General features: G+C 41.2%; 65 protein-coding genes and 4 non-coding genes across 69 annotated transcripts; 29 read left to right on the top strand and 40 right to left on the bottom strand.

The window, feature by feature from the left end:
• Positions 1-215: 215 nt before the first annotated feature.
• BCR41DRAFT_332690 (hypothetical protein) lies at positions 216-1,747 on the top strand. The gene is made up of 5 exons (XM_022021858.1): positions 216-401; positions 615-618; positions 1,137-1,152; positions 1,284-1,500; positions 1,590-1,747. The coding sequence occupies exons 1-5, from the start codon at positions 334-336 to the stop codon at positions 1,663-1,665; spliced, it is 381 nt and encodes a 126-aa protein (XP_021884408.1). The 5' UTR covers positions 216-333; the 3' UTR covers positions 1,666-1,747.
• Positions 1,748-1,828: 81 nt separating this feature from the next.
• Positions 1,829-3,152, top strand: BCR41DRAFT_419629 (hypothetical protein). Its single transcript, XM_022029790.1, has 3 exons — positions 1,829-2,247; positions 2,374-2,754; positions 2,931-3,152. Exons 1-3 carry the CDS (start codon positions 2,065-2,067, stop codon positions 3,117-3,119), a joined length of 753 nt encoding a protein of 250 aa, XP_021884407.1. The 5' UTR covers positions 1,829-2,064; the 3' UTR covers positions 3,120-3,152.
• A 4,144-nt stretch (positions 3,153-7,296) lies between these two features.
• BCR41DRAFT_384237 (hypothetical protein) lies at positions 7,297-8,249 on the bottom strand. The gene is made up of 3 exons (XM_022027541.1): positions 8,013-8,249; positions 7,712-7,820; positions 7,297-7,561 (listed from the first exon to the last, which is right to left on the bottom strand). The coding sequence occupies exons 1-3, from the start codon at positions 8,224-8,226 to the stop codon at positions 7,405-7,407; spliced, it is 480 nt and encodes a 159-aa protein (XP_021884406.1). The 5' UTR covers positions 8,227-8,249; the 3' UTR covers positions 7,297-7,404.
• A 553-nt stretch (positions 8,250-8,802) lies between these two features.
• BCR41DRAFT_347692 (organic solute transporter Ostalpha-domain-containing protein) lies at positions 8,803-11,711 on the bottom strand. The gene is made up of 6 exons (XM_022023141.1): positions 11,487-11,711; positions 11,315-11,349; positions 11,119-11,206; positions 10,638-11,014; positions 10,239-10,339; positions 8,803-10,096 (listed from the first exon to the last, which is right to left on the bottom strand). Exons 1-6 carry the CDS (start codon positions 11,658-11,660, stop codon positions 8,820-8,822), a joined length of 2,052 nt encoding a protein of 683 aa, XP_021884405.1. The 5' UTR covers positions 11,661-11,711; the 3' UTR covers positions 8,803-8,819.
• Positions 11,712-15,376: 3,665 nt separating this feature from the next.
• On the top strand, positions 15,377-16,288 carry BCR41DRAFT_203325 (hypothetical protein). Its single transcript, XM_022019904.1, has one exon. The coding sequence runs from the start codon at positions 15,669-15,671 to the stop codon at positions 16,134-16,136; it is 468 nt and encodes a 155-aa protein (XP_021884404.1). The 5' UTR covers positions 15,377-15,668; the 3' UTR covers positions 16,137-16,288.
• Positions 16,289-17,503: 1,215 nt separating this feature from the next.
• BCR41DRAFT_203350 (hypothetical protein) lies at positions 17,504-18,653 on the top strand. The gene has a single exon (XM_022019905.1). It carries the CDS (start codon positions 17,629-17,631, stop codon positions 18,391-18,393), a length of 765 nt encoding a protein of 254 aa, XP_021884403.1. The 5' UTR covers positions 17,504-17,628; the 3' UTR covers positions 18,394-18,653.
• A 1,592-nt stretch (positions 18,654-20,245) lies between these two features.
• Positions 20,246-20,404, top strand: BCR41DRAFT_296826 (bHLH transcription factor-like protein; the record flags this gene model as incomplete). The annotated part of the gene is made up of 1 exon (XM_022020442.1): positions 20,246-20,404. A coding segment is annotated over one exon (159 nt), but the record flags the coding sequence as incomplete, so codon positions are not given.
• A 1,431-nt stretch (positions 20,405-21,835) lies between these two features.
• Positions 21,836-26,146, bottom strand: BCR41DRAFT_393248 (Dolichyl-phosphate-mannose-protein mannosyltransferase-domain-containing protein; the record flags this gene model as incomplete). The annotated part of the gene is made up of 8 exons (XM_022028536.1): positions 21,836-22,481; positions 22,608-22,674; positions 22,827-23,231; positions 23,363-24,606; positions 24,700-24,811; positions 24,917-25,065; positions 25,226-25,381; positions 25,539-26,146. The coding sequence occupies 8 exons, from the start codon at positions 26,144-26,146 to the stop codon at positions 21,836-21,838; spliced, it is 3,387 nt and encodes a 1,128-aa protein (XP_021884401.1).
• Positions 26,147-26,625: 479 nt separating this feature from the next.
• On the bottom strand, positions 26,626-28,442 carry BCR41DRAFT_203290 (60S ribosomal protein L21-A). The gene is made up of 4 exons (XM_022019903.1): positions 28,375-28,442; positions 27,928-28,118; positions 26,898-27,193; positions 26,626-26,706 (listed from the first exon to the last, which is right to left on the bottom strand). Exons 2-4 carry the CDS (start codon positions 28,104-28,106, stop codon positions 26,696-26,698), a joined length of 486 nt encoding a protein of 161 aa, XP_021884400.1. The 5' UTR covers positions 28,107-28,118; positions 28,375-28,442; the 3' UTR covers positions 26,626-26,695.
• A 220-nt stretch (positions 28,443-28,662) lies between these two features.
• Positions 28,663-29,665, top strand: BCR41DRAFT_419625 (hypothetical protein). The gene is made up of 2 exons (XM_022029789.1): positions 28,663-28,910; positions 29,015-29,665. Exons 1-2 carry the CDS (start codon positions 28,817-28,819, stop codon positions 29,593-29,595), a joined length of 675 nt encoding a protein of 224 aa, XP_021884399.1. The 5' UTR covers positions 28,663-28,816; the 3' UTR covers positions 29,596-29,665.
• Positions 29,666-29,889: 224 nt separating this feature from the next.
• BCR41DRAFT_419624 (hypothetical protein) lies at positions 29,890-31,411 on the top strand. Its single transcript, XM_022029788.1, has 5 exons — positions 29,890-30,324; positions 30,494-30,550; positions 30,704-30,798; positions 30,937-31,074; positions 31,193-31,411. The coding sequence occupies exons 1-5, from the start codon at positions 29,958-29,960 to the stop codon at positions 31,370-31,372; spliced, it is 837 nt and encodes a 278-aa protein (XP_021884398.1). The 5' UTR covers positions 29,890-29,957; the 3' UTR covers positions 31,373-31,411.
• A 5,630-nt stretch (positions 31,412-37,041) lies between these two features.
• Positions 37,042-38,738, top strand: BCR41DRAFT_300870 (hypothetical protein; the record flags this gene model as incomplete). The annotated part of the gene is made up of 6 exons (XM_022020599.1): positions 37,042-37,267; positions 37,391-37,571; positions 37,670-37,748; positions 37,860-38,040; positions 38,137-38,216; positions 38,340-38,738. The coding sequence occupies 6 exons, from the start codon at positions 37,042-37,044 to the stop codon at positions 38,736-38,738; spliced, it is 1,146 nt and encodes a 381-aa protein (XP_021884397.1).
• A 516-nt stretch (positions 38,739-39,254) lies between these two features.
• Positions 39,255-42,424, bottom strand: BCR41DRAFT_347676 (rac gtpase). The gene is made up of 5 exons (XM_022023140.1): positions 42,168-42,424; positions 41,724-41,740; positions 41,538-41,596; positions 41,112-41,292; positions 39,255-39,660 (listed from the first exon to the last, which is right to left on the bottom strand). Exons 1-5 carry the CDS (start codon positions 42,196-42,198, stop codon positions 39,370-39,372), a joined length of 579 nt encoding a protein of 192 aa, XP_021884396.1. The 5' UTR covers positions 42,199-42,424; the 3' UTR covers positions 39,255-39,369.
• A 3,689-nt stretch (positions 42,425-46,113) lies between these two features.
• On the top strand, positions 46,114-50,373 carry BCR41DRAFT_347675 (glycogen synthase). The gene is made up of 6 exons (XM_022023139.1): positions 46,114-46,357; positions 46,488-46,861; positions 47,737-48,064; positions 48,373-48,591; positions 48,695-48,881; positions 49,077-50,373. The coding sequence occupies exons 1-6, from the start codon at positions 46,291-46,293 to the stop codon at positions 50,287-50,289; spliced, it is 2,388 nt and encodes a 795-aa protein (XP_021884395.1). The 5' UTR covers positions 46,114-46,290; the 3' UTR covers positions 50,290-50,373.
• A 66-nt stretch (positions 50,374-50,439) lies between these two features.
• Positions 50,440-51,583, bottom strand: BCR41DRAFT_300839 (Bicoid-interacting protein 3-domain-containing protein; the record flags this gene model as incomplete). Its single annotated transcript, XM_022020597.1, has 4 exons — positions 50,440-50,752; positions 50,921-51,092; positions 51,153-51,299; positions 51,460-51,583. 4 exons carry the CDS (start codon positions 51,581-51,583, stop codon positions 50,440-50,442), a joined length of 756 nt encoding a protein of 251 aa, XP_021884394.1.
• A 1,927-nt stretch (positions 51,584-53,510) lies between these two features.
• Positions 53,511-57,950, bottom strand: BCR41DRAFT_419619 (hypothetical protein). Its single transcript, XM_022029787.1, has 3 exons — positions 56,181-57,950; positions 53,858-56,049; positions 53,511-53,723 (listed from the first exon to the last, which is right to left on the bottom strand). The coding sequence occupies exons 1-3, from the start codon at positions 57,786-57,788 to the stop codon at positions 53,561-53,563; spliced, it is 3,963 nt and encodes a 1,320-aa protein (XP_021884393.1). The 5' UTR covers positions 57,789-57,950; the 3' UTR covers positions 53,511-53,560.
• A 7,283-nt stretch (positions 57,951-65,233) lies between these two features.
• BCR41DRAFT_203027 (hypothetical protein) lies at positions 65,234-66,519 on the top strand. Its single transcript, XM_022019902.1, has 2 exons — positions 65,234-66,086; positions 66,175-66,519. Exons 1-2 carry the CDS (start codon positions 65,333-65,335, stop codon positions 66,390-66,392), a joined length of 972 nt encoding a protein of 323 aa, XP_021884392.1. The 5' UTR covers positions 65,234-65,332; the 3' UTR covers positions 66,393-66,519.
• Positions 66,285-66,897, bottom strand: BCR41DRAFT_202968 (hypothetical protein). The gene is made up of 2 exons (XM_022019900.1): positions 66,817-66,897; positions 66,285-66,720 (listed from the first exon to the last, which is right to left on the bottom strand). Exon 2 carries the CDS (start codon positions 66,645-66,647, stop codon positions 66,387-66,389), a length of 261 nt encoding a protein of 86 aa, XP_021884391.1. The 5' UTR covers positions 66,648-66,720; positions 66,817-66,897; the 3' UTR covers positions 66,285-66,386.
• On the bottom strand, positions 66,818-69,818 carry BCR41DRAFT_203011 (hypothetical protein). Its single transcript, XM_022019901.1, has 4 exons — positions 69,664-69,818; positions 68,407-69,548; positions 67,163-67,263; positions 66,818-67,019 (listed from the first exon to the last, which is right to left on the bottom strand). Exons 1-4 carry the CDS (start codon positions 69,714-69,716, stop codon positions 67,008-67,010), a joined length of 1,308 nt encoding a protein of 435 aa, XP_021884390.1. The 5' UTR covers positions 69,717-69,818; the 3' UTR covers positions 66,818-67,007.
• Positions 69,819-69,921: 103 nt separating this feature from the next.
• Positions 69,922-71,497, bottom strand: BCR41DRAFT_301039 (phosphatidic acid phosphatase type 2/haloperoxidase; the record flags this gene model as incomplete). Its single annotated transcript, XM_022020606.1, has 3 exons — positions 69,922-70,704; positions 71,044-71,184; positions 71,294-71,497. The coding sequence occupies 3 exons, from the start codon at positions 71,495-71,497 to the stop codon at positions 69,922-69,924; spliced, it is 1,128 nt and encodes a 375-aa protein (XP_021884389.1).
• Positions 71,498-72,697: 1,200 nt separating this feature from the next.
• BCR41DRAFT_393235 (hypothetical protein) lies at positions 72,698-74,589 on the bottom strand (the record flags this gene model as incomplete). The annotated part of the gene is made up of 4 exons (XM_022028535.1): positions 72,698-73,586; positions 73,719-73,922; positions 74,035-74,297; positions 74,431-74,589. 4 exons carry the CDS (start codon positions 74,587-74,589, stop codon positions 72,698-72,700), a joined length of 1,515 nt encoding a protein of 504 aa, XP_021884388.1.
• A 3,130-nt stretch (positions 74,590-77,719) lies between these two features.
• Positions 77,720-77,800, bottom strand: BCR41DRAFT_t29. Its single transcript has one exon. It is a non-coding gene; the product is annotated as a tRNA-Ser (tRNA).
• A 1,415-nt stretch (positions 77,801-79,215) lies between these two features.
• Positions 79,216-81,863, bottom strand: BCR41DRAFT_347650 (hypothetical protein). Its single transcript, XM_022023138.1, has 7 exons — positions 81,575-81,863; positions 81,212-81,371; positions 80,477-80,861; positions 80,056-80,332; positions 79,923-79,955; positions 79,653-79,828; positions 79,216-79,534 (listed from the first exon to the last, which is right to left on the bottom strand). The coding sequence occupies exons 1-7, from the start codon at positions 81,750-81,752 to the stop codon at positions 79,295-79,297; spliced, it is 1,449 nt and encodes a 482-aa protein (XP_021884387.1). The 5' UTR covers positions 81,753-81,863; the 3' UTR covers positions 79,216-79,294.
• Positions 81,864-84,933: 3,070 nt separating this feature from the next.
• On the bottom strand, positions 84,934-86,001 carry BCR41DRAFT_368175 (hypothetical protein; the record flags this gene model as incomplete). Its single annotated transcript, XM_022026361.1, has 1 exon — positions 84,934-86,001. The coding sequence occupies one exon, from the start codon at positions 85,999-86,001 to the stop codon at positions 84,934-84,936; it is 1,068 nt and encodes a 355-aa protein (XP_021884386.1).
• A 159-nt stretch (positions 86,002-86,160) lies between these two features.
• On the bottom strand, positions 86,161-87,675 carry BCR41DRAFT_347648 (hypothetical protein). The gene is made up of 4 exons (XM_022023137.1): positions 87,636-87,675; positions 86,763-87,609; positions 86,554-86,736; positions 86,161-86,456 (listed from the first exon to the last, which is right to left on the bottom strand). Exons 1-4 carry the CDS (start codon positions 87,647-87,649, stop codon positions 86,187-86,189), a joined length of 1,314 nt encoding a protein of 437 aa, XP_021884385.1. The 5' UTR covers positions 87,650-87,675; the 3' UTR covers positions 86,161-86,186.
• A 1,298-nt stretch (positions 87,676-88,973) lies between these two features.
• Positions 88,974-89,491, bottom strand: BCR41DRAFT_347644 (hypothetical protein; the record flags this gene model as incomplete). The annotated part of the gene is made up of 2 exons (XM_022023136.1): positions 89,097-89,491; positions 88,974-89,073 (listed from the first exon to the last, which is right to left on the bottom strand). The coding sequence occupies exons 1-2, from the start codon at positions 89,304-89,306 to the stop codon at positions 88,975-88,977; spliced, it is 309 nt and encodes a 102-aa protein (XP_021884384.1). The 5' UTR covers positions 89,307-89,491.
• A 4,740-nt stretch (positions 89,492-94,231) lies between these two features.
• Positions 94,232-101,663, bottom strand: BCR41DRAFT_318683 (hypothetical protein; the record flags this gene model as incomplete). The annotated part of the gene is made up of 13 exons (XM_022021322.1): positions 101,644-101,663; positions 100,032-101,465; positions 99,651-99,708; positions 99,266-99,453; positions 99,033-99,134; positions 97,858-98,718; positions 97,693-97,762; positions 97,459-97,552; positions 97,176-97,360; positions 97,021-97,099; positions 96,460-96,887; positions 96,091-96,297; positions 94,232-94,575 (listed from the first exon to the last, which is right to left on the bottom strand). Coding segments are annotated over exons 2-13 (4,041 nt in total), but the record flags the coding sequence as incomplete, so codon positions are not given.
• A 2,121-nt stretch (positions 101,664-103,784) lies between these two features.
• On the top strand, positions 103,785-105,614 carry BCR41DRAFT_347638 (SWIB/MDM2 domain-containing protein). Its single transcript, XM_022023135.1, has 5 exons — positions 103,785-104,010; positions 104,291-104,436; positions 104,585-105,103; positions 105,192-105,261; positions 105,404-105,614. The coding sequence occupies exons 1-5, from the start codon at positions 103,977-103,979 to the stop codon at positions 105,526-105,528; spliced, it is 894 nt and encodes a 297-aa protein (XP_021884382.1). The 5' UTR covers positions 103,785-103,976; the 3' UTR covers positions 105,529-105,614.
• A 3,859-nt stretch (positions 105,615-109,473) lies between these two features.
• Positions 109,474-109,554, top strand: BCR41DRAFT_t36. The gene has a single exon. It is a non-coding gene; the product is annotated as a tRNA-Ser (tRNA).
• Positions 109,555-111,496: 1,942 nt separating this feature from the next.
• Positions 111,497-112,335, bottom strand: BCR41DRAFT_368170 (hypothetical protein; the record flags this gene model as incomplete). Its single annotated transcript, XM_022026360.1, has 2 exons — positions 111,497-111,606; positions 111,726-112,335. 2 exons carry the CDS (start codon positions 112,333-112,335, stop codon positions 111,497-111,499), a joined length of 720 nt encoding a protein of 239 aa, XP_021884381.1.
• Positions 112,336-113,646: 1,311 nt separating this feature from the next.
• On the bottom strand, positions 113,647-116,084 carry BCR41DRAFT_384217 (hypothetical protein; the record flags this gene model as incomplete). Its single annotated transcript, XM_022027540.1, has 6 exons — positions 113,647-113,944; positions 114,259-114,530; positions 114,836-115,087; positions 115,171-115,307; positions 115,652-115,665; positions 115,901-116,084. The coding sequence occupies 6 exons, from the start codon at positions 116,082-116,084 to the stop codon at positions 113,841-113,843; spliced, it is 963 nt and encodes a 320-aa protein (XP_021884380.1). The 3' UTR covers positions 113,647-113,840.
• Positions 116,085-116,836: 752 nt separating this feature from the next.
• On the bottom strand, positions 116,837-117,465 carry BCR41DRAFT_393228 (hypothetical protein; the record flags this gene model as incomplete). The annotated part of the gene is made up of 3 exons (XM_022028534.1): positions 116,837-116,863; positions 116,990-117,106; positions 117,199-117,465. The coding sequence occupies 3 exons, from the start codon at positions 117,463-117,465 to the stop codon at positions 116,837-116,839; spliced, it is 411 nt and encodes a 136-aa protein (XP_021884379.1).
• A 4,632-nt stretch (positions 117,466-122,097) lies between these two features.
• BCR41DRAFT_419606 (hypothetical protein) lies at positions 122,098-124,595 on the top strand. Its single transcript, XM_022029786.1, has 3 exons — positions 122,098-122,635; positions 122,747-123,873; positions 123,962-124,595. The coding sequence occupies exons 1-3, from the start codon at positions 122,298-122,300 to the stop codon at positions 124,387-124,389; spliced, it is 1,893 nt and encodes a 630-aa protein (XP_021884378.1). The 5' UTR covers positions 122,098-122,297; the 3' UTR covers positions 124,390-124,595.
• Positions 124,596-124,728: 133 nt separating this feature from the next.
• Positions 124,729-129,164, bottom strand: BCR41DRAFT_332653 (DNA mismatch repair protein MutS; the record flags this gene model as incomplete). The annotated part of the gene is made up of 17 exons (XM_022021857.1): positions 124,729-125,138; positions 125,231-125,313; positions 125,410-125,602; positions 125,685-125,796; positions 125,898-126,014; positions 126,103-126,343; positions 126,434-126,523; positions 126,602-126,698; positions 126,822-126,898; positions 127,090-127,370; positions 127,573-127,698; positions 127,792-128,036; positions 128,138-128,256; positions 128,334-128,443; positions 128,520-128,767; positions 128,864-128,944; positions 129,047-129,164. Coding segments are annotated over 17 exons (2,748 nt in total), but the record flags the coding sequence as incomplete, so codon positions are not given.
• A 1,031-nt stretch (positions 129,165-130,195) lies between these two features.
• Positions 130,196-132,646, bottom strand: BCR41DRAFT_202758 (centromere kinetochore component CENP-T-domain-containing protein). Its single transcript, XM_022019898.1, has 4 exons — positions 131,134-132,646; positions 130,923-131,039; positions 130,711-130,815; positions 130,196-130,576 (listed from the first exon to the last, which is right to left on the bottom strand). The coding sequence occupies exons 1-4, from the start codon at positions 132,243-132,245 to the stop codon at positions 130,459-130,461; spliced, it is 1,452 nt and encodes a 483-aa protein (XP_021884376.1). The 5' UTR covers positions 132,246-132,646; the 3' UTR covers positions 130,196-130,458.
• Positions 132,647-133,506: 860 nt separating this feature from the next.
• BCR41DRAFT_347624 (eukaryotic mitochondrial regulator protein-domain-containing protein) lies at positions 133,507-134,740 on the bottom strand. The gene is made up of 3 exons (XM_022023134.1): positions 134,379-134,740; positions 133,687-134,247; positions 133,507-133,597 (listed from the first exon to the last, which is right to left on the bottom strand). Exons 1-3 carry the CDS (start codon positions 134,694-134,696, stop codon positions 133,544-133,546), a joined length of 933 nt encoding a protein of 310 aa, XP_021884375.1. The 5' UTR covers positions 134,697-134,740; the 3' UTR covers positions 133,507-133,543.
• A 98-nt stretch (positions 134,741-134,838) lies between these two features.
• On the bottom strand, positions 134,839-136,014 carry BCR41DRAFT_300893 (hypothetical protein; the record flags this gene model as incomplete). The annotated part of the gene is made up of 3 exons (XM_022020601.1): positions 134,839-135,167; positions 135,254-135,475; positions 135,603-136,014. The coding sequence occupies 3 exons, from the start codon at positions 136,012-136,014 to the stop codon at positions 134,839-134,841; spliced, it is 963 nt and encodes a 320-aa protein (XP_021884374.1).
• Positions 136,015-136,303: 289 nt separating this feature from the next.
• On the top strand, positions 136,304-137,286 carry BCR41DRAFT_347621 (cyclophilin-like domain-containing protein). The gene is made up of 4 exons (XM_022023133.1): positions 136,304-136,339; positions 136,472-136,546; positions 136,665-136,826; positions 136,919-137,286. Exons 1-4 carry the CDS (start codon positions 136,337-136,339, stop codon positions 137,171-137,173), a joined length of 495 nt encoding a protein of 164 aa, XP_021884373.1. The 5' UTR covers positions 136,304-136,336; the 3' UTR covers positions 137,174-137,286.
• Positions 137,287-140,007: 2,721 nt separating this feature from the next.
• Positions 140,008-141,422, bottom strand: BCR41DRAFT_347618 (WD repeat-containing protein pop3). Its single transcript, XM_022023132.1, has 4 exons — positions 141,207-141,422; positions 141,053-141,101; positions 140,723-140,937; positions 140,008-140,618 (listed from the first exon to the last, which is right to left on the bottom strand). Exons 1-4 carry the CDS (start codon positions 141,371-141,373, stop codon positions 140,012-140,014), a joined length of 1,038 nt encoding a protein of 345 aa, XP_021884372.1. The 5' UTR covers positions 141,374-141,422; the 3' UTR covers positions 140,008-140,011.
• A 205-nt stretch (positions 141,423-141,627) lies between these two features.
• Positions 141,628-143,400, top strand: BCR41DRAFT_376836 (COP9 signalosome complex subunit 4-like protein; the record flags this gene model as incomplete). The annotated part of the gene is made up of 5 exons (XM_022027071.1): positions 141,628-141,951; positions 142,070-142,173; positions 142,330-142,596; positions 142,701-143,155; positions 143,279-143,400. 5 exons carry the CDS (start codon positions 141,628-141,630, stop codon positions 143,398-143,400), a joined length of 1,272 nt encoding a protein of 423 aa, XP_021884371.1.
• Positions 143,401-143,478: 78 nt separating this feature from the next.
• On the bottom strand, positions 143,479-145,033 carry BCR41DRAFT_202676 (hypothetical protein). The gene is made up of 4 exons (XM_022019897.1): positions 144,963-145,033; positions 144,751-144,850; positions 144,476-144,562; positions 143,479-144,383 (listed from the first exon to the last, which is right to left on the bottom strand). Exons 2-4 carry the CDS (start codon positions 144,774-144,776, stop codon positions 143,558-143,560), a joined length of 939 nt encoding a protein of 312 aa, XP_021884370.1. The 5' UTR covers positions 144,777-144,850; positions 144,963-145,033; the 3' UTR covers positions 143,479-143,557.
• Positions 145,034-146,523: 1,490 nt separating this feature from the next.
• On the bottom strand, positions 146,524-148,793 carry BCR41DRAFT_347616 (carotenoid oxygenase). The gene is made up of 5 exons (XM_022023131.1): positions 148,556-148,793; positions 148,144-148,448; positions 148,025-148,052; positions 147,717-147,928; positions 146,524-147,585 (listed from the first exon to the last, which is right to left on the bottom strand). Exons 1-5 carry the CDS (start codon positions 148,701-148,703, stop codon positions 146,626-146,628), a joined length of 1,653 nt encoding a protein of 550 aa, XP_021884369.1. The 5' UTR covers positions 148,704-148,793; the 3' UTR covers positions 146,524-146,625.
• Positions 148,794-149,276: 483 nt separating this feature from the next.
• Positions 149,277-149,504, bottom strand: BCR41DRAFT_281844 (hypothetical protein; the record flags this gene model as incomplete). Its single annotated transcript, XM_022020240.1, has 1 exon — positions 149,277-149,504. A coding segment is annotated over one exon (228 nt), but the record flags the coding sequence as incomplete, so codon positions are not given.
• A 1,024-nt stretch (positions 149,505-150,528) lies between these two features.
• On the bottom strand, positions 150,529-152,126 carry BCR41DRAFT_202637 (hypothetical protein). Its single transcript, XM_022019896.1, has 3 exons — positions 151,577-152,126; positions 150,984-151,403; positions 150,529-150,849 (listed from the first exon to the last, which is right to left on the bottom strand). The coding sequence occupies exons 1-2, from the start codon at positions 151,983-151,985 to the stop codon at positions 150,988-150,990; spliced, it is 825 nt and encodes a 274-aa protein (XP_021884367.1). The 5' UTR covers positions 151,986-152,126; the 3' UTR covers positions 150,529-150,849; positions 150,984-150,987.
• A 2,042-nt stretch (positions 152,127-154,168) lies between these two features.
• BCR41DRAFT_393218 (hypothetical protein) lies at positions 154,169-154,905 on the top strand (the record flags this gene model as incomplete). Its single annotated transcript, XM_022028533.1, has 3 exons — positions 154,169-154,394; positions 154,501-154,648; positions 154,746-154,905. The coding sequence occupies 3 exons, from the start codon at positions 154,169-154,171 to the stop codon at positions 154,903-154,905; spliced, it is 534 nt and encodes a 177-aa protein (XP_021884366.1).
• A 312-nt stretch (positions 154,906-155,217) lies between these two features.
• On the top strand, positions 155,218-156,143 carry BCR41DRAFT_393217 (hypothetical protein; the record flags this gene model as incomplete). Its single annotated transcript, XM_022028532.1, has 4 exons — positions 155,218-155,265; positions 155,349-155,457; positions 155,602-155,807; positions 156,048-156,143. The coding sequence occupies 4 exons, from the start codon at positions 155,218-155,220 to the stop codon at positions 156,141-156,143; spliced, it is 459 nt and encodes a 152-aa protein (XP_021884365.1).
• A 3,162-nt stretch (positions 156,144-159,305) lies between these two features.
• On the top strand, positions 159,306-159,377 carry BCR41DRAFT_t37. Its single transcript has one exon. It is a non-coding gene; the product is annotated as a tRNA-Cys (tRNA).
• Positions 159,378-166,009: 6,632 nt separating this feature from the next.
• On the bottom strand, positions 166,010-172,512 carry BCR41DRAFT_419599 (nucleoporin subcomplex protein binding to Pom34-domain-containing protein). Its single transcript, XM_022029785.1, has 3 exons — positions 172,279-172,512; positions 172,048-172,134; positions 166,010-171,935 (listed from the first exon to the last, which is right to left on the bottom strand). Exons 2-3 carry the CDS (start codon positions 172,059-172,061, stop codon positions 166,082-166,084), a joined length of 5,868 nt encoding a protein of 1,955 aa, XP_021884364.1. The 5' UTR covers positions 172,062-172,134; positions 172,279-172,512; the 3' UTR covers positions 166,010-166,081.
• Positions 172,513-172,592: 80 nt separating this feature from the next.
• BCR41DRAFT_202535 (hypothetical protein) lies at positions 172,593-174,559 on the top strand. Its single transcript, XM_022019895.1, has 3 exons — positions 172,593-172,771; positions 172,866-173,974; positions 174,343-174,559. The coding sequence occupies exons 1-3, from the start codon at positions 172,682-172,684 to the stop codon at positions 174,437-174,439; spliced, it is 1,296 nt and encodes a 431-aa protein (XP_021884363.1). The 5' UTR covers positions 172,593-172,681; the 3' UTR covers positions 174,440-174,559.
• Positions 174,560-174,823: 264 nt separating this feature from the next.
• Positions 174,824-181,777, bottom strand: BCR41DRAFT_393213 (ABC transporter type 1, transmembrane domain-containing protein; the record flags this gene model as incomplete). Its single annotated transcript, XM_022028531.1, has 12 exons — positions 174,824-175,089; positions 175,203-175,997; positions 176,139-176,406; positions 176,514-176,636; positions 176,760-177,127; positions 177,229-177,819; positions 177,947-178,711; positions 178,826-179,365; positions 179,458-180,191; positions 180,328-180,797; positions 181,041-181,300; positions 181,408-181,777. 12 exons carry the CDS (start codon positions 181,775-181,777, stop codon positions 174,824-174,826), a joined length of 5,550 nt encoding a protein of 1,849 aa, XP_021884362.1.
• Positions 181,778-184,189: 2,412 nt separating this feature from the next.
• On the bottom strand, positions 184,190-187,111 carry BCR41DRAFT_300823 (calponin homology domain-containing protein; the record flags this gene model as incomplete). Its single annotated transcript, XM_022020596.1, has 11 exons — positions 184,190-184,414; positions 184,553-184,765; positions 184,885-185,091; positions 185,231-185,336; positions 185,443-185,519; positions 185,605-185,835; positions 185,974-186,292; positions 186,422-186,538; positions 186,629-186,707; positions 186,800-186,935; positions 187,079-187,111. 11 exons carry the CDS (start codon positions 187,109-187,111, stop codon positions 184,190-184,192), a joined length of 1,743 nt encoding a protein of 580 aa, XP_021884361.1.
• Positions 187,112-188,218: 1,107 nt separating this feature from the next.
• On the top strand, positions 188,219-190,509 carry BCR41DRAFT_347598 (P-loop containing nucleoside triphosphate hydrolase protein). Its single transcript, XM_022023130.1, has 6 exons — positions 188,219-188,371; positions 188,579-188,619; positions 188,744-189,106; positions 189,223-189,583; positions 189,691-189,836; positions 189,944-190,509. Exons 1-6 carry the CDS (start codon positions 188,284-188,286, stop codon positions 190,343-190,345), a joined length of 1,401 nt encoding a protein of 466 aa, XP_021884360.1. The 5' UTR covers positions 188,219-188,283; the 3' UTR covers positions 190,346-190,509.
• A 2,574-nt stretch (positions 190,510-193,083) lies between these two features.
• BCR41DRAFT_414448 (putative acyltransferase) lies at positions 193,084-197,182 on the top strand (the record flags this gene model as incomplete). The annotated part of the gene is made up of 13 exons (XM_022029497.1): positions 193,084-193,119; positions 193,231-193,302; positions 193,749-193,842; positions 193,971-194,214; positions 194,333-194,760; positions 194,877-195,138; positions 195,280-195,364; positions 195,453-195,518; positions 195,625-195,740; positions 195,850-196,159; positions 196,318-196,381; positions 196,500-196,949; positions 197,067-197,182. 13 exons carry the CDS (start codon positions 193,084-193,086, stop codon positions 197,180-197,182), a joined length of 2,343 nt encoding a protein of 780 aa, XP_021884359.1.
• A 2,823-nt stretch (positions 197,183-200,005) lies between these two features.
• BCR41DRAFT_347595 (hypothetical protein) lies at positions 200,006-204,621 on the top strand. Its single transcript, XM_022023129.1, has 3 exons — positions 200,006-200,536; positions 201,382-201,519; positions 201,665-204,621. Exons 1-3 carry the CDS (start codon positions 200,207-200,209, stop codon positions 204,605-204,607), a joined length of 3,411 nt encoding a protein of 1,136 aa, XP_021884358.1. The 5' UTR covers positions 200,006-200,206; the 3' UTR covers positions 204,608-204,621.
• Positions 204,622-204,816: 195 nt separating this feature from the next.
• On the bottom strand, positions 204,817-207,064 carry BCR41DRAFT_347594 (transcription factor TFIID-domain-containing protein). Its single transcript, XM_022023128.1, has 5 exons — positions 206,582-207,064; positions 206,031-206,118; positions 205,576-205,836; positions 205,375-205,476; positions 204,817-205,237 (listed from the first exon to the last, which is right to left on the bottom strand). Exons 1-5 carry the CDS (start codon positions 206,722-206,724, stop codon positions 205,169-205,171), a joined length of 663 nt encoding a protein of 220 aa, XP_021884357.1. The 5' UTR covers positions 206,725-207,064; the 3' UTR covers positions 204,817-205,168.
• A 141-nt stretch (positions 207,065-207,205) lies between these two features.
• On the top strand, positions 207,206-207,277 carry BCR41DRAFT_t38. The gene has a single exon. It is a non-coding gene; the product is annotated as a tRNA-Arg (tRNA).
• A 179-nt stretch (positions 207,278-207,456) lies between these two features.
• BCR41DRAFT_419591 (hypothetical protein) lies at positions 207,457-208,615 on the top strand. Its single transcript, XM_022029784.1, has 2 exons — positions 207,457-207,561; positions 207,667-208,615. The coding sequence occupies exons 1-2, from the start codon at positions 207,474-207,476 to the stop codon at positions 208,446-208,448; spliced, it is 870 nt and encodes a 289-aa protein (XP_021884356.1). The 5' UTR covers positions 207,457-207,473; the 3' UTR covers positions 208,449-208,615.
• A 907-nt stretch (positions 208,616-209,522) lies between these two features.
• BCR41DRAFT_300799 (hypothetical protein) lies at positions 209,523-210,188 on the top strand (the record flags this gene model as incomplete). The annotated part of the gene is made up of 4 exons (XM_022020594.1): positions 209,523-209,640; positions 209,743-209,758; positions 209,909-209,982; positions 210,061-210,188. 4 exons carry the CDS (start codon positions 209,523-209,525, stop codon positions 210,186-210,188), a joined length of 336 nt encoding a protein of 111 aa, XP_021884355.1.
• Positions 210,189-210,456: 268 nt separating this feature from the next.
• BCR41DRAFT_202332 (hypothetical protein) lies at positions 210,457-211,835 on the top strand. Its single transcript, XM_022019894.1, has 3 exons — positions 210,457-210,464; positions 210,583-211,600; positions 211,713-211,835. The coding sequence occupies exons 2-3, from the start codon at positions 210,936-210,938 to the stop codon at positions 211,738-211,740; spliced, it is 693 nt and encodes a 230-aa protein (XP_021884354.1). The 5' UTR covers positions 210,457-210,464; positions 210,583-210,935; the 3' UTR covers positions 211,741-211,835.
• Positions 211,836-211,970: 135 nt separating this feature from the next.
• On the bottom strand, positions 211,971-215,338 carry BCR41DRAFT_384198 (asparaginase-domain-containing protein). Its single transcript, XM_022027539.1, has 5 exons — positions 215,204-215,338; positions 214,492-215,098; positions 213,830-214,065; positions 213,397-213,657; positions 211,971-213,289 (listed from the first exon to the last, which is right to left on the bottom strand). The coding sequence occupies exons 1-5, from the start codon at positions 215,295-215,297 to the stop codon at positions 212,037-212,039; spliced, it is 2,451 nt and encodes an 816-aa protein (XP_021884353.1). The 5' UTR covers positions 215,298-215,338; the 3' UTR covers positions 211,971-212,036.
• Positions 215,339-215,910: 572 nt separating this feature from the next.
• Positions 215,911-218,976, top strand: BCR41DRAFT_368147 (galactosyltransferase-domain-containing protein; the record flags this gene model as incomplete). Its single annotated transcript, XM_022026359.1, has 3 exons — positions 215,911-215,952; positions 216,093-216,961; positions 217,056-218,976. 3 exons carry the CDS (start codon positions 215,911-215,913, stop codon positions 218,974-218,976), a joined length of 2,832 nt encoding a protein of 943 aa, XP_021884352.1.
• Positions 218,977-221,039: 2,063 nt separating this feature from the next.
• On the bottom strand, positions 221,040-226,561 carry BCR41DRAFT_347588 (timeless protein-domain-containing protein). The gene is made up of 16 exons (XM_022023127.1): positions 226,376-226,561; positions 226,088-226,261; positions 225,646-225,977; positions 225,368-225,535; positions 225,144-225,269; positions 224,951-225,055; positions 224,748-224,838; positions 224,322-224,641; positions 224,171-224,215; positions 223,910-224,055; positions 223,475-223,826; positions 222,970-223,352; positions 222,713-222,830; positions 222,462-222,570; positions 222,265-222,360; positions 221,040-222,174 (listed from the first exon to the last, which is right to left on the bottom strand). The coding sequence occupies exons 1-16, from the start codon at positions 226,494-226,496 to the stop codon at positions 221,060-221,062; spliced, it is 3,801 nt and encodes a 1,266-aa protein (XP_021884351.1). The 5' UTR covers positions 226,497-226,561; the 3' UTR covers positions 221,040-221,059.
• Positions 226,562-226,650: 89 nt separating this feature from the next.
• On the bottom strand, positions 226,651-229,920 carry BCR41DRAFT_301067 (glycosyl hydrolases family 31-domain-containing protein; the record flags this gene model as incomplete). Its single annotated transcript, XM_022020608.1, has 4 exons — positions 226,651-227,317; positions 227,453-227,895; positions 228,006-229,045; positions 229,149-229,920. The coding sequence occupies 4 exons, from the start codon at positions 229,918-229,920 to the stop codon at positions 226,651-226,653; spliced, it is 2,922 nt and encodes a 973-aa protein (XP_021884350.1).
• Positions 229,921-232,391: 2,471 nt separating this feature from the next.
• BCR41DRAFT_384195 (aminotransferase class V) lies at positions 232,392-234,202 on the top strand (the record flags this gene model as incomplete). Its single annotated transcript, XM_022027538.1, has 6 exons — positions 232,392-232,439; positions 232,518-232,991; positions 233,089-233,244; positions 233,401-233,540; positions 233,664-233,950; positions 234,084-234,202. Exons 1-6 carry the CDS (start codon positions 232,409-232,411, stop codon positions 234,199-234,201), a joined length of 1,206 nt encoding a protein of 401 aa, XP_021884349.1. The 5' UTR covers positions 232,392-232,408.
• A 1,587-nt stretch (positions 234,203-235,789) lies between these two features.
• Positions 235,790-236,951, bottom strand: BCR41DRAFT_347582 (hypothetical protein). Its single transcript, XM_022023126.1, has 2 exons — positions 236,847-236,951; positions 235,790-236,741 (listed from the first exon to the last, which is right to left on the bottom strand). Exons 1-2 carry the CDS (start codon positions 236,932-236,934, stop codon positions 235,957-235,959), a joined length of 873 nt encoding a protein of 290 aa, XP_021884348.1. The 5' UTR covers positions 236,935-236,951; the 3' UTR covers positions 235,790-235,956.
• A 2,303-nt stretch (positions 236,952-239,254) lies between these two features.
• BCR41DRAFT_202143 (WD40-repeat-containing domain protein) lies at positions 239,255-244,083 on the bottom strand. The gene is made up of 17 exons (XM_022019893.1): positions 243,948-244,083; positions 243,628-243,748; positions 243,336-243,487; positions 243,111-243,222; positions 242,877-242,977; positions 242,651-242,718; positions 242,479-242,543; positions 242,253-242,362; positions 242,080-242,143; positions 241,781-241,943; positions 241,456-241,662; positions 241,167-241,301; positions 240,710-241,012; positions 240,274-240,581; positions 239,916-240,149; positions 239,607-239,756; positions 239,255-239,527 (listed from the first exon to the last, which is right to left on the bottom strand). The coding sequence occupies exons 1-17, from the start codon at positions 244,016-244,018 to the stop codon at positions 239,468-239,470; spliced, it is 2,424 nt and encodes an 807-aa protein (XP_021884347.1). The 5' UTR covers positions 244,019-244,083; the 3' UTR covers positions 239,255-239,467.
• A 141-nt stretch (positions 244,084-244,224) lies between these two features.
• BCR41DRAFT_347579 (hypothetical protein) lies at positions 244,225-248,961 on the bottom strand. The gene is made up of 5 exons (XM_022023125.1): positions 248,843-248,961; positions 248,079-248,666; positions 247,618-247,701; positions 247,043-247,255; positions 244,225-246,777 (listed from the first exon to the last, which is right to left on the bottom strand). The coding sequence occupies exons 2-5, from the start codon at positions 248,662-248,664 to the stop codon at positions 244,271-244,273; spliced, it is 3,390 nt and encodes a 1,129-aa protein (XP_021884346.1). The 5' UTR covers positions 248,665-248,666; positions 248,843-248,961; the 3' UTR covers positions 244,225-244,270.
• Positions 248,962-257,626: 8,665 nt separating this feature from the next.
• BCR41DRAFT_347575 (hypothetical protein) lies at positions 257,627-261,243 on the top strand. The gene has a single exon (XM_022023124.1). It carries the CDS (start codon positions 257,695-257,697, stop codon positions 261,061-261,063), a length of 3,369 nt encoding a protein of 1,122 aa, XP_021884345.1. The 5' UTR covers positions 257,627-257,694; the 3' UTR covers positions 261,064-261,243.
• BCR41DRAFT_202056 (hypothetical protein) lies at positions 261,178-265,431 on the bottom strand. The gene is made up of 5 exons (XM_022019892.1): positions 265,339-265,431; positions 265,080-265,268; positions 264,496-264,807; positions 263,901-264,268; positions 261,178-263,749 (listed from the first exon to the last, which is right to left on the bottom strand). The coding sequence occupies exons 2-5, from the start codon at positions 265,204-265,206 to the stop codon at positions 261,293-261,295; spliced, it is 3,264 nt and encodes a 1,087-aa protein (XP_021884344.1). The 5' UTR covers positions 265,207-265,268; positions 265,339-265,431; the 3' UTR covers positions 261,178-261,292.
• Between the last annotated feature and the right edge of the window lie 1,193 nt (positions 265,432-266,624).

Genomic DNA, 266,624 nt, shown 5'->3' with positions numbered 1-266,624 from the left:
AAAAAGTAGAGAAAAGCTAAGAAACAAACCTTAAATAGACACATTATGTCACGTGAAGTCAAAAGCTACACGCGACGCGTCTACTCTGTGGAATGTTGGTCATCTTGCCCGTGTGTGGTGAATGAGTAGAAGAGAAGAGCAAGCCACCTGTTCCTTCTCAATTAGACTACATGTACTAAAGACGGGCAAAAAAAAAAAATTCCCCAACGGAAAGGGTTTAGGAGCGAAGGAAATGTGAGCGATAAGAGTTTTTTTTTATCCTCACTTCCCCAACGTCGTTCATTCTTTTTCACTCTCCACTCCTTTCTTTCATTTCCCTTTATACATTTTATCATGGCTTCTTGGGCATCTCAGCTGGGTCAGAAGATCGCCAGCCCAGAATTTAGAAATTACTTGATGAGGTAACATTGATTTTATTCTTCATTCTTCATGATGCCTTTCCATGTAACATATCTTGATATCTTGATACCTTGATACCTTGATACCTTGATACCTTGATACCTTGATACCTTGATACCTTGGCTACTATGACTAATGATACTTTTTTCTTTTTCTTCTTCATCTTTTTTTCTTTTCTACTTATTATTATTACTTCTCTTTTATGAACTACATAGCACCGTAAGTCATTGATATACCTAATATATAAAGACAGGGAAACCCAACAAACTCTGGATATTTTTAATCAGGAAGGAAAAAAATAATTATGGATCTGTCCCTTTAAGATTTTTCTTTTTTTTTTTTTTTTTTTTTTTGTTGACGCTCGGATCTTGTTGCTGGCATTTTCACATCAGCTTGGATTGAATCATATGAAACAAATGGGATAGTCCTTTCCCACCAACAGAAGCATGGATGTTAAAATGAGGAATCAACCAGTCTTTTTCGTATCCCGGATCTTGGTGTAAGGGTGCTGAGCAAGAAAAAGAAGAAGAAAATAGGGATGGAAAAAAAAACATCCATGATCTTCGTTTTTAGTTTTTCTTTTTTTGTCATTGGGAATATAATTCAACAAAGACACGATTGTTTTTAAAAGAAGAAGAGAAGAAAACTTCAATGGGTTCTGCAATATTATTACTTTTATTATGTTAACGGTCATATCCTCTCTTCTTTACGTTTGTATTGGAAATAATGATAATTAGCATTTTTGGGGCCCTGGTAAGTTGGCTATATTTTGATCCACTCTGCAATGATTAAACGTTGGACTTGTTTACTATCCATGGATATAATCTAACAAGGACTTGTTGTAACTCCTATTTTAACTATATATACATCTGTATATTGGATAGTTGCCAACTGGGGTCTTCCTCTTGCGGCCATTTCGGATTTCAAGAAGGATCCCGAGTTGATCTCGGGCAAGATGACTGGTGCCTTGACAGTCTATTCTTTGCTCTTCATGCGTTTCGCCTGGATGGTTCAACCTCGCAACTACCTTCTCTTTGCTTGCCATGCTACCAATGAGACTGCTCAATTGATTCAAGGATACCGTTTTATTGACTATCACCAGTAAGTCTCTCTCTCTTTTTTTTTTCTGTCTCTTTATATGGGAACATTGGATCGAAATGTTAAAAAACTAAATGCTTTTTTTTAACCAGCTTTGGCGGCAAGGAGAAGCAGGTAACAGCGAAAGCCGACGAGAGCCTCAAGGTCCCTTTGGAGACTAAGGCCTAAACAATGAAGCATCAATAGCATATAAAGGGCAATCTTGATGTTGCATGTAATAAAGAAGCATTAGAAACAAACCATGCTGTGGCTTTGTCCTCTAAAAAAAAAAGAAAGAAAGAGACCTATAAAGTTAAGGCTGTTGACAAGACTGAGAATGGTGTCTTGTAATGTTTTAAGAAAGGTCTTGAAGAACGGCGTGTCCATGGAATGAGGGATTTTCTTTACTGTGCACTGCACAGTAAGCCAAGTGCTAGTCAGACCTATTTCTTTCTTTTTCTTTTTCTTTTTCTTTTTCCTTTCCATTCTTCACAGACATCGCAGAATCCCTCTCGAAGAAACAACCTTGCATTCATATTCATTACCATATTCACATCCAAATCCACATTTAGATAGCTCTTTATAACTATGGCTAGCACCACCGGTCAACCAGCTCAAGGTGGATCACAAGCGCCTCTCCAGTCTGGCTATACCTCCAATGACGAATATACGATCAAGTCTGATGTTTTAAGGAACTCTCGATTCGAGATTCTCTATATGCCTGCACGCGCTCGTGCTGAAGTGCCTCGTTTGATTCTTGAATACGTTGGTGTAAGACAATGTTCATTCGTGTGTATTTATTACTTTACCATGCATGAAAACTAAACAGTATCACTCTTTCCCCCCTCCCCCCCTTTTTTTTTTTTTTTTTTTTTTTTTTTTCATCATAAAATAAAGGCTGATTACAAAAGCATAGAACCTGTGAATTGGGCTGAAGAGAAGAAGGGCACCCCATTTGGTTTACTCCCGATTCTGACACATTACAAACCAGATGGCAAGAGCGTGAGAGTAGCAGAAGGACCAGCCTTGACGCGTTATATTGCTCGTCTGTTTAATTTATCAGGCAACAACCTTGAAGAGGAGGCCTTTTTAGATTCATGCTACCAGTGTGCGTTCGATAATGTGTTCAGCACCTTACTCATCCACATGTGGTTGAAACCGAATCCCAAGGATAAAGCTACTATTGACGCGGCATTCGCGAAACTTGCGCCGTTCTTTGATTGCTTTGAACGACTGCTGGTCCAAAATGGGTCCAATGGCTACTTGTTACATGACAAGGTACAGAAAAGAAAGAGAAAAAAAAAAAAAAAAAAAAAAAAAAAGTAAAAGCAAAAAGCAAAGGATAGAGAGAGAAAGAGAGTAAATGTACAAAAAGAGATCTATAGCATCTTGGCTTTAATGACCATGAACCAAACTTGTATTTATTACACGTCCTTTTATTTTATTTTTCCTAGACAACGTATGCTGAGTTCCCTTGGTTTGAATGGGTCGACTTTTTTTATTCCGACTTCCATGAACAAGCACCAATGATCGCTTCCGAAAGTGTTCGCCCAACAACCTATAGACTCTTTAAACGTCTCCGGTCCAATCCGCGTATCCAAGCATATATCAATGGCGGCCGTTGGAAGTATCGTCCTGCTTAAAAATAAACTAAAAAAAATAAAATAAAAACAGCCAATTTAACCAGAAAGAAGGCTTAATCTATTTGGCAACCTATACTAAATAGTAATTTTTGCCGTTATTTGGCAGCCTATTTTTGGGGGCAGCCAGCTAACTTCACACACTTGGGTAGCAATTGGGCTGCCAAATAATGAAGCTATTTGCACGGGGGTTATTATGTCAATCTTTCAGTTAAAATCCGCCTTTAATTGGTAGGCTTCCTCTAGGAAGTATTAGGATCGCATGAATACGTTGGTGCGCCTCTAACCGTTACTGTCATCGGATTGTAGCTGAATGTCACGATCAAAAAGCTTGGTGAACCTTTTTTTGTTGGTTGTCAACAAGTTCAATAGGAGCTCCTATGCTTCTCATCAACGCAGGTTTGTCCTTAGTAAACGAGATACGAGGGTTTTTACAGATAAAACAAGAAATGGAGGTCAAATAACGCTTAGGTAGGCTGTCAAGCAAACCATGAGGGTATTCCTTGACATCTGGGCTATCAATTAGATTAATCTAAAGGAAATTTGCGAACTCATCTTGTAAAAGAGATACATATATATTCGGGCAAGAAAAATAAGGCAGAAAGATATTTGCACGGGGGGACTACAGATATTTAAAAAATATAAATGGTTCTGCAAAGAAATAAGCGAAGGTGAGTCTAGAGTGAGGGAGGAGTCTGGGATTATTACTGCTGGAAGTTGCAGCGTCGTGGGAGCTGCGATACTCTATGCACGAGTAATCTGACCATTGCACTACAGGATGCAATATTATGATGGCCTAGCTAGGAAAAAAACTAGGAAAAACACTGATAAAATACTACGCTATAAAGGTTAGCAGTAACAATTAGTGGCAATAACGCACCACACATAGATGCGATAAATCTTTGGTATGAAGTTTTTAGAACGAATCTTTGTCATCTTATAGATAGATACGTAGTTACCTGGTATAAGTCTCTCTACCAGAAAATGAATCAATACTCCGTGTGGACTCCATATCTTATTCTCACTTACTTCTCTACTGCTTACTATCTACAAAATACTTTTCATGCTCTGTTCCGCTCTACAGTTACCCGAAAGACAGTGGTCAAAATGGGTTATTTCTAATTTATTTTATTTTATTTTATTTTATTTTATTTTATTTTTTTGACCCTCTGACAAACAGCTCATATTCGGCATACAAAAATACTTCACCGCGGCATAGTATAGATAAATCGTTTATAGTTCTTTATTTAGTCCGGAAAGTGTGCAATATCAGCCTGACATGGACTAAAGCCTACGTTTGAATGGGTCTATAGTATTTGTACCAAGTGCATGGCGTCCCAACCTAAAGGCAGGACTGGTATCTGTTGGTCTGCGCCATGAGTTGACCAGCAAAGCCGGTATCGCAAGTGAAGCTTAGCTCTCCATGTGAATATCCAGCATTTTGGCGGATTAAGATGCAAACGGCTCAACAGGTCACCTCGCGCCCTCAGCAGCTCTCTTCCGTCGTTGGTGGAAACCCTTGAGTACCGCTTGATTGATCGGATGCTGCTGGATTTATTGGATTTCGAATTGTTGCTTGTACTCGGAAGTCCACCCTTCAGGTCCTTTGGGTATCTTTCTAAGGCCAGCTGACCTTGCTATGGAGGATTGAACTTATGGCTTGTGTCTTAGAATAGAAATAAACACCCAACCCGGCTTCCACCCATTCTCTAATGCACGGGCCACATTTGACGGATGCTAGGACGACGTACTTTTCTATAGTATAATCGTCGCTCTAGCATCCAGTTAAATTATCTATCGGTAAGGGTCAACAAACAAACTTCTGGCTTAATTCTTGATATTTTTCTTTATTCCATGTCCCCAGATGCCTAGATATTCAAAACGCGCTGCCTTCACATATTGACACTGAATTGGCCGAACATACAGTAAATATGATCTCATTGGTCGCAGGTTGCCATCCCTTGCATGGACCGTGGGATTAAAACGACATTTATATCTTTAGAACGGAGCTGTCATCCTAGCTCCTAGTTAAACATTCTGGTGCCCTGGATGGTGATAATCGATGGGTCTTCCACAAGTGGCAAGCATCCAGATAACAAAGTATATGAGAAGGGATAATTTCCTATGCTGGCTGTCCCGGTGAAAACAATATGATTTTGGGTCTCATCATCAGACTCATCACTGGGCTCTCCACAGGACTCTTCATCATCTCCTAATATCGCCACGTTTGAATATATCACGAACGTACATTTCAAACATTGTCCCTTTGGCAATATCCTCGCCACCTACCACAAGCTTTTCTAGCACTGTATCCCAAATCCGATCTTTTAACTTCAGAATAATTTCAGATTCGACCCACATTTCAGGTGAAAGTGCTGATGGTCAGTCGTTGGTCATCTATGTAACAAACATTCACCATGGATGTTTGAAATGCACCCTTTTGCTACGAGGTTTACAAGATCCGCCGGCCTCTCGAGCTTATTGATGCCGGGTAGAGACTCATACCGATATCGGTATTAGTCAATTATAGGCAGCCTACCAATTAATAAACCTTTTGTAATTGATAGCGGACTAACCAAAAATGGCAGCGGTAAGACATCGGTATGAGCCTCTGCCATCCACTATCCCTTTGCTTACAAACCCTGCAATCGCATCCATAAGAGTACCAGATCTACCTGTGATACTCATACTTGGACGAGCTCTTTTAGAGGGTGACTCTGCTAAAAGAGATAGAATGATCAAAGTCAATATTTTTGTTCGATTGTACATTACTCTATTACAAACAATAATCAGCATCCCGGTCAAAAGCACTCACCAACCACTTCATCTTGTTTTCTTTTCTGAGCTAAGTATCAAAGCGAGTAATCAGAAAGAACGCAGAGTTAATCAAGGCACAAACCAAGTGGTGATATTATGCACATGGCCGTTTAAGATAGAAAACAAAGCTTCATCAGCTGAAAATATTAACAATCAGTCCATCAAGAGCCAAAGATATACCTCGCTGTGGTGGCTTGACAAAAACATGGATAGTTTCCTCTGGAAGTTTGGAATTAAATATCTCCCAAAGCTCCATTGACGCGGGTGCGAGAGCCTCTTTCGACACAATTTCTGACTCAACGACAGTCTTGTCTTCGTCAGGGATGGAGACCTTGTAGAGAGTTAGCTTATCTGGTGGGATATCACCAAACCTGGCAGGCAAATAGATGGCTTGCTTGAGTTCGTCGACTGAACGATCAGAAGGGATATTTACAGAAAAAGATGTTGCTTCTCCATCAACAATACATATGATACACAAGCTAAGTGGCTTGGGAGCTCGCTTGGTTTGTCGCCTCCGCGTATATGGTTTAGAGGTTTTATAAGCTTTCTCAGCAGAATCTCTTTGCACTAGGTTCTTTGGCATTGTGAATGGGTTACTGTGATGAATGTGAATGTGTTAATTGTAGAAGGGAAATTATACTGCTCCTTCCGTTGGAGAGTTCAATATGGATACAAAATATAGGGCAGAGGACAAAAGGACAAAAGGAAGAGAACTGCGGAAGTCAGTGCATGTAGTATGAACACACCTAGTAGTCACATAAGAGACCACACTCAATTTCAATCGTATTCAATCAGTTATCATAACTCTGTCAATTACAAGTCTGTTGCTTTATAGCTTAATTAACTTTTTGTAATTGATGATGACCATATCTGTTATTTTTTTCTTGCACTTGACGACCATCCTCCGGAGAGGGTCGCTAGAAAAAAATGGCGTCGGGTTTGATATCAAGGACCCCAGGGGTCACGTAGGATTTATTTAGATATTGTGTTTTTTTTTTTATTCTAGTAATGCCTCTATCATCTTTATCCATTAAGGGTGGGTCTCTCTCTATCACGGATTTGCATGGGCAGCGTACAAAATATCTTGTTTGGTTGTTTGGAATAGATTCAAAAGCGTTGTAGTGTGAATACCATATTTTCAATAAGAGGAATGGTAGATATGTAGGAAAAAGATAAAGAAGGACGGTTTGTAAAAATCGCGTTGCATTTTGATAAAGGCCTCTCTCCTTTAGTTGACCTTCTTTAATTTTAACGCGCGAATGGTTTTTTTTTTAGAAAAAAAAAAAAAAAAAAAAGCACAGCAAAGACATTTCAAACAAACAAAGCTAAAATTACATTACATAAACAATGTGATTAAGGAATAGGCTTTTTTTATTTTATTACGTTTGAGCAAATGTACAAAGTGGTAGTCTTGTTTTCCATTTAACTGCTTTTTTTTTTAATGCATCAAGTCTGTTGGATTAAGAGTTCATCAATAGTATCTTGGTCGAGCAAAGATGGATGTGAAAATGATGATGAGGGACCAGAGGAAACACATGATCATACAAGCACGAGCCCACCATCTCTCTCGTGGATCAGGCGACCTAATGAAGCACATTCCAAATAGATATCCTACCCATGTGCACAGCCTGCAAGGTATTAAAAAAAAAAAATAAAAAAAAAAATGAGTAAAATGTATCCCAAGAATGAGATAGTGCATCTTGTCATTATGGATCCCGGTTGCTTTTTTTTTTTTTTTTTTTTTTTTTTTTTTTGATGATTTGATTTGATTTCCTTACCCGAATATAAAGCAAATCATAGCGACAGGCATGCCATTTCTACGTGAATATGTATCTGGATCATCATCCACTACATAAATGACTGCGTTTGGATGATATCGATGTCCCCCTAAGTCGAAGGAAAATATATAAGGAAAAAAAAAAAAAAAAAAAAAAAAAGTCTTTAGTTTTCTTTTCCATGTTATAAATATCGTTGTTGATTCAATTTATCGATATGTGGTAGTACTGATCGTTCAGTCCACTTCCACACAACACTTTTTTTTTTTTTTTTTTTCAACAACAAAGAGAATTTGGCCAGTACCTGATGGTGGTGCTTCTGAAGGTGGTGGGTATCCACTGCCTGGAGGCACATAGGCACTACTAGGTGGTATAGGCTGTGCTTGATAATAAGGTTCTTGAGGTGCGGGTTGTGATGATGGAGCATATTGTGAAGAGGATGTGTTGGCAGCAGCATAGGAGGGCGGTGGAGGCATCATATCCTGATTACGTTCGCCATCTTGATTCTTATAACTCATTTTTTTTTTTTTTTTTTTTTTTTAAAAAAAAAAAAGTATTGATGTGAATATGTTTATTATCCGATGTGTATATTAGTATGTATGTGTGCGAATGTAGGCGTATGAGGAAGTGGAGGGGTGGAAAGAGGAGAAAGAATGTCTTGGTCGACTGAAAGAAAGTCAAAGGAGGAATGAGCAGGTGTTAGAGTGTCAATGGTGAGGAAATGATAATGTATTTTAAATGATGCACACTACGGCTTTCTTTTTTTTTTTTTTATTTCAATAGCAGGGTTCTTATCACATGAATAAGATTTTCATGATTTCATCGAGCGTCACGTTTTTCGTAGATTACAACAATGACGACTCTGCTTATTTGGTCCCAGATAAGCTATTACTATCCTCGTCATCATTTTTCTTTTTTAATTTGTAAATGCGGGAGTTCATAATCCGCTTAGAAAACAGAGTGCATGTACATACAAGGGCATTGAGCACAGACCACATCTCCCACTCTGCACGCGTAAACAAAATGCAATACATCTTGCAAATTTACTTTTTATTTTTTTTATTTTTTTGTATTTTTATTTTTTTTTTTATAGGAATGATTTAAACTGTTGTTACAAGAAAAAGAACATTGGTCCTCGATGCTCTTCTTCATCATCACCGCCATTAGGCCTATACTGATGCTGCTGCTGCTGCTGCTGTTGCTGTGGTTGATTCTGATATGACTGATAACCATAACCATATGTATCATACCCATTTCCAAAATGAAGATAGTTGTTATTGTTGCTGTTGCTGTTGTTGTTGTTGTTGTTTCTGCTACTGCTACCGATGCTGCTGCTCAGATTGTTGTTGGTTGGCATCACCCCTCTTTTCTTCTTCTCTGGCACGTACCCATTTACGTTATCCACACATCCTTCCCTCGTCGCCGTCGTTGTTGTCGCTCTAGCTGTGGCTCCTCCTTCTCCTTTATCTCCCTTAATCTTCGTGCTTCTATCTTCATCACCCGAGACAGTAGACCATCCTGTCTTTCCAAATGTTGAACCTACATATTCAGGCTCACTCATCAGTGGTCGACCTATTGTCTCGTGTCCGCCTTCCCGTAGTGAAGAATCTGCGCCGGCCAGTAACGAAGATGTCTCGCCATACCTGACATCGTTACCACCATAAGCACCACCGTAGCCGCTCTCATAACTATGCTGTCGCGCTTTCTTCTTATTCTTGCGTGCCATTTTCCTCCGATCACTTTCCTTGGACCGATGTGGGTCGTAAACATCTATCGCGGGGAAATTATAATCCCCAAACTTCAACTGTTTTGAAGCATCATACAATTCCTCCATCCCATCCTCATCCTGATCATCCAGATCAGGGAAATAAAGGCTCGGTGCTCGCTCTGAATAGCTACTTCCCAGAACCTGCTGCGTATACGAATTGGGGTTCCGTCCATAATCCGGTCGACCGCCTGGGAAAGGGAGGGAGGAGGACGATGCCTCATCATTGTATTCTCCAGCAGCGGTAGCGGTAGCTTGACGCATTGCATCTCGACTGAGCTTATCTGGGTCCGGTAACCAGTATTTGGAAGTGCCTCCGCCTGTATACCGAAGTCCTGCCATGATTCGCCCATCTCGACTCATTCCTGAAGTCGCCACGCCTTCAGAGGGCTCAAAGGTCCTATATGTGAACCTCGTCCCTTTCAAAGTCTCTAGTGAATCCTGAATTATGTCCTTAATTCCACTAGCGTCCCTAACTGCATAATATATTGGCATCCTTGCAGAATGGATATCCAGTTCCGTGTAGTCTTTGTGCGAAAACGAATACCAATGCCCTATTGCTGCAAACACCATCTCGAAACAGATCAAAAAATCTTGAATCGCCACCGCAGTATCCGCCGTAGCTATATATAAAAAAAATAAATAAAAATAAATAAAATAAAATAAAATAAAAAGATAGAAAAGGGAATATTTAATACATGTCAGCAGGTGAATATCCAAGGTAAAAATTCTTGGGATACAATTATTTATAGTATATACACTTACTGTTCCGCATAATGCCTGTGGCGATCAAGACTGAGATCGCAAACCCTTGCCAGAATGAAAAGAAAATAACGGCTTTGATGCAGAGGAATTTAGGAATAGGTCTAAAAAAGCAAAATGAAAAGAATGCATTCCAGAAAGAAAGAAAGAAAGAAAGAAAAAAAAAAAAAAAAAAAAAAAGCGGAAAAGTTGCGTTGGTGAAAAGCAGATACATCTCTCTTTTAATCAGAGGTCCATATGATCTGTAAGGATATTACATTGTGAACAGAAATTCCTTAACAGCCTTCACTATTGCTTAGCCCACATACAACATTCTTATTCTTATGTCCATGCCCATGCTCATGCCCATGCTTATTCTTATCCTTATGCTGATCCTCATCCAGGTCCTTTCATTCTCTTTACCTGAACTCTTCCAGATCATCCTGTGTAGCCACAAAGAACATGCCTAGACAGTAAAGACTCAGACAAACACTTAAATTGTAGACGAACGATACCCAAAAATATCCAGATTTGAGTGAAATTGATCCATCGTTGTAAGCTCCGTTAGATTTCAACAGCATTGTGACGGCTGCCAGGACTGGTTTTACATAAACATATTGAAGGATGCCTCGTTTGATGAATAAGAAGGTGTAGGGGTCTCCAACGTCCACGTCTCTAGACCATAGGCTGACAGGCCAAAGGTGTTTTGTATAAGGTCGTCCATGTAACATCAAGAGCAATGATCTCTCTCCTCCAAGGTAGTAGACCAATAGACTGAAGAAACAGTAAATGACAAATGCCTAGGAGAATAGAGATTAACAATGATTTTTTTTTTTTTTTTTTTTTTTTTTTTAGTTTATCAGCGCAAACGATGATGGTCTGGTATATGTAAAGAGATGGTTACCTCATAAATATCACGGAAGGCATCTACGTAGAAGGCAATATCAAGTGATACCAATGAAATCCATGAGGAGATGGCAAAAATAGGTACCCTATAAATTTATGAAATAAAAAATAATGTTTAAAATTAAACAAATTAAGATCATCTTTTTTTTTTTTTTTTTTTTTTTTTTATTGGAAAACTATTGACGAATGCATACATCCATAAAATCCTGACTACAAAGCGTTGTAGTAGCTATTATCATAAGGATATTAGAAAGAGAGCGAGGTGTTAGTAAGGATCGATGTAAATTATCCGCAATTGTTCTGAAAATAATAATAATAATAATAAAAAAGAAAAAGAAAAAGAAAAAGTAAATAATTCTTCCTTACGGGTTTTCTATAGTTTTTAAGCTGCATCCAAATAGAGGCAAGAGAGATCAATGTGGCGCTGAATGCAAAAATGCCTGCTGCCCATACGGCTGTAGATGATAATTCAGATCCAGATCCAGAGCCAGAACCTGGTCCCGTGCCATCATCACCGATGATGACGTTAGGTTGGTCCATTGTTGACAAATAAAACAAAATAGGAAAGACAGACCGACAGATGATTGACTGATACACAAAAAAAAAAAAAAAAAAAAAAACAATCTTGCTGCAAGATGCAAAAAATCCGTTCAGGAAAACAAAGCAGGTTTTTTTTTGTGACGCACTCTGTAAGGGGGTTGCAGTGGAATGTGGCGTGATGATTAGGCAAAAAAAAAAAAAAAAAAAAAAAAAAAAGGACGAATACAAGTACAATACTGGAGTAAATTAGTGGAGTGGTGTTGAAAGAAAAACAAAGGATGAAAAGAACTTGGATGCCAAACAAAAGAAAAAAGACAGAGAATAAAAATAAAATAGAAAGGCTGCAGTTGTATTGTGTAATCTGACTATCAAAGTATGAACAAGTGCTATGTAAGTGTGGAGAGACAAAGAGTAGCTGTGGAGAAGTTGTTTGTCCTTGGTTGTTAAATGACTATTGTTCTATGCTGTAATAGCTGCTGTGTTGCTGACAAAGTCCAAGTGGAGAGAGCTGCTTGTTGTAACAAAAAATGACGTGGGATACCAATTGAGTACGTTGATAAGGGAGAATGTAGGCAAGGGCACAAGAAAAAAAAAAAAAAAAAAAAAAAAAGACAAAAGAGACAAAGAAACGTCAAAGAGAGAGAGAGAGAGAGAGAGAGAGAGAGAGAGAGAGAGAGAGAGAGAGAGAGAGAGAGAGAGAGAAGAAAGGAAGCGGAGGAGAACGAAAACAACTACAACAAAGACAATAGTAATGAATGAAGAAAGAAGAATGAAGTGACAGATGGATGCAAGTACAGATGAGATGTATATACGAAGACCTTGTGAGACGAGGTCAAAGCCATCCATCATATGCACATCCCACTCTGTTTCACCCTCACTCTTACTTCTCTCTCTCTCTCTCTCTTACACATGCATTCTCTTGTAAACATCTAGATGGATAATCAGATCATGTCGGAGAGACATTTCATCAGTTGAATGTTTTTCAGAGTAATTGCTTTTTTTTTTTTTTTATTCATACATTCATTCATTCCTTTATTTTATTAGCGTTTCATTAAAGAAATTGATGCACTAGGAAATAAATAAAACATCCACTTGGGCGCTCAACACCACACGCGTCATACTTCGTCGGAACAAAGAGTAAATAAGGCTAGATCGTCTGACTGGCAGTGAGAGGATAGTCTGAAGTGTATGGCCGATATGACTGGAAAGAAGAGGAACAGTGCTGGCCAGAGGACATCAAACCCATCCACATGGCCCTCAAATGATCTTGTCGTCATTTCCTTCCTTGTGCCACAGAAACTTCGTTGATTTGTAATTGACGTCTCCCTCTGTTCTGCAAGAAGTGCCACTAATCTTTTTTTCTTTTTATAAACATCCACTCGTGATCTTATTGGTTACTTGTAGCGTGACCTATTTCTGTTGAACGTGTCTTTTTTTTTTTTTTTTTTTCGTGTTGACGTACCCTTCTCATTCCTGCCTTTTGTCTTGGTCAACCCTTGCTTCCTCTCTTCTACCCCTCTTCTTCCTTTCTAATCTTCCTTACTCTGCTCCAGCAAGGGATTGGGACAATGATTATTCGATTGACTCAATACATTCTAGGATAATACTTTATCATCAGTCTAGTACATATAAAGTAGTACCAGATGCAGACATAAAGTGTAAAAAAATAGACCGGTGTCGCTGCAGGCTTGTCTTGTCAAAGAAAAAAATATTTATGCACTTTGTCTTACGCGTATTGACGCCAACAGAGTCAACTCCTTTTTTTTTTTTTTTTTTTTCTTCTTCTTCTTCTTCTTCCAAGAAACATTACAGAAAATGAATAGCCTTGGTAAAGGGAGGGAGAGAGGGGTGAGCAAAGTTTGTGCAGTTCGGGGAAGGAAAAATGAACTCAGGAGAAGATGTACAATCTCCTACATGTACTATATTTGTCTACACACTGATCTTCAGAAAAAGGAAAAACAATAAAAAGGATACGAACTGAATGTTTTTCACTACAACTGTGGACACGGAGGGGGTTTTTTTGTGGGACCAAATTATGATTTGTGCATGTCAGGTTCATGTATGACAACAGAGATGAGGAAAGAAAAAAAAAAAAAAAAAAAAAAAAATACCCCTCACATAAATGAGGAATGCTACGGAAGAAAGTGCTTCACATTTTTGCCGAGACCAAGGAATTGAGGGGAAGCATTATCATCCAGGTAACAGATTTCTCCATGCAAGCATGGATTGGATTGGAATTTTTTTTTTTCTCGTATACAACAAAGGCAAAGTGTTTTTGTTTTTGTTTTTATTTGCAGTTTTTGCATGAAGGGTCTTTCTTTCCAATCATTTTCCTTTTATTTATCCTTCCATGCGTTTATGTTTGATTGTTAAAATCTATTCGTGTTGGCGCACACATGGTAAGGTATGCAGTACGTGAAAATGTGGGAGATTGAAGACAAAAACGTGTTCTTCAACTTGGGACACGACTGGAAAAGGCATTAGCACAGAATAAACCTTTTTTTTTTTTTTTTTTTTTTTTTTTTTTCCTTTCTTCCCGAGGCGTCGGATGCCATATGATGCAGGGCCTTTTCTTTTCAAAAGCGTAGTCGAAAACGTTTGACAACCATGTCTTTTTGGCGACTGTTACAAAGACACCTAACAGTCAAATAGAGGAACCCAGTTTAATAGATGTGATGTGTGTACTCATATCTTATTCTCACCTACTTCTATTCCCTAGTTACTACTTGTCTGTCTAAAATTTTTCACGGAGGGCAGAAGTGGCTCCATCAACCAGCTTTGTAGCTGTTTCCGCAACTTTACCAAAAACGCTTTTATCAGCGGTCAAGGAAAAGCTACAGTTCGATAATCCAGAGATCTTCAATGTAGGGAACGATGGAATCAATGTGAAGTACGCTGTCCGATATCTAGACCACAGTGCTAATTCGTTCCGAGATCTACATTTTTTGTAGGACGGGATTAAGACGATTGGCTATTTTCAGAGTATCTAGGAAACAGAAAATGCAGAAAATTATCTTGGATCAGTCTTCAGTGGTGTTAAAATTGCTGTTTATCACTCTGTCAAGCCAGAAGCAAAATATGGATTTTGACAAAATTGGAGATGCCAGCTAATATGTGATTTGATTTATGATTGATTGTAGGGGTGTGGCAAGACTCGATCAGTAGTCGAGATCCTCTGTTTACAGTGGGGTTCTATTTCAACACATCGGACAAGAACCTTGGCAGTGACGATCTCTCCATATGTAGAATCGGAGCTTTGACCGCTACTCTCACCTGTTCTACATGGAATCAGAAGACCGGAAAATCGAGGAGAGCTTACAGTCATTTATTGCGGCACAGGGCTGAGCATCAGAACTCTTCATTGGGCACAGTCTTCAGGTGATGGTGTGGAAGAAGAGGGGTCAATGACATTTTCCGTAAGTCTTTATTGATTTTTTTTTTTTTTTTTTTTTTTTTTTTGAATCTTTGAACCTTCCAACTTTTCTTTTACTAACGCAGTTATTTGGTTGGACCAGTCAAACTTCAGTTCAGTCATTTAATTGATTTTTAAAAAAAAAAAGATATGGAGCAAGAGGGACATTTAAGATTTAGTTGGTGTAACGAAGCATGGAGGCAGGGCAGAAGAGTGGCGAACAGTAGTTACAGGTAGGGGGAAAGGGAATAAGGTATAAAAAAAAAAAAGACAAATGCTTTGGACTAGGACTGAGTTAAATTGCGTGATGGTACATCTCTTTCCTTCCCAGAGCGAATCGATCCATAAAAAAAAAAAATAATTCAAGATCGAAGAGAACTAGGTGGATACTATGAAATAATCCAGCAGTGCATGGAGTATGATATTGATAATGACAAAGGCAATTATCATGGTCATGACCTTGGCATAGCATGGCATGGCATGATGGCATAACATAGCATAGCATAGTTTATAAATAACAGCTTGTGAATGATGTTCGGATGCATAGTTCGTAGACACGAGTGAGGAAAAAGGAAAAGGAAGAAAGGAAGGGCTGGATGGGAGAAGGGGGAAGCATGTGTTACCCAAAAAAGAACAAAGTCAAAGCAGACACACTTTTCCATCTGTCCTTCCATGCCCTATCTCACCTCCATTCCTCATTTGCTTCAAGATATCCTTTGTCCCTCTTTCTGTTTCGTCTTTGCTTCTCTCCCTTACCTTTCTTTACTTCTGTTGCTCTATTTCTAATCCCTTTATTTCTATCCTATTTCTATCTCTCTATTTCTATTCTTCTATTATCCTCAAGTCCCTACCCTCGCTTCTTTCTTTGTTGCAGCAGCTTAGCCCTGCTAATTCATATTTTCTCTTCCTTGTGGCAGGAACATCCCTTGATCCTCATCTCTCTTTATTTCATTTCATTTTATCCTTCCTTGTCCTTCCTTGTCCTTCTTTGTCCTTCCTTGCCCTTCCTTGCCCTTCCTTGTCCTTCCTTGTTCGTTACTTTTCTTGTTGATCTAATCAGCTGACAAAGAAGGTAAAAATGTTACGCCACCAAACATTTGCATAGAACTAAGACTCTTTCTTCTATCTCCAATCAACATCTTGTTCTCTATCTCTACCTTTTTCAAATAATGTCCATTTGTGAGAGCATGAGTCATAAAAGTTGAATGACAAAGGTGGAGTAGAGTGGGAGATATATCCACAATAGAAAGTGAAAGAGGTATCTTTTTCTTTTTCTTTTTCTTTTTATATATATTTTTACCCTGCATATTTTCGTCCACGTCCATTCATGTTCAAAAGGCGTGCACTGTGCACACCTCCATCCACATATGGAGTCGGATGTATCTCCCTACATATGGTTCTATAATGGTCCAAATGCTTTTAGAGTCCGCGGGAAGTGTCAGTTGTCATTGATGAAGGAGGGCAAAAATTGCATGCACCCCACCGAAGTAAGAAAAAGAGAGAGAGGCGAGGTGCATGGGACAAGGGGAAAGAAGAAGACAAAGCGATCGCATGGACGTCGTCATTCTTGCTCTGAACAACACACCTGTTTTTAACTTCTTGTATTTATCTTTTGTTTGTTTACAAGCTTTGCATGTATTCCTCTGTACTTGTGTGGTTTCTTGTTCTCTTTTCCCTTTTATTCCTCTCTCCTTTCACAGCTAAACTCTCTCCTGTTGTGCGTATAGGTTTGTACACACGAATGTGTATGTTTGATATCCATCTCTTCTTTCCCTTTTGTGGGTTGGCTCGATCTCTTACAGATTACGGCTACACTCTCCGATAGACTATTGTTAACCCCTTTCTAGCTGCCGATTTAATGATGAACCGACATGCTATCTGAGAAGTTCCTTGCTTATCGACCAGTTTGAGCCCTATTTTTATCTTGCTGTTTAGCCATTCATCTCCTGTTCACACATTAATCTCAAAGGCAATTGTTCCTATGCCACATTCATACCACATGTTTTACTTGCACAATCTCCTATTTTTTATTTTATTTTATTTTATTTTATTTTATTTTATTTTATTTTATTTTATTTTATTTTTTTTTGATGCTTGAACACGTCTTGATTGATACTGTTGGAATAGAGTACGTTTGTAGAACAAATCGGCTTGTTTGCTCTATTGTCCGTTACCATCCCAGTTATTCCTCCCTCTTTGTCAACGGACAAAGAGTTGTTTCGTTCTCCTTTTTTTTGTCTTCTCTACCGAGAATAGTTATGATCTGTTGCTTTCATCTTTCATTCATTCTAAGGAATCAAGGATAGTGTCTATTGATAGCAACAATTCTTGTTGTGCAAAGCGTTTTTCTTTCCTCCTTTCTCCTTTTTTTCCCAATCATTAACATCCCTTTTACTCTTTTTTTAATTTGTCCTCTCACAACACTCACAATATTCTTGGTCCACTTGTCATTCATATACACAGCCTCATATTCAGCCTACCATCTTTTTTACTAGTTTCTTGAGCCCGATTTTTCTTTTTAATACCGCGCACACGCTCGGAAGAACGCTTTGAGTCATGACCACGTCGTCGAGAACAGAGCACCATCACAGCATTCGTCCAACTTATTCTCAACAACACCTTATCCCAACGCCGTCAACGCCACTTCAGGAACCACTCGACTCACGTTATCATTTCAACAAGGCCTCACCTTCGAACATGTCCCGTAACAATAATTCTGTCAGGGACCAACACCTTTCGTCTTTGACCTACCTCTCCGAAGTATCGGAGGCTACGTCGCCAATGGCGAATGGGCGTAGTAATAATAAGAACTACAGTGCTCATTCGACTACGAGGAGGGCTAACGATCATCTTGAGATAATTGTCGATGGTTCTTTTACTCATCATCGTACTTGGGACCATGATGATGATCCGAATCCTTTGCCCACACCTGATAGTAGTCAACATTTCCCTTCCCACGATGTGCATTCGAACCTGCCCTCATTCTCGTCCAGGGCATCTACGCCACAAGGTAAAAAAATCATTGAGGACATTAAAGTTCATGTTGCGATGTGTCTGTTCTTTACATTTTACATTTTACATTTTACATTTTACATTTTACATTTTGTTTGTTGGCATGGGGAAGGAGATTTGGATCATTGGCGTGTGCATGTGTGTTTGTGTAAATATGCTGTACCACCTTTGCGACAAAAGAGAGACCGAAACAGAATAGTGAGCGCACAAACCAGACAGAATGAAGAATATGCTTTCGGTGGGCTGCGTTTTGTGTGTACGTGCGCGTGGTTCAGTGGGAGCACAGAAGAAAAAAAGAATCTGGTCTAGTGGACCAGAAGCAAAACCCAAATGAGGGTCCACAACAATGAGGAAATGGAATAGAGGAAAAGAAAAACAGTCTGAGGCGGGCGACGATGGCAAAACACGAAAAAGGGTGTCAAAGGAAATTTATGTATGCACAAGGGCAAGTGATGGTACATTCATTGTTCAACACAGGGGAGAACCTCATTCCCTTTACTCTCTTTCTTTTCTTTTCCTTTCTTTCTCTCTTTCTCTCTTTCTCTCTCTCTTCCCCATCAACCTTTCACATCTTTTTACTCACGCTCAACATTTTACCCTTTTTTTTTTTTTTTTTTTTTTTTTTTTTGCTCAATTTTGCTCTCTGTTCTCTCTTCCACACATTTTACTTTTCCTCAATCATCTCGATTCTCTCTCTCCTCATCTTTTTATTAATTCACTAAAAGACATGAAAGCCGCCAATAGTGAAGGGGACCATCACAGTGACATGGACAGACATCGAGGGTCAATGTCCATGGATCACAATGCAACAATCACTCCCACACCCTCTCCCCATGGACGTTCATCCGACTATTCTCAGGACCAGACCCCGTTCCATCCTTCTCGTCACACAAATGGCCACTCTCCTCAGCAGCAGCAAGAACGCCATTACCCATCTCAATACGGCAAGACCAACAGTACTAAACACCATCACATGCATGATCATGAGGGTCATCAGGCCTACTCACATCATTCTCACTCAGGCGCCTCTCAACCGTCTCATACGACCCCTTCACCCCCTCTTCCTTCTCCTGATGGATACCAGGGTAGACCACTGCCTCCTATCGACCCTTCGCATCCACTTCACAGCTACATGAGTAATTCGCGCCGTGGATCATTGGTAGAGCCTGATTATCATGCTGCTACTCCGGGCGGCAGCGATATGCACCACCATCGATCTTCAGTTGCCATGGATACACCCAATGGATATGGTAATGGAGGGGGAAACGAAAATCGACATGCCACCTCTTCTACTCCGTCTGCACCAGCCTCAACCTCAGAATCCCACTACCCTCAATATCCCACGCATCCATCCACCTCGCCGATACAACTCCGTCAATCTGAACATAATCTAGGCAGGCGTGAGTCGCTTCCATCGATTCATAGCAGTGCAGGCCCATTAGGGCAGCTTCTTGCACAGGAGCCTCAACGCCGCCACTCTATTGCCCATGGCGACCATATGGGTTCCTTGAAAAGAAAGACATCGGCTACACCGTTGTCCCAAGTGCACTCATCGGCTGACCACGAGCCTCCTGCGAAGCGTCGAGATTCTATTCCCGATATCGCACATCCGCATCCTCACCCACATCATCATCACCCATATCATCCACGGAGTTCGTTGTCAGCGCCTTCGAGTCCACCGAGGAGAGGATCCATTGCTGGACATCCTCCTCATCATCATGGTAATGGTAGTCAGGTTCCTACACTGAATCTTCAGCCTGCAGCCGAGATTAAATCTTCAATGCAGCCCAATGGACATTCTGCAATGATAGACCATGGTCGTCCCATGTTCCCGCTTCACCAACCCCGTCGTCCTTCACTCTTGTCAGATGTTAGCTTATCAAGACGATCCTCTGTGGCAGATGTGCACCACTATCCTTCACATTATCACCAACAGCAACAGCAGCAGCAGCAACAGCAGCAGCAGCAACAGCAGCAAATCCATCAAGACTATGATCATAATATGAACATGGACATGGAAAGGATGCATTTATCAGGGGCTCATGGCGCATCCGAACCACCTCAGCCGACACCACCTAATCATAGCTCTATTGGTAGTCATCTGTATCCAGGATATCCATCTGCCACCGGGTATCCACCCGAAAGCGTGTCACTGGCTAAAGGTGATACACCATACTCTCGATCACCTGAGCTGCGAGTTTCACACAAGCTTGCGGAACGAAAGCGGCGAAAGGAAATGAAAGAGCTGTTTGATGAGCTTCGGGACTCATTGCCCGTGGACCGTAGTCTTAAAACAAGCAAGTGGGAGATTTTGAGCAAAGGTAAAATTATGGATAGCGCATGAGATTCGAGGATATTCAGCATCATTTATCTTTAATTGAGGCTGCAGTTGATTGACGCGTTTGATATTCCCCTCTTTATTTTTCTATTTTTTATTTTTTTATTTTTTCATCATTTGCTATTTGCCATTTAGCTGTCGATTACATTTCTAGCTTGAAGACCGGTCAGGATGAGCTGTCAAAGGAGGTTGAGATGTTGCGACAAGAAGTGGCCAGGTTACAGAAGCAATGAGCCGAAAATAAGCGTTCCTCAGCTGAGTTCTTCTGCTTTCTTCTTTAATGATTACACCTTTATCTGATTTTAATTTCTTTAAATTTGATGACAAACAGCACAAACAGTTACGGTCAATAATGCCAACTTAATTACTTCCATGTACTATAACTCTTTCCCCTTTATTTCACATGATCATCTTACTATAATAATCCTTTGTTTTTTTTTTTTTTTTTTTTGTTATGTTGTTTTGAATACTCCACTGGTATTTATTGATGTTGCTTTTTTTTTTTTTTTTTTTTTTTTTTTTTTTTCTATTCTCACTACCATATCTTCCGTGCATATTATAAAGCACTCTAATAACCGACCACGCTGTAAGAAAAAAAAAAAAAAAAAAAAAAAAAAAGCCTTTTTCTGCAACGAACATCGTTTCCTCAATAATAATAATATTTATATAATAGTAATAGTAATGCTAATAAAAGACAGTTGATAAATATAATAGCATCTTTAGTGCAAAAAAAAAAAAAAAAAAAAAAAAAAAGATATTGGAAAAATAATGAAGCATGAATGATCTTTTGTTGTTGTGCTTAGTAGGCTCGAGCATGGTTGAGAAATGGGGAAGATGAGCCATGGGCTTTTCTTCTTTCTTTTTTACCTTGATCCAAAAACTGTTTATCTTTAATGATTTTTTTTTTTTTTTTTTTTTTTTGCGTTACGCGTTGTTTATTTTTGATAAACAAAACAAACAAAACTAAAGACGCGTAGGGATGGGATGTGTAGATCAAATGTTTTTATTCAGAAATAGTTTTCGAATGAACCCCCTCCCCTCCCCCCCCCCCCCTGTTGGAATAAAACTTCCTTTTTCACCTTCATCCGATTACTGCTATGACCATACTCATATCGATTTTCTATATCACCATTACTATTATTCTCTTTGTCTTATCTTTCTTGGTTCATGGTATTCAGTTCAATCTTATGTCCTTCTTGATGTTGTTGATGTTGTTGATGTTGTTATATATGCCATCACTCTTACCCTTGTACTCATAGAGCTATCAGGTTAAGATGATAGAGCCCGCAATTCTATCCTTCCTTATCTTATCTCAGGCTGTTGCTAGTGTTCTCGTTGCTGTTGCGGTTACTTCTGTTGTGGTTGCTTCTGCTGCGGTTACTTCTGTTGTGGTTGCTTCTGCTGCGGCTGCGACTACGGCTGCGGCTGCTTCTGTTGCTGGTTGTCAGAACCAGGAACTTTATCCACATGTATGGATGCCTGTTTTCCCATTTCTTTCCCTTTCAGTTTGGAAGACAAATCAGGTTTTGAATCCTGTATGGTTTGATTAGCGTCGATATTAATATTGGTTTTGACTTTTTGTTGTTGCAATGACCCCTGTTGTTTCGGTTGCAGCTTCTCCTGCTCTTGTTTCGACCTCGGGGTCTCCATAAAGATTGGATGGAATTGTTGTTGTTGGTATGGATTCGGTTTCCCCTTCTGGCGACTGAAATCTCCGAGTTGAGGTGGCCATTGAGTCGGAGTGATGAATAGGTGTTCCATTGGTAAGGATTGTTGTTTAGGAGGATAGCGGGTCTCCAGGACTGGAGGACGGTCTCGTTGGATGGAGCGGGGTAGTCGTACAGGCGGTGATGATGCCTCGACGTTACCAGTGAGTCTGTGAAGAGACGGACCACCATAGGTGAGTGGAGAATGGTTGAAGAAGGCACTGATTGTAAGGATAGAGAATGCGGCTACGAGACCAAGTCGCATAGAGGTAAAAATAGAAGGAGAAGGAGAAGGAGAAGGGGAAGGGGAAGGGGAAGGAGAAGAAGGGGTTCTGGTTCTATTACTAATAGTTCTAGAGGAAACGAACCGAGATAGAGCAGAAAAGAGTGTGCAGGAGAGAAGGATAGAAAAGTATAGAGCGGGGAAATAATGATGTATAGTAAGATGGCGATGTTCTTGATTGAGTATGGTCACATACGGGAGAAAGTGAATCGACCAGATCGCAAAAAGCATCCTAACATGGACAAGTTCACGATTCTTGAAGTCTATAGTTTTTTTTTTTTTTTTTTTTTTTTTTTTTTTTATATAAACAATAGCAATGGAGTATGAAGGAGTTGTTAGAGATCAGGCCCATAAGTAAGTATTAATCCATTTTAATGACAATTCTTTTTTTTTTTTTTTTTTTTTTTTTTTTTACCATGCATGACTCTTTGGTCCACATAGCCACGCTTCTCTCTCAGGGTGATCAAAGTCTGAACTGCCAAATAGGTAATAATGCCCAAAGCACCTGCCCACCAGACAACTGGATTTGGAACCAATGCTATCTCTTGGAATTGATGATATCCCTCCTCAGTACTAGGCAGGTGCTTTCGCCAGAGTGGTATCTTACTCTCATGACCTAAGAGTGGAGCTAATGGCCAATAACGGGGATTATCCTGGACTGAAAACGATGATGGTGATGATGGTGATGATTTGGATTCATCTGAGTATGAAGAAGTGGTCTCGAATGCTCGAGGCTTTGTCCACATTAATAGGTGCAACTCTGTCATCTTCTTGAAGAACGACAGCTTGGGATAGGAGGCAAGTTCTGTATCCATTGGCACTGTTATGAAAAGAGAGAGGAAAAACAAAAAAAAAAAAAAAAAAAAAAAAAAAAAGATTAACCCTTGAAGAAATCAAAGTGAATCGCGTCGACAAAGACTTCAAGAAATAAAAAAAAAAAAAAAAATTTACAGTAGTCATGATCATTCAAAGTGATGCGCCAGGTACTCCGCGCGTTAACCTTGGCATCCTTGACACAACCCAACACTCGTCTACCTCGACCGCCCTTTTGGGTTTCTGGCACTTCGTCATGCATCACTGATAAATAACATTTCTGTTGATGATGGCGCAACCTGAACGTAGTTTCCAAAGCCTTCACCTTGATATCAACACCCTTATCATTCGGATCCTGTTCAAACGGTGGAGCTGAAGCCGAGGCCTTGGGCATCTTAGCCCATCGCTCACTATCCACAACTTCAATGATCCACCAATCATTTGAGTCACCATCCCGATCCCCCGTTAAGCCATACGCCGACACTTCAAAGAACCGGTTCTTCTTGCCCTTTTGAGCCATTGTATTCGGTAATTTCACATTATGTGAATGGAGACATTTTCGAGTGGGGACATGCCGTAATTTGATTATATCGCCATGACGGACCTTGCGTAATCGATCTGGAATCTGAGCCATGTCGTTTAGTTTCTTCCTCTGTTGTTTTGCTTCCTGACTCTCTTCTTTCCCATTGGCTTGGACGATCTTTTGTTTAAAGGGAAGGGCGAGACTCATGATCCAACGTGTATTCGGATCTCGGTATTCATACCCGGCTACCTGTTGTTGTTTCGAGCCCCCTCTCCAAATCAGGTTGAAGGAATGGAGATAAGTTGGTGGACGAATCTCACTTCGAAGTTGAACCACTGATCCGTAGTAGACATCCTTCCAAATCGGGTCTATTAAATATTCACTCTCGTCATCATCACCGTTGCTGATATTGTTGTAATGATTGTCCTCAAGGATATGATCCATATTTCCGAGGAATGTTCCATTAGGAGGACCTTCTAATGAAGGGGAGCCCTTTTGGCGGATCAATGAATTTCGGAATGGATATGAAAGTAGGTTGAAATCATAATCGACCCGACCAGGATCTCTACCACTACCGGGCAAGAGAGAAGGTTGATTGCGTTGAAACGAGAAATGGATATGGAAAAGAAGAATGTAGATCAAAGCTGGGATAATGAAGAGAAGGAGAGCTCGAGATGTGAAATGTCGAATAAAAGATGAAAGAGTGATGAATGGAGAGAAAGCCAGTTGGGTCATCTGTTGACAGGACAAAAAGCCGATCATGACAAAGGATAAGAAGCCATTGGATTTTGTAGAGACTGTACAGGAGAGTGAGAGACCAGTAATGGAGAGCCATGTCCACCAGTGAGAACTGAATGGCCTAAACCGTTAAGAGATAAAGTGGATGAATAAGAGATATATATATATTGATATGAATAAAACAAAACAAAAGGAATGTCTCATTTTTATTTACCTGAGAGACTGTTGCTTAGTAAACATGCTCCAGGAGAGGAATGTGAGCGCAGTGAAAAACAAGAGTGGGGCGTCCAGCGTCATTAGCCGATTGTTTGCTGTCAATGCATTGTCTATTCGTCAGAGGAAGGCAAATGAAAAGAGTGCATCAATGAGGTTTGTGTAAAAGTCGATCTGAACAAAGATAAATGTTTTCTTTTTTTTTTTGTAGGGTTTACCAAAAGTAATCAAGATGGACGCGAGCACAGCAGTATAGATACTTTGGTCCATGGCTCGTACGGTCATAAAGATAATGGGTGCACACAATGCACCTAAGAGAGCCATGGCTGAACGCATGGCTACAAATGGAAGATTCTTAGGGTAGTCGCTAAGTATTTGTATTGAATTTCATCACAAAAAGTAGCAACAACCACGAAATAAAGGAAGACGAAGGTCATTAGCACTCAATCATTGTTACAGCAAGGATGAAAACGAGAAGGAAAAGAAAAAAGAAAAAAGAAAAAAAAGCAAAAAAAAAATTCACATACTCGCCAATCTCTTTGAAATCAAACGAACCGTCATAATGGCCAACTCGAGAGCTGAAGGCAGTCAAAATTAGTTTTCCAAGAGGAGGATGTCGATCAAATGCAAACTCGCCATTCAGATACGCGTTCACATATTTGCCCATATGCCCTTCGTCCATCCTAAAATGCAAATGTTAACATATGCAGTTGTATTTTTCATAACAATGTTAATTATAATTAATCTTTGATCTTTGATCTTTGAGTACTGACTGATACTTCAACAAAAAATAAATAAATAAATAAAATAAAATAAAATAAAATAAAATAAAATACTTACACAACCTCACCAGGCCTGTCAATCCGCCACAGGCGTACTACTAAAGCAAGAGCGGTCAAGAGACCTAGAGCTTTCCAATCCTGTCGATCCATAGTAGAATGAGTACATTGTGAACTCTGTGCAAGTTCCCATGAACTCTTGGCTTGTTTCTTTTCTACTTGTATCGGATCATGGTCGTCTCCTGTTGGTAAATCCTTCTGATTAAACCCTGCTTCAGAAGAATTGTTCTCATTTTTATCTTTTTTATATTGTCCTGCCACTTCATCATCCTCATCATCTTGTTTGTTATCAATTTTTGCCAAATTCGAGTAGCTATTGTCATTCTCAATGTTATCCATGCTTGTTCGTTCTTTCTGATCAGAAAGTATGTTCCCTTCTTCTTCTTCTTCTTCTTCTTCTTCTTCTTCTTGAGCTTCGAAGCTGCCTGATCCCATTGGAGATTGAGATTGAGATTGAGATTGAGGCAACGACAGTGGTTGCTGTTGAGCCAGTGTTAAAGCTATACTTGCAATCACTGTATTCTGATGATGGTTGGTATCATTAATGACTGTCTTGTCAGCATCGACCTTTGATCTGGTTCTTTTGGAAGAATTTGACTTCCTAGTCATCATCGACGTATGTTATGAATGAAAGTGTTGGCGGATATTAACTGAACAATGAAAGACGAGAGGAAGAAGGGAAAGGTAGATTGTGATTAAACTAGAAAGAGCAAAAAGATCTGATTCAACCCATTCTACCAAATGAATATTGCAAGAATGATAAACAAGGGTGGGTGTACTCCATCCATCGTTATGATCCCTTTAATATCTGATCCCATCCCTTTTCTAACAAGAGATTCCTATTCTCTTTTTCTCTCTTGCCCCCCTTTCAAATGAAAATATAAAGACAGATAATTATCTCATTCCCAATCGAGCGAATGTATAAAAATACGTGATAGAGTGCATCCTTTATGCATATCTCCCCATTTCCAGCATAAATGTTTATAACGGTATAAATGTACAATAATAATATATTAATGAGAGCAAACTGCTTGAAACAAGATTTCTTTTCTTTTCTTTTTCTTTTTTCTTTTTTCTTTTTTTTTTTTTTTTTTTTTTTTGAAGTCTTTTTATTTATTGGCATCGCTTCCGCATACAACGATTCATCCAGTCCAAGAATTAGACAAGGGCTAAGATAGAGTGAAAAGCATTGATAATAATAGTAATAATAAATAGTTAGTTATCATAGTATTCGTTTCCTCATTATTATATAAAATATCCCTTCCTTTCTTTCATTGAGCATAGATATAAAAAGAATAGAAGAGAAAAAAAAAAAAAAAAAAAAAAAGCAAATAAAATAAAAACAAAAAAAAAAACTTACTGTCATAGGGGATGGGGTTCAAGGTGGTGGGGGTGTTGTTCTTGATGGTGACGAAGCGGGCCTCACGAGGCTGGACGGGTTGTCTCTTCAAGTTAACCTTGACACCATCGGTCTTGGCCTTGAGCTTGGCAGCAGCGTTCTCCTTGACGCGACGCAAGAAGTCATCACGGCACTTGGAGTGCTTGATGTGCTCAACACGGATGTTGACGCGCTTCTCGAGGTAACGGTTGCCGACCCTCTTGTTGATGATGATGCCAACAGCGGACTTGGTCACGTTGTAGATGATACCAGTGCGACTGTTTTAGGGAAAATAAAAATAGTAAAAAGGCGTTAAAAAAACTCAATTTTAAAGCCTTGAATTCTGATATAGGTATTTGTGTCCTCTTTGTATGCTTATATTGCTGGTTTGCTGAGCATTATCGGAGATTCAAGGGGGGTCTACCACAAAAAGCACGTCGAATAATGGTTCCAGAGATAAAAAATGGAAATGAGGACGCGTTTGTTCGTACTAAAATGTCTGAGCAGGTTGGCTCCAAGTGCAAGAGGCAAAGCCCTGAGCAAAAAGATATTCATGACAATATCTTTCTCTTCAAGTCATAGCTAAAAAAAATTGTGTTGCTGCGTTTTGTCCACTGTCCGCTAATGTCTTTTTTTTCTTTTCTTTTTTTTTTTTTTGACCACGTGCTCCAGTGAGGACAAAGGGATGAAGCCAAATTGCAAAATGTTGATTTGCATCATGGTAATCAAAGTCTCTCCAGGAATCAGGGAGACAAAGTGATTTTAACAAAGAATCTCGCAGATTGCCATTCATCGGAATGAAACTGTGTGACTGGGATAAACAATAGTCCTTGCACGAAAAAAGTCTCTTAATAATATATAGCACAATTGACTGTTGCCTGTTCCTGTTGATATCGAAGTCCTTCCTCTTAAAATTAAGTATATGTTGATCCCCGGATCCTCTTAGTTTTGCTTTTTTTTTTTTTTTTTTTTTTTTTCCTTTGTTTGTTCGCTGGGTTGGAAGGTGACATACCCATGGTAGAACTTGTGGGGCATACCCTTGTGGATAGCACCGTTAGCCTTGATGTCAACAATATCGCCAACCTTGTAGGTCTTCAAGTAGGTGGTAAGCTTGATGGGCATACCATGTTCCCTGAAGTTACGGGCGAACATGTGGCGGGTGCGAGCACGGATACCATAGGAGTGAGGCATGTTGAATCAATTCTGAGATTGAAGATCCAAAGAAATAAGGAGAGAAAAAAAAAAAAAAAAAAAAAATGAAGCATAAGTTCGCCATGTCATTATGATTCTGAGAAAAATCTGATTTTGTTGATCCATGCAGGAATGAAATGATAGTCTAACAAAATCTCTGATTCACATTCAATCCATGACTATATTTGTTGCTGATCCTCTTTTCCTTTCTCGAGAATGATAGACATCCTCATGCGAAAAAAAAGCATCCCGATTAATATGCCCATACCCTAATAGGTCAAGAAAGAAAGGAGGAACCAAAATCAATCCACAGTCAAAGTTATTTTTTTACCCTATTGGTAAAATTTTTTTGGATGACCAATAAAAAAAGAGCTTTGTTGGAACCACTTCATGTGACAAGGTGGCTTACCTGTTACCCTGGTCAAACCGACCAGGATTAACTACCATATTTAGAAATCATCCTTTATTTATTTACAAAAAGTTCATTTCGCGATTTTTTTTTTGTCAATAAGAACGTTGACTTTGCTACAGCCATTGGAGATCCTTCTCTTTCTCTCAGTTTTTAGCCAGTAAGTTATTTATCACGGGACAAATTCATCACCAATCATGGATCATCCACGAGGGAACCTTCTTCATTCAACATTGTTCTACCATTGCTGTTGACATTCATGGAATGCTTTGTTCTCAGAGCTGTAGTTCTGTAATTGGACATGCCGGATGATTTCAACAAAAACAGGGAGAACTCTCTGTTGGGAGAAGGGACCGTTGTGCATTATACACTTGTCGAATTTTATACGTGCCGCAGTCGAGGAAAAAAAAAAAAAAAAAAAAAAAAAACAAAGCATAGCAACTCACTATGCTACTTTTTTATTTTTTTTTTTGATGCAATCATTACTACTATATTACAGTGCCTTCTGGAGCTCCCAAGAACTGCTCAAAGACCTATAAGGTCCCCCGTCGTCCCTTCGAGGCCGCTCGTCTCGACCAGGAGTTGAAGCTTGTCGGAGAATACGGTCTCCGCAACAAGCGTGAGATCTGGCGCATCGGTTACACTTTGTCCAACATTCGTCGTGCTGCTCGTGAGCTGTTGACTTTGGAGGACAAGGACCCCCGTCGTCTCTTCGAGGGTAACGCCTTGATTCGTCGTTTGGTCCGCATTGGTGTATTGGACGAGGACAAGATGAAGTTGGATTACGTCTTGGCCTTGAAGATTGAGGACTTCTTGGAGCGTCGCCTCCAGACCCAGGTCTTCAAGCTCGGTCTTGCCAAGTCCATCCACCACGCCCGTGTCTTGATCCGTCAGCGCCACATCCGCGTCGGCAAGCAGGTCGTCGATATCCCCTCCTTCGTCGTCCGTCTTGACTCTCAGAAGCACATCGACTTCTCTTTGACCTCTCCCTATGGTGGTGGACGTGCTGGCCGTGTCAAGAGAAAGCGTGCTGCTGCTGCCGCCAACAAGGGTGAAGATGCTGAGGAGGATGAGGAGTAAATATAATTCTCTTGATCATTTTCATAAAGCTGCTCACTTTCCCATAAATAAGCAAAATAATGTTTCGATGTAACTGCTGTAGTATAATATTTTCAATATTCATGTCTATGTGTGATTAATGGACTATGGTTGCAAAGCATTGATAAAATATTAGTGGCAAGGATGCCCTGAAAAAAAAAAAAAAAAAAAAAAAAAAGCTCTTGGTTTCAACAACACGAAAGAAGCAGTCATAAAAAAAAATTAAACAACAAACCTTGACTTTGGGTCAAAGTACTTTTTTTTTGCCTTGTTCTCCTTTTATTCATACTACAATTACGACCAATAAGAAAAACACATCAACTCCATTAATTCAGCCATTCGCCATGGGAGAGAAACTGACAAAGAAGCAAAAGAAGACCAATGAGTTTAGAGGAAAGAAAAGAAAACTAGACGAAAGTGTTGCTGATCTACCTGAAGAGGATGTTGTCCAGGGTGATAATGCCGACAGTAGTAGTAACAAAGAGGATACCAAGAATAAGAAAAAAGACAAGAGCAGCAAGGATGAATCAAAGGGGCCATCACCATCATCGACAGGAGACGACTCAACCGAAGGAATGAAGAAGAAGCGCAGGAGAGGCAAGGGAAGCAGTAAAGAGGACCCAGCGCCAGAAGCAGGCACTCAGGAAGGAGATGCGGTTACCACTTCTGTTAAGGCAGCACCCAAGAATGCAAAGTTTATTGTCTTTGTTGGTAATGTCATTTATGCGTGTTTGATCAGGAAAAGGAGCTGGCTATCTTATGACATTTCAAGAAAAAAAAAAAAAAAAAAAAAAAAAAAAAAGATACCTCGGGAGATAGTCTGGTCAAGCAACCTGCTGACATTTTTTTTTTTTTTTCTCCTCTTCAACTTTGGAAACAGGCAATCTCCCATATAATATCACCAAGGAGCAATTAGAAAAACATTTTGAGAGCTGTGGTATGTGTGCGTTGTCATGGGAATACTTTTACAATCAGGAAATCATGTTCGAATTGGATCATGGTGATAAAAATCGCTGACTTTTTTTTATTTATTTTTATTTTTTCAACGTGCTGGTACTTTCACAAACAACGATTACATAAAACTTGTTAGGCAAGGGCTTTGCGGTACGTATCCAGACAGACAAAGTCACCAAGAAGGGCAAGGGATTCGCATTCCTCGAGTTTCCTGATTCTGAGAGCATGCAGGTAAAAAAAAAAAAAAAAAAAAAGAAAAAAAAAATCATTGAATCATTGAATCAATGGGAGAGTAAATGATTGTTGTTTAGACAGAAGGCCTCAAGTTCCTTAACATGGTTGTTCTTATTTGTAATGATGATTTATTAGAAAGCATTGTTCTTTAACAAGACATTGATTAAAGAGCGACCAATTAATGTGGAGTTGACTGCAGGCGGTGGTGGAAACAAAAGTGCAAACAGGAAGAAGAAAATTGCTGAGAAGAACGAAGCTTTGAATGAAGAACGCGTAAGTTTTTTTTTTTTTTTTTTTTTTTTATTGTCTAGAAAGAACAGTGTCATGTATCATGTCTGTCTTTATACTCTATGCTCATCTGTTCTATCGAACCTACTTTTCCCATTTATAGCGCAAGGTCCACGAGAAACATATCGCGCCAGCTAAGGAAGCCAAGTCATCGTATGCTGCTGCCAATCCAGCGCCTGCACAGAAGGCTGCAGCACCTAAACCACTGAAGAAGCCGACTGATATGAGTGATGCTAATTCGATCTCTGTCGAAGGTCTTGCAGCACGTCTTCGCAGGACATAGTCAAAAGTAGCCTATAGTATTGTTTTTGTCATTTTTCATACATCTTTTTTTTTTTTTTTTTTTTTTTTTTTTCATCAATCTGGCATCAATCTGGCATCAAACATCTGCATTTTTTATCACCACAACAAAAATACCACACGCTCTTTGTCCACTTTTCTTTTCGTTTTATTATTATTATTATTATTATTATTATTATTATTATTGTTATCACGATATATTATTGATACACGCGAACAAATACACCGTTTGCCCTCTGTATCCTCAACCTTCCTGGTTTCAAAACACCTTTTCACGTGGCAGTATATCGTTCTATGGTGTGTGCATTGCTGTCGTTTGTACATTGTATGCATGCGTCTGTTATTACAATGTGGCATGCATATAACTTGCATAGATCTTTATGGCTGTATTAAAGACGTTCGATGAGAAGACACCAAAGAGGAAAAGAACATCTTTGCATGTAAATTTGAATGAGCATTGTTGTTATGCAAGACGGGAAGAAAGCAGATTACAACTCAAGTTTGAAAAATAAACATTTATTATATATATATCTATATACATGTATACATATTCATTTAGTTTGATCTTTTTCTGCCTCGAGAACGAACCAGGTCTTTTGCCCATGAAAGGATTGGAAGGAGAGGGGGGCGAAGGGCTATGAGCAGACAAACATGCCCATTGCTACACAACCCAACTTTGTGTTCTTTGTGCAACCAGCAAGTTGAAGCGGTAACTTTTTTTTTCTATCTGTATTTTAAGCACAGCTTTGTCAATGTCCTATAGGACCCATGGACAAGATGTGGGTGGACATTGAAATATTGGAAAGGGACTATCATATGTCAACTGCAAGGTAAAAGTAAAAAAGCGTGGCCTATGCACCCATGTGTACATGTGTTTGTGTTGTATTCATGTATTCATGCAGTGCACTGCCCTCCTGCCGACCTTTGGTTGTTGTTGTTTTTTTTTTTATCTTGGTTGACGGAGAATGTGTCTAACAAAAGTCTAATGTTAATAATGCCACGTTCCCGTCATTATCTATGCCAGACGACGTAAAAAAAAAAAAAAAAGGACTAGACAAAGAAAAATAAAAATAAGATAACCAAGACTATGACGGTACAATAGACAATCCCAGTCCATTTCGCCATGGACAAATGTGTGCACATAATTGGACAAGCAATAACAACAACAACAACAACAACAACAACAACAATAATAACAACAGCAACAGCAGCAGCAATCGCAACAACAACAGCAATCGCAACAACAACAACGAACGCACGCACATCAAATTTCGTAGACACACGAATGAAAAACGAGTACAAAAGAAAGAAGGAAAGAAAAGAATTAGAAGAGCGATTTGTTTAATAGATCGGACCCATTTGGGTCTGTCGTTTGGATAGAAAAAAACACACGCTGTCTGCTGTCCTCTTATTTGATCATTCCGCCCCGTCCTCCAAAAGACCCAAAAGAGCCAGAAGGGGAGGAGACAATGATTACGAAGTCGACATGAAAAGCGCACGGAATTACATCAAAAAAAATAAATGAATGTATATACACACGCAACAATGTCTTTTTTGTTTTTTAAGGCGTTTTAGTCGCAACCTCCTGTTTTCCCTTTGCTTCACCCCCTTTTCCTTCCTTCCTTCCTTCCTTCTTTCCTTCCTTCATCCTCATCGTCTCTTTTTTTTCCCCATCCTTTTTTTTTTTTTTTTTTTTTTTTTTTTTAAAAAAAACATTCCTCATTTCTTAGCATTGATTCCTTTGCTCATGTGTTTTCCCAAATTCTCAAACGCACCCTTATTTCGACTCTGTTGAATATATCCTTTTTGTATTCTGCTCCTTGTCCCTTGTTGTACACATATTGATACTTCCTTTGAAAAAATTAACGGAGCTTCCATCGATGCAACACTCTCGCGATACTCGTCCTATGTATGCCCGTAGCAGGAGCCACCACGGCCCTCTACCATCATCTCCAACGTATCTGCCCTTTTCTAGAAGTATAGAGGAATACGTACACCAGTCGGCACCAACTGAGATGATACCGACTCACCTTACAGCAGATCCTGTCACAAGGTCATGTTATAAGGATACAAGAACTGAGAAAAGAAAAGGAACAGGAACAGGAACAGGAGCAGGAGCAGGAGCAGGAACAGGAACAGGAAAAGAGCCAGAAACAAACGAAGTAGATTCAGAGGAAGAGACAATAGTTATAACGACCGAAAGAGCAGGTCCAACAAGAACAGCAGAAACAGTGACTTCATTCTCACATGGAGTCTCGATTGCAGCTGCTAACTTGTCCTCCAAAGTAGATAGCGTGACAAGATCAAACGTAGACACTGGATCATTCTCCCCATTGTCATCATCACCACTCACCCCAGTGTCTTCTCCTTTGCCAGGATCACACACAGTCAGACATTGTCGAGATAAACACTCACCTAACTCTGCTAGTGTCAATGGAATTCCATCTTCCTCGAGTCTCAATAACACATCACCAAGGAAAAAGTCCACCTCAGAAAGGCGCGACGACATTGAATTTTGGGCATCACTTTATGCTCAGCATCCGATATATACTCGACACGCAACTTCAGATCTTCCTCTCACATCCTCACCTAATCATCGCTCTCACGATCACACTTCTCAAAGCAGGGGTGGCCGGGCACCGGTCAAGATCTGGCAGGTTTTGACAAAGACTGACCTGAATCCCACTAACAACTGCAACCACCCTCAGCACCAACATCAGAATCAGTACCCCTCACACCATCGTCAGCATCAGCACCGCCAACGTGCATCCAAGGATGAGAATACATCCAATCATCACGGAGCATTCCAATTCGATCGCTTGCCTATAAAAACTCCCAGATCTTCTAGTGCCGCCTCTGCTGCTGCTCTTTCTTCAAGTGGGAGACCCTTTTCCATTGTCTTTTTCTTCACTATTGAAACGGCATCATCTTCATCCAGAATCATCTCTGATTCAAAGTCATCAAAGTCCAAGTCCAAGTCAAAGCACTCGACTTCCTCCTCTGCCTCATCCTCATCACCAACCACGCTCTGGTACCTTGAGACGGCCTTTACACGTACCAGAACAATCCATGAGCATATGGAGCTCATGGGGAACTTTGTACCGAATGGCTCTTACCCTGTGGACGGACAAGATGCTACCACACCACCTCTTTACATTTATGAAACGCAGACGCTTGACTTTGAGCAGTCAGGAGGCATGGACTCTGAAGTGGTATTGGATTTGAAACTACAGAGTCCTCAAGGGGTTGTGTACGCAGAATTTTCGTATTCATTTGTCAGGGACAAACAACATAACAGTGGGACTAGATCCGAGCTCGGAATGAATGGACAGCAGCGCCTTGGCGAAACCAGCAGGAATCGAGTCGATGCCGTCAATAGCAGGAGCACCAGATCTCAGCCCATGCAGGGCTCGCATACCACCTCATCCAGACCGTCCACACCTTTAAGGAGTCAGCTAGTCTCACCTAACGGAGCTAGTCTACAGCATGATGACATTGAGGATGAGGATGATAATGAAGACTACCAGGTTGAGAAATTAACTACAAAGGAGTCAGCAATAGATGCAGTTGTAGAAGAACCAGATGCTGGAGAACACTTTATGCAAGCTACATCACAGTTTTTTTCAAAAATGGGGTATGTTCTTTCTCATTGGCTCTTTTTTTTTTTTTTTTTTTATTTATTTTTTAACTGCGCCTGAATCACCATTATCTTTACAGGCAGTGAGTGGTATGGGATGGTAAAAGGGTGGATATTAAAAAGAGCATTCTTTACTCAATATTGATACATTTACAACCATAATTCTTGGTCTTAGATATTGGCTATACAACTCAAAGGTCGTGCAATATATTGCTCGCGATGACCGTGTCCGGACAAAGACAGCGTTCCCATCTGAAGATATATGGATGCTTGGAGAACGATATAGCTTCGATCCGCCAAAGGAAGATGACACAATACCTGCTTCGCCCATTGACTATGAGGGCAATGCTGATGATACAAAGTTCTCATCCCATTACACTAGTGCCGGCACCAATACCAGAATAAGCACCAACGATGGCATCATCGCTAACCCACCCCTACTAAGACCTGACTCAACCTCATCAGAACAGGGCAAGAGCCCACAGTCAAACTCTGTATCTTGTTTTGCGGCCGCGTCAACTCAACAACCTACAGTCGCCTCCTCCCCCACTTTTCACGAGAATCAGTGGTCTTACTCACATGTTCGATCCGCATCACCCGGGCCAGAAAACGAAGAGTTCAGCACCACAAAGTCAACCTCACCACCTACAGAGCGATCTAGAACACCTTCTATATCCACCGTCGTCCCATCTTCTAAATCTGGTTCACCTAGCAGCATCAAGTCATCCATGATGACGAGGTTTTCCAAAATGGGCCTCGAGCCTGGCAATGCTGCTATGGAGGAATATGACATTCTAGAAGATGACCAAACCGAGACTTATGCGGCACCACAGCGTGCGCAGAGCCCTCAGCCTGAGCAAGAACCACTTGTACCATCAGCTCGTAAACCGGGGCGACGCAGGATGACCATTTCAAACCTTTTTGCGCGAGATGGGAATCCTGCTGCAGCCAGTAACGGACAAGTTAATGGTGGTGCAGCCAACAACGTCTCAGCGCTTAAGGACTTGGTAGACCCTGTTAATGATGTGTCACCATTGACTCCACAGTCTAGCAGTAAGTCTATTAGTAAGAAGAAGAAGAAGAAGCTTTTAGCACCGATTGAAGGTGACTTTACTGCAGGTGCTGAATCACATCGCGGTTCGCCAATGTCCTCCACACCAACGACACCAACTACGCCCAAATCACCATCAGCAACAATGTTGTCATCCATGCAATCACATGGGTCTGTCGGAAGGGCGTCCCTAGTCTCTATACCCGAAGCGCAGGCAACGGATCATCATTCAGTTAGCAAAAATTATAGCAGAGCCACAACAATTGCCAATCCTCATCCACGTAGGCAGACTTTACAAGGAAACGCCTCGCCTAGTGTCTTGGGACATCATTCCAGTGATGAAGTGGCCTCATTAGAGCATGGACAACCCGATCCTTCAGAGGCACCGGTTACGGCGCGGGAACGCAAGCGCAAAACGAGTCGCACATTAGTTAGCAATGGAGTCGATGAAGCAGCACAGCGTGCCCACAAACCAGTCTCTCGCGAGCGTGCATCTACGTTTGCTGTGCCAGTCCAGACCTTTGAGCATGAGCATGTACCTAGGACATCGTCACCATTAAAGACGAGCTTATTCTCGAGCAAACGTCAAAATAGCATGCCAGTTGCTTCCACCGCCCCAAAATCCACACCACAGTCGGGAATAGCTTCTCCACCGCCACCGCTGCCATCCTCACCATCTCCGCCATCATCACCTGGATCCTCTTTGCGACGATCGTGGAGATCTTTGTCCTTGTCTCTTGCTTCGACTGCAAAGTCTGCACTTCCCCTAGGATTATCGTCCCCAATCCGCTCAAAGTCGCCCGGCTCAGCTTTGGATCCAAAGCATCAGCGGCATCGACAGTCGATGCACGGTACAGGACTCGGGAATGAATATGATGAAAACTACAGCTACTATGATCTTCTTAGCGGCAGTAATAGCTCGCTCATTTCATTGCCGCCCTCTACAGCCAACTATCTCTCCTTGATGCGTCCAGCGCCGGATGCTTCATTCTATAACCACTTGACGGCTAAACAAGAGGTGTTGCGACAGTTCTTGATGGATTTCCAGTCACGACTGTGGTTTACATATCGTAAAGATCTGGCAAGGATTGAACCTTCGTTTTATACATGTGATTCAGGATGGGGATGTATGATGCGCACAGGGCAAAGTCTTCTTGCACAAGCGTTTGTGCAAGTTCTCCTTGGACGCGGTACGCTTTTTCCCCTCCTAATTGTCTTGTAATAACTTTGTCCCTGAATGAATACTGCCTTATTTTACTCAATTTTTTTATTTTTATTTTTATTTTTATTTTTATTTTTATTTTTTTTATTAGAATGGAGGGCACATCTGTCGCAGACGCAATATGGTCAGAGGCGGTATACAGAAGTCTTGAATTGGTTTGTGGATGATCCTGATCGGCCTTATAGCATTCATCGGATCGCGAAAGCTGGTTTGACACTCGATAAGCGTATTGGAGAGTGGTTTGGACCTTCGACTGTTGCCCATGCCTTCAAGTAAGCAAATGCGCATGAACACAATGTGATCCCTGATTAAAACCACGTTGGAGGAATGTGTATGATAGATACTAAGACGAGGGTTCTTTTTCTTGTAGGCGACTATCACAACAGCATGAAGACTGTCCATTGTCTATTATGGTCCCGATGGATGGGTTGCTCCAAGTTTCTGGGGTGGTTCAAGCAGCTACGCATGTTAAGCAGCAGCATCAGCAGCAGCAGAGAGGTTCATTTCAGAATCAGACCAATTTGTCGCCATCATCCATATCATCAGCGACAGAGACGAAGAACCAGTTGTTGCTGGGAGGTGCTTGGAAGCCGGTTCTATTGTTGATCCCGACACGGTTTGGGTTGGATAAATTAACAGAGAAATATATCCCTAATCTGAAGCAACTGTTCCGGATGCCTCAGTTCATGGGGATCGCAGGTGGACGTCCTGGTCGATCACTCTATTTTGTTGCTTGCCAAGGTATATATATTTGGTGTTATCGTTATGAGGGTAGTATGGTGATAATTTCATTGGATGCTAATAACCATTTTTATTCCTTTATTTTGCTATTCATAGGAGATGAGCTTTTCTATTATGATCCACACTTTGTTAAGCCTCGCGCCTTATCGGAAGAACTAGGCACCTGTCCTGTTCCAGTAAGGATCATTGAAAAATATATATATATATATATATATATAGTTTTGTGGGATATGTGGTGTTTCTTTGTAGAGTCTAATTTTTTTTTTTTTTTTTTTTTTTTTTTTGGGAACTTGTTGCAGAGCTTTCATTGTTCGGTGGTGCGCTGCGTGGACATTGTAGAATTGGATCCATCGATGTTGCTAGGGTTTTTAATCCAATCTCCAGAGGATCTTGAGGATTTCATGGTGCGACTCAAGAAAGATATGGACCGCTCATACCCTCTATTGTCAGTCCAAGACGATATGGGCCTACTTGGCTCTAATGGTGTTAATGGTCAGATACGTGAGGAAAGGTACCCTGGCCAACAAACCAATCACCATCATCATTACAGGCGCTCTGAGCAGAACGAAGAGAAGAAGGAAGAGGATACGTTTTCTGTCAAGAGTTTAGATTCAGAGGAGGAAGAAGAAGAGGAATTCGAAGATGACTTTGTAGTGGCGGATGAGGAAGAGGAAGAGCATACAGGGCTTTTAGTATGAATGAAGCAAAGCAAATCAGACGCCTGATGATTGAATAAAAAGTAGAAGTATGAAATCTGTTCAGAATGCAGTTTTATTCAGAGTCCTTTGCTCCTGGTCTTTTTTTTTTTTTTTTTTTTTTTTTTTTTTCCTATCATTATAGGGCTTGTTACAGTAAAAGATTGTTCATGCCCCACTGATGCTAATATGCTAATGATTGTGTTAACGTACACACATTTATACAAATATACACAAATGCATAATGCTGATTGGCCTGATCGCAACAGTTTAACGCGTTCTGGGCCTCAACGAAAAAAAAAAAAAAAAAAAAAAAAAAAAATGGCGATTTTGCGAAGACTAAAATAGTGTACATGTACAGTGATCTCGTTTACATGTATATGTATGTATATTTATACCACGCTTTAGCTGAAATGGCCCTTTGTAAAATGGATTGAAAGGTAAGCTTGAACAAGAAAGAATGTATATTTTTCTTCTTTTCTTTTCTTTTCTTTTATTTTGAAAGAATTGACACACATACACATACACAAAAAAAAAAAAAGCATTAAAAGGTATTACATGAAAAAGTAAAAAGTTGAAAAGAAAAAGAAAAAGAAAAAGGATATACTACTACTAAAAGAAAATCCCTTTTTTGTTACAAGATCAAGCACTTCTTTGACTTCTTGGCAGGTTGGACTGGACAGAGGACTGCACGGATGGCTTCATCAAAGACATTCTTCAATCCTGATTGGGTCAGGGCTGAGCACTCGAGGTAACGGACTGCACCGATCTCCTTGGCCATCTGAAGTCCTTGGGGGTATGAGATCGGGGTCATCTTCTTCTCATTCAGTTTCTCGAGTGTGTCTTTATCATCACGCAAATCCAACTTTGTGCCCACGAGGATCGTAGGGACGTTTGGTGCATGATGTTTGATCTCGGGTGCCCACTAATTGTATACATACAAATATAAAACAAAAACAAAAACAAAAACAAAAACAAAACAAAAAAACAAACAAAAAAAAAAAAGGAGCAAAGGAGGGTAAAAAGGGTGTTTAGCTGCAGGTTCTCTTTATAAACCAGGTTTTTTTTTTTTTTTTTTTTTTCTTTTTTTTCTTATCCACGCACGCGCCACTCTTTCCCCTTCCCCCCCATCTCGATCTCCCCACTCAAAATTGCAATTGCGCGACACATTTAAAAGTCCGATTGATGTTCAAATAAAATAAAATATGAAATAAAACAAAATGTAAAATAAAATCATGGTGTGTTGTGATAATCACCAGGATCAATCTCTGCATGCATTACTACTTTTAAATCTTTTGTTTTTTTGCTGTTGCTGTTGCTGTTGCTGTTGTTGTTGTTGTTGTTGTTGTTATTGCTGTTGTTATTGTTGGTGTTGTTGTTGGTGTTGGTGTTGGTGTTGTTGCTGAAAAAGACATCCAATCAATCCTTGATCCAACAACCGAAAATGGACGAAAAATGTTGTTTTGCACCACTTTTTGTAAACGCATTGAGGATGCAGTACCATGATCAAGGGTCTTTGGAGAATGTAGTGTTCCCTTAATTTTTTTTTTTTTTTTTACTCCTTCTATCCATCTTCCAAAAAGATGAAACATCTGGAGTATAGAGCTTGTCCCATCCACACTTCCTCTCCCTTCACTCCCCTGATGTTGTATGCAAATACATGTATATATGTAATGTATATATATATATATATATATTTATTCCAGTGCTCGGCTGACAAATTTGAGAGATCAGTTATAGATCTTTCGGTAAAGGGGGACTCTGGTCTTTTTATCCGAGAGCTGAGGGAGTGAAAGTAGGGGGGGGGGGGGGGGGAAGGATACACTCTCAGAGGTTTATTTGTCCATTGTTGGGCTTTTGTTGATTGTCTGAAACGACAATGCACAATATAACGCCATGATCATATAATATATGAACCGTGTTTGCTGAACAAATAAAGAAAGCTGCAGCATAGTAGAAAAAAGTAGAAATATAACAATAATAATAAAAATAAAAAGGAAAAAAAGAAAAAGGTGGTTCTTGTTGGGGTCCACCGGTCATGGTCCACGGTCCATTATTGATTGCCCATTGTCCGCTGTCCCGTTCCTTTTTTCAGTAGAATATAAAAAAGTTGGGACCCATGTTTCGTATCCCAATTCAACGTTCTAATATCTGTGCGATTTTTTTTTTTTTTTTTTTTTTTTTTTTTCCTGTGTGTTGATGTACAAATGCTCTCCTGCATTGCATCCATAAAAATCAATCAAAAACTATCACACCGTTTCTCTTTTTTTTTTTTTTTTGTTTTGTTTTGTTTTGTTTTGTTTTGTAATAATGTATCCATAGAGTATTGAATACTATCCAGAAAATGTTGGGCCATTTCCTTTTTTTTCTTCTTACCTTGGTGCTAACGTTTTCGAATGAGGGAGGGCTGACGAGTGAGAAGCAGACGAGGAAAACATCCGTTTGGGGGTAGGACAATGGACGGAGGCGATCATAATCTTCCTGTCCGGCTGTGTCCCAGAGACCGAGGTTGATAGGTTTTCCATCGACCATCACATTGGCAGAGTAATTGTCGAATCTGGTTTAAAGAAAAAAAAGGGGGGGGGGGGGAACAGTTAGAATGTCATTGGCTGAATCAGAAAAAGAAAAAAAGAAAAAAAAAAAAAAAAAAAAAAAAAAAAAAAGCGCGCGCACTGATATCTCCGAGATTTTAAAAAAGTATTCATTCTGTCCAAAGTCAGGTCAGGTCAGGTCAAGTCAAGTCAAGTCAAGTCAAATGCTTTCCTTCCAACGAAGGGTAAAAATAGGAAAATAGAAACTTACACTGTAGGGATGTACTCGCCTGGGAAAGCATTGGTGGTGTAACTGATGAGAAGACAGGTCTAAAGGTAATATGTATATTTACAATTCTTTTTTTCCTTTAGTCCATTTGTCACTACTTCATCTGCAATACACACAGTTCTCGTTCCCTTTTTCTTTTCTTCTTCGCTTCAGATTCCTTCCATTTACCTTTCCAACAGCTCCATCTATGTAGTATTCATTCCAGAAGAAAGAAGGAGAAAAGAAAGATTAAAGATTAAAAAATAAAAATAAAATAAAAATAAAAAAAGGTTAGGAGAGCAAACAAAAACGTGGTGAAGAGATGGATGAGAGAATAGGGGTGTTAACGCACAGCTGGTTTGAGGGAAAATAATATTAAACATTTGTACCGTTACATGGCACATGAATGTAACACCATGCAAAATACACATAAACAACTCTCTTTTTAGAAAAGAAAGAAAACAAGTAGGTTCAAGTCAAGTCGATTTCATTTTGAAATGAACTTTTTTTTTTTTTTTTTTTTTTTTTTAAATGAAATGAGATGAAATGAAAATGAGATGAACATTTGGTATAAAGGTTGGAAAAGAGGTGGCGAAGGAAAAGAGAAGGATGGGGAGGGCGTTTAGATTGTACCTCCGACGACAACACATTTGATGGCCTGCATAGTGAAAGAAGTGGTATTGGAACGGATAAAATGTTTAGAGGAAAGGAAAGGAAAGGAAAGGAAAGGAACGGAAAGGAAAGGAGAGAAGGAAAGAATAAAGAAAGAAGACCAAAGGGCTTTTAAAAGAAAGAAAGAAAGCAAGAAAGCGACGAGGGTGCAAGAGAAAGATGAGAAGAAGAGTATTAGAAAGAGAGAAAGGTGAGTAGAGAAGAAGAGAAAAAAAAAGAGAGAGAGAGAGAGAGAGAGAGAGAGAGCAATGGTGGTTAAAAAAAAAAGAGAGAGAGAGAGAAAAAGGGCTTTTATCATTATTATATTTATATATACTCTATACGACATGTATGACAACGAACGCTTCTCCTCCTTTGAATTCTATTTTATCATTGACATAACGCCGTAAACCAGCATTCGAGAAAAAAAAAAAAAAAAAAAAAAAAAGGCATGACAGGAACAATAAAGCAGCTTTTTTTTTTTTTTTTTTTTTTTCCCTTTCTTTTGACAAGGATATGCAAATATGCAAACATTGCAAACCTGTAAACATGCAAACATGCACATGGCATGGCCATTGCAATGGCAACGACAATAGCAATCGCAGTAGCAATGTTTATTTATTTGTTCATTACATTATACACATTACAAGCTTTGCAATCCAGTTTCTTGATCCCCATTTGATTCCTTACCGTCATACAACTTCATCCAACGGTCAACCTAAACAAATAAATAGGCAAATGCAAATAAAGCTAATAAAAAATAAAGCGTATAAATAAATAAACAATAATAATAATATAAATAAATAAATAAATAAAAATAAGAAAAAAAAAGGGTTCATTCATTCAATGCTCCCCATGTTACATCGACATTAGACCATGACCATGATATATAAATCAACTGAAAGGAAAGGAAAGAAAGTATTTAGCTTGCTTTTCCATGGCAAGTAAAGCGGAGCAATTTATTGCAATGAAAAGACATGCGACATTCAAAAGATATTTATACATGTATACCATGTGCTAGAGAAACATCAACTTTTTTCTGAAATGATGGTTCAACATTTATAAACACGCGCTCACTTTTTTTTATTTTATTTTTAATCCTATACTAATCAATTGCCATCATCATCATCATCATCATCATCATCATCATCACCAACATCATCATTATTATTAACATTATCACCATCGCCACCATATTATCATCATATCATATATATATATATATTGTAAACTAAGCTCTTGTCCTCTTCGACTCGATTTACAAACATCTTGGTTTACTACAAGGCATATTCCGAGTCATGCAGGAAGTTATTGCTAATGATTATAATGATGATTGATAACTAATAACTGACCATTGATGGTGATGATGACGAAGATGTAGAGATGCTGTTTATTGATGATAATGACTATGTCAAATGCATAGCAAATACACATTTATATAAATATATACATATCACTATGTAATTCCTATTGCCTTATTGTTTTATTGTTTTATTGTTTTATTGTTTTATTGTTTTATTGTTTTATTGTTTTATTGTTTTATTGTTTTATTGTTTTATTGTTTTATTGTTTTATTTCTTATTTTAAAAATTTTTTTATACTTTTTTTTTTTTATATAGCTCTCATGGCTATTTTAAAGGACAAGATGAACGACTTGACAGCAGCTCATAACAGACGAGCAACAAATGGAGCATGATCTCGGTTGTGAGGACATCGCTAAACCCTTTGTCTTACTGTCAATTGTGCCTGAAGGGCCAGTGGATAAACGTGAATGGATAAGGACCAATGGTTTTTTTTTATTTTATTTTTTTTATTTGCCGATTAAATTATTTCCGATTTTTAAAAAGAGTTTTACTAAAAGTTTTAGAAACATGGGACAGCACCCCTCTTTCTCTTTCTCTTTCACTTCCATCCACTCTTTCACTCTCATTGTCTCTCTCTCTTAAGCTCAATGACCCATGCATAGACACGAGTGAAACAGTAGGTTTACAAAAAGAGTTTTATGAAATGAGCATTCATGAGAGCCGCTGTGTATCCTTGCTTCAAATCTAATGTCCATGCACTTTTCTTTTTTTTTTTTTTTTTTTTTTTTTTCCAACATAACGTTCATTCAATGGTCCTTTACCTCCTTTCCTTTCCTTTTCTCTCACTTCCCCCCCCTTTTTTTTTTGGACGTTATCAAGAGTTTTATTTTTAACAGTGCATTGACTTTTTCTACTCACTTCTACTCCAAAGCTCTCCTCGGTTTTTTCCTATTTTGGAATTCAAGCCAGTCCACCTTCCTCATCCTCCTCTCCATAAAAAGAAAAAAATTCTGCGAAACTGACAACACATGCTTGGCTCTCTAATGTACTTTTTTTTTTTTTTTTTTTTTTTTTGTAATCTCGTACAAAATTAGTCCTTGCCCTTGACTTTAAACAATGGCATTTTTTTTATTATTATTTATTTATTTTTATTTTTCTTCATTCGGTTCATCCTTTTAGTGTGAAGGATGTATATATGTCAGCAGATGTACATCGGATAGACAAGTCTTTGGCACAAAGTGAACCGAAATTATGAACAGAACATGAACATGAACATGTATAAATCCAAAAAAAAAAAAAAAAAAAAAAGAGTTTATGTACCATCCTCTAAATCTAATTCGTTCTCTCGTTCTCTTATTCTTCCAGAAAGGGTGATAAACCTACTGCCGATCCCAACTCTTACGCTTGCTCTTACTCTTACTCGCACTCGCACTCTTATTCTTGTTCTTGCTCTTATTCTTACTCTATTCTACCCTACTCTGTTAAACATTTGACGCGCACATGACTTTTGTGGCGGAGCAAAAACCTTTTTAACTTTTTTTTTTTTTTTTTTTTTTTCTACTTTTCCTTTTTTTTCTACTTTTCCTTTTTTTTCTTTCTTTCTTTCTTTCTTTCTTTCTCTTCATTCAAAGAAAAAGACCTTCCTGCTTTAATCAATCAAGAGCTAGTCTTCGTCTGTAGAAGAAAAAAGATTAAGAAAAAGAGCATAGTAGCAGAGATTAGACTGCTTTATATCGTCACGCGTAAAGGAAAGTTTTCTATTTTACTCTCTACCTAGTAAACTAGCATGCAATCATATGTGATGTGTGATGTGATATGTGTATATTTATATAAATATACATATTTGTGTGTGTCTGTGTGTAGATAAATGAATGTGAAATGAAAACGACATGTTTCTTTTTTTAGCAGCACAGCAAAGTCACCAAGGCCCAGTCGGGTTGTTTTTTTCTAGTTAGTTCTTTTGAAAGAATAAAAAAGAACGCGTCTAAATTTGAGACTAGACTTGGACTAGCGTAAATATGTATATAAAAACAGTAATATGATAATAATAAGTGATATGTATATATAGATATATATATAATAACATTGATATTAAAAATAATTATAATATGAAAAATAAAAACCACTGCGTGGTGTCATCATGAGAAAAAATGAGATGTTTTCTTCCCAACAAGTTTGGATATAAACACAATTGTAGAGAACTTTTTTTTTTTTTTTTTTTTTTTTTTTTTTACATGGAAACACGAAAACAATACTTTGAGGGGAAGGAAGTCTTACAAGTGATAATATTAATATATACATAGATATCATAGATATTTGTATGTGTGTATAGCCGATCGATTACGATTACGATTACGATTACTGTTACGCGTTTACAAGTTTATAAAGTTATAAACTGATAGCTAAAAGTGAAGGAATGCATGGGCCTCTTTGTTTGCTGCATGTCATGTGCATAGAGTTTATAGTTGTCTTGACTTGTCGTCATTGAGCAAATAACTTTATTATCTCCAACTTACTTAGATAAATATATTATACATATACTATATACTTTACAAACTAACAAACTCCGTTGAGGCTATCTAATCTAGCCTGGTTCGTCTGTCTTGGTCCAGCATTCTGACCTCTTTATCTTTTCTTTCTTTTACCTTTTTCTCCTTTTTTCTTCTCTTCCTTTTCTTTCCTCCTTCTTTGTCTTCTATCCGCATTCGTTTATTTCTTTTCTCTTCTTCCCCATTTCTCCATTTCATTCATTCATTCATTCATTTACCTCTCCAACCTTCCTTCTCACAACTTTTTGAACCATGAGCGAATTAAGAAACGTTCACAAGCCCCTCCTCTTTGAGATTGCATGGGAGGTTGCTAACAAGGGTAAAGGAACACTCACCAGTCTATAAAAAGAACCTTTTGCTTTACTCCAAAAAAAAAAAAAAAAAAAAAAAAAAAAAAAAGGAAAAAAAGAGATCTGACTGATAAACACTCGTTTTGCCATTTAAAAAAGTCGGAGGAATTTACACGGTGCTCAAATCAAAGGCACCAGTCACAAGCCATGAATATGGCGATCGTTATACAATGATCGGACCATTGTCCTACAAGACTGCCCCTCTCGAGGTCGAGACCCTGGAACCAGACACGCCCGAGCTGAGACTTACACTCGAATCAATGAAGGAACGTGGTGTCAAATTTCTTTATGGTCGTTGGTTGATTGAGGGTGCTCCCAAGGTCCTTTTGTTCGACACTGGATCGGTCTATCACAAATTGGATGAGTGGAAGGGCGATCTCTGGAACGTGGCCGGAATCCCTTCCCCACCAAATGATCATGAGACAAACGAAGCCATCTTGTTCGGTTATCTTGTTGCCTGGTTCTTGGGAGAGGTAAGTCAGAAGAAGAGGAAGAAGAAGAAGAAGAAAAAAAAAAAAAAAAAAAGGATTCATATTGAGTGATCATTGAAACCAATAAGAGCTTAAATATAGAGTGAGAGACAATGGCCGAGAATGCAAGAGGATTGACTGGATGGAGTCCTTCTATTACATCGAATGATATCTTCCCCTTTGTCTTCCTTTAACTGTATGGGCGAAAAGTTTTTTTTTTTTTTTTTTTGTGTATTTCGTGGGAAAGCACTGTTATCGGATTACAAGATTTTTCATTTTAGTTAGGTGATCACAAATCCTCATTTACATATTGCTCACCATTTTATTATCCTCACTCCACCTTGAAACTATATCCTATCCTATCTACTTCCCCCCAACCGAAAGATTGCGGGCGATAGTAACACATGGATGATAAGCAACCAACACACTGCCGGATGCAATTTACCACCTAACGCGGCTCTCCTATATCCTTTTTCTTTTTTCTTTTTTTTTTTTTTTTTTCATGCTGCTGGATTTGGGTTTTATTTTATTTTTATTTTTATTTTGTATCTGTACACATTCTTCGTGTATGACAATTGATAATGGTGATGGAGAAGAGTGAGAAAGGGTTTGTTGGGTGTGTTTGTTTTTGCATCATCACGTCAAATCGATCCTTTCTATGCCCTAAATATCAATTGAAGGGAAGAGGGGAGGATCCATGCGCACTAATTAGGTCAAGAACTTTATCCACTATCGTATATGCCCTTCGAATATTCTTACACTATGCCCAAGGAAGGATAGTCTGTGTTCTAATGCAAACTTTTTTTTTTTTTTTTTCTTCATTTCGTCTCTCTCTCTCTCTCTCTCTCTCTCTCGTATGTTATCGTATGACTGACTAGTTCGTGGCCCATGAGACAAAAGCGGCGGTGATCGCTCACTTCCATGAATGGCTCGCAGGTGTAGGTATCGCGTTATGTCGGAAGCGTCACATTGACGTCACCACCATCTTCACGACCCATGCCACCCTATTAGGTCGGTACCTCTGTGCTGGATCCGTTGATTTCTACAACAACCTGAGGAACTTTGATGTCGATCATGAAGCAGGCAAACGAGGCATCTATCACCGATACTGTATCGAACGTGCTGCTACTCATTGCTGCGATGTTTTCACCACAGTCTCACATATCACCGCCTATGAAGCCGAGCATCTATTGAAACGCAAGCCAGGTAAAAAAAAAAAAAAAAAAAAAAAGCTTATATGTCAATGCAAAAAAAAGAACCTGCATGTATGGGATGTGGGAAGGGATTAATGAGCAAGGAATATCCATCAAACAATGATTAATTGTAATCAATGCAAGGAAAACGCGATTTTTTTTTTTTTTTTTTTTAGCCTCTCTTTTCCCCTGACTGTAGTAGATTCATTTGCCATCATTTCCTCCTTTCATTTTCTCTCTCTCTCTCTCTCTTTCATGTTTGTATGTTTGTTTAATTTATTAATAGATATTTTTTTCTTTATTTTTTTATTCTCTCATTAGATGGTGTACTGCCCAACGGATTGAATGTGGTCAAGTTCTCAGCCATGCATGAGTTCCAAAACTTGCATGCAGTGTCGAAGGAACGTATCCATGACTTTGTGCGAGGACACTTCTATGGCCATTATGACTTTGATTTAGAGAACACACTGTATTTCTTTACAGCTGGTCGATATGAATACCGCAACAAGGGCATTGACATGTATATTGAATCCCTTCAGCGTAAGTTGTTTATTATTATTATTATCATTATTATCATTATTACTGTTTTTGCATGCCATACATTCATAATTATTAACAATGACATATTTATTGAAACAAATAGGTTTGAATGAAAAGCTCAAAGCCACCAACTCACCCATGACAGTGGTTGCATTCATTATCACCCCTGCAGAAACACACTCGTATACTGTCGAGGCGCTGAAGGGCCAAGCTGTGGTCAAGCAGCTTAAGGAGACTGTCCATGATATTTCTAAGCGTATGGAAAACCGTCTTTTTGAGAAGGCTTCTCGGTAAGAAAGAGAAAAAAACATCCAATATTTTTTCAGTTATTTTTGATTTACTAGACTTTGCTATGCTTTTGTATTCATCCCTCTCTCTCTCTCTCTCTTTTTTTTTTTTAATTCTTGCTACTGCTTCTGCTTTTGCTTCTGCTTCCGCTTCTGCTTCTGACTCTACATCTGTTTTTTTTTTTTTGCTTCTTTCAGTGGCGGCGATGTGGCGACGACTCAGTTCTTGACGAGCGAGGATGAAATCCTGTTGAAACGCCGTACTTTTGCTCTCAAACGCTCAACATTGCCTCCGATTGTGACCCATAACATGGCGGACGATAGCAAAGACCCGGTCTTGATTCAACTACGCCGCCTAGGCTTGTTCAACCATCCTTCTGATCGAGTCAAGATTGTGTTCCATCCCGAATTCCTCAACTCCAACAACCCATTGTTTGGATTGGATTATGAAGAATTTGTCCGAGGTTGTCATTTGGGTGTCTTTCCTTCGTATTATGAGCCTTGGGGCTATACACCTGCTGAATGTACAGTCATGGGAGTCCCTAGTATCACTACCAACCTGTCTGGCTTTGGATGCTTTATGGATGATAACATTGTCGATTCTTCAGAATATGGAATCTACATTGTCGACCGCCGGATGAAGTCGGTCGAGGAATCGATTCAACAACTTGCAGACCAAATGTTGGTCTTCTGTCAGAAATCTCGTCGTCAACGTATCAATCAACGTAACAGAACTGAACGCCTGTCAGATCTCTTGGACTGGAAGCGCATGGGACTTGAATATATCAAGGCCCGTCAACTGGCTCTCCGAAGAGCCTACCCAGACTCGTTTGATGATGATGACTTTGTCCTCTCGAACCTGGATAAGGAAACCCAACAGTTGTTGGTCAGTGAACAAGGACCAAAGAAGAAGATTCCGATCCCAAGATCTGCTCCAGGATCTCCTAGAATCCGAACACCCTTGGAAGGGGTTGACACCGAACTAACGTTTGCAAAGATGTCTGCCAGTGATAGGGAGAGGTACTTGCAGTACCGAATGGATGGACATGATGATGAGGATGATGGCTTGATCCCTTCTGAGCTGGCGGATGAATTGGATCTAGATGCTCCTTCGACCATGCAGATCAGGTTGCCACAACATTACCAGCATCGTCATCAAAAGTCATCAGGCGCCAATGGTACTAAAGATACCACGACAGAAGATAACAATGAGCATGACATGTCCACTGCACAAGGACGTGCCTTGACAGGAGTCGCTGCAGCACAACAACAATACAAGAGTTTGATGGATGGTGGTGAAAACGGACGTTACTATGGCAAGAACACGGCTCTCAACGCTGGCGCGCCTCCTTCCTCAGCTGCTAACGTCAACAACAACAGCAACAGCAATGGAAGCGGATATCGCCAATAAAAACAAAGACAAACAAATAAAGCTGTATATAGTTGTAACACACAGATTTAAATGAATAAAGGCGATTTATGCGACATCCTTTTTTATTAATTGCTAAATGGCTTTTTTTTTTTTTTTGCTATTACTATTGTTATTACTTATTTATATATTTTACTTTTTGAACAAAAAGATATCGCGGTTAAAATTGGCAGCAGCGCCGCCGGAATGGCCTAAATGGACACATTCCTTGAATCCGACCTTTGGTCCCAGCAAATATTCTTGGAACTGATCTGGCTTGAAATGAATATGTTGATAGGTCTCAAACATTTCGTCTGTGATACGTTTTCGTTTTGAATAGGTAGAGAATGCCTGTGGTTCCAACAGGAGGATTCCATCTCGAGATAGACTACGGTAGATCTTTTGGAAAAACTTTTTCAGACCTTCATCCCCATGATGCAAATGAACCCATTTTGTTAACGACAAGCTATGAAAAAGATAAGGATAAAAAAAAAATAAAAAAATAAAATAAAAACATTTGTGACAGAAAAAAATATATAATCCCTTTCTTTCTTCTTTCTTTCTTTCTTTCTTTCTTTCTTTCTTTCTTTCTTTCTTTCTTTTTTTTTTTTTTTTTTTTTTTAGACTCCCTTACCAGAGAATGACATCCCATTGCTCAGCATTTGCCTCTTGATCATTCTCCTCCGTTACCCAGTCTGCTATTCGTAGCTCGATGTTGTGGGGGAACAGAGCTTCTTGCTGAGGATTCTCTGCCTTGGGGATTGGGAGAAACCCGTGTAGCCAGTACATGGACTTTGGAAAGTAAGCTTCATATCGTATGTCCCCACCTACATTCCTGCTGTCATCGCTACCGCTAGTACTATTACTGGTATCATTATCAATATCATCTTTGGTTTGCTTGTAGACCTTTGGCGCCAGCTGTGAAAAAGTTTTGAGGACAAGGTTTTGTGCTTTTCCAATAAGGCTTGGATCAATATCAACACCCTGAATCAATCGCGGCTTGTAATGCAAAGCTGTAAAGTGAAAAAAAAAAGAAAAAAGAGACAATGCAATACCGTTTGCTATTAGTCTTTGAACTCTTTTTTTTTTTTTTTTTTTTTTTTTTTTTAATTTATAACATTCATGCCTTGAAGGTGAATAATAATTATAATAATAAAAAGTCGGTCTCCATACCAATAAATGTTGTTAAAAGAGCAGCATTGCACCCAATGTCTAGCACACGTTTGTCTCGAAACCAAATTGGGTCCAAGAATTCAAGTCGTAGATCTGTCTCTTTGGCTAGCTCTTGTATCGTCATCTCCTTTTTGCCCCCGCTTGAACGCTCGTTAACGCTCGTAGAGCCTCTAGAGCTTGAGCCGGGCGGGAATAGGAGCGATGGCATGCTCGCCCAGCGGTCATTGCGCTTATGTGGCGGCCGCTGCTCTGGCAGATGTCCTTGCTGCAGCTGATTCTCCTGCTGTTGTTGCTGCTCTTTGAACCCTCTTATTGTTTTGAATCCGGACATAAAAATAGAAGATGTCGATGCAGGTGTTTGCGCGATTGCCACTGCCGCTGTTATTGTTGTTTCTGCTTTAGGTTTAGAGCTAGAACCCTTATTTGCATAATGTTTCGCACGCTTACTATCTCTTTCGGATGTTTCTTGCTCATGAGATCGCTTTTCATAGTAGTTTGGGTAGTTGCCATAAGGATAGGCATATGTTCCTGAGTGAGAATTTGCTGGTTGAACAACAATGGGCTTTGCGTTGATCAAAGTTGTTGGATTCTTTACAGCATCAGTCCGAATAACGTGATCAGGTTGTGAAGCAGTGGCTTTAACTGATCTCGATGGCGCCATTGCTGATGATGGGGTTGTTGGTGTTGCATCGTGAGAAGAATGTATATCGATAACAGTCGTGCCATTCCGATCCGATTTTGAAGTCACCTCACTATCTTTTGCTTGGGGTACAAAGTCTGGTTGAGATCCCCATGTTTCTTCCACTTTGATACCATTGGATGATGGAGAGGATAATATGGTGAAAGCGCTTGAAGTTGCTGGATCACGTATAAACGTTCTGTGCACTCTGTTAGAATTGCTTTTGTCGTACTTGAATGTTCGCGTCCGCGATGAGGACGACAAGGCGCCATTAGCCGTATTGGCATTTGACAACGACGGGGTCATTGGGGTATAGTTCTTCATAATGTCTTTAGCACGGAAGACACTTGACCCAGAAGTAGAAGTTGTTGAGGCTTTGCTGCCGTCATGCTTGGCGCCACTGTTGTTGCCACCAATATTTTTGTTGATTGGATTCGGTTGGGTCTTTTTAACAGCAACATGGCGAGGGACAAGTCCTGAGGTGATAACCGAGCGTGATACCGCAATTGTTGACGATGGGGCAGCCATTGTTGCTGTTGTTACATTTGTGCTCGGGTTTGTCATGCTACACTGGTTATCTTCTATTTCTTCTTGTCCTTGTGTCTTTTCATTTCGTTGTTTTTTTGTCACTTGAATGTCATGCTGAGTAGAATTGTCTGAAGCTTCTTTGCGTTTTCCGATGGAATGCATTTTTCTTTCTGAATAAACAATTAGGTACTCAGTTGATTGGGAAAGAAAAAGGTGAAGTATTCAATTAGTTGGAAAAGGAAAGAGCAATGTTATTCAGTTGGTTGGAAAAAAAAAAAAAAAAAAAAAAAAAAGTAGAGAAAAGCTAAGAAACAAACCTTAAATAGACACATTATGTCACGTGAAGTCAATAGCTACACGCGACGCGTCTACTCTGTGGAATGTTGGTCATCTTGCCCGTGTGTGGTGAATGAGGTGCGCACAGTTACAATAGCATTACTCCGGAAGAGGCAGAATGAGGCAACATCATTATAGATAGCTGGATAGCTGTCTTGTACTATCCCTCCAGAGGACTATATCATCACTCTTTGTAGGGAATGGACGAGGCAACTGTCCTCTGGAGAACGATGATGACATGTCACTAAAATGAATAAAGTCTCGTACTATTTCTGACATAGAAAGGTGCTTGAAGACTCTTCGAAGTGGCGTATAATAATAATAAAAAAGAGAACAGATGACTGGGACGATGCGTTTGACTGGCTGCTGCAAGAAAGCGATTCGGAGCTGTCAGAATGAGAATGTCCTTCCAGAATACATGTACTAAAAATGACTGCAGTTTCCAAATTCTGCTTAATGACCCATCCCATCAATCAGAATATGCTATCTCCTCGAGGGATTTTATGCGAGCGAATTTATAAGCGTATATTTACATTAATGTTCAGAAGTAGATTTACATTATTTTTCACCCTCTGGTTGTGGAAGAACAGCAAAGATAATAGTGGCGGCTACGGACCAAAAAAGGCAACCTGACAATATCCAAATGGCCTGTTGGCGATGCTTCTTTCGAATCAGCGTTTCCTTGATCGCACGTGTCCGGAAGACTTGTCTGTCCACAGCTCTAATTGAAAAAAAAAAAAAAAAAAAAAAAAAAAGAAAGAGAAGAACGCCTGTAAGTGACATGCTATTTTTTCAGTTTCAGCAAACAAAGAAGAAAATACCCAGTAGTATAATATCACCTTCTAGTAAACTTACATTTTACCCAAGAGGCCCAAGACTGGTGAGAACCCTGTGTGCCCTGCGACTATACAAACTGCGCCCGGCCACCCACCTAAGATTCCTACAACCCATACCCACGGAGACTTCCAACCTCCATATCCAGGTCCGCCCAGTATGCCCAGTGCTAACAGCGATTGGATCGTTAACACAGCGGCCCATAAACCAATTCCTAGCGTCAACAGTCCATGCTGCTTGATCCGGTTATTGACATGAGTTTGATGTAATAGTCCTAGATTCTGATCCTGCACATATTTCAGAAATAGCGGGTAGTAATAATCTCGAAGTACCACTTCTGTCACAAACTGCTTGGCTGGCCCAAACAATAGCGAAAAGTTATTCTCTGTACGTGTCGACGACGAAAGTCCATTTTGTCTTTCCTGCATTTGTTGTAAGACTTGTGTATGGATTCGATGGCGACATTCAAGTGGAAGGTAGAACGGAGCCATGGTAGAAGCCGTAATAGTAGGTTGATCAATGTCTGTAGAAATAGGGTCGATTTTTGGAATCGAGTGTAACGGCAATGGCATTGCGTCTACTACATTTGTATTTGCTGAATCCGATGTTGAAGGTGCCACTCCTTGGGGCGGTGTAAGTGCTGTTGTTAGCAAAGCTTCATTTATGGGCGAAAGAGTATTAACTAAAGTAGTATTCTGAGCCTGGATGGCTGATCCATTAGCACCAATTTCAGGGACAGGAGGATAACCTGCAATTGAACTATCGGTCAATGGTCGTTCTGTGGTGTTACTTTGCAGGTATGACATGATCGGCGCGTAAAGTCGATATAAATCATCCTCGTTCCCATCTTTAACATCCTCATCCTCATCCTCATCCCCATCATATCTATCGCTCTCATCGTCATCATACTCATCATCTTCATCGTAATCACTGTCATCTGTTTCACCAAAGTCCTTCTCAACAGTCGTAGTGTTGATAGTCAGCGTCGGCAATTCCATGACGGTGGTTTCAGACTTCAAAAGCCTCGACAAGAAGGCTGTGATACCAGTGGATGTTGCCTTACGCTCTAATTTGGGGCGTCTGGATTCTGCAGTGGCAGCTTCTTTTTTGTTGGGAACAGCGCTATAATCATTACCCTTGTCGTCTGCGCCTGGCGATTCACCCTTCTCTTCCACGTCTACGTCCAAAACGACGTCATTGTGGCCGATGGTGACACGGTTTGTAGGAGAAGCTCGCCCCTCTTTCCCATGTGTTGAATGATCATGTCCTTCAACACCCATGGGGTTCTGTAGAGCATTAGCGCCATTATGCCTACGGGAAGCTCGTCTAGACTTCCTCCTCCTAGCCTCAGCGCTCCTTCTACTCTTCCATTTTTCATTCCATTCTGCAATGACTTGCTCCGCATATCCATCCCAACCTGGCCCAAAAAGCACTCTATCTCCATCATTGCCTGCGCGTCTTTGATGGGATGATGTGCTCAGCCCCTCATTTCCTGTTGCTGCAATGCCTGCCCCTCTCTCTGTCTTGGAGCCTAGGTCTGTTATTGTTGCTGCGGCTCGGATAGGGCGAGCCTTCTCTTCTTCGGCTATCATCGACGCAGTGCGTAACTGGACCAAGTATTTGCGATAGATCCGTAGTGCTGATTCCTCCACGTCCTCAATACCAATTGTCCTAAAGCTATGTATCATCATTGGTCGACCAATGCTGTTGTCTTGGATAGCATTATGTGCACTAGATGATGGGAAAGTACTTTCGCACGATCGACGAGGGAAAGGGCCTTCGTTTACTTTTTGATGCTGTGTCTGTTGAAGTATCTCAGGTTCTTGTTGCTGCTGGCTTTGCAGAAGCGGTGACGGCGTTGTGGGGGAAAATTGCTGTGAGGTGCTGTGCCTGATACCATTTCCAAGATACTCAATTGCAGTTGATGATTTCCTAGCACTCCTCAAGTTTCCGAGCGGATCTATTGAAATACGATCTTGTTCACGCTCGTGCATATCAGAGTCTACTGCTGCAACATCACCGCTTTCATTCAATAGAGTTTGTCCTTTTTCAAAGGATGTCCTTCCACCGCTATTATTGCCAGCCAAGGCCCGACTGCTATGATACCCTCTTCTCTCGCGTGTCAGAGCTCGCCCTCCATGTTGCTGCTCTCGCTGGAGCCTACGCTCCGAGATTCTGAACGTCTTACATAACTGTTCATGTGCAGTCACGTCCTAGAAAAAAAAAAAGAAAAAAAAAGAAAAACAAAAATGCATCAGATAGGAAAGAGGCATCATTCTTTTTCCTGGCCTTGCTATGTTTGAAGGAGAGAGCTATTCAAATAAAAAGAGAAAGAAAGACTTACGGCCCAAAAGTTAAGATATTCAACGCCTTGATGGCATCGTAAAAACGCCTCAAAATCCTCATACCCTAAAGGGTATCGGGCCCTCTTTTCAAGTACATCAACCAGGTGAGGTAACTCTACTATTGCTTCATTTGCATTGCCGCCTGAATGTGACCGAGATTTTTGTGTTTTCTTTGTGCGACCCTTCTTTTTCTTTTTCATTCTCTTGCCATTTTTTGTCTGTAATAATGATGATGACAATGGCTGGATGTTTCTTCCTCCTTCAGGATGATCATCAATAAAAATATGAGCTTCACTAACGCGGCTCTGGTCATTTTGGGGATAACTTTTGTTATTATTTTGACCTTGCTCCAATGGATGGACGTTGCAAGACGAACTCTCCTGTCGGATCAATGATAATGAAGGGCGCCACGATGAGCGATTACGACGATGCTCCGTTAGATGAGTTGGCTGTTGCTGTTGATGCTGCATCCTATACTCATATGAATCAACGCTACTTCTGGTCTGGTAAGCTCCTTCTTCTGCCACATTTGGTAGTGTGCATGTGGATCCAGTTGCTATACCGAGTATACCTCTGCTTCTCGAACGGCGCGGCCCGTAACCGTGATTGCCCATTACATATTTGGCTTCCTCTTCATCTCCTTCTTCAATCTTTTTTTGCTTCTTTTTCTTTGTCCTCTTTCCTTTCCTATCCTCTTCGCCGTCATCACTGAACTGCTCTTCCGAACTTTCAGAGTCAGAGAGCGGCGTGGGTGACTCAACTCGGAAAGAGCTTACTGCTGCTGTACCTCCCCATGACTCCTGATGCCTTTGATTCAGAGCTAGCTGCAATGGTGGGTGTAGTGTTGGGCTAGTACTATGTATAGAACTCTGAGGATAATACGTAGGGAAGGGCATGAGAGAGGATCTTCGCAGCGAGAGTGCACTATTGTTACCGTTGTCCAACGGGTCGTTGTTGTCGTTGGACTGAGATGGAGGCGAGAGCGTAAGGGATCGGCGAGGGGGTAGTCCCAAAATTAATGAAGTTACAGACGCATTGGGAACGTGGGACGCACGGATAGGCGAAGATGAATATACTGGTGTTGGGTACTGGTGCTGGTAATACGAATCCTGCGGGTTTTGTGGATACTCGATTTCAACTGCTGCAGAGTGTTCAGCATGAGTCGAGCTAAAAGCATTGTTGGTGGGTGTAGAAGGAGATGATGGGGTGGAAGAGGATGGAGACGATGGTGATTGTTGTTGCTGCTGTTGTGGACGGGTGTTGATGGAGGACGAGGAGAATGAAAAGGAAAAGATTCGGGAACGAGATCCTTGACTACCAGAAGAATAAGGATGATTATTTTGTTGTTTGCGAGATAGTTGTGAACGCAGAGGCTGGTGATGGTGTGGTTGGTGATGATGTAAGTGATGCAGGTGCAATTGTGAGGCCGAAGCCGAGGCCGGAACCGCCTGCAAGGCAGATCCGCGACGACCATTTCCATACCCGTATCCATATCCTGGAGGCAAAGCAGTTGCGACTTGCGAGGCTGAGGAATGGGGGCGGGGAACAAGTGCTTCCTCGGCGGGGGTCAAAGAGATGCGGGTGACACCCTGAAATTCTCCATCCATTTGATTACAGAAAGGATTTGAAAGAGGAGGAAGGATTAAAAGTGGTAAGGCAGTTTAAGCCGCTCTAACAGCCTTGTTTTTCTCTCTGAACCTTTATGAAGCAGGGAAGTGGGAGGGAGTCACAGTGACTTGAAAAGAGAGAGGGACACAAGAAGAGAAGGGTATGAAAGGAAGGAATGAAAAGAAGAATGAAATGAATGTGTGTTAATGAGAAGCATGTACAACTACATCCATATGCTCTCACTTGTATGTTAACTGCACTCTTATATCATCCATCTCAATTAAAAGACAAAAAAGCACTGACCGCAACATGCACGCACATTCATTTGCTCTTTAGACCTCAGAGGAATGATGCCACCTCACAGATGGATATGAAAAAAGAGAAAGAGGAAAATGTGAGCCCTACTTCTTCATACTAAACACCCCTGTCTCTAAAAATCAGGTACACAAGCTCAAAACACACGATGTAATCATAACAGCAGCATTGTCATCTTTGGACAGTAGATCCGATCGTGCAAATGGCAAATTTCATCCAAGCCAAACCAAGAAAGAATGAAAGAAACAAACGAGCAAGTTAAGCGAGATCATCGTCGCCTGGTATCTTTACTTTTCCATTACTTCTAGCAACATTTCGACATACAGTCGAGTGCTATGGGGGATTGCAAATCAAAAAATTGTCAAGTTTTGTTATATTTCCAAGATTATCATTGGCTTAGAGCACATTTCAATTTATTTTTTACTTTCTATTCAATAACCTATTCTCACTGAAGATACGTACACCATGATTTTTTTTGGCGAAGGGGAGTCCTGCTTGACACTCTGCCTAAAATGGAAACTGATAGTGACACTTCATTTGACTATTAGCTCTGGTAGGAAGAACTAACGCACTAGAAAAAACAGGCTAATCTTTTTGGGTAGTTATCAGATTCTATAGGTTTGCACAGGAAGGAACTCGCTGAATTTTAGAAAGTCTTCATCTCCATAAAAGTAAATCATAGTCAGGTAATGTTTTGGGAATGCAAAAAAGTCATGATGCTAATAATAATAATAATAACATCTAAAAAGTGGGACATTTAAACACTGCGTTTTGTTTTATATTTCGATATATCAATTTATTGTATGGTATTTTTTGTACTAATAGCACTGTTCTTGACCAAAAGGATCCTTGATGTCATTCCCTTCTAGTAACGGGTTGCTTTATTTTCAGGCATGCGGGTCGGCACCAATCGAGCAATTGTCATCTATGGGTCCCAGAAAAGAGCAAGGGCTTGGAGAAGTAAACAAGATAATGTTTAGAAAGGATACCACAAAGGTAATATCAATCATCACTGTCATCACATCGAGGTGATCGTGTTGAACTCACCCTTGTCACCCTTGTCACAACTCGTTACAAATGACCCCGCTAGCTCAACTAAGAAAGCAGCTCGCAAGCAGAAGCTGAACTATGTCTCGAACCCTGGATGGCCACGCGAAGCAGCACAGGTCCGATGCCCAATCATTCAGCACTAAACATGCGGTGCCTTCACTAGCACCTCGAACAACAGACATACATAGTAGGTCTAATCAATAGGCACTACTTGTAGCCGACAGAGACATCGACCTTTCTGAACCTGGACGGCCACGCGAAGTGGCCCAGCTCAGTGGTAATGGCTCTGCCTAAGTCATTCGAGGCCGAGCTGGCAAGTCGGAATTTGGAACAGCACCAACAGTTGTAATGGCTTGGAAATACAGCAACAAACAATTAGAACAGAGAATAGAGAACAGGGAATAGATAACAGAGAATAGTGCACAGCTTCTGATTCATCAGTGTCATCTATATCAACTTGGATTTACCCCTCGAGAGTGAGATCATTTACTGTAGAAACAATCGGCGTTCCGGTAATGATCTTTGGTGATGTGGATGTGAAGTGTGAAAAAAAGAGTGTGTGATGATATGAAAAAAAAAAAAAAAAAAAAACCGGTGCTGACGTTACTTATTAAACGACAACCAGGATTACCCTCCAGATACCTTAAAGCAAGGATACTAGTGGGAACGCTATATTGACTCAAATAACTTTATCACATCAGAGCGTGTCTACTGCTACCCTATTGTCCACTTGCAAAACAACAAAGACACTTTTATTACGACCTATATTTAGTGGCTGTGCTGGCGTAGGTGAGGACAAGGACGAGGGAATTGAAGATGATGACGAGGATGAGGGCGAGAATGTGGCCGTGGTTGCAGCTGGGGACTGGGTCGAGATTGAGGCTGGGGCAAGGGCTGGAATCAACGCGCGCTGTATCCGATTTGGTAGTTGCGATGATCGTGCGGGATCCCCCATCAAGCGAACGCTGGCTCCTATATTTGGATATCTTCCACAGATCTTTTGATCATCCTTTATCAACTGAAGCGCTGACTCTCGCAGCTTCTTTCTTTCATCTTCATGCCATCGTCGCCGCTGCTTGAAATAACTTTCATTGATGCAGACCCTGTCCTTATCGATCGTAGAGTCATATATGATCTCCATTCTTTGTCCTTCATCCTCATGGCCCAGGTGTCTTAACAGGGCTACAGTATCCATGAGGATGTATGGGTCCTGAAGATCGATACTAGGATCTGGCTCTGCAACATCCTCGGCAAGGCTATCATTATCAAAGTCCATAGCTTCAGGCGATGCCAGGCGGCTAATTTCATAAAAGGGATAACTCTTTCCACGCGTCTGGAGCTCCTTCTTCGCCGGCGACAAGTTATGGCCATGTTCATCTACGACATGGTAATCGGAGGAAATACTTGGTTCGTAATCATCATCATTCACACTCTCTTCTTCAAGCTCCATGGAATCGTTCACCATACTAGTCTCGTCTTCACAGTTAAAGAATCCCATGAAGCGATGGTCTTTTAACTTTGAGTCAACATACTCGCAGATGGAGCGGGACCCATCTAAAAGCTTGTACAGTCCCAACATTTCTTCATCAGAGGCAAAGGAGAACTGAGCTGAATTTGAGCCTGACTCTTGTCCGTCATACCAAGAATCATTCTCTGGATCAAGGCCTTCTGTTGCCTTGGAAACAGCAGCAGTACGAAGGCTTTATCGTATATATTTTATGGCACTAGCAACATCTGGGTCTCGAGTCTGATCCATTGAGCCTCTGAAATCAAACTTCTGCTCATCACAGAATATGTCAACATGTGCGAAGCAATTCCGAATCGACTGTGGTTTTACTTTATCCCAGACGCGTGCAATAAGTGTCCATCCCGTAAGGTTGTCAATGAAAAGCCTCCGTGCAATAGCGGCTGTCCTCTCGTGCAGACTTGCAGTCTGGCGCTTGTAGAAGGTTTCCTGGAGGCATTCTGCCTTGTAGTTCCTTTTGAACACAGCTATAATCCCAGCATCGAGGGGCTGTGTCCTACTTGTGGAATTTGCAGGAAGGAACACAATATGCAGATTGCGAAGTTGATCAAGCACAAAATCTCTCGGCATATGGCTCGGGGCATTGTCCAACACCAAAGCGACTCGGCGGTGGGGATCTTGGGCCGCGACCTTCAGCTGGAATCGAAGCAGCCAGATTTCAAAAATTAATGATCTCATGTAATCTGGCCTTTTATCAGTCCAGGGCGTTGTAAGTGTGTCCTGAGACTCTTTCGAGAGCTGCTCGAACTCTTCTTGCCAGGTTTCCCAGATACCTGTGTCAACTTGCTTGCCTGATCTCCAAGGCAGGACCTCAACTTTTGAGCGAAGCGGCTCGTCATTTTTGAAACCTTGCGGCAAATTCTCGCCTACAATAACAAGAAAAAATGAGTTGATTTTTTTTTTTTTTTAAAAAAAAAAAAAAAAAAAAAAAAAAAAGAATTGCTTACTCAATATAAAGAGCTTGCATCGGTCAGTCCCCGTTGCATTTGTGCACAAAAGAATCGAAACTCTTGTGCTCCGCACCTTGGTCCCGGAGACTTTGTCGTAATCCAGAGTCCAGTTGGACGTGGATTGAAGGAAGAGACCAGTCTCATCGCAATTGTAGATATCCTCTAGTTTAAATTGACTGAGGATATTTTTAATATTCTCTAGTTGTGGATGGATCCTTTCCATGTCTATTGATGCCGCTTCTCCTTTCAGGCTATATCTTTGGAGACTATACCGATCCTTGAAGCCTTTTAGCCAGCCGTTCGAAAATTTGGGCTTCTTGAAGGCAAGTTTACCCACGCGAGCCTCAAGGAGCGCATAGATTGCGCCGCCCATGAGCTGCACACCCAAGTTATCGATAGGAAGAAGGAGCTCGCGCCTGATATGCTCAATGGTGGTAAAAAGACCTTCTTCAACCGGATAAAAGGATCTAGAGCTGCTTTGAAGGCGATGTTGGGAGGAAGATTGACCGAGAGGAACTTTCAGAAGTTCCTCTCTTTTGGCCAACATGTGGTTGAGGATTCCCACTGTGATGCTGTGGCAGTTGCAGAACACTTTCTTTGTCGGTTCAAACACAGATTCCCCTTTAAGCTCGATGTTGTAGTTTACGACATGCCCTATCTGAAATATTTTATGGTAAGTCGGAAGTCAAGGAGATCAAAAGTTGTTTATTATTTTAGCTAGGTCGGAGCCTTATATAGGCTCCAACATAGCCGTCACTAATTGCTCTGATCTATGAATAAAAAGGGGAGTGCTCCATTTGGGTACACTCCCTAGCCTCAGGACGTAACACTATCCCATATTCTCAGGATTTCTACTTTCTGTCCGATGTTCAAGCTTCTGTCATTGTCGAGAGGGAGAGGCTTAATTGATTTATGGGAGGGGGCAGACATGGTTACTGGTAATGAACAGATATAAGGATTCATATACCATATTGCTGTGATATTTATATTTTCATGCTTTGAACTGAGAGCCGTACCCCCTCCTCTACTACACCTTTATCAAAGGAGTTTAAAAAATCCTCATTGCCATACCCGACCAGGCAACCAAATAAGCATACTAGAGAGAATTTTACATTTCACTCTTTGACATTCATCAGTTTGTATAGAGGAAGAATATGACAATAATCTTACAACGTTCTCTTAATAGCTTCTCTCCGTTGCCCATCTTGAGGTTACATTCTTGGAAAATATTACTTGTCGTAATCCATGGCGACTCGGTCCACAGTCCAGCGACCTAATTGATAAGGGAACCCATAATTTATTTAGTAATGCATTAAACATCCATTACCCCTTGCTTAACGTTTGTGGTCTATGGTGCGTGCAATGTTTTAACCTAATTGATATAGCTTACTATGTATATGGAACCAAAGTTCAATAGGACAAAGAGAGGGGTCTTTATTTCTGGACAGACGACATCTTATATACTATAAGATATCGTCTGCCCCACGTGAGTGGTAAATTAAATCATCGTATACGCTATATGGGTCTACATGGTGCAGTGCGTGCCAAAACTGATGCATTTTTTAACATCCATTCCTCATTCTCCTTTTCCTTTCTAATGATCTTCCCTAACATCACCGATTCTCATTCTCATCTCTCTCAGCTCTCATCAATGACGCAATTAGGAAATAATCGCCATTTGAAAAGTCATGTCTCATTGCATCAGTTTTGGTAAAAAGTACATGTCAGGTTTGTCCATCCCTTACTTCTCTCTTATTCTTTATTCTTTCTTTATAGCACCATCACCACTGATACACCAAGCGACACTCTACATATCTGTCATATCATAACATGAAATCACTATCCAAATCAACTATCCAAAATGCAACTGCTCTACTTCGTCAGGGAAAGTCTTGCAGAGAAGTGTCAAAGAGTTTAGGGATATCTGTTACCTCAGCTCAAAGGATTAGGAAAAGAGGCAAAGAAAGTATTCCAGTGCTGGGGGAGGGGCCGACCCTGCAAAGTCACTAAGAAAACAAAACAGCTTTAATCAAGATTTTTTGACATGGGTGTATTGGAGACCCTAAAAGATGGCCAACAACTTGTTCAATTGAGGAAGGAGTGCAGGTTAGTAAATCGAGCATCAGGAGGTTCCTTATGCAGGATGATATGGGGGCATATGTAAAACAGAAGCAGCCTGATCTGATGAAGAAGCAAATCTATGCTCGATATAATTCTGCAAAGGATCACTTGAACTGGACTCTAGAAGACTGGAAGAATGTCATGTTCTCAGATGAGACCATCTTTAGCAGAGTTGGGTCCTGCGAAAGAAAGTACTACTACAAACGTCGATGGGATAAAACTCTACACATCATATCAAAAAGACAAGGCAAGGTGGCGGAGGGAAAATGATGTTCTGGGGCTGTATCACTTACTACGGACCAGGCGATGGCTGTTGGCTCCAAGCCAAGGTGGATTCGGTAACCTACGTCGACGTTCTCAAGGATTACTACTTGATGGATAAGGACAAATTTATATTTAAGCAGGACAATGCTAGGATTCATACCGGAAGAATAGCAATGACCTATATCCAAAAGTCTAAGATACCTCTCATGGAATGGCCAGCAAACTCTCCTGACATCAACCCAATAGAAAACATATGGGCATACATGAAGGTGCAGTTGGATCATTATCCAGACAAGGCAAAGAATATGGAGGATCTCTGGGAGAGAGTCCAAGACGTATGGACACATATCCCTCCTGAATTCTTACACCAGCTATACTGCGGTATGCCGAAGAGGATGAGGGAGTTATATAAGGCTAAAGGAGGGAACATCGTTAGGGGGAAGGAGAAGTAACAGGAATAAATAAAACAAGGAGTTGTTAATTGCCATAATAGATGCAATGAGATGCTGAAAGCAAATTGCAATTAAATGCTAATTAGGCCACTGATGGCGATGACGATGAGACTCCATGGAGGTGAGACAAATGAGAATGAGAAACGGTGGTGGCAGGGAAGATCATAAAGAATGAATGTTGAAAAATGCAATTTATTGCATCAGTTTTGGCACGCACTATACATAAAGCTTTCCTTTCAAATGCTGAGTGTGTGAAAACTCCCCTTTCATTTTGATGAGTGTGTGAAAACTCCCCTTTCATTGTGGTGAGTGTGTGGAAGCTTCCATATCATTGTGATGAGTGTGTGGAAGCCCTTTCATTGTGGTGAGTGTGTGAAAACTCCCCTGTCATTGTTGAGAGCATGTGAAAGCTTCCTTTTTATTATGATGAGCGTGTAAACCTTTACATACATTATGGACGACTCTTTACTCAAAACGATAAGTGCGTCTAGCTTCATCATGCGCTGTAGTCTTCCTTTCAAAATGGCAACCGAGAAAAACATCTAGCTGCACGATCCTCCTTTATGCAAAAAAATGTTTTTCTTGTCGGTCATGGGCCATGTTGCCGTAGTTCTCGGCTGCCTCCAATGCTGCAATAAAGAATTTTCCCATGGTCCCTGAGAAAAAACTATTTATTATCTTGGCGAAGACAAAATTGGCAACCATCACGCTCTGCAAAAAGTGTTTTTTTTTTTTTTTTTTTTTTTTGCAAAAAGAAAAAATACACTCTTCTCTCTAAAAAAAAATACACTCTCTGCAAAAAAAAAAAAAAAAAAAAAAAAAAAAACACTCTTTGCCAATTCTTCTTCCATTTTAATCTCAGCTAAATGCCTAAAGGGCAACCAGCAGCGTGCTCTCTTGTGTGGTGTGAGCATGGATACCCAACCGACTCTTCAGAAGACAAGAGTATCCACTTCCATATTAGAAGTTACCATAGAATGTCCTACACATGTTCTGTTAGAGATGTCTCGGTCGAGTATATTCGGAACAATGAAGGGCTATTTGTGTGTGAGTGTTGGCCGAAATGGACGTGTAAACCAGGAGATACTTTGCGCAGTCATGTCAGAAAATGTGCGGCTATTAATGCGCTTGTCGATGTGGTCCTCAAGACTTCGGTGTCTTTAGTAGATGCCCATCTAAAAATCTACTTACCCAAAGAGCCGAAAGAGCCACAGAGCCAGTTCCAAGAGCACTCCAGCCTTCCGCCGTCTAGTAAACCAAATAAAAAAAGAAATAGGGAAGAGACAAATCGCCTACAGCAGCTACCGCGCCTAGAGCACTCAGAAGACGGCAGAAAGACGAAAGAAGAGCCCACGTTAATAAGATTACAGCAATTCTTAGAGGAAAGAGACAAACGTTTGGAAAAACGTTTAGAGGAAAGAGACAAACGTTTGGAAAAACGTTCAGAGGAAAGAGACAAACGTTTGGAAAAATATTTAGAGGAAAAGGAAAAACGTTCCGAGGAAAGAGAAATGCGTGCAGAGCAAAGAGTGATTCAGATGGAAGAGATAGTTAGAGGCATATCAAACAATTCAGCCGCCTGGGAAGACAAGTTTGAGAAGCTTAACGCAATTATCGAAAGTAGGTAAAGCGTATCAAAGCAAAATCAAAAACAGAACAAACCGTAAAACAAATAAAAAACTAACCTGGATTTAAATCAATAATAGAGGAAAAGGCTCGGGCAGATCATATGCAAGAGCAACTAACAGCACTATTATTGTCAAGGTCACAGCTTCCATCATCACAAAAGCCGCCATCATCAGTGAAACCACCACCATATCTGGAGTCCTCGCCATCATCATCCAAGAAACTGTACAACCCTTATCAAAAAAGGATGATAGACGCAGACACAAACCAATCGATCTCGACGTTTTTCAAGCGTCATAGACCAGAGAATGATAGGGACAGTAAGCCAGAGAACGATAATCCAGAGAACGACAACCCAGAGAACGACAGCCCAGAGAACGACAACCCAGAGAACGACAACCCAGAGAACGACAACCCAGAGAACGACAATCCAGAGTAAGGTAACCCAGAGAAAGAGAACCCAAAGGATGATAATCCAGAGAAAGATAACCCAAGTTCCAAATTACACTGTGTTCTGTTGCGGTTTTTATGATCTAAGCATAACTCAGTCTCCATGGATAGTATATGGGCATGTTCGTTCCGTTTTTCTAAAATACTAAATAAAATGAAGAGGGTGTCCAATACCTTTCTAAATGAAATTAGGAGTATAAGATTATACACTGGGACAAGGAGACAAAGTATAGATAACAGTGCAAAGCTCACTCATGACGAACAAGATCACTACCTTTGTTACCATTCACCTTCATCAGTTAGTAGCTTTACTGGAAAGACTATCATGTTTTCCCGTGCTCCCACAACATGGCGTTATGAGGTGTATGCCTAGGGGGAATTGGCTGCTCTTCTGTAAAACGAGAGTTGCTCTGTAGTGTGTCAGGATCATAATAAGAAAGGAAGATGCACGTATAACAGTATGATTCAGGAATCTATCTTCAAATAAAAATGATATAAAAATCTTGGCTTTAGTGAAAATCCATATGAAATGACTGTTCATCGCAGCATCTGGCTCAGGAAGTAGTAAAAACTGATAATTCCCAGTAAACTTGGTCGAAATGGGTTTTCAATCTACTCACAAATGGTTTGACGAAAACAAAGAGGAGCCTGGCTTTTTTATTCTTGAACAAAAATGGAGTGGACTCATTGTTGCGAGCCAATACGGTTTGGCTCCTTCTCGCTGAAAAAAAAAAAAAAAAAAAAAAAAAAAATGGTGGCAAAACTGAATGGTTGAAGAACGGACGAGAATACATGCGTAATGGAGATAGTACTTTGCTTGCCCATTAGCGTTTCACCCTCACATTCCTCTTCATTTTAACCACGCCTGTTTAATTTTCTTTGTCAACATTTTCCACACACAATGACTTTGCAACAAGGCAAACTGTCTGCGCACCCGAAATAGGATCCCATGCACTCGAAATAAGGTATGACGCCCGCATGATCACGCACCACGTCCCGCTAACTTCTAATTCCGACTAGTGGCGCGTGTGACAAACCGGCAGCGGTGAGGAGATGGTTTTTTGTTTTCGACTCAACCAATGACAGTTCTCCACTACCCCTTCAGCACTGTGGTTTTCATTGTGCCTCCACCAGGCTTCATGGCCCTTCGTCACGTTACTGCATCCCCAAAAATTGAAAAGCCTTCTTTACAAGGACGAAACACGAAACGGAAAAAAAAATGTCTTCCTACCAGAGCTAATAGTCAAATGAAGTGTCACTATCAGTTTCCATTTTAGGCAGAGTGTCAAGCAGGGCTCCCCTTCGCCAAAAAAAATCATGGCGTACGTATCTTCAGTGAGAATAGGAGTTGATAGGCTGAAGTTATTGAATAGAAAGTAAAAAATATTTGAATTGAAATGTGCTCTAAGCCAATGATAATCTTGGAAATATAACAAAACTTGACAATTTTTTGATTTGCAATCCGTAGCGCTCGACTGTATTCTACTATTCTACATGTAAAAACAGCAACAGAGATCTGGATGGTTTCACAGGAAGCCCTTTTTTTTTTTTTTTTTTTTTTTTTTTTTTTCGTAAAAACCATAGACCATTGCATGATTTCTATGTCATCTTTTTTCCTACACGTTTGTCTTGATGTCATACGCAAGCTCGATCAAACCTTCCAGCTCTTGGCCTTGCACTCTCCGCCATTGCTCCTGTGGCTGACCTACGATGCCTTGCCACCACACCATACCTTCTGTGCTATTGACTGAATATTCTTCCCGTGTACCCGTCTCCGTATCCAAGGGTCCATACCAGATTTTTTCCACATATACTGCCACCTTGTTTTCACGTCCGAACAATACGACTGTACTCGATCGCGTACCATAATCATAATCATGACTATCTGTTATTCCCAGAGTGATTTTAGGAATAAACACACGCTCGCGAAGCCCATTAATTTTGGCCAGTACGTCTTTTTCACCTCTGTCGTCAGGAAATGGCTTGGTGTTAACACGCAAGAGTGTCAACATCTGAATAACTAGCCAGGCTATTTCTTTTTGGTCATCGTTAGATATGATTGGACGACCATCGTTAGTGGATGGTGGCGATGGTATTGATGGTGAATTAGAAGAGGGGGAAGGAATAAGAGAGGCAGCACTTTCTCGGAGTGATGCTTTTGAGCCTGCTCCAAAAAGCTCGATACTCTTATTCAGTATCTTCTCCAAAGCCTGGACTCCAATATCAACCTTGGTCCATGGGCGCTTGAAGACGGAATTACTGACTCCAACTACAGATCCTGGTAGGATTGTGGGATTACTGTTGTCCAATGGATCACTATCATATGAAGTAGCTATTGCCACTTTTGCTGCGTTACTCCTCGATGTCTCATTAAAGACAAAAAGCTCCGATCCTTCTCTATTGCCGGCAACGCTCTGTTGGTCGCCGGCATTTTGCACTACCAACAGGTTTAATCCTTCAAACTCAGTATCCCAACCAACTGCTCGTTTTCTGATCCATTGCTCTGCACGGTCCTTAGGTACCCCTGTTGCTGCTGTGATGCTACTGCTGCTATCACAATTGTCACTCACCATGCTTTGTTGCTGTTGACGGCGATAATGGTTCTCATGTGCAGACGCCATGGCGATTAAGTATTCCCCACAGACTTTACCTCTAGAAAGTTTGGGTGACCGCTTCTCAGCCAGGTAAGCCATCGTTTCTCGATAATTCGTCAGTCCTACCAAATCTCCGTGAGTCGTGATCCCCAGCCATGTTCCCGGTACATCCTCGGTCGGCAAGACCAATGTTGTCTTTTCTTGGCCATCTGGCAATGTCTCAGTCTCTTGAATCACATAGTTCACCGCTTGAGATGGTTGAAGGTCCTGACCGGAGAGAATCCCTACACCACACGTCCCACGATTAGGTTGTTTGGGGGTGTTGGCTCGCTTCAGGACAGATGGGATATCCCAAAAATCCGCACGAGCTGCCTCACGACCCATGAACTCGTCACGATTGCTTGCAAATGCACTATCGCAATAAAAAGCTTTGTTTTTAATCTATGATACATATTCTACGCCGCTTTCCCACACTTTTGAATATGATTATGAGCATTTTTTTTTTTTTTTTTTATCTTTTATCATACAATTTGAACCGAGGATGGTTGCAAAAAGGTAGAGTCCAAAGTAAGATGCACATGGTAATTATTGACGGTCCAACTTTTAATGGGTATAAATATTCAAATGGAAATGAATGATGCAAGGAGTTGAACAGAAAGATGAATGAAGTCTAACGAATGTGTGGCCTAACAAACACATTTCAGAGTCAGAATGTCTTAAAAAGTTTTTCCATTAGTTTAATTAGACATTGTTCTGCTGACCTGACAGATAATTACAAAATATTATTAAATATTTACAAGATGAGCATCTTGACCATTGCCATTGCTCTTGTTATTCCCTCCACGAGTATATGCTCCGCTGCCATTGCCATTGTTGTCCGTTATCAGTCCGTCATCTACAGGATCTCGCCGGAAGAACTGTGAGAACCCCACGTCGGGTCTTCCGCCAAGAAGTGATCCTTCCTCGGCTACCTCATCTCCATCGTGCAACAGATTGTTGGCATTGTCGCTCTGATCCATGTACTGTTGATTTAGTAGATCTGTCTCTGCTCCTTGAACATGGTCCCGCCCTAGTAAGTTCGCTACCGGCAACAAGAAATCCTCCTTGATCCTTGGCGCGAATGGATAATCCGATTTGACAGATGTTAACGATGGATAGTATTGACGATATGCAAACACTGCAAAGACACTGCCAATGAATGAACCCGTAAGCACATCCTCCCAATGGTGCCGATAGTCCCCTAACCTGGATGTGGCAATTAGAGAAGCCAGAATTAATGGTGCTAGGACCACAAGTGACTTGTAGGTATGTCCTCGCTCGTCAAAAAGATGGAGCTTGCCCGCTAAATACATTGATAAAAACCCAAGGCCACCAAATGAAAACGACGAATGTCCAGAAGGAAATGACTTGAAGCCATCACGTAACAGATCAGTCCTTGTGCAGATGGATGAGTTGGAGAGAAGATTAGGGGGGTCTGATAATAATCCCAAGGGTGTGCCTGCCTTTGCATTGTCGTACAATGACAAACATCGATCAAGAAAGTCAGGCCTTGGCCGCCCAACTGCAATCTGAATAAGACGAAAAAAAAAAAAAAAAAAAAAAAAAAAAAAAGATAGAAGATAGTCCGTCAGCACAGGATACGGACAGTCAGAAGATTGTACAATTGAGAGTCTTTCACACTCTTCCCTCTTGCTTTGTTTCACCGCAACTATCTCAAATGCAACCATCCTGACATACTTCATTCTCTAAAAAAAAAAAAAAAAAAAAAAAAAAAAGTTTCTTGATTCCTATTTGCATTTGATCCTCTGGAGAAAACAACACCATCCTGTGCCCTTGTCGATATACGTGCACATACCACCTTTTTTTTCTTTTTTGGTTCTTTGAATATTGATCAACTTTTTTTTTACCTTGACACAGTCTGTGACGATGAGAACCAAGGACTGGGCAAGGAAGAGTCCCAAGAAGCCATTATGCAAGTCAGTGTAAGACTTGCGATAGAATATTGAAATCACTGCTATAACTGACATTGGCAACAAGAATGACAGGACCTTTTTTTTTTTTTTTTTTTTTTTTTTAATAAAGAAAAAGGCGCGTTAGCATGATTAAACTAAAAGAAAAAACGCGTCGCTCATTACCATTGTTCATCTTTATCTATACCAATAGAAGCCAGACGGGAACGGTCTCTCTTTTGGCAAAAGGATGCTGGATAGTGGTGTCTCTGACAGAGAACTGACGATGAAATGGCTCGATTTGTTCGATAAGGCTTAATGCCACAAGGACAAAAATGACTAAAGCCCAGTCATTGCCATAGCTCTTGCATAACTCCTTTGTCCGCCTCTCGAGTCGAAGTAAACCAAACATGTAGGAATGTGAAGTAAAGAATTAGAGAAGGGCAATGGAGGGAAGGAATGTCTATTTGTAAAAGAGAGGAATGAAAGAAAAGGTTGAACAGAAACAAGAGGAATGGAAAATAAGAAATGAAATGAGGAGGTAAAAGCGTTTTTTCTGTTGATTGCGTAAAAAAAAACGCGCGTAATTGAGTAACCTCCCCACGTTTCTCAAGTAAAAGCACCTCTTCCAACCTGCCTGCTTCAGGCTATGCATCTTTGGTGTCCATCTGGACAAGGATTTTCCTCTTTGCTCCAACAATCCGCTGGCGATCTAATATCATAATAATGACCAAAACGTTGAGTACATTCGTTACCCTCAACATGTACTCTATTATGACAATTGCTTATTACATATCACTCTGTTAGCGATGCTGTCATCTGCGGATGAGAGATCTCTCGATCAGAAACCATTCTCCTTCCTTCCCTCTCTCTTCCGTACAGACAAATGGTGCCAATTTAATCATTCAATCCTGTATACTCCACTACGAATAAGAGAAAATTAGCGTCATAGCAATTGTGGTGACAATGACGGTTAGGGCCATTAACGTAACAGTTTTGAGATAATTCAAGGCAGTAAAGAGAAGTTCCACTGCGAAGAAGTTTTGTGGATCGTGCCCAATTTGAAAAAAAAAAAAAAAAAAAAAGCGTAATAGGCATGTGGCCTAGCTAATGCAAAGATATTTTGATACGAGCTTTTGTCTTTTTTTTACAAAATCAAGTCTAAAGTCAAGTAAGTGGACTTTCAGATTATATAGACTTCAGAACCTAGGAGAACTTCGCGATTGTAGCTTACACAAAAACAGCAGTCAGAGACTTGCTGACGGACTTTGTGGTCATATCCACGGCACATGGGCCACGTTACCATTGTTCTGCATCATTAACCTAAGGTCTAACATATACAGTCGACTTTACCGAAGTGCTAACTGCTACAATCAGGATCGGGTTTGGGTGGCCAACTAGTTCTAACTACTTCACGTGATGCCTCATAACTGCAAGCACTGTCTGTGCAATGCAACAGGTGTGTTGCACTTATAGAGAGTCAATTCTATTTAGTTTTTATTTAACCAATTTTTTTTTTTTTTTTTACTCGTCAATCATCTCGTTTATCATAGGCCATGATATGTCGGAAGATATAGATAATATGTACTATTTTTTTTAGTTCACTCAAATTTTACATTGAATCCCATGGGTCAGCCGGACGTGGACTAGGCTCGCCTACCGGAACTAACCATCCAGAGCCGACTCCTTCATCACCATTTTCAGCTGATAACGCGTTACCTGATTCCCAGCCGTCACTGACAAGTTGCTGTCCCTGAGTCTGGTTCCAATCGATCGTCATGAGATCTTGCTGGCATTCTACATCTTCTATGGCCGTTTCATCCCATGGATCGTCGTCCCAATCATCTTCTTTCCCGCTAAGCCATGAGCTCTCAGAGCCATTGTCTGGTATTTCAGTGATCTTTCGGTCGTATGCTTTCCAAAATTCGTCCTCATCGTCAAACACAACTCGGTCTTTCTCTAGATCTAGCTTAAGTAGTGGGCTCTTCTCAAGGATTTTGATCATATTATTGCGCGTCTTGCAGCGCTGTCGAATGTCAAGTGATAGCCAAAGGTCATCTAGAGGCAATACTCCTAGCTCGACCGCTGTAACTTCTTGCCTATCCTCAGGCTCAGCTGAGGGCTTAGTTGAGGGAGCATTGCCATCAACTGCAGTTGTATGTTCATTTGCTTGACTATTTCCCCATCCTGAGTGATATTCCTCGTCTTCATTAAGAGGATTCGGGGGACGTGGTCGGATTTGGGCAATCTTCTCAAGCAAAAACATCATTACTTCCTCCTCAGTATGTACTTCACTATAAATGGGGTAGTCTATCTTGGATATGAGGCGATAACACTCTGTAGTGGTGGGAATGGTCCTCGAAATATCAGATGGCAGGGCTGTTTTCTGCCGAAGAATTGCAAACTGTGTGCAGTGCCCTACTGTCCGGTCTCCGTTCGGCAGGGTGCCAACCCCTGTAAAAGATACATCATACGCATACATATTGGCTGCATCCTTACACCTACAGGAGCCAATGTTCCATTTTCAGATGTTCAAAGAAACAAAGAGCTCAAAGTATCAGGAAGATATTGCACATGACAAGATAGATCAGAGTGTGGCCGAGACAAGCAAAAAAAAAAAAAAATATTTATACCATGTTTCGAATTCTTGACGCGTCCATTCGAACCGATGATCATCGTTCCTGAAGATTGATTCTGGAGTGCCGTATTTGAGCTGTGGAAAGTGAATGTTAAACTCTACATTAGGTGTGGACACAATGACAATTTTGGGCCTTAACGCACCCAAAACCACACTCCAGAACTTCTCGAGGACATCCGGATCCAAGTGTTCAACCCTGCTTTGCAAATAAACAAAGAAAAACCCAAATGTAAAGACTTGGTTGATCAGTATATCAATAAGAATCTGACAATCAAGTGATCAAAGAAAAAAAGTTTATGAAATAACCTTACACTTCAAGGCATGCCAATGCATCATAGCCGACAAACCGTGAGTCGGCTTGCCCGACAGATCCTTGGAAGATCTCGATCGTCAGTGGATTTACCCGTAGATTAGGTCCAAGTTCAAAATCTTGTGGTTGACACGATTCTTCTGCGAGTTTGAGCCGATCTTCAGCCACATCTACACCCACGATGTGGGTAATCGGATAACTCTCTGTAGACTCCCAGATCAAGAAGGATGTCAAAGCAGCCTCACCACACCCAAAGTCAATTACCTATTTGATTTTTATTTCATTTGTTTTATTTTGCACGCGAAAGCCGGATTAGAAAAAATAAAATAAAGAGAAAAAGATCTCGCGAGAGTAAAGACTACACTAGTATCCAACTAGTTCGAGGCAAAGCACCTACAGAAGTAGCATGTTCGTCTTTAATGATACGTGCAGCTAGATTCCTCCTTTGTTGCCAAAGCGGAGGAAAAAATCTAGCCTCATCTGATTGTTCAGCCAGCAGACTTTCTAAGGAATTACTGCTTGCTTGTAACGAATAGATGCTTTCATTGTCTGACATGAGGGAAATGAATTTTACAAGGACTGTTAAATGGTTTCGAAAATCAATAACAGAGAGAGACGAATGTTTTAGTAAAGTTAAATGTGAATGTAGACAATGAAGCATTAAAAATAAACAAAAGCAACTTAGTTGCCACCAAAAAAAAAAAAAAAAAAAAAAAGTAGAGAATTACATGTGTTTTATGCGAATTATACAAATTGCTTGCCCCATAAATAGTAACGAAACATTTAAAACAAACACTATTCCTAAGAGCTCCTTTTTGTAGTGCTATATTCTTACTCTCGTCCTTGGAGAGAATGTGCCATAAAGGATACGTAGCTGAATTTGTAAGGTTTTGCAGTCTCTTCTGGTACCTGATACAAGGCTGCTCCAATACCCACATCGGAAGCATCTGCTGCAACATTAAAGGGTTTACTGAAGTCCAGGAATGATAATACACGTGCATGAGTGCACAGCTCTTTCAAAGAAAGAAAGTGTCATTTAATATACAAAAAGATCAACACGATTATGAAGTCCGTCTAGGCGACTGTTCGACTCCATATGATACTGTATAAACATCTGACCACTACCACATGTCATTGACTACTCTATGTCCCTTAAACAATATTCTTAGCATACATCTGAACATTTGCAAGGGATGTGTCAATGTTTCGACAAACATGTAATATTTAATGGCTACATCACAGCCTATGGATTGTGGAAGCGCTGAAAGTATGCGGAAAACAGGAACCACTTGTGTTTTTACTAGCAACAAGCGTGGCTTAAAAAAAGTTTGCCCCAAGGAACAAATCCTATATCCTTCATTGCTCAAAAGAGACAATGTTGTCTTCTCTGCACCCTAAAAGCACGCCATAATCCTATTGAAGTGCTCAGAGGTGTTATTTGCCTCATGGTTTGAGTGAGGATTAGCAGACTTTCAGTCAAGTTTTATTGTTTTGAACAACACAATATAAATCCTGTCCATTCGAAGTAGTCCCTCTGGATGGCAGCTATTCAGGGGATCTAATCAACTCCGCTAAATTACGGTGAAATCAGAGCAGATTTGGAAAACTAACAAGCATCGAACAGTCGCCCTAACGGCGCCAACACTTCACTGGAAAGGCGGATGTACTCTTGGAAGAAGTTGAACATGTCGGGATAGCTACATTTATTTCGCCGTTGTGGACTCTCTCCAGTCATTTATGTTTACGAATTTAGTAGATTGACGCTTCTACCGTGCGAATCAATATTAAATCCAAGTTGGCTTCGTTCAGCCGGTTAATCGCAGTGCGCGCTTGTTATGCATGTTCATCTCTATCCTTTGACAACACCACAATGTCATTAGTAGGGTTATGGGTAAATGATAGATCACCTAGACTTCGCGACATTCCCTCTGATAAAGAATAGACAAGGACTTCAAACCAAATGGTGTCTTCTTAAACATTTATCGTGTTCCTAGATGCATGAAAGCAATCAGAGGTTGATCGTCAACATCCACGGGCAATTAATGATAAGTCTTTGTTGAGTCGATCATGGTAAAGATAGAATGACCCGCTAAATGCCTTATGATATCAGGTATTAAACGCAAGGGATAGTTGTCATCCGGAAGATGCTTGTTAAGCGGACGTGGATCAAGGCATACACGCCAAAGGGTTTGGTTCCTTGCTCATCTTTTTTAGCCACCAGTGTAAGCGTGCTACTATGAGCGTTGCCAGCCGAAGCCAATGTGTGATGATATCATCACCGATCTATTTTTTTCTTTGGTCTTATCAAGTTCAGCAGAAGATCGTGGTCTTCGATATAGAATTGCATTTACGGGTGGAAACACTTTCTTTTCTGGTACAGGACATTGACTACCCGTTGGCAGTGCTCTTATTCGCTTCAAGCTTTCTTTTTATAAAAGTCTTTTCTTCATCAGGGATTTAGCTAGGGATCAAGGATGGTTTCACATCCTTCTCAGGTTCGACATCATCCCCGAGATCAATGAAACCACAACCGGAAAAGCCAAATTGGTGGAATAAATCCACTCTAATGATGATGGGATAGGAATTGTCGATAGCTTCCGAAAGAGCAGAAACAGTCTTGTAAATCAATGTTACCCGTCAGGCCAATGCCTGGAATGCTAATATTTTCATCAGCCAATGTCACGAAGCATCCATAAAAGTAATTTATTCCTACACCTCTGCACAAAAGATGTTCAACCTGAATAGCACAGGTCACAGGCGCTTTCGAACTAGATTTTGTTGGGGCCATGCAAAAACGATGACAACATATAAAGCATAGAAGTAACCAGGCAGATAATAGTGGTGAAGTTATTTGTACGGCCTTTATGCAAATAAATTTTCGCTTATAAAAAACTATTTGCATGGGTGTTTTTATGGACATGTCGATACCCTTAGTGCTATAGGTAAAGTCACTCATTTCAAACCCAATTGGGTTCGTTTCGTCTGGAGCTGCTAGCAGGCGCAGAAGAGCAACTTATTCAAGTGGTTTTCACGCTTTCTGACGAATGCTTTTTTGTAGTTATGTGAAGAGTTATTTTAAATCGAAGATAACAAGTCCCACTTGTCGCTCAATCCAACAGGAGCCATTCATGCTTAAAGTAAACTTTGTCGCGATTTTTGGTACAGTCCCAGTTAACGCTGAACGGACTGTTATGTCTAGCGTTCTCTTTTGTACATTGGATATAGAAACGTGTAGTAAGCACCTGGTGCTCGAAGGAAGACACAACAGCTTACGATGTGTCGTCCATTGACACCTTTACTGAGGACAATCCTGTGTTGATGAAAAGCAAAAGAACTTCTGCTGAACTTGTTGACATCCAACAAAAAATGGTGCACCACTGTGGGTCAATGTACCTTTTCGATCGTGATATCCTGCTTAAATCTAGTGACAATAACGGTTAGAGACATCAACGTATTTATGTGAGTCTGATGCTTCCTGTCTATTGACGTTTTTATTTAGAGAAAGCCCACCAATTAAAGGTGGATTTTTACTTGAAAGACTGAAATAATAACCCCTATGCAAATAAAAAAAAAATATCTGAATAGAGAGGCAGTGTGAATAAGCAATGTACGAGACCGCAAAATAACTTCATCTAAAGCGCATGTAAAAGGTATGAGAGAAAATTATATAAGGTCAAAAAGAATCGCGACAACAGCAGGATTTGAACCTGCGCGGGAGAACCCATGAGATTTCTAGTCTCACGCCTTAACCGCTCGGCCATGTTGTCCTCATTTATAAATTGTTAATTGCCTCCGCAAATCATAAGAGAAGAGACCAGGTGACCCGCACGTGTCCGACCTGATGCCCCAGCCACCCGGAATTCCCCCTCCTCGTCTGTTTACGCGCGGACGCCTAGAGAGATCCTACAGCATTTCTGGAAGATACTTTCAAGACAACCGCATCCATTGCAAAATAAATGGTTTGCATGACCTCGTGGGTCCTTGTTATCAAAAAAAAAAAAAAAAAAAAAAAAAAAGCAAAATAAGTGGTTTGCAGATTTACCAAAGCTATCGAGGAAATCAGAAGGACTGAGATCTGGAACAGACGCTGTAAAGTCACTGTCGACTGGGAAAGAACTAAAGGCATCACCTCTGAGCAAACGCGCCGGGGGACGCACCTGTGTTGGGCAGCACAGACGTAGCAGAGGTGATTTCTTAGGACCTATCCTGAGACAACAACGAGCAGCAGGCGTGAAGGCGATCAGGACTGAGGCAGACCAGCGGGTGGCGCCAAGCTACCGACAGCAGGTGGAATAGGGGGTGATGGAGCGCCTGGAAAGTTGTAAATTTTTGATAAGTGAGGCAGTAAAAGGATGACCTTCGCGCACAACAGACCAAGTAAGGGGTAGAGCCGTGGCACAGGTCCACAGGGACCAAGGAAGTCTACTCAATGCTGATGTGGTTTATGAACAGGATGTAGTACTGTGGCAGTATGACGATGCGGCTTCGGCTGATTATTGGATACTGCTTTATTTGCGACCTGGCTGGTACAGTACCAGATATCTGACAATCGGGCCTATGGGTGAACATGTACAGATTTGGCTACCCTCATGGATGCTGTCATTGGACCTGCTCTGACAAACCATAGAAACAACCAGCGCCTCGGTGCGAAATACGATGTATGATTAATGGCTGCTACATACGCTAATTCGGAGCCTTCTGAGCTTGCAGTGCAGATTGGAGATTCAGTTCGTGTACATGTAGTTATATAATTTGTCCAGAATAGACTTCTCACTCAGGTGCACAACTGAGGGCCAATTTCACAATTTTACGCTTTCGTAGTTATTTGATGACGGCCGCATTGCGGATCTTAGTTAAATGGCCAATAATGTCGTGGATGGACGTTAATTACAAAAAAAACTTTTTCCAGTAAGCACAGTTTATGATCACATAAAACGCGACAAAGTAAAGGTGTAGAAATTAAAGGAAGCGCCTCCATAGATCGAAGCATGGCTATATGACTCAGCTTTTTTTTTTTTTTTTTTTTTTTTTTTTTTTTTTTTTTTTTCACTAGAGCTTTTAGAAGCTAGGAGTTAGATTTTATGGTAAATTATTCATTGCTGGCCGTACGTAAGCACTTTGACAAACAAAGGCAAGCAAGCAAGTAAGTCACTTTTCTCACGTAGAGTCTTTCAATTTATACCGTCATTTTATTGGAACAAGATTTGTGTTTTATGATATATATACTGTCGTTGTACTTGTTGTGCCTGTTGTGCTTAATACTATACTTGTTGCACCTGTTGCCGTGCCTGTTGTTGCGCTTGCTCTACTTGTTTTTCCTTATCGTTAATTTCCCATCTCTTGCACTCTTGAGGAAGAACCTTGCCAGTACCCTTGTTCTCCGCTAGAGGTAACCATGCAGCTTGTGGACGATATTCAAATGACTTTGCAAACCCGCGCTGTACTACCCAATCAGGCGTATAATTGAAAATTGCGTGACGGACGACTCTATCTGACCAAGTCTTTTTTTTTTTTTTTTTTTTTTTTTAAGTGATATTAACAAAAAGCAATCATAATCGTTTAATTTTTGAGGATCAATAATGTGTTTGAAATTATAAAGAGAATAAAAAGGCTTATTACCTGTCCAAGCATAACTTTGCCCAGTGATTTGCTTCGCTCAAACTGCTCGTTTGCACGATGGTATCGCTGACTGTAATAATCTTCAAATGCTGCGCGGATGCTTGCAACAGAGCAATTAGACATATTGTACAGACAATTAGCCATCACTATAGCATCTTGCATGGCGTTAACAGCACCTAAAAAAAAAATAAAAAAAAAAAAGGATGAGACTATGGTTTAGACAATGATTTTTGACCTACAGGATCCATCAGGAATTAAGAAGAGACTCACCTTGGCCTGCAGATGGCAACATCTTGTGGGCAGCTATTTTTTTGAAAGTATAGTAGGGAGGGAGCGTCGGTGTCTTAGAATGCTAGTTTTTTCTATATCCTCATCCTGTCCTGTCTAATGTTCTATGACTTACCATCACCCAAAAGGGCAATTCGGCCATGGTACCAGGTCTTAAACACCTTCTCTTCCAAGAATACTTTGGAAATCAAGTGCTTGGGTGTGGCCTCTATGATATCCCCCATCTTGCCGCCCCAAGGTGTAGGGAAATCTTGGAACTCCTTGATCATAGACTCATTGGCTTCAGGTCCCCATTCTGAGTTGCGGAACTGTTGACCTTTGAGTTTAGAATCCCCCAGCTGAACACTCATGGCCCAGCAGATTTGATTATTAGGAACGTTGACTATTGTCCACTTTTTTATGTTTATTTTATTTTTGTCCAAGAATGAAAAATGGTATACAGATATATGGTTAAAAACACAAAGGAGCAGTAGATACATTTATAGCAAAATATCATACTTTGCATGATATATCTTTTTTGAAATGGTAAAACTTACGTTCTTACTGCCTTCTCCCATGACAGAGGTGAAGTGTGATACGCTATCTTTGAGTTGTGGAAACTTTTCTGGATCCTGAGGGTTTGCAACCCCAACCATGGTCACATAGCCAATTGAGAAATTCTCTAGGTCGACTTTGGGCAGGATTCCCTGTGCATCCATTTGTTTGTAGAGCGACTGCCGAACTCCACTGTATGCGCCATCGGCTCCAATCAGTATATCAGCTTCATAGGTTGTGTTATCTGAACAGTGAATCACCACTCGATCTTCTTTCTCTTCTGTTCGTAGGACTTTTTTGCCCATGGTAATTTTGCTTGCCGGAACTTGTTTCCGCATCAACTCATAAAGAAGTGGGCGTGCAAAAAGCAGATGTTCATGACCAGCGCTGTTATAGTCGTTTTTTTTTTTTTTTTTTTTTTTGATGTCATGAGATAATAAAAAAGTAGGGATATATGAGTGCGTGTTTAGGATGAGAAACCATTGCTATAATATCTTAAATATTATAAAAGACAAATAGTTGTGTGGGGGAGAATGCCGGAATGTTTGTTTGTTTGTGTGTAAGTTTGTTGAATGGATATAGTGAGCAAATGAGAAGGAATAGGATGGCGTGAAAGAAAGTGAGCAAAGAAGGCAACGCCGTATACGAAGAGATGCATTTGTTTGTCCATGTTTGTATGCTGGTATATCTGAGCGAAGAGGTGGATAAGGATATGATTTGGGGAAGGAATGACTTACAGAGCCTTATGGGATTTCAGGTCGATCGTGCCTAGATGCTTCATGGATTCGTTGTAGACGTCCAAGCCCAGACAGGGTAATGAGAACTTTCGAATCTCTTCTACTAGTCCAAGCTGCTCAAAGATAGGCATAAGATTTGGACCAAGAGTCATCGCCGATCCTTTTCATCATTCATCCGTGAAGAACAAAAAAAAAGATGAGTTATCGATACATGTGTTACTTGGATGCTGTACATCCTTTGTACCACCCTGCTTTGTTGTTTTGCTATTGTTTGTGCCCATTACATATCAAGCACCAAACATTACAAAACACAAAATATGTTTATTGAACACATATTATAAAAATCAGTCTCTTGAGGCTTACCAAGAGGCCGAACTTCGGCAGCACGTTCAAAGATGTGATAAGGGATGTTGATCTGTTCAAGCAGTGCTCCAAGCATCAATCCTCCAAGACCCGCACCAACGATTATGACGGAAGGATATGCCCGTTGAGGTGGCTGCTGATGTGATTGTTGTGATGATGTGCCGGACATGATTGACATATTTTAAAAGAATGGATGGATGAATGGTAATATTTTATGATGCTAGTATGACAAAAGAAGAAGAATGAAGAGAGATGAAATACGAGGTTGGTTGAGAAATGAGAAGAGATGAATGAGAATGAGCCATGGCATGCTCCCCGATGTTACCTGGTTTTTATAGTCTAGATTGAATGCATACTGGCTCAAACTTATTTTCCGAGAAAAAAATTAACATTTACAATGTGAATGAATGTAACGTTAAATGGATCCCCGACATGCATTCCACCCATTACGACCTGCAATGCTTGATTCCCCGACGAATACGAGGATACATGGTATTATATATAAAATATGTATATAAATACATGTCCATACACGGGCATCCCATTGGGAAGAGAAAAAACGATGCGTATACCATTGCTTCACATACCCTGGTTTCTTATTTGTATATATATATTTGCATCTTAAAGACAATCTCTTTTCAGGCACAGTGTAAGATTAATTTTTAGTGACACATGTGTTCCCTTGCTGAGTACAACGAAGCTTCGAAAGCATAAGGTTGAAGTCAGCAAATCAGAATCACGACAATTGAAGAGCAGCTGAAGCGTAGTTGAAAGTGAGAAGACCCCTGAAAACCAAGCCAAATGATATTAAATAAAGAAGTATTATTATACAGTGGAATCTCGATAATTGTACACTTTTGTACAAATTTCAAATTTGATATATTTCTAGGCCATTGGTTGGCTAAGAGCCTTACTCTTTTAAAAAAAAGTATTCTAAAAAACCCACACTCAACTGGAGTAGAGGAATCAGCAGAGGATTTTTAGAATAGTTTTTCATGAATTGTGGGCTTCTTAGCCAATCAATAACCGAGAAATATAGCAAATTCGAAAATTGTACAAAAGTGTACAATTATCGAGATTCCACTGTACAGGGTTTGTCCCCGTCATTTAGTAAGAACTTAATATGTATTCTATCGTTATATTAATTAAATTGACTCTAGAAAAAGTGCACCACTCTGAAATGATGCTGAATTTACATGAAGTCCAGCATTCCTTGTAGTCAAGCCTTGTTCTGATTGCTGTTTCTGTTCAATAAAAAAGTCTAGGATCTATCAAAAAAGGACATTGGTTACCATTTTGTGGGACCGCTAAGCTAATTCTATCATTACATTTATGATTTTAAAATATGTTCGTGACCAGAAAAAACAAATATTAAACAATATATATATATATACAATTATTTACTGTAAGTGGGCTCAGCTTGGAAAAAAAAAAAAAAAAAAAAGAATGATCGACATGTTGACAAACTAGGAATGAATAAAGATATGTAATTTTTTATACAACCATAAATGGCACTCATGGTTTGTATAATATACAGTGGAATCTCGATAATTGTACACTTTTGTACAATTTTCGAATTTGCTATATTTCTCGGTTATTGATTGGCTAAGAAGCCCACAATTCATGAAAAACTATTCTAAAAATCCTCTGCTGATTCCTCTACTCCAGTTGAGTGTGGGTTTTTTAGAATACTTTTTTTTAAAAGAGTAAGGCTCTTAGCCAACCAATGGCCTAGAAATATATCAAATTTGAAATTTGTACAAAAGTGTACAATTATCGAGATTCCACTGTATATACGTATGCCCACGTACTGTAGACAAGCCATCATTGACCTTAATTTTGCAGCAAAAGGGGCAAAGAGAAGTAATGAAGACTGAAAGTCATTCAGCAATATTCATTGTTCTTAAATCAATGGAAGCACAGGAGAAAGAAAGCTTACAGTCATCAGCTCTCATCGACCATCATCACATCTTTCTTAGATGCTTTTTAGTCTTTGTACCTTGACATAAATATTTATTAGGACCCATAGTCTATTTCGCAGATCGGCCGATTTACAAACAAAGCAAAAGCAAAACCACTTCCCCCTAAAAAGCAAAGCGCGATGACATCGCCTACATTTTGTCTGCAGGAGTCCTTGGTGTTGTATATACAATTGTACAATAGATGTTCTCTTCTTTTCCTCATATAAGCTCCATATGCGACTGGTCATAGATGTCACACATGACTTGGGCAAACAGTATACATGTACACATCCTGGCAATTTCCAACAAAAGGTGAATAGTGTTCAGGACAAGCGATTCAGCGTCTTGAAAGGGCGTCAACTCGGTTTACAAGTTCCGTGTCCCGTATGCCTCATCTTTTCTAAGGTTAGTCTGCTATGTAGACTTAATCCCCCGTAAAGGCATGGATGTATATATCCATCATTGTATTAGATACTTCAATATTATGAATGTATATATATATATATATATTTGCTATCAATCATCCATCTGTGAGATGTTTTTTAAAGTTTGTGGGAGATTGGGGTACTGTCTTTACAACATTTTTTCCGGATAGTCCTACAGAGTTTAAACTGAAGGTGATATGTATATATAGCCCGTTTCATTTGGTCGCGATACCTTATATTTTTTGAATACTTTCGAGTGTATTGGCAGCCAATTAGCTCGCTTGTTACGAGTATTGTTGCAAGTCCGTCACGTAGTGAGATGCCACCAGAACAATTCAATCATCGTTTTTAGATTAAAAATATAAGGTATCGTGACCAAATAAAATTGGCGATATATATATATATATTTATATATTTATAAAATCTATGGATTATATACTAAGAAGTGAGGCGGAGGGGAAAAAACCACCTCCCAAGGAAGAAAGAGGACGAAAAATTTAGGCAACTAAGGATTCATCATTGTTATTCCGCTGAACGACTGGTCCACTGAACAACTAGACTGGATTAGCTACCTGTTTTGAAATACAGTCTCGTATTGTATCTATATATACATGTATATATATATATATATAGGAATTGCTTGAAAAGCAGTGATCCTCTCCATGGGTTTACAAGCACAGCACTTGCGAAAACAATTTGACCCTGAACTCTGTATCCCATGAACTAAGATATATAAGATATATATAAAAAGTTATCTAAATTTTACTGGATGAGTTTCACAAACTGGTTTTAAGAAAATTTAATTTATATACATGTACAAAGTTGTCGGCACATTTCATATTTTTAACTTTAAAATCGGACTCAAAGGCCACAAAGGATTCTATTTTATTAAAGGGAAAAAGGTGCATAATAGCATCAAGGGTATTTTATTCGTTTATTCGTTTTTTTTTTTTTTTTTTTTTTTTTTTTTTTTTCACATGCATGTATCATCAAATTCATTTGGGTTTGGTACGCCAAGCGCTTTTCTCAAAGAATGTACATCCACTCGAACAGGTAGTCTAGTGCCATTGATCTCAACGTAGATGGTTCTCATCTCATCATTGTCATCATCAAGATCCTCTTGTTGATGCTGATGTTGACGCTGCTGCCGCAACTGCCGTCGTTGTTCTGCTTCTTCTGCCGCTTGTCTTCTCTCGCGAATGAGCTGTGTTCGAATCTGCGCTTCTCTCTCAAGCTGCAGTAATATATCATCTTCAAGTGTACGCAACATTGGTTCACGATCTGAGCGACGTCCATATTGGACTGGAGTAATGTATCCAACCATAGAATCCTGTCGTCGTGGCTCCATGCTCACTACCTCTGAAATGCCTCGCTTCCTAGACGTTGATGCTTCTCCTTGACTGGCAGGCGTTGATTGTCTATCATCAGTAATAACGGAAACGCCATCAGCACTTTCTTGCCTTTGTTTTTGTCTTTGTCTTTGTCCCTGTTCCTGTCCTTGCTCCTGTCCTTGTTCCTGTCCTTCTTCTCCTTCTTCTGGTGAAGCAAGATAAATATACAAGTGAACATAGACTTTTGACGCATCCCCATTCATCCGTCGAAGTTCTTTCCGCCATGACTTTGTAAGCAGCATTTTATAATTTTCTGGGTCCAGCCTTTGATAAAGCTTTTGTGTCGTATTGTGAGTAGGCTGTAAATATGGTTGGGCATCCTCTGGCCAGTAAAAACCATCTTTGGTTGCTTTTGGAATATGATCACGAATTCCCATTAGCAAGCTCTCAAAATCCTCATGATTGAGGACAAAAGTCCATGGTGCAGGATCAGGAAGATCCTTTAAAGCTCGACATGTCACCTGAGGACGACCTTTCCGAATGTGAAGTTGAATTTGAAGGTTCTCTGGTACGCGATCGCGGATTGGAATAAAAGCAGGAGTAAAATGGCGAGACTTTGGAGTAGAGCTAGAAGTTGAAGCCATCTTGATTATTACAGCACTGATGAGACGCGGGGGCTCTACCGATGTGTGAGCAGGTGGAGAAACCATTTTGTATGCCTGGCTTGTTTACAGGTTCTTGTAGAAGCTTAAGGAGTTCAAGTACATACGTAAATATCTGTTGATCTGTACGGTTTTTAAGGTTAGTGGCAAAAGATTAGAGAGGATCACAGGAGACGAAAATAAACAGAACTTACAAATTTTTTGTGGGTGTGCCGGCACCCAAATACTTGTGTCTAGCGTCGTGCGCGCTTCGCAGCCGGAGCAGGCGGCTCTTCCGTGGGCTTGTACTTTGCAGGCCTCTCTTGCCTCTCAATTTGAGCAAGACCGATTCTTGCGATGTTTTCCGCCCCTACTGCGTCACGGTCGAAGAATACCTTACATGTCCGGCAATATTTAGAGCGAGGGTACACCGTCTCTAAAAAGCTATCGCAGAGGGGTCGGGGACAGCGGGCGCTGGTGTAAAATTCGTGCGCTCCTACAGCGAAGTGTCCTCGTGCTTTGATCTAAGCGTTTCAAATGGTCAGTCGTTTATTAGCAAGGGTTCTATGGCTTTCCAGCTTTTCTTATTTATTTTTTTTTTTTTTTTAAAAAAAGTCATACCTGTGTGATAAGGTGTCTCGTTATAGCAGTGTGCTTGCTGGGAACTCTTTTACTACTTTCAAAGGACCCTAGGCCGACGACAAGCACTCCTTTTCCCCCGAGTATCTTCAACACTCGCTGTACCGCGTAGTCGAACGTAGCTCGTTGAGCCTTTCGTAGGTCCCATTTTTTTTCAGGTGCCACCTGGACTCGTAGAATTCTTGAAGCACATCCAAATTCTTTGATCCTATTTGTGTCTGGGGCTCCTCGTTCATCCATTGAAAGTACTCATTGTACGTATCCCTTCCAAACACAGGGATGGCGCTCTCAACCTCAATCATTCCTTTTTCACGCTTCCTTTTGTTCAACAGGTGATTGAAGCGGAGGGCGGGGAGGTACAAGAACCTGCTTCTCACCTTTACCGTTTGCCGCAAGTTAGGGTTGTGAGGATCCAGGGAGGAAAACGTAAGGGCGTTAACAATACTAGGATCGCATCCGACGATAGTTGTGGTGTTTGCGGATGGGCACCGCCCTGGTTTGTTGAATGTGAGCTCAACGTTTTCGAGCAGTTTGGAGCTCCTCTTCCAGTTTATGTTTGCATAGTCTTCATCTGTCAGGTCTTCACCGGCTGCCTTTGAACACGTCGTGTTGAGGAATCCCTGAGAAAGCTCCAGTTCTTGCCTGGAGTCTTCTTCATCTACGTCAGACTGCTGCTGTCTCTTCGTCTGGGTTGTGTCATAGGCAAGTAGATTCAGAACTAGACCGTTGGTAGAAATCGTTCCTTTGAGTTTGAACCGAGTTAGATCTTTGTCCTGTGACAGCAAGGATACTTTGTCTCGATATCCAAGAACCATGCGATCACTTCCAATGTCACAAAAGAGAGCCTGTATCAAAACCCCTTTTGTTCCCTGTACACACTCAAACATTGCAGTCTTGGAAGGATTGTTGAGAGGCAGAATACGCTCCAGCAGCTGCTTGGTATCTTCGTTCGCCCAGAGGATGTCAACTAGGGCGTGTTCAGACAGATACACATACCCGGGTGACCAGGGGGACGTAGGAAAGTCTGAGTATTTTTCACTTTTTTGTTCTCCCGCAAAATAAACTCAATGTCGCTCATATCTTCGTTTGTTTTCTCGACATCAAACTAGAAAAAAAGAAAAAAAAAAAAAAAAGAGTCTGAATAAAGAGCATTTGATTGCAGAATATACATGAAAATACCCTACACAAGCTATACCATTGCGTTCCTGTAGTGCTGCCTTAATGATGTCTGTACTTGGCCCATTAGTAGCTCTGACGCTCTTGGAAATGAGATCTTTTTGGGATCAAAGCCTTGCACGTCCCCCAATGTGATGTCTATTTCCTTTATTGGGGAAAGTTCAGTGGTGGCCTTGAAATGTTCATAAGCGAGGAGGTAATGGGGCGTTTCTACCGTCTTTCCTTGTTTTTTTGCCCTCGCGTAAGCTGAATTGGGGCCACCTTGACCACTTAAAAGAAGGGTGGCGAGACGGAAGGAATAGTCATTGCTATCCAAGACCTCGTCCAGTGCCTTTTTCCTCGACCTTGCTGCCCCTGGTAACCGCATGATCCTCTCAATGTCCAAGGCAATCACCCAGTATGCATAGCGGCGTAGTCGGTTGAGGACAACAACTGCCCCTCGGATCTGGTTTGCAATACTATCCCTTTCATCTGCGTCCAGTCCGCCTTTCCTTGCCATGGAGGCCTTAAGGGACCCAATTGTTAAGGCCTTGATAGGATGCTTACTGCTGTAGCTGTGATCAACCTTCGTAGCATCCTTCAAGTTCCTAATTGGTGCACCTTCTTTTTTAGCCCTGTGGGGCTTCTTGCCTTTGTGCTTCCGCTTTTGTTTTTTCTGTTGCTTCTTTTTTGTCTTTTTCCGACGTGGTGGATGCTTAAGGCCCGGCCTATCGTGCTGACGGTAGTTACTGATATCAACTGTGCGCCCATTCAATATGCTCGCCTTGTCAGAAAAGATGGGCCGGAACTGGTTCCTATGTGACCCTTCCGCTGTATAGAATGATGGTGCGCCTCTACATTTTCCAAGAAAGGGACTAACGATTAGTATTGGGGACGTATGGTTTCAAGGCCAAAACTATAGCTTGAGCTTTCTTACGTTCTGCGGCGCTGCGCTCGCCTTTGCTGAGCCACTCTATGGCGAGATCCTTTCCATTGAGTAGACGCTGCTTGAAGTTATCGAACTCATTGTTCAATGGTAACGCTTGGGCCGATGTTTGATGGCCGGAAGTAAAAATGCGGAGAGCTACTCTAAAACGGCCTTCTTCAGAGGCTGCGTTCCTTCCCAACACCTTGCTAGCTTCCCTTAGGTAGTTCCGAAGCATTTTATTGTAGTTCTCGTTCCACGCAACCTTTCGAATTAATCGAAGATTATTAACCGGGCCTAACGTCTCGAGGTTCCTTGAGTAGTCATTGCCTGCGATGGCACAGAATAACACCAGATGCGCGTGTGATGGCAGTCTTAGTGCTTGGATAACGTTGTCTACGTCGTAAACCCCAAACTTCCGTCTACGGTGCGGAAGGGGTCGCACTAGGAAGCAGACTCGTTCGTACGCAAAAAAATCAGAGTCTTGGGATATCACGATCCTATCATTCTCCTCATCATGGCACCCTATGCATGGGTCCGCTTCATATGCACACAGACAGACATCGAAGACAGAGCTAAGGCCTCTTGCCAGCTGATCCCTGTCCTGGACGCTCAGGGTGTGGACTTCTCGAAGACCCTTTTGGATGCGCCTCATGACTTGAGGACGAGTCCATACCCACTCCGAGAATTTCTCTCGAAGGTGCTCATATCGTTCTCCAAAGCATCCATATTTTTTTCTCTTATGGCTTGCCGTTCTGTCCTTGCTTTTTCTTTCTCAGTACAAGGTTCCCCATCAATATGTATAGTCAGATTGTCCGTTATGAAAAGATCCTTTATCACGAGAGCCAGGGACCTTCCTACATCAATGATGGATTCGTTTTTCATCTTTGCATGGACGACTCTGCGGAGGATGTCGTAATAGAACGTATTGAGGAGATCTACATGAACAGAATAGTCAGGATTTGCCGCCAAGAAAGTGCCCACGTCAGTTTCCGAAGGTAAAACCCCGCGATCCGCAACCAGTTTGAAGAAGGACTTCAGCCCCATGGTCAATATCTAAGCGAAAGAGAAAGAAAAAAGGAAAAATGGTGGTGATGAAAAGAAATGAAAAAGAAAAAAAAAGAGCGACAAAGGTATAAAAGGATGAGCTTTTTTATGGTTTAAAGATCCAAAGTGAATAAATAAAGAATATTGAGGGAAAGATACAGGAACAAGTGGCAGTGGTAAAAGGGATGGGACTTTGAAGGAGGAAGACAATGATCCCTTTTTATATCCTGGATTGATGATGAATTTTAACATTGTCTCATATGGTTTTGATATCGATCCTTTGCTTCACAGGCCACATCAATCTTTATTCAGTTCCTTTGTTTGGCTTGGGGTTTTGTCCAAGTCAATAGCAGAGATTGACAAATAAATACAAGCTCTCGCATGAGCGCCGGATTGGAAACAATAGTATTGAGATACCAAAGTGAGCATTCGAAAAAATCATCTCCATATACAGCATACAGTGTCGATGTCGATCTTTTTTACACAATTTTTTTTTTCAGTTTCTTTTGTTTGCACTGGCCCTTGCTTTGTGCTTTGTGAGGAATTTAATGAATAAAAGAAGATTTATAATTTTGAACAGGGGTAATAAATGCATTGACAGATATGACTCGGTGATTATATCCTTGTCAAAGGTAACAACTAAAGAAAAAAAAGTCTTTTTTATCAGAGAATGGCTTCATATGATGCTCTTTGCTCCAACAGCCCCAGTACTATTGCGTTAAAACAGAGATATTCGTTGACTCTCAGATTCCGGCATCAATGGCGGAGATAGGAGTGATGTAGTTGCATGCGCTTATTGCTTGGAGTAAAAGCTATCTAAGCACCCTTTCTTACTGGACGGTGCCTTGTTAATGGTGATATTGCGCAGCGCCTTGTGGATGGAGGGAGAGCAGAAGCGAGAGTGGTGGTTTTTGGCGGTCGTTTGGTGTGTGTATGTGTGAATTTGATAGTTGATACCAATTGCCAAAACATATGCATCTAGAAATACAGAAGCGAGATTGATACCGACGCGTTTGATCCTTTCCTAGGGATTGTTATAACCATGGAATGATTGTGGAGTGGCCACCAAAATAAAGTTTGTTTGGAGGCACCAATGGAAAACGCTTGTATTTTGAACAAAAAAAGACGCCACGATGTAAAATGTGTTTATACATGTACAGAAACCAAAGAGATGCTTCAGCTGCTTATTCGTGCACACAGTGATTGACGAACAAAAAAGGAAACAAGATTTGCGAAACAATAAAAAAAAAAGCCCGCGATGAAAGAAGGCAGACAACAAATAAACACAGCAACTGTTTGCCCACATACATTTTTTTCACCGTTGTGTCTGTATCTCTTCTAAGCTTTCTGTCTGGCCATTTAACACAAGGAACCCTCAGAAAAAGAAATACCTCGCATGATTGGTGCCAGGTCTGAAAACAACAGTAATGCAATGCTGTACGTGGAAGATAGGGTCTAGAAACTATACCATTGATCACAACTGCTGCTCATGCTCTCTTGCCAAGGACTTGAACAGGCTTACCAACCCCTTCTTCCTTGCTCTCATAACCGCTCACATCCTTTCGATGCATTCTTTCGCCGTTTATGTCCACTACATCTGAACCACATACAGTTCACCACTCACTCCAACAGAGATATTTGTATCACCTTGGGTATGATATGTTGCTGTGGCTCCCTCTGGTTTCAACAGGCCCAACAAACTCTATTAGCAGTGCTTACCAACCCAGATACATCAAGGGAACGCAAGAAGACGAGCAAGCAAACGATGTGACAAATCAAGTCTTGCCGGGCTGTACAGGAAAAGATCAAGTTAGTCAAGCTCCATGGTGCGGTAGAATGAATCAACTCAGATTGCCCTCCTTTCAAGTCGAGACTACGGCGGCGAATATTATCACTGCTATATTACACCTGTCAATAAATAAACGATACAATGGACTCCCAAGCGGATGCTAGGGTCATGAGAAAGTCTTCAAGAGTTTTTTTATTTGCACAAATAAAGAAGCCAGGATAGCTCCATGACAATTTAGTTTTCGGTCATTTATTTCGACATCGAAATAAAATTTCAAGACAATGCCCATGGATTGCTGGATTTTTAGCCCATTTATAATGGCAAATTTGCCCTTGTGACGGACGAAGTTTTTCCCTCCTCATTATTTTTTATTGGGATATAATTTACATACAAAAGATGAAGGTGCACTCTGTTGTAAATGGCCACTATAATTGTATACACGTATATATATACATGGATTTTTGTTTTTACATCCAATGGTTCAGCTTCACAGGGAATACAGGGGAAGGTGATCCTGAGATATTAGTGGTTGTTGTTGTCGCCATATTAGCTACAGTGGCTGAAGTAGAAGCTGTGGTTACTGAGGCCGCCGCCGCCGCCGCCGCCGCTGCTTGTGCCTTGGCAACAACATCTGCTGCAGACGCAGAAGCCGGCACTGGCGTAATGATAGCAGGGCCAGCGCCAGAAGCGGTTACAACACTATTCGCGATACCATGGACTATACTCAGATTAGCAGTAGTCACTGGGATAATTCCAGCCCCAACTTCAGCTCCACTCTCATTTCCAGTACCATTCATTGACATCGGATTATGGTCTGGCTCTGTCGTCGGTGAAGGCTCACATGGGTGCAAGTAAGGAGCGAAAACCTCCTTTGGAGAGTGGATCTGCTGCTGCTGCTGACATTGATCCAAGTTCGCTGGCGTCAATCCATGCACTTGGGCTGGCACTTGAACAGGGACTTGGACTGGCAATGGAACTGGTGCCTGTGCTACGGGGACTTGCACTGAAACCTGCACCGGTAGCTGCATTGGTTGTGCTGATAGAGATGACAGTAGTTGCTGCTGCTGCTGCTGCTGCTGCTGCTGCTGCTGCTGCTGCTGTTGTTGTTGTTGTTGCTGTTGATGTTGCTGTATCTGGTGTTGCTGTTGCTGTTGTTGTTGCAGTTGCTGAATCTGCTGAATCTGCTGAATTTGCTGGATTTGCTGGATCTGTTGGATCTGTTGAATCTGTTGGATTTGCTGAATCTGCTGAATCTGCTGCATAACAGCTTGGTGGTGTTGTTGCTGTTGTTGCTGTTGTTGTTGCTGTTGCTGTTGCCATATGAGTTGGGTATGTGGGTCTAGTAGAGTGCCATTCACTACAGTCGGCCACGGCGCACCATTCATTACTTCACTAGCTCCTACTACAGTTGCAGCTGGAACTGGAGCACTAGCAACAGTAGAAGTTCTAATCCCGGCACTTGCTGACCCAGTAGCAGCTGTAGTTACAAAAGTCGACGGTGTCGAATGAATAATGTGATCGTGGATGGCAGAACCGCCAGTGTGAACAACTGCCGATGTTGCTGCCGCATTGGCCGCTATGGCTGTAATCGGCTGGATTCCTGACAAGGCTGCAGCCATCGTCGCGTTCATGTTCAGTCCGTTCGTGGAGACCGACATCGACGTGGACCCTAAACCTGTTGCTGTTATTGGTGGTAGCGGTGGCAGTGCCGCCAATCCAGGTGTCGGTATAGCTGCAGCCGATGCTAATGGAGATGGCGTGATAGTTGGTCCAGTTGAGTTCGGAGATGTAACCAACATCATCGGTGCTGACACTAGTCCTCCTCCAGTCGCTGCTGCTGCTGCAGCGGCAGCAGCAGCAGCAGCCTGGTAGCTAGCTGATAGAGATGACGAAGAACTAGCTTTGCAAAGCACGTGTCCTCCATATGTATTCAAATGTCCATTAACGCCAGCTTCACTGTTACTGTGATTTTTACCGAATCCATGATGGCTACTGCTATGTTGCATAGGTTGTGTCCCCGACAAGCCGGTGAAAACACCTGTTGTCGCTAATGATGTTGCGGGAACTATTGGTGTGGATATTGGAGATGACACAGATGCTGCCGAAGAGGGTACAGTTGCCATCATAATATTCGTGGACTTGATATTCCCTCCGCCTCCAACTTTGGAGCTTTCGTCCTGCAAAGTATTTTCGCGAATCAATGCTAGTCCACGTAATGCGGCAGGCGATAGCTCCGGCTCACGCTTGGGATGTGCAGTTAGTTTTGGAGCTGGTGCCTTTTCAACAACAGCTGCAACGCTAGCATTAGCAAGGATGGATGTCCCTGTGGGTGTCGATGTGACAGCGAGAGGCAATGGAGGAGGAGTGAGACCAACAGCGTTGGTGATTCCTATTGGCGCCGAAACATGGCCTGCCGAGACCATGGCCTCAACTGTCGAGGTTACAGCTGTGGTACTGGGAACTCCAACAATGGGGTGGTTCTGTGGTAGTGCTTCCTCAGGTGGGGGGACATATGCAAGGGTGCTCGCCTCAGCATCACCAATCACACAATAATGACGGACCATTGCTACCAAGTCCTTTTGCATCAGTGGCTTGGTAACATAGCGTTCCATACCGGAGTTGAGGCATGCTTTGCGTGCTGTTTCCTGGATGTCTGCCGAAACTGCTACAAGAGGCAACCGTGGAACTGGCCCTTTGACTTCAGCAGCGTGTTCTCTTTCAAGTGCTCGGATCTGTTGCGTTGCTTGTACACCATCACAGTTAGGCATGTGGTGATCAAAGAAGCCCAGAGTATAGTATCCTCGCGGATGAGATTTAAACAGGTTCAAGGCATCCGCACCATCGTTCGCGCATGAAATCACAAGTCCAAAAAGAGCTAACTGCTTTGATAGAACCTTTTGTGCAATCAAATTGTCTTCAGCTAAAAGAATACGCATGCCTGCAATCCTGTTAGCTTCCTCCAGCGATAATGAGATCTCGGTCGCTTCCTCGGTCACTAACTTGGATGTCTTCGCAGGTTTGGGTGAGTTAGAACGAAGTTTGCTGCTTTTCCCATTCGCTGTTGCAGCCATCTTTTGTTTCAGCGAAGCTTTTGCTTTGGTTACTGGCTTTTCCTTTTCTTTCTCTTTCTCCTTCTCCTTCACCGTCTCTTCTTCTATTTCGGCGTCATCTTCTTTGTCCTTGCCACTAGATTGTCCTTGTTCTTTCGTGAGTTCTATTTCATCCCCTTGATTCATTTTGGCCTCTAGTTCTGGACTAGCCTCAGTTTCAGCTTCATTATTAGCTTCCTTAGTATCAGCTGGTTCTCTCATCTCCATGTCATTAGGAGCGGGTGGCAATAGTTCAGGTAAAGTTTCCTTCTCTATGACTGTTGTAATTACCATTTCTTCGCCATGCTCTTTGTCGTTTTTTTGTACATCATTCTTCATCTCCTCGAGCGCCTTCTCATCAGGTTCCTTCTCACCAGATGTCTTTCCCTCGGACGTCTTCTCTTCGGGCGAAATTAACTCCTCTAATAGTACTTTCGTCGCATCATTATCTGGAGTAGACTGAGTGAACAAATCTGTTATCTCTGCAAGACTTTGACTGATTGTCTTTTGCTCCTGGGCCATACTCAGGAAATGAGTACCACTGTCGACATTAGGAAGGTCCGGCCTGACAGGGGCCTCTTCAATGGTGATGATAGCTGGCGTAATCGGTTGAGGCATTTGAATACCAAGAGCCTCTTCTAGAGTTGAGACCATAGGCGCTGAAGGACTACGAATCATAGTCGAGGGCAAAGCAACTGGAGGAACAGGGGCAGAGATTGTGGGCGAAGACACAGGCGCCGATGCCATATTTGGAGCTGGGGTCGTTGTTATAATAGGACTCGAGGGTGTAGCACCCGATGTGACGCTCCCCCCACCAGCACTAGCGGTTTTTTTTACTGTTTGTGCACCGTGGATTCGCGTAGAGTCGTCAAGGACTTCTACAAAAGCGCGTAGGAGCTTGAGTCGCCGGATTGGCTTGGAGATGCAAGTGATACGTAGACTGTTAAGCTTCTCTGGGCTCAGGCCGGGGACTTCGCAGGTGGAGGCAAGTGTCGAGCCCGAATAGTTATTATATGCCAAGTTTGAGCCACTGTTCTCAACCCGCAATGAGACTGACTGACTCAGTGCAGGCCTCTTCCTTCCAACAGCTAATGAACTGTTAGAAGATGAATGCGGTAGCTGGAGTGAATGAGCACGTCGGACGAAATCTGTATTGGGTGTATATAAGAGAACAAAATGTACATTGTTGAGGTTGGGTCTAGCTTGCAGCTCAAGCATCATTGTGTATTCTGGATCATATTTTGGGAAGTCCCAGCACACAAAGTCGAACCGAATTCCATTCGTAACAGACTCCTCAAGACGACTGGCTGCAGCGGATGGTGTATTAGCAACCTCTGTATTAAAGTCTGAAAGATAAGACTGTAAGGTGCTGACAGTCATCTGACTAGTGGAAGCAATCAAAATACGGGGCGTTCCTAGAGTTCGTGTGATACGTTTGATCTCTTTTGTAGAATCGCCAAGCTCTACTTCCGGAACAGGTTTCATCGGGCTTTCCGGTGGTGCACATGGCTCACACTGGATCATGAACCAGAATGTGGAGCCCTTTCCTGGGGTGGAAAAGAGATCAATACGGCCCTTCATCAGCTTCACCAACTGGCGGCAGATAGAAAGGCCCAGACCAGATCCCCCGTACGGCCTCGTGGCGCTTCCGTCCACCTGAGAGAATGGAGAGAACAACATCTTTTGCTCCTCTGCGCTAATTCCGATGCCAGTGTCTTCAACTGTGAATACAAGTTTGATTGATGTCTCGCTCAACGGTTCTGGCGATGAAAAGCGGCCGGAGTTTGGTGGGCGTGAATCAGATGGGTCCTGCCTTCCATTGCTTTTTCCATGCATAAAGTAGAACTTGTCGTTTTCGATCTCTTCTGCCAAAGTGGCTGTACCATTCTCAGTCACTGCGGCCATCTCTGCATCCCGATCATAGACTTCACATCGTACAATGACGTGACCTGCGTGCGTGAATTTGATGGCATTGCCTACTAGGTTTAGCAGAATCTGCTTGAGTCGATTGCAGTCCCCAACTAGAACCTCTGGAACATTGTCAGCCTTAATAAATGCAAGTTCCAATGACTTTTGTGCCGCTAACGATTCTACAATGTCTTCAACTTCATCAAACACGTCCTGCAAGTCAAAAGGTGAAGCTTCCAGAGTAACTTTTTCGGCTTCCAATTTGGAAAAATCCAAAAGATCATCAATAATGAGCAATAATTTCTCGCAGCTAGCTTTAGCAGTAAATACGCATTCTTGTTGTTCTTCGTCCAGGTTGGAGTACCCTAATAGACTCAACATCCCATGGAACCCTGAGAACGGACTGGAAGGATGTTGTAGGAGAGATGAAAAAAATGTAATAATAATAATATAAAAAGAAAGCTGACATGTCAATCTATCCGCATAAAATGATTCATATGATACAACTGTATGGGCGCTATCTGTATGAAGCTTACGTTCGTAGCTCATGGCTCATGTTGGCAAGGAAATTTGATTTCTTGTGTAACTCAGCCTTTTGTGCCAGGTACAAGTCATCTATGTATACAATACTATGTTAGATACCTTCGTTTTCGCTTCTTTTTAAATATACATGTAAGTTTAATATACTCACCAATATCAATAGTGACTCCGATCCACTTCAGGATGACTCCGCTGTGGTTCAACACGGGGACAGCACGGGAAAGGTGCCAACGATAGACGCCATCATAACGCATCAATCTAAACTCGCAATCTTTGTACACACCCGTTTTGTAGCTCTGCGATACCTCCTTTTGGAATGAGGCGACATCATCAGGACTATTTGAAGTATTAAGGCCAGAACGTATCAATAACCAATATTCACAGAAGTTATTAACGTGATTTGGTGAAATCCAGTGGTATTGTCTCAAACATACTGCATAGCACTGAGCCATCGGTCACTTGTACGGGCATCTCCTGGAAGCCCAGTAAAGTCAAACCAAGATCGGGAGAGGTAACGCCGGCTCACAACTATCATGAAAATTTAGCAAATAGGAAGAAAAGCTAGATTAATTGAGATACGAGGGTTATACAGGAAAGGTCAAGAAAGCCATCGCGTTTTTTTTTTTTTTTTTTTTTTTTTTGTTTTGTTTCTGCTTTCGCTTTCGTACTATCATCCCTCTCAGCCGCCCAAACAAAGCATGGTAGTGCTTCCATCCACGAGAAGACCTCATGTTCATTCTAGAACATTGTTAGAGGATTAAGGTATCCTTTGATTAGTTAAAGTCTAACAAGGTTGGCAAAGGATATAAAGCAGAAATGGTAATAGATGGTACCTTCTGGATCCTGGCAAATGTATCCTCCAGGACGCGATTTCTCTGTGTTGCATGAGATAGTAGCTTCTCCAGTCCCGACACCTTTTCGCAATGCAATAATGGTGTCGCAAGCCTTTGACAGAATAGAACCAGCATGTCCTGTTCACGCTTCTTGAAATAAAACCGAGGATGCAGGTGATGAAGATAGATTGCCCCCAAGAGTGTTGAGATCCCTGTTTGCACCGCAATAATGGGTACACAGGCAATTGTTGGTAATTGAGACCGACTCCCCAGAGCAGTTGAGAAAATAGGCTCCTGAGTATCTAAAGCTTTACGTAATAGTACTGGCATATGATCCCGTCGCTCCGAAAGATCTGTCCAAATCAATGTGGGTTGTGTTGCCCCCACTTGATACTTATCTTCCACGATTGCCCAGGCTCCGCCATTGGGAAGATGCTCATCTTTCTGCCATAGGATAATTGCCATTTCTTCTGGTGGATGACCCACCAATAAATTATCTAACGCGTGAGAAATCGCGCGGAGCAATTCCTGCAAATTGGAGATATGCGCTAAAGCCAACACTGATTCGAGCACAAACGCACGATCTTCATGTGAAATATTGTTGTTAGTGCCACCGCTATTTTTCCCATTGCTTCCATTACTGCTAATGCTATTATCAGCACTATTGTGATTAGATCCGGAGAATCGGGTTGAGAACGAGCCTATATCATGATCTTGACTTGTATGGGTGGATGTAGATTTGAAGGAGTAGTTAGAGTTGGTGGGCGAGGATGGTCGCGCTGTGGTAGACGAAGAATATGAGGAGAACGATGTTCCCTGTATCTGAAGGCCTTTATTGGCTGTCAAACTTCTGTTGAGTGCCTAATAAAAGCAGAGAAGAAGGATGTAGAATGATGTCAGTAAAGCAAATAGAAATATAAAATACATAATTGAATAAGACCAGTTTGGGGATGGTTGATATGAATTTATAAATCCAAGAAAGCATTTGGAGTGTGAGTATAAAGAGTGCAAAATGAAGCAGTCTTGAGAAAGTAGAAGGGAGGATCTTCAAAGAAAGGCTTCTTTCGTATTGTAGCTTTTTACGATGTCAAACAATTACAATTGCATCCTATTATCATTTCTGTCGTTCTAATCTCTAGACGCTATCATTTTGCTATACGCTACATACTCCCTACCTTAGATTCAGCATCCTTCTTCAGCGCTTCATGTTCCTGGTCTTTGATAGCCGTCAACTCTTTTCTAACCTGAACCATGCTCGAGAATCTGTCCTTAGAACTCTGTTTCACATGAAATTGCATTCATTTTCGCACGAGTTTGTTAATCTCCTTCCTACTCATAACTTAATCAAGAACATCAGATTGAAAATCGTAACAGAAGCACTCGGAAATTGAGGTGTTTCATGGCTTACCTTGGCTACCATTCTTAAGATGACATTGGCCAGTAACGCAGGTGTATTTGGATGAGCAGACACTCGTTCTGAAAATGTTGCTCCAAACCCTGATGCGACTGCATCTAATTCTTCTGCGATGGCCCCAGGATTTAAGTCCCCTGGCTGAAATGTTGTGTATGAAGCCCATAAGTAGTAAAACATGACACCTATGAGAGATGACATATGGCAATGATGTAAACAGATGCCCAAAGCACAAGAAATTAATTAAAATCGAATGTAGATCCCCTCTGTGAGAGACTACGGAGATGCATATGCAGACAACAAAAAAACAAAACCACACGAGGTCAGCCAGTATTCTTTCTGCCCATTTCCAACATGGACACTCTTTGTTGTTGAGCCGTACCGAGAGAATAGATATCTATTTGGACAGGAAGAACACACCCAGAAGGTGAATGCAACCCCTAATATATGCAATAAAAGAGAATGTTTTATTTAGTGTCGTTCAGTAACCCATCCCTTAATGTCAAATATGCCTGCTCTGGTAAAAAAAAGCTTGCCAGACTGAATTATTAGTCTAATTGTCTTTTTCTCCTTTTTCTTTTCCGTCTGTTTCACCAATGTGATCTTTCAGGTCAAAATGTCAGCAAAAAAAAAAAAAAAAAAATGCACGATGCACTATGACCAGATTGCCTTGCATAAGGGTGTCTGATGCAGGAAAAAGTAGAAATGGGCATCACAGGAAGTAAACACAAAAAACCACAAAGGATAAAAAAGCTGGCCCTACCTGGGGAATATGCAGTAGGAAGTGCTGCTTGACAGGCATGGGTTGGAAAGTTGGTCCAGAAACCCCTCCAGGAGAAGGAGTCGTCGCTTGAGATGATGATGTAGACAAGGGCGAAGAGGACATGCTGGATGATGGCGATGAAGATGATGACGATGAAGATGAAGGAGTGACAGCTGGAGAAGAGGAGGATGAAAATAGGAACGAACGCTTGAAGCGTGCGACGCGTGAAGTGATGGCGTCGTGGATGACAGCGCCATTAGTACTAGTATAGGGTGGTAAATTGAGGTCTAAAGGCGAAAAGAGTGTAGGATCAATAACAGATCCGATGCTTGGACCCGACTCTGGCATTGCTATTGCTGTGTTGTTTGTTCCAGCTTGACTAGGTCCAGCAACAGTGAATGAAGTGGAGCTAAGATCATTGAAGGAGGACTGAGAATGCTCGCGGAGGTGTGTGCAGTCAAGGACAAGTGAGTATCTCCTTTGTTTCCCTGTCCGCCAAGAGCTATGGCTTTTACTGGCACTATTGCTGCTAGTACTGCTTGGATGTGTCTGGTGACTATAGTGTAGCGAGGGAGTAGTAGTAAGACCTTTACTCAAAGTATGATCCATTTCCGGCTTGGATGTTGCGGAGGCGGAAGCTTGAGATGAAGCAGTTTTGCTGTTAGCAAGGTTGCTGCTACTGCTGCTGTTACTGTTATTGCCGTTGACATGGCTATCAGTAGACTTCATAGACGATGACTCTTCCCAGCGGAACGACGTGGGGCAAAGTTGTCCATGGATAAGCCCGTTTTGATGAAGCGTCTCGAGTAGAGTAGATGCTTCAACACAAAAGTCAATAAATCTACTCATATCAAACTGGCGAACCCTCTCATGTGCATGCTGTGATACGGAAGCAGATGTATTGGTAGTGTTGTCAGCTGTCATATTTATGATTGCTGCTGCTGTATCTGGATCCCATTCAGCATTTACAACAGGGTCCATGGGATAAAGTGCCTGGGATTGAGGATATTGAATAAAGTACTGGTATTGTTGCTGCTGTTGCTGTTGTTGCTGTTGTTGTTGTTGCTGTTGTTGTTGCTGCTGTTGTTGCTGCTGAAGGAAAAGGAAGTTTTGGTACTGTTCCTGAGCTAAGGTAGCATTGTTATTGTTGATATCACTCTTAGACTGTGGTGGTGTAGGAGACGGTGCGCGTGAAGTAGGCTGTCTTAACTGTTGCTGTTGCTGTTGCTGTTGTTGATGTTGGTGCGATAGTAGCAGTTGTTGTTGTAAGAGCAGCTGTTGTTGTTGTAAATATTGCGAAGGAAGGAGCATAACTTGTTGTTGTTGTTGGTGTTGTTGGTGTTGTAGTAAAAGTGTATCGTTGTGAGCAGTGATGGCGACAGCAATAGCAGGCGGTTGGTGCAAAGCTTCCGTGGATTCGGACATGTTATTATGCTAAAGTGTATGTGAGAGAGTTGTGTTTCTGTTGAGGATTAAAGTAAATAATCAAAAGAAGACTATGATAAATGGGAGGGACACCATAGACATAATAAGAGTGAGATGGTGACAACCCAACAGGCAGGGAACCAACAAAACAAAAAATAAAACTGTGCCTGAGTTTTAGTGAGTTTACCTGCAGTGCTTATTGTCAACAATGTACTTGATGAATGAAGAAAAAAAAAAAAAAAAAAAAAAACAAGAAAGAAAAGAGGGAATGACAGAATGAAAAAGAGAGAGAGTAATTGAATGAGAAGTAAATTTGAAATGTGAATTTGCTTCATATTCTATCATGGAGGTTGTAATTGTTTGTGCTCAACGTGTTTGTCGTTTTTAGTTTTGAAATGACATGGCAAAGCATGGCATGGCAAAATATACACATTTAACTCCTGTCCTTGTAAGAATGCGTTCACTCATTTTTTCTTTTTTTGTGTCCCCAAGTATGCAGCGAGAGCACCATGCAAAATGCAACACTGCATCTGCATTTGCCGATATGCGCCTTCAAAGACAAAAAAAAAGAAAAAGACGGCTTATAAAAGCAAAGGAAATCGCATCAATGACAAATAGACGAATAGCCTTGTTTTATTATATTGGTGTTAGGCTAATCTCTTAGGCTCTTTGTCTTTTTTCAATTCCAGATCTTGGATCGCAAAAAAAAAAAAAAAGAGGACTTGTACCACTGTCTGCTTTGCTATTCAAGTCCTCGAGAATGGCTAAACTAAGCTCACCAACAAAAAAAAATGACAATAACAATAATGATAATAATAAAAACACATCACTGCAATCGTTGTGAGCATCATAGGGTCAAAGACAAGATGGTAAGAGATAGGGGAGATATTGTTTGGTAAAAGGCAAATACACATGATGCCATGTCAAACTTTCCGCTCTTTGAAAACTATCAAGTATCCAACACATAGCCACCAACACCTTTTCTCTTCATTTCCTTCTTAGAGTCCGTGTCCGATTACATTCCTGCACAATCTCAAGCTTTTAGTAAGAGAATTGGACTAAATAGGCACTAGAACGAACGACTGCGATCGTTTGTGCCCGGATAGAAGATATATACGGTTAGTGTTGCACTGGCGCATGTGTCGATCGTTTTATTACTGAAAATATCGCTATCAAAAGAATGGCTCTGCGACTAGGTCATCCACGTGTCCATTCTTTTAATATTTTTACCGTGCAACTTTTGCAAGTTCTTCTCTTGAAGGATACCGAACATCGACATTTTCATAAAGCGCGGACGTCCTAATACAATAAATAGGTTTATAACAAGCTGTGCATTGTCCCTACTCCTTGTTCTCCACTCCCTGTCCCTATTTTATTACTATTCTCGTTTTTCTCCTCAAGAGTACATCCTCAGAATATTGTGGAAACTAACTATTAGCTAAGATAACAAGGGACAAGAAAAGAGCCAGGGACACTATGATGTTTTAATGCATATTTGACTTGAGAAGTGGTACTAATAACAGGTCAGAATTTCATTGAGAAATTCAAAACGTATTGCAATATTTTTTTTTGAAATGTCCCCAGAAGCCGACAGTTCCTTGTTAGTTCCACGCACCGACTCATCTAAATCAAAGCGGGGTGAAGCGCCTCTCGAACTTTCTCTTTTCTCCTTTTCGCGTTTGTTATTAAAAAACCGCGCAAACAATGACGACACGATTTTTTTATTTTTTTTTCCTTTCACCAATCGAGGGTCTCGCCCTCGAATTTCCCATCCAGATCCTGACATGTATGAAATTAAAAAGGTTGAAGCAGATTGGCCAGATTGACCAAATATTTATTCTCCCCCTCTCGAAAGACTTCTTCGCGCTCCACCATTTGCTATTCGAATGAATAGGAAAATGAGGCAGTGTGGGTTCCTGTAAACAACAATCAGTATTGTATATTATATATATAAATGTATATATACGTCTGCTAGCATTCCGATTAACTACGATGCCTAATTCTCATTTGAAAATATACCACCGACATGTGAGACATGAAATGCTTCAAAGAGCCAAGGGGATATTTCTACTTAGTAGACCGTGCATAACAAGTTTTTCCTCAAGGATTCTTGTCATTATTGTTTAAAGTGTGGTATCGCCCATCAGCAACCACAAACTACTGTACTCTCCTGCAATCCTTGTGCTTAGCCCAATCCCAACTGATCAAACATCTCCTCACGGGTCAGGTTGGGGCAATTTTGCACGTGTTGTGAGGCAAAACAATTATTGCAGCCACATTTGAGGGGCATGTAGAATACCAAAGCACGCTTTTTTTAGCACAGCTCTTCTCCACATTGCTTCATCAGTAATTGAATCGACATTCTTTGGTCAACTTTTGTGTGAAAGTTCAAGAAGCACTTTCCACATTAAAATAATAATAATAATAATAATAATAATAAAACAGCTCCAATACTTCAAAACCTCAGTATAAATACAAAGATACCTTTCCATTTTTTGGTTAATTGATTTCCAACCCAAGATGAGCGTGGACATTTACCGTGCCAAAGTGGAAGGTAATTACTGTAGGAAAGAAGTTAGCCTTGTGAATAGGAATGTCTCTTGATGGGCAATAATAATCATTTCTTCTTGCCTCGATTCATTACGCCTCATCATGGTGATAATGCAATTGAAGCACTAGTAATACGATCGACAGGCTGTGTGTACTAAACCCCACTATCATCGCCTTCATTGCTTCGCCATGCTTGATGATCCTTCAACGCTTTGGTGTATGACATACATCTTGGCTCGATTTTAATACATAATAAATAACCAATATTGATCGTATTGATTTAGAACTTATCCGCCAGGCTGATATCACCACCGTATCTGCACGTAAAATCAGGAAACAGATAGAGTCTCTCACTAATACTAGTCTTGAGGATGTGAAGAAGGACTTTGATGACATGGTTATGGAAATATACCAACAGATCACGGACGATGTAAGATTTTTATGTTCAACCTCTCCTGTCCTTTGTATGCTCCCTTACCCTTTTTTTTTTTTTTTCTTTGAAAGCATGGATCGGAATTTTCCTTTTGCCAAAAAAAATCGAATTTACTAATGAATCGATGTTTCACACTGTGAACCAGATCGAGCGTGCTGTACTGAATGGTGCCACGCCTGAATCAAACGGCAATCGTTATCAACAACAACAGCAGCAGCAGCAACAGCAGCAATTGCCGCCACAGACAATTGCCTTCGGAGTATCTCTCCCTCCAACATCATACATGCCTCCTAAACCAAATCCAGTGCCAGCATCAGCACTTACATCAGCCATTGCTTCGGAGGATGGTTCTGAGGACGGCGACGATGTAGGAGGTGAATCAGACGCATCGTTCTCATCTGTAGAAGAGGACAAAGGATCAGCAACTAAGAAACTTAAGACTTCATCTTCATCAAAGAAAGTAAAAGTGAAATCAAAGTCTAAGGCCAAGCCGTCAAAGGCATCATCAAAAAGGTCTACAGATGATAAATCCAAGCGTAAGACACCGACAAATAAGGATGGTACGCCCAAAGTTAATAACTTCACACGTCCCATGCTCATCAGCCCCACGCTGCACGATGTCATCGGGCATGCAGGAGAAATCGGTCCCTCCGGAAAAGTTGAGGTAAACACTAACTTTTCCCTCCTTTTTGATATTAAATTATATAGGATTTTGTATATCTAACATTTAAACTTCACTGTTTCTTTTATAGATGTCTCGACCCGAAGTCGTTAAGCAAATTTGGGTTTATATTAAAGAGAACAACCTTCAGGCACCTAATGGTAAGCTATTCTTATATATTACTTTATCAATTCCTTCTGAAGCATTGGTTCCTCATCCATTGTGTTTCCTTCTCTTCTCTTCTCTTCTCTTCTCTTCTCTTCCCTCCCTTTTTTTTTGGGTGGATGGGACCTCAACTGCTAGACAAACGCCTGATCAACTGTGACAGTAAACTCAAGACACTATTTGATGGACAAGACCAAATTAGTTGCTTCACTATGAACAAGTATATTGGCAACCATCTTACAAAACCTGAGCAGACAGCATGAGAAAAAAAAGAAAAAAAGACTTGTGTATGACTAGTTTTTGTGAAGAAATCGGGGCATTGGTTGTAGCATTCATTTAGTAAATAGTGATAGAAAAAAAAAAAAAAAAAAAAAAAAAAAAAGGCGAGGCGTATAATTTTTTATTTTTGTAAAATAAAGTTTTTCAATTGTTCAATGATCTCTTACAAAAAGTCATTAATCAAGAATAGCGAAATATAAAAAATTGTCACTTGCCAAGGTATATATATGCCATCCCCCACTGTAAAAATGGTTATTGATACTACGAAAATTCATATTAATCTTTGCCACCTCTAAATAGACATGATGACTTTGCTGATCGCTTTTCACACAATAGACAGCTTTTTATTACTATGATTCTACACATATTATTTTTTATATATATAAATATTTTAATTCTTTTTGATAACGAGCACAATTGCGTCCTCTGTATTACCTTTTTTTATTTTATTTTTTTTATAACAATTAGTCTCATTAAACGAACAATGCAATAAACAGCAGGGTTTTTTTATAACAATTTGCCTCTCTAAACGGACAATACTATTTTTTTTTTGATAATAAGGACCTACGAGGCCCCTAAACGAACAACGCTATAAAACTGAAGAACTATCTAGTCTAAAATGTACTCGATGCTCTATCCTCCGGAGAGGATCGCTTTACAGTCGCCACAAGTCTAGTCACGCTCCCTCGGTAAGTCCTTCGGGTACCGCGCGACTATTGCCACGACTCATCGCCGTGTTTAACGTCAAAAACATACTGGTACAGGAAAGGAAGCGCCCCATCTTTTCCATGGTTCTCAACTGCCGTTGTCCTAATAAGCCCTGCAACAGAACCCTGTTTGCGGCGGGTGGGTCTAACGTAGGTCCTGGACAGCACCTGTCGCGATGCACATCCATTGTCGTACCTCAAGGGCAAAAGTCTTCTGTCATAAAGCTACATCCGTTACTCCAGTCACCTCTTGGCCCAGTGTGTGGCGTACGCCTCTGCCTCGGTCTCACACCTCAGTCCTTCTTGGCGATGGTTTTCTTACAACGTGGCTTTCAAATCTACTCCATAGCCTGCTCAAGGTAGTCAATGAACTTGAAAATCACTTTACGAGCGACAGATCGCTCTGTGCAAAACAGAGGGCTCCATTCATTTATCAAATTGAGTGGTGTAATACTTTTTTTTTTTTTTAACAAGAACCCACAGAGGTGAGGAATTTTATTTCATAATCTCACTCTAAATTAATGATATCGCCCTCAACTATGAAACAAGCGAAACTCTCAAAGTTCGCATAGTATGGCTATGAAGAGCCAATTCGTATCCATGGTTTCTCTACCAATGTACACCGTGATCGGTTCTCGAAGTTCATCTTCCCGATGTGGCCTGCTACGCCCGTGTAAAGCCGCGGAGGCTGGCGTGCCGACTCTAGCTAAGGACGACTTAATTTTTTTCCTATTCGATCAAATCCACTGGCATGTGGACCCAAATCTTGGGGGTGGACTCAAACTTTGTGATCATCGCTGTCCTAGTCAAGTGGGTGAATGGGAGGATGTGCTGCCAGATGCACCGCTGGTTCGGTTTTTTTTTTTTTTTTTTTTTTTTTAATAACAAGGACCCTCAGGGTCATGGGATTTATTTTCTACACTCTATGAACAAAATGCTCCAGAAACTATAGTCAATAAACAGCTATTACTGCACAAACGACAAGAGCCGCTGTATCCATGATTTCATAAACCCTGACCGCCGTGGTTGGTACTCAAAGTCCACCTTTCCGACGTGGCCTGTTGCGCAACACGACAAATTATCCGCTATCCATAGTCATCAAAAACTTCATTCCACCTAGCCGCTCCATCACGTCCAGTTTGGTTTTCCCAAGGTAACTGTCCCGGACTCGGTCATCCGCGATCTTGTAGATCTCTTTTACATTCAGCTTCTGTCTTTGTCTGAGGGAGGGGACAAGGAAATCATTGCTACTGCGTCTGTGCTCCCCAACACAGTTGCATCCTCTAGCGCGTTTGCTTATAGCAGTGATTCCACGAGCCTTTTCCCATTCAACGGTGACTTTACACCGTTTGTTCCAGATTTCTGTACGACCGAATTCCTCTATGGCCTTGACGAAGCGCCCTGCCATATATGTAGCTATCCTTGTTGTTGTCTTGAAGCCAACTTTCCAACTCTGAGCAATGGACTTGGGCGTAATTCCGTGGTAAATGTCCTGCACAGACCAATCTGGTGTGTGCTCTCTCTCTTCCTCATCATCGCCGCTCCTATCACCATGGCGTCGTACTTCTCGCACACCATCGATATGCATCTCCAGAGTCCCCCAAATGTAGTCCTCCTCTGCCGCAGTAAAAGTTGGCTCTTTTGTCCTTGGTGGGTCTACACCTCTCTCTCTGGCCCTTTGTGCTTGCTCCTGCACTGCTTTCAACTCTTTCCTCCATGTCCTCTCCCCTATCACATTCACATTTTGGATTATCTCCTTCCACTTCTCGGCCTGAGTCTCCATCGTCCTTGGACATCTCCAGATGTGCGATGTATCTTCATCCTCTGTCCCACACACTCTGCAGTTGCCGTCTTCATAAAGGTCTGGCCTCCAGTGTCTCATATATGACTGTGTAGGCAACATTCCATGGAGTTTCTTGATCCTGTGCGCTCGCTTTTGGCAGTCCGCTGGGCTGGTGAAGAGTCCTTTCGGTAGGTTGCTATCATGAACAATGTTCATAGTAGCTCGCCAATCAATTTTTGTCCAATCCTTAACATGCTCCTGCGTCCTGTTCTGAGCGATCCACGTGTGATGTGTACGAGTTGTTGACTGTAACTTAAGGATCTGCCTTAAGTCATCTTCCGCTGGTACACCGTTGAACTTTGCATGGCAGTACATGTCATTATGCTCCGTTATGTTGATATCCCATAGCTCGCCATAATGTCCATGTTTTGCTGCTTCGTCCGCTTCTTCGTTCCCTCTGTTGCCGACATGTCCTTTGACCCACTCGACCGTGACTTCCGATCCTTGTTGAATAAATGCGTTGTGTATAGCTGCCCACCATACTGCATACGGTGATCTAATACGTTGTCGCAAAGTGCTATCCACTCTGCCTCGGACCAATGCTCGGAATTGAGTCACAACTGCGCTGTTATCAAGTCGGATTGTCATAGGTCTGTTTCGTGGGCTGATAAGTATTCCTGCCAACAAACCAGCTAGCTCTGCCTTTGTCGAGGATGCGTTGCCTGCTACTCTACCAGATAGCGCAGTGTAAAACTCACCCTCTTGTGTCTGGACTACCACACCAAATGCCATACTTACTCTTTCAGTGCCAATATCTTTGAGAGATCCATCCGTATAAATGACATTACCCGGCTGGATATTGTACCGTTCCCTTTGGCGTTGGATTTTCTCCTCAGTATTGGCACTAATGATAACTCCATTTGTGTCCCTGGCTAGGCCTCTGTTGACTTCAGGGATCACTTTTAGGCACGGTGTCTCGTTGGAATCCAGGTCGACTTTTGCTCTCCTTAGCAGAGCTTGCTCGCTCAGACCCTCATATCTCCTTGTGTTCTGGGTCCGGCGTCTCCTCGCTTCTTCGCGGGCTCGCATGCGTTCACCATGCCTTCGCTCTCGGTCCTGGTGGCGTTCTGCTCTTCTGACTATGGCATCTAACTTTGCTCTTTGTCGCCTAAGATTATGTTCTCTGGTTGCTCTGCGCGCCTCTTTCATAACAGCTTCTCGTCTCTTTTTCCGCTCCTTCTGTTGATCTAGAATCCACTTAATTCCAATTGGTGGCTCAACAGCTTGATTAGCCGGTGATACTGTCAAAGTTCTGTTCGCGTCAGCGCGTAAACAGACAAGGGGGTTCTCAGTAACTGAGGTAACTTGATCGGACACGTGCGGATCACCTAGTTATTCCTTTTATATTCTTCTAGGATAATTAGGAATTTGTAAATGGGGACAACATGGCCGAGCGGTTAAGGCGTGAGACTAGAAATCTCATGGGTTCTCCCGCGCAGGTTCAAATCCTGCTGTTGTCGCGATTCTTTTTTGACTTTATATAATTTTGTCTCATACCTTTTACATGCGCTAGACTTAAACCAAAGTTTTCTTTAGATGGTTATTTTGCGGTCTCGTACATTGCTTATTCACACTGCCTCTCTATTCAAATATTTTTTTGGATTAATCTATTTGGCAGCCCAGTTGCCAAATAACATTCATTATTTACTTGGCAGCCTACCCAGCGTTATTTGGCCTCTAACTATTTTTTTTTTTTTTTTTTCATTCCTAGGAACCGTATATGTTTATAACGCTCATACTTCAAATTAATAGAGCTCCCGTCTTCTACGTCATAGTTATGTGTAGTGACATTGTCTTCAAGTAGGTCGCTCATACAGTTTTGGAGGTGCCATTTGGAGATCAATGCCTATGAGAGGTTTTCGCTCGGAGCAAACGCGTCTCACCTGCTACCTAGACGTCTTCAATAAATCATTCCCTAACCGTGTACATTGAAGGCTGTTTTGCGAAGATGTCATCGCCGCTGCCCTTAGTACCTCCGGCGGCATTAGCTGTGCAAGGCAATGTATCCACAGAATGCTGCTTGTTTTACCACTGATGTTATGACCCTGTTATCAAGAAAAAGAAAAAGAAAAAAAAAAGAAAAAGTACTGTATTTGGCAGCCCAGCTGCCACCCAAGAGTGCGAAGTTAAGTGGCAGCCCCCAGAAGTAGGCTGCCAAATAGAGGCAAAAATTACTATATTTGGTATGGGCTGCCAAATAGATTAATCCTATTTTTTTTTATTTGCATAGGGGTTATTATTTCAGTCTTTCAAGTAAAAATCCACCTTTAATTGGTGGGCTTTCTCTAAATAAAAACGTCAATAGACAGGAAGCATCAGACTCACATAAATACGTTGATGTCTCTAACCGTTATTGTCACTAGATTTAAGCAGGATATCACGATCGAAAAGGTACATTGACCCACAGTGGTGCACCATTTTTTGTTGGATGTCAACAAGTTCAGCAGAAGTTCTTTTGCTTTTCATCAACACAGGATTGTCCTCAGTAAAGGTGTCAATGGACGACACATCGTAAGCTGTTGTGTCTTCCTTCGAGCACCAGGTGCTTACTACACGTTTCTATATCCAATGTACAAAAGAGAACGCTAGACATAACAGTCCGTTCAGCGTTAACTGGGACTGTACCAAAAATCGCGACAAAGTTTACTTTAAGCATGAATGGCTCCTGTTGGATTGAGCGACAAGTGGGACTTGTTATCTTCGATTTAAAATAACTCTTCACATAACTACAAAAAAGCATTCATCAGAAAGCGTAAAAACCACTTGAATAAGTTGCTCTTCTGCGCCTGCTAGCGGCTCCAGACGGAACGAACCCGATTAGGTTTGAAATGAGTGACTTTACCTATAGCACTATAGGGCCCTACTCATACACCCTTGCACAAAGAACGTTCAACCTGTAAGGCCTGTCACCTAGACGCTTTCGATCAAGATTTTTGTCGGGGCTATGCAAATTTCTTTTCTCTTCATTTTGCTATTGTGGAGCCTTAGGCGATTACATAGCGAGGTATTTGTTTAGCATTTTACTTTATTTTCTCTTTCCTTTAAACTGATTTAATGGGGATTATATGAGGATCAATATTACTTTCACTGGATCGTCTTTTCTTCGCCTTACTTGTTTTCCTATATGGATCTTTGACACAGAAAAAAGTGGTTTTTCCCACTTGGTTTTGATGCTCCTCCTCTTTCTGTGTGGAAGAATAATCTAAGTTTGATGAAGTGACAATATTTAAAAAAGTTTGCTCTATGATTTGGCTTTCAACTTGGATATTGTATTCCTGAGTGAAGTGCTCTTCCCTTTGCTTTTGGCCATACTTTTGATCATATTTTGTGCATATGAGAACAGCAATTTCTTCAGTTAGTGGTTGCGAGCGTTCCCGGAGCATTGATCTCCATAAGCTCTCTTTAGTCAACGGTGATGACGTTGGTGACGATGGTGCCGACGATATCAATGGCAAAGAGGGCAAAGACGGGGTGAATACCAATGGTAGAGATATTGCCTCGTCGAAATTTATCTCTAGAGGATTCGATTTTATAACCTTATTCTTATTATTGCTCTCGATTAGGTTCTCATTCCTGTTATCATTATTCTGAACAGTTACCGTCTGAAGTATAGTGCGACTTGAGATCTTACAAGCCATGTTGGAAGCGGCGATTGGAAGATAAGGCAGAGTGACTGCAGTCTTTTGCGTTTCATGGCTCGATGGGATAGGCGACTCTGAAGAGCCAAGCCTGTCAAGTTGAAAGTCGTGGTTAAGTTCATGGCCTGTAGAAATTGTAGGTGCAGTAGGTATCATGGTGGTAGTGCTAATATCCTCTGTTTGAGCGCTACAGCTGTCGCCAGATGCATACGAAGCTTCGGCTGTGGTTGTCATTGTGGCTCCTTCTTGTGGTCTGCCTGGCTCTTGCATTTCACCAGCAGAAACATTAAAAGTAGTTGCTACATGATTCGGGACGGATAAAGGAGCAGGAGCAACAGCAACTATCCTTGCAACGGCCTGCTCGACTAGCCTAAAGTCTGCTGACTCATGAAGCGCGTTTACTGCTCTATTGACACCACTCGTTCCCTCTTTAGCCGTAGGCAGCCTGAGGCCCTCCCGGAGAGGTATTTCATGAAGATAATTTTGCGAGCAGTGAGAAGGAGCAGAGGCAGGAAAGACAGAGGTGAGGTTACTACGTAAGGGAGCTTGCAGGAGATGTGGAGACAAAGCGTTATTGGATGGTATTGTTGTGGAAGTAGCCATAGTAGTGGGCGCTAAATAGGAGGGAAGCCTCCTCGCGTAACATACGCAGAGGAGGAAAGTTGCAAGGAGATAACCTAAGCCAAAACCAACTGTCCAAACCAGAACATTACTCGCAAGGCCTGCCTCTTCTATACTCTGCATGGCACCTATATGTGGTGAGTAGGTAGAGAAAGTAGGGATAGAAGGAGCTACTGGTGTGGGAGATGGTGTTGGTTTAATGAGGGTTATTGTCAGGAGTACTCCTGTTGAGGTGATCATTTTTTGGGAGATGTTATTTAAGGAAAGCTGAGCTGAAAGGATAATGAAGAAGCCGAAAACATAATTTGTAAGGGAAACTGTGACCACGACATCCAACTGTGGCAATAGTAATAATGGAGACAACATTACATAAAACACATTCTATCAAACAATATATTCAAGCCTGCTGTCGAAACCACAGTCACCGCCAAGCGGTTCTTGGTAGAGGACTCTGATGACATTGAGTGGATCTTAGGTACTTCCGAATGCACAGCTCGCAGGCTGGTGCAAGGAGCCGGTAACATGAAAGTGTGGTCACCGTTCCCATAGAATGGACCCAGATACATTACGGTGACCGATGGCACTACAGGTCCAAAACTAAACATCGATGTACCTCAGGAGTCTGTAGATGGCGCTCAAGGACTTGAGCTCGGCTCCCAATACAGCAACGACCCGAAACACCAATGGGTGCTTTATCTTTGCCAAACACTAGTAATGTTTATATTAATGATTCCTATGAAACGAAGGAGGAATGTTTGCCCATAGGGAGCATTAAGACATTTTTGCCCAGTTGTGTACGTTGAAATAAAGTAATCCTCACTAGACAAACTTAAGAGACTGGTTTCTAGCTTTTCAAGCTCTCTAGTCCTAAAGGTTTGGCCACCCTATACCAAAGGCTGCCAAGATCGCCAAGGCCGCCACCTTTTCTCTCTTCTCGCTCTCCCGTGCATCCACAAGGCTTCTCCCAGCGAGAAGATGACGATCAAAGACCTATTTACTCACTGTTACTCCAAGAAGGAATAAACACGACCAGTAACGTCTCCACTGATGCCGGAACTTATGGGCCAACAAATATCTTTGCTTTTCGTTAATTTAATAGGACTGCTACAGCAAAGGGCGATATCTGAATTAACTCTGTTTTCTTTGATAAGAAAAAAAAGTTTATTTCTGTTGTTCCCGGACAAGACTTTGATCATCTATTTCAGACCAGCTCCTAGGCACTGACCCAAACCTGTTCGTGTGAACAGTACCCCCGTCTCTACAGTATTGTAAAAGACATCTTATCTTCCAGGCAAAGCATCAAATTTAACCCGCTAATATTATACCTGCGTTTTTGTTGTTGTTCTTGTTACTGCTGCTGACCAAGCTTTATTTGTTTTACTGATTTCTTTGGAGTGAAGACAGTTGTATCGCCGATTTTGAGTAATCGATTCTTGGGCGGTGTACAAGGGCGCTCTGTATCATGCTTATTGTTAATATTAACGTCATCATCGAAGCTCATCATTTTCCGTTTTGTATTGGTTGTTGTCGACAAATCCTTCGCTTTCTCTAACTGTGTCAGTATTTGGTTTTGATATACCACTAAATATGACTACAGTAATACATAGAGAAATGAATATGTAAGAAAAGTTAAAAATTACATAGTATTTCAGCATATGGACATGCTTATTTTATTTACCGCATAATTCCATAGTATTTGCGGCGACTGGCCATCCAAGAACTTATGGAGTTCATCCTGGTTGCTGGGAAGAGTTATCATTCTCTCATGTGCTGCTCCCGCAATGAATACAGTATCACTTGCTTTTCTTAATTGGCATACCATTGCCGAAAACCCTATTTAGGCAGACAATAAATCGATATGAAATGGTCTTATTCTTATTTTTGGACTGCATCCATTAGTCTTACCTCGGATATCAAGTAGCAGTATAGGTGGAAGGTCAATGTTGCTCCGTCTCGCTTCTTGATAAATTGCGTGATTAATGCGAATGTTTTTTTTGTATTGTTGCTCACATTGAATATCACAACCCAGAGCTTTAGCCTCAGTATTGAGGATCTCCATATCACCAATTCGTAGCAACAAGTCAACTCGCCGACCACTGTCTGTCTCCCCTTCCACGCCAAATATTTCTTTGAATTGGCGTTTTGCTGCTTGGGTAGCCTTACAAACTTTCTCTCCACTGATGAAACTTCAAAAATTAGACTGTGCAACATGTAGAAAGATTGATTCATGACTGCAAAATAATTCCTAATACCTTAGAAACTTAAGGTGGCCCTCGCTTAGGATCTCAAGAGTCGCCTTCCAAAGCCCTACAAACTCGCCTTCTGAAACCGGTATATTGCCTCTTTCAATTAAATTAGCACTAAAACAGTAAAGAGGAAAGCAGCAAGAGACAATAAATAAACGGATGAGGGAGTCGTAGAAAGTGATTGTATCCTTAAGTATTCAGTGGGCGATCATTCCAAATTTGATAAGCAAGCTTACAAATGCGAGACAAGTCGAAGCATGGGGGTGCTTGTCGGGACATCCCCACCTTGCATCTTCACTTCGGCGATTTCTCCAATCTTTACATCACAATTTAGAGCAAACATTTGTACCCCAAGTCGAAGGGTTTTGGATAACTGGGTATTTAGCTGTCCAATATCGTCATTATTGGAGTACAATGTTGGCTCAATTGCAGATGGAGCCCTGTCGCAGTCCCATGTTCTTAAATCCAGAATTCCTGACATGGCGACCCTAACATTTAAAGTCAGAGAATAAATGAGTGAAACACGAATAGAGTTTGATTCACATCATGCATATAATCACGTCCAACCTACATTAAGTCCTTTGTCTCCATCATTGATAGATGCGTTTGCCTAAGGAGCTTTCTGGAGATTTTAAAGATGGGAACCTCCAGCTCTTCTAGGCCTCCCAACGAAAGGCTATCCAGCCCATCCATACTGTGGTTCCGCATCTAAATCACATAAGTTATGTATGTTAAAAGGCAATATAATAAAGAAATGACAAATCCAATAAATAAATCGCTTGCCTTGTTTATGCACGCGACCATTAGAAGGTGCCACGGCTTTTCTGTTATAATGTTGGAAATGGGTGTGGAGATAGCTGTAGGTGGAGTGGTAGTAGGTGAAGTGGTAGTAGCCGAAGCGATAGTAGGTGAAGCGATAGCAGGTGAAGTGGTAGTAAGGACTGATGAGGTAATTGGCGTAGCCATACTAGAGGAGGCTGATGCTTGTTTTGGTGGCATGAATAAGCAAAGAATGATGTTCGAAGACAGTAAGGAATATTGACTCTACATACGTTTTCATTACATCCTTGTTTTAATAACAATCAAATTTTAGCAAAATAAAAACATACCAATTTGAGACCTCTTGTTGGTAGGCATGTTAGTTACATCTTCGTATTTCCTTGCATTAGCCGCCATCTCGGCGATTTGGCCAGAAATTTTCTCAGCAATTCGCGTTTTTGCTTGCAAGACTAGGTTTTCGTTCGATGGGTTATCGATCCACTGTAAAATTTCTCTGGCATGGCAGCATATTGCTGATTTACCCGCGCGACGCAACTTTTGCAAGCCTTGAAGATATTCGCTGAAGTTATTTCCAAATTGGTAATTGGCAAAGTTCCATGGTGTCCAGTCATTTGGGTGAACTTTCTGATCTGAGAAAAATACATGATTGCCATCAACTTTGAACTTCTTATTTCCGTTTGGTGGGAATTTGGGAAAAGCAGACATTTTCTCTGTTGTCAAATCGTTAGATCGTTAGAGACTCAAAAGAGAGGGGAAAGATAGGTATTTTTATACGCTTTCAGGGCCTAGTGACTTGCTTTCTTTTCATTTATCACCAACCTTTGACATGTTCGATTGATTGTGGGATCTTTTTTCGTACGAGAAGTGCTTCGCAATTTGGAGGTTTTCTCAAGAAAATGCAGTCCCCTTTTCCTCTAATGCTATTGAATGAAAATGTACTTAATTCCTCTTGATACTTTGGGGGATCTAGTAAGCGTCCATATGGCTATAATCCTGTCTGCTTTTGTTTCTCTCTGGCAACCAAGGCGACCTGGTCTTTTTAAATTTTATCTACATCTTTGCTAGGCCGGTCTACAAACACAAAAAAAGAAAACAAGGCACTAGACCCAGAAAATGTTCAAATGATCCCTTTTCCTTCTCTTTCGCATTCTTCGTTAATTCGTTGTACGCACTAAGTAAAAACAAAAGTAAATAGGAAAGAGAGACTGGAATCTTTATACTATCCTATATTCACTTTATTAATGGTAAGCTGGATGATGGCTATTAATTACAGAACTGCCTAATCAGGCGCTCTTTATTCTAGTATAATCAAAGTCTCTTTGGGAGTTGAGCTCAAAGTGCAGATACTGTCCTTTAGTCTCTGCTCCCAGTTATCAGCGAAGGAACAGATGTAAATGTACGTGCACATGCATTCAGCCCATCCCAGATTCAAAAAGCTGTCCTGAGCATGAACTTTATCACTTTGTCCGCTCTAGAATGTCTTCCTATTTGAAGCATATTTATGAACTCGCCGACCTTAGCATTCACATTAGTGGTGAGGATTTATTGAGGCATCTTTGAGCACCAGCGTTGGTCTAAACTGAAAAATGATTAGGGTGTTGAGGATGTACCAGCAGAAACATGCTGAAGGCATCAACGCTGGAAATAGTGGTGTCGGCAGTATGGATGGTAGTAGTAGTAAGTTGGTTGAAGAAATACCAGCCGGTCGAGGAAAAAGAAGCCGAATTCTATCCTTGATTATGATCGCCAGTGACCATTTGAGTAATTGTAATTGATATTTACTTAAAAAGAGGATGGTACAAACTATTGTTGCTTATACTTGCTTTCGCATGTAGCAATGTGGTCGTTGCTGCTTAGAGTGATACAGAGCCCTTGTCCTTATGCTCAATTGTCTGTTGGCCTGGATAATCCTCACCCGGAGCAGTGGGGGCACAACCACACTACCATCATCATTTGAACCTGCCTCATTATCATTCTGGCCCTTGCCATCATCGTCCACACGAGTTGCTTGTGACAAAGGATGGCTCAGTTCTGGATAGCGGCCTGTTTGTCTCGCATTCGAATTCTTTTTGTTATCGTCTACCATTGCTGTGGTTCATACTGACCCCATGCCGATGATGACATCTTCCTCAGAGCTATACACAGGTGAGCTTTATTAATATTTCCAGTTATTGTTCCACTTTGTCCTGAGGGCGTAGCTGTTGCATTTAGATTGCCACTCGAGATTAGGATGTCTTGCAAGTATATATCAATGAGCGATTGTCCTACTTGAAGTCGTTAGTAATTTTAACAGGTTGCATCGATGCTTACATCGATGCTAACTGCCAAATGCCTTATGTCGCAAGAAAAAAAAAAGCAACAACAACACAAGTATGCGATTGGTAATGAAGTATAGCAAGAGAAAGACAGCAAAAGGGTTGGATCTCTTTCTAATCGGGAGGTACACTTTTCGAAAGAGAGTACTCACCTTTGGCTCTGGTGAGAAGGTACTCAATCACCAGAGCTCATTGGCAATTTTAACAGATTGCATCGACGCTTACATCGATGCTAGCTGCCAAATGCCTTATGTCGCAAGAAAAAAAAAAGCAACAACAACACAAGTATGCGATTGGTAATGAAGTATAGCAAGGGAAAGACAGCAAAAGGGTTGGATCTCTTTCTAAACGGGAGGTACACTTTTCGAAAGAGAGTACTCACCTTTGGCTCTGGTGAGAAGGTACTCAATCACCAGAACTCATTGGCAATTTTAACAGATTGCATCGACGCTTACATCGATACTAACTGCCAAATGCCTTATGTCGCAGGGAAAAAAAAGCAACAACAACACAAGTATGCGATTGGTAATGAAGTATAGCAAGGGAAAGACAGCAAAAGGGTTGGATCTCTTTCTAATCGGGAGGTACACTTTTCGAAAGAGAGTACTCACCTTTGGCTCTGGTGAGAAGGTACTCAATCACCAGAGCTCATTGGCAATTTTAACAGATTGCATCGACGCTTACATCGATGCTAACTGCCAAATGCCTTATGTTGCAAGAAAAAAAAAACAACAACACAAGTATGCGATTGGTAATGAAGTATAGTAAGGAAAAGGCAGCAAAAGGGTTGGATCTCTTCTAATTTGAAGGCACGCGTTTTTGAAAGCGGGTACTTACCCTAGAGCCGATTTGAAATTAATGAGAACATCAGGAATAAATACTTAAGCCATATCATGAAAAGTTGGTCATCTTGTATAGTACATGCCGCAGGGAGAAGAATTCTGTCATTTATTTTTTATTTTTTTTGGTGATGGTAATGGCGACGATGACAGAGTGGTGTGGTGGTAGCACTCAACAGTCACGTATAACCTAATTTAGATGCTGCAAGTGCGCCACCAAATTGAAACAGACAATTCCATCGCTACATGCAACCTGGCTTCATTCATTCAACATCCCTGGAATAGTCTTAGTCGAGCGAAATATATATTTGTGTATTTTTATATATCATAAGTTGTCTTAACACGATCCAGTAATATTAAAGTGCTTTGAAGGTGTGCTTTGAAAACCTTCACTCACTCCAAACAAGGATTCATTGCCTGTTTTAATAAATATGCGGGATCAAATATTAGTTCAAAGCATGGCTAACGGACAAAACATATACACTATTCCATTAACAACTATGTTGGGCTCTTGAAAAGGGACAGCAGCTAATGTGAATGACGACTTTAGTTCAAGTAGGACAATCGTTCATTAATTGGCTTCTATGAGATGCTAGTGAAGAGTCCGCGCAGAGTCTGAGCAGCAAAAATGTAAAGATACCTTTAAGCGAATATTACCATCCGATTTGTTCGAATAGTTGGAAGCAGAGTGATCTCTCACTCATCCTATCAAAATAACCCTCTACCCCGAGTTTTAATTCCTTCTGTTACTGAACCTTCACTGCCGCAATAACTCCTATTCGCACTCGGATTTATTTACTTAGGAGGATTTCTTCGAAGGCTATACCCAAACTATTGACAGCTCTCTGAAGATGATCCAACAAGAGTAGCTTTTATGACAAGAGGAGCAAATTATGGATGAAAACATGTACATAATTTTTTACTTGATTGAGTTAGTTGTGCTTAATAAGTTTGAAATTTGGGACGAGAGTTTCTTGTGTCAAAGGTGGGCAATACGGAAAACTAACTGGTTGATCAATGGCTGGTAATGTACACTGCACCTTGTGGTTAAAAGAAGTCAATTGGTCACGCTCTTCTTCCTCACACTGGACTCTTCTTATCACTGACATTTCTCCAACTCAGTCCATGCCCCTAACGCCCCCAATGGCTTTAACGGGCCTTCAAACGAAAGCTGAAATTATGTGCAAGGCTTCGTCTCTCCATGTATAGATCGTTTTTTTTTTTTTTTTTTTTTTTTTTCTATCTTCGCAATTATTCATTCTTCGTCATTCCCATTCCATCTCCTAAAAGCCCAAGACGACGCACTAAGAGAAAACAAAGCAAGAAGATATGACATTCCAAAATTCAGGAGAGGAAATTAGCCTAAAAAGTACCCTGTTTAGTATTCTCTTGGACAGTACTAAGATTCCATACCATATAGTCGAACAAGCAACAGAAGTCAGACCCCTTGGTAATCAGATCTCTAAAACAAAGGGAAAAAGGGAAAAAGCTGCTGTGTTTTGTATTACCAGCTGACACACGACACTAAGCGGCAAACGTTACGTAGGGTCAGCGATGGGTTTGGGGCCAAATATCCTACCAGTTTTTGAGCAACTCGGCCTCCTACATGAAATCGGAAGAATTTCTTTACCTTCGGTTGAGATGCATGTATACAATTCTCAAATGAAGAAACTTGGTATCATTGGCATGGACGGAGTCAAGGAAGCATATGTTTCTTTCTACTTTTCTTTTTCATTTTATAACTTTTACCCCTACTGCTTACTATTCTTATTCTTATTATATCGCATATCTAGAATGACCTATGAAAGTTTAGCGTTCGCGAGACCAAGGCTCTATGAGGTCTTACGTAAACATATTCCAGCAGACAAGGTCAGCATGGGCAGAAAAGTCCTTCGGGCAGAAGAGAAAGATGGGAAAGCTCGGATTTACTGTTCTGATAATACACAGCATGAAGGAGGCCTTCTCGTTGGAGCCGATGGCGCTTATAGCGGTGTTCAAAATCCTTTTACAAGCAATTGGATGAAAAAGGTTTACCACCCAAAGATGATCTCGAAAACTTTTCGATTGGATGTGTCAGTATGGTCGGTGTGGCCAATCCAAAAGATTCAGAAAGGCACCCCCAGCTGAATGAACAGTATGCTCGGTTTTCAAAGGTCCTTGGGGGCGACAGTCGAGGTGCAAGTTTGACATGCTACTGTAACAAACATTGGTTATATAATGCCTTGTTCAATAGGGTCATATTGTTTATTCATTTGGATATCCAGAAATAATGGGGTGTTTTCAATGTTGCCGATAGCCAAACCTACTGGACGCTTAGCATCCAGCTAACAGCAGAGGAATCACAAAGCCGGCGGTTCCGGAACTCAGAATGAAGCCCTGAGTCTATCGAGGCTCTGATCAAGGACTTCCAAGACCACCCTTGCCCCTGGGGTGGTACAATGGGAGAGGTCATTGAAGCAACACTCAGAAGCTTGATATCGAAAGTATAAATAAAAGAGAAGCTGTTCACAACTTGGTATCATGACCGTACAGTGTTTATTGGTGATGGTAGATATGCTGCCACGAAGCCTATATACACGTTTGTATTTTAATTTAAAAATATTAGCGTTGTAAAGCTGAATTAATTAAACCATTCATTTCAACAGCATACCATAAGGTAGGGCAAAGGGGTAAAAGGGAAAAATGCTATCGCCTCATGTTCTTATAGACCTCTATTAAGCTTTCTTTTTTTTTTTTTTTTTTTTTTTTTTCAACGAATTAGTGTATTTTGTCGTTTCTTATAGATGCTCTCTTCTGGCGGTCAAGGTAGGCTAAAACGATCAACGAAATAAGGAAAAACAAAAAAAAACTGCTGTGCTACTTATGTTGCTAGTACACGCTGTTGAAACATCTCATTCATATTAAGTGCTATAAACGCGATGCAAGATGCTGTTGCCTTTGCCAATTGCTTGTATAGTATGCCTGACCGAGCCTCTAAGAGTATCGGTGCGGCTTATGAAAGGTATTACAAGCAATGGTACCATCGTGCTGATGCACAGATCCAGCGCAGCAAGACATTGGGGAAGCTTACAACAGAACAGGTAAAAAAAGAAAAAAAGAAAAAAAGGAAGAATAGAATAGAGTAGATAATAAAAGCATTGAAAAATGAATAGTTGAAATTAATGTTCTTTTTTTCCTATCTATTCTTCATGCGCTTTTTTTCTAGGCATGGCCGGAATGTATCATCCAGAATTTGATGCTTAATTATATGCCCGATGGATACAGCAGCGTAGTCTGGGCAAGATGCTCGAGTACCGGTCTCAAATTGCTTGGCTGCCTCTAGCCAACAACCGAGAGGCAGATCACGTTTTGCCACAAGGAGGCTCAAGGAAGCTCTTTGAAGAAAGCCAGCAACAGAGTCAAGTCGCTTGAAAAGAAAATTTTGTTTACACGTAGCTCGCACGGACCAAATAATCACCGCAGTGGCCAATTTAGAAAGCAGTCCGCTTCTATTTTTTTTAAAGCCACATGAAGCTTGCCCTTTTTTTTTTTTTTTTTTTTTTTTTGAAATGGTATTCAGTAGCACACACTCATTCATTAACTTTCCACCTGAACTATTTTTTGCTCGTGGCGATTCTTTCCACATTTATTGGGGAGTCTGCACATATAAAATATACGTAACAAGGATAATAGCTTACTCTTAGGAGCCTTTCACGCTCACTCAAACATCGAATCCTTTTTTATTATTTTTACCTTTTCCTTTATCTCTTCATTTTAACTCAAATATGGGTAAAAAGCAGTTTATTGACCGGAAAAATGCTCGCCATTTCCACTTGGTTCACCGTTCCCAACGTGACCCTCTCTCCCGTGACGAATCTGCGCCGCAACGAGTTCTCAAGGAAGTCATCCCCGCCAATATGATCGGGAAAGTTCAAGTTCCTCATGACGACCCTAATATAGACTACTTTTCAGATGATGATCAGGATATCTTTGGAGGACATGGTGATGATGATGGCATCAACTACGGTACCTACGATCGCGCTGTCGAAGAGACCGAACTCTTGGAGGCTCCTGCTGTTTCTCAAAAGAAGAATAATAAAAAAACCACCGGCAAGGACGAGACGTAATGCTTTATGATTGCATTTATTTATTTGTATGTTTGTACTTTCATTCTTTTGACCAGAGAATTGACATATGTATATATATGTATTTCTTTTTCCCTTCTCGCCAACAGGAAGATTGGACAAGCCGCATTGATGGGATTGGTCGGCGATGAATTTAATGATGGCACATATGATTATTCACAACACATGAAAGAGATGGGGAAGGCTTCGGATGCTGTCTATGTCGCTGCTCCTCAAACCGTCGCCCAAGAGAAGAAGGCTGCTCAATCCCGTGGTATTCAATTCACAGACGCTGGTGCTGCTCAGGAAATGTCAAAAGATGAAAGGCTAGTCGCCTCAACAGCCCCCACCTCAAAGAAATCAAACAAGAAATCATCAACAGGATTTAGCTTACCCTCGGAGGTCTTGCCCTCTAGAGAGGAACTGGATTTCTCTGATGTTTATCAAAGTGCTGTCCCATTGGGCTTGCAACCAGACATGCCATTTGATATTCGTGAGACCCTGGAGGCCCTAGAAGACGATGCCTTCGTAGATGGGGATTTGGACGAGTCCTTTTTTGATCAGTTGGACGATGACGGAGATTTCGATGGCAATTATAACTATGATGATGGTGATGATTATGAGGATGAGGATGAGAATGAGAATGGGAAAGAAGGAGCAGGCTGGGAGGCAGACTTTAAAAAGTTCAAAAAGGATCAAAATTACATTTCTGATGATGGCTCATTTGATGGATCGGACGACGGAAACTACAGTCAGACTTCCAGGACCTCACGCCGATCCGGTGGAGCCTCTGCGTCAACTTTCTCAATGTCGTCTTCTGCCATGTTCCGTAACGAAAATCTCACTCTTTTAGATGAACGCTTTGACAAAATTGAAAAGGAATATGAGGATGATTCATTAGATGAGGATGATGAGAGTCCTCGTGATTTGAAGGCCGAAGAACTAAGGAAGGACTTTGACTCGATTCTGGATGATTTCTTGGACAAGTTTGAGATCGTGGGATCCAAAATGGTCCCCAAGCTTGATGGTACCACAGGTGAACATAAATTGACGACGATCCGCCAAGCCTTATTAGCAGACGAAGCAGATGATGTGAAATCAGTAGCAACCACGGTCGGTGGCTCAAAGAAGTCTCAGAAAAAGAACCTAGACGAAGATATGGCAACAGAGCTGCAAACGGATTTCAGGAGTCGCGCAGAAAGAATGCGTGATAACTGGGATGTCCAAACGATTCTGAGTAAGTTCAACCTTCTCGATTCTTTGATTTTCCTATTCCGTGTGTGGAAACAATTTCTTAAGTGCCTTTCTATTTTTTTTTTCTCTAGGCACATACTCTAACTTGGATAATCATCCCGCAATGATCAAGGAGCAACCTCGTCAGAGAATAAAAATTGACCCCAAGACTGGTATGCCTGTTGTCACAGAAAAGCTCTCTAGAAAAGCATTGCAGCGTAGGAAGGAAATTGAGGAGTCCGAGACCGCTATTAAAGGCAGCTACAGCGGCAGTGAGGAAGACGATAACAGCGATGATGAGGAGTTTGAGGACGAAGAACGAGAGAACTTAGGTTCAAAACGCAACAAAACTGAGACAAAGGAAGAGAAGAGGGCGCGGAAGGAAGCTGTCAAGGCCGAGAAGCGTAACCGTCGTGAAACCAAGAAGGCTACCAAAGCAGCTTTTGCAAATGAAAAATCAAGACAGGAGAAAGTTATGAAGAACCTGAAAAAAAGTCAGGGTGTCATGCATTTGGATTAATATAACCAAACTTTCTTTGTCTTATTATTATTCTATTATTCATTGTCATTTCATTTTTTCCTTTTTTGCATTGTCAATCTTATCATTCGTTTTATCATTTTCATCTTTATCACACCTCGAACTAGCACTAGCAAGGAAAAAAGAAGCGCATATACGTCTAGATACATTCACATTAACGTCGGAGTTGTGCATAATAAACACACATGCTTTCATAATTATGCGAAAAGGAGAGTACTAACTAGGTCTGACAACCACTTGTTACTCAGGTGCTTGTTCCAACCGATCGATTTGGGCTGCGTACTGCAACAGATGAATAATTTCCTTTTTCAAAGAGTTCTTGCCACCATGTCGCTGCTTTTCTTTCATAGCGCCTTCATTGTCTCTGCGTTTTCGCTTCCTTCCGACACCAGACCCCTTTGAAATATTCCCATCGACATATAAAATGCTATCCTTATTGCTCTCCTCTGTCTCAGTTTCGGTGCCTTGGATGGCAATTGTATCGTGGACAGATAGATTATGAGTAGGTAATTCCCGTACTATCCCATTCTCTAATCCTGTGGGTAGGTATTTCCCACGGTTTTCATCATCATTGTCATTGTCGTCGGACAACATATCTAGGTCTTTATCCAAGTCCAAGTGCAACAACATACCCGTCAGTTGCTCATACATCCTCTGCATTGCCGTTTCACGCTCTGTCAGCACAGGAATAACCTTCTCATAGCGTCGAAATAGTGTAGATAGCTCAATACCTGTTTTGATAATGAAAATAACAATAAACACGTCTGTAAGTCCATTTGATCAATGGCGGTTATAATAATGAGCGTATCAAATGAAAGCTTACCACGCTGTACAATGGACGCTGGCATTCCAGCCATTGCTGCACAGGTAGGTCCAAGTGAGGAAGGTGTTTTACCTGGTATAACACTAGCATTTATAAAATATGAGGTCAGTATGGAGCTCTGGCATTACTTAGGAAAGCGGCGAGGGGGCTTAATATTCCATGAGGGATTCAATAATTACCGGAACAAGAAAGTCACCTCGAGGCCACTGGATCCTTGCAAGACCTCCATAGTATATAGGGATATAGGCAATGAGAGGTTAAGTAGATGGTTTTCAAAGCATTCGTGAAAATGTGTAGTTGCTAAAACTCGTGGACGATCATGTGTTCGCTTAGCAAAATGCTCGATTACACCACAAAACATCCCTGCACCATCTATTAAGGCCGTTAATTGTATTAGTAAGTATCCTTTTTTTTTTTTTTTTTTTTTTTTTTTTGTTTTTATATTAGCCCTTACCCGTTGAAATGGTGCCTTTGCCAAATTCATCCAAAATAACAAGGGATCTCTTAGTCGCATGCTTCAGCGCCATAGAAACCTGCTGCAAATCCGTCATGAACGCACTTTGGATCTATATGGTAGAAGTAAAAGCAGATATGAACCATGTTAAAAATGCTCCCTCGACCATCGGCAGTGTCAATGCTATCGCCGTAGGATCTGCTACTCTCGTACACTCGAAACTGTTTCCCTTGTTTGCAGTCGCGTGAGAATTTTGTCAGTGAGACCAACTACTGCCGATTCAGCAGGCACAAAACTACCAATATGGGCCATATATGTGATTAGAGCCACCTAGGATAGAGCATTATTATAAAAAATCGGTATTTGTTAGCATGATAACATCATTGGACAGTCAAAGAAACCTAGTGGAGATCCTCACCTGCTTCAAGTAAACACTCTTGCCTGAACTGTTAGCACCGCTTAATAACATCACTTGGTTATTGAGAGGTAGTGGATCATTCTTATATCGCACATCAGCAATATCTTCTGCAATCAAATGTTCTGTCGCAGATCCTTTAGCAGTCGATGCAACAGCTCTTGTGGAAGAAGCTGTATAGAGTTCGCCTAATTGGGTATCATTAGGTACGAAAGAATTGACTACTAACTCTTGCAATGGATGTCTATAAGCATTTGGAGACTGAGGACTTAAGGTCATCATTCTCATCATCTATTTGGCCCTATCGATAATTGCCTACTGGCTTATAGCATACCGGCCGTTGGTAATATGCAGCACATTTTCGTCTGTCATAATCGGACGATGGTAGCTCCTCAATCGCGCTACTTGAGCAAAAGAAACAAGTCTAAAGCATAGGAAACCCGTTAATCACTACAATCCATCTAAATCCATTGTTTCATAAAGCCAGATGTCCCTGACATACACATCAAGCTCCGCGCACAGGTTGCTGCATGTAACAAGCAGCTCGCTGTACTCGAGAATCCGCTCCTGTAGGCTCTGTAGGATTTCGATCTCACGATCTATCACAATTGGCCAGAATTTATAACAGCAATGTTAGAAGACATACTGCGAATTAAAAAAAAAAAAAAAAAAAAAAAAAAACCTCGATAATTTCTGTGACAAGCACGCACATGCATGCATACCTACAATAAGCCCATGGATGTCGCCAATGTGCTCATCTAGCTCTATCAAACGCGAGTAGATAAAGAGATTAGCTTGGCTCGTTAAAAAGTACATTTATTTCCAACATCTCTATTGCATATGCAGGATACATACCACGCATCGCATTATTCTTATAGTAAACAGCGCTTTCGGTGCTAAACTATAGACGCCAAAGTGGTAGTATCCCCAATAAGCGCCCGGCGGTGGTCACTCAGCGATATTGTGATATCCTTATTAATATTAAGCTACAGAGTGCTAGTTACCTGAAATGTAAGGCCTTCCAAATAAAAATCTTGCTCCGTTTTCCAGTTCGGATTTAATGGGACTGTGATTAGATATCCAAGCTGAGGAAAATAAATCACGTTGATAGTTGACGTAAACTCAGAAGGTATCGTAGCACTGATCTCTCTCGCGCACTCAGATAGGAAGCTATCAAGGCCATGATATGTGCTGCGCATCCGATCAAGTTCTTCATCCACATTATGTTTCACAACACAACGACCTTCTATCATGCTCTCATCAAAGTCCAGCTATCATTAGTTGATAAGAGCGAAGCAGCGTGAATTTAATACTCAAAGCCTTCTGTAGGAGGACAGAAATGTGAGCGTCTTTGACATACTACATCGTTAATGTACGAGCCAATATCGGCGAGGTCTGTAGTTATGAAATGTTGGGAGATCTACAACATACCAAGCAGGTCAAAAAGTTAGGAACCATGCCCTCACCTATCACAGTGTTTTCCCGCAATTTTGCAATCTTTTCTTCCACAGCCTTATTTCTTACAGCCTTAGTGATATAGAGCTCGCCGAGATATAGCCCCTGGACGTCGTTGTAGATCTTAAGACTGTAATAAACAAACTTTTAGGCATAAGGAAGAAATAAGTAAGCTGTCAAATGGTGGCGTCGTGAATATGAGCGCTTAAAGCCATGTCAGCTTTGAAACTTTTTTACCTGAAGGATGCTTTGCCATCCTGTGAGGGTTGCGTTACGTGGCAGTGCTTGCAAAACTTTTGACATGTTCTTGATATGTGACAAATAGCTAACGAGTTGCTTGACGATATGTTGATTGTCGGTTCGGACAAAGCATTCTACAGCTTTATGGCGCGCAATGATAACATTCAAGTCTAAAGATGGTCTTAAGAGCCACTGCTTCAGCAGGTACCGCCCTTGGGGTGTCTTTGTTTGATTTAAAATGCCTAAAGATGCAGAACAAACCTTATAAAGTCACTTCATAGAATCGAAGGCCGAGCAGATATAATTTATTAGCCAGTATTTTAAGCAGCTCAATAATATATACCATAGACAGAAAGGCCCTCTTTACGGCCCCGGATGCTGTTATGCATGCTTGGATGTGTCTCATCTTCAAAGATTTGGAGCGAGCTGAGGGAGTTTGGATTAATGAACATGAAGGCATCCCTAAGACATTGTGTGTAGAAATTAGCTCAATCCGTTTCGGCAATATTATAGTTTACATGTATTTAACAGGAACTCACATCGAAAACGACCCAATCGCCATTATCATCGTTGACTGACCGCCTCCAACTATTCGATGCGGGGCCTCATGTCTCGTGATGAAGCCAATCAGCGCGCCTGCACATGCGACCTAAAATGAAAACTAGGGCTTAGTTTTGGCACGCTAGATACGCACAAGCCTAGTGCGTAGTATAGACTCAACTTACGCTCTCAGTGCTTTGAAGGTCAATCGCATTTGACAAATGAGACTGAGCTTCCCGCTGAGTGGAGTCATTCATTTCTGAGAGGGGCGGCTGATTTTGCTCCAGTTTGTCATCTGGCTCGCTTTGTTCTCCAAATCTGCGCTTCTGAGATCTCTTTATGCTGATCCAGACGGAGATTAGCTTCGCTTTTGCCATTGAGTACGAAAAGTCTCCGCTTGGCCGTACTTCGATCTTTGGCTCTCGACCAGTGCCTAGGATTGATCGCCGAGAAAAGCAACAGGATTTAAGCAAGAGCATCATTACTTAAAGTTAAGCAATGCCCCACAGTCACTCACAGATAAGCATACAATCAAGCTTGAGTACTTCCACAACACTCTCATCAAGCCGAGTATTTATCAATATCAAGGTCGGTCTCACCTGGGATTTCACTAAGTATGATTTTAATCTTTGGCGTAGCTGAATAGCGGTTGGCAAGCTTTTTAAGCTCAGTAACCCGCTAATGTTTAAACCTGGTATTGATCGCTCCTTACCAATTTCAATCATAGCTGCCGCGTTACATTCAATCATATCCTGCATGACAAAGAGCTTCGATAGCTGAACATCATAATACGAGCAGCCCATGGTTCGTCCTTTGAAATTCACAGCCATGGTGATCTAGATGTGTATATAAATATATTAATGGTAGCCCTGCGTAGTATCAAGCTTTAACTTCGGTTTCCTTCCTAGCACCTTAAAGTTAGATCTGGGGATCGGAGAAAAAAATGAAAAGAAAAAAAGACGTCTTCTTACCTCTGGCCCAAATGAAGTTTCAGCCATGGCAGGCATGTCTACAGACGATTGTCTTTGGTACGGTGTTGGCCGGAAATGGTCTGACCTGCACTCGCCACGACTATCCTGAAATGCAGACGTTACCCTTGGTTGATACCAGGGCGCAATAGACGGATTGTCCATTTTGGAAAGAGCGCAAGGTTCCTTTTTCCTACGATGTAGTATTCGACCCCCCGATTCGACGCTGCTAATACTATCAACTTTAGCCATCCGAGGATTCCTGGCAGTAGAAAGCTCGCTCTCTAACAGCGAAGATGAGCGTGGATAATGCTTGAATGATGTTGGTGGTCTGGCTTGGCTTTCACGAGGATAAGAATAACTCGAACAATCAAATGAAGGACTAGTGGCAACTGTGGTTGCTCTTGACATTGGTATGATGCTTCTCTCATCGCGCATCTGAGGTCTTGTACAAGATGTACTAGCTTCACTATCTGCCATATTTTCGGCATCTCTTACAAGGTTGTGTTGGCTTTGAGCCATTTTAGAAGCCAGTACGGGGCTGGCTCTGGTGGATGACGATGGTCTGAGATAACCATTGCTTTGTATTGCAATACGTGATGTATGGTGACTTAAACGAGTGCTGGCTGCCGTGGCTCTCGCTTTATTCACGATAGAAGTGCCAAAGGTGGCTCTTGTTGACGATGGTGGCCCTGTACTAGTGCTATTATCTCCTTGTAGGCACGGAGTTGATGGAGGGGAAGTATGATGTTCTGCCGCGAACAGAGATTCAAATTCTTCTGACTGGTCCATAGCAGGATGGTTGTCTATGCTGAGTCTATCTCCTGCTATAGAATATCTTGGTTGGGACATGGTAGAAATGAAAAAGAGGATGCAAGCTTTAATTTTTATTACTAAATTATGATGGCATTCTTCTATAATGGGGATTAAATCTTTGTTTGGAGTTTATAGTATGTTACAACGCGTTGCAAAAAAAATTAAAGAAATAAAATATAAGTTGATATTGACAAGTCACCAAAGACGAAAAGCGTACAGAGGAAAAAAAAGATAATCGGAGATGGTATAATAATGCAAGACGTAGCAAGCCCATAAGAGGAAGCATGTGCTGTGATCTAGAGCATATGGTGTAGATGACAAAAACAATAAAGCAGTAAAATTATTTCCTGCGAAAGTATTGCAAATCTTCTGGAAAGAGGACCTTATCACGAAGCTCTCGGGGGAGGTACCGCTGCAGCAATGACTCTACTGAGACTTTTTCGTTCGTGATCCTGAGCCTAATGTAGAGCGTCACATTGCAACATATGATGTTAGTAATAAAATAAAAAAAAATACGCATGCGAAATGGTGAGAAACTGTGTATCTTTACTAAAATGGACCCATTCCTGTGGTCGGATCTTCTTTATCTCACCTTTTCATCAAGCACTCCACATCAGACTCATTAATAGTCTTTCGACCAGCATGCTTTGCATATGCGGTCAAATCATTTGAAGCCTGTTCAAAAAACTGGTGTGATCTATGGAAGTATAGTAAGAGGAAATTGCAATATTGACATCCAATCTCCTAGAAAGTCAAAAAGGGGTTGCTACTCATTACTCAAAAGCATTATCCCAACACACATACCCGTCCAAAATGACTGCCATAGCTTCCTGAGAAATCCTGGATCTTGAGAACGTATGGACAAGCTGTTTTTGAAGTGCAGTCGGCAAAGATGGGACTGGAATTCCTGCAGTCGAGGTCCTGTGAATGTATAGGAGAAGAAATGTGCATAAGTGTTCGTGCTAAACGCCGTCTAGCAAAGAATCGCGTTAAATGACCATTAAAAAAAAAATACCGGACGATTTTTTTGGGAATCGGCAGGCTTGTTGGAAGCACTTCTCCGTTTGACATAATGCCCAGCTCGCTAGGAAAGTCATCGAAGTACTGAATACCAAATTGGCCATACTGCCCATGGTGCTCAAGGTGCTCAAGGTGCTCAAGGTGCTCAAGATGCTCCTCTTCATTCATATTCATGTATCCATCCTCATATTCATCTTGTTGTTGCTGTTCTGCCTCGCTTTCATTGATAGGGCCTTGGACCTCACGATCTCGATCTTCTTCCATTAATGCTTGGTCCTTATGGCCTTGACCTTCATCTATTAGGGCTCGAACTTCCTGGCTCTGACCCGCTTCAGCGAGGATACGATGCCTATCAGCCTGCGCTTGCCCTTCATTACTTATATCTTCATCAGCAATAGCAATGTCATCTGCATTTGGACTCATTTCCTTAAGCAATTGGCCATGTCTTGTCCCCATCTCCTCACTTAAGGACGGGATCTCCACGTTAAAGTCATCCAAAATTGAAACGGGGTTTTCGTCAGTTGCGTTCGAGTCCATCCTAACATCATCAACAGATTTTTTTTCATTCGTAGCCATAGTTAAGACAATATCAGATGATTGATGTTGAGCGACTCTTGCTTGTCCCTCGTCCTCATGCTCGTCTTCAATAATATCCTCCCATTCGTCGTCCATAGTAGCCTCTTCTTCTGGATCATTTTGTTCATTCAGAGGAGAAGTCCCATATATAATCTCTTCAGCATTGTCGATATGAGTTTTCTGTGCGAACACTTGCATCAGCATCCTCTTGTCTGCTGTACTTCCGCTGCTTTGTTGACTCATTGTAAATGCCGAACTGATAGGATGGGGAACAGGTGGCGAAAAGGCGCTATCATCAGGCACAGAAACCAATAATTCTTGTCGACTAATATCCTGTCCCTTATGTGGTTGCTCCCGATATTGTCCTTGAGTAGTAACCTGATGCTGGTCCTCTGGAAACCCGCGCTGCGATGTATTAGTGATATCTCCGATGTGCAATGACCGCTCCACAATATTACCAGAGCTTGTAAATGGATCTGTCAGGTCGCTTTGCTGTATTGCTGAAAAAACTCCAGTTTCCTCATCTTCCATGAACACTAAGATCTCGTTTGGTACTCCTCCTGCTACATCAAACAGATTTTGCCCCCCCCCTCCTCCTACTCGCCTAGTAACATCCACTTCATCTTCCCATCTGTTAAAGTCGTCGTCGTCGAGAAATGGATTCTGATCCCGGAATCGCTCAAACTCATGTCTTTCTGCCAAGTTCAAAGCATCATGTTCAGATTTGTAGGATTGACGCGAGCCACGGTGTATACTTTGGTCTAAGCCGGTACTATTGGTGATATTTGTTGAAAATGGGTTTTTGGGTTCGTCTGGTATTTGAATAAAATTTGTTCTCTTTGGTTTTGGTGTGAGCTTTTTCCAATTTGAGCTTCCTGGAATTTGTGGCCTATCAGGAAGTGATTCGGGAGAGGGGTTAAATCCTGGGACTATATATTTGCGTATTGAAAATTAGCAATATTAGTTACTTCTTACAATCGCTACAGATATCCAATATTTTGTTGTATTTGTTGCTTTTGCTTTTGTAAGCTTACTTCTACTCAAGAGCCTCAGAATACCCATCGGCGAGTGTTTGTCTCGCTCAACATGAACTTTCGTACTCGTTTCTAAAACCAGTCGATTATCCCGACCTTGGTTGATGTCTGAAAGTATCTTCAATGGAGCTGTTCGCAATTTTTGATCGTCCCTCAATTGTCTTCTTGGCGTTTTTCGTCCTGAACCCGGTACTATAGTGAGCGTGCGTGACTTCCGCCTGGGTGTTTGGGGTATGTGCAACGGTCCCGATAGGCTCTACCAATCCATTTCCATTGCGAAGCATCATTTAGAAACGTCAATTTCAAAAATGAAATAGTTCACTAATTTGAATAAAAGTTCTTACCAACGCTGAAACCCAGAGTGGATCTTCATTAGCTCTAGCCTTGTCTGTTTGATTTATTTGACGCGTGGCCTCAATATTCTCATCATTTTGATCAATAGAAGAATCCCAGCCTTCATTTTCAAGGTTACTTCTGCTTCTCGAAGCTGTTTGAGGCTCAATGTTTGTATGAAGTACCTCAAGCATTTTCTCATCTAGCACTGTTCTCCGTTTGGTGGTATGAGGCGTTGCTGGATACTTTCTGAGAATGCGCTGCTGCATCGGCCCATAATTGGGCCGGCGCAAGCCTGTCTTCGCCTGATGCTGATGGGTAATTCGATTTGAGGTCGAGTCCATGAGGATCAATCGACTGGGACAATTGGAAACGCGAGGAGCCAAAATCCCTGATCGAGTCTTTAAAAATTCATAATCACGTGGTGTAGATTTCAGCACTTTATTTATTTGATTACAAAAACTATGCCTGCAGAACCTTGATTAGAGAACCATCCTTCTCTCTGATCAAAGTAGTCTAGATCAGAAATAAACAAAAACATGTCAGCATCAGTAATAAGGATAGCCATTTAAATGAAACAAGGTCACATGCATATGTTCCCTAACCTTAGCAGATGTATCTACAATTGAAAACTTGAATCGGGGATTGCTTTCTGCATTGTTTTTACTGATGGGTGTTGTTTGTGGTGGTTGAGGTTTTGCAATACCCTTGACGGAATCCACCAGCTTGAAGGGCTTTTTCATTTCCTGCTCCAGCTGCTGAGCCTTGATCTCTGCCAGAGGACGACGCTTCAGTGCTTTCGCAGCATCCTCTGGTGTGAACTCTTGATCCTCATCTACAGCCTCGAATTTAGGGCTGCCTACCTGAGGTAAAATATCAATTAAGGGCTCAACGATTGCTGCAGATCGCTCGGCTTTGACACCCATCAATTGTTCCATGCCTCTTGTAAAATTCTCCTGTGGAACAAATCCTTCCGCAACCATCTCCTTCTCCAAATGCTTCAAGCGTAAAATAGCCTCCACGCGTTTGATCGAAATGTTATACTTCATACCAAGTTGACGTGGTGTCCATTTCGAAGTGTCTGAGCAGTGCAACTTGTAGATTTCTTCCTTTGCAGAGTTGGAAATGGGCGGGATAGGCTTAAACAAAGGATTCATGGGGAATGGCTAAAATCAGAGGAAGGACAGAATGAGGATTTATGTAGTCGTGATTAATCTCCTTCCTTCCTAGCTACAGGAAACAAATACCATCCAAAGAAATTCTCTTGATCTAAAAGTTGAGCTAGCGTCATCCATACCACGTCGCTGACATAGTTAGGCCCTGAGAACGAGGGTTTTTCAAATCTAGTTCCTTCACTCTGTAGCCATGCATGGAACCTTTTACGTCTGTGAGGAAGCTTAATATTGGTGGAAGCCATTGCTTCTGTCTCTGCCTGTGCTTCGTTAGCTTCATCTCCCGCTGTCATTACTTCCTTGTGCTCCTTGTCATTCTCTTTGAAGGCTGAATGAGAGATATGGAAAAAGCGTTGTGAGATGATTGAAGAGACACCTGTAACGGGTGTTCTAGATGTTTTGAGAGACCACAGAGCCCTAGAAACGGGAGAGAGAGATGCCATTGTTTATATAAATGTTTGTTATTGATGTGTAGACAAGAAGCAGGGCACGATCCCCGAAGTGGTCAGAGTTGTTTTTTTAAATTACAAAGCCACAAACAGAAGTCATAAAATTAAGTTTTTATTTTAAACAACTCTCTGAAGCTTAGCGACCAAAAACGTTTCCAAGAACGCTTTTGATCTTACCCTGAACTAGAGTTCGAGTTGCTGTCGATGGTTTTGTACTTGACTCGCTATGATCTTCTAGCCGCCGCTGCTTGAAAGCCCGCCGGATCTTAGGTTCAGATTCCTCATTGGCAACAACTTCATTATTATCATTTTCATACTCTGCAGCCTTCCTCTTCACAGCCTTCTTCTCCTCAATACTTTTGATCATCTTGGATTTTTCAATATTACTTAATATGAACTTGTTTTCCCTCTTGGCTTGACTAATCTCCGCTTGCAGTCGCTGTGCTCGAGAGGCGTTCTCGTAGGCTAAGTTTGAAATAATAGAAATGACCAGTGTCAATTACTATAGACCCACATCATGATATACTAATAATCTCCCTTTTTCTACATACCAATTCGCTCTGTCAAATGGTCCCACTTGAATTTCGGTAGATATTTGATGTTCCAGATATCATCATGATAATGGTTGTTCTTTTTGCCTCCAATGGTAGTTGTATTCAAAGTTTTGGCAACCTGCTTTGCCACTGACTTGTCCTTGAACTCCACCCATCCTTCTGTAAAGTTTTGCTTCTTATTTCCTCCGTACTTTTTACGGCGTGCAGCAATCTTTGGATCTGTGAGAATGATACAGAAAGGGTAGATTGAAACGCTCAAGGAACATTAGCAATTGGTCCCTGATATAAGGGGAAAAAACGTCTAGCCATACTCCGTATTCCTGTCGGATTTCTTATTTAGCCTCACCTTCTGGTGCCAAGTAAACTCGGCCAAGCTCTCCGAATTTTCCAAGTAAATGACGCAGCTTGACTGGTTTCATGAAAGGTGGGATTTTTGACAAGTATACAATCCCAGTTTTATCACGAGCTGCTTGAAATTTCTCTAATGCCTCTGGTGTCAATGGCTTCACCTTTTTCGACTTTTTTTTGGCACCTCGTACTCGGGTTTGGCTTTTAACTTCATGTTCTGCCTTCCCATCCTCAAGTTGGAAGCGTGGATCCGAAGATATTGCTGTTGCTTCCCTATATTTTTCTGTATTCTCGTCATTAGAGTTACTATCGACTCCTCCTCCGTTACCATTGTATTCATCTTCGCTCAAAGAGTCGGACTCATCTTCGTCCTCATCGCTGCCTACATCTTTGTCTAGTCCAAAGACCATTGCTCCTTTCTTCTTAGTAGCTTTTTTGAACTCTTTAGAGGACCCTGCTTTTGATGCAGGCGTCTTACGCTCACGCTCTTCTTCAGAGTCATAATCTGAAGCATCTGACTGATTGTCATTCTCTATGAGCTTGTAGATATCTTCTGTCTTAAGTTTAGTTGACATGGCAAGGTGTAACGTTGAATGAAGGATTTGCCTTGACAAAAAAAAGAAAACAGAAAAATAACAATAATGTGACTGCATATTTTTTGCAACTGATGTTCCTTTTGGCTACATTCTTGGAAACACATTCACAAAAACGACTTTTTGCAAATTCATCATCATGGTATGAGCCTTGTTGTTTTCATTGGCAATTATGTCTAAGAGGTGTAACATGCATAATGGAGTAAGCTGAAGCACTTCTTTTACTCTCTCTCTGCCTTTCTCCCTCTATCTTTTTTTTTTTTTCTTTTTTTAGTCTGTCACACTACATACTGACCTCGGTGACCTCAAGCTTGAAGTCTTTTGCGAAAGTGTGCCAAGGACAGCCGAGGTAATTCTTAGACATGGCAGTCTTTAAGCAAGGAATTAATGACGTATCTACAGAACTTTTATTTATTTATTTATTTATTCAAGTGCATTAACCAACTTTCTTTTACGTACTCTTGCAGAACTTTTTGGCCCTCTGCGCTAGTGGATACTATGACAACAACCTCTTTCACAGGAATATCAAAGGCTTTATGGTGCAGACAGGAGACCCAACAGGAACGGGGAAAGGCGGCACTTCTATCTGGGGCAAAAAATTCCCTGATGAGCTTCGCGGAGGATTGAAGGTAGCAACACTAATGAAAAACAATGCATTAGAAACCATCTATCTTTACTTCGGGCGATCAACTATTGACAAACACCTTTTCTAATAAATTAGCATACTGGACGTGGTATTGTTTCGATGGCTAATTCTGGACCCGATACGAATGGGTCACAATTCTTTATCATCTATGATAAACAGCCTCATCTGGACACTAAATACACTATCTTCGCCAAGGTCATTGATGGCGCAGACACGACTCTGGACGCCATTGAAAAAATACCTGTGGATGCCAAAAATCGACCCATACAACCTATCCGTATTCTATCGACTACCATCCATGCCAACCCTATCGCTGAGAGGGATCGTTAAAGGAAAGATGCTTTTGTATTTTTCTTTAATACATCTAATTGTACTATAGCTCCTATTCTTTTCCATTGTGATTTCAAGTAAATCTTTAAAATCAAGTAATAATAAAGTCCTGCATAAATGCTGAAATATCAGAACTGCAAACTGTTTCTCTAAGGCCAACTAGACGATGCCTAAATGCAACGTCTCTCGAAAATTGTTGTTCAGTGTTGCTCCACCAAATAACAATGAAAAAAGAGAAGACCTCAATGAAGTCGAGAAGCCAGCGGATCTTGTAAAACTCGTAGCAGAGAGGAACGTATCGAGCATTTATGATGGCTTATTTTAAGTATATGTGAGAAAAATAAAGGATAGCGCGACATTTATCAGTGCTGCAAGATCAACGCCCCAACATCACTGATATACTGATTTATGAAGATGCACACGTATGAGAGGTATGAGCTTTTGTTCAACTCATGCGGGCTTTTGAAATCAATTCATCTGGACGCGTGGGCACTAAGACTTAAAAAGATACATAAATCTCTCTTCCTCTTTTTATTGCTGCTCGTATTTCCTCAAAGTGATCTTCCGTCATCTACATCCATAATACATCCATAATACCTGGATTACAAACAATCTGTTAGAGTGAGGTGCTGCTTCTGTCACATGCGGCAAACCAAGGCTTGACGAATCGCACATGGAAAGATCAAAGTACTTAGTCTCCATGCTGCGATAAAATGCTTTAATTCAGGCTGCCTCCTTCCAGCGTGAACACACTACCAAGCATTGTGAGGCCTATAAAAGTATGATGTATTGAAAAAGCTAACATTCTACACCGCCAAACGCCATTCTTTGGTTATTTCATATTGCCAAAATAAGCATCAGCTTCCTCTAGTATGGTTACATCAATCACTTCGGCCCCTGCTACAGCTATCCTTAAACCTATTTCCAACATTGTGACAGACAAGCCATGGCGCCTTCCGATGGGCGCCTGCATAAACAAGGCAAGCGATTGATCTATTGGATTTATCACTTCTTTATTATATCGCTTTTAACGCAAAACTTGTGTGATTTAGATGCGGAACCACAGTGTAGATGAGTTAGATAACCTTTCGTTGGAAGGCCTAGAAGAACTGGAGGCCCCCATCTTTAAAATCTCCAGAAAGCTCCTTAGGCAAACGCACCTGTCAATGATGGAGACAAAGGACTCGATGTAGGTTGGACGTAACTATATGCATATGTGAATCAAACTCTTCACGTTTCACTCAATCTAACTTTAATGTCAGGGTTGCCATGTCAAGAATTCTAGATTTAAGAACATGGGATTGCGACAGGGCTCCGCCAGCAATTGAGCCAGCACTGTATTCCAATAATGATGGTAGGATTAATCTAATTGGCAACCCAGGTGCCAAATATTATTTAGCAGCCCATACTAAATAGTATTTTTGGGGGCTGCCACCTAACTACACACACTTGGGTAGCAATTAGGCTGCCAAATAATGAAGTTATTTGCACGGGGTTATTATTTCAGTCTTTCAATTAAAATCCACCTTTAAGTGGTGGGCTTCCTCTCAATAAAAACGTCAACAGGCAGGAAGTATTAGGATCGTATAAATACGTTGATGCGCCTCTAACCGTTACTGTCATCGGATTGTAGCTGAATGTCATGATCAAAAAGCTTGGCGACCTTTTTTGTTGGTTGTTAACAAGTTTAATAGGAGCTCCTGGCTTCTAACAACACAGGATTGTCCCCAGTAAACGAGATACGAGAGTTTTTACAGATAAAACAAAAAACAGGCCAAATAACATTAGGTAGGTTGCCAACTGGGCTGCCAATAAGATTAGGATTAATCTTAATCTATTTGGCAGCCTACTTCTGGGGGCTGCCACTTAACTTCGCACTCTTGGGTGGCAGCTGGGCTGCCAAATACATTACTTTTTTTTTTTTTTTTGATAACAGGGTCATAACATCAGTGGTAAAACAGGCAGCGTTCTGTGGATACATTGCCTTGCACAGCTAATGCCGCCGGAGGTACTAAGGACAGCGGCGATGACATCTTCGCAAAACAGCCTTCAATGTACACGGTTAGGGAATGATTTATTGAAGACGTCTAGGTAGCAGGTGAGACGCGTTTGCTCCGAGCGAAAACCTCTCATAGGCATTGATCTCCAAATGGCACCTCCAAAACTGTATGAGCGACCTACTTGAAAAAAAAAAAAAAATAAATAAATAAATAGTTAGAGGCCAAATAGCCCTGGGTAGGCTGCCAAGTAAATAATGAATGTTATTTGGCAACTGGGCTGCCAAAGAGAGTCTTGAAAGTTGATTATATTTGGCAATGGGCTGCCAAATAGATTAATCCGCAAAAAAAAATGAGAAGCGGATGGTAGTCTCCACCCAAGGCTGGCATGTGCTAGAGTCCAAACTAATTCCCGTGATCCACCAGACTGCCCAGTGCTACCATCATTTCTACTGATCCATTGCTGGCCTGTAGCAGACAGTTATTCAAGGGCCTCTTGCCCCGGGCCTACGCCCAAGACAGAATGTCCACACCAAGCTTCTAATGGGCGGTATACCTAAGTAACCACCAGCACACGTGATCCCAGCCCCACATGGATTCATCATCCTATTACCGGCCCAAACTAGGCTTACAGCAGTCCGCTGACAACTGCCCGATTCAGAAACTAACACTGAATAGATTACTTTTGTAGTCATCAAAATCTTAAAAAAAATTTAATGGGATTATCTGCAGCCTTGAGCAGTGAATTTAATATTAAATTCCTTTCCTTGTCACTTTGTGCAGTCACCCGTTGCTCTTTTTCTTTTTTTTCTTTTTTTTTTAACTTCTTTATTTACTGTTTTTACATAGAGAGATCATTGAGCGCAACACAGACTGCTGCTTTTTGATGCCCATTATATTGCCGAATGGTATCTCCAGAGGAAAGCTCCCATAACCTGGCAACATGATCGGACGAGGCTGTGACTAGATAGGCAGAATCCGCAGAAAACGCACAATCCCACACCCAACGCTGGTGGCCCACCAAAGTCCTTTCCAACTCGAACGAATAATTATCCGTTTTCCAAATCTTCACAGTACTATCTGCAGAGCAGGTCGCCAAGTGCTTCACATCCGGACTAAGGACACATTTGAGGATGTACTTGTTGTGCGCTGCAAACTTAGTAATCGGTTGTAAATCAGTGAACTCACGAGTATGAGCCATTTTCCAGACATAACAGTTGCCTTTATTGTTAGCGGCAACTAAGGAAGAGCCATCGTTCGCAACCGTAACTGAACGTATGGGCACATCCTCTTCTGGAACCAGTTCATGTGTACAAGAGCTCTCACCCAGATCCCATAGTTTGATACTTCCATTCTGATCGCATGAGATGAGCTCGCCTTGGTTCGGGTGAATGACGACGTCATTGACTGGCGCTTTATGATCGAAATTCCGCTGTGGATCGGGACAACTAAAGAACATGGCGCGATCAATGGTGTAAATGTCAGTCCTCAACCATGTTTATCCTTTTCTATTTAGTAAAAGGGTTGCTCCATGCTTTAAATATGTTTTTACCGAATATCCCAGATTTTTAGCGTATGGTCTTCACTTGCTGTTACCATCCATTTACCTTCACAGTGGAAAGCAACAGCAGTTACGTTACTGGTATGGCCTTTGAAAGAGAGAATAGGGTTGGGATGCGCACTATTGATGTCGTAGAGGCGGACGTGTTGATTACTTGCTGCCGCTAGATACTGTTTGTCGGGAGATATTGCTAATTTGTTCACTTGCTAATGTAATCCGAGGAACGAAGATAATCACCATATTACAATAAGTAATAAAGAAAAAGAAGAGGACTAGAAACATAAAAATTTCCTCTTCGAATACTATTTCAGGTTGACGTACTGCATCTGGATGCTGGATTGTTCTAGAGCATACTCCGCTCAATGCTTCCCTAGAATGAGTAACGATTCGAGCAGATACAACAAGAGAGACAATAGCGTTAGTTGTTAAGGCAAATATGCGACGCAGCGCAATGCATTATATACTGTTGTGCTACCAGAAACGAATGACATGATCATAGCCGGCGGTTACTAAGATGACAGAATGCGAATCATGTTGTTGCGGTTGTTGTTGCTGCTGAGGGTGACCATGACCTGGAATTGGATTGCCATGGTGTTGTCCCTTGACGTGTCCATGAGTTGTATGCGTTCTTGTTGTAGGCATCCTGGAGTCTATGTAGTGTATGTTAAATGTAATCTTCTATGGAGCGAAGTTTTAAAAAAGAGAGAAAAAAAGCGTACCTTTCTCCTCACGTCAGTCAATGTGGGGGTTCACAGTCACCATGGGCCTATTGGGACTTGGCCACCTTACTCGCGTCTTCATTCACTTTTATACCTCCATTGCCACCATTTTCTCCTCTTCTTTTTTCTTTCTTCCTCTTCTACTTTTTTAACACAGCAGCACCATTTCTTTTCAACATGGACTTTGAAGCTCAATTGGCTGCCATCACGCAGGTTACAAACCAAAAGGACAAGATCAAGGGTTACCAAGACTTGCTTGCATCTATCCTTCAAACCACAACTGCTGATGAAACTCACCAGACTGTTACGCGCCAGCGCCTTGAGCAATACATCACTGCTGCCACTGAAGACTCTGTCGGCCTAGTCATATCGCGTCAGGTCCTCTCAGACTTTACAGCTGCAGTCGACGCTACCGCCAATCTCTCTGCAGAGAATAAGAAGGCAGTCTATAGCCATGCTCTCGAGAAAGTTCAGGGTAGAGTCGTATCGTTTGAAGAACAGGTATTTAAATTCATCGTTTTCAGAAATGACCTTTCGAAAGCAAAGATCTACTCTGATTTTTCTTTGATCACTCTACTAACGAGCATGAATACATATACTCCTTGCTACGTCATGTTAGGTATCAGCAATTAGAACCCATTTGGCTAGCATTTATGAAGACGAAGAAGAGTGGGCAGAAGCTGCCCAAGTTCTCATGGGCATTCCACTGGATTCTGGCCATCGGTAAGGAAATGACGATAGAAAATCAACGGGACATCTTTAATGAGAAACGATATTAGGTGTTTGTGCGAGACAAATAGCGACTGCGCCATCACAGAGGTGGAATTTTATATTTGGAAATTTATGCTCTTCCTCTTTTTTATCTCCTCGGCAACCTAGTATTATCCCTAATGAATATAAAGTCGGCATATACATTCGCATCGTGCGTTTGCTACTTGAGGATGATGAGGCTGTCAGCGCAGAAGCTTACTTGAATCGCGCTTCGGTATTAATGCGTGAAACCAAGGATCTCGCACTTCAGCTTACGTTCAAGCTTTCCCAGGCCAGGATCTCGGATTTCAAGAACAAGTTCCTCGAAGCTAGCTCACGTTACCACGAGATCAGCTATATCCAAGAAGTTGACTATGAGGAACGTATGCAGATTTTGTAAGTGCACGCAGGAAACATATTTTCGGATGGTATTAGTATGTCATCTCTATCTCCTAGCTACAAGGGAGCTTATTTCAGATCTTTTTTTTACCCATCGGCAGATCTGCTGCTGTTGTATGTGCAGTATTGGCTCCCGCAGGACCGCAGCGATCACGGATGCTTGCGACGCTCTATAAAGATGATCGTTCTCAGCGCCTTCCACATTTCTCAATCCTGGAAAAGATGTATCTGGATCGTGTCCTTCGAAGCAACGAGGTCTCAGAGTTTGCCAGCACACTAAAGCAACATCAAAAGGCTCTCCTTTCCGACAATACCACGGTCTTGGACCGCGCTGTCATAGAGCACAACCTACTATCTGCATCAAAGATATATAATAACATCTCATTCGAAGAGCTGAGCGCATTGCTTGGAGTAACACCAGAGCAAGCAGAAGCAAGAGCCAGTAAGATGATGGGCGAAGGAAGAATGTCAGGCAGCATTGACCAAATTGAGCGGCTTATCTTTTTCGATCGCACCCATGGCGCTAAGCTGCGGCTTGGCGCTGGAGCCAAAGGAGGTGCAGGAACAGGTAAGAGCGGTGGTGCTGCAAGTAGTTCTGGCGGAGTAGCTGCTGGTTCAACTGGCGCAGCCATCAGTGCTATTGATGAGGATGGAGACCAGGATATGAGTGGGCATGAAGCACCGATGTTGTCGACGTTGTGGGATGCAAGTATCCAAGACCTGTGTGGCCATGTTGAAGAGTTGGTAGGCATTATTGGTGCCAAATACCCTGATTATGTGGCAAGCAAAATCGCCATGTAGATGTCAGAGGCTTATTGAGTAGGCAAGCCATGTTGCTTCAATCAGGATTCATTAAGACTGTAAGCAATAAAAAAAGCAATTCGCGAATCTCCTTAGATTAGTGGACCAACTTCTTACGACAGAGAATTAAATTTATTACCATACAATGGTTGGACTATTACGGTTCATGTACATATTGTATCATCTCCATCGATGAATTCGGCCGATTATTTGGGTGTTTAGGAGAGTCAGCCCGAGGATTGCCGTGGAATCCCATTGCAAAGCCGGATTCGCGCAAGGCAATTCTCTCTTCACTGTCATCGCTAGTGTTCCGCGTCAAGACGGGGTGTTGATTTGTTCTAAATAAACCGTCACTTAGGGACTTGCGCCAGCTAGACTGTTCTTTGCCTTGATTTGATGTAGTATCCACATTTTCCACAGTAGTAGAAGTCAATAAAGCTGTATCCTGTGCCAGCGCTTTTGTGTCCACCAAGTCCATATCCAGGTAAAACTCTTTGAGTAATGTTTCTGTGTCCTTGAATCTCTGTTCATGCCCTTGGAGATGTCGAAGGATTTTTGCGTGCGCTTCCACCTGGTCTCGAAGCGCCAAGAACTCTCCATGGTGAATTTGCTGCTGCAAGGAGTATACATTATTTGCGTTCCCATCAGAGGCAGCTTTGGTATTACTGAACTGAGTCATATACTGCTGCTCTAGCACTATATTGCTACTGTCGCTACTATCAGTGTTTCCAGGTAAATATGGCAGTGGTACTTGTTGCCGATCTTGTAATGGTAGATCGGCGCTAGAAGAGGCTCTACGACCCAAAGATATATAACTTGAACCGCCTTTTATGCCATCCTCCATTCTAGGGATGCCTTCACTATCCCGACAGTAGTAGTTTCCACTGCTATCCCGTTTCCAGTTGCCATATATATTTGCGATCATCGCCTTCGTCCTGGACCGCAGCATGTACTTTTGAATGATACCAAAAGGGGACATGCGTCTAATGGCAGCAATCAGATGGTCACTCTATTAGCAATTTTCTCCTTATGCGAAGATCATTTCCAAAAAAAAGTTTCAAATATGAGAGCTTACCTACTGCCGAAAAGCATATAAAACACACCAAAGACCAGAGAGAACAGACCCCCCCAGGAGGAGAACGCATCTGGAGCGCTTACCAGCCTAAAAATGCATTTAGAATGATTTTAAAGACATATTTGGGTAGTTGCTGATTAATCAGGCATATCCACCTCCGTCCACTACCACTACCATTTATCTCTCTCTCTCTTTTTTTTTTTTTTTTTTTTTTTTTTTTAATCTGGTGAAAGATGCATTGCCCCTGACTGATTAATCTGAAAAACAACACTTACAAGACCTGTCTACTGGCAAGCTCCATGGTTGGAATTACAAGTGCAATCCAAGTCTGGTTGAACTGATAAAAACCCTCGACGGTGGAAGTGACCAGGTAATCTACCATAGAATCATTGTAGACCCCAAAGAGCCCCCAGATATCATTCCTCAAAACCTTGATTGTCTGAGGAACCGCATAGACATACATGTTGACGCTATTTTCAATCCCTACATGAAAGTTTCGTCGCAGTTCAGGATCCGCAGCTTTGTTACGTCCTTGAATCAATGTCCTATTCTTGTATATGTTAAGTTCTTTCTTCGTGAAAAAAAAGGGTAGATGGTTTTCATATTTGAATATTTGAGGAACGTAATCATTGCATGAAGTGTAATACAACCCTCTATAAAGGACATTAGTAAATAGATTGCAGCCCACCTCTTGGCATTAAGAACATGAAGAAATGTGTACCCTGTAAAAAATTAATGAAAGATATTAATCCCTTTTTCCTTTCATGGTACTTAAAAAAAAGGAAAAAAAAAAATAATACTAATAATAAGGTTAGTCATTTACCGCTGCACCAGGTTCGTGGGCGAAGAAATTAAATGAAACAATGCCACCGTGAGTAGCGGCGTTCCAAGTACTGTTCTGGCACGACATGATGATCATACTGTCATGATCATCAGCACAGGGAGTCAAAACCGACATCCCCGTGGGGATTGTTGGGTCGTGAAGATTGATACGTGTATAATTCATTCCGTGAGGGATTGCTTGCAATCGAGCGTTATGCAAACAAAAGATTACATCCGGTATTCGAACTTCATGATGGTTTTCATCCATGTAGACGTTGGAATTTTGAAGAACATAGTCTCTTTTAACCACCACGCTGATACGGTTGTGGGCATAGTAACCTAGCCCACTGACTTTATTGAGAGATATGTGTAAGTGAATATAAGCAGAGAATAGCGACCATTAATGTGGCAAGCATGCATCCATTTAGTCCGGATAAAATGTTTTAGACATAATCCATTACCAGCAGCAAGCAGTACAATCCAATACGCAATGGAGAAGGCAATTGGATCAGATGATCGTCTGATTGCCATAGCTTTTATCGTTGACTAATGCTTCGTTTTTGTTGTTAAATGAAATAAAGGTGTATTTACACAAGGATAAGGATTGACTTGAAAGATAGGAAACTGGTGTAAAAAAAAAAAAAAAAAAAAAAAAAGAACGATGTAAAAATCAAGCCGATCTGAGATGGCATTCAGGGGTTTAAGTGGCGGTGCATGTTACATGCGCCTGCGGACTGACAGTTGTCGGTAGGAATGCACCAATTATTCATGTACAGTAAAAATATGTGAAAATACATGTATTTGTACAAAAGTGCTCTCAAATTAAAAAAAAAAAAAAAAAAAAAAAAAAAAAGCCCGAGAAGTAATAATAATCAAAGCAGCTGTCCAATTTGAGCTTGTAGCCTTCTTCCCTTCAACGCTGAAATGCAAGCGTGGACTAGCTTCGTGGACATTACTAAGCAGGGGACCGGTTTTACTTATATCATCTCAGTAGGGGCGGAAACTGCTATCAAGAAGCAATACCGTCTTAAAAAAGAGAGATTAACAGAAAAAGAGGCTACATACCATACAATGCTTGGCATGGAAGCAGTTTATGAGTGCTTACACGCCTTAGTCCAATTGTAGCTTTATTCGATGAGGGCATCTTATGACAAGTACTACTGAAGTTGGTGTAACAAAGGCTTCTCCATTTCGTTGCCTGGACAAGAGCTACTTTTAGTTCATAAGTTCTGAAATTCATTTATTTTTTGTCCCAATTTCATGAAGCATCAACTTAATTTAAGGCTAATATAACCCCGAGGCCTTTTTAAATAAGTCCTATCCCTATTTTAAAGCTTCGCTTTGACTAAGCTTGGTGGTGTATGACTACTTGGGATAAAGAGCTCTGGCGTGAATGTTCCATGGAAGCCATATGGAACATGATGCTTCAGGCCAATGGTCGCTAACAATTCCATAGTCTGTGCGTCCAATACTGCAAAGTCTGTCGTCTGCTTCTTTGGATTATACACCTGCACTACCACAAATCCATCATCTTCAGCCCTTATATCTTCTTTTCCTACAACAGCATAGCCCCCACGAGGAATGAAGCACGGTTCGCCTGTCACGCCTCCACTTTGCCAAAATTTAGTACCTCTACCGTATAAGTCGTGCTTCAGTACTGCTGTAAAGTAATGAGGGCGCTTCGGATCACTCGATGCCATCATGTAAGTATAGCGTGTGTCCAGTCCATGGCGGTAAGGATGTACTGCTGGAAATTCAACCGAGGCTGGGTGTAGCACAGTCTGATATACAAGTGGGCCGTTACTGTTATTGCCGGTTACTGGAGTTGTAGAGCCTGCATCATTGATATCACTGAATCGAACCTTAAATCCCATCAATAGTCCTGGTGCTTTGGACGCATTACTGAGCCAGAGATTGTTCTCGAACTTCATGGTGAATTTTTTGCCCAAACAGACAGCTGTAAGATCTAATCCTACAACGCGATCATCCTCCACAATCTCCTGAACATTTCCAAAGTGGAAAATGTGACAGGGTTCAGGGATATCAGCTTCAATCCATTGACGACCTCCAAGGATCTGATCCGCCACTTGGGATGTGCGAGCGATGATAACAAGCCGACAGGGCAGATGATCGTAGTATCGCATCGCATCGCCAGGAGAAGAGATGCCAAGAAAGAACTTATAGGCCTCCGCTGTTGATACGTTCACAAAAGGGGTGATTTGAACAATGTAGAAATGTTTACTCAGGAGCAAGTCATGTGCGTAATTAAGCTGAGGAATATGGAAAGTCTATAGTAAAAGGGATGTTTACGGAGGAATGTAAGTACATCAGGTGAAGTCAAGAGTCTGGGTGTTTTTCATATTCAAGACCTGATGAAAAAAAGATAGATAGACGTCCGCTTCACATGACCCGTGCTTACCTGTAGGCTCTTGGCAACCCATTGACGGCCATATTCGTTAATTTGAAGAGAGGGAAGTCGATTGACACCAGGTTTGGCAGACATGGTCACTAGGCGGTCAAGTAACGGATCATAACGGAAATGAGCCCCGAGAACTTTGAGTTCCAATGTACCTCCAAGGTCTTCTTCGCCAATAGTCTCTAGTGTTGTAGGATCCAAGCAGTAAGGAAGGCCTATTTTGAGAGCAAGATGGGATGGAGACCAAAGCAAAAACGCGTTAGAATTCAGTTTAATGCTTCAAAAAAAAAAAAAAAAAAAAAAGATTTTACCTGTCTCATGTGCACTAAGAACTTTGCCCTATTAAAGGCATATGGGCGTGTTAAACCCTCTCATTCTAAATGGAAACGGAGTTTTTATAAAAAAATCGGAAAAGGAGCAAATTGCCTACCTCCCACATGTACACGTTGGTGTTGGATGGATTTCTGAACGTAAGAACAGTTGAGCTCTTTTCCCAGCCAATCTTCGATTTGATCAACGCTGCAACGTTTGACTTAAAGCTGTTAGGATCAGTCCCCATTTGACCCCTAAAGATCATTCGTCTGACGGCTTGTTCTTTCACTCGATGACGGGATTGAACGAAGCGCGAGTTGAAGTGCACATGCCCGTTACCGGGAAAGGACAATGCTACGACAAGACCATCGCCGTCAATTGGATGTGTCAACTTTGTGGAGCCAACACTATCATTTCCAGGACCTAGGGCAGTAAGGTATTGATATTCAAGTGTAAGGATGTGATGAAAGTCAACTTTTTCATGATGACTATTACATGTACAAATTGAAAAACAGTAAGATATATTGTACCATTGCGGAAGAAGGTACCGACCAAATCATGAGGCAAGGTTCCCTTGACGTCGACCTCAGGTACCCAGTAGGCTATCTGCTCTTTGGTCTGTGTCTTCCAGCCTGTAGCTGCCTGTTCTGGTGTGAAGTCTGGGTGAGGATGTCCCATCGTCTCTATTGTTGCTATTGCCGTTAATGTTGATTGATGAATGAATCAATGAATCAATGATTAACTGACAGTGTGTACAGATGAAAGAGGTCTCACAAGCACATGAACACACTTCCGTTTTTGGTTGCAGGATTTTTGTTGTGAAAAAACCTTATACATGTTTGTCCGAATGATTGTCTTTATTTCTGAATGCTTTTTACTATGAGCAGACCATACTCTGCGGAGAATGTTCTCATTCAAAAAAAAAAAAAAAAGGGCTGAAAGGTGGGGCGTCTACCTGTTATGTGACCACCACCAAAGCCCACCGGCCGCCACTGCTGTCAGAGATGCGACAAGCAACGATGCTGACACCGTAGAAGAAGAGGAAGAAGAGCGCTTGCGAAGGGAATGTTGTTCCGAATTTGAGCAATGGTCATCGAAAGGCTGTACTGTCTGGTTCCGCTCCATTCGTCGTTCTCTCCACCATAGATAACGTTGTTCCTTGGACGGCATGCTCTTTGATATCGTAGCTTTCGCCTTTTGCATTTCCATTGCTGACAATGGCCGTGTCTGTGTCCTAAACTCGCGCTCAAATTCAACTTCCACCAACAACCACTTGTGGTCACTTGCAGAGTAATCATGGTTCCCAATTGATTGACTTACGCACCTGAGATTCATCAACAGTGTATAATCGAGCTTAGCCTTTAAGAGACCAAAGAAATTGGGGTTATGGAATGTCAGATCATCTCGAGCAGACCATGGGTCATAAAATCCTGGATTACGAGCCTGATGTAGAACCAAGGGAGTAAAACCAGACCAAAGACGCTTTGTGGAAAAGAATGGAAACATCGTGCTGAGATGTGAGAGTAAGAAAGGCGGCTGTGGGTCCACAAAGACTGTTGTAGAGGCGGTATTAGAATCTGAAGTAAAAGAGGCTGTTGTTGTCATTCTGTTAGTGGTCGTTATATTGGCGTAAGTATTGTCGTTATGGCGATCATTAGAGTATAGCATGTCATTATCAAGTTGTTTCATAAATGAGTCCTCATAGCTCTCTTCCTCCTCTTCAAAAACTACATCGTCATTATCACAATCATCCTCATCATCATCATATTCTAATGGGATCCCGCGATCTTCTTCCGTTACGTTTAGCATTTTTTCCAATCCAATAGCTGGCGCTTGGGTCTGTGTAGGCGTTGGTGGGATAAGTCTTAAGGTTGGTGATGGTGTAGAGGGCGTGGAGGGTGAACCATGGCCGTGTACACTTCCAGAAGCTCTGGCATCACTTTGGTGTCCATTCAACGAGCTATCCACACTATCCTCATACTCATCATCGCTATCATGGTACCGTCGCTGATATCGTCGACTCGGGGCTGTTAAAGGCGATGACCAGTTCGAGGACGATGAGATGCATTCATTTCTGTCGATCAAACTAGCTTCTAATGCGGCCATGTCGGAAAATTGTGATCTATTGACGATTACAATATTATCATCGTCATCAGAATTACTCCAGTTGCTCTTCATTTCATTCCCTTGTCCATGTACAATATCAGTTCTACATGACAGACGACTAAGTTGCTCTGCTACATCTCCAGCTGTAGATGAGTCAATATTTGGTGTGGAAATAAATCTGTCACGCAATAGCTGTTGCTGCCGTGCTTGTTTGATATAATCAAGTCCTGCGCCCACAATGCTTTTGAGCCATTGGGTGTACTTCCTATCTGCGGACCAGATGAATCTGTTTGCTCCCTTGCTTTGTCGGAGAGTAGCACTTGTGTCTGAGCCTGTGTCTGCACCTAGACCCAAAATACCAAATCGTCTCAGCCATGTCCAGCCTCCTGTTGCCAATGCCAGGTTAAACTCTCCATCCTCGACATGCCAGCTCCAAAGGTTTTGGTCCCACCATTCAGCTTCTTGTTGGCCAATGGAGCCCACCCTGTACCGATCTGTAGAGATGGATTTAGCAAGACGGGCAACCGAATGTGAAATAGTATTGAGGTCTCCGAAGAGAATCTGATAAGGATATTTGTCTGCATAGAGAGCCGAATCCGCCAGGATGTCACTCAACGCAGAAATACGGCCTATTATTCCTGTGAAGACTTCGAGATGTGCGCAGTAACAGAGTAATGGTCCTGAAGGCGTCTGAACATCGGCAACAATCGTAAAGCGCCTATTAAAGGGCAGAGAATAGCAGTAGCAACAGCGATAATAAAAAGAAAGAGAAGGAAAAAAAAAAAAAAAAAAAAAAAAATTAACATATAGAATACTAGAAAAAAGTAAGTAAGCGTTGTGTATACCTATCACCTTTTTACCTTCCTATCCGTGGCTCGTTAAGCTTTAACCCATCCTTTTCCCATTCATAAGCATGATGGACATGATCTAAAGCTCTGAATCCATTGATGGGCCACTTGGATAGGATAGCATTGCCGTGAACCCCCCCTCCTTGATCACGATCTTTTCGTCCTGGATGTTCAAGCTCCCAAAATTCAGGCACGAAGCCTCCATAAAGACCCTGTGACTTGCAGATCTCCAGAAAATGATCTCGCTCATGACCAGATCGATGACAGCCAATATCGATTTCTTGGATACAGAGGATGTCTGCGTCGAGCTCTTTTAAAGTGGCGAGGATTTCTGCGGGCTTGTAATTGCGTTCAATATTCCATTGAAGACAACGAATGGGTCGTTGCTTCTCATGCTCAATCCCTGCTGCTGCATCCGATGCTCCTGAAACCCAAAAATAACGGAGCACAAGTGTGGAACAAAAAATTGTGTGAGCAAATGGATATACTTACTACTAACGTCCTTCATAACGAGCCCACTGTCTCAATTGTGCATTATTTTCTTCCAAGAATAACAGTAGTAATAAAACAAATACGCTAAATATGCACTATGGATACCTTCTATTCGAGTAGATGATCCGGATTGACCGCTTTCATGTTGTGTCTTGGCTAGCGTTCGTTCCTCAAAAATGGCTCCTCCCCTGAGATCTGGTATTGGTGTGGATGGGGAGAAGCTAGAATGGACACCTGTGGAAGAGTAGGAAAAGGCTAAAGGAGAAGTCGAAGGAGAAGAAAGGGAATCACAATCAATGCCTATAGAAACAGTAGCAATAGGTTGAGATTGATCGAGCGCTTTCGGCCTGCAGTCATAGATCAAGAGTTCGCCAGGTCGAGGACTGGGCACCGGAACTGTCCTCTTAGTTTTGGATGCACTGGCTTTAGTTGTAGTGGTTGTAGTAATTGTTTCTGGCAGAGTAAAATGAGTGTTTTTTTGCTGTTGGCATGAAGTATCCATGGATGCATGCATGAATGTCAATTTGCTTGCGGTGTAAGCGACAGTGAATAAAAGGATCAGCTATGAGAAGAAATAAATGAATGAATGAATGAATCAAAGAATCAATGAAGAATGAATCAATGAATGAAGAACGAAGAATGAAGAATGAAGAATGAGGACTAAAGAATAAAGAATAAACAAGTATGAAAAGAGAAATTAAGGGAACGGCAGGGGAGAGCGACTCACAGCCAATAGCCTTATCAGGATCTTTTAGGGCATTCTTAAAGGCTGTGCCTCCTTTCATTCAATTCCATGATCTCAGCTCATACCACAACAACACACGAATCGATGAGCAGCGATAATAAGGGAAGAGAGAGAGCGCTCGTGCGAACCCATTGACAAAATGCTCAGTTGTCCCCAGATATTCTTTCGATATTTGGACCGGCCCTCATTCTGCGTTTCTCGCACTTGGAGGTCCACTTGCCTAACTATCATATGCTAGTCACGTTATCCCTTCGTCCATAAGAAGGGCAAATTACCAGCAATCCATTGTCTCGAAATTTTATTTCGACCGAAAACTAAACTGTCATGGTGCTATCCTGGCTTCTTTATTTTTGCAAATAAAAAAACTCATGAAGACTTTCGCATGACCCTAGCATCCGCTTGGGGGCCCATTGTATCGTTTATTTATTGACTGGTGTAATATAGTAGTGATAATATTCGCCGCTGTAGTATCGACTTGAAAGGAGGGCTATCCGAGTTGATTCATTCTACCGCACCATGGAGCTTGACTAACTTGATCTTTCCCTGTACAACTCGGCGAGACTCGATTGTCACATCGTTTGCTTCCTCGTCTTCTTGCGCTCCCTTGATATATCTGAGTTGGTATACACTGCTAATAGAGTTTGTTGGGCCTGTCGAAACCAGAGGGAACCACAACAACATATCATACCAACGTGATACATATATCTATGTTGGAGTGAATGGTGAAATGCCTGTGTGTGATTCAGATGTAATGGACATTTACGGCGAAAGAAAGTATTGAGAGAATGTGAGCGATTATGAGAGCAAGGAAGAAGGGTTTTGTATCCCTTTTCAAGTCTTTGGCAACAGAGCATGAGTAGCAGTTGTGATCACAAGTTTATTTTGGTCAGTCCGCATAACAATGGTCATAGTGTTAAGGCCTTGTCTTCCATGCACGGCATTGTATTATTGTTGTTTTCAGACCTGGCACCAACCATGCAAGGCATTTTTTTTTCTGAGGGTTCCTTGTGTTAAACATCCAGGCAGAAAGCTTAAAAGACATTTAGCCACGCCAACGGTGAAAAAAAAATGTATGTGAGTTATGCTTGTTTGTTGTCTACACAGACCTTCTTACATCATGGGTTTTTTTTTATTGTTTCGAAAATATTTGGCAAATCTTGTTTCCTTTTTTGTTCATCAATCACTATCAGTTGTGTGTACACGAACATGCACCAGGCTATTGAATAAACAGCTGAAGCGTCTCTTTGATTTCTGCACATGTAGAAACACTTTTTGCATTGCGGCGCTTTTTTGTTTTCTAGGCAATTCCAATGAAGCCTCCAGAAGAAATAAACAAATTTTATTTGGCGATCACTCCACAATCATACCATAGTTATAACAATCCCTTGGAAAGGAACTCAAACGCGTCGGTATTAATCCCGCTTCTGCTCTTCCTCCATCCACAAGGCGCTGTGCAATATCACCATTAACAAGGTGCCGTCCACTAAGAAAGGATGCTTTGATACGAACACCTTCGAGAGAAATTCTCGGAACGGAGTTTGGACTCGTCCTCAAGTCATACCGCGCATCCAGAAGGGCCTTCGAGAAGTCCACACCCTGAGCGCCCAGGACAAGAATCAGCTGGCCACAGGCCTTGGCTCTGTCTTCGATGTCTGTCTGTGTGCATATGAAGCGGACCCATGCATAGGATGCCATAATGTATCCCAAGACTCTGATTTTTTTGCGTACGAACGAGTCTACATCCTAGTGTGACCCCTTCCACGCCGTAGACGGAAGTTTGGGTTTATGACGTGGATAGTGTTATCCAAGCACTAAACCTGCCATCACACAAACATCTGGTGTTATTCTGTGCCATCGCAGGCAATGATTACTCAAAGAACCTCGAGACGTTGGGCCCGATTAATAATCTTCGATTAGCTCGAAAGGTTGCGTGGAACAAGAGCTACAGTAAAATGCTTCGAGATTACCTTAGGAAAGCTAGTAAGATGTTGGGAAGGAACGTAGCCTCTGAAGAAGACCGTTTCAAAATAGCTCTCCGCGTTTTACTTCGGGCCATCAAACGTCGGCCCAAGCATTACCATCGAACAATGAGTTCGATAACTTCAAGCAGCGTCTACTCAATGGAAAGGACCTTCGCCACAGAATGGCTCAACAAAGGCGATCGCAACGCCGTAGAACGTAAGAAAGCTCAAGCTATAGTTTTGATCTTGAAACCAAACGTCCCCGGTACTAATCGTTGGCCCCTTTCCTGGATATTGTAGGGACGCACCATCATTCTATATAGCGAAAGGACCACATAGAAACCAGTTCCGGCTCATCTTTTCCGACAAGTTGAGCATATTGAATGGACGCACAGTTGATATCAGTACCTGCCGTCAGCACGATAGGCGAGGCCTTAAGCATCCACCACGTCGGAGAAAGGCAAAAAAGAAGTAATGGAAAATACAAAAGCGGAAGCACAAAGGCAAGAAGCCTCACAGGGCTAAAAAAGAAGGTGCACCAATTAAGAACTTCAAGGATGCTACGAAGGTCGATCACAGCTACAGCTATCAAGGCCTTAACAATTGGATCCCTCAAGGCTTCTATGGCAAGAATAGGCGGACTGGACGCAGATGAAAGAAATAATATTGCAAGCCAAATCCGAGGGACAGTTGTTGTCCTTAACCGACTACGTCGCTATGCATACTGAGCGATTACCCTGGACATTGAGAGGGTCATGCGGCTACCAAGGGCAGCAAGGTCGGGAGGCACTGGACGAGGTCTTGGATAGCACTGACTATTCCTTCCGTCTCGCCACTCTTCTTTTAAGTGGCCAAGGTGGCCCCAATTCAGCTTAGGCGAGGGCAAAAAACAAGGAAGGGCGGTAGAAACACCTCACTATCTCCTCACTTATGAACATTTCCACTGAACTTTCCCAATTAAGGAAGTAGACATCACATTGGGGGACGTGCAAGACTTCGAGCCCAAAAAGATCTCATTTCCAAGAGCATCAGAGCTATTAATGAGCCAAGTACAGGCATCTTTAAGGCAGCACTACAGGAACGCAGTGGTATAACCTTGTGTATGGTATTTTCATGCAATCAAATGCTCTTTATTCATACTCTTTTTTTTTTTTTTTTTTTTTTTTTCTAGTTTGATGTCGAGAAAACTAACGAAGATATGAGCGACATTGAGTTTTTTTTGCGGGAGAACAAAAAAGTGAAAAATATTCAGACTTCCCTACGTCCTCCTGGTCACCCGAGTATGTGTATCTGTCTGAACACGCCCTAGTTGACACCCTCTGGGCGAACGGAGAGACAGCGGCAGTCTGACGTAGATGAAGAAAATCCCAGTCAGGGATTGGAGCTTTCTTAGGAATTTCTCAACACGACGTATTCAAAGACAGCCGGTGAAGGCCTGACAGGTGAAGGCTACGCAAACATAAATTGGAAGAGGAGCTCCAAACTGCTTGAAAACGTCGAGCTCATATTCAACGAACCAGGGCGATGCCCATCCGCAAACACCACAACTATTGCCGGATGCGATTCTGGTATTGTTAACGCCCTTACGTTTTCCTCGCTGGACCCTCACAACCCTAACTTGCGGCAAACGGTAAAGGCGAGAAGCAGGTTCTTGTATCTTCCCGCCCTCCGCTTCAGTCACCTGTTGAACTAAAGGAAGCGTGAAAAGGAATGATTGAGGTGGAGAGCGCCATCCCCTGTATTTGCAAGGGATACATACAATGAGTACTTTCAATGGATGAACGAGGAGCCCCAGACACAGACAGGATCAAAGAATTTGGATGTGCTTCAAGAGTTCTACGAGTCCAGATGGCACCTAAAAAAAAAATAGGACTTACGAAAGGCTCAACGAGCTACGTTCGACTATGCGGTGCAGCGAGTGTTGAAGCTGCTCGGGGGGAAAGGAGCGCTTGTCGTCGGCCTATGATCCTTTGAAAGTAGTAAAGGAGTTCCCAGTAAGCATACTGCTATAACGAGACACCTTGTCACACGGGTATGACTTTTTTTAAAAAAAAATAAGAAAAGCTGGAAAGCCATAGAACTCTTGCTGATAAACGACTGCACTTCGCTGTAAGGGCACACAAATTTTACTCCAGCGCCCGCTGTCCCCGACCCCTCTGCGATAACTTTTTAGAGGCGGTATACCCTCGCTCTAAATATTGCCGGGCATGTAAGGTATTCTTCGACCGTGACGCATTAGGGGCGGAAAACATTGCAAGAACCGGTCTTGCTCAAATTGAGGGGCGAGATTGGATGACAATTTAGCGGACGGATAGGTATAAGATAGTACGGGCAGCAAAGAATAGAATGAGTTACCGAGAGTGCAGCGATCAAGCTGAGTTTTCACCTCAGTGACACTGCTATAAGCACGATCTCTGGTAAAATGTTAGGGGTCTTTCGAAACCCACCTGTGCCATATTCAGTTTTTAAAGGGCTATTTTGTGTATCATCAATAGGTTTTTTTTTTTTTTTTTTTTTTTTTTTTTGATAACAAGGACCCTCAGGGTCATGGGATTTATTTTCTACACTCTATGAACAAAATGCTCCAGAAACTATAGTCAATAAACAGCTATTACTGCACAAACGACAAGAGCCGCTGTATCCATGATTTCATAAACCCTGACCGCCGTGGTTGGTACTCAAAGTCCACCTTTCCGACGTGGCCTGTTGCGCAACACGACAAATTATCCGCTATCCATAGTCATCAAAAACTTCATTCCACCTAGCCGCTCCATCACGTCCAGTTTGGTTTTCCCAAGGTAACTGTCCCGGACTCGGTCATCCGCGATCTTGTAGATCTCTTTCACATTCAGCCTCTGTCTTTGTCTGAGGGAAGGGACAAGGAAATCATTGCTACTACGTCTGTGCTCCCCAACACAGTTGCGTCCTCTAGCGCGTTTGCTCATAGCAGTGATTCCACGAGCCTTTTCCCATTCAACGGTGACTTTACACCGTTTGTTCCAGATTTCTGTACGACCGAATTCTTCTATGGCCTTGACGAAGCGCCCTGCCATATATGTAGCTATCCTTGTTGTTGTCTTGAAGCCAACTTTCCAACTCTGAGCAATGGACTTGGGCGTAAGTCCATGGTAAATGCCCTGCACAGACCAATCTGGTGTGTGCTCTATCTCTTCCTCATCCTCATCATCGCCGTTCCTATCACCATGGCGTCGTACTTCTCGCACACCATCGATATGCATCTCCAGAGTCCCCCAAATGTAGTCCTCCTCTGCCGCAGTAAAAGTTGGCTCTTTTGTCCTTGGTGGGTCTACACCTCTCTCTCTGGCCCTTTGTGCTTGCTCCTGCACTGCTTTCAACTCTTTCCTCCATGTCCTCTCCCCTATCACATTCACATTTTGGATTATCTCCTTCCACTTCTCGGCCCGAGTCTCCATCGTCCCTGGACATCTCCAGATGTGCGATGTGTCTTCATCCTCTGTCCCACACACTCTGCAGTTGCCGTCTTCGTAAAGGTCCGGCCTCCAGTGTCTCATATATGACTGTGTAGGCAACATTCCATGGAGTTTCTTGATCCTGTGCGCTCGCTTTTGGCAGTCCGCTGGGCTGGTGAAGAGTCCTTTTGGTAGGTTGCTATCATGAACAATGTTCATAGTAGCTCGCCAATCAATTTTTGTCCAATCCTTAACATGCTCCTGCGTCCTGTTCTGAGCGATCCACGTGTGATGTGTACGAGTTGTTGACTGTAACTTAAGGATCTGCCTTAAGTCATCTTCCGCTGGTACACCGTTGAACTTTGCATGGCAGTACATGTCATTATGCTCCGTTATGTTGATATCCCATAGCTCGCCATAATGTCCATGTTTTGCTGCTTCGTCCGCTTCTTCGTTCCCTCTGTTGCCGGCATGTCCTTTGACCCACTCGACGTGACTTCCGATCCTTGTTGAATAAATGCGTTGTGTATAGCTGCCCACTGCATACGGTGATCTAATACGTTGTCGCAACGTGCTATCCACTCTGCCTCGGACCAATGCTCGGAATTGAGTCACAACTGCGCTGTTATCAAGTCGGATTGTCATAGCTTTGTATCGTGGGCTGATAATGGAAATGTCATACTTAGTCTTTTTTTTTTTTTTTTTTTTTTTTTTTTTTTTGATAACAAGAACCCTCAGGGTCATGGGATTTATTTTCTATGGAAATGTCATAGAGTCCTCGCCAAAAAGTCATAAACTGGATATATTTTTCAGGCTTTTAAATTGAATAGAATACTTCCATTTTTAAAATTCGTACAAACTTCAAAGTTTTAATTTTTACGGATCTGTTATCAACAAGATATTCCTCTATTCTCTTTCACAATCAAACATGCTTCCAGTATCTGGCGTAAGATCCACTGTTTCAACAGTACGAGTAAAGTAGGTTGGCAATGAGGATGAGGTTGTCCATTCCCAGCAAATTCTAGTATTTTTAATCAAGAACGACGATTGAATTGATGGCATCCAATCATTCATTCTATTCAAAAAGTATATGAATTTCTGTCTTGGTGCGTAATTTTTTTGTTCTTCAAATTCTAATTCAAATTGAGTATTTTAAAATATATCCAGTTTATGACTTTTTGGCGAGGACTCTACTTAGTCTTTCAGTGTTATTTTGAGTACCCGTGAATTTTTTTGTTATGCACCTTTTACTATTGCACGTGATCTTTATGCAATTATCAATATGCTAGTATCCCCTCTCCTGTCGTAAATGACGCCTATTCATTTACCTAAATATGTATTTCCTTTCAATTTATTTATTTCCTATCATCCTATTTTCTACCATTTTTAAATAGTATTTAAGTAGCTTTTTCCTTCACTGCAAAAACGGCATCTCTCTTCTTATTATCGATGCCCTTTTGCAGGTGAGTTTATCTTCATTATTCTCATTATGAATTCTCAGAAAATTAGCAGTTATTAAAGATCTCTCTTCTTATTATCGATGCCCTTTTGCAGCATCCTCAAAATCATTCAAAGCATTACTTAGGATCACTATCGTATCCCGAAACCACGAGGCTCTTGCCCAATTCTTCATTTTTCATCATTACCTACTAGTTTCCAGAGATCACTAGTAGATGCTCTACAACACTCCCAGAATCGCAGGATTAGCTCAGCGGCAGAGCAGCCGACTGCAGATCGGCAGGTCTCCGGTTCAAATCCGGAATTCTGCTATTCATCCTTTTTGTTGTAAGATCTTATCTTAGATGAAGTTATTTGTACGGGGTCTTTATTTCAGTCTTTAATACCACTGCCAGGAAGCCTTCCACGACCCAAGCTCCGATACCCAAGCATCAAATATTGACCAGAATATTTATCTTATCAAAGTCGTACGTAGCCTAGAATGGATGTTGATATTCTTTATGGGATTCTGGGACTAAATAAAGAATGGAAAAAGATATTTGCACGGGCCCGTACACCTCTTATTTGCACGGGGGCCGTACAAATATTTAAAAAATCTAGGATTAATCTATTTGGCAGCCTAGTTGCTAAATATTATTTGGCAGCCCATTGCCAAATATAATCAACTTTCAAGACTCTCTTTGGCAGCCTACCCAGCGTTATTTGGCCTCTAACTATTTTTTTTTTTTTTTTTTTTTTCATTCCTAGGAACCGTATATGTGTATAACGCTCATACTTTAAATTAATAAAGCTTCCATCTTCTACGTCATGGTTATGTGTAGTGACATTGTCTTGTCTCATTGAAAACTAATGACTTTTTTTTCAAGTAGGTCGCTCATACAGTTTTGGAGGTGCCATTTGGAGATCAATGCCTATGAGAGGTTTTCGCTCGGAGCAAACGCGTCTCACCTGCTACCTAGACGTCTTCAATAAATCATTCCTTAACCGTGTACATTGAAGGCTGTTTTGTGAAGATGTCATCGCCGCTGCCCTTAGTACCTCCGGTGGCATTAGCTGTGCAAGGCAATGTATCCACAGAACGCTGCCTGTTTTACCACTAATGTTATGACCCTGTTATCAAAAAAAAAAAAAAAAGTAATGTATTTGGCAGCCCAGCTGCCACCCAAGAGTGCGAAGTTAAGTGGCAGCCCCCAGAAGTAGGCTGCCAAATAGAGGCAAAAATTACTATAATTGGTATGGGCTGCCAAATAGATTAATCCAAAAATCTATTTGCACTGCCCCGTACACACCTTATTTACACCGCTCCCCCCGTGCAAATAAAAAAAAATTATTTGCACGGGGGTCTTTTTTTTTATTTGTACGGGGTCTTTATTTCAGCCCTAAACACCATAACCAGGAAGCCTTCCACGACACAGGCTTAGATCTAGAGCCGCTGCCTAAGCATCAAATACTGATCAGAATATCTTATCAAGTTCGTATGTAGCTCAGAGTAGATGTTGGCATTCTTTATGCGACTGGGACTAAATACAGAATCACAAATGATTTATCTATAATTGAAATATACTATGCAGCTTTACTTTGCACTTTTGTTGGTTGCATTGTTATGGTTCCCCGATGCTTTCTTTCATTTAACGCGTGCATACATCTTAGGTATTTCCGTACACTATTAAGCACACAACGATGAATTCAGTTATTAGGAATCTCTAACGTGTAGTTTGTGTCGGTAGATGTACAACCAATCATACTACCATACTCATTGCTATGATGCATAGCGCGCCATGTTACTGCTCTCTTTCTTTTCTCTTAGATGTCCTTATCTCTGTCGTCCTTTATTAAGAACTCAAGCGCCCTCGGTACTATTTTGTTTATCAAATTCATCAAAATACAATGGGTAGACCTCAGCTTATTTTGTGGAATATCTATCTTCTTATCCGATATTACTTGTCTTTTGATAGTTGGTGACAGTTCGCACTCAAAGCCGAACGTGCCACAATCACCCATATCTCTATATCTAAGTGGCTAAAATACTTTAATAGCATAACCGTGACTAATAGTGATAGAAAAGAGACATTAATATTCTTTTTTGTTATTGAAATATGCCAGGGTCATAATAAGTAACGAGAACGAAAGAAAGATGTCTTTATTATGATCCAGGGATCTTCGTTAAATAAAAAGGGTAAAAACCTTAGCTATAGTAAAAACCCATATAAATGACTGCTAATCGCAATAATCCTTAGTTTTGTCTCATTACATTCCAAGTTTATTATCATAGCCAACTTACCTTGGTTCGTCTTTAGCACGCAGTATTGCATACTCAGCAGCACATGTAGATGCTCACTGCGTCTAAAGGACCAGCTTCATATTGTACAATCACTTGAAATGGTAATGAAGAGAAGCACTGTCTTCAATCTTATTTCTTGCCGTTTTCCCTCAGCCTGTACTGCCCAAAAACTTCAGTGATTATCCACATTGGCCTCATTAATAAAAGTGTAAGTTTCCATCTTGGTTGATGAAGTATTTTTGTATGTCACAAATGAGCTGTTTTTCAGAGATTCAAAATAAAAAAATAATAAATAGCTCACTTTGACCAGACTTTCTTTCGAGTAACTGTAGAGCGGAATAGAGCATGAAAAATATTTTACAGATAGTAAGCAGTAGAAAAGTAAGTGAGAATAAGATATGAGTCCACACACCCATGGGGTATTTATTCATTTTCTGGTAGAGGGACTTATGCCAGGTAACTACGTATCTATCTGTAGGATGACAAAGGTTCGTTCTAAAAAATTCATATCAAAGATTTATCGCGTCTTTGTGTGGCGCGTTATTGCCACTAATTTCTACTGCTAATCTTTTTAGCGCATTAGTAATTTTTTTCTATCATAATATTGCATGCTGTGGAATATGCAACAGAGCGCGATGAGTATCGCAGCTCCCACGGCGCTGCAACTTCCAACAGTAATAATTCCAGACTCCCATCTACTCTAGACTCACCTTCGCTTATTCCCTCCGAAATAAAAAGCTAGAATCATGTAGTCTGTAGGATACATGTTGCTGCCCGTAGATGAAATAAAGACTCCGTGCAAGTAATTTTTTTTTTTTTTTATTTGCACGGGGGGAATGTAAATAAGGTGGATACGGGGCAGTGCAAATACCTTTTACATCCGCTAGACTTAAACAAAAGTTTTCTTTGGATGAAGTTAGTTGCACGGTCCTGTACATAGTTTATTCACACTGCCTCCCCATGGTTATTATTTCAGTCTTTCAAGTAAAAGCCCACCTTCAATTGGTGGGCTTTCTCTAAATAAAAACGCCAATAGATAGGAAGCATTAAGATCGCATAAATACATTGATGCGTCTCTAACCATTACTGTCACTAGATTGTAGCAGGATATCATGATCGAAAAGATACATTGATCCATAGTGGTGAATCTTTTTTTATTGAATGTCAATAAGCGGAACTTATTATCTTCGATTTAAAATAACTCTTCACATAGCTACAAAAAAGCATTCGTCAGGAAGCGTAAAACCTACTTGAATAGGTTATACTTCGGTGCCTGCTAGCGGCCCCAGGCGGAGCGAGCTCGCTGGGGTCTGAAATGAATGACTTTACCTGTAGCACTAAGGGTATCGACATTCCATAAAAAACACCCCCGTGCAAATAATTTTTTTATGATGAGAATTTATTTGCACAGGGGCCGAACGAATAAGGCGTGTACAGACCCGTGCAAATAACTTTATCCATAGTAATCTTCTAGGGCCGCCACACACTTGGGTGGCCAAATGATGGAGTTAGTTGCACGACCCTGTACACATCTTATTCACACTGCCCCCTGTACGAATAATTTTTTTTTTTTTTTTTTTTTTTTTTTTCAGTCTTTCGATTATAACCTACCTTTAATTGGTGGGCTTCCTCTAATTAAAAATATCAATAGACAGCAAGCATTAGGGTCGCCTAAATATGTTGATGTGCCTCACTGGATTGAAGCTGAATGTCACGATCAAAAAGCTTGGTGGACCTTTTTTTGTTAGATGTCTGCAAATTCAACAGGAGTCCCTATGCTTCTTATCAACACAGGTTTGTCCTTAGTAAACGAGATACGAGAGTTATTATAGATACTACAAGAAATAGAGGTCAAATAACCCAGGTTGCAAAGCATGAGGGTGTTCCTTGACAGCTGGGCTACTAGAGAGAGTCTTCAAAGTTGATTATATTTGGCACCTGGCTGCCAAGTAGGTTAACCCTTTACACAATTAGAAAAAATAGACTCTTAGGTAGAGAACTTTATCCAGAGATCTGAGTCTGAAGAGAAAGAGGCTGATGTTTTGGTACTGGAAGAAAACGGGCTGAAACAGCACAATCCTGTTGTACAAACAGCGCGAGCCTGAAAGAAAAGCACAAGGCTTGATCTTTTTGTCCTTGATGTAAAAAAAATACCCACAGTCGTCTACAACCATAGCAGGCTTCTTCTTTTTTCCCATTGGCATTTCCATTTCCATTCTCAGGGAACCTTCCGTATCACCTCTAAAGAGACACTCATTACCACGAATAGTTGACAGATTAACTTTACTTGCTTAATTTTGCCTCAAAAAGCGGCCATGTACTTTACGTCTTTGCCTCTGCACTCTCTTCATTACAATATTGTCTACATAGTCAAGGCCAACTTCTGCTCCCATATCCAGGCTTCTATATCTCCATATCTTAAAGATCTTAAAGATCAATAATCATCACCTGCGACAACAAGCAACACTGATGCTAAGACTGCACTAGATCCTTCGCTTGCCACTGTTTGAGTTTAGTGAAAGAGGACTTGCCCTGAATTAGCAATACTGAAGTTCATATTTCCTGGATACCTTGACTTATTGGATGTTACGACTTATTGGATGCTATTTGAAAGGACAGGAACTTAAGATAAAGAATTGATTAAATTGGAGATAAAACGATTACGAAAAGAGCTAGACAAAAAATAAGGCAAAGACAAGAGCCAAGACATACTGAGGGAAAGTGTATTTAAAAAAATAGATGAAGAACTAAGCGTGTTACGATTACGAGTAATCAGAAATAGTAGCAGTCAAAGGAAAGAAAGATATCTTTATTCTGATTCAGGGGTCTTCTTTAAATAAAAAGGGGTAAAGATAGTAGAACCCATATAAATGACCGCTAACCACAACATAATTCCCTCCAGACAAGTGTCCTGGTAAGAGCGAGTACTTAAGAAGCTTGAAAGGAAAATATATAGAAATCCTCCTAGTAGGATAGTTAGTATTGAATGAAAGTATAAAGAAACCTCCTTGCTTGATTAAATATGAGTTATGTAATTTCTTTGAAGGAAAATAAATAAACCCTTCAGCATCTGCATTTCTTTTTGATGCGATCATGCAAAACGGTAAAAATAATAAGACCTTAAATTTGATTTGATAGTGAGGAAAACGTTCAGATGGTTTTGTGCATAAACTAAAGCCTACCGAGTTACTGGAGATGTGTTTTGCACGTGACCGTAAAATTTCACAAATGCCGTTGTGTCACCTGAATTAACCTTATTTCGCGCTCCCTTTCTTTTTTTTTTTTTTCTATATTACCTAATTGGTAAAAGAAAGCGTTAAGATCGGCCCTAATCCTATGATCCAAATCGAAAAGCCATACATAGGGTGGATGAGTAGTCAATACCACGGTGTTGACTTGTGGAAAAGCCGCTATTTCTTCCCCAAAATCACCATACTTCAGGTATTGCTCTCAGAACCCGAACCTGAGTCGCTGTAGGGGCTGCTGACAACCTTTTCGGGTTTAATGACCGTTATTATTGCCGCAAATCCACTAATAGTGCTCTTGCTTCGCTTTCGACACATAGCAGCGGCCTTTTTTATGGTTGTTGTACAATAGTTTTGTTAAAGGATCTAGTGTTATCTTAACAAATTTTGGATACTACTGGGAAGCAAGAGTCCAGTGAATTTGAGTGGGGTAATGAAGAACTAGCGAATAGAATAGGCGTGCTAGTCTACTTTAACGAATGGAGAGCCGGGTTTGAGTATATTTTCCACCTTACTCGCAATAGAGAGTGGAATAATAAGTAATGGCGATGGTAGCGAAGACAATGATAGCTTTTTGGCATAAAGTACTGTTGCAAACAAGCTCAAAATAGGTGCTTTGGAATTAACAAGGTCAAGCTAAGGAAGCAGTGCGGCGAAGGCAAAATATGACTATTATTGTAATGACTTGCTTCCCAGCGCCCTAATCCCTTCATAAGAGCACTGTAAATGTAGAGATGACTATGGTCACAATAGGTATCGCCTTCATCATTTTCCATACAACGTTCTTCTTGTGACCTCAAACTAGGTTAATGTATGAAAACCTTTCTCAAAACTATGCTGATGACTCAACTCATTACAACTTTCATTGCTAGATGTGGCAACGTAGTGGCCACCAATTAGCCATTGGCCACCAGGCCCAACATCTGCATCTCTAAAGGATGTCCTTGTATTTGTTCTCCTGTTAGCGTTCCCTTCTTAGTGTCCGTTATTTGGGGAGTCATTGTCCCATTCAGACTGTTCGGCTCTAGATCTATTTACTATCCTTTAATGCATTTCATGTTTTGGACATTTTTCTTATTTCCATTCCCTTCTATATCTTCTCCAGGCATTACCCAAGGTACATGTACTGAAAATATTCACACTCCAGTTCCTTTGACCTTTACAACATGCTTATTGTTCAATTTCCTCTTGACAATATTCAATTACTTCTTGCCCACCATTTGACCAAGTACGTGCCATTGTCTCAGACAAAATCGGATTGCCTGCCTACCAGCAACCCTAAATACTACAACTGAACAAGGCACCATTGATCCTTAGAAAGAATAAAGCGAAGCAACATCATAGTGCTTCATTAAAAAGAACACAAGAAGCTAATAATTTTGTTTTATTTAATTTTTATTTAATATTAGAGATAGTTCCTCACCATCTGCTTTTCCCCAACTCTTCATACCATCAAATATGATGCACGCTCTTTTTTAATTCTCCACTTTTATTGAACGATGATCTTGGTTTCCGCAAAGTTCTTGATGATCGGGATCATGATGTCCCGCAGTGATCGCAGCTGTGTATAGGCTTCTTCATTCTCCTTCACCACCGCGAGAGGCACGTTTTCAAACCGCTGCAGCATGCGCTGTGTTGAATTCAAGGTCGAGACCAAATCCAGACACTGATCCTGAATATCGCGTCTCACCGCCATATCCAATTGTGGATGATACATGTATAACCCTAATTGTGTTGCAATCACCACAAGTGCGTCCTCCAGTAATGAAATCATACGGCCTGATGACCCGGTGATTGTGGAGAGCGTTGCAAATGCGGATTGATCTGATTTGGAGCTGACAGAGGTTATATTGGTGCCTCCCGTCAAAGAAGCTGTAGGGATAGGTGGTGATGATGCGCTCGTTTTCGTTGCTGTTAATGCAGAGCTAGCAGTCGTTACAGTAGGTGCTGGAGGAGATATCGTCGAGAGGTCTCCAAAGCATGCCAATTTGGAAGATGTCTTCGAGCTGGCCGCTCCACTACTCGAGGAGGATTTGTTTGTGCTCTTTAGACCATCATCGTCTGCTGAATCCTTGAACAATCCGGCGCTGCCTCCTGTCTTGCCTTCCAATCGAGCCTCCCATTCCTTTAGCGAGGTGATTGCATATTGTACCAAATCAAACATGGTACCAATCGATGCAGGCTCATACACAGGTGTGTTGGTAATTGGCGCAATTGTTGTCTTCCGGATTGGCCATTCCAAATTGGACTTTGTCAGGATCACAGCGGGATCTGTCCACGTCAAGATAGCCGAAAGTATATTCCTAACTACTGCCGCAAGCTTGCCTTCAACCAATGTCGACAGTGCAGAGCCCCCGGCCTCCTTGTCCTTGTGCTCTTCTCTGGTGATTGGCACAATCACAGATGCCAGTGTATTCGGATGTGTGAATAAGTGGACTGCATGTTGTAAAATAAACAGGGATCGATCGAAGAATGCCTTGAGGACATCTCCTCCCCATGACTCAAGACGCGCATCGTGCTTTGATAATTCGTAAAACAGCATCGTAATCCGCTCCATTTCTTCGAGTTTGGCACTTGTGAGCGACCCATCAGTCGATGTATCTAGGCCCTTGCTGATTTGGTTTCCATATAACTGAATAAACCCAATAAGCGATTGCAAAAATGCATCACTAGATCCCATTGAACGCAATAGACCCGTGACCGTTGCCAACATCATACACCAAGCGTGGTGCCAATTTCCTCGATCACCATGAAGTTCATCTAGATGTGCGATCTCACCTCGCTGGATCAGTGGTGTCAGACCATTGTGTGTCAGCATAGACATCACTCCAGCGTCACATAGGTAAGCTCCCATCTCCGGAACATTGGCTAGCGCAAGAACAAAATTAAGACTGCTCTCAAAGAAGGATGGACGACTGTCATATTCACCAGAGGAAACACTCCTTGCGAAGAGCTGAAGGTTGAACCGGAAGACGTCAGCGTTCCGTAAAATGGGGATCCAAAGAGCCGGATGAGGGTTCCAGACTGGATGGCATAGCTCTTCCAATAGGGCAAGCAAGACCACAATAGTATTTGAAAGGTCGTATTGTCCCAAAAGATGACTTTCTACTACTGCACTAAAACAGTTGGCGATCAATGGTAGGAGCAAGATAGCAGATTTTTGAACGCTTTCTCGATCCGCAGAATCCAAGCTGACCAAGACCTCTTTGTCATGCAAAGCTCGGTAACAGAAGAGCAGTGTTAACAGTAGAGGCCGATGTGCCGACTGTCCTTCAACAGAACTCTGGATTGTCTCCAGCACATCCATGTCAGGGTTCTGAATCAATTTTTGCAACCTCGTGACAATTTGTGGGAAATAAGTAGCCAAATTCTTCTTGTCGGAACGTTTTGCAGCTGTAGAGTTTTCGATCACAGACTGTAGAAGCTGACAGCAGTCCTGGCGCGCCATTCGTAAAACAAGACTACCATGCGTATCGCGTCCAATATGCTCTAGCAAACAGAGCGCAAACTGATAATATGTGCCTGAACCAGGAGCGGTGTTTGATTTGTTTGTCCAGACCGACATACCCAGATTGCTAGAGACCACTTCGACAAAAAAGCGCCACGCAGAAAGTTGTTGAATCTCAGAATGAACTATAGACCAATTGAAATTAACATACAAGATAGACCGCAAAAACAATCGTTCTTTTTCGTGTCCGCCCCATTCTAGTTTGAACTTCGCTTTCGCCAAATCAAGCATGAAAGACTCTCCTGGTAAATGGTCCGTATCATATGTCTCGTCCCACCTTCTGACTCCCAGTCTGAGATAATTAAAGGGCGAAAGTAGCTCATGGCTCATCTGTTTGAGTTCTCGGTGACGCTGGAAATGATAATGAATGATGGGTATAGTTTTGTTCCATTCTGAAAATCGTCCCTGATTGACACTTATTTTGATGAACTCTTTGACGCTCGTAGGCAGAGATTCCAAGTCTCTGCTTGTAACGCCCGATGTAGCATAGTGGAAATGGATCGCAAGCGCAAAGATGCGTAGGGCATGGCCCCTTGAGCGTTGGTCGGCACTGGCGGCTGAAATCCTAATCACTTGCTCAACAAGGTCTCCACCATACTGGGAAGGTGCCCTGTCCCAATCTGCAAGCTCCAGATCAGTGTGGGCATCAGGGCGTCCCAAGATCCCTTCGAGATCTTTCCAAAAGGCTTCATTCTCTTGCAGACTTTTGATCAAAACAGCATGATCTTTGGCGTTCTGCCATAAAACATCCAGGAAGTGAAGTACGTGAGGCAATACTTCGGGCTCCTTGTTCAAAACTACCCTGAAATCATGAAGGATACCAAGGGCCTTTACTAAAACAGCATTCTTTGCAGCCTCTTTGAATTGACTCTCCGGGATTGCTGCAGAAGAGTCTACACGGTCGTTTGACAAAAATAAGATGGCCAGTCCCGGCTGTGTCGTCAAGGTAATGGAGATGAAGCTCCAAAGAGCAATACGATAGTCAGGCGATTGATTGTCGTCATTCAACTTCTTGACCAATGTCAGGACCAGCTGTCGGGCTTGATCAGTCTCTCCAAGGTATCCCACAAAGGATGGTCTTGTCTGCCACTCAAAAGTCAACGAGCACAGCAACGTTAACACATCTGTCGACACTAATGCCACTCCCTCGCCACAATTAAAGTTCGAGTATGAAGCTAGAATCTGAATCAGTGATGCATTGCTGCGACCAACAGTGCGATCAATCATATACACCTCCAAGAAAGACGGTTGACCCCCTTTGATTTTGCGGTAACGGAGTAAGCTCTTGACTAGCGATAAGCCTTGCATGACCATATTCCAAACCTCAGCCCTTTCTTCAATGCGAAGGTATTTTGAGAAAAAGGCAGACAAATCGGGACCTGTACCGATGATGGAAACCAAGGGAAGTGTAAGCTGTTTGCCACCATCATATAAAAAGCTATTGATAATATAGTTTTGCAAAGTGTTGAGGCCAATATAATCTGCAACAGCATCTGATCCGTCAAGCAATGGCAAGTCGTTTAGAGCTTGGTTGAAAATTTCAAGGATTGTTGATGCGATGATGAATCGATTCTTGATGTTTTTGAAGTACCAGCTCTCATAGTTGATGAAAATATCGTTCAGGAAATAAACCAGACATGGATAAAGGACCTCAGCTTTGAGGCAGCGAAGCTCCTTTGAGTCCCACAGCTCCATTGCTTGAGCATTGAATATCAGCTTCTGAACGAGGCCCAGGAACGCCAATGTTACAGAGTAGTCGCCCTGAATACATTCGAACCTCGCAAGGATATTATGAGCCAATCCGCTGGTCTGGATCCGACTCAGTCCCGTAAATTGAACTGTTGTAGTGATGACAGATGGCAAAAACGATGCTTGCCTCAGATACAGCCAAATATCCTGTGAAAAGGTCTCGCTCAACCAGGTGAAGCATCTTAGACAAGAGCCAATGACGTCTAGGGGCGGATTTTGGAATCTTGAGCACTGGTCGAGAATGGCAAATAAGGTGGGAATTGGCGAGATCTTGAATTCACCCTCGATGAAGAAGTTAATCAATTCTGCCGTCACTGTGCGATGGCGAAAAACAGACTGAAACAGATCCAGGATCGCTTTGAGATGCGATAATTCAACGCTAGATTCTGAAGAATAGTCTTGAATATTGGCTTGACGGAAAGCATCAAGCATAATGAAGCACAGATTCCATCCAGAGCTTTCGTGTCTCCATTGTACTACATGCGCTTTATTTTCAGCGGAAATCAAGCTTCCCTGCGTCTTCGCAGGGATCATCGTGAAAGGTCGGTCAGGAGCGATCCCAAGAGGGATTGATTGTATGGCTCTGATGATTGTTGCTCCTGTATCTGGATGAGCATCAACTTCAATCGACGGTGACGAGAGTGGTACGAGATTAGACAGCGTTGGGAGGTTGTGGAAATAATGAACGACATGTTTTGCGGATACCTCATCTCCAGAGGCAAGGGCGCTTAAAAGCTGCATCATAGGTTCAAACCGGATTGGAAAACGGCCACGAGTTGTTTCCAAAACCTCTCGAGTCCCTCGTCCCAACAACGGTGAGACTTCCCAAACACCTGTACATAGCTGTTCTTCATCTGTAAGCAAGTCTGTCAGGCAAGTTACCAGCCCCTCAAAATCTTTGATCATATTGGGTTGATGATCAAGAAGGAAGAGCTCAATGAGTAAGAAGAATATCCGCTTATATGTTGGCCGTTCCTCCGAAGCCTTGCCAAAATAGTCGTTGGAAAACAGCTCATGAAGATACTGAAATACCTTGAGTGTGTCTATGCTAATAAATGTGAGTTGTGCCGCCAACCGAGTTGTCTCTGCTTGACTGCTCCTATTGGCGCTGTTTTGTTGTGCGACGATACGTGCTGAGAGGACGCTGGACCAGCCTAAAATAAAAGGTCCTAGTTCCTGCTGTCGTTCTGCTGCTTGAAGAGCTTTGTTAATAGCTTCAACCTGAATATCCGACTGGAATGTATGGCTGCCAGAATCGAGCGATTCTTCGATAGACATGTTGAATAAATTCTCGAGGTCGAGTGATACAACTGATAAAATAACGCATAGGAGGCACACATCATCCCACAGATCAACTGCCTCAAGCCTGAACCTTCCCTTGTTATTTTGCTGCTTTCCGAACTGAGTCTTCAAGAGAGTTGTGAGGACAGCTGCTGGGAGATCGGTCTTGGGGTCTTTTCCTGCATATGCGAGGGCAATCATAGCTTCTAGTAATGTGCATTGCTCTGTTAAGGATTGAGCAATCCAGAGATCAAAGTATTCTGTGTTGGCGGTGAAGTACTCTGGTACTATCTCAGTGACTTTAGTTGCATATTGCTGAAGCAACCTTTTGATTACTACAACACTCTGAGACAGGAGCCTGTCAACCGCTGCAATAGATAAGATTGCATACGTATGTTGTTTGGCCAGGTTAGCAATCAATCCCAAGGTTGCTACCAGAGATGTACGTTCCTTCCAATATTCTGAAATAGCCTCTAAGACATGCTCCTCCGTAATAGTCTCTGGGATATCTGCTCCTGTCACTGTAGAAATCCCTTCAATGACCTTAAGTGCTTGAATCTCATCCAATTTAACTGCATCGCTTAGCCGTTTCGCCAAGTTGATCTGAGTCTCTGTGTACTTTTTGCCGTCCGAGCGCGTGGCAGTTGCCATACCAGAGCGAGCTGTTGTGGAGGATGGCTTGAAAGCTTCCATTCCGAGCTCTATATCCTTGATTGGCCCTTCAAGAAGTGATTTGAGTACTCCTAAATCCAGTTCAACCTCCGTGCCCTGTTTTGATATAGCAACTAATATATCTGAGTAAGATCTTTTTTCAAAGAAAAATAAAAAAAAGATAAAAGGCAAGGGTATTATTGTTAATCAAGAGCTTATAGCGATATTTTACGCAACAATGCTTTTGTTTTCACGCATTAGCTCACCTTTGAGTAGCCATTTTGAGTGTTGTACTATGCTGAGCAAGATAATGTAGGTTATCAGGACAAACTTGCTACTGCTAGTTCTTGTGTCTTTTCTCGAAGGAAAAAAAAAAAAAAAAAAAAAAAAAAAAGATCGTTTGAGGACAATTAATTGAGAAATCTATTTTGTAAATGAATGCAAGCCTAAGACACACTAGGACATGTATTGGACAGAAAATGTGATGCGATTCATACAAAGGGAAGTTACGCGTTGTCAAAATCAAAACCGTGAGAGAAAAGTAAATATTTTTATGGTCGATTGTACGAAGAAGAAATAAAAAATAAAGTAAAATAAAGGAGGAAAGTATGAGAAAGGAAAGAAGAGAGATGAAAGAGGAAAGGGAGGAGCGAAAGCAAAGGTGGGAGAGAGAGAATGAAGAAAGCGGGTGGATGTGGACACTTTGATACAGCGATAAAAAGAGGAGTTTGAGTGTGAGGTGGCGCGGTATGGAACTAACAGCTACGCGATATTTGTGTTTGTTTATGACTGCTAAATTGCAGTCTCTTTCAAGTTTAAGTGTATCGTAGAAGAACTCTTGCAGGAGAAGAAATATCCCATAAGACAAGTCTTTTGTATTATAATGGTTCTTCCTCATTCATGCACATGAAGCCATTCAATCTTCAGACTTGGAGGACACATACTCATCGTGAGAATCTCTCTCATGTCCGACAAGAATCAGGACTCGAGGCAAGTCTTTTTAAAAATAAAAATAAATAATACATGTAAAAACACCATCGAAATGAATATGCATCCATTTTAAACAATAGCTTTCTTTTTATAGTTCCTGCAGACACTACACGAGTCAACTGTATCTGAGGATATAAATGAAGCCATCTTTGCAGCAAACCCTCTGACGACAACAGCCACTTTCCAAGGAGGACCAGGTTACCACCCTTATATACCTAACCAACACCATAATCAATATCATCAGTTGCAATCCTACAACACAAAAGCGACAGCTATAGCCGCAGCTCTACCAACTTTTCATCCTTCCTCTTCTTCTTCTTTTACCGCCACTACTACAGTTGGCCCTACTACAGCTCGTCTTATTGGGTCATCAGAACCAGGTCAAGTCTTGGGTCTCGATGGAATTGATCTGCTTCTCAAGAAACACGGCCTATTATTTCCCGGTGACATGATCGATTTCTTTGGCCCCCCAAGCAGCGGTAAAACTCTGATGCTCTACGCCATCATCATTGCTACTATCTTGCCCAAAACTTGGCGGTACTCGACCAGTGCCCCCAATAATCCTGTCATTCCTCTTCGAGGCAAAGCTAGAAGCGTCGTCTTCTTAGACATGGAACAGGGTTTTGATGCTCAAAAGTTGAAGCACATGCTTTGTCGTGAAATTGAAAAAAGGGCCATACAGTATCAACAAGAGCAACAGCAACAGCAACAGCAACAGCAACAGCAACAACAACAACAACAACAACAACAACAACAGGAAAAAGAAGAGCAACAGGAAGGACTAGAGTACAATTATAGCCCGGTCAATGTCTATTCTACAGAGATGCAGGCCAAAATCGATCAATTGGCTCTTTCATGTCTCAGAAACGTCCACGTTTTTCGTCCACATGATGCCATCTCCGCAATCGTCATCCTCCGGACCTTACCCTCCTATATTGCCCGCAGCACTACTATGAACTCTGTCATTCACCCTACTTCCACCACCAATCCATCATCATCGACAGCAGCAAGGGCAACAACAACAACAATGCCAGGAATACTAGCTTCATCAAAATCAAAACTTAATCCCCCGTTTGCTCTTCTGGTCCTCGACTCGCTTTCTTCGTTCTTTTTCCTGGAACGCGCTCAATCCCATGCCCTGACCATTAACAAAGTCTCTCGTCACAACCGCTTCACAACCACCTTAGTCGATGCCTTGAATAGGTTAGTTGCTCGTTGGAAACTCATCGTTATTTCCACATCTTGGTCCCTACCTCCGTCAGCATCAGCATCAGCATCAGCATCATCATCATCAATGGGCTCTGGTTCTTTGACGGCCGATTGGACTATTACGGATACATTAAGAGCGCGCTTTAAGTATCGTTTTATGATGCAACCCAGAACACTCCAAAAATTTATTTCGGAAGACGACTTGCTTTGTGAGTGGGAAAGAAGGCAACAAATCCTGTACGAGTTTCAGCAACAGCAACAGGGGCTGGAGCTAGATCCGGAGAGAAAAATGAAGGAAAATGAACAGCATCAAAGGAAAAAACCACGACGAACATTAACCGAAAGTAGCCATGATCTAAAAGTAACAATAGAACCAAAATCTGTATTTCAGGCACAAATGCTTATCCCTTCCTCGGAACATTCACGTCGACCAGAGCTTTTTCGATTCTCAATATGTGATCGAGAAGGTTTTTCTTCCTTCAGTGTGCCAGAACTCCAGTAAAACCTTGAGTGCAGTTATAAGTATAATGACAACTTCCTGTCGAAGTTACTAGAAAAAGATACTTTTTGATTCAATCAGAGAGAGTAAGAGCAGTGGCAATATATTATACATTTATACATTTGTATTTGTATAAACATACCCTTTAATAGCGCCAAACAACTTTGTAAAATATCAAGATAAAACAAAATAACGATAATTACAATAGAGTAATAGCCTCTCGTTTTTGCTTAATAGCAATGTTTGGGATGGAATACGACAAAAGCATGTGTATGGAGTGGATCGAAAGATAAAATACTGTAATAGAACGTCGATAATAAATGTAATAATAATAATATAATTGTTTAATACGCTCTGGCAGCCATTTCAAAGAGTGTATCACACTCGCCTGACTTCTCAACCATGTCGCGGAATCGGCTGGAGGGATTCGTAATAAGATTAATGGGACTATCAAATTCCACCACATGTCCCTGTTCTAGAACTAACACTCGGTCATAATCCATAATTGTCCTCAGTCTATGAGCTACTGTGATCAAAGTTGAATCTCCAAGCTCATTTCTGATGGTCGTCTGAATCTTCTCATCCGTAGCAAAGTCCACACTTGCAGTAGCTAAAAATCAGTCGGAAAGCACAGGCGTAAGATGTCAGTTTTAGGGTCAGAAGACATAAAACTGTAGCCACATACTCATAAAGTCATAATCATCATTTGCTTCTTGATCATACCTTCGTCCATAATGATAACCCTACTTTGACGAAGCAATGCACGGGCCATGCACAATAATTGCCGTTGACCTTGAGAGAAATTATGTCCGCCATCACTCACAGGGCTATCCAGATCCTCAAAAGGATCATCTGCATCATCTTGCATTGAGACTACTCCTTGCAATAATCCATTGGTTGGCGCTGTAACGCAGTCTGTGGCATCGGTTTGGTTCAGCGAAGAGCAAAGAACACGTGGTGAAACAGGGTCAATAGGGAGCAGTCCTCCGTTGCTGTCATAATGGCCATTAGCATTAGCAAAATGCATTCTGGCCCCATTCAACAACTGTGGTGTTGTTCCAGGACTCGTCCTTGGCTGCTGCTCCACATAATCGCCCTGAATGCTGACAATAGCAGGTCTATCGGGTGCTGTGGGTGGGCAAAGCGCAGGATGGAAAGGATCGTTGTAGATAGGACCTCCAAAGTCGGGAGCAGGGGCGGTTATTCCAGGATTCATATAAACGTTTTCAGGTGCGTCATGATGGTGTTGGTGAGGATGGCCAAGTAGATGGGCATGTACATCATCATTCATACCGAAGGGATGGCCAATATATGTGAACGAGGTAGGATGTGGTATGTTTTGGTGATTTTGATAGAAAGCGGCGTTGATGCCTGGAGGAGAACTTGACCTTGACCCAGTCCTGGATCCTCGAGCCTTCACAAGGTGCACGCGACGCAGTGCTTCCCATATTTCATAGTCTGTATGCTCCTGGAAAGGATCCAGGTTGGATCGAATAGTGCCATTGAATAGCACGGCATCTATATCACGCAAACAATAGCAAAAGATAAAAACAAAAACAGAAATAAAAATAAAAGCAAAAGATGGAAAAATCAGATAACGAAAAAAAAATATATATACATCTTCATGAAACTTATACCCCAAACATAGCCCATATTTACCTTGGGGTATAATAGTCAAGCGGCTGCGTAGATCCTCAAGACCAATCTTTGAAATATCAATGCCGTCAATGACAATTGACCCTGCAACAGGCTCCATGAACCGGAACAGAGACAACGCCAATGTTGATTTTCCGGATCCTGTTCGTCCGACAATACCAATCTTTTCGCGTGGTCTAATACTGATAGAGATATTATGGAGGACAGGGCCCATATCAGGAGCATATTGCATTGTCAAGTCCTTAATCTCGATCTTTCCGTCATATGGCCACTAAAATTTTAAAAAAGAACGAAGGAATAGTATTAGTCAAAGTACTTTGAGAGAACGGATGGTCGACCACTTTGTACAAAAAAAAAAAAAAAAAAAAAGAAACATACGCCAGCTGGTGGACGAGACTCTTCTATAATAGCAGGCGGCTCCTGGGGCATCTCCAAATATTCATTGACACGCTCCACACTGTTTAGGGACATTTCCATCTCAGTGTAAATACGCACGAGCCACTATGCATCATATGCCATAAATAAAACGCAAGTGTTAGTATTTATAGCATGCTAGCCGTAGTTCTTACACGCTATTTTGTTCGGCACTGCGCCCTGTTTTGACGTCGAAGATGGATCGCTTACATAGACTAGTCCCATAAAGTTCATGGCAGATCCCAAGCTGAGACCAGCCCAGCCTGCATCCAGATGCTCTAGATTGAGCAAAATCAAAATCCCTGCAACAAAGCTCACCATAGCGCCCATAAAATCCACCCGAATGTTGAGCCAACGGTTACACATCCATAAAAAGTAGTATGGAGCGTTGTTATTGTCAAGCTTGACAAGGACCTCCTCCATAAACCTGGATTCGACACCAAACGCACGAATGGTGGACACGCCTACAAGTGTCTCACCAAAATGACTGTACAATGGCGATTTGGTGACAGACTCAATGCGTTTCAATTCCCGACTGGAGGCAATGTAATAGGCCCCAACAAAGAAGTATGCCAAGGCTATTCAAGTTTGTCCAAAAAAGAAGATAGTAAGTAAGTCACCAAATATAAATCCTTTCCTCTTTCTTTTTTCTAAAAAACAAAAACAAAACCCAATTTACCAATAAAGAAAGCTGTGATCAGGAAGCTTGGGGTGACAAGCGAGATCATTAAAATGACAACAATAATTCCAAGAGTATCGGACAGCATACTCCCCATCTTATAGATCATTTGTCCATCAATGACTTCAAAGTCTTTAGAAAACCGGTTGATGATACGGCCAATGGGGGTTGTGTCAAAGAATCGGATGGGTGCGCGGATGATAGACACTAAAAGCTCCTCATAAAGAGCTCGCGACGCTCTAAGGGAACCGTAGAACTGCCAGAACATCCGGACGATAGTCAAGAAGACTGCCATCAAAACAATCATTGCATAAATACCAATGTAAAAATCCAAATCAACTGAATCCTCATCGCCATCGTCAGACTGCCCCCAACGCAAGACTCCAATCATCTTTGCCGAGATTTTGTAAATTGATTCATCCGAAGAAGCAGGATAGGCAGTGGACCATTCTCTGATCCATAAAACCTCTGCAATCCCAAGAAGCTTCACGACCGTAAAGATAAAAAGTAAAACAAACCAAAACTGAGGGCCTCCACAAGCCTTCAGGTACATGTTGTAGACAAAAAGCTTCACCTTTCCACGAGAGCGCGCTAATCAAACGTTGCAAAAAAAAAAAAAAAAAAAAAAAAAAAGTTAGTCATGAGTGATAGTTTTTTGAACAGAGACTGAACCTCGCTTTTACCATAAAAGCAATTCCTCGTTATTTTCGTTCCTTACCCTCTTCATCCACAAGCTTCTTGGCCTCTGTGGTATTCTTCTTCTTTGGAGGGACTGCCCTGAAAGGAATATCCTTTGCAATAATGCCATGTTCCGAGGTAAGCTTTGCCAAATGAGATGAGCCCTGGTCTTCCTCCATCCATCCATTTCTTTCTAAAATCTCACTCAAAAGGCCAGAACGGATCAACTTGACAGGGGAACCTGTCAGAGCCAATGAGCCTTCCTTCAGCAGCACAACATAAGATGCATCCCGCAGACACAGGCGGACATGATGTGTTACAAGGATTCTTGTCCTGCCATTCATCAATGGGCCTTTTAAACAGTGTTCAAACAAGTGTCTCGCCGTGTGCGCGTCCACAGCAGAGAGACAGTCATCAAACAGCAGGTGTTGAGCTCTTGAGTACATGGCGCGCGCGAGAGCAACACGTTGCTTCTGACCCCCAGATAGTGTGATGCCTTTTTCGCCAATTTCAGTCAAATCACCATGTTCAAAGACTGCGAGGTCTGGTAGTAAAGCACATGCTTCCAACACATGTTGGTATCGCTCAATCTCCAAAGGAGATCCAAACAAAATATTTTCTCGAATGCTCGCCTGTTGAAGCCAAGGGTACTGAGAAACATAGGCAAGTGTGCCCGGGATATAACCTGTATTAGGATTGATGATCTTTGATTTGCTCCGAGGCATATCAACTGAGCCAGAAATCAAATCCATTTCTCTTAACAGTGCCATCAAGAGCGATGTTTTGCCAGATCCTGTGGATCCACCTATAAAAGAGGGAGGTAATTACATAAATATAAAAAGCTAGAACTGAAGCGAAATATTGAGACAGTTCTTACTGCAGCCCGTGCTTCTCCTCAATAATCAACAATTTGACTTACAGACCAAGCTTAGTTTGCCAATAGGAAAATGGATGGTCAAGTCCTTCAACATGAATGCCCCTGAATTCGAAGTGGAATTGGAGTGAGCGCCTTGTTGATCACTCGAATTGGCGGAGGCCTTAGTATGCCATCTAAATGTGGCATTTGTAAATCCAATTGTGCCTGTCGTCTGATTTTGGTTCGACATTTTCATGAGGCTAAGAGCCTGGTTCTCAATGACCTTATCTTCCTTGAGAGCCTCATCCGAGTACTTCCAAATCTCGCCCTCATTCAAGAAAGCCTCGATTCGCTTGATACTAACTTTAGCTTCCAGCAGGTCTGTGACCATACCTGGTAAAATGTTGAGTGGACCCCTGAGAAGAATGAAAATTGCCATCGAGGTAAAGGCCACACGAGGAGTCAGCTCCTTGTGCTCCAGCTTGGTATAAGAAGTAAAGGCCATCACCGTGACTAGTATAGGTGAGCCGAACCAGAGCAGAGTGAAAAGCGTATTGATAATATAAAGACGGACAAAGCGACGGAGCTCTTGGTCACGAACCTCTGAAGATGTAGCGTAAGAATAGTAATAGTGATTAAGAATCATTATATTCAAAAACATACTACTTTTCAAATCATAAACGTAATAAACATACCCATGATTTTCCTATGAATATTATTCTCCCAGGTGAAGAATTTGATCATACGGATTCCTTGCAATAGCTCTGACATCATTCCGACGCGACGGTCCCGAGTTTCCATCAGCTGTTCCTGGATTTTTGCGTATTTTTTGGCAGCAAAGTGGTGAATAGGAAATGTCAAGAACATGACAGCCAAGCCCACTAGCGATGATAGCTCGAGTTCCCGGTAGAGCATCACCAGTGCAATAGTAATCTCGATAGGACAAGTATACAAATAGAAAATAGACGACCCCACACTGGCAACACGATTGGCATCCACAGCCATCAAATTGGTGATCTTGCCTGTGTCTGAACGTGCCCCCTTCTTTGTCCGTTCAGAAATGATTCCAGTCATATCTTTACGCCGCAGGGACTTTGCATAAACCTCAGCGCCCAGCATTGAACGCAAACGAATGTCCACACGCCGTCCATAGTAAAGGTTTTGTCCAAAGGTTACACTCTTAATGATGTCGCTGATCAGCATGCCGAAAACATAAAGATATGCTCTTTCTTTAGGCTCTGTCTCTTCTACTCCATTGTCTTTGTCTTCAATGTAGCCAAGTAGCTGTCCGAGGAAGTAAGGCATCCCGAATGACGCAATAGATGAAATAACACCAAAAATAAAGTTGATCCAGATATCGCGTCGGTTACTAATATAGATACGCCAGAGTAATGAAGGTGGACGTTGTTTTTGCTGCTGAAAGAAAAGTCTAGAGGCAGCAAAAGAGAAAGAAAAATAAAAGATAAAAATAAAAAAATAATGTCAAGTTGGTGTCAAGCATTAATTCATGTTCTTTGATTTCATCCAAATGAAAAGGAGCCTTTTTTTTTTTTTTTTTTTTTTACCTGGTTCGTGCAAAGATTCTGTATACTGGTCTAGCACGCATCCTGTCAGTCAAGCTGGGCAGGAACGCCAACTCGAGAGCGCGATCATAGCCATCCCACATCAGTTCATTCATCCAATCATAGGTAATCCAGCGGATGAATGAGGCGTTGATTTCAGGCGAAACCTTGCGGCCTTCAAAGTAAACGTCAGGTCCTTTGCTCGTAGTCATGATAAAATATGCAAAGATTGTAGATAAAGTTGCATTGACAATTGCTAGCATGAATTCAACTTCTACTCTCTGATATTGCTCCGGGGTCCTGATATTGTCCGGATCCTCATCAGTGCTAAGGCATCTATAAGTGGTCCTCAGCCGCAGTATGGCATTGACAAACGTGAGCATCGAGAATACGATAAGCATCCTCCTGATCCGAGAAGGCGGCACGATATGCCGCGTAAATGCCGCCAACATACACAGTATGAATGTATACGACTGAAAGCAAATGAGCAATAGAGCACAGAAATGTAAAGATACCACGTTAGTCCAGCTTCGTTAACATTGAGCTTCCAAAGTGAACAAGAGAAATCTTTTGATTTTGTGGTACAATGAATATGATTAATGATGAATTGAAAATAAAGAGTAGTGTTTTGATTCATATGAATAGTGAGCCGCAGCTTGATATGGCCATATCTGTCTCTCGATATTATCATTCATAGGGAGATGAGACCGACCTACCCAAACAAATGCCTGTGTCACTGGCATGATGAAACGATATGCGGGTAAATGAATGTGTCCTGGTTGCCCATGATGGCCACCTATCTCCAAAAATCTCCAACGCACAAGTACAAGGGCCATGAACCCCAAGGCCTGGATTAAGGCCACAAGGATAAGAGCAATGTCACTATTGGTAGGATGATTGACAAAGGATTCTGGCCTTGGATCCCTATCGGAATGAGCTTTTGGTTGTAATAGCAACTTTACGTCTTCAGTTGCGTCTGTTGCCAAGCAAAAAAAAAAAAAAAAAAAAAAAATCGAGTTAGCGAAACCTTGTGGAGTATTCTCAGATTGTAGCCATCTTTTATTATTACTATTTTTTACATACTTGAGTCTGCAGACAGAGCTCTAGACAATAATACCCCCTGTTTTAATGCAGGGACAAGTTGTGTTTTGCTTCCCCCGTTGACATGTGGTGTTGTAGTCATATTGCCATCTATATTACTATGATTAATGTTATTGCTATTATCGTTATAGTTGTTGGAGTTGTTGTAGTGATGACTATTGATGGTATTACTGGCAGTAGTGATCGCGCTATAGCCATTGTGTCTATTCTGATTATCTTGTGAATGGCTAAGCAAAGGAGATGTGGCAGAGGCTCTTGCTCCTATTCCTGCTGCAGTCCCTGAGGGACGATATTGTTCTTGTTGTTGATGTACCACGCTTTCGCCCACTTGCTGAGGCTTGGGTGTTCTCATGCAGTGTTCAAGCAACGGCCGTGCTCCACATATTGTAAGAGTCAGGACGAGAAAAGTGAGAGGAAGACTGGTTTCGAAAACGATTTCACGAAAGCATGGTGTGAAGTCAAGGGTATCATTTGTATATGGGCCCTAATCAAAAAAATCGACCAAAGCAACCGCGCAAGAGCCATTGTAAGGAACGAAGTTGTGGCTGCATAAGTTTCCTTTGCTGTCGGCTTTTTTTTTTTTTTTTTTTTTTTTTTTTTTTTACAAGACAGATCAAAAAGCGAAAATCAAAACATACCCAAGGCTCGTTGCCACACCAGGAACTCATGTGGGGGAGTATGTATCCAATTCAGGTATTACAACGATAGCTGGTTACTCTCCAAGTGTTCTATTCTTTTTTTTTTTTTTTTTTTTTTTTTTTTTTTAAAAAAAAAAAAAAAAAAAAAGTAAAGAAAAAAACGAAAGAGAGAAACTGCGAAGCAGTTGGAAAAAGACAGGCAGTCGATGACTAAAACCACGACTACGCCTTCACACTGTTAAAAGCTATGCTGCAACTGTCCAAGTTTTCAAAATAAAATAGAAAATAAAAGATATGGGACACCAGAGATAATTTTGGACAATCGTGAAGAACGGAAAGACAAGAATAAGGGCAGATCAGTTGTTATAGATGTGAAAGCAGCAATGAAAGAGTAAGGAAAAAAAGAGAGTGAATGTGTAAATATGAATACATTCACTCATACAATGACAATGTTGTGATGGATAGGATAGGATGAGATGAGATGAGATGGGATTGAGCCGTCTATGAATCCGGATTGAGGTGAATTAAAAAGAATGCTTAACAAACGTGCACTCTGATACTTTAGACACGACGCACGCAAGCGCAAAGTAACAATAATAACAATAATAACAAAGAGAAAGGGAGGAGACAAAAATGAAGCTGAAGGTGTGTAAGTATGTAGGTACGTGGGGGTGTAATGAGAGAGTGATAAAGAGAAAGAAGAAGGGTAAAAGAGAGATGGTGGTTGCAATAGAGGAGTGGAGGAGTAAAATGAAAAAGGACCATTTTTTTCTCCACAGGATTACAGACCTACAGACCTGCAATGGCCCCCATCAATGTATCCTGACTGTTTCCCTCATCTCGTGTCTTTATCTCTCTGAGATCTCTTGAACACCAAAAAGCAGAATCTTATGCGATGGTTATATGGGAGCAATTGGTACACTAATGTTCTTATTGCAATGGCAATATCAACACAGGTAACATTGGTTTCCCCCTTTCCTTCCTTCCTTCCTTCCTTCCTTCTTGATGCTCTTGATGTTCTTGATGATGAAAAAATAAAAAAAAAGAAGTTTACTGATAAAACCTTCTGCTGAACTGATATGGTTTCGAAGTCCTCTGGAGCGATGTCGACCATATTTGGAAGGATGGCAAATGTGTGCCAAATGCAGACACACAGACTTTGTACACAATATGAAGCAAAGCTCAAGCTCACACTCTCGTGAACAAGATAGACCTCCCATTTTATGTAAAAAAACCGATTCTTCATATCTTTTTAATGATTTCCCTCCTTGGGACTCCCGTTTGCTTTGGACTGACTCCATCCTGCAGGAAAGGGAAAAAAATACGCAGGATGTACCATTCCAAAGATGGCTTCTCTCGACCGAAAAAGGTTGGCATATTAGTCTGCTACGCCCACCGGCATTGAATTACAGGAATCAAGCACACTATGCTGTTGATGCACTGAAGAATTGAAGAGATTTCATCAGGAAGTGGACAAATTTTTCCTTGTTCTTATTCTTTTCTGTGTCTTCTGCTTTTTCTATTTTCCTTTTTTTTTTTTTTTTTTTTTTTTTTTTCCAAGATGGTAATCATGGCCAAACATAGTATACAAACGTCTTTTCTTTTGTTTTATATACCTTGTACAGTCCAGATAATCAAAATAACAGCGTTTCAAACAAAGTATAAACCAAATTAATAAGTGTTTACATTAGAAATCAACATGACCGTGGAAAAAAAAAAAAAAAAAAAAAAAAAATCCTTTACAAAGCGTAATCTATCTGATCGATCTGTCTTTTTTTTTTTTTTTTGCCGGCCGGATATGTATCCGCACCATTTGTAGCTCGGTCGCATCTTTCCGATTTAAAGCATTGAGCGTAGGACAAAAAAAACGGAATTCCCTGCATGTTAGAAAACATCCTCCCGTGCTCAGGGCTCTTTCTTTCGCTCTTTCTCATGACACCTTTTATATATCATGTCATTGAATCTGAAGACTAAATACAAGAGCACAAGAAAAAAAAATATTCCCAGGACCACTTGTTTATTTGTTTTCCAGATACTGACAGTTTAATCAACCAAGTCTATTGGTAGTCGTGACTCTTTAGCATTTTTCTTTGTATCAAAATCTACCTGCTTTTAATGAAGTCTTTTTATTTAAAAACACTGTCCAAGTAAGCCTCATAATTATATCCATTCCCAGAATCATGACGAGGCAGAGTCGACTGCAAATAACTGACAACTGCAGGAGGAAGCATCGACTGCCTCAAATCAAGTTCCGTCACAAACGGCTTATCAGCAGCAACAATTCTGAACGACTCACGTACTTGATCACTCGATGTACGATCTTCTGTGACGCCCACCATGAAATTGATAAACTTTTTTTTTTTTTTTTTTTTTTTTTTTTTTTTAATATAGAAAATATGGAAAATATAGAAAATACTTTAGTTTGACAATCTTTCATCTTTCATGGGATAAGCTTTTGAAGAGCCTTTTTTTTTTGTTATTCATTTTACCTGTTCAAATGAAACTTCAGGCGCTCCTTGGGAGCATTGTGCAAATACACCCGCAAAATCTTCATCTTCGTACATGATGCCCAAGCTGGCTAAGGCTGCGTTAAATTCGCCATATGACAACGAGTTGGTTTGGTTATTATCAAAATAACGGAAAGTACTTTCAAACTCCTCGAGTTGTCCAGGCGTCAAATTTGTCATGTTACGAGACACAATCTATAGTTCATAAACAATAATAAGCACAGTTGAATGAATGGGCTTAGATCATTAAACTCGCCTATAAATTCTAAAAGAGAGAGAAGTAAGGCATTGAGGATTTTATGCAAAATAATTACCTGATTCGAAATGAAGGCAGACTTCTTTTGCATGGCCTGTTCCAATAAAGCAAAGTCAAATGACAGATCGTCCGCACTATAGATGGTGTAGTCATTTTCTTCAATGTTGGCTTCAACACATTGATCATCCAGTCGCTGGATCTGCTCCAATGTGTCTGCCAGTGGCCCGAGACGCGAATCTAAATGACGCACATGGTTTAGTTGGAGCTTTTGTAGTTAATTTGAAGAAAGGAAAAGAGAGGTCAACATGAGTTATGTTGTAGAAAGATTAAGGCTATTAACTAGCTCCATTCCAGCCGTTCTCAAACCAAGCAATTTTTTTATTTTTTATTTTTTTAAAGCTTACATCCAGGTCCCCGTCTAACACCGTCAGCTCATGTGAAATGGCATTGACCTTTGCTTGGAAATCGTTGGCTTGCTTGGCGAAATCTTGACGAAGCTTTTCCTTAATACTACCATCCGATAACAAAATAAAAGGTGATAAGTAGGTAATTGAAATGCAACATATTTTATAGTAAGGACGTGAAGGACACCAATATTGTTTCGCAGTCTACCCACTCTCTGATCTTGGCATTAATGAGTCGATATCTCTTTTCTTCAGCAATCAAAAGATTCTTCCAGAAGTTATCCAGATCCTATAAGGAAGGAAGTTCGACATATAATCAGCGTGGATATTGGACCATAGGATGGCTACTCACTGCGCTCGTCGGAAGTACCTACCTGGAGTGTCAAACCTCGGGGAGGATGATATGGCTTAAGCTCGTATGTCTTGAGTTTAGTCTGGATATTACCGAGTAGAGTATCGACATCACGCTTCTCAGCTACCCAGGTGCGTTTCAGAGACGTTTTGTAGTTATTGAACTCGATGGATTGTCTCTTTGCATCTGCATAATCACCGCGGAACGTGGATGATTCCCACTCCGCCTTCTTGTTATGGATGGCTTGCATGAGCTATGTAACAACAAAAAAAAAAAAAAAAAAAAAAAAAAAAAGAAGGATCTTGCGTTTGAGTTACATATTTTTAGCCATTAGTGAATTGGATCCCAAGTCATATACAGTATATATCAATCTGATTAGTATAAAGCCTACCGCCTTGACACGTCTTTCATAATCATTCTGCATTGTCCATACAGACTCCATGACTTCAGCAAACTTTGCGACACGACGGCCAGCTGTATCAACCTTCCCGAGTTCTGAAAAGGCATGGAAATACTGAGCAACATAGGTCATAATGGAACGCTCATCAGGTTTGGAAATGTCGCATACATCTTCAACATCCAGCAGCTTGGGGATATCTAGATGCTCTTCAGCAACGTCGAAAGCCAGTTGCGTGTTGCCGTGTCTGTCAGACTTATCTAATGAATCAAAATCCAAGAGATCAGGGCGATGGCGATGGATCAATGCACAACTAGAGATTAAACAAGTCGGATCGAATTATAGTTAGAAAGGCAGTAAGAAAAAAAAAAAAAAAAAATTAAAAAAAAGAGAGAGAGAGAGAGAGAGGGAACGCAGGCAAAAGATAATACAGTAACCTTACAATGCCAGTCCATCAGCCCAGCTGTAGGTGAAATCCCTGACATTGACTTCTCGGTAGGGCGCAGTCTTGCGCTGACACCATAGTAATAAACCTTCTTTGGCGCTCAGGCCTTCTTCACTGTAGAAAAATAATAATAATAAAGCATGGCGTTAGAAAAGGACACCTGACTGTCTTATTTCTTTTTAATATACGTTGAATGTACCATACCTGATATCAGCGATAGTAAATCTCAGAATTAGAGTCCAGATCATGCCCAAAATCAACTTTGAATTCTCATCAACAATATCTATAGACGATAAGGAATAATGTCAGTACAGCATCTTTCCAAGAAATACAGTGGTATTAAAGAGCCGATAATACACGATGCACAAAACACACCTTCGGCACCAATATTAGTGAGATTGACTCCGCGGGAACGAATGAACTCCAGGCACTTGTTCACATTTTCGACTTTCTGAATACGCATCCGGGATACCTTGTTGTACCGGCCCAGACTGGTATCTCCAATAACTTCCTATCAAAATATTTAGGACCAATCTCATAATTAGGTACATTGTTTCAATTTATGATCGCTTCGATCCTGGTTCCAGTTCGATTTATCTCACGTAAGGGATGCAAATAGGTCAAAAAAAAAAAAAAAAAGAAAGTTGTACTTACCAAGAGCTGGATCAAAGGTACTCCATCAGACATCTGCAGTAAGTTTGAAATCTCGGGATATCGGCCCAAGGTAAGTTTTGTATTCACCCTGTGAAACAGAACATTTTCAATAAGCATATTTAGACCTCCCATCAATTCAAAATAGCCGTCCCAACTTTTGAACAAGTTCATGATTATTCGTCATAACTATTAATGGGAGCTATTACCATTTTGTGAAGGCTAAGCAGATATATAGGTAAAAGAAAGTACAAAGAAAGATCGGAGAGAGTATATTAAATTGGATACATTGGAGTGATGAATTAATGTTAATGCTCTCCATGAACTTTTTTGCTTCATGACATCAATTGCTTCGCGTGTAATTGGGTCGCAAAAGCGTCACTGATTCAGGTACATATCACAAACAAACCCTCACTTACTTTTTTGTTGAACAATCTCCCAGGCTTTGTCCATCACCCTGGCTATATTAATGCGAGGTGGTTAGACAATAGAAGACCTTTTATCAGCTTTGCAATGGTTTTCCATATTTTATGATTTATTTTTCAGAAAAAACGCGTTTGAGATACTGGCTGCACCAACAAGCTAGCCAATTGATACAACAGAGAAGTGAACTATTCACAGGTCGGACATGTTTAAGATCTTGTTATATCAATGCTTTTACTGTTATACCTGTATCCTCAACAACCTGGTTGGCGGCGTTAGAAGGTTGAAAGGTACTGCCGGAATGCGGGGGTGCTGACATTGCGTAAGAACGTGAGGTTGATGTAACAGTGAAAGGAATGAAATACCGCAAGAATACTACTTCAATGGCGATAACAGACTGTGGGGATGAATGAATGTGAATAAATGGAGGACGTGAGCAAACGAGCAAGGAGTATGAAGAGGAAAGACAAAGGGCTTAAAAAAAAAAAAAAAAAAAAAAAAAAAAAGCATAAAGAGAATAGAAATACAAGCTGGAATCCGAACTATCATACAATCATTTGCTATTCACAAAATATATTCATGTCCAACTAACCATTGTTCAATTATAAAAATATGCAGATATAGATTTTTCAGTGGCTTATCCTGGTGAACTCTCCAGTAAGCAGTCACTTAAATGTTTTGCCTCTCTTTTTTGGCCTTTTTTGAAATCTTCTCGGAGCTCTTTCCCTGCCCGGTCTTCTTCTTTTCGCTTCTCAGTCCACCCCTGTTGAATCAATTGTTTCGCCATGTTCTCGCTCCGTACCGCCCACAGACTCGGCTCTAAGGTCGCCACTCCTTCCACCCAGCGCTGCATCTCGACCCTTGGTCGTAGCAGTAAGTATTCAATTTTACGCGCTCTTCGTCAACTTTTTTTATTGGTTTGGCGTTAGAAGACGCCACCGAACTGATCAGCAAATAATTGATCATCATGCAGCCCAACTCATCGTCTCATGCTTGTGTCAAGTGTTATTCTTGCCATAGTCAAGATTGACTAATGTTGGCCCTTCCTATTCATTCCTTTTTAAATCTGTTCCTAAATAGTGCTTGCCACTAACCCTGCCGCTCTTGCTCAGAAGGTTGCTGTAAGTATTTTCCATGTGGGATCTGATGGATCTACAGGTCTATACAACGCTCAACTTGGTTTCTAATACGATAGAACTATACAGACTTACCAATCCACTTACTGTTTTGCGATTACATTGGTAGTCCTCATTGGTCAGGCCCTCTGTTCGTACCGCCATTGCAGTCCCTCGTATGGTCATTCGTCGCACCATGGCCACCGATAACAAGTTCTCACGTAATAAGCCTCACGTCAATATCGGAACTATTGGTCACGTCGATCACGGAAAGACCACTTTGACTGCTGCTATTACCAAAACTCTTGCTACCAAGGGTCAGGCCCAGTTCATGGACTACAACCAGATCGACAAGGCTCCTGAGGAGAAAGCCCGTGGTATCACTATCTCGACTGCCCACGTTGAGTATGAGACTGATAACCGCCACTATGCCCACGTTGACTGTCCTGGACACGCTGATTACATCAAGAACATGATTACTGGTGCCGCCCAGGTAAAGCGTCAAACAATCCATTTTAACCTCTTTGAATTTTGAATTTGTAAATTTTACTTTAAGATCCGTCCATTGCTGATGTCTCGCTTTTTTTTTTTTTTTTTTCTTCCTCTAAGATGGACGGAGCCATCATTGTCGTCGCTGCCACTGATGGTCAGATGCCTCAGACCCGTGAGCATCTTTTGCTTGCTAAGCAAGTCGGAATTAAAAAGTTGGTGGTCTTCATCAACAAGGTTGATGCAATTGATGATCCAGAGATGTTGGATCTTGTTGAGATGGAGATGCGCGATGTTCTCACCACCTATGGGTTTGATGGTGAGAACACCCCCATTGTCATGGGATCTGCTCTCTGTGCTTTGGAAGGACGTAACAAGGAGATTGGTGAGGATGCCATCATGAAGTTGATGGCTGCTGTTGATGAGCACATCGATACCCCCATCCGTGACTTTGAAAAACCATTCTTGATGCCTATTGAGGGTAAGCTATATTGTTTAACTCTATTTCTAATATCATCGGTAAAGGATGAGACTATATATCAACAAAAAGAAGAGACGAAAGGGACTTATAATGGGCCGTAATTCTAGATGTCTTCTCTATTTCTGGTCGTGGTACCGTCGCCACTGGCCGTGTTGAGCGTGGTACTATCACTAAGGGTGCTGAAATCGAGATTGTCGGTATGGGCGCTAGCTTCAAGACCGTATTGACTGGTATTGAGATGTTCCACAAGGAGGTAATGATTACCAAAATCGAATCATGGAAGATACTGCATGCTGCTGTAAAAGAGTGACATTTCTGACCAGCTATCCTTAAAAACATCTACTGGAACCAATAATATAGCTTGACCGTGGCCAGGCTGGTGACAATATGGGCGCGTTGTTGCGTGGTGTTAAGCGTGAGCAGCTCCGTCGTGGTATGGTTTTGGCCCAGCCCGGCACTGTCAAGGCTTACAAAAAGTTTGCCGCTTCGTTGTACATCTTGACCAAGGATGAGGGTGGACGTCATACTGGATTCTTGAATAACTATCGCCCTCAGATGTTTGTGCGCACTTCGGACGTCACTGTGACCTTGACTCACCCTGCTGAGGAACAGGATGCTGAAAAGATGGTCTTGCCTGGAGACAACGTCACCATGAACTGTGAGCTCGTCAACGGAGTTCCATTGGAGAAGGGTCAGCGCTTCACTATTCGCGAGGGTGGTCGCACTGTTGGCACTGGTGTTGTTGCTGAATTGATCGAGTAATTCCTTTTTACGCACAACACACACATTTACACATGCATTCACTCATACAAACCCCCAAAGAACGCCTTGTTCGTTTACTCAATTCACTCAATCTTGTTACCGGCAACATTAATGCATGCGTTGTTTGGATCTAAGAAAGCCATATGTAGAATAAATAATCATACTTTTTTTTTTTTTTTTTTTTTTTGAAGTTGAGAATATGCATTGAAAGCTTTTGACTTTTGAAATAAAAAGTGCTTCGTTTATCGATAAGAAGAGCATGGATTTGTTCGGCTGATTTCTTGTGCGAGTTTGCTAAAAGTCTATATTCTATAATGTTTTCTTCTAAAAAGTGCCACGTTCCAAGTCTCGTATAATTCTTTCGGGATATTACGAATTTGACTTATTATTATTACTTTTTTTTTTTTTTTTTTTTTTTTTTTTCAAAGAAAAGGGATAAAATTTTTTTAAAGCGACATTTCGTGTTTGTATAAGAATTTCGCTCCATGGGATCTTGGCTTGGCTGGGTATTACGTTGCACAGGAAAAGATAATTAACCTTACCCAAATGTGCTTCAGGCAAACGACGAAGCCTTGGTGAACGGAAACGACAATGGAGCAAGGAATGAAGGAAGGAAAAGAGCGGAGTGATGAGAAATACGAAGTTAAATATTTGAGGCGGTTCTTTCTGATACACTGAGAAAAATTGCTTGAGCTAGATTGAACAAACAAGGTATGAGCAGAATATGTATGAACGTTGCATGTTTAGCTTATTGATATGCAATACCGTTGCCATTGTTATTTGAAAATTAAAGAATGATGACAGACTAAACAAACAATAGTGCACATGTATCAAAAGCACGATCCAGATGAATAAGATTTATTAGATTAGCATCTGCAAGCACATGGGTGAACAAGAAGGCTTGATGAAGATGGTCCGCAATGTCCATGTACTTTCCGAGTCTTCTAATTCAATAGATATTTCAAGTTTCATGTCGGGTCGGATGAAGACTTGGCGGAGTGGTCCGTTCGCTCAAATGATTTTTTAACTTTTAAAGATTGAGCAATGGATTTAATCGTAATCGACGGATTGAATGACGCTCTCCCAAATAACAACTGTTTCTTTTTTTTGACGCAAGTCGGTTGGTAAAAAGAGAACAGCTGTGTCCAAGACTGTGTGTTGCTATTACAAGGGTTAAACATGTGGTTGCTTCCAAGAAAATGTCCAGAGACATATTACACCAAATAAAACCAATTGTACCTGAACCTGTTCCTGTGTTTGTAGCGTCGCTATTCTCTTGAAGGACACTGCGGATAGGTCTCATTATCTGAATCAACTGTTCCATTCACCTTTGTAGTCAAAGATGCTTAAAAGACAAAGATAATAGTGAAAAGAAGACGATTCGATGATGAGCAAAGGGCGATAGGCATCATTACAAAATGATCCTTGATTTAGTTACTATTTTGATTCTTTTTTAACCCCAACAAGTCTTTATGGGCTAAGATCACGATGATGGCGATCATCATGATGATTCTAAATCGTAGGCATCTATCCAAAAATGAATAAAGTAGACCATTGTAAGCAAGGTTCGCTTATATTTTTAATACATTTAACGGCCTTGGTCGCCATTTGATCCGGATAGCAGAGTAAAAATTGCTCGGATCCCAGCAAGGTTACAGGCGTTAAGATACATCATTTGTCCAAACAAAATAAAATGATCATTGTAAAGTATATTCACAGCTTTTCTTTCTTTCTTTCTTTTCTTTCTTTTCTTTTCTTCCTTTTCTCTTCTTTGTTCTGCCATCCATTTTCAGGCATCTTCTTCTCCCTACACAGCTATTTTTTTCTTCTTTTTATTTCACGCACACATACACATACACACACGCCAATATCTGAAAAAACGTCGTGAAAAAGACTCTTTCTTTTTTTTTTTTTTTTTTTTTTTTTCTTCTTCTTCCCTTTTTTACTGTTCTTTTTAACTGACTGTTCCTGGTGGTGTCATTTTTGACTTGTCTGTCTGTCTGTCATCCTCTTTGTAGTTTAGTAGATAGGGTAAATAGGATAGATAGTCATCAAAAATAGTTGTTGTCGTAGAAGGAACTTTTGTAGATTTTATTTCCAGTGATAGACAGACTGCAAACCCCAGTTTTAGTCTTTTTTTTTTTTTTTTTTTTTTTTTACCCCAGCAGAAATTTATCTCACCTATTTCATTTCTCCACAGATTCAACACAAATACAAACACAAACAAACACCCTCCTTCCTTCTTTTTGATTCTTATGCTTTTAGATCACCAACTGCATTGACGAAAATTCATTGCAAACCTGCCATTAGTGATCTTCTGTGTAGAATCTGATCACCTCTCTTCTTCACATTCACCTTTTGTATTACTTCTTCCTTTCAACACACACTATACACATTTCTCTCTCTCTCTCTTTCTCTCTTTTTTATTTTTTTACCCAACAACTCTGAAAAAACACACAAACAACATACACAGATATTTACAAACAAATACACTATGGCAACAGGCAGTAATAACAACAATCCTACCGCCAACAATAATTCCACTAGCAATACTAAAAGTGGAACGGAACAATCGTCCGTCGTGCCACCAGCATTGGAGCGGAAGCCGCTCAAGAATGTCATGCCTATCGTTCCAGCTCAGCAAGTCGATTCCTCTTGTCATCCTTCTGGTGCAACGAGTCCAGAGTCCCCCAATTCACCAAACTCGATTTCAGTACAGAGACTGAATCCCGACAATGATGAGTCCGGCGTCGAGAATATCACGTAATTCAACAGTTGATCATGGAATTTTTTTTTTTTTATTTTTTTTTTCTATTTTTCTTTTTTCTGATCCTTTTTATTTATTTTTTTTTTTTTTTAATTTATATCTATTATCATGAAGTAAGAAACATGCCGGAAGAATCCGAGAGGATCCGGTTGGCTTTGTAGTCCAGACAGCAGCATTTTATCAGGGCACGGTACGTGAAGATATAACCCGATCAGTGATGCTGCGTAAATTAACAGGAAAAAAAAAAAATGCCCCGCGATTTAGACTTTTTTATTTTCATGCTGTCATTTTGTTACGACGCTATATAAGGATGAGCCATTACATACCTCAACAGTACCACATATACCCAAATATCTCTTTCTATAATACATGGACTACAACCTAGTAATATGATCGCGTGAAAGCAGGCCAGCTTGGAAGAATATGAGCTGCACTGCTATTTTTTTGGTCCTTTCACTGAAACGCAGATTCTTACTTGCACTTACCAAAAATATGCGTTCGAACCACACAGAGCAATTGCTTGTCAGCTGTTTCATTATTTCAATATTTATGCAGCCTTACGCAACGACCGACTTAGTCAATTGTAAAAAAAAAAAAAATTGACCATAAATTTTAATTTTGATCATGCTTCATTAGGGTTGGAGAAGTTACAGCAACTATGTTGGTACCCGTATTCTCTATGAAGGTTTCTCAGCGACCTTCAAAGAGAGGATTCTTGCTAGCCAAAAAGGTATGTACTTTATATTCGCTTACCATAGTGTCATTTAGACATGTATAGTCACACCTAATACAACTACAGTACCGGAACTCTATACTGATCAATCTCTTTTTATTAATTCTTCCAATCGGTCTTTACAGTGAATGAATTAATCAAAAGCATGGCTGCTCAACAACTGGAAGCATTGATCCACCAGAAACAGGAAGCGTACGATGCAGAAATGGCAGCTAATGCAGGAAAGAAAAACTTCAAACCCAAAAACAGACCCATGCGACCTGAGGATATTGAAGTGCGTCGCAAGGCTCTGGAAGCTGAACTCACTGCGGTAGCCAAAACCAACATTGAAAAGTTGGTTTGTGATATGAATAGCATGAAGTTCATCAGGTTCGTGTGTATTTTCAATTGCTGAAAAAAAAAAAAAAAAAAAAAAAAAAAAAAAAAAAAAAAAAAAAGCTAAAAAGCTAAAAAGCTAAAAAGATATTCCTGTAATTTGATCTATTAGGTTCTTCGCCTTTCTTATCAATAATATCCTAGTGAGGATGTATCACCAAGGAATTCACATTAAGGAGTCCGAGTTTCTGGAGTTGCGACGGATTGCTGAATACTGTGCAGAAAGAAAATACTCAATGATTATCTTGCCTTGCCACAAGTCCCATATTGACTACTTAGTCGTCTCCTACATCTTCTTCCGTATGGGTCTCGCATTACCCCACATTGCTGCTGGCAACAACTTGGACATGCCCATTGTAGGAAAAGCCCTTAAAGGAGCGGGAGCATTTTTTATTCGCCGATCTTGGGCAGATGATCAGCTTTATACTAGCATCGTGCACGAATACGTCCAGGAGCTGCTCGAAGGAGGATATAACATTGAGTGCTTCATTGAAGGGACACGTAGTAGAACAGGAAAGCTGTTGCCACCAAAACTTGGAGGTACGACCCTACATACACCTAACTCGGCTCTAATCTATCTTTTTATATATATTTCTGAATAATTGTTTACGAAATTCATCTCTGTAACTTTGTCTTATTACTCCTACCTGAAATAGTCCTAAAGATCATTATGGACGCCATGCTCTCTAAACGCATTGAAGACTGCTACATCGTCCCGATCTCGATTGGATACGATAAGGTTATTGAGACAGAGACATATATCAACGAGCTTCTTGGGATTCCAAAAGAGAAAGAGAGTCTGTGGGGCGTTATCACGAACTCTAGACTTCTTCAACTAAAGATGGGACGTATCGATGTACGCTTTGCAAAACCTTACAGTTTGCGCAACTTTATGAATCAGGAAATTGAGCGGAGAGAGTAAGTAGTTTTTATTTTTTATTTTTTTTATTTTTTTTTATTTTTTTGGTTTGCATGCCACTGTATGTATGATCGAGCGTAACCCAGTTGTGCTCGAGGAAATTTGTCTAACAGCTGTTCGGCATCATCTGTTCATAATAGGTTTGTTAATGATCAGCAGTTGGCAAGCACTCAAGCCAAATCTCAACTGCTGAAGGCTCTGGGCTATAAGGTCTTGGCTGATATTGTGAGTCATTTGTGATTTTTGTGACAGGTTGTTTATTTCCAAGTGTCGATGTAGCAATACTAACGGAAGATCTTTGACTTTTGCTTAGAACTCTGTCTCTGTTGTAATGCCAACTGCTTTGGTCGGAACTGTCATTTTGACACTTCGTGGTCGGGTAAGTGCACTGATGTTCTACTGGGCTGCTATGGTGGTTATTATGTGCATACACTCGTATTAACATGGATGAATACTTGGCCCGTGTGTTACCAAAATATCCTTAGGGTGTTGGTCGTAATGAACTTATCCGACGTGTGGATTGGCTAAAACGTGAGATCTTATCAAAAGGAGGCCGTGTCGCCAACTTTAGCGGGATGGAAACAGGCGAGGTTGTTGATCGGTAAGGAATCGATTTTTTCTTAAAAAAAAAAAAAAAAAAAAAAAAGAGTTGACATTGTAAGATTGTATTCTCATATCCATTTTTTTTTTTTTTTTTTTTGCTTCGATAGTGCATTGGGTGTATTGAAGGATTTGGTGGCGCTGCAAAAGAACTTGCTAGAGCCTGTTTTCTACGCTGTCAAGCGCTTTGAGCTCTCCTTTTACCGCAACCAACTGATCCATTTGTTTGTGCACGAAGCAATCGTGGCTGTTACGATGTACACGCGCATCAAGATGGGTGGTGCAAAATCAACACAAAAGATCAGTCATGATGAATTGCTGAATGAGGTGACATTCTTGAGCCGCTTGCTCAAGACCGATTTTATTTACAACCCGGGTGACATCCAAAGCAATTTGGAGAATACGCTGGAGTATCTCAAGGTATGTATGATGACTTTGATACGCGCAGTGTTTCTGGTTTTTCTCCGCGGAAGTTCTTGCATTTGTGTGACGGATTCAGGATATTAATAAATGACTCTGACATGCATGCATGTATGCGTGCACATTATCGGTGCTACTAGAAATCAAACGTTATAGAGATTGACAGTGAAGGATACGTTGGCCTTTCTGATGTTGAGCGCAGCATTGGTAGAGAAAACTATGGTAAGAAATTGATATTCTCCGTTAACACTGAATCGATTATACCTTTTCTGTGACAAAAGAGAGTACATGGATTAAAGCTGTTTATTTTTACTGTATATATATATATATATATAAATAGACTTTTATTGCTTTTTACTCTGGCCATTTGTGGAGACATACTGGCTGGCTGCTGTGTCCCTGTATACCCTTATTCCGACAGCGAAGGAGTTGATCCCTCCTTTAGATCCTAATGGCGAGCCTCAGCTTTACTGGGTCGAGGAACGTGTGTTTATGGAAAAGACCCAGATGTTCGGAAAGACGCTCTATTATCAGGGGGATCTCTCATATTTTGAGTCAGTCAACATGGAAACCCTCAAAAACGGATTTAACCGTCTTAGCGACCATGGTATTCTGATGTTTAAGAAGGCAACCAACAATAAGGAGCGAACGAAGGTTGCACTCCATCCAGACTTTATTCCAACAAGGGATGCTGATGGACGTGTCAGTATTGAAGGTGCTCTATGGGATTTAGTGGAACATATTGGTACCTTTAGACGTGAAGGCAAAAATCGTCGTGATAATGCCACAGGTAAAAAAAAAAAAAAAAAAAAAAAAAAAAAAAAAGCTCGCTTTTGTTTACGCAGATGAGTAGGTGTGTGCGCTCATGCATAAGAGGCTAACTATCCCCGGATACATTACTTTTTAGTGTCATCCCGCGTCCTACGATTTGCCGAGATCGTCGCTAATGCGCCTGCTCCAGTAAAGGTACCCGTGCCAAACCCTGCTCCGAAAAAGATTGGTGATGGAGCACCAAAATTATAAACATGATCATCCAATTTTCACTATATCTTTATGCTTTGTACCACATGGTCTTTTTATTTCCCTCCCCCTCTGCAACAGCAACTGTGCCTGTTGTGTTTGATTTTCATGCATTGTCTTTGTTCCATCCTGCGGGAAAAACGGCCTAGATTGTGTTTCCACTGGGTTTACAGTAGCGTTAGTAACATTACTTTCTGACAAGGATGTGACACCTTCGCTCTCAGTTTACAAGTTTGGGTCGCGCACATTCTAGTTACCCTATTATGTCGTTGACGCTAACGACTGTTCTATCCAAAGCTTGCTCATCATTGTCTTTTTATTGGCATTGTGGATGATTACATATGCAATATATCATGGGGTATAATTGGAGGAAAATCTTATTGACTAAAGAACAAAAGGGAATTCCAGAGTCTAGAAAAAAAAAAAAAAAAAAAAAAAAAAAAAGTGGGGGCTGTGTGTATGCAGTCGACAGATCCAGATTTTTGAAGAAAAAAAAAAAAAAAAAAAAAAAAAAAGGAGCCAATAGCAGGACATTTTGGGAGAACACTCTGTTAGGCTCAGCTCTGGACCTGTGCCGAAGATTTGGTGACTAGATAATGCTTCCGTTACCATGTCTTTTTATTCATTTGCTAATCTATTGCTTTCGTTATTGTATTATCTAATTATGTTATTACGGGAATATACTTTTTTTTTTTTTTTTTTTTTTTTGTATGGGGTGTGTGTAATATGTGTTTTATTCTTTTGAACCATTTGGGTTAAAGGGCTCGCGGTCAAAAACAAAGGTATTACCGACAGAAGGAGCTGGCGAGAGCACGGACGAAGATGGCAGATCCAGCTATTACGACAATGAGATGATGAGAACAGAAGGACGAGATCGGGCAAAACGCCAAAAGTACGCCAAGATTACGTCTACAAGAAGATCGGTTATAACGATTGGATTGACATTGGTTTCGGTTGTGGCAGTGATGGGTGTAGTTGGCTGCCAGGCCACCAGATTCCTCCGTCGACGATGATAAGGGCATTTTATTTTTTTTGTTTCTTATTATTATTATTATTCTTATTTTTTTTTTTTTTTTTTTTTTTTCATCATCTCAACTCACAATTGCTTTTAGTTTTATCATCATCAATTTTTTTTGCATCGAATCACAGAAGCGTTTCATCTCCTTTTGTAGTTTATTGGTTTGTTTTCTTTATTTTGGCTTTGCCTTGTTTTACTTTTTACCTGTTAGCTTGTATACATTTTTATTATCATTACTGTTATTAAAAACAAGAAAAGAAAGGAATCGTACGTTTGGGCTTGATTAAATAAATAAGGGTGTGTTAATCAAATACTCAGCCCAATTTTTTTTTTTTTTTTTTTTTGACTCAGCCCTGATTCGTAACATTGATTTAAAGCATGGCCACATATTCTCACTTCCCGCCTATTCTTTTCTTACGTGCCTTTCCCCCTGGATTTCATCCCAAAGGGTGGTCCATAAAGCTGCAAGGTTCATGTGTAGTGTAGGTGTAGGTATAGAGGATTTAGAGAGTAAAAGGAGTGATAAAGTGGGATTGAATATCTAGTAGAGTCATACAAAGTAATGGGAAGTGAAAGGCCAGGCAGGGAAAAGGAAATAAATATGAATATACATATATATTTTATATAGATGTGTTGAATATAATCGCATATATACAAATATAAATAAAAAATTAGGGTTGGTCGACAAGAACTCAATTGCTTTTTAAAGCATTTCTTTTTTCATCTATATAAATATATATATTGAGGGTGGACAGTGATCAGAAACATGAGTAAGAGGATGATCGTCCAGCCTTCTGCACCCGATCGTTTGTTTATCTGGCTGGTATAGCATAGGAACAAGACAAATCAGAAATCCAGGATAAAATTATCGGGTCTCGTCCAATTGGAGGGATAAGAGTGAAAAGTGAATGGAAAATAACAAAATGTGTCATTGGGGCTGTGTTGAGAAAGGAAAGGTCATCTCACATTAATCTTTACACCAAGGTTTGGTTCTCCAGACTCTACAGAGACATGCGTAGAGGGAAATGAGGAATGAGCTTTTTCCATCTGGGCTGAGCTGTTGTTCTGATGAATAAGAAGCTTTGGGGTACATTCTGGTGGAGGACTTGGTCTCTGTATCCAACAAAAGAAAGATGATCGAATGCGACGAACACAACGAAGAGGCAAAGGAAAAGGAAAAGCAAAAGGAAAAGGAAAAGTAAAAGTAAAAGGAAAAGTAAAAGTAAAAAAAGAAGTATTTGATCCAATGGGTTCCAATGGCTCATCTTCCATCCCAATGTCTTTGAACACGAACAGGGATCCGAGTCCAATGATGCAACAAAGCCTTTCTTTTACTTGATTTTCTCACTTTGAGATGAAACGATCACAGATTAGAAGAAAGAAGTAAAGGTCCTCCCATCCTTCTCCAACAGCATCTGCATGGCCACAAAAAAAAAAAAAAACATTCTCTCTCTCTCCCCTGTTTCCCTTTTCCCTTCTCTCCTTCCACAAACCAAGCTCAAAAGCACAAACACAAGCAACAAGCAACAAGTAACAAGCAATAAGCAATAAGCAACCCTATTTTATACCTTCTCTTGAACCTTTTTTTTTTTTTTTTTTTTTCTCCTTCTCTCTACTCTTCTTTCATTCAAGTAAATACACGCACACACAACCAGAACAACTCGAAATCATCTTTTCACTTCACGACTAAAATTCATTCATTCATTCATCCATTTACTCAGTCATTTATTTATTTATTCATTCATTCATTCATTCTTCTTTTGATCTACTTTGCCCTGATTCCAGCTGCCTTTATTTATTTATTTTTTTTTTTTTTGTAATAATCTCTCTCTTCACACCCTTTTCTTTCTTTTTCCTTTTTCTTTTTCCACGAATAAGGTCGATAAGAAAATATATAATAACAGTAATAATAATAAAAGAAAAAGAGAGATTGTCAGTCTCGGTTATATCGAAGAAACATCACCAGTCAACAAAAATCGCCTCACTTTTTCTGAAATTCAAGTCAACAAATGGCTCCTCCCAAAGTATCCACAGCCATAGTTGGTGGCTCTAATGGACGTACACCATCGCAACTTCACTTTAAGGAATCCCCTACTACACCCTCCTTATCCTCCTCATCAACCACCTCATCCTCATCCTCATCCTCATCCTCATCATTATCAATAACTACAATGACAGCACCAGTACCAGCAACAACAACAACAAACACATCCTCCAGGAAGAGGCCATATGCTGGTCCCGAGAAAAAGGGGAAAAGAGTCGGTGGAGAAGGGGCAGAGCCAGGAGAGAAGAAACCTCAAGTGAGCTCTTGTGATTCCTGTAAAGAAGGTCACCGAAAGGTAAATCCTCTGTCTTTCCTCTTGTTGATTAGTCCCCTGGTTGTAAAAGGTAGAAAGGATGGGAAGTACATCTGTATGTACAAACCAAGTGGATGGTACAAACAGTACATTCTTGATTCATCCCATTCCAACAGTTCGCATTGGCTGACACGTCAACTCGGTACAGTGCAGGACAATTTGATTCACATTGTCAATAAGATCTCGTTATTTCTCTCCCTCTCTCCTCTCCTCTCTCTCCCTCTTTCTCTCTCTCTCTCTCCCTTTCCACAGTTTGACAAATCTTTCTGAAGAGTTTGCTGATGCAGGAAAAACAACAACAACAACAACAACAAGTGCACTGCATTTTTTTTTTCTTTTTCATGCATCATATGAAGATTTTTTTTAAATTGTCCCTCTACACATGAGCTAAGCAGACAGGTCAAAAAACATTTTTCAGATAATGGCAACAGTTGTTGGGCCTGTTTCCTTTCCCGACATGCAAAAGAGCAAAAAAAAAAAAAAAAAAAGTGGGAAAGGATAAACTATGCATTCGTTCTCTTGATTTCAAATTCAATCACAACTTTTGTTGTGTCTGATCGGTTTTCCTTCATCCACTGCCCAGCACTATCATTCTACTCTACATTTGTTCTTTCTTCTCTCTCTCACTCTTTACATCCTTCCCTGCTCTTTTCCTTTTTCTTTTTTCTTTTTTCCCTCTTTCTGATCCCTCAGAGTTGAAGAGAAAGGAAAATATTTTCATGATACCATGTAGTACCTCATGATCTACCTTCTATCCAGTTAGTACAGATGATTGATAGTTTGTATCTCTTTGTCTTCCTTGGCCCTCTTTCCCTGACGCCTAATAGTGCAATGGTCTGGAACCCTGTACATCGTGCAAAGAGGCATCGATAGCATGTACTTATGACAAGTTAAGCGCTGCCAAGAGAAGAATCCACGATGAATATGTGATCAAAAAAAGACTAGAACTTAATCAACATCTCAAGGTGAGTCTTTTATGTAATATACATTATATATAATATATATATATATTTTTTTTTGTGCATAATCTGCCGAGAAACACGACTTTTCCTGCCAATAACACAATCGTATTCCTAATATTAATCCGTCTTTTCTACACACGCCCCATAGAGCCCAGACATTATCGTAGCCAGAATGGGCGAACTTGATATCGGAGGTACTAACAGTAACTTTGGTCCCATTTTTTCTCAAGTCATCAATCTGCCACGATGTGAACCCAAACCACTAAACTTTGAGAATGATATGGAGCGGATCCTTGAAATCGACCATCTCGACAAACAGTTGATCGATTGTTACTTCAATCACTTTAATTACTATCTGCCGGTTTTGAATCGAAAAGCCTTCATGAACGACGTGATAGATCCATTACGGCGCAAGGACATTAAAGTCCAGAAATTATTGGCCTGTGTTCTCGCAACTGGCTTCGCTTTTAGACGCGAGATTGGTGATCCGAATGTGATCGACCAGATAGACCCTCACTATGGTGAAACCATGTCTCGCAAGTTCCATCATTTCAATGCTCAGGGCGCATTCACCTCTTCGATCGAGAATTGTCAGTGCTATTTAATCCTTACTGGATATTACTCTTCCACTGTAAACTATGACGCTGTCCACAACTTGGTTGCACTGGCCCACTCTATCTCTGTTAGTCTAGGCCTTAGCCACAACAGGGGCCTTTATTATCAGATGCTTCAAACAGGTAAAGAATACACTACAGAAACGATTGAGAGAGGCCATCGGACCTTTTGGTGTGTCGTGATCGTTTGCTCTGGCTATTCTCTCAATCACCAATCGCCTTTGATCACATCCAACGACTACGATATCGCTTTCCCAAAGCCACTGCCCTCAGACCGGCACCGCGATTTCTTTGGCGTACCGCATGATGACTTCGAAGGCATCAAACATCTTGAGCATTTCGTTCCATTGTTCGAAATTATGGCAAAGATAGCCGATATCTCCTGCATAGCCACACGGCAACGCCCCAAGGCTAAAGTGGACGAAATGCGAGCCTTGCTGGTGGAATGGCGAACAAAGCTACCGGAAGAGCTTCGTATCACTCCTACAGACATGGCAGCAATCAAGAGACAATCAAGGTTTTCAAAGTTTTACCATGCCGGCAGCTACATGTTTGAGATTGCTTTGCATCATACCTTTCAGTTACACGACTCTCATAAGGAGGAGGGTATTCATATTATGTGGAGTGAATATTGCTACGATGCTGCACTCGCCATCAAAAATATTTATTCGACACGGCCAATGTCACGGATGAATGCACATGTCATTCTTCCTGTTGCTGCAGGGGCGTTTGCGATCGTGGTAACGAACATGGTTACAGGGAAGGAAGAGAGTGCACAACGGCACTGTGATGAAACCAAAGAAATGCTCGCCCAGATCCTAAGCGAATCCCCTAGTATAGATCGTGGTAGTCAAATCAAGCTTGCGACTGATAAATATACTAGCATCACTAGGAACGCAGAGGGGAGCGTTGCCTCATTTGTTCTTACAGTGCCAAAATCGCCCACATGGAATGAGCAATCGCCAACACGTACCTCTAGCAGCTCTTTCACTCAGACAACTGAAGGCACAGCCGTCAGCTCAGAGGATGGCGAAGAATCAAGTGATCTGGATGAGGATGAAAGCAGGATGTCAGGAGGCTATTTTCCCGTGCAGCAACATCAACTTAAGCAGACTTCATCTGGTCGGCCACATCCCAGCATGATTGGGACCTCGCGTGCTCAATCAAATCCTCCAGCTTATCCAACAACGGGGCAACAACAACAACAGCAACAACAGCAACAACAACGTCCTGTAGTCGAAACAACTTGTCTACCACCGGCATACAATAGTAATAATATCGATACAGTACCAAGCTCATTACAGAGCCCTGTGTCTGCTGGATCATACACAAGCGTTATGTCACCAAGTTTCCCGAAGCAGCCTTATGATAGAGATGGTACCAACAACAGTAATGGGTATGTTTACCCCACTCGGCCGTCGCTACAACACCGCGGATCAAACCCTCCGCAACCTCATCCTCATCACAACTATCAACAGTCCATCAATCATTTCAATGACCCATTCTCAAGCCATGGTGCCAAAACAACAGCAGATAATGGGTTTGCAAGTAGCCATAGTAACCAAGAATTTGATCAAGATACTTACTTTCCTCAACGCTATTATTCAAGCACAGGTCGGCAGTTACAGCCACAGCAACAATCTTTTATGGGTATCTCTGGCTATTCGATAGATGGTACTGCTATTCATAGTGACGGATCCGGACCCAATGACGACTCCAGTTCATTTATAAATCACCCCCAGGGTATGGATGGTGGACTTGTAAGCTCACTTCCAAATGATTTATCTGCAGGTCAAAATCCATGGCCACAACAGCAACAGCAGCAACAGATGACTCTTACCCCACCAGCAACAGTAGGAGCAACAGTAGGAGCAACAGTAGGAGCAACAGCAACAGCATTGCTATCGCCTCCAGCTATTGTGGCTGGTAGCAATAATGGTCATGACAGGTTCACAGCGGACGATTGTGGTCATCAAGAAAACCATGACCCACATATTCTTCATCAGCAGGATCATTACCAAAATCAACATCAACATCAATATCCACAGTATACACAACACCCACATTTGCAAACACATTTACATCAATATCCACATCTACATCAACAGCAGCAGCAACAGCAACAGCAACAGCAGCAGCAGCAGCAACCACACCAACGTCACTGTTACCCACAATCCAATTTTCTAGGAGGCATCAATCAATCTACGCTTTTGAATGGTCCCGAATCAAATTCAATATATACAGCGTTCGGATTAGGATGGTCCGATTCACTGTTAGCTTCCGCAATGACAATGGAACAAGATGGAGATTTCATGAGTATAATTGCTAATGGAGCAGAGCTCGATACACAGGCATTCTCGGTTCATTCTAGCAAAAGCACTTCAAACCAAGAGCAACATCAATCGCCACCAACACAGATGGCACCACTAAATGAATTGACATTTTCAGCTTCTTCGTTTAATATGCTTCAGACATAGTTTTTTTTAAAAAAAAAAAAAAAAAAAAAAAAATCTTGCCATAATGGGTAAAAGCTTTATTGAAGAATTTTTTTTTTTTTTTTTTTTTTTGTATCTTTTATAATTTTCTTGATTTTTTTGTTTTTACAGTTTTAATAACAGACGACAAAAAAAAAAAAAAAAAAAAAAAAAACTCATTTGACGTTTCTTTTTTTTTTCTTTCTTTCTTTCTTTCTTTCTTTTTTTTTTTGCCATTCGATTGATTTGATAATATTTTACAAGTAAGAAGAAAAAAGAGGAAAAAAGAAATGATTGCCAGATATAGATTGTGAAATAACAGGAGGAAGAGACATAAGCAAATGAGCTTGCCGTTTTTCCCCTTTTTCCTTTCATGTTCAGCACTAGCAACAATTTGGAGAGAGTGGATGATTGAGGTTACAATACAGGGTTGATAACGAAGAAAATGATTAAGAGTGAAAGAATAAAGAGATACTCATGCAAGGAGTAGTAAGAAAAAGAAGAGGGGGGTTTTTTTCAAATTGGCCCAAAGCCATGGGTTGATTATCAGCTCCGGAGCTTTTTTTAGGGCTTTCGGAATTCCGTCAAGACGGGGTATATAGCTTCGAACGCCTGATAAATCTCCTCGCGAACCTGTTGCACATTAGATTGCAAAAATAAGATATTGATTGTTAAAGTCGCTGTAACCAAAAGAGCAACGACTATAGCAATACAACTATAGGTCATTTGCCTTTTCTTATTCTTTTTTTTTTTTTTTTTTTTTTTTTTACCTTTGCACCAGTTAATACAATCTTGCCAGAAACAAAGATAAGCAACACGATTTTGGGCTTGACCATGCGGTAAATGAGACCGGGGAACAACTCGGGCTCGTACTACATTATAAAAAAAAAGTCAGTAGGCATCACTCGCAAGAAAACTTTCGATGCGAATGTATGCGCTACAAGCAATTAGAAAAACCTTCATCCGCTTACCGAGGTGAAAGGACCGTGAGCATAGGCAAGACCCTCAAGACGAATTGGGAATTTGACATCGCAGGAACCAACAATGTTTTGAATCTTAAAGTCAGTAAACTTTGCAGGGAAACCCAACTTCTGGATGATACGTGCATATTTGCGTGAGGCTAACTTGGAGTCATCTTCCGATTTTGCGCCTGTCACAACCATCTTTCCGGAGGCGAAGATCAAGGCTGTCGTCTTTGGCTCACGAATTCTCATAATAACAGCAGCGAAACGCTTAATTATTTTTATTTTTTTTTTTTTACAAAAAAAAAAAAAAAAAAAAAAAAAAAAGTAAAAAAAGTTGAATAAGAGCTTTCTCCTTTTTTAACTTCTTCGTCGACTAGATAGGATGCCTTTAGATATGCTCCCCTAGTATGTTCTTTAGAATATCCATCAATATCCACATATTACGACATTCAGCTTAGTACCTTAGGATTGTACTCTGCGTTGCGAGCATGCAACGCGATGGTCTTCAAATCTAAACGACAATCCAGATTGACTGTAGCAACGATATTCCTATAAAATTGTAAAGAAGGTATTTATTAGTAGTGCATCACGATCAAAGCCACTGTACAAATATACAGCACCAAGTGGCGTAAACCCTTGTTGCATAAATAATTCAACATTGGAGACAAATGCTCTGTCTTTCTTTCTCTTACTTCACCCCTTTTCCCCCTTCTCTTTCTCTGTCTCCACACCCCTTAGAGTCTATCTCTTACTTTTTTTGTGTTTCCAGTCTTGCTCTCTTTTTTTTATTTTTTTATTTTTTTTTTATTTTTTTTTTTTTGTCTCGCAGTCCTTACTGCAAATACAATACCAAGCATACAGAGACATACACACTACACACACATAAACCACGTATCCACTCTTTTTTTATTATTATTATTAATATTATTATTATTATTATTATTCGTTTGTGATAACTGCGGTACTAAGACAACTCCTATTTTTAATACACTTGCAATATTAAAACACTTACTGAAGTGTTGGTACAATACCAGCAACAGAGTGCAAGGAGTTGTCAACAGCAGCCTGGTTCTCCGACGTCAGCTCTGAGGCAGGTTTCTCCGGCTGAGTAGTGCTGGACGAGCCAGAAGCAGAGATCGGGGGAACAGCAAACATGATGAGAGTTTTGACAGAGAGTAGTAGATGAGAATAACAAGTTGGTCAAAGACCTTTTTGAATATTGAAATGAAAAGAGAGAGAAAGAGAAAGAGAAAGAGAGAGAGAGAGAGAGTAAAAGAGGCCTGGATTAAAGTGCTGCGCAAGCTGATGAAAAGCGCTGCTGTGAAATAATAGATGAAAATGACTTTGCTATCAAGAGAGATTTGATCAAAATAGTAATATGAAAGGAAAATGGTAGAGGAGAAGGTAGTAAGAAAATGCAAATCTCTGTCTAGATCCCTGTTAGATGTGGATGGGCAGTAAGTGAAGATGATTGTCAGCTTTTATATGAAAGAAGGAAAGAGAGAGAAGAGTGAAAAATATGGATGGTGGCTGGAAAAAGACAACCATAGTACCATCTAAGCCGCTATTGCGCAATCATCCACGTGATTGTAATCTGGGAAATATATAAGCTATTATTTGAGCCTTGCCTCAATAAGGTCTATTGGCCCAATGGAAAGGCGTCTGACTACGAATCAGGAGATTGCAGGTTCGACCCCTGCATAGATCATTATTTTTTGCTTGTCTCTTAGTTTTTAATGCACTGCTCGGGTCTCTATTTCCTCTACAAAAAAAAAAAAGCGTGAGTGTGACGTATTTGAATTTATTGAAATGCCCTAACTTCGTGTTCGTGTTTCGCATGAAAGTATAAAAGACGCGCTTTTCTAAAACTTTGGAGGCAATCCTTCTCAACTTTAAACATTAAGATGTCACCAGAAAGACAAACACGTCAGGACCAGTCTGAATCTCAGGGTCCATGCCCTGACACTCGAACAATTAAAGCCAAGCAGAAAGGCATGTCTTAGTGCTTGATGCTTTGACTGATTGTTTTGTTTTGAACTTTTTAGCATGCACAGTTTTTGAGCATCCATTACTAATGTCTTTTACACCTTTATCTAGAAAATAAGGATAATCAGATACGGGGCAAGCAGGGAGCGGTCTTAAAACTTGAGCAACTTCAACAGGATCTTCAAGTTCTACAGGGTAATGTTGAGGATATTATTACTCATGAAGGCTCAGATCATAAAGAAGTGATAAAAAAAATTGAGCAAGCTGAGAAAAAGCTTAAAGCTTTGTCTACAAAAGGATTCGAGGCCTTTGCCTCGTATGACGAAGAGATGAATCAGCCATTGGAGCCTGAGAGGATCCGAAAATTGATGAAAAAGTTGCGCGAACTTGCCCGGGATGCAAATTTACAAAATTTTGAGCCGGTGATCGAGGAGATTGAGAGCGGGTTGAAAACATGTCCTCGATGGCACTCATACGACATGGTAGTTGAGACTAAATACTATGAGCCAGATGGGAGAGGCAAGGTTAATGCCTGCTATTACATGTGGAAGGATGATACCCCCATATTCCTCGCAGATGTGGATTGTTATTTTCCTGGCCGGGACTGCGAGCTCTATCGCGGATTCACATGGTATATGGAAGCACTCGAATTCGCTCCAAAGGATTTGCATAAATTCATACCTGAAGAGCCTATAAGTACAGAAATGTGCAAGGGACGCAAATCGGAAGGTGATTTATTTGAAGCGTATCAGGCTCATGATAAAAGTGAATGGTTTTTATGGCTTATTACAGAGCTTGCAGATGAGGAATCGGACGATGACGATGCGGAACCGGCATACTGGAATCTCTTGAAGAAGTTTGTCCCAAAAAGAAAGGCAACAATCCTTGATTAGGACAATCAATATGTAGTTTCTTTGACTCCACTGGAGGAGCTTTGATCAAACATTAGCTGAAAAAATCAAGAATCTTCAATATTTTTAGTCTATCCAAACATTGAGTTAGATAGTTCTCTTGAACCTCTTGAATGAATATACGGTTCTAATAGCAAAGAATGTAGAGCTTCGGCTTTGTACAAAACTTCTCGACTGCTTGGTGTTCTCGAGGTTTCTGCATATGTTTCCTGTTTGAACTCATCAAAATGAGTTTCGATGATATCAATCAAAATGTGTCTGTGATCTGTAGAAGTATGGTGGGAACCACCAGTATACAGGATTGCCAACAAACATCTAAGCGCCTCAGCATTCCCTTTAAGGTTACGATCATCCATAAGTATGGTAAAACGCGCTGTTGAGATGGACATATGCCTTCGTTACAGAGACCCTAGAGGAACGACCGAGCAAAGCAAAGATGGGGTTTCTGAACCTATTTTTGCTTGTCATGGATAATCGTGGAACGACAACTCACGATGGCTATATGTTTCCGGAAGATCCATTCTCACCTTGAGTGCGGTTTCGTGTGAATGTCTGTTCTCAAAGGTATCCATATCTCTCCTCCGCTATTCTACCATAAATGCGTTTTCAATCTTTCGATGAAACGTGTTGCTAACAGTATTCACCGCCTCAGTTTGAGTAAGATGGGCAAAGCGCAAAAGCATAAAATTGGTAGCAAGCTGCAGAAACCGCAGTTTAAAGCCTAATGGTGAAAATAAGACAATGAAGCAATGCGCAGAGGACAAGTTCAGTTGCCTTGAAGAACAAAAAAATGACGATAATCAACGTCGATCGCGTGTAAGGCAAATTTATTAGGAAATAGGAGAAAGAGGCATATGCAAAGGCTCTCTAAATGCACGTCGGCTGTGCCTCTGCCTCCTTTCAACTATTTTTTTTTTACTTTCAACTTTCCTTTTCCTTCTTTTCCTCTTTCTAATCTTTTCATGATTTCATCCCATTAGCCCTCACATTGTCACGACAACGGAAAAAAAAACAAAAGCAATACATACATAAAACCTTGCATCACAAAAGCTCGTCATGGCCACAAGAAGTGCGCGTACTGCAGACAAGACTACCAATGACAAACATACACGCATTCTGAAGACATTGTTACAGAAACCAGAAAACAAGTTCTGTGTCGATTGTCGCAAGAAAGGTTAGGCTTGTGTAAGCTTCTTTATAATTATTTTCTTTTGAACTAAATTGAAAGAAATATCTGTGCAACGACTGATTAGTTTTTTTCCTTCTTGTCCCTTAGACCCTCGATGGGCGAGGTATGAAGAAAAAAAAAAAAAAAGATATTCCATACTCTACCATGCTATGCCTAGCTTTCTGTTCAATGACTAACCACTTGTTTCCATGTACCCCTCTTCTTGTTTGCTTTTTTTTTTTTTTTTTTTTTTTTTTTTTTAATTCTGTTCTAGCTTCAATATCGGATGCTTTATGTGCATCCGATGTTCAGGTGTTCATCGTTCCATGGGTACACATATCAGCAAAGGTAACAGGAATCAACAATATTGAGTAGAAATACCTTCTATCATGGACTTCCCTAACAGCCTTTATATATATATAACAGTAAAATCGGTTGATCTCGATAGCTGGACCGCAGAGCAGGTCGAAAACATGATTAAATGGGGAAACGGAAAGGTTAATAAGTACTGGGAAGCAAGATTACCAGAGGCAAATATTCCAAACGAGAAGTAAGTGTCCTTTTCTTTTCTTTTCTTTTCTTTTTTTTTTTTTTTTTTTTTTTTTTTTTTTTTCATTCATGTATGTATGTCCTCCAAAAAAAAAAAAAAAAAAAAAAAAAAAGCAAAAACTTGAAAAATCACTTTTTTTTTTTCTCTCTTTCTATTTAGTACATCGGGAATTGATCAATGGATCCGCTCAAAATATGAATGGAAGCAATTTGCAAACAAAGAATCAATACCCGACCCCATTGAGTTGGGCCCAGTCGATGAAGCCTTGCTTTTGGATTTGGTAAGCAACAGTCCAAGACTTGATAAATAACCTCAGGCCCATTGACAGTACAGTTTTTCATTTTATTTTATGTTATTTTATTTTATTTTTTTTTTTAAAAAAAAATGAATAAAGCAAGGAAAGACTGGAAGTCGTCACAGAGTTAATCGATTATCAGGGTCATCTGAATCGTTTGGAATCATTGCTCCTCCACCCGGTAACGCCTCTGCGCGCTCCTCTATCTCTAAACGACCAACGTCTGTCTTGGGAGGAGTTCAGGGCGCTGATTTATTCTCCATTGGTCAACAGCATCCATCACCAACTGCTTCACAACCTACGGCTGCACAAGAAGACCTCTTCGGGTTCAATGACCCTGTACCAACGAACCCTGTGACACAACAGCCACAATTCAAGAGAAATAGTATCCAGTCAGTTCAATCTCAGCAACAACTACAGACTCAAAGCTCTACAGCCCAAGACCTTTTCTCATTGATGAGTCCCTCAACTTTATCATCATCACCATCAGCCAATAGTCAGCCATCACAGGTAGCACCGACTACAGCATCTAGTCCTTCGGCGCCAGCCAAAGCTGCAAACACAGACTGGAAAAACTCAATTATGTCACTATATGGAAACCAATCTTCTGGATCAAACCGCCATTCTACGGGGCTCAATATTAGCACGCAGCAACAACAGCAACAGCCTGGGCAATTTGGACAGTTTGGACAGCTTCAGAGCATGAAAACATTTGGAATTGGACAACAATCTTCTCAGCCACAACAACCACAGTTTCAACAGCCACACTTCCACCAATCGCAACCACAGCCGCAACAAAATCATTGGGGCAATAATAGTGCCTTTGGAGCCACATTACAGGTAGCATCTGGTGCTCCATCTTCATTCTCTGGTTTTGATACGTTTAATAGCACAGGATCCAATCCAGGATTTGGTATTCAGGCTGCGAATGGGCTCAATAAACCAGGATCTACCTTCGGACATAATAATGTCAGTGGATTCAACAGCTCTAACAACAATACTAACAGCAATATCAACACAAATACTAGCAATGTTCCCCCTGGAGGAGACTTGTTCAGCATGATTGCGGGCGCAACTCCATCGCCCGTAACCAGCTCATCGGCGCAGAACAGGAAAAACAGGTTAGTAAAAAACAAAAAAATGTCTTGTTTATGATTACTTTGTACTCTTATTACAATATACCAACTCTTCTCTCTTTCCTTTATTTGTTTGTTTACCTAATCCTTGGCTCAGTGCTTTTGGCGACCTGACTTGGAACTAGAGCATATACATCCCAATCCTTGTAAAACCCTCGATGCGTTTGCTGGTTTTAGGAGGGCAGTTAAAAGCAATCAGATGTTGATTTATCTTACGTGTTTTAATAAAAACCACTTAATGCCCAAAAAAATGCTTTCCTAGTTGATAGAGACTTCATATGGCTATGTTTGTATACTTCTTTATGGAGAAGGCTATGCGGGATGAGAAGAGTATATTCCTGTATGTTCTACGCTGGTCACTAGTAGTTATTTTTATTATTGTATGCTATTATAACTGAATATTTACAGGAATGAATGCGTCTCACCTCACAAGGAAAAGGTTTCTGCAAGCGTCACATTGGCCAGCTTCATCCACACAAGTTCGTCCCAGACGGTCTTTGAGATCCAACTTGATCTCTGGATAATGTTTCAACAGATACTCGATCAAACTGTGGCGATGTTCTGCTGCGACAATGTGCATCACAGTTCTTCTATCAAAGAGTGAGCGATTTAAATCATAGCCAGCCTCAGCAATCAGCTTGACACGGTCCAGATTCCCTTCTGTTGCTGCAATCATCAGCTTCCAGCCCAAATCTAACACTTCAGAATGATTGAAATGAGCTCCCGTATCGCGGAGTATCTTCACAATCTCGGACGAGTCTCCACGTGTCACAGCATCATAGAGTGGAGTATGATTAAGACGATCGCGTACATGAATCGACGCACCATGACTCAGCAAGAATCGGACCACCTCCAAGTGACCAGCACTGCATGCGATATGTAGAGGAGAGCGGCCCTCCCAGTCACCTTGGTTCAAGATAATGCCATCGCCGCCTGTGACGGCACTACCGCCCAAGGACCCAGTATCGTTTTCTCCAGGCCCAAGGTTCTGTGAGACTTTGCTGTAACCGCTCTGACCGTCCGTCGTGACATCCCAGAGCTTTGTCAGACCCTCTACATCACCACTTCCAGCAGCACCGCAGATCAAAAGAGGGTACAGACTTCTTTCGATCCATCGTTGATCCTCGGTTGACAGAGGGCCTACCGCTGGCTGTGACTCTGGAGCTTTAGGGATAACTTGATCATTATCACTATGTATTGGACTGTCTGAATCTTCATCAGATTCAGAGCCAGATGTTGTAAAGATAGGCTTCTTACGGTCTGATTCCACATCAATCTTGATTTCCTTGATCTGCTTTTCTATTTGCGGGACATCCTGCTGCTGTGGGGTCGGATCCTCAGCGAGTTCCTGGGCCCTTTGTGCAGACTCAATTCTTCCCACAATTTTCGGTGTATTGGTCAACATCCCATTGGAGGCAGCTCTTAGAAGCAGTTGCAGCAACGCATGCGTGCGATTAATGTAGCTGAATCGTGTACGGGGTTGGATAACTGTCAATTCGCCGCGCAGGTTCTTGGTCATCATCTCACGGATTGTTGGGATGGGCAAATCGTGACCAAGCAAGTATGAGAGCTTGGTGAGTGCGCATTCAGGCGTCATGTCATTTCCAGGGATGACACCGGCATTATATAGAACCTTGCCAGTTTGGTATGCGTCAGTCACCAGCCCTCGCTTGCCTGTCGTTTGTATTTCAGATAAAAATAAAAAGTATTAAATACTTACTTCGCGACCGTGCGAGGGATTAAATAAATATTCTTCTAGATCTACTTATGATTCAACATACATTGTGTACAATTCACAATGACCACACCACGATCACATGCCTCTTTCAAGGCAGCAATCAAGTCAGATCGTGTAGATGGCGCGTTTCCTGCTCCATAGGTTTCGAGGACAACGCCCTGGATGGGAGGGGTCAAGAACGTCCTTATGGTTGTCTCGGTTATGCCTGGGAAGAGACGCAAACTGGCTACATGGGGGTTCATAGACTTGTGGGCTCGAAATCGTGAAAGGGAGGTAGGGCGGATCACCTCGGACCAATCGACATCTAATGAAGGAAGAGACAAAGCAAGGAGCGGAATGCGAATTTTTGGGAGGAGGAAGGTTATAAGAAGTAAAATGGCGCTTATTATTAATGTTAAACAGTAATCAATAACGGGACAACAAGGCCTAGAACGAGAGATTTATCAAAGCCCTGTGTAAACAATGCCATTCTTTACCAATATTGATTCCAACTTTGACAAGTGGTGGCAAGTTGGGACTGTCAAAGGCTTTAAAGTCGACAGCATCCATTTTGGAAGATCGATTGCCTCTGAATAGTTTGTTGCTGAAGTATAGACACACTTCGGGAATGACAAAGTGACCAGCGATAGTCAGTGCCCCTAGCAGATTGTCGATAGCATCGTTTCTAATTTCGGTGATTGGCACCTGTGATCCTGTTATGATGACAGTTTTACTGTGAAGAAGAAAAAAAAACAAGGGAACAAATAGTAAGAGAGTATGGAAGAAACATATGCAAGAGCAAACAGTAAGGCGGGGAAGAACGTTGATAAAATTAGCGTTTATACAGCGTTGCAGTGACGGCCTCATAATTATAAACCCTCCGTGTGAAAAAACAACAACTTTATACTGGAGGATGAATGCGGGGAAAGTAAGAGCAGTCTGTAATAAACAAACAAACACAAACAAACAGAAAGAGTACACGGACATTCCAAAAAATCCAATCCGCAGTGCACAATCCATTCAACAAAGGTTGCTGAGAATAGAATTGAGCAGAGTCATAATAGTACTACAAGCAATAAACACATCAACCCAGAGAAAAAACATAGTTGAATACATATAACATGGTGTCATTGTTGATCGTTTGAGTCATTTCACTCACCCAAGGTCTTCCAGCATGAAGCTTAGTGCACTGGCTGTATAGGCCATGGTATCAGTGCCATGTAATACAATGAAGGCATCATAGAGTTCATAGTTCGCCTCAATATCAGTAGCAATTCGAACCCAGTCTGTCATAGTCATATTACAAGAGTCCAATAAAGGATCATACTCTAAAATTGAGTATCGGATTCGCTTGCCATACAATGAGGGTGGGGTGATAAGTGAAGGGATCCTGCCTTGATTGTTGGGCAAGTGTGAGAAACAGGGAAGACGGATTTTATTGACTGGTGTATTTGGCGGCAACCTTGCGCCAGAGGATGTGCCATTGATCGTTGCCTTTTCAGGGGGAATAGTGTGGTGGCTAAGTCCATTCATGGCTGGATCAAGGTGTTTATTAAGTGAGGGCTCCATTAGGGAATCCAGATTGACACTCGAATTTGTGCGGGATAGACGTCCAAAGACCGTATTCAATGATTGTAGATCATGGAAGCGCGATTGCTTGGAGAGTGTTTCTGCTAGGAAGTTTGGTACAGGCACATAGCCATGTATTTTGCTGTTACTCATACCGATAGTCCCTCCAGTGTAGATGATCAACACTCGAGAGACCTCTGGATAGGTAGATCAAACAGGGTTCATATGTGTAAGTAGGGCTAGTAAGTTTCTTGCACCCCTTTTAATATTAAAAAAAAAGGGGGGGGAAGGTGTCACCATACCACAAGGGAGCATCTCATCAATGAACTGAGACAATTGGTAATCGACAGCAGCATTCTCGAATGCAATAGTGTCAAGACTGTGAAGGTCGTGCATGGAAGAAGTAGAGGAACGGAGTAAAGAGCGTGGTGTTTGTTACAGAGAAGAGAAAAGGTTAGAACAGAGGTACCAAACTTTCATTAGAATAAAATGCAAGGTAAAGTTACGCCCCGTAAAAAGCAATTTTGGAAGGCAGGGCAATTACATCGGTGGCAAATTTTGGGTTTTTGGTACTACCTTCACACAGTTGGTAACTAAAGTGCACGTCAAAAATACCGGATCACATTTCTTGGCTATCCCATTGCATCGCTCTCTAATCCGGAGCAATCCATCATGCCGCCGGTAATGGGCTTGGAAGAAACTAAAATGTGTTCATCTGAGCATTTTTATTCGCACTGGAATGCTCATCTACAGAATCATGCGACTTATTAGGAATCAGCTAGACAAGGAACTAACAGGAATTCATTCTTGTCATCCAATGATCAATTCTTCTAAAAAAACAAAATAGCTTAATCAGCCTTTGTACTATGTTCAGGATGTGCCCTTTCAGTACTTGCATTTGAGTAGAGCCTTGCGTGCCCTGTGTCTGTTTCCGGCCGCATGGGGCGTGTACACCCACATAGCTCAGGCGCACAGTGCCGAAAACCGCAGTGCCCGGCTAATTGATCCCATGAAGAGCTCTGCTCTCGACAACTACGTTGGTGCCCTCTGGGTAAGCAGGCATGCGCTTGGTTGTATGATCATTTAATTGCTCAAGGCAATAGATTGATGTGAAACGATATGGACGGGCCAATGGCTGCAAAGTTGCGGGAAATCCAACAGTATGTTGATATTTGGTACCGTTCTTAATAGTGTCTACTAGGCGGGCTTTGGAGCTTTTGGCTCTCTAACAGTCTGATCCGTCGCTGGTTCATTCACTATGAGCCAAGACCTGCTATGATCCGATTGTTCACATTAGGAACATTCTTCTGGTTCTCAGTCGTCTTCTTCGTCAGCTATTTTGGTGCCGAGGAGCCAATTTGGCCTTGGATGGTTATCTGCGCCATTTTAGCGGTTATCCAAATCATCCAAATCCTCCATTTCAGAGTCAAAGGGCACTACAAATTGGAAGCAAAGATTAAACCGAGGCGCGATGCAAAGTCATTGATTTATAGGACAGTCTTGATTCCTGGAGGAATCGTATCATTCATCACCATGATCATGCTTCTATATCAAAACAATATGCGACCATCTACAGCAGAGGCTATCGCCACCGGTGGAGTGGCAGGGATTTCGGCTACCAGCGATGCAAAGTTGGTAATTGGAGCAGCACAAGTCCAGGTCTTGATCATCATTTTATCCTCCTGGGCGCCTAAAGCATCCCAGAGGCGGCAGGAAATCAGAAATACAACGCTCAAACTGTTGCCTCCATCCTCCTCGAGATTCGCCTACACCTACAAATTTGTCCTGGGCGAGGCCCCTAGCAGCCATGCTAGAAATAAAATGGGTGCCAAAATCAGTGCTGAGCTCCAAAAGTATGACGATATTTTGTTACTGCCTGTATCCGACGCACAGGAAGACCGCGGTTATAAAGTTTTCAAGGCATTGGAATGGAGTAACAGATTCAAGTTTGATTTTTTATGTAAGACTGATGACGATGTCTTCGTCAGATGGGACACAGTCTCGAACGAACTCATCATGAAAGGACCTTTGCATTATCACTGGAAAGGATTAACCTTCCGGTATGCATCCTTTACCCTCATTTCTTTGTGCGCTTCTACAGAAGTGGGTATAATGTTTCATCACTCTCTTCTAATCGTTTTTAATTATTTCTAGGAATATGCTCCCCATTGCAAGCCCCGATACCAAAGTCAAGAGCGATGAAAGTGAATTAGAAATTTACCCGCCTTTTGTTGCCAACACCTTCTATGTCCTCTCTCGAGATATTATTACGTTATTGACTTATCCAGGACCACGGATATTTACTAAATATGAGGATCAAAATATCGGTATTTGGCTCCATGCTTTCAATATCCAGCCAGTTCACGATAGGAGGATTCAACAATGGGATGTGTGTGAGGACGACATGATCGCTAAACATTTTGGTGAACGACTCAAGTCTTTAGAATCCATGCATAACATGTATAAGAACGTGATCGATAAGAAGCCACTCTGCACAGGATTTCGGCAAGATCGCTGCGCTCCATGTTATTCTTGCTATAATCGTAGTGGAGGTCATTGGAAAGACCGCGGACTGAATTGTGATAGTGCAATGGGCATTTCACCCCTGAAACCAGCTAGTGAACTTGAGGATGGTTTGACAGTTGACATCAAAGACACCATGCCGCTTCTGGGAAATTCTCCAGACTGGATCATCCCAGGCATCCTAAGCGACAAGAGTAGCATTTTCTCTGATACGGAGGACTGGTCTCGACTTCACTGGGCTATCTGGACAACAGACGCCGCAATATCTTGGCAAGCCCGCCACTATCAGGCGATTGAATCGCTCTTTATCCACAATCCGAATGCAGTGCTTATAGTTCTATCCAACACTTTGCCTCCCAAGTTCTTTGAGGTCTATACCCGGCAGGGCTACCAAATCTATATCCTGTCTTTTTCCAAGGAACTACTTCTTCAGCACGGATGGCACTTTGGTCCAGAAACACGAGAATGGCTGCAAAAGTCGGATGAATGGAGAAAAAAGAGCGTATTCTTTCCAGTCCATTTGGCAGATTACTTACGTTTGGTGGCTCTGTACAAGTATGGCGGCTTGTACATGGACCTAGATGCGCTCTGGATCCGGCCTCCAGGCGATAGGATCACAGAATTCATTGGATCTGATATCTCCGACACCGAAAGCGATCGGTCGTGGACACTGGATGCTCAGAACACCTATCTAGCCAACGGTGTAATGCGATTCAGGCGCGGAAGATCCATGTTCAGGCAGATTGCCAACAATGTCTTCACAAGTGCCAATTATGATCCTGAATGTTTCAACTGCGGGGGACCAAAGGCGTTCACGACATATGTAAAGACACACAGGATTTCGCTAGAGAAGAATGGGCTTCAAATTTTGCCTCGGAAGGCGCTATATCCATACAGCTGGAAGGAGGTTGTAGCAGCCATTCAGAAATCCGACAAGGCTGAAGACGAGCTCTTAAGCCTGGAAGAACACGGGTTTGGCCTTCATTTATTTGGGAAAGTCACTAACAAAAAAGAAATCGAAGAAGGAAGTGTGGTTGCTGCAGCATTCAAAATCTGGAGCCTAGATCTCTTCCCAGCAACATCCACTAATCATCGTTTTAACAGCTCGAGACTTCAAGGGCCCAAGACTCTTTACTATCATGTGCCATCAACACTAATCGCTGTCTCGCCCAAGGACTCTTTGTTAGCCAAAGTTCCAGGTACATTCAGAGGCATTGATGCGGTGTTTGTGCGCGGAGATCAACAACAGCAGTCATCTTCACCATTTGAAGATGATGCAGCGTTAGCGCTGAAAAAGGCATCTATATTAATTACGGTAAAGGAAGGCTCCATTGTCATGAACTCGTCTGGTGCAGGTGCGAAAAGAGTTCAGATGGATCTCGGACAAGCTGTCAGCATGGCACAACTCAACCTGGCGTTATCTCATGTGCGGTATCTGCCCCCGACAGGGACAGTATGGACTGGCAGTGACCAAATTCTTATCCAAGTCGAGTTTGGGTCGATGCGTGAGCAGTTAGACATTCCCGTCGTGCGACAGATCAGCAAACTATAGATAAAGATCGTAAAATGAAAGATATATTGTATGAATAAAGCAGAAGATGGAATAAAAGTGAAAATGGTCCAAATTAAAAAAAAAAAAAAAAAAAAAAAAAAAAAAAAAACACCACCCATTATCATAGTCCATGAAGGTGTGATTTTATTACATTACAATTCATACCACCTTGCCCCTGCATAGTCTCTACCAAAGACACTTAATCAACTTACTGACCGCTCATCGATATGAACGCCTGTTTTTCAACAGAAAGTCATCATTAGGCAGGTATAGAATAGGATTCATCCAAATAAAATAAGTATAGGATGGTGAGGGGACACTCAGGACACAGCAACGAATGGAGTATAGTTCATAGATTTCACTCCCTTTCTTATTTATTTATTTTCACTTGATAGCGACGATAGAAAGGAAATTCTTTGCCGGGATTTAGAGCCACGATATCTTTTTTTATCTTTGTTTCTTTCGCCATCAACGTTGAACAAGAATGGTCAACAGTTTGCTTTTTATCTGTAAAGAGCAGTCATCGATCGCTACCAATTATGTAAGCAGCCTGCCTTGATGGTGTGGCTGTCTACTTTTGTATTGGAATCGACCACCATGACTATCCTGGCATTCAAAACAGTAAGACAACAAGACATTAAGACAAGCAATGTCTTTCTCAGGGTCTTTTTTGTTTAAGGTTGCAGCTCCACACTTGTAAATACACTTACTCCGCTTTGTTGTCTTTCCACCAAACCAAAACAAACAAACAGGTAAACTCTATTAGAATTAGACGGTAAGAGAGCACAGACCAGCCTAGCAAAGACGTGCAGATAAAATTTAAAAAACCAGATCGCCTTGGATGCCAAGAGAGAAACAAAAGCAGACAGGATTATAGCCATGTGGATGCTTATTCGATATCTCACTGTATGAAGAGAAATTAAGTGCATTTTCATTCAATATCATTAGCATTTTCTTGGAAAAAGATGAAAAAACCTCCAAATTGTGAAGCGCTTTTCGTACGAAAAAAAGGTCCCGCAATCGATCGACCATGTCAAAGGTTGGTAACAAATGAAAAGAAAGCAAGTCATTAGGTCCTGACAATGTATAAAAAGACCTCTCTTTTCGCTCTCTTTTGAATCTCCAACGGCCTCTAAAGCGGTGTGTTAGCACGCTCAAGAGTGCTAGCCTCTCTCCAACGGGCTCCATCGTCGGCCCGAAGATGGTACGTGTCGATAGACCGCCCTAGGGCTTCTGGTCCGGGGGACACGCAGCCAGGCCACCTCCACGTGGTGCGCCCTGGGCTGTCTGCTTCGCGGCAGACAGGCGAAGAGTTTGGTGCCTTTTTATTATTTATTTATTCACATTATTTTATATTCTATTCACAGCTGCTCATCAACACCATACTACCCATTGTGGGAATCAAAATAAGAATAACATAAAAGATCTCTCTGACGTTGCCATGGTTATATGGCGATAGTGTCTTTCATAATGAGAAAGCTGCAGCCTCTATTGTTCTTTTTTCTTGATCTCGAGTCTTTGTCGCATGACCAGCATGCTGCGGTTGCCTAGAGATCTCCTTATCCTGCCCACTCTCTTAGGCCTGCAGAGCTATGCACGAAGCTCGCTCTTGTCTGTGCATTCAAACCATCAAAACTACAGCCTCGTGCAGGATGGGCAATTCCATCGCTACATGCAACAAACGGTTTCATTCATTCAACGTCCCTGAAATAGCCTGAGTCGAACAAAATATATATTTGTATATCTGTATATTTTTATATTTCTATATATCATAAGTTGTCTTCACGCGATCCAATAAATGTCAAAGTGTTTTGAACGTGCACCTCAATCACTCCAAATAAAAATTCATTGTCAGTTTAATATATAACTGCATCGTCAGTTGTCCCATACATTCATAAATGGTGGCAAAAGAGATAAAAAAATCAAGTCTTTGACCCTGCCGAATGAATCCTTCATCAGTGTTAATAACGAGAGTGTCACTAATCAAGAAAGCAGTTTTATTTTGTAGGGGCTGTATATACGTGTGCGATTAATGGCATTCTTTTTTTTTTTTTTTTTTTTTTGTCTGTGCATGCTTGCATGTTTAAAAGACATTGTTATCTTCGATGGCTGCCTTTTTCTTTGCGGGTCGATCATTTGAAGCTGATAAGTTACTAAGCACGCCCCTTCCTGCACTATATCTATCTTCAGCCATACCCTCGTCTTCGTCTACATCAGAGTCGGCCAGGATAATCCTTCTTTTATTGTTTACCGCTGTCTGTGCCTCCAGCCGCTGTGTCAATGACCCCGTCCGTGCGCTTGTTGACTTGTCACCATCACTATTCTCACTACCGCCTTTATCATTGTCGCTATCATCTGATAGAATTACTCTCTTTCGGACGCCATACTGCTGTCGTGGAAGAGCTCTCGATAGTTTATAAGTCTTGCCATTGTCATCGCTCTCAGCGTTGCTTTCGACATCACTAAGACTTTTAGGCGCAGGTCGTGTTGCTTGATCATCCTCTTCCGAATCGCTAAATCGGAAGAGATGACTAACTCTCCCTTCCTCATCCCCCTCCTCTTCTACAACTTCCTCCTCATCTTCATCGTCTGCTAGTGAGATGGAGACTCTCTTATTTGACTTTGTCATATTCCTCAAGAGCCCAGATCCTTGGTATTGTCTTTGTTGCAACATATTGTTCTCATGCTCCCGTTGTTCTCCCATTGCCATTGTGCTATGATGCTCCTGAAGACGCTCCTTCAGCTGTTTTCCCACTTCATAATACCCTTTTCCTTTGGATTCGTTTTCAGGAATGAGCTTTTTCTTTCGTTTTTGATTCTTGAGTAACTCATTCTTTGCATTAATCAACATTTGTTTCTCCTCCGCCCTTTGAAACTCATCACCGATTCGTGTCCTCAGTCGCTTCTCGGCCTCAAAATACGATTCATCATCATCCTCGGAATCAATGACATATTCCGCTGAATGATACGCCACAGGATTCTTAACCACTGCCTCCCTCTCCCTTCTTTCGCCAGATTCATCTCGCCTCTTCGGTTTCTTCTTTGCTGATGCATTAATCTTTTGAATCAATGCAGAGTAATCATAATGACTGTAGTTTTTGGGATCTTCTTCAAGGACAGACTCAATGATCTCCTGATTCTGCGATAACGTGTCAGTTGGGATGGCCTTTGGGATAATGTAGTGTATGCCATCGAGCGCTACAAATCAAAAGTTGAGATATAAATATTTATGAACAAAAAAAGAAAAAAGAAAAAAGAAAAAAAAAAGAAAAAAAAACCTCTCCCTACCTATTTCTTTCCTGAATTGAAGTAGATTGAGCAAGAGTCGAAAGCGAGGCATAATTCGGATCGCTTGCTGCCTTGCAGGGTTATCCGGAACGATTGCTAGATAAAAGTGTACATGCGGGAAGCCTGGGTTTGAATGGTATTCAAAACAAGTACTCTTTCACGCGTCGTGTACAAAATGGTTGATATTAAAGACATACCAATATCCTCAACGCTCTCAATAGAATGCATCAAACTAGGGTTTTGCTCCAGCTCACTCTCGGAATCGAAGGTCATCAAATGCCGCCTTGCCACTGCATCTTTAAGAAGCTATAAAGATAAAATATGAAATAAAGGCAAATGAGTTTTTTTTTTTTTTTTTTTTTTTTTTTTTTTTTTTCCCTAAAACATGATCCTTCAAAAATACTACATTATCGCTTGAGCACAACAAAAGCCAATAGCATTCACGTACCTCAACGACCCATTCGACAAGTTCTCTTTCATCTTCATCAAGTAGAGCAGTAACAGCAATCTTGATCTGCTCAGACTCTGGTTGGTTAGGATCTATCTTGAGCTCTGTCTCCATTAGTCTAGACAAACCAGGAAGCAATGTAACAAAATGGTGTATTGGAAATTATAAGAAAGTTAGAATAACTGCTCTGCTTATTAATTATCAAGATAAACTCAAGGAAGTGTTCAAAGGAAACCGCCTTGAATAAGTTGCCGTACTTCTTCTCTCTCTTTTCCGAAATCTCTTTCTTGGCCTTTTCAGCTTCCTCTCTACCGACATTGATGTCCAAACAAGTTTTACTTGTTTTCTGATAAAAGACCTCTACCATCAATAGAGGGTATTCTCTCATTTTTTTGAAGAACTGATGCAACACATATGAAATGAGCGGAACCATATCTCTCTTCGCATCGGGATGGTTACTTTGGAGGATTGTATGAAACAGATGTAGAGTCGAGAGTTTGTAAAAAATCGCAGGATTCTTTGCATTAACAGCCATTCTATGAAACATGGATGCAGCCCAGTGAAGTTGCGTCTCATCCAACTCATGAAAGTTTTCCAAGAACGCACAATATGTATGTATAACACTCTCGGTTGCGAATCTCTACATTATCATTGAAATCGAGTGAATGAAAAGACGTAAAAAAAAAAAAAAGGTATTAGCAACATTTTGAAATATAATTGATTTCTAGCGTGCCTAATACATTCATATGGAATCAAATATACCCTTTCAAACTCCTTGAATACAAACTGGTGCTCATGCATTGTGTGGGTTGGGATATCTGCTTCGTTCTCTTCATCGTCTTCTGTTCTTTCACGTTCTTTTTCGGCTTGACTACTCTCCTGCTGGACATCTTGCATGGGTTGAGCCTCGCTTTGTGCTTGGGTTGGGTTACCATCACCAACATTTGCGGCTTGCTGATGCTCATTATCTTTGACTCCCGCATCGTTCTTTTCCTTATCCTTGCGTTTCTTAATAGCTCTTTTCTTAAGAATGAACATGTGGCTCTTAGATTTCGAATAACTCTCCAAAGTTTTGAGAAGAATGTGGATCATTCTGACCAGAGTGTGCAAATACCTAGTAATCAAATTCATAAATACATCAGAGAGCCGCGCTACAGATCATCATTATCCAACATCGCAAAAATGAAAGGAACTTACAGTTGAGACTGGGTGCTGTACTGCCTTGCAAGATTCAGAAACAATTCAAGGGTGGAATCCTCATAATACAAATTATTTTGGACAATATCCGATGCATCACGATAATCCTCGTTCGGCGATTTGGTCATTGCATAAAGAGTCATAAGCTGCCAACAGAAGCAAGGCAAGATTGCAAAGCCATAAATGTTAGTTGAACCACTCAGAGCATCAGCAAGTTATATGCTTGACAATTATCGACTAATAACAACGTTCATAGCTCACCATTTCCTGAAAACAGTTTATAATTCTCCTGATTTCGTCCCATTGCTAAATAATAGGACAGACGCCAAAAGGTAAGAACCAGCAAGCTCAACTTGACTCGAGTGAACAATATGGTAATAAAGCCAATAGTAATGATTCATTATGACTTTACCCTATCCTTGAACTTCATATCCATGTGATCACGAAGGTATCCAATGAGCTGAAAGACGCAAGTTTTATCGATTACTACCGCAATCAAGTCATAATCACACTTTTGCAGCGCATCTTGGTAAGCCTTCTCAACGCCTTCGAGTTGATATGCACGATCTTGTGCCTGTTTCTTTTGCTCCGCATACTCTTTCTCGACGTGCTCAAGGTAGAGACGCTGAAATTTGAGCATAAAAGCCATAACATAATAATATTGAGGACGATGATAGCCCTTTATCTTCTCCCTCATCATCTCGATATCGCGATGCAGTGAGCCAAACAGTGCTAAAAGCCAAGACAATGCGACAGCACGAACTGCTTAGTAAGCAACGAAAAAAAAAAAAAAAAAAAAAAAAAAAAAAAAACCATCATCGGTTTATAGGATGTATACCATTAAAGCCATTCCCTAGTAATGTTTCTGCTAAGGTTCGCAATTGGCGTAATCCTGTGCTTCTGATAGATTTCTTATACTCATCAAATTCCTAAGAAAAATAAAATAAAAGTGCATTGAAAGTCATTATTTGTAAAAAAAAAAAAAAAAAAAAAAAAGGGCCAGTTATAAATTTGCTATTCTTTTCCTTAACAGTGGTATACCTTATGGCGCTTAGTCCTTGTTTTTGCCTTTTTGCTGGTATCTATTTGTGACTCAAAGGACTTGAAAAGAGAACCTTTTGAATGCAAAACTACCCTTGACCCGTCCTAGATATCGCATAAAAGTATGATATATATTCAATAATGTGGCCAAGTTTGATTGGAGCACGTCTTGTCGTAATGCAATAAAGCTTACCTGCAGACGAATCTCAGCAGTTGTACCGAAGCGATCATGTCGTTTCCGTCCAGCACTTGACTGTATACTTTTTGCCTTCTCCTCTTTATTTAGCAGCTCCAGTAATTGTGCATTAGCTTTCCGCTCCTGTTTTTTTAAAGATACGATAACAACGTATTAGCGCAAGCGTTTTAGTCATATTGTTCATGAAATGTCAGAAATAAGACGATAGGATAACGACTTGCCGACGCAGTAGAAAGTAGGGCCTCGGGATCAATTCCAATAAACATATAATACAGGATCTCCAAGGTCATGGCGTTGAAGTCCGAATACTTCGGATTGGATGCTGAAGATGCAAGGAAGATGAGCAATGCGGTGATACCCTCCTTCTCGAATCTTGTAATCAGCTCTTCCTATTGATTTATAGAATACAATGCTGTTTAAGATAACAACTTCAATATATATATATAATAAAAGAGCACCACACTGCCATATTAAATTGGCACTATAATTTCGGTGATACCTGCATAATAGATCTGATATATTGATCCATGGTTCCTGACGTTTTACTCTCAGCATCTGGGATCGCAACTAGATTACGGAGCAAGGACAGACCTAGCCGAATGATTGCAAAATCCCTTGTAGTCCTCAGCCTTTCCGATACTTCCAAAGGTTTGACCATAACTGACAACACCGCCTGAAGAACTCCTGGTGTCAAAAATGCCTTTTTGTATTCACGCAATAATTCAAGCCGTTGATGGAGATTCCCCACAAGACTGTTGTCCTCTTCAGACGCTACCATTTTCTGTAACTCTTTGTAATCAATAATCCAGGTCATAGGCACAATCAACTCAACTAGGACACAAAAAAGTAATTAAAACATTTTTTCTGTTGATATACAAACTCGCTTTTCCTATCCTTTATCTGTAGTCTTCAATAACAGTAACAATAGAGTGGAAACATACTGCAAGCGAGGATAAGTCGCTCCTTGACAGGGTTATCCTCCGCAGGCGAATTAAGAAGTATGATAGGGATCAGATCTTTTTCAAGTATTTTCATCTTTCCTAGGAAGGTAAGGACTACGTTATCGCCTGGCTCATCATAATACTTGATGAATTTCTTAATGTCCTTGAGACATCCTACAAAAGAAAAAAAAAAAAAAAAAAAAAAAAAAGTATTGTTTGTATCTAGTCTCGTGGATGGTCAAAATAAACTGTGCTTGTCCCTCATGTTAAATGTCATTGCGACTCTACCTAGACATTCGTCGCCCATGACATACTCCTGCCGGTCGTCATCCATGTCTGTGGACACATCTTCGAATCCACCTAGTGCCAAACAGGTTGACACTAGCATTGACTCTGTATCTGGATCCATCCCTGCAAGTCCAGACTCAAAAGAAACACGAAGAGAAAGATAAAAAAGGTAATGGAGAAGAAAATAACAACACTGCGAAGAACGCGTATCGCGGACTGTTTGTTTGTTTATTTTTATTTGTTTTGAATAGTCGCAATTAAATTACTCGTGCTAATTATCTTAAAAGGATTTCAAAGTCCTCGCCTATGGCCACTCCTGGCTCCTTCACAATATAGACATAACTACCATCCACTATCTTTTGTGAAGAAAACTCAACAGATTTATCGCCCACAGTGACCTTGGTCAACGGCTTTTCCTCACCAACAATCACCAGACGCTCAATCCGAAGTGATCCTATCCTCTGCACAAAATCGGAGGGCTTATTGTTGAACGTTTTCAGATTATGAGATGAAAGCTTTCCATTAGATACACGGAACTCACGTAAAATAAAATCGCCTTGCTGATATCCGTAGCTCTCCCCATCATCCAGATAAATCCGTCCAGATGCCTCGCCTTGACTGCTCAGCGCAACAACAAGCGTAAAGGGATCATTTTCCATGGCTTTGGAGGATCGGCGAGGTCGTTCACGCTTGGGGATAATCGTTCCAGCACGCTGATAGACTGGAATTTTGTCCGCAGGCGATGCTACCTTCTTGACACCAGGTCCTTGCTCCCACTTGTAGCTCTTGATGTCGAACCACTTTTCGTTTCCTGCAAAGTAAACCTCTGACTCGGTTACGCCAGGCTTACTTACTGGCTTGACCAACAGTGCATTTCCGACCATGTATTGATTATCCAGGGCGAAGACTGCTTCATCTTCTGGGAATTCTATGAACATAGGTCTTTTATATATATAAATTTGCAAATCTTAGTAAAAGTTTTTTTTTTTTTTTTTTTTTTTTTTTTAAAAAAAATAATAAGAATAATAATAAGAATAATAAGAATAATAATACTCAAAGCACTTGACTAGATTTTACCTGATAATGGGAGTTCCATCGACGCTAGTTTCATGGAAGAGGGTGTACCAGAATGGCAGGTAAGAGTAGCGAGTACGGATAGCATCACGAATTTGCGATGTATAGGGCTCTCCGAAGAGCCAAGGTTCTCGACGCTTACTGTCAAGATGTGCATGGGCACGGAAAAAAGGATAGTAGATTCCAGCCTGATACCAACGAGTCAACAACTCAGCATCAGGGTTTCCAAAGAACCCTCCTACGTCTGCTCCAGAAAATGGAATACCAGACAATCCAATTGTCAGCAGCATGGGAGATGCAACCTCCAAATGTTCCCATGTCGCCATATTATCACCTGTCCAGATGGCTCCATATCGCTGGGTACCAGCAAAGAAGGCGCGAGAAAGAACAAAAGGCCGCTGGTTTGTCTCATTGCGCTGCGTCAACCCTTGCGCTGTAGCTGAATGCTATTTTAAAAAAAAATAAAAAAATAAAAAAATAAACTGCTGCACTTCATAAAATATAAATGGATATTGTAGGCGAAAATTAAGATAAAATTCTTTTTATCTCTACTTACAAACATTGTTCCATAAAGGTTATGGACATTGCGATGCTCTACGTTGCCATAATGAAGCACGTCTTTGGGAATAGTGATTTCTGGCCCGCTGAAGACAGAGGGCTCATTCATATCATTCCATGTAAACAGAGACTTGGTCGAACCTTGATATTTGTCATATGCGAACTGGGAAGCCCAATAGTCCCTTGCTTTAGGGTTATAAAAATCAATCCATTGTGAATTTCCTGGCCAGCACCAACCCTCAAATGAAGATTCTCCATCCTTGTTTTTGATGTAGATATCCAATTCCGCGCCTTGCTTCGAGACATAGTAGTTGTCATCCTTCTTGATATGAGGATCAATGATCGTCACCATCTTTCTGCCCTTTGCATCAAGTGATTGTTGCATATCCACAGGATTGGGGAACTTAGCATGATCCCAAGTAAAGTACCTCTTGCCATCCGTGTGCTCAATATCTAGCCAGAGGACATCATACGGGATATCATGCTGATCAAATCCAGCATCAACTTCAGTCACATCCTGTTGTGAATTGTAATTCCAGCGACACTGATGATATGCAATTGAAAATGCTTGAGGAAGAGCTGTTGTGCCCACCAAGGAAGTGTACTGATGGAAGATATCACGATGTGTAGGACCCAAGAATACAAAAAGATCAAGTACTCCGGCCTCACTTATCCAATGGGTCTTAGTCGATGGTTTCAGGGCAACCTTTTTAGCCTTGATCCAAGAGAGGATTCCAGAGTCTTGTTCATCACTCAGGGTCTTCTCCACATCCACCCATGTCTCAGCAGCGTTCATCCAGAATACAGCCGCTGTACTATTCTTGCTATGACCAAGCATAAAGGGAATCGATCCATAGAGTGCCATTGGATTATCTAACTCGTACTCGAAAACATCCAGGTTATATAGCCTATAAGGATCACTATAGGCCGCGCCAGCGCCTTTTGTTGGCTTGAGTGATAGACTGGAGGCATGTTCTGGTACACCATAGACATGCTGAATCCCTGAGAATGTGATGTCGAGACCAAAGGACTCGGGACCTATGTCATTGAGATAATAATATCCATCGTTCTCGTATTAGTCTATCGTCCAATCATCCGACGGATTAATAAATCCATGTTTCTGAAAAAGCTATCATCATACCTCTAGGTTTAGAATCTGTAGAGCCCTTAAAAGTTTCTTCCCAAAGATTTTCCTCCATTTTACGCTCCAGTTCAGATTTCTCAATCTTGATTTCACCTCCTTCTGGAGCTTGATCGACTAGTTTGGTGTCATCGCCTCCCTCTTTTGACTTGTCTCTTAAACGCTCCAAGCGTAAGAGACCCTCATCATTCAATACTACGGTTGAAACACCATTGACAAAGAATTCTATCTTGAAAGGTGAAGAGCTGACTTTGACTGTGTTTTGATTCTGGGCTCCATACTGAATGGTGAAGATGCCATCGTTGTCCGTATCAACTCGCTGATAAGTTGAATCTTTTGCAAACTCATAAGGCTTGACCAGAACTGTATCCTGTACACCATCATATCGGGGATGAACAGGATCACGTTCATTGATCCGCACACGAACAGCGTCATTTTCCAGCAGATGTAGCTCAAAAGTCAATCCTAGCTTTGACGAGGCCTGGGTATCTTCCTGGGTATTGATCAAATCCCCCGTAAGCACTCCACGTTGAAGCTTTAATGAAGAAGAGCTCAACTGGAAAGGCGACATCCAATTAGGAGTTTCCTTTGCCAAGTCAGCATAAGCTCTGTTACGGGCACAGAAACCACTCTGGCTACATGTCTTAAAGTCTTCGCGCTTAACTGCGCTGACACAAGCAAGAGCAGCGCTGAGGACAAGGGCAGAGCGGAGAAGAGTCCGTTTCAGGGACAAGTGTGAAGTTGGCTGTGCGCGTCCTCTAGCAGGATTCATTGCTGAGGAAAGGATAATTGATGAAGCGAAGAGAATGAGTTAAAAAAAATAAAATAAAATAAAATAAAAGAAATCGCTAGGGGAAGGGTATCTCTTATGTTCTAAAATGGATGCTGTCTAGGACAAAAGAGTAGATGGCAATGAAGCAAACGCTGACATTAAAGATGGAGATGAAAAGTATAAACTATGGCCGCGAGACACGTCAATTTGTGGCGTCGAGAAAAATACCTGATTTTTGGCAGCAAATCAGAGGTAACAATTGTGCCCTGAAGACACCTTCAGAGATCAGGAAGGTTGTAGACAGAAACAACAATAAAGATAAACAACAAAAAATGGACAAGTAATTCTTGTTCCCGACCAACGTAGCCTAACTAGCATCGCTGCTCTGATTTACGGCAGCTTGGTCCCTGATGTAAATATGATTCAGCTCAGTAGAAGAACTCCAAAGGTGGTGCTTAATGATGGGAGTCGCTCTTGCCAAATTGATCGAACTTGCCTGTTGTACAGTCACATGAAAAAATTATACGGCAAAATAAATTTAGAAAATAATTGACGCGAAGATAGCATCATCCTCTCTCTTTCTTTTTCTCATTTTTCACAACAATAACAACTTGAAAAAACCACCATGCCTTTAAATTTGGATATCGAGGATAAAGCTATCATGGTTGGAATGCATCTTGCGGGAATGAAGGATGCGGAGATCGCGCTGAAACGTAATGTATCAAGATCAACGGTCTACACTATTATTCAAAGATATTACAAAAGAGGTACCACCGCTCGCGCCCCCGCCCCAGGACGACCAAGAGCACTGAGTGAAAGAGATATCAGGAGCATAGTGCGCTGCACAAAGAGAGAAAGGAGAGCCACTCTTAAGGACATCACCAATCAATTGGCGAAGAAAGTGTGCACAAGGACCGTTGCAGAGATATTGCATTCACTGGGTATCTTCAGCCGGATCGCGGTTCCAAAACCATACTTAAATGAAGATCATATGAAGAAGCGACTGGCTTTTGCCAAAAAGTACGAGAGTTGGTCCAATGAAGATTGGAGTCGGGTAGTTTGGACTGATGAATCGTCATTTGAAGTTGGCGAGAATTTCCGTAAGATAAGAGTTTGGCGTACGGCGGAGGAAAAGTACGACCACGATTGCCTTATACCCACTTTCAAGAGTGGTAGAACATCCTTGATGGTCTGGGGGGCATTCACATCAACCAAAAAGTCTCGGTTGGTTATATTTAAACGAGGTCGTAGAGATGGGCAGTGTTTTGTGGAAGATGTATATAAAGTTGAACTAATCAGGTTTATGGCTGAAGTAGAGGGCGGCATTCTCATGGAGGATAATGCTCCAGTCCATACTTGTAAGATAGCAAAAGAATGGCGTGAAAATAACAACATCTCTAGGATTCCAGACTGGCCAGCATGTTCTCCGGATATAAACCCCATCGAGCGTGTATGGTCATTTCTCGCTAATGCACTCGATAAGCGCTCCAGAGGACCAAGAGATCTCCCCAGTCTCGCAGTAGCTCTTACTAAGGAGTGGAATAATTTGCCACAAGAGAAACTGGCAAGCCTTGTTGATTCCATGCCCAACAGGCTGAAAGAAGTGAGGAAGGCTAAAGGTGGGCACACTCATTATTAAACCCACATAGTACTTTTACCTTTCATACAGTATATCCTCAAAACCTCCATAAAGAAACAAAATCGACCTCTTTAACGAATTCTAAAGTTTCATGTTGATTGATAAAGTCTTTGTGTATGTTGTCTATGATCTGTTTGTCAAGGGTGCTCAAAAAATTACAAAAAAAATAGAATTTGCCGTAAAATTTCTTCATGTGACTGTACAGTCTTCAGGTTGAAATGTCATTTGAGTTCAACCCGAAATTGCTTACCTCGCTTGTATTTTCATATGCGCCATGCATTAAACCTATACCTCCTTTATATAGATAAAGCGACTCGAAGCCAGGCTGCAAGACGTTGTGGGCAAAACTTTGGTGTCAGCTTTGTTATGCTATCGATGGTAAAAACTTGGCCTAATATTTTGGCCTTCTGTACTCTGCGACCTAAATTTTGGATCATTGCAAGCAGTAGTCAATTCACCCATTATTGCGTGATTTTAACACAGATTTGGGATTTGGGCTATAATTCTTTGATGTGAGGTGAAATCGGAGCCTATCCACCCAGTAGAGAGCTCGAAGGAACATCATCTCTTCATTCATATGATGCGAAGGTGGGTTGAATGAACGACACGCGTGCAAACGTGTAGTTAATACAAGTCCCTGATATCGTGGCGCTACAGGCCTTGTCATTGTCATCGATTGACCTGACCCCTCTGGGACTCTTGATCAATAATCAATTCTAATATGCACTGAACTTACGCATTTTTCTTTGACGTATAGGATTTTTTACGTATTTCCTTCGGACTTTCCTTCATCTGTTGATTTTTTCTTTTTTCGTTCTTTTACTCTTTACTCATCCCTCAAATCAAATCATGGAGCAACCACGAACGCACCTCGTTCCAGGTATTTAGGAAAGGTTAAAAAATACCTTGTTTTAAAGAGATTAACAGGATTCACAAAAAAAAAAAAAAAAAAAATTAGGGCCAACTATCGTTCCACAACGCCTTAAGGACTTGTATAGCAACTCATTCTATGGAAGTGGAGACCTGGAGCCTGAGTGTCTGAAAGTCTACAACGAGTGCTGCTCTAGACTACAGAAATTGCTGTCGTTTGAGCCTCACCAACAAAAACAAGCTGATAGTGATGATGGATCGATTGTGATCATGTCTGGTGAGGCAATGGCAGGCCTTTGGGGAGGACTCAAGTCTTTGATACCCTGGGTATACGATTATGATGCCAAAGGGGATCTCGTCTTCTCCAAAGACTTGTTTGCTAATAAGTATAGGGTTCTCTGTATTGGTAATGGTGTGTATGGCGATGGTATATATGACATGGTGCGTAGCCTGAGATATCCAAATGTGGAGGTCAAGGCTGCCCAAGGCCCATGGGACCAGCCCGTCAACGTCGAACAAGTTTTGGAAACTATTCATCAATGGAAACCAGACCTCGTAACAAGTAAGGGAGAATTTTTTTTTTTTTTTTTTAAAAAAAAAGGAGGTGCATGAGGTGACTGCTGACGATGCTACTTGCCTTGTTTGTCATTTGTATTTAGTGGTACATTGTGATACTCCTACTGGAGTGCTGAACACGGAAGCGGTACGTATGATCGGTGAAGCTTGTTCCAAAGCAGACGCATTGTTCTATGTCGACATAGTTAGCTCTGCAGGAGCGACTCCAATCGAGGTTTCTGCCTGGAACATCGATATTGGTACGGCTGCACGCGCTTAAAAGAAAAACATTACTTCTATTGCCTTGTCCGTATGAAAAACTATACTTTCACTAGCGGTGCTGTCCTTTACAAATACTATTACCTAACGTATTTTTTTTTTTAAAAAAAAAAAAAAAAAAAAAAAAAAAAAAAAAGGCTTGGTTGGTTCCCAAAAGACATTCTCATGCGAGCCCTCGCTAGCAGTTATCACAGTGAGCAGTAAAGCATGGAAGCAGATAAAGAAGGTAGCATATATAGGGTATGATGCGCTATTACCATTCAAGACCTTAGAGAAGGTAAATGAACGATACGAGCAGCCAACATATCTCATCACAGTGATACTTCTGCCCTTGGACTACTTACTATTATTATATCAAGGCAAACTCATTGTATTTTCGTATTTCCTCCCCAATCTCTAGGAATTCCCTTATACACCTTTGTGGTCGGCAATAGATGCGCTCAATGAGCAGCTCAAAGCAACTTATGGAGAAAACAACGAGCACGTCCAAGAAGTTTATGCTCGCCATGAGGAAGTCGCCAAGTACTGTCGCGAGCGTGTGAAAAAGATGGGTCTGCAGCTCTGGTGGGACCAAGAGCGTGTCTCTTTGAACTCACCTTCTGTTACTGCAATCCGTGTGCCTGAAAATACGACTTGGGAGGAGCTTGACAAAAAGCTGCGTAATGAAGGCGTTCTTTTAGGTGGAAGGTAAAGTTTTATCCGAAGTAGCAGAGAGACACAAGTGATAATGCTGTGCTGTGATATTTTATAATGAATATATTCGACGTGACGCCATTACTTTTTTTAATTTTTTTTATCTTGATTTAATATATCTATGTAGTTATGGTCAAACTGCGAATGCAATCTTTAGAATAGGGCACATGGGGACGCAGGCTGATCTTAGGATTGTCACCTATGCACTTGACGCTCTGGAGAAGATTATCATGCAAGAACAATGAGAATTAAAAAAAAAAAAAAAAAAAAAAAAAAAAAAAAAAAGAATAGGAAGTATCATTCTCTTCTATCGATAAGTTTGATTCCTCTTCAACTTTAAAAAAATATAAATAAAGATGCGTTGGGGGATATAGTCAGAAGTACCGTCATCAGGGAAGACTGCCTTAAAATTGGCTAACAAAAACCCCTTGTCCGTTGTCATTATTTCTTTATATTCTTTGAAGTATATCGTGCCTTTTTGAAGCTGTTCTTGTAGATCTCTGATTGGGTCGTCTTTATTATCGTGCAGGCAAAGTATACAATATCATTGGCAAAAAATGAAGAGGTCTTTGTCATTAGATTCAGCGGAACAGTCGGTATACCTCATATTTTAAGAGCTATCCTGTACTTTCTTCAGTTTTGAAGTATCGCCTACAAATATTGGGATTTTCACGCGTGCATTCACAAAGCTCTGTGATTTGGGTCGTATTCCTGTGTTCCTATAGATATGTTTTCCACATTGATCGCATTGTTTCTTGAGAGGAAAGGATTGAACAAGGCTCGGTAGTGGCAGTAAGATATTTCTCGGGTAGGTTTTTGTAGGAAAGAGCGAGAGCATTGTAATCTGTCTGAAGCATCACTTCTCATCAATCACTAATGAAAGCTCTTTCTCAGCGTTTAAGACTCTCTCCTCTAGCGCTTTGTTTTCTTCATAAACATCCTTGAGTCTCATCGACTAAGGTCACTCTTTTTCCAATCCCTTCTGTAGATTATGTTGCGGCAATTTCAACATACTCAGCTCTTATTCAGGAGACCGAACCCTCTGATTTTTCGTCGTCTAATCACAAATTCTCAACAACATTTCGCATTCTTTACACTTTCTTCTGAATATCTTATCAAAACCCTTATGTTTACATGGATCCCCACGCATCGACTCTTAATCCATTCCTGTTCATATTCTTGTTCACAAATCCAATCGATTATAAAACGATCATCTATCTACCGTTGGTTTCTGTCAATATAGAACCAACCTGATCATTCTAACGGCAATGTCTATAAAAATGAATTTATGAAATCACCCGAACCAACAATGTCTGAAGCAACGTCGAGCCTCACTTTATTATTAAAGTTTCTAGAGGGAAGTAAGACTTCGTTTCATCCGCATTTATATTAGGGTAGCGGAGGAGAGATATGGATACCTTTGAGAACAGACATTCACATCAAATCGCACTCAAGCTAAGGATAGATGTTCTGGAAACATATAGCCATCGTGAGTTGTCGTTCCACGATTATCCATGACAAGCAAAAATAGGTTCAGAAACCCCATCTTTGCTTTGGTCGGTCGTTCCTCTAGGGTCTCTGTAACGAAGGCATATGTCCATCTCAACAGCGCGTTTTACCATACTTATGGATGATCGTAACCTTAAAGGGAATGCTGAGGCGCTTAGATGTTTGTTGGCAATCCTGTATACTGGTGGTTCCCACCATACTTCTACAGATCACAGACACATTTTGATTGATATCATCGAAACTCATTTTGATGAGTTCAAACAGGAAACATATGCAGAAACCTCGAGAACACCAAGCAGTCGAGAAGTTTTGTACAAAGCCGAAGCTCTACATTCTTTGCTATTAGAACCGTATATTCATTCAAGAGGTTCAAGAGAACTATCTAACTCAATGTTTGGATAGACTAAAAATATTGAAGATTCTTGATTTTTTCAGCTAATGTTTGATCAAAGCTCCTCCAGCGGAGTCAAAGAAACTACATATTGATTGTCCTAATCAAGGATTGTTGCCTTTCTTTTTGGGACAAACTTCTTCAAGAGATTCCAGTATGTCGATTCCTCATCCGATTCCTCATCTGCAAGCTCTGCAATAAGCCATAAAAACCATTCACTTTTATCATGAGCCTGATACGCTTCAAATAAATCACCTTCCGATTTGCATCCCTCGCACATTTCTGTACTTATAGACTCTTTAGGTAAGAATTTATGCAAATCCTTTGGAACGAATTCGAGTGCTTCCCAATCTTTTCGTGTGAATCCGCAAGAATACTCGCCATAGACGTCGCCCCGGACAGGCCAAGAATAAGTCGCATCTGCGAGGAATATGGGGGTATCATCCTTCCACATGTAATAGCAGGCATTAACCTCGCCTCTCCCATCTGGGTCATAGTATTTAGTCTCAACTACCATGTCGAATGAGTGCCATCGAGGACATGTTTTCAACCCGCTCTCAATCTCCTCGATCACCGGCTCAAAATTTTGTAAATTTGCATCCCGGGCAAGTTCGCGCAACTTTTTCATCAATTTTCGGATTCTCCCAGGCTCCAATGGCTGATTCATCTCTTCGTTATACGAGGCAAAGGCCTCGAATCCTTTTGTAGACAAAGCTTTAAGCTTTTTCTCAGCTTGCTCAATTTTTTTTATCACTTCTTTATGATCTGAGCCTTCATAAGTAATAATATCCTCAACATTACCCTGTAGGACTTGAAGATCCTGTTGAAGTTGCTCAAGTTTTAAGACCGTTCTCCGCTTACCTCGTATCTGATTATCCTTATTCTCTAGATAAAGGCGTAAAAGACATTAGTAATGGATGCTCAAAAACTGTGCATGCTAAAAAGTTCAAAACAAAACAATCAGTCAAAGCATCAAGCACTAAGACATGCCTTTCTGCTTGGCTTTAGTTGTTCGAGTGTTAGGGTATGGACCCTGAGATTCAGACTGGTCCTGACGTGTTTGTCTTTTTGGTGGCATCTTAATGTTTAAAGTTGAGAAGGATTGCCTCCAAAGTTTTAGAAAAGCGCGTCTTTTATACTTTCATGCGAAACAATAAATTCAAATACGTCACACTTACGCTATTTTTTTTTCTTTTTTTCAGAGGGTCGAGCTTGTCGCTCTTTTTGGTTAGTCCTTTTCAATTATAAGAGTTTTGTTAAGTAAACCATTTATATTTGAAAAGGGCTAACCAAAAAGCACGACAAGCTTGACCCTCTGAATCCTTACTGATAAATGGCTGCCATTTGAAATACTTCGCTGTAGGGGTGCACGGATTCTACACCAGCGCCCGCTGTCCTCGATCCGTCTGAGATAACTTTTTGGAAACGGTGTACCCTCAATCTAAATATTGCCGTGCATGTAAAGTATTCTTTGACCGTGACGCAGTTGGAGCGGAAAACATGGCAAGAGTCGGTCATGCTCAAATTGATAGATCAGAGAGACCTGCAAAATACAGGCCCACGGAAGAGTCGTCTGCTCCACCTGTTATACCTGCTCCACCTGCTCCACCTGCTCCACCTGTTCTACCTGCTCCACCTGCTCCACCTGCTCCACCTGTTCTACCTGCTCCACCTGCTCCACCTGCTCCACCTGCTCCACCTGCAAACCGCATACGACCCTAGACATAAGCTTTTGGGTGCGCTGGTACGCTCACAAAAAATTTGTAAGTTCTGTTTATTTTCGTCAGTATCCTTCTATATAACTTTAAAGACCTTATGGATCAACAGATACCTCTAAGTGTCCAATCAATTTAATCATGCACATGTATCAATAGTTGGAGGAACCCATCATTGAAGTTTGGTTATATCATGGAAACCATGGATTACATTTGAAAGGATCCAACATTGAAGCTTGGTCAATTTTGAACGGGCATAAAATCCATTTATTCAAGGCCTGTGATTATTTTGTGATGTCTCCATGCCATGACTTGGCACACAGCCACGAATCCTTACGACGTTTTAGGCTCGTCAGCAGCCTTGTAGCTTAAATGCGGTGCATTAATGTTCACTGACAGGCTGGGTCCAAACTCGAAATACCGAAAGAACCTTCGTTGAGTCCAGGCAAGAGGAGGAAGAGAGACGTCAAGCCGGTGACAACAATGGGATTTGGTCTACTACAAAATATGATTAAGCCCTGAAAGGCCTTCGTCTTATAAAAATTGAAAGTATTGGCTTGACAATACTTTTTTGATTAATTTATTTAATTCTATCCTTGGTCTGGATGGCGTTTTTTATAATAGGAAGGGCTGAAAAATTTTAGACAGACAAGTAGTAGCGAGGGAGCAGAAGTAAGTGAGAATAAGATATGGGTACACACATCACATCTTTGGGATATTTATTCAAGTTCATATCAAAGTGTGACTACAAGTTTGTCTACGGGCATCATAAATAGAGTAACCATGGAGCATGTTTTCTGATATTATCTTGTGTACTGTATACCATACATAAGAATACATTTTACTGTGAAATATGCACGGCTCAATTACCTTAAACAGTTTTTGAGGACATGTTATACTACCATTTATATAATTATATCACAAGAACTACACAAGAAATCCAAAATTATTGTATGAAAGTCTTAATCTACTGCATTATGTCAGGTGTATACACAGAAAAAAAAAAAAAAAAAAAAAAAAAAAGAAAGGAAGAAAGAAAGAAAGAAAGAAAAAATCCTTAAGATGATGTATTGAACCGGAACCCAGCCAACACGGAGCTCGAATTCCTTAATAATGATGGTGATGTAGGCGGTGAAGTGGATGATTCAACAGCAGTCTTCTCCAGATGACCTCGCGCTTCTTCAATCGATTCCTCTATCAAAAAGTCTTCATCCTGTGTTGCAGGGATCCTAACACTCGCTGCTGCTGCTCCTTCTTCTATCGTTGTTGTTACAACGGGAGACTCTTGCAAGTTCCCTGCTTCTTCACCTTCTAGAAACTCATCAGCATCCATCATCATATCTGTATCATCAATTGATCGCTGCTGACGCTGTTGCTCTTGCTGTTGCTCTTGTTGTTGTTGCTGTACCTTGAAGCGCTTTGCATCTGTTTCCGATCCCTCCACAGCAGCAGGTACTGCCTTACTAAACATGGTCAATGTCCTCTGGCCACCGCCGCCACCACCACTACTAGCACCATTTGCAATACCAGAAGATCCAGCCTTTCTCTTCTTGAAGGCTTCTTCCTGTCGGGCTAGCTCTCTTTGTGCTTTGCTCCTCTGCTCATCTGCTGCCAGGTAATCTGCTGCTTCAAATACATCTGTAGCCCGCCGAGTGATTGGAAGATTTCTATCCTCCTGCCTCGATGCTACCACCCCAAATGCTTTGGAGCCACTGCTTCCTGACCCATCCAAATGACTTTTCTTCTTGAATGGATTTGCAGCCACCCCCACTCCGGTTCCCCCATTACCACCACTAGCAGTCTTTGCCGTGCTGTTTTGATTACTCTTCACTACACGTCTACCAAAGGGGTCATTTGGTTTGATGTTTTCCTGTCGCTGTAATGGCTTTCTGGATATTACTTGATCCTCTTCCTCTTCTCTAGACGAGATCTTAAAGCTGTCCTGGTCCTTCTTACGTGAAGATACTGCAACAACTGGATCTGCCATGATCAACTCTCTCTCTTCTTCAGGATCACGTCCTTGCTCCTCCATCATTTTGATTTCCTTGACTCTGCTCATTCGCTCCATGAGTGTGTGGAGGCTGTGATGTTGTGCGATCTTCATGGCATTATCAATCGATTTCAAGCTGCAAAGCATAGCTGTCAAATCCAGTGCTTTTTGCGTCCGATCAGCTCTACAAGCCAGCTATAATTAAAATAAAATAAAATAGTAATAATAATAATAACAAAACCAATCCAAATGATAAACAAAAGGACGTGATATGATAATGTCAGCTGCATCTGCTGATACAATTGATCAAAATTAAGAATATATTGTCAAAAAGGAGATTGCAGGTAGGCTTACATCAATCATTTGTAAAGCAAGCTTATCCATCTCTAGCTCTCTTTTCGCGGCTGAATTATCAATAGATTCAATCGATCTAGCAATCTTCTCATCCTTATTGAGTCCCGACAGGATCTTATTACGAAGCCATGCCTCCTCATGCTGTCCCGCTGGGGTGTCCTGATGAAGTGTAAGCACCTTGAGCGGAAGCTCAGTCACAAATGGCTTTGGGAAGGATGGCTCTGTTTCGCCTCTCTAGAAGATTATACATAAAATAAAAAATAAATAAATAAAAAGTTGGCTTCTTGTGTTTTAGCGGATAGCAAATCCAGTCATAAGGAAGGGGAGGAAAAAAAAAAAAAAAAAAAAAAAAAATTACCCTGCACTTGACAAACGTAGCTGTCTGGTCTGTGAGGCCAACGAGCCAGTAATGTGGTACATTGTTTGTATCAGACTCAGTGTTTTGAACGGCAGTAGTGTCCAAGATAGGGGTCCACTGTCCTTGATCAACTCTACGATAGTAGTTGAGAATATACATGACGCCTTTATCGTCATAAAATGCTGGAATGCCTCCTTCAGAAAACCCTAGCCATGTAATTATTGTATCATCCAGAACTGGAAGCAACCCATGTTGTATTCTCTGTGCAGTCTCTACGTTGTAAATAGAGTAGCCCAAATTTTGTGACCCTATGAAGATGATGATAAATACGAATCGTTAGATGATTCGTTGGCATTTTAGAAAAAGAAAAAAATAAAAATAAAACATTCATCTTTCGTTCGAAGAGCATAGAGATCGGCTCTATTGATAACTATACCTTCAAAAGGCTCGCCTTGATGGTATATAAAAAAGACCATATCATCCTTTCCTACTGCAGCAATAACAGAGCCAAGACTGAATAGACCAGTCTGAATGCCGCTCTGCGAGAAGATCCTAACAAACCCACGGGATGTGGATACAATCGCTGACTCTGCGTTGAGTGCGATCGCCGTAACATCCTCTCCTTCCGGCAAAAAAATCTGCCACTCTGATTTGGTGGCCCAGCTGTCATATGTCCTGAAAAAGACTGTACTTGGAGTTTCTGCTCTTTCTGGGGCTGCGAACAAGGCTCCGGTCATGCCTTTTCATATTATTATACACATTTTTTTTTTTTTTTTTTTTTTTTAAAAAAGAAAAAAGTTGAAATATTTAGCCATTTTAAGCTTGCACTTCATGAACGGTAAACCTTCAATTTACATAAGGTCCAAGTCTCGATTTATATCAAATGCACTTACCGAGACAAGCCATCGTATAATGAGATCCATCCGTAAAGTGGTAACCACGGTGGGTGAGCTTGTCATGAAACTCCACGGATACTGTAGCGTGATTCCCATGATCAACTGTGGTAATGAGGCCCAAAAGGTTGAACGCTAAATTACAGGAATGATATAATAAAATAAAAATAAAAATAAAAATAACAAAAAAAAAAAAAAGAAAGGGCGAGAGCATGTCGCCTTGCATTAGAATCAAGAATCCTAAAAATTGAAGGGCTGTGGTAACTAATGACATTGCAAAAACACACACCGAGATACCGCCGTTTATCTCGTTCAGCGGTGGAGCCTGGCTGAAATCGGGGATGCAACGCCTTAGCCACACGCATTCCTAGTGCGCCAGATTTCTGAGCTCCTGTGGATGCCTTCTTTTGCAAATAGGGGTCATTTTCGTCATCAACGATAAAATCTCGGAGTGACTCATTGTCACTTAAATACTCTTGAGCCAGGTCACCCATATCTATCCAAGGCAAATCCAAACGGAATTATCATTTCCGAATATATGGTTATTTAATTGTTTAATCGAAATTAAGAGCTCATTTAACAAAACGACTTGTCATTGCAATAGAAAACCTTACCATGATCCTTTTGAGCACCTTCAGTCTCTTGAGCTCCAATTTCATTGCCTCTAGCTGTGGGCTCATCAAAGAGTCCTTTTAAAGGGTCTGGCGTTGGTTCCTTCAAGGGCGTTCCGTCCTCAATGACCTCTTCCCAGTATGTTACCTCGCCTGCAGCATCGGCCTAAAGGAAGTTTTTTTTTTTTTTTTTTTTTTTTTATCAAGGATTTGAAATTAGATACATGTCCTGTAAGCATGCGGACAAAAAAAAAAAGAAAAGAAAACCTTTCAATCCTTAAACGATATCATCTGAAACATACAAAGGCGAGGCAATTTCGACTCGGACTCCATGTAAGGTCAGTGACTCCAGTTTTATGTGTATGCCTAATTTTTTTTTTTTTTTTTTTTTTTTTTTTTTGACAAAAGTTAGTCAGTTATCATATAAAATTGCGAGAAAGAAGAATAAAGACTCTCTCTCCTCCTATAATCGTACTTGATATGTGGTTGCTCCTTCTCTTTGTACTTCCAAATCCAAATATCAGTTTCTATTGAAGCAGCAGCGAGATATCGGCCATTGGGCGACCAAGCAAGGATTGTTGGAGCCTACAAAGAGAACAATGGTAATGGTAACAACAATTATAATATAGCTACATCAGTTCATTATATATATATTTTCCGCTTATCAATTCCCCGCATAAGGATACCCCTGTTGTACTCACAGCTGAGGATCCTGAGCGATAAGTAAACGATTTTTGCCATGTATGTCTATGATGTGCAGTGATGTCTAAGGAAAAAGTGGTTTGGGTATGATTCAGGTTTCATAAAATCTTTGATTGAAAGAAATTAATACATTGAGAATGAATCTGATACCGATTTTGCACTTTTACATACCTTTATCTCTGCCAATGACAAAAAACTCTCCAGACGTATGCCATGCAATAGGGATCTTGTATTTGGATCTGTTACGTGTTAATAAAGATATGAAAAAGAAAAAAAATGAAAAAAAAAAGAAAAGAAAAGAAAAGATTTAATAAAACTGCTGATCAGCGACACACTCGTTTCCTTGAAAAACAAATTTCTTTTCCTGTTTTAAATATTGTATATCCCAAAGTCTTACTCTGTGCTGGTTGGTGCCATGACGGTGATAATTTCTAATGGTGCAGATTTTTTTGTCTTCATGTCCCAAACGATAACTGTTCCATCACAACTTGATGACAACTAGAAGAGGAAGAAGAAGGGGAAAGAAAAAAGAAAACAAAAGGTTTAATATTGGTTGCTTTCATTGCATAAATATGATTTTTTTTTTTTAAAAAAAAAAAAAAAAAAAAAAAAAAAAAAAAGATCACTTTACCATATATTCAGCGAGTGGATCGAATGCTATAGCGTTGATTGCCTTTTTATGTCCTTGAAGTGGGAAACATTCTTCTGGATCTTCCAAGTTGATAATCTTGATTTCGTTTTCCCTGAGTAGAATATACCAAGAATGTGTCAAGAATTATTTTTCATGAATCGTAAGCAATACCAACATAATCCTTTTTTCCTCTTTTTTCCTTCTTTTTGTTCCTTTCATTATTACTCTGTGCCGATTCCCAATAGTTTCTGATTCTTGGATAGAGCAAGACATCTGACAGCTAAATTGCACCTGACGATAATGCCCATGAATTCCTGTAGTTTTATATCGTATTGTCGGATAACACCATCGCGTGACCCTGCATAAATGTTTTCTTGCTAAAAGAACAATAGAGAGAGATCAGACCTTCCATATCACAAATGTCAATGACAAAAAAAAAAAAAAAAAAAAAAAAAAAATAGTAATAATAAAAAAAGAAGAAAAGAAAAAAATAAAATAAAAATAAAGCGCCACTTACAGTGACCGCAATACATGTTGCTCCTTCAGTTGATTCAATTGGTTCTGCTTGACGGGCTGGTTTTCCTTCCTTTTGTGAAAATAGATGCAACGCAAAATCATCCGCCGTGGCTACGATATAACTTTTTTTTTTTTTAAGAAAAAAAAAAGAGAGAGAGAAAGAGAGAGAAGAAGCCCATTAATATCAGTTTTAAAAAAAAAAAAAAAAAAAAAAAAAGAGACCATTCTTTTAAATATTATATAGTCAACTGCAAAAGAAATCATATCAGGAACAAGTAAGGAGTGACTAAATAAAAAAAAAAGATATTTACTAGCACACACCTCCCGTCAGGTACAAAAGCTAGTGCTGTAACCTCAGAAGCATGAGCCCATCTTGATTGCAGCTTGGCCATCTGTTTTTTTTTTTTTTTTTTTTTTTTTTTTGTTAATGTCAAGATGTAAACCAGCAAGACTTTTTGAAAGCAAAAGAAAACTTCGTCGCGACTCTTTTTTTTTTTTTTTTTTTTCTTTGGGCTCTTTGTGGCTTGCTTGCTTTTCTTTTTTTAATTTCTCCCCTTTTTGGCAAAGACGCGTTCGTGTTTGTTCGTGTTTTTAAAATATTAGAACATTAGAATACTATACTTTGAACACAATTTTTTAATTCTTTAACTTGAAAGCCTCAAAAACTCCTGTCTCTCCTCCGCACTCATCGTCTCCAACAACGCACGTAATTCTGCAGCCTCTTCATCCTCAGCTTGCTTCATAGAAGAAACCTTCTGTAGGAAGAGTCCTCCCTCTGTCATCTCAACATAGTCCTCCTGGACAGGACTAACGATCGTGTCTGTGGACGACGCAAGAGATTCTACACTTCTTCGCTCGTGGGGCGGTAGGTGTGGTCGAGTACGGATCGTTTTGGTCGTCACAAGGGTTTCAGCGCTGGATGACCTGCTTTCCATCGCTGGTGGCTTCTCCTCCTCCTCCTCCTCCTCCTCCTCCTCCTCATCATCATCATCATCATCATCAGCCACCACATCAACATCGAAATTAACACTAACTCTGTTGGTAATATGACTCTGTCCCTTTTCGACCATAGCCTGCTGCACAGCAGCGGTTACCGAGATTGGAGGTGAAAGACTACTAACTGATGTCTTTTGGATCGCTTCTTGTTGTTGCTGTTCTAATTGCTGATCGGGATAGCATCGAAGATTGCTGTCACCAATCATACTTGCATTCTTGAGGAGTATGTCCATAGAGTTCATATGTGGGATGCTCGTTGGCCGTCTGTGGCTCGTGGCGTTGTCATTAGCCATGTTGTCTACATCAGAAACTTCATATCCACTTCCAAAAGATATAACAATGGTCTCCGCTGTTGATGTTTCTTCAGAGGTCTTATCAACATCTGTCGCCGTAATCTTGGGGATAACTGAAGCGCTCTTCTGCTGGCCAGGGGATGCTTCACTCATCACTGCGGCCGCAACTGTGACGACTGGCTTTGATTCGACTCCCTCAATATCTTTTGTAACTTGTCTTAAAGCGATAGCTGCTGCCTTCTCTCGGATACGCTCCACGTCCTGCATGGTCAACCCTGCTAAAGTCAAAAACTCCTCAAGCTCTTGATCTGACAGATAATCAAAGGCCTCAAGGACCTCTGCCTCTTCCATAGTCACTTTTTGTTCAGCGCGCTTGGCTGCTTCTGCAGCTTCTGCAAGGGCTTGGGCCCGAGCACGTTTTTCTTGCTTTCGCCTTTTCTTCAAATCAATCTTTCGCTGCTTCATAGCCTCTTCGTCCGAAAGCCCTTGAGTCAAATAAACCTCCAACTCTCGTCTAAGCCGACGAGTCCGTTCACGACGCTGGCTTCCAGCGGATGCCAATGCATGCTTCCGTCGGTGCTGGTGCGCTGCGACTATCATTGAGCTATTCCTGGCTCTGTACATGCCACCGTTTGGAAGGTATATTGCTGCCGATGGCATGGGCCCCGAAGAAATGACAGAAGACATGGATGCCGAGGATCGACGATGGAGCTGTTGGGATTGTTTGTTGCGTAAGCGAAGTTGATGGATCCGTTTGGATTTAATAGACTTGCATCGTCGCCTCTTCTTCGTCGTCTGAGCCACCAACAAAAAGCCCTGCAGCTCGCGTCGTTCAATCGCTTGACGGCTGATGCCAAAGATGTCACCAGGAGCCACTGGGTAGATGTTCTTTGTAGCCGAGCAGAAACGAGCAATTGATTTAGCGCGGAGTATGGTGTCATCATTGCTGGTGTTATTGGGTTGTTGCTGTGCATACTTGCTGCCCGCACTTGTCACAGGTGGACGAATCCTACGTCCTGTGTATGAATAGTATCCAGTTCGAGGAGCGTAAGGCGACATTGAGTAATAATTAGTCTTGGTTGTGGTTGTTGTAGTTGCTGCTGCAGGCTTAGAAGATCGGTTTATAAGAGACTCCAGTGTAGCCACAGAGAGACTCCTTCGCAAGTCTTCAATGATATGCTCCACTTTTTCTTCCTCCTCTTGCTTCTTTTCATTGCTGGCGCTTTCAAGAGTATGTGGAGCTGCAGTACCGCTTCTTGATGATGAAAGAGGCTTCATTGCTTCTGCTGCACTTGTTGAGGCACCTTCGCTTCCGTCTTCGAGCTGCATGTCAAGTATTGAAATATTATCGTCCGCTACCACAATCTCCTTCCTGTTTGCATAGAGAGAAATCTCTTTCAAGTCTGCAGGCAATTGGGGCACAGGAGTTGGTTCTGGAGAATCTGGAGGCAGGCCTTGAGCGATCCTAGCCTCTCTCTTCAAGATATTATGTGCACCCTCCAACCCATATTCTCTCTCCAGAGCCTCTAGTCGCTGCTCTGCCAGGAGCTTGTCGCGTTTAACCTGTTTCTCTTGAAGCTCTTCTACAGATAGGTCGCGCTCCTCACGGTAGGCATAGATGGCATGATAGAATGCGCCTGAGAACTTTTTCATGCCTGAAGATAACAGGTATCGCGTATCCCATGTGGGCATGTATTCATCCAAACCAAAGCAACATGACCCAGGATAAATTGATAATTTACTATTGCTCAGGCGATTGAACGCCTGGTTATCGACTAATTCGCAGCAGAGCTCCAGAACCTCCACAAATAAGAATCGGTTCAGTTCTGGAAGCATCGACAATAGCTCGAAAAAGAATTGACCTGTATCAGAAACAAACAAATAAACAAATAAATAAAGAGAAAGTATGTCAGCCTACCCGTTTTGTGGTGTTGTTTGTAAAGAATCCTTACATGTTCTGTGAATATAGAGGAAAACCACAGCGCTTTTTTTTTTTTTTTTTTTTTTTTTTTTTGGCGTATGCAGGCGTGCATTCATTCCTGTCTCTCTCTCTTTGTAATACAACCGATCACATCAACAAAAAGCTGCATTCATTTATAAACAATAAGGGTACAAAAAGTTTGATACCATTGGGGTTCTGGAGCAGCTCACGGAGATGCTCAGGTATGAGAGGAGGGTAAGTGCGGGAAAGGACAGTGGTCAGAAGGCCTCCCACGGTATCTATACGCATCATCTTGACATTGAAGAGATGGTTCTTCTTTTGGTTCATCAACAGCTTAATGGCTGCTTCCACAGAGGGACTATAGAATGGGTTCCAGAAGAGATGCTCTCGGTTCAATCCTATATAGGGTTTTGTTAATAGAACAAAAAAGACATGATCAGTTTTTACATTGAAAGACAGGCTGCTGAGTATACAAAGCAAAGTGTGTGTTCTGTTTGTTGTACAATGACAAAACACCAAAAGTAAAAAGCGCCCAACAATGAGAGCAAACCATAACCGACACATTCCTTTCATCTCTCTCTCTCTCTCTCTCTCTCTCTTTTTTTTTTTTTTTTTTTTTTTTTTTTTCTTTGGTCAGCATGCTCAGCATGCTCAGCTATACACAATAACAGTGAGCCATAGGCTGTTTAAGGTCTAGTCTTTTTTTTTCTCTCTATTTCTCATTGCTATTTGTAGTAAGCAATATTTATATAAACTGTACCTCGCAGTTTAATCTCGTCAATGCAATCCAAGATGATTTGGTGGCTAAATTCGATCGGCAAAAGTTCAATCTTTGCAAGGTTGACTAGATCATTTGAAGAAGTAGCAAAAGGAGAAAAACAAAAAGAGTGATATATAAATAGGATATTTTTTTAAAAGAAAGAAAGAAAAAAAAAAAAAAAAAAAAAAAAAAAAGTACGCGTTAGTAAGAATAGTCATGAGTACATGTCAAAACCAGTTGAAGACATGTCAGGGAGGTAAAAGGTGGAGAGGCAATCAAGGCCAAAAAAAAAAAAAAAAAAAAAAAAAAAAAAGAAAAGAAAAAATGCAACGCGAATGAATGATTTTTAATAAAACGTGTTTGTCCACTAATTGAATAAACGATCAATTGAATCTCCGTGAAAATCTTAAATTAATATGCTTTTTTTTTTTTTTTTTTTTTTTTGTTTTTTATAAAAATACCTGGTTGAATAATATTCTGGTTCGAGATGGTGCCTCTTGTTCGTATTGTAGGGAACAATGGCAGCGTTTTCTTTTGGTTCTGCTGTTGAAGCTGCTGTTGTCTGAGCGCCTGCTTTTGAAGCTCCTTCTTTTGATGGTGAATCTGGGAAGTTGAATGATTACGGTTGATATGATTGCCACTGCTGTTGTTGCCGTTGATGATACTGATGCTTGTATGGATAGGAAGACTATTACGGTAAATACTCCTGCTGCTGCTGCTGTTGTTGAGGGTCACAAGAGTATAGTCTGCTGTTGAAGAGGTCATAAATGAGGCAACGGATGAATTGAAGGTAGAATTCTGTAGAGGATGTTGCAGGCTTTGATCTTTTTGAGTGGTTCTGATCATGGAGTCCAGTATAGTGGTATCGCTTTGTGCGGGGTACGAGAATTCGGAATATGGCCGAGTAGCAGCAGTAGTTGCAGCTGTATGAGAAGAAGAAGGGGTATAGATAGTTTTGTTTGCACTGCGATTGGATGGATGTGCTACTGCTCCTGCAGGCACCTCGAACGATAGTGTCAACATTGGTTCCTGGCGGGAAACTGTCATAGCTGGCAAAATATAATAACAATAACAATATAAAAATAAAAATAAAAAAAAAAGAAAAAAGAAAAGAATGAGCAAGGAATGCAACGACAACAAAGGAATGAGAATGAGACCGAATGAGACAAAAGGAAAGGAATGAAAAAGAAGAGAAAAGGAGAGAAGAGGACCAGTTTCTTTATACCTTATACAGATTGACCGTTATTATTATTACTACTATATATTATTTTCTTTGTACTGTTGTTCCAAGACGCAAGGTGTTTATAGAGTTGAGAAACAATGCCTTCGCGCTATGATCTGAGAATGTATGAACACAAGTGTATTCTTGACCAAATCAATCAATCAATTGGGTAAATGTACAAACTGTCAGGACCACAAGGAAAAAAAAAAAAATGAAAGAAAATGAAGCGGAAGTAGTGGTGGTACAGGGGGGTTGGCAAAAAAAAAAAAAAAAAAAAAAAAAAAAAAAACGCGAACTAAAGAGTTTATGATTAGGGGAGGAGGGGAAGGTGCGAGAGTGAGTGAGGGTAAGTGCAGCTACTTCAATGGATCTGGACGAGTCTGTGGAGAATGAAGTGAGAAGTGAAGTTGGGAGAAATGGTAATTATAATTACAAACGAACAGAGAGAGAATAATTAAAAAACGAGGCGTAGGCGTACAGGTGCCTGGAATGCAATTAGGGGGGGAAAATGTATAGTTTCTAGTAGTTGAGGAATGGTCAAACAAGGAAACACAACTAAAAGAAAAAAAAAAAAAAAAAAGAAAGAAAGAAAGAAAAGAAAGAAAAGAAAGGAAACTATGAGTGGAAGATTAAGAGGGAAGTAAAAGGATGAGGAGAAAGGTAGATAGAAGAAAAAGGAGAAAAGAGAAAAGGAATGGGTTTCCTGAAAGGTTTCGATCTCTTCTTGACGAGAATGATAAGAGTAATATATACAATTGCTCTTCCTCCTTGAGTTCCCTCGAGACCAACTGAAATGAATACAGTAGGTCTCTTTAGCAAGGAGAGCATCAATATGTAGACAATGAAGTAGGGAGAGAAAGCTCAAACAGACAGTGGTGAGGCAGAGCAGCTGTTTGTATAGAGATATACATGCGCCGGTAAAGACAAGGATAAAAACAAAAACAAAAACCTAGATGTGAACCAAAAAGGAGCACAAAGGAACGAGATGCACTTGATGTCAGGATGAGGTGTGGAGTGAGAGATATGGACGCGGTCGGAGAGGTGCAAAGCAAGTGGAGCGGCGGAAAGATGCAGCTGCAAGCTGAGAGCATAGTCGACAGTCGAGTTGAGCTGCAGTGCACTGTCTTTTCAGATTTTACTTGGATACATGTACCCGATTGAAGAGAGTCACCTAAATGTAAATACTAATCGTACAAACACCATTACCACACTCCCCTAGAAAACAAATGTGCGTCTTTACGAAAGGTAGCATCATTTACATCTACAACAGTTTACATGTAACAACAAGACAAAGGGGAGGAAGAGGCAGTGTCTGTAGATATCTATCCAGAGCTGGAATAGGTTGCCGCACTACGCCCAACTATAGTCTGGTTATAAGCCCATTAAAGCTCATTACTCACTTATTATTATTATTATTATTATTATTATTTTTCGCCACTACATCTCTTTTTTGCTTTGATCTCTTATTTCCCACTCTCTGTGCTGTGTACTCTGGCTTTCTTTTCTTTTCTTTTTTTTTTTTTTTTTTTTTGCTGAGCCGTTGAGCAAAGCAGATGGTTACACAGCGACATCTCCAGCTTATAGAGTATACATATACGATCCATACGATATATATAATTAAATGCATAGTCTTGTATATGAACGTAGGAAACTAATGTACATGTACAGAATAAAGAAAAAAAAGTAGTAATAATAATAATAAAAAAAACACCATTTGTGCATCTAGTCATAATGACTTGTGATATATAAAAGGCCTGTTCTCTCCAAAAGAAATTCCAGGGTAGAGTAGGGTAAGGCAAGGTGGAGACTAAAGGGATTTGCACAAACGTTCCTGCGCGCTTTGTCTCTATTTGTTTGTTTATTTGTTTATCTCTTGCCCTGTCTCTCTTTTTTTTAAGTGGCTCCTTTTTTGCTCTATTTTCAGCAAAGTGAGCATACAGGGCTAACAACATTTTTTAAAAAAAGCTAAATGCAGAACAATGGATCAGAGTAGACCAGTGGATGAGCAAGAAAAGAGGGGTCCAGTGACAGATACAAACATATATATTTTGCGAATCTAATCAATGAGTTTGTCCATAACTATTGGACATGTAATGTATTACCTAACCAAAAATGCGAGGTGGGTAGGGGAAGCCGGAACTGGACTGTGATTTCATGCATAGGGTATGTATAACTTGATAGACAGGTTCATCTGTAATTGTCCCTGGAGGATCACATCTCTTTTGCTTTTACAGGGAAGAGTAAGCACAAACTGCGGACCATTACTCTTAGACTGTTCATGAAGAGATTCTACCAGAGAGATCAATTACCACAACGACTCTTCTTATTCTTCCGGATACACACCAAACATAGTTGTATGCTCTAAAAAAAGCATTCCTCTAATGCTGATCAACCATAAACATATTATACTTTTTTTTTTTTTCTTTTTTTTTTGTCATACCCCTTTTTTTTCCGCCCTATTTTCAAAGGCGAGGGAGGATGGGGGGGATACCGAGGTGCTGCACATGAAGGCTATGACATATTAAAGGGATTGGTGATCTCTTGAATATGAATGTCAATTGGTGAGATCTTTGGATACTACATGTATTATATTAAGATGCTCTCAAGGTCCAAGAACCCAAACTGTGTATTGTTTGTGTTCTACTTGGAAATCTTTTTCTCAATATGCTCTCAGTATGATGTCTTTATTTCAACACATCGCTTATTCGGTAGACTCTAGAATGCTTTAGCGTATACCGGGTCTACAGCTATGCTAAACCGTCTACAGTACACATGTACATTTCTATAAACGAATCATGTAATCTTAGACCGGGATCTTTTTTTTTTTTTTTTTTTTTGGTTACACTGAATCTCTTTAGCAACGATTTGGTTTCTCTGGTCCATCAACATTATTGGCGGGATGGATGGAACGAAGGTGGACAAAGGAAGGGGGGGAGAATGTGCAAACATTTTTTATGCAAGTCTAATTTGTCAGTGCACTGGAACGGGGCGGTTCTCTCATGCTTTCCACCTCATCCTTCCGTCACCCGTTTGCAAAGATAGAGAGAAAGGGAGTATTTAGACCAAAATCATAACAGTCTATCCGCCCGCCTGTCTACATGTCTGTCTACATGTCTGTCTACCCATTCTCCCCTACCACCCTCATCTTCCCGCCTTCAGTTGTTTCATCCTGTCATACCTTGTCATACCCTGGCATATAGCACCGCACTACATTTTTTGAATTGTCCTATCAATTGGTGCATCTGTCCGTCTAGTGCTCATGCACTTCCTAGCCTTCTTTGTAAAAAAAAATTTCCCTGATCCGAACCCTGTCCCTGTCCCTGAAGGGAAAAGGCACTGTCATTTGTGTATCTGAGATCTGACAAATTACAAATAAAAAAAGAGTTAATTGAACACAGAAAAAAAAAAAAAAAATCTTGTGACAGGATTTTTTTAGTCCGACATTTTGGTATGATTTTCATGTGCCACAAGGATTGGGTAAAAAAAAAAAAAAAAAACTTGCAGAAATGTCGAAATCAGTATTCAATTATAAAAGGTGAATAGCATATATACACAAGCTTACATTACGCTTAAAGCAAAGCAAAAAAAAAAAAAAGCATGCATCAACAGATAAATAACGGTCGACGGAAAAAAGAACGAGCTTATTTGTAGCATGTAACATTCGGTATTGACGATCAGACGAAAAAAGAAAACGTGTACATGTACATGTATCATTCAGCTGTGCGGAGTATACAAATGGCTGTAACACGTGCCGAATCAAAGATTAGTCATAAGCCAGCTGTATCTACTATGATATTATCCCTATAGCATCTGTATGTAAATATATATATATATATAATATTTATAATTTTACAAGTTTAGCAGACAAAAAAAAGAGGAGAACAATGATTAGGAAAACCATGCACAAGAAAGCATTTTCAGATTGCATAATGCTAGATGGTTTTTTATTTTATTTTATTTTATTTTTTTTTTGCAAAGACTCAATCCGATGATTTCCTTACTGTAGGTATAGTGCCTATATCAGAAAGGTCCACATTTTTGCTCTTGACACAGCTTTTTCACATCAACAGTATGCAAAGTTTACATCAGTGTACATCGCAAGGTAAAAAAAAAAAAAAAAAAACCACTCGCTTCAATAACAATAAAAGAGATGAGCTGAGCATCTTGCCCTTACATTTTCGCATGACATAAAATAAAAAAAAAAAAAAAAAAAAAAGAGAGAGAGAGAGATAGGAGAGAGAAGAGACATGTCATTCTTGAGATCTCTACTCTTTGTACATGTATACCACTTTACTCTCCATTATAAGTAAAACCTCCTTTATTTTTATTTTATTTTTTTACATCTCCCCCTTACCTTTAGTCGAGGAATTCCGGATATAAGGAGACTGCACAGCAAAAAAAAAAAACAAAAAAAAAAAAAAAAAGTACATGTAGACCATCTCTCATCCAAATAGCTCCTTTTTTTTTTTTTTTTTTTTTTTTTTTTCTTACATGATTTAAAATGTCAATGTGGTATATACAATAATAAAAAAAAAAAAACGCGTCTAAAGTCAAAATTACCCTTTTGACCATTCAAAGTTGCTTACTAACAAACTAATTAAACTAACTAACTGACTAACTAACTGACTAACTAACTGACTAACTAACTGACTAACTAACTAACTAAAAGGCTAGGAGTAGTCTCCTGACCTAGTCCTAGGTTGGTCTGGCCTAACTTTGTCAAACATTAAACGCGTCAAAGTATACAGATGTCTATGGTGGAGCAAATAAGCAATTTTTCGACTTGAAACTGATGCATAATTTTTTTTTTTTTTTTATCTTTCTTTTCCTATGGCTCTCTCTTTCTCTCTCTTTCTCTCTCTCTCTCTTTCCCGTCCTTGGTCAACAATAGCTTCTTTTCTTCATTTGTATGCTTTGGAAAAGAAAAATAAAAAAAAGACTCTTTTTTTTTTTTTTTTTTTTTTTTTTTGTTCAAGTAAGCATAATGCATTACTTTTTGTCTCAGATCCACCTGTTAAAAGTGGGACGATAAATGTGCATTTGTGCTGTTTGTGCCTGAGAGCAATGGTAAACAAAAAAAAAAAAAAAAAAAAAAAAAAAAAACAAAGAAAAAGAAGTTTCGTCTTTATTCTACCTTCGTGGCGTGTTCCGTGAGTGTAAGGATCTTTCAAAGATTGCTTGTCCCCCTATTTTTTTTTTTTTTTTTCCCCTTCCTTTGAATGTGGTTAAGGAATGTCGTCGAGATGTGGAAAGTAAAACTAATGCAGCTCAATTAAAAACGTGCTTCGAGCAACCCTCATCAATCGTGTGTCTAATCTTGTTATTTTTTACTTTCTGGGATAGAAGATCTTGGGTCCCCTATCGTTCTCGTCAAGAGAGGCAAAGGGAGAGGGAAAAAAAAAAAAAAAAAAAAAAAGAGAGACTTGATTAGCGATCAGGATGTGACAGGATCAATGGAATGCGGGACAAAAAAAAAAAGGCAAGGAGACCCCTGTTTTTCTTTACTATGGTACTATGGTATATACTATGGGATGGATGCAATCTCTTGTTTTGAACAAAGCTTTGGCTCCCTCATAACGTGCTCGCGTTGACTGGATGTCGCAAGGAAGGAAAGTGACTGGGTACGAAAGGGGGAAAAAGGAAAGGAAGGATAGGAATTGGGAAAGAGGGGAAAGCGTAAAGTTCCGTTGAAAAAAGGACCCTGTTTATTGGGATCATTTCCTGCGGGAAGGAAAAGAAAAGAAGAAAATTATCCCGCTTGGATAGGTAGATTGAATGGTCCGATTCAATGCATGGATTACATGTGTATAAACCTTCAATCCTCATCAGCCTCCGTTTAGACCCCACTGAGCCACAAAAACCTTTTTTTATATTTCTATACATTTTTTTTTTTTATTGCTTATCCGATTCGTTCCCGTTTTTTTGGCGCGGATACCCAGGTAGGACACAGAGGGATGGGAGACTGGGGGAGGAAGTGAACACAAGCACAAGAATACGCATAAGCACACAAGCACAAGCAAAGAAGCACACGCAAGGATATGCATTCAAGGTGTACAACAACGGTACAATCCATGTAGCAACGGCAAACGGCATCAACAAAACAGTAGCAATTAGCAATAACAATTAACAATAATTTGCTGCTGTACTTGCCATGTTTTTTTTTTTTCTAAAAAAAAAAAAAAAAAAAAAAAATTGGGCGAGTGTGTGTGTGTGTGTGTGTATAACGTCTTTATCATTAATCATTGCACGAGAAGAGGCAATACTTCCTTTTGAGATTGTTGTATGGTTTTAAAATAAAGATTTATTGAAATGTTCATACCGCCAAGCACATGCTGTGCGGCGATCTTTTTTTACACCTAGCCAACAGATGGGATAATGGGCTAAGTAAAAAGATTGAGGATGATAAAAGATGATAGGATGTTATTTTAAATAATGAATCGCAAGCCAGTAGAAATAATCCAATGAGTCCACAATGGACCTTGGAGAAACAGTAAAAAAAAAAAAAAGGAGAGAAAGGGGAATTCTATTCCACCTTTTTAGAACTGTTTGCGTTCCTCTCGTACAACACGATTATTTCTCATGTTGAAAAAAGTAAAAAAGTAAACTTATTAAACCTTCTTCACTCCAACAACGACTGCGGCGGAGCAAACTTCATCCCCGATTGTTCGTTGAAAGCCCTTTTTGTCAATTTGGAGCTTTCACGACCCTTTTTTTTTTTTTTTTTTTTTTTTTTACTATAATGGGCGCTACCGTTAGATTTACAAATATATTGTAACCGAAGTTGTTCAATAGAAAAACGTGTCTTCAAGACTGAGCCTGAAAGGAAAAAAAAAAAAAAAAAAAAAAAAAAAAAGGTCTCTCTCTCTCTGTTACAACTCATGCATAAAAAAAAAATATAGCCCAAGACGTTAGTTTTTTTTTTTTTTTTTTTTTTTTTGTGCATGCATATATATATAAATATGCACAGGTCCTTGTATATAACAAAGGTTTATTTCTGAATGTTATCCGTCATTATTGAACACCGATGTTTCCCGCTGAGTTCTTTTTTGTTGAATCGTTGGGGGATCAAATAAAGAAAAAAAATAAATAAATAAAAATAAATAAATAAAACATGCAGAAGCGCTGCAGAGTATTTAGCATGCTAATGTTGACTAGACGTAGACTACGTTTGTATACATTGTGTTGTATACTTTTATATATACAAATGTCCATAGTGGGGTCTAACAGGAAGAGACACGTATACACAGTTCAGACCAAGAGAGAAAGAAAAGGAGAAGAAAGAAAAAAAAGAGAAAAAGAAAGAGAGAGGAAGAGAGAGAAAATGAAGATGAAAGTGGATGGTAGAAAAAACAAACAGAAAGAGTTCAATTGGATGTACATGTATTTCTGCTTATCCAGGCAGGCAGCTGAAAATTTTGGGAGCAGTTGTAATCAATGAAAAAGACCAAAGCGAAGTTCATTTTTTTTATTGTGTTTTCAATGTCTGTAATCCATCGATGGGATGTGTAGACTATCCATGTGTAGATGCCACGCGAGAACAAGGACACATGCACAACCATCCATTCAGTCTGTTTCTTTTTCTTTTTCTTTTTTTTTGCATTAATTCACACGGAAAGGATAAAAAGAGGTTGTTGATGGATAAGATAAATGAACAAGAAATGAAAAGAGAGAAGGGAGAGAGAGAGAGTGTGTGAATGTGAGAATGAGAGCATGAGGGTGAGCCATGTTTGGTATTTCACGCGCAAATGGTACATGTATATTTCAGGCCAATGGGTCTGGCGCATGTCTGTCGTCTAACATGATCACGATCACGATCATGACATGTCATGTTTTTTCACATTCAAAATAAATAAAAGAGTAAACTAGGCTAAATAAATCGTTGGGGAAATAAATAAGATAAAATAAGAAATAAATAAATAAATAAATAAATAAAAATAAATAAGAGTCAATTGTCATCGACACAGGCACACATTCACCATTTGACCCATTCCCATTAACAACATTAACAACATTTATATACAAATACATGGACATGGACATGCATAATATATATAATAAACATTATCATTTCATTCATTCACTCTTCTTTGATGAACTTTTATACTACTACACAACCCTTTTTTTTTTTTTTTTTCTTTTTTTTTTTTCTGATGTCAATGCCAATGTCAATGCCAATGCCAATGCCAATATCCTATCCTATCGGCGCACACACACCTTCACTCTCAATTCAATCGTAATCAACCCATTGTTTATATTTCGTGGCATGATTTGACCCGACCTGCAATGTATCCTTTTTTTGTTCGCTGTGCAGTCGTTATCATCTCTTCCCGTCCCTTTTTTTTTATTTTTTTTTTTTTTACTTTTTTCTTTTTCTTTTTCTTTTCTTTCTCTCCCTCTTTTTCACTTCCTTTTTAAATTTAAAAAAGCATTTGATTGCAACTTTTGTCCCGAACTTTTTTTTTTTTTTTTTTTTTTTTTTTTTTACACTTCCCAGTCCCAGTTTATTGGTAATATAATAAAAAGGAGCCTTGATCCCATCCACCTTTAAAACACATTATCAACTTTTTTTTTTTAAATCATCCTTTTCTCTTCCACTTCTTTCTCTCTTTCTCTCTCTCTCTCTCTTTCTCTTTATTCCTCAACAACTCCTTCATTTCCTTCATTGCATATATTCCCTTCACTCCTTCACTTCTCTCTTCTTCTTTTTTTTTTTCTTCTTTCTTTCTTTCTTTCTTTCATACTTTCACGCCTCCTCAAACACTCACACTTGCATTGACACATTTATAAAAAAAAAAAAAAAAAAAAAAAAAAAAAAGTTTTTTTGTAATTTCTTTCCATATCACACAATACCCATCATGAACTACGAACATTCTTTCGAGGATTGCCCTCTGCGCACATCTGGCTCAATCACAACAACTGATACAGCTCCTTATAGAATCCTAGACATTGACATTGACGCCCTGGATCTGTTCATTGCCAGTTACAACAACTTCGATACCCTTTACCATCAGCATTTCCTACAACAACACTTTCAACAAAAACAATCTCTCGAAACCTTTTCACAATCCCCCTACACATTCCCCCTTATCGACCATCAACAATATGAACAACCAGAACAACGTACCCGCGCTCGAATCCGTGCCCTGCGCTTCCTAACAGGCCTTGATATCTCCGAGGTCTTGTTGCCTGATTCAAATTCTTGTCTAAACAGCCAACTGGCACATTATAGCAGTAGCCATCATGATGAATGTACAAGCCAAGTCCAGCCCTTTGTAATTGCAGATGATGCTATCATCTCTGTAGATGAACGGCAGCTGAGTTTGAAGCCCACAACACAAAGGCGCGTCCACGTTTGTATCCACACCACCTTCCAGCCCCCTCACTCTCTCTCTGAAGACGCTACCTCAGACCTAGAGGGAACTAGCAACAGCAGTGACTACGACGACGACAGCTGCAACCGAAGTACCGTCTCTTCTTCTTCAACCTCCTCCTCCTCAATCGCTCTGGGTTATAGAATATATCTTATCAAAGATGTCACAGAAATGCATGGCTTGGCTCTCGCTGCCAAGAATGGTATCAAAGCCAGTGGCCGTCTTTCACAACCTCAGCAGCCATTCATCGCACGACGAGATCTTTATCGACGAGTACAAGATTTAGAGCACAGACAAATAACTGACCCTGCATCACCATCTAATGACGACTCTCGACCAGAAGCAAAGAATGAGAACGAGAATGAGAACGAGAACGAGAACGAGAACGAGAACAAGAACAAGAAGGTCCCTGTCATCACCCATCGAGATTCCGGTATCTTGATCGTGGACTCGCAGAAAGAGGCTTCTCCTGTTCCTGCTCCTGCTTCCGGAACAGTGAGCACCCGCTCCTCCGTCTCTTCATTGACCTCCATGTTCTCTGACCCAGGCTTGCTGATCCTTCAAGTAACTCGCTTCGGAACTGTGGATCATGCGTTCGCCATCCCACAATCAGATGATCAAGACACCCTCTTCAACGACAGGGCTTCATTGCCAAGTCAGACACAACCCTTGTTCCTGGCCCAGAACAGGGCCGCAATCGAAACCATGGCCAGCAATGCATTGATGGCCTATTTGCATCCTCAGGATTTGGGTCTCCTCTGCAAAAGCCTGGACCAGATCTGCAAGTCTTATTACACAGTCTTCCGTGTCCGCTGGCGGGTTGAGGCCTTGGATGACGATGATGATGATGTGTCCTGCCTAGGAGATACTCGTGAGGAAAATGAGGAGGAACTCCGCAAGAGGAAAGAGGCCATCGAGAGGGCTGTACTCTACTCCGATGCCGAGGGCACAGTAAGCACAATCGAGTTCCAAGGTGAACTCTTTGAGGAATGGGTAGATCCTTCCGTGACAGCCGCTCAACGTACAGCAGATCCCTTCGAGTATCAAGAATATGCCTGGACCGAGGTCACAGGTCTGCTCGCCCATGGTAGCCCTGTCCTAGTCGTTCGACCATTGACAATGATTGAGATTGAAGGTGATAAACCTTCTAGCAAAGCTGCTACTGCTACCACTGCCACTGCCACTGCCACTGCCATTACTACTGCCACTACCACTGCTACTACCACTCCCACTGCCGCTGCCACTTCTGCTATCACCACTACCACTACCACTACCACTACCACTGCCACTGTCTCTGATTCTGCCACTGCTTGCGTCGTCGCCTCCACCTCCACTGCCACTGCCACTGCCGCCGCCGCCGCCACCACCGCCACAGCTACAGTTAACAAGAGCCAGCTTCGTTCCAACTCACCCTATGTTGACTCCACCAGCGATGATGATGAGGGTTATCTCGAGATGGAGACAGACCTCGATATGGACATGGAGTTGGACGACATGGTGGTGATCAATTCCAAGACAACCCTTGTTGATTTTGACCTTCAAAAGGACGGCACATGGAAGCGTATGGACCTTGGAGAGGGCTTGTATCTGACGCAGTATGGAAGTATGCAAGGACTGTCGGGCCTGTTGAAGAGCTGTCCCAATGGCGAGCCAGAAATCCCCATGTCTTTGATCCCTACCTCCATCTCTTCCCTCTCCAACCTGTCCTCTACTTTATCCAACTTTTCACCATCCTCTTTGCCCTCGACCACCACCACAGCCGCCAGAAACGTGGTTGCATCCCTTCAACAACGATCCTACCGCTACTATGCTCGCCACAAACGGTATAGTGCCATCCGACCCACAAGTTTGATCGCCTTCCTTTCATCGTCCTCCTCCTCCTTGATGACCATGAAGGATCGTTTGCCTACTTCTTGGGATGAGGCTTCCATGATCTTGTATGACGCTCGCAAGCAATGGACCCAAGAGGCTTCCATGATTCTGTTGGATGCTCGCAAGCAGTGGACCGATAAGGTCCAATCGCATCAAGAACAACTCAAGGGATGGTGTGAACATTTGTTGGATTCAGCTCTTGATCAGACCATTCGAGGGGTTGCAAACGGAATGACTCTCTTGGGCCTGGATCTCCAGCCTTATCCTTCCCCTCCTCCCCATACTATCCTTTCGACCACACAATGGGTGGAGTACATGGATGAGATGGAGCAGCAACAGATCCAACTACAGCTTCAACAACAACTTTTGCAGCAGCAAAAGGAGCTAGAGGAAGATGAGAGGCAAAAGAAGAAGGATCTGGAGATGGAAAAGCTGAAGCAGCAAGCTCAAGCCATCGTCGAAATCCACAACAACATCAATAACCCACACAAGAGATTGTCAGGTTTGGATCGCGCTGGAAAAGTCTTGGAGGCCAACTGTCCTGTGGCCTTGGAGACTGTAGTCCGTCGAGTCGGAAGCAGTTGGATCGGCCAGAGGGTCGGCCAAGTAGGAGCAACCGTAGGGGAGATGTCAATCACACGTCGTTGTGGTGATTATTTAGATACAAAGAAGAAACTCGAGACCTTGGACAGTGTAGCGGATCAAGTGGTCGATTGGTGGGAGAGTGAGGATCGAACCTCAACCGTTTTGAAGAAGGCAAAGGAAGTTGTTTCGACTGCAACTGCCACTTCAACAACTGTCTCGACCGCGACCGCGGCCTTGTCCTCGGCTGTGTCTGTTGTCTCTGCTGTCTCTGCTGTTTCTGCTGTACCATCCATGTCCATGTCCAAGGTCAAGAGTTCGGTCCCACCCTTGTTGAGCACTGTTGTCTCTTATACACCCTTTGTCCCATCCTTCTTGACAAGACATGTCAAGGTGTAAAAAAGTTCTTTTTAAAAAAAATAAAAAATATTGTAAATCATACCCATCAAAAAACATAAGCATAGAAAAATAGACTTTATTATTATTATTATTATTTCGAAAGATACAGCACAAACAAACTTTTGAAATGTATTGGGTATATAGCAATCTATTTATTAAAATACAAATGATCCATGCGCTTTTCTTGTCTTTTCTCTCTCTCTCTCTCTCTCTCTCTCTCTTTCTCTTTTTATTGATAAGATTCCATCCTTCCCTTAGCTCCAAGACGTGCCAATCTGGCTTCAATCTCTCGCTCGCGTCGTGATAATTCTTGTTGTCGTTCTTGCTCATTTTGGATCTGTTGTGAATTAGGCTCTATATGGTTCAGGTCCACGTCATCCTCGAATTGAGGCAACTCGCCTGGATAGCGGACTTCATTAAAAGGACCTACGTCCATGCTCTCGATATTGGATGGTGTGGGATGAGTAGTAACGTTCTGTTGTTGTAACATTGCATCCGAGCTCGACCGAGAGGATCTGGAGCGAGTTGCTGCTACTGCTGCCGCTGCTGCCGCTGCTGCTGTCCTGGAATTAGAATTATTCCTCGAGATCGTTCTAGAACCAGGCCTCGATCTGGATGCGGATGAGCCTGGGATGTTCTCCATGATAACAGGCTCATCAAAGATAGTCATCAAAACTGAGGATGGTCTAGAGGATCGAGCTGACCCTGCAGGAGAAGGCCGCACATTGTTCAGAGTTGACTGCGGATGGTTTGAAAAGAGAGATAATGGAGCCTGAGTTGAAGGAGCATGCATGGTGTACCTATTGTTGTCGTTGTTGTTATCATCATCGTCATCAAAGTGTGCTATCTGAGGAGCAGCATTCCCATGATTAGAGTCATTGGCTGTAACGGTATTGGCGGCCGTAGCGGTAGCGTTGTTGGTAGCGTTGTTGGTAGCAGCATGCTTTGAATCAAAACGTGGAACGCCATATGCATGTTGACCATAGCCTGCGCCGGCGCCACCACCTAAGAATAAATTATTGGGGTTGGTGTTAGATACCGATGGTGGTGCTGGTGTGTAAGATCGTGATGCTTCATCAGGTGCTACTCGCTCTTCTCTATGACTGAATGGTTCTAATGCCGCGCCTGAGGATGATGCTGACGTTGGCTGGGCCCGTGGGAAACCAGTGTTGCTTTCTTCTGTAGTGATAGGAGTGAAAGCAAAGTTCTCCGTGTTTGTTTTTTGCAAAAGAGCCGTTTCAGGTATCGATGATGATGCTGTATTGCCATGGTCTGGAGAGTTGTCCATTTTGACGTTGTCACTATTATCACTGGGATGTGAGGTAAAAGTAGGATTGAAGGTAGGTCCTTGCAAAGCGTTCGCGTCTTCTGAGATCCGATGAATCTCATTCTGAGAGGGTCCTGAACGTTGATGAGATGCGGATTGATCCCAACTATTTGAACGGACTTGAGTATTGGACTGTTCTCCTCCTTTTCCTTCTCCTTGAGCTACGGATAAATCTTGAGTGCTATTGTTATTCTGATCAATGACACTTCTACTGCTCGTGTTGTTTGGCAAGTTATTTTGCCGAAAGAGATCCATACATGATGGGATATATCCAGATCTAGACTCAGACGCACTTTCCCGTCGCCGGCTATCATACTCTGAGGAATCCAATTGAATATACCCATGGCCACCTGTCAAACCACCTCCTAACCCACCGCCTCGCTGTAGACTATCACCAGGTGCTCCAAACTTGATAAGTGGTCGATGTTGAAGTTGGCGTGTCTGGACTGTATTTTGGACGCTAGGGCCATAAATGTCACCACTCTGATCAGTACCTGCCCCTCCAATCCCGGTTCTAGCTCCGGCCTCATTTCCAAAGGAACGAAGACTATTCCATCGTGGCAAACTTGCCTGTGCCAAATCTCGTTGTCCAGAAGTGCCAAAATAGCCCATAGTTCCATACGTCTGCAGGGTATGTTGCTGCTGCTTTGCGTCATCCAGGGCGTCGGTTCCACTACCACTGCCACTACCACTAGGTCCAGAAAAGCTTCCGCGGATAGTCCTCTGATGCGGCATACCCTTGATATCCACAAACCGAATTGCAGCAGTCGGTAAAGATTGTGCCGCATAGTATTCTGCCTGCAGCATCTGTTTCCGCTCCTTGGCAGAGACCATCAAGATACGACCCGAAGAGTTCTTTCGATTACCAGTGTTGGTGTTGGTATTGGCACGCTCGCGTTGAAGTGGTGATGGCGTTGTTCCATAGAATTCATCATTTGGATTGGTGTTTGTTTCATTGTTGGTACTATTGCTGTCTGGGCCATTGCTGCTGTTAACAACTGCATTACTATTAACAGTTTTACTATCTCCATCTGTGATCTGCAAGTCTGGGTTGGATCCTTGCTGTTGAATCAAGTGTTGATTATTGAGCCATTTTAAGCCCTCTAATCCTAAAATAGCACTTCGGGTAGTCAAGGGGGCGTTTGGATCTTCGTTGCGCTCCCATCCATACATAGATGCATCATCGTCTTCATCCTGATCATCCACCAAATGAATATGTGCAGCCATTGATTCTGATGACAAGGAGAGGATATAAGCAAAGACTGCTAAACCGACAAATACATAGACGCTCCAGAACTCAATGGAACCTGGCTCCTTGGGGACATAATCCCCAAACCCAATTGTGGTCAGGGTGACGAACTACATGCATATATATATATATATATATATAGAAAAGACAATGGTTAAGAATATATACAAGATAGTATGTACAGATGTACAGAAGTGATAGAGAAAATAATGTAAAAAAATAAATAAAAATAAAAATAATAAATTTCCAAGAGAGACATACACAAAAGTACAAAGACTCTAAAAAGGTCCAGGGCTCGAAAGCACAAAAGACACCAGCGCCTCCGAACCACATGACGATCCAAATACAGATCATACGAAGGATCATCTTGCGTTTCACAACGCGTTTGACGCGTTGTTCTTCTTCAAACCGTGCTAGGGGGAACGAGATATCTTTGGCTGACATCCGAGTTTGTACTCGGGTCAGATGGGCAGGCTTAGAAAAACGATCGACTAATCGCCAATGAAACTGCTCAATGACGGCATTGCGGAGCGAGACCACAAAGAATCCCACAGAGCTGATTCCCAAGAGTCCGTAAAAGAAAAAGATGATTTGACCTGCGGCAGTTTTTGGACTGAGATTACCATACCCTTTTAGAGGAAACATTAATAATAATAATAATAATAATATAATAATAATAATATAATAATAATAATATAATAATAATAATATAATAATAATATAATAATAATAAAAACATTAGTATACAGCGAGCAAAGGTGATGAGAGAATGAAGCGATAAGAATAATAACAGCGACTATAACAATGAGAAGAAAAGAGGGAGGGACCATTTCCTATTCCTCCTTTGCTTACTTACCAATGGTAGCAAATGAAACGATGCAAAAATTAACAGCCTCGTCAAAGGACCATTCCTCAAGTGAGGAGTAGATAGCAGCACCGATGATGATGATGATGGTCATGACGAACGAGGAGATGATGAGTGCTTTAAGTGTGGCGGAGAGTCCTGCGGAAGGGAAACCTCGCCACCAGTCAATTGTCAACATGATCGCGACAATGGATGCAAATATAGCGGTGATGATACAGGCGAGGAATCCATGAGAGAATTGACCATCTGGTGGTAGTGTATGGGTACTAAGGAATGATATTAAAGCCGCAATACAAAACAGAGCTGGAGAGACAAAAGTTTAAATTGTCACACACATAAACCGGACCGTGCAGATTGTTAGCCAAAGAAGGAAAGTGAATATTGTAAAGGAAGGGAGGGGAAGAGAGGGAAGAATGGAAGAGAAGAGTGGGTATGATAAAGAGAGAGAGAGAGAGAGAGAGAGAGAGAGAGAGTTAATACATGTCCTTATATGATAGAGAGGATTTAAAAAGCATATGCTTAAAGTTCATTAAACTTCATGCAACTTGTTTGTTTGTTATTCCCGGTCTCTTTACCTTCGAGATACGCTGTGATGACAGGGATACGTCGAAGCCATGGCGCCCTGTCCATGATACGGAGTGTAACACCGATACAGCTAAGCATCGTAAAAACAATCGCACATGCCAAGAATACCTTCTCCATCTTTCCGATCTCGGCCAGATGAGTCTTGCTTTCGCCTGATCGGAGTACAATCCAAATCGGATCTGCAAGGCAACGGACAACGGTGAGAATGGTATAGGCCTGTAAGGTGGCGATCATCAGATACGGACCTACTTTTTCTAATCGAGGATGAGGTATTCCTCCGGTGGTAACGGTTCGTTGTCCAAAGTTATGGATATTGTTGCTGCTACTATGATGATGGTTATCATTGTTGTAGTTGTTGTTGTTTGGCTGTATTGTGTTTCCATATGGGGTGTTGCTATTGTTATTACTGATGCCATTGTTGTCATTGTCTTGCGACAACGGAGAGGGGTTTTGATCTTTTATTAAGCTTGGCCGAGGTGACTGGATTGCATTCTCCATATGATGATTGACGGAGGAAGGAAGCCCAATGGAGGTCCCATGGGGAGGAATATAGGGGTGAGCACGAGTGGATCCACGCCCTCGATCGAGATTGATCTGAAGATCAGGCAGCCGTGGATTCCACATGGCTTAATATTTTTATCCCTTCAAAAACCACTGTAGATATATATCTTTTTTTTTTCTTTCTTCTTCACAACTTTTGGTATTTGTCGTTAATGAGCTTTTTTTTGTTGCTATTACTGTTGTCGTTACTGCCGTTGCTACTCTTGGTGTTACTGTTGCTCTTAATAAAAATGTGGATTGAGATTGCTAAACGTTCTGCTTCTTGGATAAAGGTGACCCAATTGAATGGATTCTAACCGGATATAGATAGTACGCTGGCTATAGAGTGGGAAAGTTGTATTTGATGCAGACAAGCAAGGTAGGGAGATTGACAATTTGGTTAGGATAGGGTAAACAGGATGGTAAGGAAAAAAAAAAAAAAAAAAAAAAAAAAAAAAAAAAGATCGATGCAGATGAAAGAAATTTCAATGGATGAGCAGCAGGGGGAGGGTATGGGATGAGGAATGATGGATGAAAGAATAGGGGATGGAGAGGAAAATGACGAAACAATGGTTAAATCGGGTTGAACAAATAAAAAAAAAAAATCAAAAAAAAGAGAATGATAATTGAATGAACGTTAGGATGGGATGAATTAGAAGAGGAAGAAGAATTGTTCCACTTCCCTTCAAACAGTTTTTTTTAATCCAGGGTTTCTTATTAGAGACTAAATTGGTTTACACCTTGACTCCAAATGTTTTTTTTTTTTTTTTTTTTTTTTTTATTTTATTTTGGTCAAAATGATATAAAAAAAACAGTTTGAAACCGAGCCATGAATGAAATGGGTCTTCTTTTAGTTTACAAAATCCGCTTTTTTTTTTCCTTCAATTGAATAACGAACAATGACATGCCATAGCAGAGTGATAAAAAACAAAAGAAAGTTGATAAATGAAAGATGGGATAAGAACATTGACAGGATAATAAACGCGATTAAAAAA

Source organism: Lobosporangium transversale (genome assembly GCF_002105155.1).
Source record: "Lobosporangium transversale strain NRRL 3116 chromosome Unknown BCR41scaffold_6, whole genome shotgun sequence".
NCBI lineage: Eukaryota > Fungi > Mortierellomycota > Mortierellomycetes > Mortierellales > Mortierellaceae > Lobosporangium > Lobosporangium transversale.
Note: the sequence above shows the minus strand (reverse complement) of the source record. Positions and strands in the feature narration are given on the sequence as shown.

Coding starts and splice junctions, on each gene's coding strand:
- BCR41DRAFT_202968 (XM_022019900.1), bottom strand. CDS start 66,647: ATGGAGACTGAGTTATGCTTAGATCATAAAAACCGCAACAGAACACAG.
- BCR41DRAFT_419629 (XM_022029790.1), top strand. CDS start 2,065: ATGGCTAGCACCACCGGTCAACCAGCTCAAGGTGGATCACAAGCGCCT. Junction 2,248..2,373: donor TGATTCTTGAATACGTTGGT/GTAAGACAATGT, acceptor CATAAAATAAAG/GCTGATTACAAAAGCATAGA. Junction 2,755..2,930: donor GCTACTTGTTACATGACAAG/GTACAGAAAAGA, acceptor TATTTTTCCTAG/ACAACGTATGCTGAGTTCCC.
- BCR41DRAFT_384198 (XM_022027539.1), bottom strand. CDS start 215,297: ATGCACGACCTTCACAGTCTTGACACTATTGCATTCGAGAATGCTGCT. Junction 214,066..214,491: donor TTCATGCTGGAAGACCTTGG/GTGAGTGAAATG, acceptor TCTTCTTCACAG/TAAAACTGTCATCATAACAG. Junction 213,658..213,829: donor CAAAGTTGGAATCAATATTG/GTAAAGAATGGC, acceptor TTCCTTCATTAG/ATGTCGATTGGTCCGAGGTG.
- BCR41DRAFT_347598 (XM_022023130.1), top strand. CDS start 188,284: ATGTTCTCGCTCCGTACCGCCCACAGACTCGGCTCTAAGGTCGCCACT. Junction 188,372..188,578: donor CTCGACCCTTGGTCGTAGCA/GTAAGTATTCAA, acceptor GTTCCTAAATAG/TGCTTGCCACTAACCCTGCC. Junction 189,584..189,690: donor ATTCTTGATGCCTATTGAGG/GTAAGCTATATT, acceptor CCGTAATTCTAG/ATGTCTTCTCTATTTCTGGT.
- BCR41DRAFT_347624 (XM_022023134.1), bottom strand. CDS start 134,696: ATGGCATCTCTCTCTCCCGTTTCTAGGGCTCTGTGGTCTCTCAAAACA. Junction 134,248..134,378: donor CTAACTATGTCAGCGACGTG/GTATGGATGACG, acceptor CTCTGATTTTAG/CCATTCCCCATGAATCCTTT. Junction 133,598..133,686: donor TTGTAGATACATCTGCTAAG/GTTAGGGAACAT, acceptor TTTCTGATCTAG/ACTACTTTGATCAGAGAGAA.
- BCR41DRAFT_347616 (XM_022023131.1), bottom strand. CDS start 148,703: ATGGGACATCCTCACCCAGACTTCACACCAGAACAGGCAGCTACAGGC. Junction 148,449..148,555: donor CGGTACCTTCTTCCGCAATG/GTACAATATATC, acceptor TTACTGCCCTAG/GTCCTGGAAATGATAGTGTT. Junction 148,053..148,143: donor CCAACGTGTACATGTGGGAG/GTAGGCAATTTG, acceptor TGCCTTTAATAG/GGCAAAGTTCTTAGTGCACA.
- BCR41DRAFT_419606 (XM_022029786.1), top strand. CDS start 122,298: ATGGGTAAAAAGCAGTTTATTGACCGGAAAAATGCTCGCCATTTCCAC. Junction 122,636..122,746: donor ACCACCGGCAAGGACGAGAC/GTAATGCTTTAT, acceptor TCTCGCCAACAG/GAAGATTGGACAAGCCGCAT. Junction 123,874..123,961: donor GGATGTCCAAACGATTCTGA/GTAAGTTCAACC, acceptor TTTTTTCTCTAG/GCACATACTCTAACTTGGAT.
- BCR41DRAFT_203350 (XM_022019905.1), top strand. CDS start 17,629: ATGACCACGTCGTCGAGAACAGAGCACCATCACAGCATTCGTCCAACT.
- BCR41DRAFT_203011 (XM_022019901.1), bottom strand. CDS start 69,716: ATGTGCATCTTACTTTGGACTCTACCTTTTTGCAACCATCCTCGGTTC. Junction 69,549..69,663: donor AACCATCCTCGGTTCAAATT/GTATGATAAAAG, acceptor TTATTGCGATAG/TGCATTTGCAAGCAATCGTG. Junction 67,264..68,406: donor TAGTCATGATTATGATTATG/GTACGCGATCGA, acceptor TTTTTTTTTCAG/CGAGAAGGAGCCAAACCGTA.
- BCR41DRAFT_347638 (XM_022023135.1), top strand. CDS start 103,977: ATGAGCGTGGACATTTACCGTGCCAAAGTGGAAG. Junction 104,011..104,290: donor TTACCGTGCCAAAGTGGAAG/GTAATTACTGTA, acceptor GTATTGATTTAG/AACTTATCCGCCAGGCTGAT. Junction 105,262..105,403: donor CAACCTTCAGGCACCTAATG/GTAAGCTATTCT, acceptor CTCAACTGCTAG/ACAAACGCCTGATCAACTGT.
- BCR41DRAFT_419591 (XM_022029784.1), top strand. CDS start 207,474: ATGTCACCAGAAAGACAAACACGTCAGGACCAGTCTGAATCTCAGGGT. Junction 207,562..207,666: donor AATTAAAGCCAAGCAGAAAG/GCATGTCTTAGT, acceptor ACCTTTATCTAG/AAAATAAGGATAATCAGATA.
- BCR41DRAFT_203325 (XM_022019904.1), top strand. CDS start 15,669: ATGGGAGAAGGGGGAAGCATGTGTTACCCAAAAAAGAACAAAGTCAAA.
- BCR41DRAFT_202535 (XM_022019895.1), top strand. CDS start 172,682: ATGCACATGAAGCCATTCAATCTTCAGACTTGGAGGACACATACTCAT. Junction 172,772..172,865: donor GACAAGAATCAGGACTCGAG/GCAAGTCTTTTT, acceptor TTCTTTTTATAG/TTCCTGCAGACACTACACGA. Junction 173,975..174,342: donor TTAGTCGATGCCTTGAATAG/GTTAGTTGCTCG, acceptor ATGATCTAAAAG/TAACAATAGAACCAAAATCT.
- BCR41DRAFT_347648 (XM_022023137.1), bottom strand. Junction 86,737..86,762: donor TAGGATCAAAGAATTTGGAT/GTGCTTCAAGAA, acceptor CTACGAGTCCAG/GTGGCACCTGAAAAAAAATG. Junction 86,457..86,553: donor CGAGACACCTTATCACACAG/GTATGACTTTTT, acceptor TGAAACGCTTAG/ATCAAAGCACGAGGACACTT.
- BCR41DRAFT_384237 (XM_022027541.1), bottom strand. CDS start 8,226: ATGAGTTATAAGAATCAAGATGGCGAACGTAATCAGGATATGATGCCT. Junction 7,821..8,012: donor TTCAGAAGCACCACCATCAG/GTACTGGCCAAA, acceptor CCTTCGACTTAG/GGGGACATCGATATCATCCA. Junction 7,562..7,711: donor ATGATTTGCTTTATATTCGG/GTAAGGAAATCA, acceptor AATACCTTGCAG/GCTGTGCACATGGGTAGGAT.
- BCR41DRAFT_332690 (XM_022021858.1), top strand. CDS start 334: ATGGCTTCTTGGGCATCTCAGCTGGGTCAGAAGATCGCCAGCCCAGAA. Junction 1,501..1,589: donor CGTTTTATTGACTATCACCA/GTAAGTCTCTCT, acceptor TTTTTTAACCAG/CTTTGGCGGCAAGGAGAAGC.
- BCR41DRAFT_419625 (XM_022029789.1), top strand. CDS start 28,817: ATGCCGGATGATTTCAACAAAAACAGGGAGAACTCTCTGTTGGGAGAA. Junction 28,911..29,014: donor CGAATTTTATACGTGCCGCA/GTCGAGGAAAAA, acceptor ACTATATTACAG/TGCCTTCTGGAGCTCCCAAG.
- BCR41DRAFT_347588 (XM_022023127.1), bottom strand. CDS start 226,496: ATGGATCCAGATACAGAGTCAATGCTAGTGTCAACCTGTTTGGCACTA. Junction 224,056..224,170: donor TAAACTGTTTTCAGGAAATG/GTGAGCTATGAA, acceptor TTCTGTTGGCAG/CTTATGACTCTTTATGCAAT. Junction 223,353..223,474: donor TATTCAAGGAGTTTGAAAGG/GTATATTTGATT, acceptor ATGATAATGTAG/AGATTCGCAACCGAGAGTGT.
- BCR41DRAFT_347618 (XM_022023132.1), bottom strand. CDS start 141,373: ATGCCTACAACAAGAACGCATACAACTCATGGACACGTCAAGGGACAA. Junction 141,102..141,206: donor GATCATGTCATTCGTTTCTG/GTAGCACAACAG, acceptor TACTCATTCTAG/GGAAGCATTGAGCGGAGTAT. Junction 140,619..140,722: donor CTAAAAATCTGGGATATTCG/GTAAAAACATAT, acceptor CATGTTCTTTAG/TTGTCCCGATCCACAGCGGA.
- BCR41DRAFT_203290 (XM_022019903.1), bottom strand. CDS start 28,106: ATGCCTCACTCCTATGGTATCCGTGCTCGCACCCGCCACATGTTCGCC. Junction 27,194..27,927: donor CCCCACAAGTTCTACCATGG/GTATGTCACCTT, acceptor TCCCTAAAACAG/TCGCACTGGTATCATCTACA.
- BCR41DRAFT_347579 (XM_022023125.1), bottom strand. CDS start 248,664: ATGACAGTTTCCCGCCAGGAACCAATGTTGACACTATCGTTCGAGGTG. Junction 247,702..248,078: donor CCAGAATATTATTCAACCAG/GTATTTTTATAA, acceptor CAAATGATCTAG/TCAACCTTGCAAAGATTGAA. Junction 247,256..247,617: donor TGACGAGATTAAACTGCGAG/GTACAGTTTATA, acceptor AACCCTATATAG/GATTGAACCGAGAGCATCTC.
- BCR41DRAFT_202637 (XM_022019896.1), bottom strand. CDS start 151,985: ATGCATGCATCCATGGATACTTCATGCCAACAGCAAAAAAACACTCAT. Junction 151,404..151,576: donor ATCATCTACTCGAATAGAAG/GTATCCATAGTG, acceptor TTTGGGTTTCAG/GAGCATCGGATGCAGCAGCA.
- BCR41DRAFT_202056 (XM_022019892.1), bottom strand. CDS start 265,206: ATGGAGAAGGTATTCTTGGCATGTGCGATTGTTTTTACGATGCTTAGC. Junction 264,808..265,079: donor CATCACAGCGTATCTCGAAG/GTAAAGAGACCG, acceptor TTGTCTCTCCAG/CTCTGTTTTGTATTGCGGCT. Junction 263,750..263,900: donor TAGAGTCTTTGTACTTTTGT/GTATGTCTCTCT, acceptor ATATGCATGTAG/TTCGTCACCCTGACCACAAT.
- BCR41DRAFT_202143 (XM_022019893.1), bottom strand. CDS start 244,018: ATGGCCAAGCTGCAATCAAGATGGGCTCATGCTTCTGAGGTTACAGCA. Junction 243,223..243,335: donor CTATTGGGAATCGGCACAGA/GTAATAATGAAA, acceptor TATTCTACTCAG/GGAAAACGAAATCAAGATTA. Junction 241,663..241,780: donor AGGTGCTCAAAAGGATCATG/GTAAGGTTTTCT, acceptor TGCCTTGGATAG/ATATGGGTGACCTGGCTCAA.
- BCR41DRAFT_202332 (XM_022019894.1), top strand. CDS start 210,936: ATGAGTCCCTCAACTTTATCATCATCACCATCAGCCAATAGTCAGCCA. Junction 211,601..211,712: donor GCGCAGAACAGGAAAAACAG/GTTAGTAAAAAA, acceptor TCCTTGGCTCAG/TGCTTTTGGCGACCTGACTT.
- BCR41DRAFT_347676 (XM_022023140.1), bottom strand. CDS start 42,198: ATGCAGGCCATCAAATGTGTTGTCGTCGGAG. Junction 41,293..41,537: donor GGCGAGTACATCCCTACAGT/GTAAGTTTCTAT, acceptor TCTTTAAACCAG/ATTCGACAATTACTCTGCCA. Junction 39,661..41,111: donor TCGAAAACGTTAGCACCAAG/GTAAGAAGAAAA, acceptor GTATACAATTAG/TGGGCACCCGAGATCAAACA.
- BCR41DRAFT_347692 (XM_022023141.1), bottom strand. CDS start 11,660: ATGGACCAACCTAACGTCATCATCGGTGATGATGGCACGGGACCAGGT. Junction 11,207..11,314: donor GTAGTCAGGATTTTATGGAT/GTATGCATTCGT, acceptor ATAAATTTATAG/GGTACCTATTTTTGCCATCT. Junction 11,015..11,118: donor CCTTCCGTGATATTTATGAG/GTAACCATCTCT, acceptor CTATTCTCCTAG/GCATTTGTCATTTACTGTTT.
- BCR41DRAFT_419624 (XM_022029788.1), top strand. CDS start 29,958: ATGGGAGAGAAACTGACAAAGAAGCAAAAGAAGACCAATGAGTTTAGA. Junction 30,325..30,493: donor AAAGTTTATTGTCTTTGTTG/GTAATGTCATTT, acceptor CTTTGGAAACAG/GCAATCTCCCATATAATATC. Junction 30,551..30,703: donor AAAACATTTTGAGAGCTGTG/GTATGTGTGCGT, acceptor AAAACTTGTTAG/GCAAGGGCTTTGCGGTACGT.
- BCR41DRAFT_347594 (XM_022023128.1), bottom strand. CDS start 206,724: ATGTTTGCTGTTCCCCCGATCTCTGCTTCTGGCTCGTCCAGCACTACT. Junction 205,837..206,030: donor ACGCAGAGTACAATCCTAAG/GTACTAAGCTGA, acceptor AAAATAATTAAG/CGTTTCGCTGCTGTTATTAT. Junction 205,238..205,374: donor TTGTATTAACTGGTGCAAAG/GTAAAAAAAAAA, acceptor AATGTGCAACAG/GTTCGCGAGGAGATTTATCA.
- BCR41DRAFT_203027 (XM_022019902.1), top strand. CDS start 65,333: ATGCCTAAAGGGCAACCAGCAGCGTGCTCTCTTGTGTGGTGTGAGCAT. Junction 66,087..66,174: donor GCTTAACGCAATTATCGAAA/GTAGGTAAAGCG, acceptor TCAATAATAGAG/GAAAAGGCTCGGGCAGATCA.
- BCR41DRAFT_202676 (XM_022019897.1), bottom strand. CDS start 144,776: ATGGAGCTTGCCAGTAGACAGGTCTT. Junction 144,563..144,750: donor CTTGCCAGTAGACAGGTCTT/GTAAGTGTTGTT, acceptor ATGCATTTTTAG/GCTGGTAAGCGCTCCAGATG. Junction 144,384..144,475: donor TATATGCTTTTCGGCAGTAG/GTAAGCTCTCAT, acceptor TGCTGCCATTAG/ACGCATGTCCCCTTTTGGTA.
- BCR41DRAFT_347575 (XM_022023124.1), top strand. CDS start 257,695: ATGAACTACGAACATTCTTTCGAGGATTGCCCTCTGCGCACATCTGGC.
- BCR41DRAFT_347675 (XM_022023139.1), top strand. CDS start 46,291: ATGAGCGAATTAAGAAACGTTCACAAGCCCCTCCTCTTTGAGATTGCA. Junction 46,358..46,487: donor ATGGGAGGTTGCTAACAAGG/GTAAAGGAACAC, acceptor CATTTAAAAAAG/TCGGAGGAATTTACACGGTG. Junction 48,065..48,372: donor TCTATTGAAACGCAAGCCAG/GTAAAAAAAAAA, acceptor TTCTCTCATTAG/ATGGTGTACTGCCCAACGGA.
- BCR41DRAFT_347621 (XM_022023133.1), top strand. Junction 136,547..136,664: donor GTGTGCCAAGGACAGCCGAG/GTAATTCTTAGA, acceptor GTACTCTTGCAG/AACTTTTTGGCCCTCTGCGC. Junction 136,827..136,918: donor AGCTTCGCGGAGGATTGAAG/GTAGCAACACTA, acceptor CTAATAAATTAG/CATACTGGACGTGGTATTGT.
- BCR41DRAFT_202758 (XM_022019898.1), bottom strand. CDS start 132,245: ATGGAAGATGAGGAAACTGGAGTTTTTTCAGCAATACAGCAAAGCGAC. Junction 130,816..130,922: donor ATGGCAGTCATTTTGGACGG/GTATGTGTGTTG, acceptor ATACTTCCATAG/ATCACACCAGTTTTTTGAAC. Junction 130,577..130,710: donor GTGGAGTGCTTGATGAAAAG/GTGAGATAAAGA, acceptor GCTCTACATTAG/GCTCAGGATCACGAACGAAA.
- BCR41DRAFT_347595 (XM_022023129.1), top strand. CDS start 200,207: ATGGCTCCTCCCAAAGTATCCACAGCCATAGTTGGTGGCTCTAATGGA. Junction 200,537..201,381: donor GTAAAGAAGGTCACCGAAAG/GTAAATCCTCTG, acceptor GACGCCTAATAG/TGCAATGGTCTGGAACCCTG. Junction 201,520..201,664: donor AACTTAATCAACATCTCAAG/GTGAGTCTTTTA, acceptor CACGCCCCATAG/AGCCCAGACATTATCGTAGC.
- BCR41DRAFT_347650 (XM_022023138.1), bottom strand. CDS start 81,752: ATGTCAATCATGTCCGGCACATCATCACAACAATCACATCAGCAGCCA. Junction 79,829..79,922: donor GTTGCCATCTGCAGGCCAAG/GTGAGTCTCTTC, acceptor TTTTTTTTTTAG/GTGCTGTTAACGCCATGCAA. Junction 79,535..79,652: donor GCAAAGTTATGCTTGGACAG/GTAATAAGCCTT, acceptor AAAAAAAAAAAG/ACTTGGTCAGATAGAGTCGT.
- BCR41DRAFT_347582 (XM_022023126.1), bottom strand. CDS start 236,934: ATGCCACCAAAAAGACAAACACGTCAGGACCAGTCTGAATCTCAGGGT. Junction 236,742..236,846: donor AACTAAAGCCAAGCAGAAAG/GCATGTCTTAGT, acceptor GCCTTTATCTAG/AGAATAAGGATAATCAGATA.
- BCR41DRAFT_419619 (XM_022029787.1), bottom strand. CDS start 57,788: ATGGATGGAGAATTTCAGGGTGTCACCCGCATCTCTTTGACCCCCGCC. Junction 56,050..56,180: donor AATATCTTAACTTTTGGGCC/GTAAGTCTTTCT, acceptor TTTTTTTTCTAG/GACGTGACTGCACATGAACA. Junction 53,724..53,857: donor TTGGGCCTCTTGGGTAAAAT/GTAAGTTTACTA, acceptor TTTTTCAATTAG/AGCTGTGGACAGACAAGTCT.